This window comes from Centruroides vittatus, unplaced genomic scaffold (genome assembly GCF_030686945.1).
Source record: "Centruroides vittatus isolate TY-2023 unplaced genomic scaffold, ASM3068694v2 contig_790, whole genome shotgun sequence".
In the NCBI taxonomy this organism is placed as follows: Eukaryota; Metazoa; Arthropoda; class Arachnida; order Scorpiones; family Buthidae; genus Centruroides; species Centruroides vittatus.
This window is the reverse complement of record NW_027122510.1, coordinates 1,097,507-1,385,864: the sequence shown is the minus strand read 5'-3', so window position 1 is coordinate 1,385,864 and position 288,358 is coordinate 1,097,507. Positions and strand designations below refer to the sequence as shown.

At 28.1% G+C, this 288,358-nt stretch overlaps 4 protein-coding genes across 9 annotated transcripts; 3 read left to right on the top strand and 1 right to left on the bottom strand.

Moving 5' to 3' along the window:
* The first annotated feature begins 27,219 nt into the window (after positions 1 to 27,219).
* On the top strand, positions 27,220 to 107,711 carry Taf1 (TATA-box binding protein associated factor 1). 2 transcript variants are annotated; one of them, XM_067278109.1, is made up of 38 exons: positions 27,220 to 27,462; positions 47,197 to 47,303; positions 52,737 to 52,890; positions 52,966 to 53,082; positions 53,874 to 54,238; positions 54,426 to 54,614; positions 57,424 to 57,603; positions 59,377 to 59,424; positions 59,509 to 59,634; positions 61,302 to 61,389; positions 61,479 to 61,580; positions 61,657 to 61,763; positions 62,237 to 62,365; positions 65,020 to 65,091; positions 72,504 to 72,620; positions 78,130 to 78,303; positions 78,408 to 78,581; positions 81,948 to 82,138; positions 83,237 to 83,351; positions 83,429 to 83,570; positions 83,653 to 83,783; positions 83,855 to 83,935; positions 84,426 to 84,575; positions 86,073 to 86,195; positions 87,929 to 88,007; positions 88,082 to 88,178; positions 89,546 to 89,669; positions 90,181 to 90,277; positions 90,359 to 90,411; positions 91,919 to 92,055; positions 92,127 to 92,189; positions 93,288 to 93,384; positions 93,508 to 93,921; positions 94,003 to 94,180; positions 94,263 to 94,543; positions 100,207 to 100,359; positions 100,436 to 100,618; positions 106,271 to 107,711. In XM_067278109.1, the coding sequence occupies exons 2-38, from the start codon at positions 47,199 to 47,201 to the stop codon at positions 106,754 to 106,756; spliced, it is 5,622 nt and encodes a 1,873-aa protein (XP_067134210.1). In that variant the 5' UTR covers positions 27,220 to 27,462; positions 47,197 to 47,198; the 3' UTR covers positions 106,757 to 107,711. The 2 variants fall into 2 exon arrangements, with proteins under 2 accessions (XP_067134210.1, XP_067134209.1); XM_067278108.1 differs by having other exon boundaries at positions 27,221 to 27,462; positions 94,260 to 94,543.
* LOC136981770 (uncharacterized) lies at positions 37,961 to 38,368 on the bottom strand. The gene has a single exon (XM_067278144.1). It carries the CDS (start codon positions 38,366 to 38,368, stop codon positions 37,961 to 37,963), a length of 408 nt encoding a protein of 135 aa, XP_067134245.1.
* Positions 44,759 to 47,006, top strand: LOC136981769 (piggyBac transposable element-derived protein 4-like). The gene is made up of 2 exons (XM_067278143.1): positions 44,759 to 46,131; positions 46,883 to 47,006. Exons 1-2 carry the CDS (start codon positions 44,771 to 44,773, stop codon positions 47,004 to 47,006), a joined length of 1,485 nt encoding a protein of 494 aa, XP_067134244.1. The 5' UTR covers positions 44,759 to 44,770.
* Positions 107,712 to 126,325: 18,614 nt separating the features above from the next.
* LOC136981749 (glutamate receptor 1-like) lies at positions 126,326 to 283,124 on the top strand. Of its 5 annotated transcripts, none has more exons than XR_010881767.1 (17): positions 126,326 to 126,519; positions 135,282 to 135,434; positions 216,197 to 216,445; positions 252,633 to 252,883; positions 261,961 to 262,125; positions 263,612 to 263,812; positions 264,857 to 264,964; positions 265,146 to 265,256; positions 265,332 to 265,538; positions 268,364 to 268,719; positions 268,802 to 269,000; positions 270,649 to 270,893; positions 271,928 to 272,036; positions 275,305 to 275,439; positions 281,853 to 281,990; positions 282,057 to 282,177; positions 282,604 to 282,621. XR_010881767.1 is itself a non-coding variant. In XM_067278112.1 (17 exons), the coding sequence occupies exons 1-16, from the start codon at positions 126,447 to 126,449 to the stop codon at positions 282,171 to 282,173; spliced, it is 2,796 nt and encodes a 931-aa protein (XP_067134213.1). In that variant the 5' UTR covers positions 126,326 to 126,446; the 3' UTR covers positions 282,174 to 282,177; positions 282,604 to 283,124. The 5 variants fall into 5 exon arrangements, 4 of the variants coding, with proteins under 4 accessions (XP_067134213.1, XP_067134212.1, XP_067134215.1 ...); XM_067278112.1 differs by having other exon boundaries at positions 282,078 to 282,177; positions 282,604 to 283,124; XM_067278111.1 differs by having other exon boundaries at positions 282,078 to 282,152; positions 282,604 to 283,122.
* The last annotated feature ends 5,234 nt before the right edge of the window (positions 283,125 to 288,358 follow it).

Here is a 288,358-nt window from a genome sequence, read left to right as displayed (position 1 = left end):
ACATAGGTAGAATCGTATCAAATATATATATTGTATAACGACCTTATAATGTCTTATATGCAAATACATACTGTTATAACTTATATATACATATATAAATTATAAACATACTGCATAATAAATATAGACATAATTATATCACATACTGTACATTCTCATAACCTTACAAGTTAGATTTAACGATGATGTAGTAGGCTATATACACTCAAGTAACAATTAATTACAACATAGAAGCATAATCATAAATCTAATGATACCGTACATAGGGCAATTTATATATTAAATACATCGTAATGCTTAAAAGCATGTTTGTTCAAATGTATAATTGTTACTCACGTAAAACGTACATAAACATAACTATATCAAAATTATTTTAAATTACGTCAAGCAGACGAAAATAATTGAAAAACAACGTTACGTTCATTGTACAAGCAATAAATGCACAACTGTAAAATTAATCAAAAGATTTAAACGCGCCTCCAACACAAAAGTAATCAATTTTATGAAAATTAATGTTGACAATTTAGATTAAATGCGAACTAAAATATTTGATTTGACTAAAATATCCCTTTAGGAAAAGAAAAAATAAAACAAAGATAAAAGATTTAACAAAGAACAAGAAAAAAAAATTCATAAATATGTAAAACAGAACGATAATGATGAGCATATTGCAATCGTTTTCTGTACATTGCTACTGAATGAATTCATCAGATTTTTGTTTCAAAGTGAAACATTATTCGATAGAAGTTATCTCAGGAGCGCCTATCTAGAAATTGTTTGTACAAATGTGTACGATCGATTGAAATTTCGTCGCCTTTAGGACATCGTCAAAGCAAAAGGAGCCTTGAGCTTCACCAACTTGATTGATTGTCATACACTAGAGAATGCTCGACAAGTTACAATAAATGATTTGTTACAGCTGCACACATAATTTTTCGTTTTGTAAAATTAAAATTATTATCTATTTGATGGAAGACGGAGGGGGGAAAAAAGAAGAAATAAATGAAGTAGAAAGGGATTCATAATTATTGAAACATTACACTCATTAACGGAAATACGTAACCTTTGGCATTTTCTAAGGAATGATTTTATCAATATATCATCTATGAACAGGTGTTACAGATAATGAATTTTACAGCTGACAATTAATTGGAAATTTCATTTATTCCGTAAAATTTATTTGTTAAAAAGTAATGATTCTTAATTAATATCGACAATCGTTAAAGTGGAATGAAAATAAATGATTTAAAATTTTAAAGTTTTCGTAATGAAAAATTGAAGTTTTGTTGAAAGTTAAATTTTATAATTTATTACTTTTTAATGTTAAAATTAATTTGAATGACGGTAATTAAATTGATGATATTAAATATGTTTAATGTATTTATTTAAGGGAGTGATTAATGTAATTAACTTTCACTTAAGATTTGCATCTCGAATGTGTTAAGAAGTTTTTAAAATTCTAATTTTATTATTAGCTATACTTCGTTTTAAAGTTGTTTCTTGTTTATAGTGATTTAATTTCGTAAATTAAATCATCATCATCATCATCATCATCATCATCATCATCATCGTCATCATCATCATCATCCACTTATCTTAAATTGGCAGCTGTTGGTGATAAGTACTGGAGAAAAGATTTAAAAATTCAAATTCTTTGATGATAAGGAGTAAGAGAAGAAAAAATATTTAATGACTGTTAATAGATGGCAAAGGAAGATAATTGATGATAATAAAGAAAAAGAAATAGGAAGAGAAAGGAAAGGAAAAAAGAAAGGATTTGAAGAACTTTGAATGGATGATGAAAATAAGGAAGAGGGAGAAAGAATTTCATAATTATAAACGAATAGGAAGGAAGAATAATGAAGACGAGGAAAATATTTGACATTTGTAAGGACATGCTAATGAAAGAGGAAGAAAGAGTTTAAAAAGTTAAATTCGAAAAACTAAACTGGATGATGATAAATAAGAAAATAGGAAAAATTAGAAAATTGTAAATAAAACAGATGATCTGGACACGATGATGATGAGGATGAGGAGGATTTTTAACATTCTAAACATAATTAAAGACGTTAAATAGATAAATAACCTTAAAGAAAGAGAACAGATCAAAAATCAATAGGTAAGTGAAGAGGAGGAGAGAAATAGTGAGGGGGAAAAAGAATTTTATAAATCATTTTACTAAGCTCTTAACTCAAAATATTCACTTCAATTCATCCACATATATTTAATATTTGTTAAGAAATTCCAACACTAAAATGTAATTTGTCACTTGTACCCAATTATCCATTTGGAAACCTTTCTTACTTTAAATCAGTTTCTGTAAATGAATGAAAGACGAAGAATTGTGAAGTGATTTACACAGAAGAGTTGAGAGTTTGATACAGAATTCGAATGAGCCTAATTGTGTTAAATAAACACGAGTATCTCGACTGATGGTATCTATTTTCCAACAGTTTGAATCACTTGATTGGTTTCCCAATCTGCAACACATTTGTATTCTATGAATTACTTTAACCAAGCATTACTCTACTTTTTCTGATTATTTCTATACTTTAATTTATTCTAAACTTTAAAAGTTGATATAATTAAATTTAAAAAAATTAATTTTCTTTTATTTTATAATAAAAATATCATAAAATCTGTTATAAATTTTTTAAAAAATGGACAGTTTTCATATCCAATATGTTATAATTGATATATTTTTATTGCCACTTTTCTTATCTTTTATTTCACTTCTATCAAATAAAATCTGAAATAAATCAGTCTGTATAGAGGATTATAATGTTTTTTATTTATTTATTTTAGTAAAAGATCATAAATATATTGAATACAAATGCTAAAAGTTTGTTTTCAAACCTTTCTACTGTCATAATTCCAAGACAGCTTAAAAGCTTTATTAAATAGATTTATTTTAACATAATCATATAAGATATAAGTGAATTTCTTATATTTATACTTTAATTTTTTATATATATTTAAATTTTGTTGATAAAAATGAATTTATCTACCAAATTTTAATGTTTACATATTAAATTTTACCATATTTAATCATTAAAGAAGCTATAAAAAGGTAGTAGCTAGTAAAGAACATTTGAGATTTACTTAAAAATAAACTTTTAATTTATTTATTTAGGTTAAAGATTAAATAAAAATATTAAAAAATTTATTTTTAAATATTTTTACTGTCAGAAATATCTTATAAGCTGCTGTTATTACATTGATTTATATTAACATAATTTTCTAGATTTATACTTTTAATATTTTTAATAACTTTAAATTTTATTTAAAATGAATTTATTTAAAAATTTTAAAGGATTTTTTAACAAATTTTAATAGATTTAAATATTATATAAATTGTAAAAAAATAAAAAATGATAAATAAACAATTACATAGAGAGTTTGTATAGGGCCTGGGGCTGAGAAGTGGCTTCTTTTGTTACTTAGGGGGCCTAAGTTTTTTCTGGGAATAAGGAAAAATCCCCATCTTTACCTTCTCTAAGGCCCTTCTAAGATGTTAAATTACTTATTTTTTCTCTAAAATTTCATAAACATATTGCTCATAAATGCTAAAAATTTCCTTTTAAATTTCTCGACTTTCAAATTATATTGAAAGCTTTGTTGTATAGATTTACTATATAAACCAGGAATAAATTTTTTTTAGCTTTATACTTTAAAAATTTTAATATTTTTAAGCTATTAAAATTGAATATATCTAAAAAAATATTTAAAAATTATCAAGTTATTATACTTTTATCCATTAAAAAGATTGTAAAAAATGTAGAAATCCACTCCAAATTATATTAATTACTTATGAAAAATTGCTATAAAAACACAATTTTATTTATTTTTTTAGTAAAGTATCATAAATGTCTTGCTTATAAATGCTTAAAATTTATTTATGAACTTTTATTCTTTCTTATTACATTAAACAGACCTATATAGACTTACTACATAAACTAAGAATGAAATTTTTGGTTATATACATTATATTTCTTAAATTTGTGCATTAAAATCTTTAATATCTTTAAAATATATAATTAAAAATTAATTTATCTAAAAATTTTTCTAGAATTTTAACAATTTAAAACACTTTTCATCATTAGAAGAGTTGTAAAAGCTATTAAACATCTACACCAACTGTTAACTACTCATTATAGATTGCTGTAAAAGCACAAATTTTGTTTAATTTTACATTAAAAAACATGAATTTACTAAATAGAAACATTAAAAATACATTCTTAATCCTTTCTAGATTTAAAATAAATTAAAAACCTTATAAATCTGTAGATTTATTTTAATATAATCACACAAACTAAAAGTGAATCTTTTTCACATTACAGCTTAATTTCTTCGAATTTTATATCTTATTAAAATTTTTATTAAGTTATAACAGATTTAAATAATAAAAAAAGCATTAAAACTACTCCAAATTGTTAATTAATCATTGAAAACTCCTTAGAGACAGACCCATGTACTTGCTTACACAATGTGTATATATATATATACACGTATATCCATTTCTTTAAGAGTACTTATCGTAAGTACTTGAGATAATATACTTAAAATCAATAAAGTTATTGCAATATCTTTGTTTAAAAAAGAAAAAAAAAATGATTTCATCTTAATTATCAAAATGTGAATAGAACTTATGATAAATAAAGTAAAATACAGCTTTTGTTTCATTGTAAATAGAAGACATTCTACATTATTTTATTACTTATCATATATTAAATTTAATGAGTACTTTTGCTATATTTACTTAAAACTTTATGAGAAACTCTACTCCATTATCTTTTATCTTCTTAATTGTATTTTATTAGATGTTTGTCTACAAAAATTATGGATAAAGAAATTCATTTCTCTTACCTTTGTTCTTCCTCTTGTCTGGTATTATTGTAGACTCTTTTAATAACTAAAAACCATTAAAAATATGTATAAATATATAATTCTAATAATAAAATTTTCAAATTAAATAAGAGTTTTATTGGCTTCATTCTAAAAATAAAAAACAAAAGTGGTTCTAAAAAACTAAAATGAATTGAAAGAGGAGGAGAGACATTTATATAAATTGATGATCATTTTCAAAAAAAAACAAACTAAAATGCTTTTATTTTCTTTTATGATTAATTAGAAAGTAGTTTTATTGGATGGTCTTTTTTAAAAATTGTTAAATTAATCACTTTTTTAAAAATTTTATGCATTTTTTAAGGTATTTAAAAGGCTAAATTGACTTTTTACTACAGTGTAAAAATTGATTCTTTTTTAATTTTATAAGAATAAGAAAAGTTTTACTGTCTTCACTAACTTTTTTTAAAGTTTATATGCTTTTTTGTACATTTTTAAAAGAAATATTTGACTTTAAAAAAAAAACATTATAGAAAATTAACTTTTAAAAAGAGTTTCTAATAAACTTTTTAGAAGAGAATAATGTTTAAAAATACTTTAGGAAGCTGTCATGGTAGTCTGTCATTTACTAATGAATATAAATAAAACATTTTTGATATCAAAAAAATATTTAGAACTTTTAATTTTTTTAAAAAATTATATATTTTAAAGCATTTAAAGCATTAAATTTGCTTTCTGTGACTTATAAAAATTAAGTTTTTTTTTATTTTGAAATATAAAAAAATTAAATTATTGTTTTATAAGTGATTTTTTTGAAGGTTATGGACTTTTTCAAGCATTTTAAAGAACCTTTTTAAATATTATTAGTTTAAAATGAACTTTCAAGGAGAGTTTCTAAGAGTTTTTATAAAAGAAAATAATATTTAAAAATAATTTAGGAGACTGTCATAGTTGTCTGTCATCATATATTAATTAAAATAACAATTTTTTTTTAAATATCAAAAACACTTTTTAAAGTTTAAAATAATGTCTATAGAGATTATTAAGAATAATTTAAAGATAATTAATTAAGACACTTTCAATTTAAAGTAAATTTTAAAAAAATATATATATATACTGTATATAAGAATACTGTATATAAGAATACTTTATAAAAAAACTATATATATATATTATTTATAAATTTATTTTAAAAAATATAAATAAAATATTTTCTTGATATAACTGGTAAGAGTTAAATGACATTTTGAATGACAAGAGAATGATAAGCATTAAAAAACAATTGATTTTTGTAAAAGTATGAAAGTAATGTATTTTATAAAATAAAATCTAAAAAGTCTAAAACAAATTTTTTAGATTAAATACTAAAATAATGTAACTAAAATAATGGAAAATATTAATATTTATGTAATAGTAAATAATGCTTTTTTTTAAAATAAAAAAAAATAAAAAAATTCCAACTGATTTAACAAAAAATAGTTTTGATTTTTTGATTTTTTGACACGTTGGAAAATGATTTTTTTTTGTTTTATTCAATTTTTTTGCACTTTTTATCTATTGGAAATTTATTTATTTATTTATTATCTTTTTATGATATTTTCGTGGGTCTAAAAAGTTAAATATTTTAGAATATTTTTAAGTATACATTTTAAGAATAAATCTTTTTTTCCAGAACTTCAAATTATTTTGAAAAGAATCAATATTTAAACAGGATAAAGTAAAGTATTTTAAGAATTTTTTAGAAGAAAATAATGTTATACATATTTAATTTTTTTTACTTCAAAAAAATATATATATATATTGACTGTTATTGTATAAATATTAATAAATTTGAAAAAAATCACTATTTAAATATATTAATTTTGAATGTGTGGGGTAATTTTTTTGAAGATTTTTTAAAAAATTTTTAGGCCATGATAGAATTGGTATAGAAAATTCCAAAAATTATCAAAAAAAAAAAAAAAACTCATTACAAAAAGGTATATTTTTAATTTTATTCTGATTTTATTACTAAATTTTATAAGACTTCTCCCTCCAGATTTCATCAAAAAACCTCTAAAAACTTAAAAATGTTTATGGATAAATATAACTAAAAAAATTTACAATTAGTAAAACTTGTGTTAAAACACTTTTTTCAAAACAAGAAATTTAAAAAAATCCAAAAAAAAAAATCATATAAAATTGAACTTTTTGAAGCTATTTTCGAAATATAATTTAAAGAAAAATCTTCTATTTCATTTTTGAGAAGAAATATAATATATATATAAACCAGTAAATGCTTAAGCAGGATAAGGTAAGGAGTTTATAAGAGATTTTTCTTTTTTTCTAGAAAGGGAATAAAATAAAAATAATAGTAATAATATAAAAGTATACAAGTGAAAGTAGAAGAACACCCCATAGGATTTATATATATAATTTGGTTTTCTTTTTAGGAATGATGGGGACTACTAATACCAATAAATGACTAAAGAAAGTACAAGTATAGATAGGAAATATTGTATCTGATTTTGAAAATAAAACAAAAAATGTTGGGATAAATAGGAAAATCTTTCAAGGACATATTTGTATTATATTTTATTTTTTGGAAGAAACAATATATATATATATATATATATATATATAGACTCTAATCTTGAAAGATGTTAGAGTTTTTTTAGAATCCTGTATAAGAAACGTGTTCAATTTTATTGAAAATCTTTCAAGTGTTTAAAAAATATATATATAAATTAAAAAAAATTTTTTTAGATTAAATTATATAATTTTTTGTGATTATATTTATTGTTATTGTGTTTATTACTTAATATGGTTTCCTAATTGGTTAATTTGAAAAAAATAAATAATTAATGTTTAAAATATGTAAAAAAAAAATATATTTTAAATGAGTTTTCTTGTATTTATATTCTGAAAATTAATTTTTAGTAGAAATTTTTATTAATTTTAATGAGTTTCTGGTGGGGGGTACTTTTTTCGATGAGATTTAGTGTGAAAAAGTATAATTATGACCCCTAAAATTATGAATATTAAATTATTTTTATGATAATCTTTCAAGTGTACGGGCAGAAAAACGAACGAATCTATTTTATAGCTAAAAATATGGAAATTTCGAATAAAATATATTTATCATGTAAGGTTTTTTTTTTAAAAAAAATAGAAAATATTAGAGATTTAAATCTTATTAAATTTTTCTTTTAACTTTTACACGTGAAGTTTTTCTAGAGGAGAGAAAAAAATATGTTTCCAAACATAAGAAAACTTTGTATAATTCAATTATATTAAATAAAAAATAAAAAAATATATATAATATAAATCTAAGTTATAGTTGTTCTTTAGAAAAGTGAAAAGGAGATTGCTGGTGTTTTCTTGAAGCTATTAAAGCGAGTTACCTTCTAGCAAAATGATAGAAAGCAACGAAGCATCACAAACAGACAACCTTCCATTCACAGTATTCATTGTTCCGTTCCAGATTGTGGAAATTAAACTATTTCCGTTTGTTGACGTCATTTTGTCTCGAAAACGGAAGTAACGAACCTTTCTGAGAGATTAATTACATCATTCCAAGTTACAATAACCTCACAGCTAGCAATTCTCAATATCTTATATATAATTCTCCTCCTCCTTCTCGCTCTCCTAAAGAAGAAAGAGAAAATATATATATATATATATATATACTTATAAAGATATACTGCTAAGTAACTAAAAAAAAAATGCATCAAATAAATAAGCTAATTTGCATAATAACTTCTAAAAATTCAATTTTTCTAACCCCCATTTAAGCAGAGTTTAATATCTTAACAAAAAGGTTTAGAGCTATAAGCGAGTGATAATTAGAGGCAGGATGCGGAGGATGATGAATCTACATCATTTTTTTTTTTTACAGGATTAAATTAAATATTTTTAGTAATTATACAACTAAATAAAGGAGAATACCTGCTAACTAACGCCTTTTAATCTCTTGTAAGAGATTAATTTCATCTTATTGTACGTTCGTGTGTCTGTTTCTTAAGATAGCCAAACTAATGACAATTTCGAAGAGTGATTTTTTTAATATTTTTTTTTCCTTTTTTTGGTACGTCAACACATCAGTTAGTAATGTAATTACTTTAGGGGGTATACTTTCAGATTTAGAAAAATAGTATTGATTTAAAAGAAACTTTATTTTTCCTCTTAATCACGTTTTCTTTCTATTTACCTCCACTAAACAATTCTTCAGTCTAATCAAATTGCATTCCTTTTCTAACTTCTTTCACAGTTTGCGTTACAACGGGGTTGGGTAATTTTCTGATGTATTTCAATCAGTTCATTCACAATGAATAAAGATTTATTCCTTTTTTTCTATTTATTTTTTTTTCTTTTATTTTTATTTTTGTCTCGGCAGTGTTTAGTCAGATGTGAAGAACAGCATGGATCTTCTCTCCATTGTTTAACTTTCCTTCGATCCAGACTCGTTGGTGCCTGCTGTCAATCTACATAAGGATTCTTGTGCTGTAGATTGGTTTTGGTTTACCCATTGTTTGATTTAAATAATACCAATGATTGGCACATATTCAATATTTTCACTTCGAATTTTAACGACTTTTATAATGATGTTATGTTTAAACAACGAAGAGAAGATTTATTTAAACGTGAAGTGTTGTATATGTCTTACAGTTAAGTCACTCGTTTGTTTTAACTCCCCCCTTTCGATGTTCCTCTTTACCTTCCTCTCTCATTTCTCTTATTTGTATCTCATTCTCTCCCTCTTGTTTCGTTTTCCTACCTTCTTCATTTTCTCATTCCTTTGTCCTTTCCCTCGCCCTTATTTCTCACTTTTGTTCTATTTTCTCTCTTCATTTTCTCAATTCTTCTTTCTCGGTAGAATTTTCCCTCCCACTTAATTCTCTTACTCTCCTTTTTCCTTTATATTCCCCTCTAATTCCTTTTCCTCTCATTTATTTTACATTTCTTCTTACTCTTCTTTCTCGCCTTCATTTTCTCCTCCTCTTGCACTTTTCCAGTATCATTTCCTTCCTTTTCTCTTCCTCTAATCCTCTCCATCCTCCCAGTTTTATTCTTTCTGCCATCTTCATTTCCTTCCTTTTCTCTTCTTCCACTCCTCTCCATCCTCCCAGTGTTATTCTTTCTATCATCCACATTTCCTTCTTCTCTCCTTTGTATATACTTTCTCCCCTTTTCCACTCCCTTTTCTTCATTTTTCCACTTTGTCTTCTGTCCTCTTCCTTTTCCTTTTTCTCACTTCTTTCTGTTCTTCTCTTTCGTTTCAAATTATCTCATCTTTCCTCTTCTTTGTTTTAAACTTTAAAGTTAAAATCCCATCTTTACTCTTCGTCCCCTGAAGGACATTTATAACAATTTACTTGACAAATATTATAAAATTATGTCCAAGAATCTTATCGTTTTCTTAAACGTTAATGTGAGATAGTGTAATTCATTAGATAAAATTAATCCTGTACATTGTCAAGTGAAAATACTGAGTAAACTAATTCATATGTAATTAAATTTATTTTCTTTATTGCTTTTCAATCCAAGAAAACCGAATTATTATGATAATTATATAGAATTATATTTAATTTTTGTCAAAACTGACAATAATCATCTTTATTTCCTGCCTTTTCTCTCTCTGTTTTTCTCGTGTGAAATATATAAATATTTTTATAATTTGATAAAAGTGTAAAAAATTAAAGTATAAAAAGATAAACTTTTTTGAATTTTTAAAATATTTATAAAGTGTATTTAATAATTTTTTAGAATTACAGATAATAATAATTACACTGTACATTTTTCTCTCAACCTTATCATTACATAATATAATTTATAAGTTATTTGGGATTCGCGAGCTACTTGTTGAAAATTTGAATATTTTTATTATAAAAACATTTTAAAAAATTAAAATAAAATTATTAACTATTTTAAAAATATTTATGTATATATATACATGTTTATCTAGAATAAATTTATAATATTTCTAGCATTAAATTCTTATTTTTTTTAAATAAATAAAGTAATTAAATTTACAGATGATTTAACTAACTCAATATTTTATGTTCACTTCCATTTAAAATTGTTTTGGATTTTTTTCACATTAGAAAACAATATCAACGTAATTTATATATTTTAAAATATATATTTATGCTAAAAATATATATAATCTATAACAAAATACACGGAAAAGTTGAAAAATAAAATTTTTTATTAGGAATGGGAGAAAAAAATGTGTTTACTATGAAGAAAGTAGCATTAATTACTTCAAATATAGAATAATAAACCATAAAAATAATAAATAAATACATTTTAAATGCTGATAAATGTTCAAAATTTATAATTTTATCATAAATATAAAATGAATTTAAAATTTCTGTACTCATTTTTTTTTAAATTCTTTAATCAAATTTAATTTTATATTTATTTATAAAACATAATAACTCAGAGGTTTTTAACCTTATAAAATATGAAAATTTCAAATATTAATTTTAATATATTTAAAATTTATCCAGGATTATAGCCCACACACATACACACTAATTTGCGAACTGAGAAATATGGAATCGTACTTATTAATATGAAAAAAGTAAAAGAAAATTTAAATATTGTTTTTAACTGTTTATACGTATTTTAATATTAATAAATAAACTCGAACATTCACCTTCTAACAACGGGCATTTTCTCGAAAAACTTTTAAAATTTTCTTAAACGAAATAACCTCCAAACAACGACCATTTTCTCAACAACGTTTTCGTTTCTTCAAACAAAAATGTATACGAAATAACCTCCAAACAACGACCAGGTATGAACAGCGGCCATTTTTTTCATCAACGATTCTTCTTTTAACAAAACCTCCAAATGAAAGACATCTCTAAATAACCTCCAAACAACGACCACATCCTCCATTTTTATGTTCTCACCAGTGGTCGTTGTTCAGAGGTTCGATTACATTAAACTTTATGAACTTTTTGAAGAATATATTACATTTGAAATTATTTTTAAAATTTATTTTTAGTTATTTAATCACTTGAAATTTAATATTTATTTCCAAAAACACCATCATTATTAAATATTTTTATCGGTAGTTAATACAAGCAGGTAAACATATGTTACGGTTGGCAAATGAGCGTTTTAATAAATATGGCCGAATTTTAAATAAATTAAAGGTAGTATATCACATTTTTTATATTCTAAAAAAATAAAATTCAATCAGACTTTAAGTTTTTATACAAAAATATATCAAATTAAAGCTATTTAAATAATTACACATAAAAAAACTCGTACTTAATAATAAGTAGTAAGTTTAAGTATTTACACACATAATCTTATAAAAAATATATAATTCATATCTATTCTATATATATATAAACTAGGAAAGGAAAAAACACTATTTTACTAGGAGCGAAGGGAAAAAATAAGTGTTTACTACGAAGATGGAAGCATTAATACTTTCAAATTTGAAGAAACAAACCATAAAAAAAGGAAAAAAAAAAACACATAGATACGGACTGTAAGAGGTTGGAGGAAGGTAGAAAAATATAAAATAAAATAAAATAAAATACAAAAATCTCACTTTGTTGGCAAACAGGTCGTATTTGTAAACTCCTTTCTGACTTTAAAATCTTCACGACTCTATGAACAAAAAAACATTTGCAGTCTGCTCCGTTTGCTGTTTTAAAATAGTCTTGATAGCTGTTTTTCAATGAGAACGATATATATTTTTCTCTTGTATATATATATATATATATATATATAGTGGTAGTCAATAAATGCACCCCCTTACTTTAACTTTTGATTTCTATAGTAGATGTGAATTTACATTGATCCTTCTTCGATTCGGTCTTATATTGTTCTTTGGTCGATTTACAAAGTTCGAAATAACTCTAAACAATGTTTTATTAATATCTTTTGACTTTAGATAGACTTCGGAAGTCATAAATTCTGAAAATTCTTTGATATAATGCAGTAGTCTCTTTATTGAAAAGCAGTAGAAGAGATCTTCATACATTATCATGTAAAAATCGGGTGTTTTCCTCCCTTTTTTTTTCTCTTTAAAATCCTACAGATTAATAAGAAAAAAACCAGGATTTAAATATAATTTCTAAACTACTTACACATATTTTAATGTTAATAAGTATTTTAAAAAATCATATTTTTAATACTTATTATCATTAAAATATGTGTAAAAAGTACGAAGTACGAAGAGAGTCTCATTCGTTTTTCAGTTATTTAATTGGATTTCAATTTAAAAAACAAAATGTACACTTATAAATTCCCACTGCCTGTTTGTCTGTCTGTTCTTTCTTAATCTTGACTGTGTTAGATCGATGACAGGCATGTTACAAGGAAAAGTATGATCTACAGGGGCAGCATACTAATTTGAAATCGAGAGCGTATATTTTAAATTAAATTAATTAAAAATATGATTGAAATTGCAACTCGTTAGATTTAATTTACTCATTTTTTTTCTATAAAAATGGAAGAATTAATAACTTCCTATGCTTTTACAGTATAAAAATGTAAGATATTAATATTAGTTTATTATATATTCTATTCCTCCAGATATATTTACACACCATTTGCACACCATTTTTAAAAAGGAAACAAAAAAAAATTTAAATATATAATTTTCTGACAATTTATTATTATTATTATTTTCATCTCAATTTTTAAAGAATTTTATTCAAAAATTCAAAACAAATAAATTTATGAATCGATTAGTAAAAAGAGAAATCATAAGATTCGAAGTATGAAACCTTCAAATTGGTAAAGATTTATTCATTTATTTATGAATTCATACAGAAAATTTCTATCTAATTTATTCAAAATAACATAATTTTCAAGAATTCAATCAATTATATTTGAATTTAATATATTAAGATATAAGGGGGAAAATATATATATATATATATATATATATATTATGAATTTTCTTGAAATAAGATAGAAGAGAATAAATTTTTTCAAAGTTTCGTAATAACGCATTTCGTCTTTCAAGTTCGTTGACAATTTCTAGAATATGACTAAGAAAAAAAAGACGACGACAAAGAAGAAAAAATAGAAATTGGAGAAGACAGATAAAGTGTACCAAAATCACTGTCGAAATGTAATATGTTCCACGTCTTGCATGCAAAACTCGACTTCTACCACTTCTTCTTCTCCGTAGGCAAAACTTCACTCCGAGTTGCACAGCTGTTGCAACCTTTTTCTTTCTTGTTGCAAGAACAGAAAGATGCTTAAAATCGATACGCCCAAGTGCTGAAAACAATTTGCACATAAAGTTCCTTCTCGTTACTTCACTCTTTGCATCTTTCTAAGAGTATTACGTCCTCAGGAGAAATCCTCAGCAGTCCCTTGATGAAATCTATCCAACTTTTTTTTTATTCTTTTTTTTTCTTTCTTCTTCTTCTTCTTCTTTTTTTTTCTTTTAAAAAGTTAAAATTTTGTTTGTGTAACTGATTGGAATTTTTATATCTTTCGGTTTAGTTATGGGATCTTGTTTAAAAATGTTGAAAGCGTCGAAAAACTTCAATTCTTGAAAATTTTGATTGTTATTGTAAAAATGTTTTAAAACTTTGATTTTTTCGGTAGAAACGTTTGTAGTACTTTCTCCTGAAATCGAAAACGTTTGAGTTTGAATTTATATATGTCCTCCATTGCTTTTAACTGTCCACTACGTTAGCCACCTTATCCTACCAGATGCGATACTGTCTTCAACGGCGTTTAAACAATGAAATTTATATCTTATTTACAAAGTAGAATTTTAAAAATCGTGTTTTAAAGTGTTTTTAAATCTTTAAAATATTTTTTTAAAAAAAGAAACAAATCTTACTTTAAAAACAATTCTTTTGTAATTTATGAAGTTTAATGGGCGGCGACTTTAATTGATATTTTAAAAATACCAGAAAATATTAATTAAAATTATATAAAGATTAATTTTATGTTTTAGAAACTTATTTTTTCTACTATTAATGCATGTAAAAATGATATAATTTATCCGTGAATTATATATAATATTAAAAAATTAATGTGCAAAAGTTACATAGAATCGTAGAGATTTGCAGAGATTTTATATCAAAGAGGGACTCTATTGACGCCGTGGGCCCTAAGCGGGCCCTTTTTACATTTTTTCAATACAAGATTGGACGGAGACCTATTGTGTATTTATTCATCCAACCTCACTTTAATGAAGGATGAAGATAGAGCCTGACATATCAGGGAAAACCTCTCCCTGAAAAATTCCTGTGGTTCTTCGGATGCCCGAATTCCCTGAAGCTTGAACTTCCTCGGCCATTATATTTAATTTTTTAATATTATCTTATATATATCTGTTACAAGGAAATATATCAACTGGAAGAAACACATGGTTAAATAAAAACATGTTATATAGAAATAGCCTAGATGAAAATTCATGAGAAGCTTTATACATGTAAGGAGATTCCTAGTCATAAATGAAAATATAATATATAAATTTCATTCAAAAAATATTACATTTTTATCGTAAATTCCTCTATTGAATTGTATGCATGTATTATATGGATTCGTCTAAAAACCACGTAACGCTAGTTTTATCCCACCATTAATAGTTCTGTAACGCTTCGTAACACTGTCGCACATACCCAACCCAAAATTAACGCATAACTTCGACCTCCTTAATTGTACTAAGGAATCATACGCAGCACGAGGTATTGAATGATACTATATTGTATTAATTACCTGCAAACCTACCCATTTATATCTGTCTTACATAATTTATGGATAGGTCCTATACATATTGTGTTATACGTAAGCACAGGTATAAGTATGCATACAATTAAAATTTACTTTAATATACAAGTACGCAGAAATCTGGTATATTAATTGTAAATTTCCATCTTGGTATCTATTGTATACACCTATTATACTATATTTGTACTATATGTATGTATTGTACGCCTATTATATTGTATGTACGTATAAGCACATTCTCGTTTACCTATTGTAGTGCATGTATTGCAATCATATGCTATTGCATTGAACCTATTGTAGAAACAATAGATACGCAGGACGGGCGTATCTATTGTTTCTACATCGTGGGCATGGAAAAGTTACTCATTGTATGCATAGAATACACTTATCAGGTTTATATTTTACGCATATTTCATACACCTGTTATATTATATACATCTATACTATGTACAGCCTTCTTACACATAAAATCCATTAAACAAAGTATAGTTATATAAGTATTTTTATGTTCAGATAGTCTTACACATAAAAATCTACTAAACAGTATACACTTTCATTAAATTTTAGAAAGCCAAACTTTCTACTAGCCAAAAAGGAAAAAAAAAAAAAATATTTTTCTCAATTTAGGAAAGAGTGAATAAGGAAAAGGAGGGGGGAAATCAAACTGTCACCAAAGATTTATGACACATTTTCGTCTATCAGCTACTCTAGATGACATAAAAGACACTCACATATGTAATATTGCGGTCGTTTTTATTCTAGCAATCTTTTATTTTTCCAACGTTTTCACGCCTGGACAGATAAAACCGTATATAATTCGTAACTGTAAAAATATATCATCTCCCCAGCTACTGTATAGAAATAAGAAAATATCTGGCTAATGTTCAAATCATATAAATTACTATACTTTAGAAGCAGTTTAAGAAAATTTGTTCGTGTAACACGCCTATCGATTTGTTACTTTATACATTTTCTTAGAGGGAAGAAACTAAATAAATATTTAAAAAAAATTGAGTTAAAAAATCAATTCTTATTTAAATTTTATTTACATTTTTGAGTGTATATAAATTTATTTTTTTAATTTTAATTATGATTTTTTTAAAATTTTATTTATAATTTTTACAAGTGTTATTGCGATTTAAAAAAAAAAAGATTTTTAGAAAATAAATTTGTGAAATATTCTTGAATTGTTTTTAGAAGATTTCAATACAGTTTTTGGTTGATTTAGAGGAATTTTTGGGTGAATATACACATAATTTTAATAAACTTTTTATGGTTCTCTAATAGGATTTTAATACAATTATTGGATTATTTTCATAGATTTTAGTAGAATTTTTAAGAAAATTTTTACATTTTTTCTTAATTTTCATAGAATTTTAGTAGAATTTTTAAGAAAATTTTTACATTTTTTCTTAATTTTCATAGAATTTTAGTAGAATTTTTAAGAAAATTTTTACATTTTTTCTTAATTTTCATAGAATTTTAGTAGAATTTTTAAGAAAATTTTTACATTTTTTCTTAATTTTCATAGAATTTTAGTAGAATTTTTAAGAAAATTTTTACATTTTTTCTTAATTTTCATAGAATTTTAGTAGAATTTTTAAGAAAATTTTTACATTTTTTCTTAATTTTCATAGAATTTTAGTAGAATTTTTAAGAAAATTTTTACATTTTTTCTTAATTTTCATAGAATTTTAGTAGAATTTTTAAGAAAATTTTTACATTTTTTCTTAATTTTCATAGAATTTTAGTAGAATTTTTAAGAAAATTTTTACATTTTTTCTTAATTTTCATAGAATTTTTAAGAAAATTTTTACATTTTTCTCAATTTTCATAGAATTTTTAGTAGAATTTTTTTTTAAATTTTCAGAAAACTTCTTATAAAATTATTTAAAAGATTCTTAAAAGATATTTTAAGTGTTTTTATTTTAATATAAGACCCTCCTATTGAATAGTTCTCGAAATATTTAAGAAAAACACAAAAATTCTATTTATTGTCTGAATAAAAATATTAATTACTTTTCTGAATTAATTTATGTGAAATTTTTTATTAAATTAAGTAAAGTAATTATTTTTCTATTGTTATAAAAATATTAATTTAATTCTACCTGATTAAATAAGAGATTATAATTAAATTTTTAATTCTTTAAATAAGTTTTTTAAAAGATTATTTTTCTGATACTTAATGCTAAATTTAGAGAGAATTTTTCTTGTAATTTTATTACAATAAAATTAAGTTTACATCCATAAATTTTATTATAATTTTATAACTTTTAAAGTAAAAAATAAAAAATTTACAAAATAAATTATTTTTAATTTATCTCGTAAAAAATTTAAAAATTCTCGTAAAAAATCTCTTAACAATTTCTCTACAAATCTAAAAAATTATCCTAAAAGCCTTCTAAATTTTTTATTTAAAATATCTTGTAAAAGTCGAAGAATATGGAAAAAATTCTAAAAATTACACGAAAATCTCCTAAAATTTTTTTTGAAAATCTTTAAAAATCTAAAAATGCTCTGAAAATGTTTTAAAATTTAAAAATTTTCTTAAAAAATCTTCTAAAATTTAAAAATACCCTTTAAAATTCCCTTAAAAACTTTCCTAAAATCTAAAAATACCTTTAAAAATCTTTTAAAATCTAAAAATACCCTAAAAAATCTTTTAAAATAATAAAAAAAACCTTTAAAAATCTTTTAAAATCTAAAAATACCCTAAAAAATCTTTTAAAATATAAAAAAATACCTTTAAAAATCTTTTAAAATCTAAAAATACCCTAAAAAATCATTTAAAATAATAAAAAAAACCTTTAAAAATCTTTTAAAATCTAAAAATACCCTTAAAAATCTTGTAAAATCTAAAAATAACCTTAAAAAATCTTTTAAAATGATTAAAAAAAATACCTTTAAAAATCTTTTAAAATCTAAAAATACCCTAAAAAATCTTTTAAAATAATAAAAAAAACTCTTTAAAAATCTTTTAAAATCTAAAAATACCCTAAAAATCTTGTAAAATCTAAAAATACCCTAAAAAATCTTGTAAAATACTAAAAAAAACCTTTAAAAATCTTTTAAAATCTAAAAATACCCTTAAAAATCTTGTAAAATCTAAAAATAACCTTAAAAAATCTTTTAAAATGATTAAAAAAAATACCTTTAAAAATCTTTTAAAATCTAAAAATACCCTAAAAAATCTTTTAAAATAATAAAAAAAAATCTTTAAAAATCTTTTAAAATCTAAAAATACCCTAAAAATCTTGTAAAATCTAAAAATACCCTAAAAAATCTTTTAAAATAATAAAAAAAAACCTTTAAAAATCTTTTAAAATCTAAAAATACCCTTAAAAATCTTGTAAAATCTAAAAATAACCTTAAAAAGTCTTTTATAATGATAAAAAAATACCTTTAAAAATCTTTTAAAATCTGAAAATACCCTAAAAACCTTTTCGAAAATCTAAAAATGCTTTTAAAAATCTTCTAAAATTTAAAAAATTTACCTAAAATCATTGTATTATAAAATAATTTAATAGAAAACGAAGTTAATTAAAACATAATTAATTAATTTACAGTACAATTATACACGTTTACACGACAACAGTTACAAGAAAATAAAAAAAAAATTTTGATATGTTTCTTCGTCCTTACAAGAAAATGATAATATTTGTAATGTAATAAAGATTAAATTCACGATATTTGAACTGATGTTGAGATGAAAATTTCATTATTCACAAGCAATATTCAAACAGGTAACGGTATATTCTGTAAATTAAAATACACTGAACTGTATAACTAGTTGTGCCATCTGATGTGCAAAATGTATACAATTCTACTCACTTAAAATACATATATATATATATATTTGTTTCTTTTTAAATTCGTAAAAATTATGTACACAAAAGTGCATTTTCGACATTAATTTGTGTATGTTTTGGATGTATAAGTGTAAATTTTTTCAAAAACGAAATATTTACTGTATAATTTACAGATTTATAACCCGTATTACACGTTTATAAGCTTGTAAATATGGACATAAAAATAGGAGAATGATAAAGATGGAAAGCTATTTAGTTGATTTTGATACAAGAATCTTCCATCACGTCAGAATCTTCATAAATCTTCATCCGGAGGAAGTTGGTTTCATCCATCACAACTTCCTCCTTTACAAATTGGCTTGATCATTCTGATGACTCCATTTCTTCCTATCATATATCTATGTCCAATGTTTCATTTCCATTCCCTTATTTATCATTCTTAACTTAAATTTTACTAATGATCTATATTTTACAAGTTGTCAAATATTATTTTTATTTTATTTTCTTCTCGTTAATTTATTTAATTAATTCATTTTTCTCTCGAATTTATCAACGTGTCAATTTAAAGTACAGTGAAAACTGCTTAGGCGACCACCTGCATTCGACGGACACCTGTCAAAACGGGAAAAAATTTCTGGCACAGAATAGTTTATACATAGAGTGTTCGTATAAGTTTTACCCTTATTAAACGACCACCTGCGTAACGCGACCGCGGACATCGATTTTAGGTCGGAAACAACATACAACAACTGTAATAAGCGACCACTTCCGCGAATATATCTGGTCTAAACTATTGTTCGAACTCATCTCAACAACGTTTCTCCCTCCTAATATACTGAATTAGTCTAAAATCTTGTTCGAACCCACCTCGGGCACTTCTCCCACCCTTGAAATTAGGTGCAGGTGTTAAAAAAATATGCTTATTTTTTGTTCATCCCGAGTTTTGCTTAGTAGAAATGGCTAAAAACTGCGCAAAATACGCAAGGAAATACGGTATTACAGCACCACCTGTATTGGACGACCGCCTGTCTAAAAGACCAATTTTTAAAGAAACTGTGGGTGGTCTCCATAGACAGGTTTTACTGTATTGCATAAATACGTATGCTTAATTAATGCATAATTTAATGCTACGTAAGATAACTTAATGGATTTTATACATTTATGTATGCTTAAGCACAATTATTTAATGCGCTTTTATGTATAAAATATGCATAAATGTATAAATTTAGCTAAGCACGTGGTAATTTTGTTTTCTTTTTTGTCTTAGACACGCACAGTATCTCAGTAAAATCTCTCCTATTGAATTAACAGTATTAAATGGATCCTGCCAGATATAGTAGACTCTAATTCGAGAGAACTTCAAATCTAAATAACCATAAAACGAGAAATTTCAAGAAAAAACTTAACTCCAAGTTCTGGAAGTTGGTTGCTTCGAGTCCTGTTATTTTTGTTTTTCTAGATTCTGTATACATGAAACATATTGCCCGTAAAAAATAGAATCGGCTTTTCACTGCTCTTTAGAGAAATCAAAGCCATGAACTCTTATTATTCTTATGTATCAGCATTATAAAATGGGCGATACTCAGTTATTAGTGCAGAAGGTGAAAATGTACCAGAGAAACTTTGAGATCTAAAGCGATTTATTACTCATTGTTAAGAAAAATCCAGCAAACGAGTCACTTAACTTTCCCGGCAACATTTAAAACTACGTGTGGCGCCATCTGTTATCCATTTTATTTTACAAACTTTTTATATTTTTAATCATTATAAAATGAAAAAAGGCTTAATTTTGAGGGTAGGGATGGGTTTTATAAAACCAATGTAAATGCTAATAACCAGTAAAATGGTCATTAAGTCTGACCCTACTCGAGATATGACACACAACTCTCTTTATCTCCCCTCTCAAAATTTAAAGAGCATCAATCCCCCTAATAAACAAAATTCCCTGCAAAACTTCAGATATTTTCGACAAAAAGCACAGGAGTTATTAAGCTTCAAAGAGGTGAACAAAATCGTGCCTCCTACACCAATGGCCGAGTGGATAAAACCACTGAACACTGGTAGTCGGTCGTGGGTTCGAGCCTTGCCAACGTGCTGGCCACGTGGAGTTTCCGGGTTTTCTTCACATTAGTAGATAGGGGCCATTTTCCATAAATGGCCTCCCCTCGGTAAATGGCCCATGTGTATACCACTAAAATCAAGCTTGGCCAAAGAGTGGAGTTTTCTGAGCTTTCTTCACGTGTATAATATTTAAATAGGAAGTTGTTTTGAGTAGAGGGTTCTTTCGGGTTGCTTTGCCTTAAGTTATCAACCCAATCCTTTTTCCATTGGAACTCTACTTCAGCATCTGTAAAATTCAAAATCGTAGTTTTTTTCTTTCCTTCTTAGAAAATCTTTACTGTGAGTTGAATTAATATTCTTTGGACAATATAAAATTATATACTCTTGATGTATACATAAGGAAATTTTTGTAACAATTTGGTTTTTAATGCATTATCCCTGTTTTGACATACTGTACTGAGCACCCCGTGAAAATGCTCGATTGCGTATGAGCACTTCCGGATGGGTGGAGTATCGAATATATTTGTTCATGCTTTTCAACTTCCGGCTACAACATTAACTAACACCTGCTATTTCCAAGCGTGACAGGTAATCAACCTCAAAGTTTCCCTAAAGCTTGCGGGCCAAGACCAAAAGCCACTTAACCAAAATATTTTAACAATTTTGTGTAGGTATCGATTACAATAAGGCATTAAAAATTATTGCTTATGCATATCAAGTAGTGCTGTATAACCCTTAATTGCCAACGGCCAGCTAATCGAGCAGCCCACCGTTCTGGGGACTTAGGATCAAATCCGACAGGGCGAAACCCTAAGGATCTTTCGGGGTGGTCCGTTCGGGATATGTCGGGCTACACCCCATTGTGGGCCTGGCCAAACCTATAATGGGCTTGCTAAAGAGGCCCTCTTAGTGCCCACAGGACTGAGAGTTAAAAAAACCCTCAATTGAGGAGTTGAGAAATATATGATCAAGAGAAAATTAGGGATTTCACACATTAAAAAAATAATTACGTTAAAATTAAGTTAACGCAATTTTCAGTTAAATTCGTTTACCAAAGGAATGGAATTTTTTAAGGCATTTGTTTAATGTCACAAAAAGTACAATAATATCAGTGTCAATTGATTTGATGGTGGCTATACATCAGATGCCAAACACCATCCATTTTCTGTTTGCTTTAATTTTGGCAATCATTTATTTCTTCATGACCAACGATCCATATTCTACTATTATTATTCTATATCACTAACTCTTCATAAAATATGTTCTAACAAAACTGAAGGTTAGGACCACTTTATTATCAACAGCTCCCCTAAAAGAAAACCAAGTAAAATTTTACTGGAAATCACTTGGATTTTACTTCCAAAATCAGGGATTCGGTATCGACCCCGTTGGGAATCTCCGATTTATAAATAACCAAACACATAAATAACCCTAATTTATGGTTTCGGGAACTCCTGAGTTATGATTTGGGAACCCCTAAGAGGTCGATGAAAGTTTGAAAGGGTGACTGAGCAAATTAGATACATGTACAAGAACTAACAGATCATCAAAATACACCTTAAGTTGCTGAGATAATTAAAACTTAATTAACGTTTTCAGCCAATTCAATAGATCATCTTCAAATTAAACGAAAAGATTAGAACTAGAAAAGGAATTTGAAACGAGAATGGTTCTAATCTCTTTTAACCTGGGGATGACATATCAAATTGGCTGAAAACGTTAGTTTAGTTTTAATTACAGTACTTTTATCAAAATGCTGTTTGTAAGGTAAGGAAACCGAGGTTTTATAATACGACCAAGTGAAACTTTTGCACTCGGAGCTCTAGCAGTGGAAAAATTTGTGCTTGTACCATCAAAAATAATTCCCATTACCTTTACATTGACATCATGCAATCATTGTAAGCACTGTACTAGTAAGCCTTTGCGTTCTTCTGCAGATAAACCAACAATAAAAAAGTATGAAAAAATGGAATCTTTCAAGATTCATTCAAAGCAACTATCATGATAACTAAAACGTCTTTTGCAAGTTCTCCTGTCATACAAATTCCAGTTCCCATGTCAACATAACCATGATAATGATGACCATCAAAATATTCATGCTGTCTAATAGCCATTTCATCAATTATTAAACAGCATAAAGTTGGTTTATCTGCAGCGTACAGCAACAAAAGCTTCCTCGGTAAATCCAGGTGAAACAGAAATACCCGAATACCACGAACGAATTGTACGAGATGAGACAGAGCAAAGCCCAAGTTGTTTCTAACATAGTCGTAGCCATAGGGTGATAAATAGTTAAATGTAAGTGCAAACTTACTTAAGGCTGCTGGTACGGTCCTACCGAATTTTTAAACTAATGTTGGACAGCCTGCATTAATTTGTCGGGCCCCGTCCCTCACCACCCGGTCGCCCCATTGTGGGCCTGGCCGAACCCATAATGGGCCGTCTATAAAAGGCCCTCTTAGTGCCCACGAGGCGGAAAGAGTTAAAAAAAAAGCCTGCATTAATTGAAATGGAGTCCATAAGTGCCATCTGAACATTCCTTCAACAACCTCAGTCCCAACCTCTTAAGGACCCGTCTGCTTTTATTTTTCTAACGTCCAATAGACAAAGACGTTTATAATCAATGTCTTTTACTTTGTAACATTATAGTTAATGTTTTAATATCTTTTTAAACTTTAACTTGTGCAATATTTTTACAGAATCATTATCTTTTTTCAGATGGTCAGGAAATTCAACTATTGAGGGAACCGCATTCTTTTTTAGGATCTTGTGTGCAGTTGATGATAAATAATAGCAACTACTGCTAAAAGGAACCGAGCAACCGAGCAAAGGAACCGAACAGACTATCTGGAATTCAGAATTCGTGCCTTGGATTCGAATAAATATGGTACAGTATTTTCATATCGTTTCACTGAAAAGCTAACTCTAATATGGCGGTAGAATCACATGATCGTAATTGAAGGACAAATACAGGTATACCTCGAGTTACGTCGTTTGTCAAAAAAGTATATTGAAAATTAAAAATCAAGTTTAAGTCATTTTATTCGACTTTACATCCGTCCGCCATACATATTGAATTCGTAATATCACCAGAAAAGCGTTAAAAGCACATAAAATCATATTAAAATATGTACATTTACAGTAAATGTTAATATAATCATCATAAATCCTAGAGAACGAAACATGAAAACATCTGTGTTTCTGTGTTGTCGTCTTATTTAGCGGTCTTTAGCGGTCTTATTTAGCGGTCGTGCTCATTATTGGCGTTTTCCACCGTAGTTTCGACTTACACAAGTAAATTCGATTTACGTCTCCTCTCCTGGAACCAATTACCGACTTAAGGCGAGGTATACCTGTACAGGTTTTCCTTAGTACCTAGATATCAGAGTACCGACACACGAGTCATCGCCGCCATGTTCTGTCGAGTGTCATCACGTGGTCTATGGGTTTACATTAAGAAATGACGATTTTTTTGAGTTTAATAAAACATTTTTTCGTAAAAATGTTTTATTAAACTCAAAAGCCACTTAACCAAAAGCCACTTAACCAAAATATTTTAACAATTTTGTGATTGGTTAAAGCGTAATAGCTATCGATAACATGGAACCTAGACGCATCTCGACCGACTACCCGTAGCGAAACCCACTTAACGTGGAGCACAGAATAGCGATTTGTCTAAGGTTCGTTAACTGCCTTTCGCTAAGGGGTACTTATCGAATGTCCCGTGTATCGCTCTCGTTCAGTTATCGGAAGAGCTCAGAATAGGTCCCCAGGAGACCTATTCTGAGCTCTTCCATTTTCTTAGACGTGCTTTTAGCATTGTCGTGTACTAGTGCTAATGATATGGTTTTGTTTTATTTTAAAATGTCTGGGTCTATTTTATCAGCCCATCCGTTAAGCAAATATTTGTTTTTAAAAATTATAATTTATGCGATAGATAGTCATTTATGTATAGTGTATACTCGTAGTTTACTGTTAAGTTACGTATATAGAATGTATTTTTTTAAACTAAAACTAATGAATTAAAGCCGACATTAAACTTAGATAAAGTCTACAAAATAAAGATTTCTATTATTACATAATTCTAACATTTTACAATTATACAAAGTATGTCTAAGTTTCTTTGTATATTTCTATATAACTGCATGTAATTAATGTATTTTTTAATTCATTCATTAAGAATAAAATGACAAACTTAATTTTGCCACAAGTTCTACTTCTATAAACCTTATAACCAAATTAGAATTAGTATTATGATTAAATGTCAAATGCAATACATCTTATTAAATGTAAATATTATTTGCATAGACATGGAGTGACTGGTAAGCAAACATTAAAAGTAAAGCCTCACAAATAAAAAAAATCAACGTTTCAAACAGGAGGTGGGCCTTCAGTTAATCAAAAATTAATGAAGCTGAAGAAAGAGTATTAATAGGCTCTAGTTTAGTAGTATTAGAGTATAATACGTATATTTTAATATATTTAAAAAAAAAAAAAACATTACCACTGAGAAATATTCCGTGTGTTTAACAAGGTTCGGAAAACTGAAAATTTTAAAAACGGGTTCGGCCGAACCTGTGCAAACCCGCTGAATATCACCGCTGCTGTCCCTTCTCTTCAGTTGCTTGTGAAGTAAAATCATTCTTACACCAAAAGACGCCATGTTGTTTTCACTTTCGTTACGTTCCTAACCGCAGCTCGAGAGTGACCGATAACAAAAGCTTAGTTATCGTACGTGGCTATCGGCACCGAAAACGAAATGTACGGCTCGGAATAGCATTTTCACAGTTGATTAAACGCGAATCACGTGGTTCCGATAGAAACTGGTTTTTATCGTATTCGTTAGCTTAACGATACTACTCAGAATAGGTCCCTGATGGGAATATCGAAATTTTTAGGAAACGCTGGTTGGTGACAATTTTTAATAGGGTAAGTTAGTAGATAGTAAAGCATTTAGTGGAATTTTTAGTAGATTAAAACAATGAAACACTCTCAACGTTTCTACAAATAGTTCTATCATAATATACATCTAGAAACTAAAGAAAACAAAAGACAAGGATTGGATAGCATGAAGTCCGACAAAATTGTTTACAGTTTTTGCAATGCATTTGCATTCTTTTCTTGGTTTTCAGATTTTCATTAACAAACGAGACCGGTCGCCAATGATTCTGGTCTGGGGATCCCGCTGTATGATGTGGGGGCCATGATAAGGACAAAGAGAATCTGCCCACTTCTCTGAAGATTTGGATCAGATCATAGCAATTTTTTTATGACTTGTGTGGTTTTGAAACGTTAGATTTTTGAGGTCCCCTCTAGACGAGGAGACCCTAGTCACGCGCCTAGTACGTAATTCGCCATCGACTCTGTTTCTCGATTAAAAAAATCAATTTGTCGATTTCTTTTATTGTTGTCCGCTATGTTTGTATCTACGCACGTATTACGTCTTTTCGAAATATCCAATCAAGTAACGTGTAAGAAAATTTTCTACTATCGCTAGTTTCGAGATTATGCGATTCACTAATCCTATTCTTAATATGGTATACCCTTAATTATTAAATTTCGATATATTAATCTCGAAATTTAATAATCATTAGTTGAAAATTGTTTAAAAAATCCTCGCGTCTTTAATCTAATTGTTAGATTTACAAATAACACGATTGAAGCGCCATATTTGAACAGCGGGGTTTCTCGACTCCATCCAGTAGAGGGTGATGCTTTACCACGAGACGGTGCTAAGCGATGCGGCGCGACGTCGGAAAGGGCCACGCGACGCGACGCGCGACTGTATAACATAAAGGCAACGTTTTAATAAAACAGTAATAATTCAGAAGTATTCGTTAACAATTAATTAATATATAATACATTTTTATTTTATAAAATATTTATAAAAGTTCTACCACCAGGAGGCGTTTTGAAAACATTACACAAATATGGCTGTTAGTTGATGATGTGCTAGTGACTTGCTCCAATTAGAATCGTTAATGAGCACGAAAAACGGGAATATATTCAAAATTTAGTAGATACTGACTGAGGCAATTCGGTAAGTTTCTTATGTAACTTAATTAAAGGCTTATTGGAGGTATTGGTACACGTGGTCTTGTAGACTAAAGTAAACAAACACCATACCCACCATGTTGATTGTGAACTTGTTAAAGCTTATATTATGTAATTTTCTTCATTATTTCTATTAAAAACTGTATTACACTGTAAATATAGCCGGTTTATTTAATATATTTATTTAATTTAATTGATAGAAATAAGTTTTGATGTGTTATACTCTTACTTGCCAACCTTACATTACATGTTGCTGGAAATGCTGAGAAAAAATATAATTTGAAGAAAGAATATTGGGTTAATGTTACCTTAGGTGCCAAGATGGCGGCTCATCACTGATTCCAGCAAGGAAACAGTGGTTTGCATGTTGTAACCTAACCTAACCTATTCTAATAATTTGGTTACTAATAATTATGGCAATTTATTAGAATAGGTTAGGTTAGAATGTGTGTCCCACTGTTTCCTTGCTGGAATCAGAGACGAGCCGCCATCTTGGCACCGAAGGTAACATTAACCAAATAGTGGTAAGATGTGAACTCTGAATGAAGGGTATGCCACCTCTCAGAGTTAAAGACTCCTGCAGGAACCATACATGCCGTACATGCAACTCTTCTTGAGATATTTGCTTCCAAAGGTCAGTTTTTACCATTACCGGTACTACTGCCTATTCTCCATGCTTCACATCGCTCGAGGCTCGGGCGGGCAGTAGTACTGGTAACGGTAAAAACTGACCTTTTGAGGTGAATATCTTGCAAAAGGTCGCACATACTGGTGTGGTTCGTTTTACTTTTTTGCTCCTGTGGGTATGGTCTACAGCTCTGATAAGTTCCCAATTGTCTCTCTCTTTCAGAGGTTAATTATACCAGATGCTGCACTTTTAACCATTTATTCAATCTTCATCCTCTTCTTCACAATAATAGGTTTATAATATTGGATTTGCCTACTAGACAGATTTCTTGTGGAAAGTAATGGTCCAGGGTATCTGAAAAGTTAATGTGTAGTGGGAAAGGTTTAATAAAAGCAAAGTTTTACTTAAGATTGCAGTTTCTGTTATATCTATTGCTGGAAATGTCTCTCAACATTTGGGCATGTAAGGTCTGGAGACATTGTGGGTCAGATTCTATGGAAGATTGTGACAGGCAAAGTAGTTTAACAAAAACTGTAGTCTAAAAAACAACATCCACAAGACAGGTATTATGCCATTTACTACTGAGCGGAAACACTCGACATACAACTTATAAGTCTCACATGCAATACTGTATGTATAACTCTAGAGTCATTACAAATTTCGGTTAATGTTACCTATGGTTCCAAAATGGCGGCTCGTCTCTGATTCCAGCAAATAGAAGAGAGCTGCCATTTTGGAACCATAGGTAACATTAACCCAAATTTCTCACTGTACAGTAACTTTTTGGACATCCTGTACGTCATACTAGATGCAATAAATATTATATAAAAAACTAATTATCTAATGAGAAAAAAATTACAAAAATTAAAAATTCTATATAGCCTATATATAATGTATGGGATTTTGGTGTGTAACTTAGATTTACAAACTCGGCTTTCTCGCATCAAAGAGAAAAATGCTCGTTAGTCTATCATATTTTGCAATAAAATTTATCATGTGACATTTTTTAGAAATAATTAAATTTTGTAATTTAATTAGAAATTTGAAAGTGGTAAATTTAAAATTTTGCTGGTGTGTGCATATGAGAATCTTTGTATGTCTAGTTCTAGTAATGTCAAACAAAAAAAAAAATGTTAATGTTGGAGATAGAGTTTCTCAAACGGAATCCTGGTTGTTTTTTTTTAACCCGGAAAATTCTCGGCCCAGGAAATTCCGCAAATTTCTTAAAAATTGATTTTTTTTCTTATTTTGTGTTAACATTGAGGAAATTTTGCAAATAGAAAGTATAATTAACTCATGAACTGTCAGAATACATTTGTACTTATTAATTTTAAGCCTGCTTATTAGTTTTTTAAATTTTTCCTTATTATGGCATGTTACAAATGATAAATAATCAATATGTAGCTTATTTGTGACAGGACTGTGAAAATTCTTTACTTGTCGGAACCTGTAATATCTGGAATAATTGTGCTTATGCTGTCTTAATTTTTAACCATGCCCAGTAGCTTGTGTGAGGGGCTGGCCGGGGGTATCGAGTTGGGAATGAACTCGTATATCACTTAATCAGCTTCCAGTCGGAAAACTGGCCCTCTGCATCGAAGGATGGCTTCCTATGAGTTAAAAAAATGCGGAGAGAGCTGATCTCATAATCACCCTTCTCCTAATGTCAGGCTCTCGACACCAGATAGTCAATTTCGCGGACTAACACGCGTAACTATTAATATTAAAGAGGGCTTAAAATTTAAACTGACGAGTGGGGAGTGCATAGGTAAGTCGATAGAATGTCTTATCAAAAATGAAACCAATGACGTTTAGTTAACAAGGAAATAAACAACAAAATTTAATAATATAAAAAGTAAAAGAAATTACAAATAAAATGACTAAATATTCCATCTAACTTAGAGAGTGTAACAATATAATAATCCCTAATATAGGAGATAAGAAAGAGTTTACAAAGTCTATGTATATTACCTCATTTATAATGTAATTGCTACTTTTCTGTATTCTGAGTGGAAGTTCAATCTGAGGAAGTATGGCACTAGTCTTTCATTATGGAGTATACAATGATGTGCTGAAGGCCTCTATGGCCCTGAGTTTAGCATGTATCCCCTATTTATACTAATTTTTCTCCTCCAATAGAGTTTAAGAATTAGGATCATCTGACTGGGTGTCATGATGAGTCTTTTGGGTTTTAGTCAGCTTTTTAGTCATGGGAGATAAAGATCTCTCTTAGGTCAACACAGGAAACATTTGATCCTTGTTATCTTTGATATGTAACTTTGATAAAAATTTCGAATTATTCTATTAATTTTCTAGAATAATTTCTCTAAAAATTCAGACTCTCACACTTGAATAACCGCGTAACGCTAGGTTGTGCAAATTGGGCAAGGATACAAATGAGTACGAAGTCTGCATGTATGAAGTTTTTCTACGTAAACCCGATTATTAAAGACAAACGAACTGCCGAATTATCGGTATATAAGCTTGATGTTTTTATTAAAGCAGCCAAGGTAGACAAATCAAAAATACTAGAGAGCAAAAGAAGTACAACAATCTCAAAAATGAACTAGAAATCTTCCAGGCTACAGGTGAAAAAAGCACATAACATCCATTTTCTCTTAAATGTATTAAAGATGATTCCACCAACATGAATTGAATCGGAAAGGGCATTCTCAGTAGTAGGACTTTTTATTAGTTAAATAAGAACCAGATCGAGTGATTGGAGTATTGACCATTGTTGCTTTTTAAAATCTTATTATAAAAATTTACAATAATATTTTGTATTATGTTTTATTTAAAAAACAAAAATTATCTTTTAAGTTAGAAATTTGATCTAAGTTCATTTTTTTTTTAAATTTTCGACTCAATTCAAAGCATTTTGTTGTTGTTGTTGTATGCAGTTTCCAGCAAACTTTATTAAATGTTTTTTATTTGTGAAAATTTCTATGTAATTCAAAGGTAATTTTTAATATATATCTTACATAGCATTATTAATATGATTTTGGAGGTTGCAGAATGTATTAAATTACTTTAAAAAAATGAAAAATAATTATATTATTTGATTTCAAGATATTTTGTATATCTTAAAATAATTAATTCTATCCTGGGATCCCGAAAAACAGTTCACTTTTTTCCCAGAATCCCGGGACAAGCAAAAGACGGGAAATGAGAAACCCTAGTTGGAGACTAGACAATTTCTAAAAAAACACCATACAAGAAATTTTAGTATTGGTCATAAATCTGTGTTTATGAACTAATAATATGCTTCTTATTCCCTTATTATGAATTAGTTATCTTATGTTAGGACCACTGCTGCCATTTCTAGGATAATTTCAACCTCTCAGGGTAATATTTAAGGTAGCCTAGTCTTATATTTAGGGTAAATATAGGGTAAAATTACCCTGTGATCTGATGCTATTACTCATTGCACCACAAGTTTTGCTGGAAAAAGTTTCTGCCTAAAACCATCCTGTTTTCCCCTATAACTGAGGGGTTTTAGGATAGGACCAGGAGCGGATCTAAGTTTTTCGAGGCCTAGGGCTTATTGAAGTCTAATGGGGTCCCATTTTTGTTAATACAAATAATACTATAAATTATCATTATTATTATATTATTAAATACAGTAGAGCGTCGATAAGTGGAATGTCGGTAAGTGGAATGGCCGGAAAGTGGAACGATTTTCAGTCGGACTGTGTCGTGCTGAATCGAATGTTTTTGATACTAAATTTACTTCTAAAGTATAATTTTCATGTTTTTTATATTCTTTAATATATTTATTTTGTTTGTACAAAATGCAGAAATAATTTTTAACGATACGATAGCCTCGATGATGATTATAAAAATTTTCGTTAGGCTTAAAATCGACGAAAATTCAACACGAAGCGACACGCAACGGAGAAAAATTCAACAGGAAGCGATACGCAACGGAGAAAAATTTGAACATCGGACAGGTTAATGTATTTTTTCGTACAAAGTCGGAAACTGGAACAAATCATTAACTGGAAGGACCCCAGTCCCCAATTGGTTCCACTTTTCGACGCTCTACTGTATTAACTATTTTTTACTATACTATAAGTGCTCATCGTTAATGAAAAAGTATCAAAAATTTATTATAAGAATTCAATTTTTGTAGGCCCTTGACACTTGGGGTCCAGGGCTTATGCCCTGTTAGTCCCTACGTAGATTCGCCCCTGGATAGAACAACAGAAGCTAAAGAAATAAACCTGATTGTTGTAATATACAGTGTACACCTGAGTAGGATTTTGCTTTTCTCAATCTTCATGCCACTGAGCCATTGACACTTTTCATATCAGATGTAAATTATTACCTCTGATAAAGCCTAAAAATCCTAAGACATTTTAGTTATTAAAATTTTTAAAAACAATGAATTAAGAATTGTTCTGATTATTATTTCACAATAATAGTACAGGGATCTGCATCATAGAATCATTCGTCTTATTTTTTTTATCCGAGCATGAGCTCAATGATGGTCGAGCTTGAGCTTGAGCTTGAGCTTGGAGAGTTTTCTCAATTTAGGGTAATCTAGGGTAAAACAAAGACGTCGTCAAGATAGTTTTACCAGAAGCAGGCAGCAGCACTGGTTAGGACTTATCACACACTATTGAGAACTCACTTAGAATGATGAACATTAAATACTTATTTGTTTGTAACCACAGTATGCATTTTAGGCAGACAAACTGTCCCTCTTCAGCCATTACAATCACTGAATTACAAGTATCTAAAAGGTAAAAGACCTTATTTTATAAACTGTACAATAACCAAGTAGATGACTTTGAGGGGACCGTTAAGGGTACCTCTCTATGATTGAAGTTGGCTAGATCGGTCAATTCGATCGCATCCTCGAACAGGGTCGTCGTGGCATCGAGTGGTGTATCCTCGAATCGAAGAAAAAGTCTAAATGCCATTATTACGTGTTTATTTACAGCTAAGTACAATTATATATACAGAAAATATAACAATGTCGATCGTGGAGACAAGGGTCGGAGCGCACGAGGCGGACGTCCGAACCGAAGCACGTCGAGCCCAAAAGTGGTTAGCCTCGACCCTGACGTCACGCCGGTTGGGGACGGTGGTCAGTCGCAGTGTTGCCGACCGCCGCAGTACCCCCTTCCTAGTGTAACGATCGTGTGGCTAACGAAAATGTGCCGGAAATCAGACGTGTCTTCCGGAGCGCGTCGTAGTTTTGGTTTCGGCTTCTTGCTTCGAATGCGTGGTGCTCGTTGATTTAGGGTCTTGTACTTCTGTTGAACTGGGAACTTGTTCCGTGTCAGTCTCTTGCTTGTCATCTGTTGGTGGTCTCTCGCTTGGTGAAAGATGTTCTGCCAGACAGTAAGCTGGCTTAAGTCTGTCTATAGAGATAACTGTCTCTTTTTGCCGTACGCGGACTTTGAAGAATTTGTCTGCATGCTGCAGTATGGAAAATGGTCCGTCGTATGGTGGCTGCAGAGGTGGCCGTATGGCGTCGTGCCGCATGAAAACGTGGGTGCAGCGCTGTAGGTCCTGAGGGACGAATATCTTCTTGGTTTCGTGACATCTCGTTGGAGTTGGTGTCAGTTGGTGCATTTGCTCCTTGAGCTGTTGTACAAAAACTGCTGCATTTGAGTCTGATGGTGTAGGGGCGAGAAACTTGCTGGGTAGTTGTAAGGTCGTCCCATAGACGAGTTCGGCGGTTGCTGCCTTGATGTCTTCTTTAAAGGCGGCTCGCATCCCTAGCAGCACTGACGGTAAGACCTCTGTCCAGCGGTCGGTCAAGCAAGCCTTGAGAGCCGATTTAAGTCTGCGGTGGCTGTTCTCCACCAGGCCGTTTGCCATTGGGTGAAAGGCAGTCGTGTGTATATGGCTGCTACCCAATAATTTAGTCAGAGCTCGGAACAGGTGCGATTCGAATTGCCTACCCTGGTCGGTAGTGACCGTCTTCGGTACACCGTAATGCGCGACCCACTGACTGTAGAAAAACTTTGCCACTGTCTCTGCCATACAATCGGCGATCGGGAAAGCCTCCACCCAACGGGTGAACCTGTCGATAAGCGTGAGACAATATATGTTACCTTGCAAAGGCGGAAGGGGACCTACAATATCCATATGAACGTGTTTGAAACGGGCGTTAGGGACCTGAAGATTTTGGACAGGGCTCCACGTGTGCCTATGAATTTTCGCTTGTTGGCATGGAATACAGGTTTTGGCCCACATACGGGAGTCCTTCCTAATGGAAGGCCAAACAAAACGACTAGTTATTAATTTGGCAGTAGCTCTTATCCTGGGATGAGCCAGATTGTGTACGGCGTCGAAGACTTGCCTGTGGAAATTAACCGGGATATATGGGCAAATTTTGTTCATAGATATATCACAGAATAATTCGGGGCCTGCATTCGTTAAGGGCATTTTCTTCAGCTGCAAGGCTGTACTCGAAGACAGTAATTGTTGTAATTTGAGGTTGCTGATCTGGGCTTGCGCGATGCTCGCGTAGTCTATTGCGTTTGGCACTTCGATAGTTTCGATCCGCGACAATACGTCCACCGGTGTGTTGTCGCTGCCTTTGATGTAGCGGATGTCCGTGCTGAATTGTCCTATAAGGTCAAGATGCCTTAATTGCCTAGGGGTGCACTTCTCTGGCTTCTGACTAAAAGCGTACGTCAGTGGGCAATGGTCTGTGAAAACCGTAAACTCCCTGCCTTCGAGCATGTGCTTGAAGTGCCTTATTGATGCGTATATGGCATAAAGCTGTCTATCGAAAACCGACCATTTTTGTTGTGGCTCTGTTAATTTGGCAGAGAAGAAAGCTAGTGGCTGCATCTTCGGTGTGCCATTGGAGGAGTCAACTTGATTTAGGGAGCCGCCGATAGCTATGTTGCTTGCGTCGGTAAAAAGTGCCAGTTGCGCGTTTGGATTCAGGTGTGTCAATAGCATCGCGTTGGCTAATTCCTCCTTGCAATGGTGGAAGGCGTTGGTTGTTTTCACGGTCCACTGGATTTTACTGTTGGGTTTAAGGTTTGGCCCTTTTAGTAACTCATTTAGTGGGGCTTGTGCATGGGCTGTGTTTGGGACATTCCTACGATAGTAATTAAATAGCCCCAGAAAACGCCTGAGTTCGCGAACCGTTGTTGGAATTTTATACTCCAGTATGGGGTTTACGCATTCGGGTAGAGGTTTAATGCCCTCCTTGCTGACTAAGTACCCCAAAAACGGTAGCTCTGGTGCTCCCAATATACATTTGCTCAGATTTACCTTGACGCCGTACTCAGAGAGGTGATGGAAAATCGCCTCTAGATGAATCTCATGCTGCTCCCTCGATTGGCTAGCGATTAAAATGTCGTCGAGGTATGCGAAGGTAAAGTCGAGCCCTTGGAGTACCTCATTTATGAACCGTTGGAAGGTCTGCCCGGCATTGGACAACCCGAAAGGCATGAACATGAATTCGAATAGGCCAAAAGGGGTTGTGATCGCCGTCTTTGGAATGTCGTCGGGATGTACAGGAACCTGATTGTACGCGCAGACTAAATCAACCTTGGAGAATATAATTTTGCTGAATAGGGAAGAGGAGAAATCTTGCAGATGTGGTAACGGGTAGCGGTCGGGAATCGTAAGTCGATTCAACGCTTGATAATCGCCCGTTGGTCTGAAATCGCTGTTTGACTTGGGCACCACGTGCAAGGGGCTGGCCCAGTTGGAGGTGCTGGGTCTGCAAATTCCTTGCTCCATCATATAGAGAGGTTTCATGTCGACATCACGAGTGACGTCATGAGCATGCGCAATTGTTTAGCGCCATCTTTGTGACTGTTTGTGACTTGTTTACGTTTTGTGTATGTTCGCGTGCGCTTTAACTGGAGTTCTTGTGTTGTTTTTTTTCGTCGCGAATATCACTATGGTGATTTGTTGTGTAATTGGGTGTAATGCTAGTTCACTCAAGAACAAAGGAACATCATTTTTTTTAAAATTCCCGGCATTATTTGTTATCAAGGGTCCCAAACTGAGGAGCTTTCACGACGAAGGCAAACTGCATGGCTCTCGAGAATTAACCGGAAAAATTTCGTTACGAATAAAGTGAATATCAATACAAGAGTTTGTCAGAAACATTTCATTTCAATATTTACGTTAATAAACACTAAGTTATATTTTAAAACGTAAAAGAGTTTACTGATTTGCTTATATTAATTTAGTTAGGTATAGTGCATTTATAAACGAATAACTAATGTAATTTCAAGCTTTAGCTAGTGCAAACTTATAAACATTACACGTTAAAACTAAAAGCAAGTAGGCTTATTATATGCTAGTTTCAACTAGAAAATAAAGGTACTGAACAATTTGAATTAAAAAATTTCCACAGCTGTTTTTAATTAGACTTTTACTTTCAGACAAAAATTCTTAGTTAAGAAATACGTAAAAACACGAGTTTAAACAAACAAAAGAAAACATATCTTTCCAGGCAATATTACTTCGCTGTTATTCATTACTTTTACTTTTATATCAGGAGAAACCCAGCCACTTGTTAAATAGTTATGGGCCTCTAAAGATTTATAAGCTTTCATTTGTGACAGGGTGTAGAAATTTGTTGTCAAAACCAAATAGTTTATAATGTCACCAAATTTTACTTTCGGCCACAACTTTTGATCTACGACGAAGTCTGATAAACTGGCTTCGTATGGATTGCCTTGAAATAACGAAATTTTCTCTTCGTACAGAGCTGCATCTCGTCCTGTTAGACCGCTAGAATAGCCCACAAGAAAAGAATCTTTTTTAACTTAATCCATGATAATAGAACTGCAGTATTTTTGTACGTTTAAACTAAAAAAATACGTCGAATAACAGACCACGTGCAAGCTAAGCGAGCGAAAACTACCACAAAAATGGCGAATGGGCGGAGCAAACGTGTGTTTTATCACGTGACATGCGACCTTGAAACCTCTCTATATTGGAACTCTTTCCAACCTGCCGCGAGTTTGGCTGGGTGTAGTTGGCGGGGTTTTGCGAATACCGGCTGTCCCTTTGTTATAATGCGATGCACGGTGTGGTGTTTGGGTGCCCTGGCCGTCCCTGCGGGATAAGGATGGAAAATGTCAGGATACTTCTCCAGGATACTGCGGTATGTCGACGAGCTGGCTATCACCGTTACTTGCGTAATCTCTGTTTCGATCTTTTTACCTGTGGTGGCTAGGTTGGTAATTGAGTCTCGGAGAAAGTCGGCGCCTATGATTGGCTTACTGACGTCAACTAGTACAAATGGCCACTGAAAACGGCGGCGGAGGTTGAGCCTGAGCGTAACTAGCTTGGTGCCGTACGTTCGTATTGGTGTACCATTTGCCGCGTAGAGCTTTACAGCATGGGGGTCATCCTGCAAGCTATTTCCTGAGAAGGGTAAAACACCCACATCGCTTCCGCTATCCACCAAGTACTTGCGGTTAGAAATGGGGTTGAAAATGAATAAACGGCTCTTGTTATTGGGTCTGAAATTGCAGCGGGCCGTTTTGTGCGATTTCCTTAAGAGTTTCCTGACTGGCGGAAAGAGCATGGGGAGCGGCAGCATTTTGCCTCGCTCCCGTATTTCTGGTGATACCAGCAAGGGTGGCTAGCATCCCCCTTGGGCGTCTTTGAACGCCGCCGCCAATGTGATCTTCCTTGCCTAGACCTGTCTCGGGGTCGAGCTAATCGTTTGATTCTTCTGACTCAGGGATTCTATTTGCATCTGGAGCTCGCTTAGCTGAATTTGAGTGTTATCGGGGACTTTTTGGACTTCGTTTACGTTTGCGTGCGTTACTTCGCCTATTTTGTCGGCCATGGTGGCCAAGTTTTCTAATCCGTCGTCGGAGGCTGCCAGGATCGCCTGGGTCTGTTGCGGCAGTCATTGCAACCATAAGGTTTTAAGAAAATCTTCCCCTAATTTATTGTTGGCTAACTGCCTCATTTTTCTTAGTAAATGTGAAGGCTTTTCATCTCCCAACGCGATATCAGAGAGTAGCGCTTTGATTTGCCTTTGTTCCGAGTCTGAAAAATCAGCGAGCAGTCTGGCCTTAAGAGTATTATAACAGTTTTTGGCCGGTGGGTTGAGGACGATGTCGCTTATGTAGTTCAAAATGTCAGAGTTGAGAGCAGAAACGACAGAGTAGTACTTGGTACTGTCTTTTGTGATGCCCGAAATGGCGAACTGGGCCTCTATATTGGCGAACCACAACTCTGGAGTCTTGTCCCAAAATGGAGGTAGTTTGAGAGCCACTCTGTTCACTTCTGCGGTGGGTTCGGGCTCCGTCATCTTTGTTCGGCTGCTTGACCGGCGTGGAAGGGAAAAAGAGGCCTACCTGAATATCCGTAAATGGCGTCTGGGCTTCGAGCTTCGGGCTTGGGAATGTTCGGTGTTGCTCCCACGTTTTCAGATCACGTCCGGCTCGCCAGTGAGGGGACCGTTAAGAGTACCTCTCTATGATCAAAGTTGGCTAGATTGGTCAATCCGATCGCATCCTCAAACAGGGTCGTTGTGGCGTCGAGTGGTGTATCCTCGAATCGAAGAAAAAGTCTAAATGCCGTTATTACGTGTTTATTTACAGCTAAGTACAATTATATATACAGAAAGTATAACAATGTCGATCGTGGAGACAAGGGTCGGAGCGCACGAGGCGGACATCTGAACCAAAGCACGTTGAGCCCAAAAGTGGTTAGCCTCGACCCTGACGTCACGCCGGTTGGGGACGGTGGTCAGTCGCAGTGTTGCCGACCGCCGCAACTTTTTTTAAAAAAAAAAGGTAATCTATACATATGTAATCGATATTGTAAATTCGTATAGCCTGTATTAACAATCTTCATGTTAACTTGATAAAATATAATTTATATAATTCCACTGTGGCTAAACATTGTATAAACTATAACTGTGAAATTGTTAAAGATTCATTAAGAATATTAAAAAGGAACATATTCAATGAAATGTAAATTATATGAGCATTAGAAATTGTTAAGATTAGAGAATAAATGATAATACTAGTGTACAATTCGAATATAGCTGGCAAAATTGCTTGAATAATTGTTAAAATGTGTAAATAAGATATTGTGAAATACCTTGGTTTACATCGACAGTCCGTTCGAAAACAATCAACAAAATCTGAAACCAACAAAAACCAAGGCAATTATTTTCATCTGAATCAATGTAAATCCAATAAATTCATTCTAGACACTCTAAAATACATACCAAAAGCATATTTTATAGAGAATAAATATAGTGTTTAATACAAAAAACAATATGAAATGAATATAAAGACTAGTGTAAAGAATAAATGAACATTTAACATGGCATTTTCCATGATGGAGCTAAAAGGAAAGGAAAGCAATGGAATTGTTTGGCTAGATGTGCAGGGTAATGCTCACACAATGAAAAACAACATTACACTGAGCAGGAGAACGTGTGGGTCGCCCTTCGTTTTCATAAAATTAACAGCAAGGTCATGTGGGCACGCCAACGAAATCCAAGGCAACTATCAAAAACCGAGACAAATTTTTTGTGTAAAGAATCAACGAAAACCGAAACCGACGATAACCAGTCAACAAAATTTAAGGTATTACTGTATTTTGTAAGTCAAACAGGATAAAAAGATGTGAAAAGTTTTGGTCTGTAATATATGTGCTTAGGATTGTGGATTGCTTGAAAAATAATCTTTGTATGGTTAACACTTATACAGCTATAGATTAATTACATATATATTTTCTAAAAAAAAACATTTAAAAAAATTTTATTTATTACCTTATAATGTTGTAATTATGTATTAATATGTGAATTTTAGACAGTGGCTACCCAAAATGTAAAACATTTTGGGTAGCCAAATGGTTAGTAGAAAGGTTGTTGATACAGGAAGGTAATCTATACATAGATTATGTATAGATTACCTTCTTTAAAAAAGTGTCATCTACTCACTTATTGTACAATTTGTAAAATAAGGTCTTTTACCTTTTAGATACTTGTAATTCGGTAATTGTAATGGCTGAAGAGGGACAGTTTGTCTGTCCAAAATGCATACCATAGTTACAAACAAATATGTATTTAATGTTCATCATTCTGAGTGAGTTCTCAATAGTGTGTGATAAGTCCTAACGATCTAATTATAGTGCTTGGATAACTAAATGTGTTTATGAAGACAATTCATTAAAAGTGTTGTGTTACCTGAAAAAAAGGCAGAGAATTTCTAGATTGAGCTGACATTTCTTTTTATTATTAATATGGATAATATTGAAAAGATAATGTCCTCGGTGCTATTTATTTTAGCATGGTGTAAAGTTTTTTGATTGCCAGAAATGTAAGAAAGGTGTATTGTGATTTACAATATGAGGACAATGAATTTTTATAACAAAGGGTATATTCCAATATTCATCGGTCTTAGCTGCAACCAAAGCACCAGTGAATGGTTTTATAAGCTTTCACTGTAATGTTTGGCAACCTAACAAGATGGCATAATCAAACAGCACTATATTGACATTTTCAGAAATTTTGTCAAAGTAACTCTGGGTTAATGTAGATGAGTAGTAAAAATGGCATTAATAATATAACAATGGAGGCAGCTTTGGTCATATTGCTTTATCAGTGCTTAGCATATCCACGGTCCAGTGAGTGCAATGTGCATCACTTGCTGCACCAGTGAACTCATCAGTTGGGACATGTTTTAAAACATTACAGTTCACTGATGTCCTGTTTGATGCATACTGGAATGTATCCAAAGATTTGTATTATTATATCTATAATAAGATAAAAGCGATGTTGTACTGTACATGTAAACTAAGATTCGTTTTTAATAATTAAACATATCTTAATAAAACCAGGTTATGATATATGCTTATATCTATATTCTGCCAATTGGAATAGGTTTAAAGTTGGCTGATAAACATAGAGGGAAGAGTCATGGATGTAAGGTGTTCCTAGTCAGTGTGGCAACAATTGACTTGTAACATTATATGATTGAATTTAATATAAATCTGGAAATGAAAAGTAGATTGAGAGCTACTTAACATAACTGGTACTAGTAAGATTGGACTGGGGTATGCTTAACAAGCATGATAACTGCTTCAAATTCAACTTTGGGTTGATCCATTCGTCTAGCCTTTCCAAGTTGTAAAGACCTTCCTGACGAGTTTCAACATAAACAAAGAGGCTGTACGTGACATTGCTAATAGCAAGCAGTTGTTGTATTCAATAGGCAGAAAAGTGGCATTAAAACAAACCAAGATGGATGAGTTTTTTAACAAATTATGAAGTCAAGTGAAAAGAGTACATATTTTGTCTGCTTTTGTGCTTACAGTATTAGGGATTGCAATCCAGCAGTGTTTTCAATCCAGCTGGATTTTTGCTGGATTGAAATCATTCCAGTTGGATCCAGCGCACATCCAGCGTGGATGTATTTTTGGTGCAATAAAGTGTTATTTGTCTATCTATCTACCCAGAAATTTATGGTTTTTTTTAAAGAAATAAAATATTTTTTAAAAATACTTAAGAAGCTTTTATTATTTAGACTGGTCACTATAAATCAGTAAAACTTCTTACACATTTAGATAGTAAACTTAACTTTGGTTCGGTTTAACACTTGAGATAGAGATAATTAACTTTAAATGTTTAGTTAGATTATAATTATAATGTAATCTTTAAGTTAAATAATAGCAAAGGTAATTCTACTAATTAATTTATATTAATATATTATAGGGTGTACTATAGATTACTATCTATGGAATTTCAGGACTTTGATTATATATTGGAACTCAGGGGACCGAGACGAGTTCAACGGTACCCTATTTTTGGACCGGAGACGAAAAATAAAAAAGTTATCATACTTTTTCACTTACCATACTTTTTTAATGCTCTCATGAAGACGGCACCATAGTTGCTAGTACTGCCATCTTGCGGTAAAGTCTGCAAACCATGACGTCGGATTACGGTCATCTCCCGGAGGGTTAAACATGCGATACGAGAGCGGAGAGAGCGATGCGACTTCCGACCATCGCGCGATTGCCATTTCGGTTAATGTTACTTATGGCAGCAAACATGGCGGCCCGACTGACCTTTCGTATGGGCGCCACCACACGCCGCCATGTGCTAAACTAGTGATCGATCCACGGTAGTTCTTGAACAAAGTAAAAAAAGGGGAGAAACGTCTACTAAAGGCAATTTTAACGGCAAGCGACAGGACTCCCAATCGTGATAGCGAGGCCGACTTAGCGGAGAGCGACGCAACTCCCTATCATTGCGTGATCGCCGAAAAAAGTATGATAACTTTTTTATTTTTAGTGTCCGTCCAAAAGTAGGGTATCGTTGAACTCGTCTCGGTCCCCTCAGTTCAGATATATACTCAAAGTCCTGAAATTCCATAGATAGTAATCTATAGTATCCCCATATTATAATAAGGTAAGGACAGATAATCAGTGGCTAAGTGGCTATCAGTCTTACCAGTTTTCTTATATAGGCTATACATATTAGTCTGTAGTTATTTATAAGTATATAAAACTATGTACTGGAAGTAGAATAAGTTAAATAAACTACACCTTTATCAATCCAGCAAAATTTAATAAAATAATAACGTTTTCAATCGTTTTTAACGATCTTCCTCGGTTACAAAAAAATAGAACATTAAATATAGAACATAAAATGTGTTCGGAATAAATATAAAAATTAACGGAAAACACCTAAACGGGCAAAATATAGATAAATAAACAAAATAAATAGAGAAAAAAATATATATATTACATATATAACAACAAAACCAGCATTGTCCGTTAATAACATTAATTAATGTAAAAGGATCTCCACATGGTAGACAATGAGTTTGCATCTCTATGGTTTATACAACCAGTTGTTGTGTGCGCCTTGCAGATTTCCAATTTCTGAAGATGTTTGACTGTTTGCTTATTCGTCGTTGTCATTTTTATAATTGCCGCGTGATCCCATTGGATGTTAACATCTTTCTGTCTTGCGTATGATGCCAGCACAGTGTTGTCAAGGTTCTTACTGATTGTATATTTGTGCTCTTGAGCCTTTGTTTTAAACTGCGCATCATTGCACTCACATAAACAAGCTTGGAATTGAAACGTTGGTCATGTAAAGCCACCGAATATATATACCCGTTCATATTCTGTTGAATTCCAATCCTCTTTCTTTTTATCGTTTCTTAAAAATTTGAAAACTGGGATTACGTCAGTATACAATACGAAAATTATTAGACCTGGCAGTACATCTATGTATCTTGTTTAAAAAATGGGATGTAATTAAGCACTATTCTTTTTATATTTATTCCAAACACATTTTATGTTCTATAGTTAATGTATTTTTTTGTAACTGAGGAAGATCTTTAAAAGCAATTGAATACATTATTTTATTAAATTTTGCTGGATTGATAAAGGTATAGTTTATTTATAAGTAATTTAATTATTAGTGTTAGTAAAGGAGTGAGTAAGTAATTAGTAGCAGTCTAGTAGTCAGCAAAGTGGCAACACGACAACGTAGACTTTTGCGCCATTATTTAGAAAGTTAACTGAGTATTTGTGGATTCGCAGTGCTGGATCTAGCAGGCCAAAGAATGCACTGGATCCAGCTGGATTGCTGGATGAGGGATCCAGCAATTGCAATCCCTATTACAGTATATATAGTTTGTCAGCTTTGTCTTATACATATACAGCATAATATATGATCTTATGCCATATGTGTTTCTTTAGAATAAAAAATAGAGATCTCAAGAGACTGAATAATTTAAAGTACAGGTATTTCTTATTATATAGCGGGTTAAAAAATGGAAATTTTTTCAAATAATTAAACTTTGAAGGTGAAGGCATTTTGATACAGTGAATTTTTGTTGACCTAGCATCTGGTATTCCAGAAAAACCTGATAAGCCAGCATGTCAAACTCATTCTTGATGGGTTATTGGTGCACTGAATAGATCCAGTGTTAATATTTTCATGTAAAAGCAGTCAAAAAATGACATTCTTGAAAAAGGGGTATGGGTTCTTTTAGAAGTGAGAAATGCCCAGATGACATGATGTTGTATTAGGTAAAATCAATTAACTTGTGCATGATTTTTCTAAAGACTTTTCCAAAGATATTAGTTCATGGATTTGATATGAGAGGAAAAAATATTTACCGCAGTTGGAATCAATAATTATTACAAAAACAACTGCAGTACACTACTTGGGTAATCGAGTTTGTTAATATTTATATGCAATAAAAGTGTTCAAAGCACAAAGTAAGAATAGCATGGTTTTGTTTTAAGCCAACCACGGATAGGAATAGCCTGGAAAAATTGAAATGGCAGGTTAACACGTTGACTGCCACGTGACTTTTCAGGATTCTGTTGTAAAACGCCAACTGAATTTAATTATATTATATTATTAAAAACTCTAATCAGAGTACATAGAAATGATCAAAAAGCATATAGAATATGTTTTTCTTAAAATAAAGGTATTACGAATTATCTCATAGTTGGCTTATGTAACAGAAAGCTCTTCGCTAAAGCCAAACTACGAGTTAATTCGTGCACAGACACGATTCGTCCTGTCACTTCGCTACAGCCAATCGGAGATGTGCGTCTAAATTCATTAGTAATAAATCGGATATAGAGGCGAGCACATCACATTTACGTCTTTTTTGAGAGTGTTATTTTTTATTTATTTTTATAATCAAATTATAAATATCCCAATATGGATAAGAAAAGACCACTGACTAAAAAACAACTTGATTACTACACTAATCTAAGTGATTCAGAATCTGACAAAATTTTTGGTGAGGATGGTAACGACAGTAGCGATTATGTACCATCTGAGGATTCAAGTGAGGACAGTGATTATGACGTCGTCTCCGAACCTGAAGATGAGACTATTCTCGAACCTGAAGGCAATGACGATGCGTCTCAAGCAACCACATCAAATCCAAACGATAATTTGTGGACAGAAACTCAACAAAATCCTGAACTATTTATTTTCCAAGAAAATGTTGGTTTGAAATTGGATACGACAAACCTTACAGTGCAAATGCTGGTAGACCTATTTTTTTCGGAAGAATTTCTTGCATTACTGGTCGAACAAACGAATTTGTATGCTGCACAAGAAATTGCAAAACATAAAGAAATAAAAAAATCTAAAAGGGTATCACAGTGGAAAGACGTCAGCACTGCAGAAATGAAAGTTTTTATTGGACTTGTATTACAAATGGGTCCTTGTTCTTTTCCTTCAATAGAACATTACTGGAGCACAAACGAATTGTATAATATAATGTTTTGGCGATCACATATGAGTCGAAATAAATTCCAATTGTTACTGCGTTATTTTCATTTAGTTGATAGCTCAATACCATCTTCTGACAGATTATATAAGGTAAGACCTATACTAAACCATTTCAATAATATTATGCACCAAAACTATGTGCCTGATAAAAATATGTGTATCGATGAATCAATGATGTTGTGGCGTGGAAGATTGCATTTTCGCCAGTACATAAAAAATAAAAAACACAAATACGGTGTCAAACTGTATGAACTATGTGAATCCGATGGTATTGTTATGAAAATATCAATTTACAGCGGAAAATCTGAAGGAATTGACAGTAATTTAGGCCACACTACTGATGTTGTCTTACACTTACTTGAAGACTATCTTGATAAGGGATATACCGTATACATGGATAATTTTTATAATTCTGTTGCTCTTACGAAATTACTGACTACACGAAAAACTTGTGTGTGTGGAACTCTGCGAAATAACAGAAAGGGGAATCCCAGAGATGTGGTAAATCGAAAACTGAAAAAGGGGGAGTTTATTTGGCAGCGAAATGGTCCTGTTACTGTATGTAAATGGAAAGACAAACGAGAAGTCCTTACCATTTCAAACATGCACGTTGTTGAAATGGTAGAGGTGTTCAATCGCAATGGAAAATGTTCGATGAAACCGAATATAATTCGAGATTATAATCATGGAATGTCTGGCATTGACCGATCAGATCAAATGCTATCGTACTACACAGCTCTAAGAAAGACTATTAGATGGCCCAAAAAGGTTGCATTACATATTATAGAGATATATATACATAATGTGCACAAACTCTTTCAAAAAGCAACTTCTTCTAAAATAAAACTTATAAAGTTTAGAGAAGCATTTGTCAAAGCGTTGATTGGAGAAGAGATTCAACCAGTTTCAAAAAAAATTAAATTGCAAGAGCTTCACTATTTACAGAGTATCCCACCTACTCAGAAAAAACAACATCCGACAAAGCCATGTCGAATTTGTACCAAAGCTAAAAAACGCCGAGAAACGCGTTATTTCTGTCCAATCTGTCCAGAGAAGCCAGCCCTTTGCGTAGAAGATTGTTTTAAAAATTATCACAAACAATAAAAATATCGTTTTGCTTTTGATTTTGAATAAACTTTTTATGATATTTTCTGTTCATTTAAATTTATGTTTCTGTTTTATAAATTATCACAAACAATAAAAATATTGTTTTGCTTTCGATTTTGAATAAACTTTTTATGATTATATTTTCTGTTCATTTATTAATAAATGTTCTGTTCATGTAAGCCAAACTTGATTTTTTGTTCTTGCCCCTGAAGCTATCTATTCATATTTACACTGATATACTACGAATTACATCGTAGCTGCACAAATATGGCAAGGAAACAAACTACGATATAACTCGTAGGTGGCGTCCTAGGCAGAAACGGTAACTACGAGTCATCTCGTAGATGGCAGTCAACGTGTTAAACAATTGTAAAGGTGGATTTGTACAGTTTTACATGTGAATATATGTGAAATTGTGACCAGGGAATTGGAAAATCTTCCACCGTCCAATAAGGAAGCATATTTGATAACCCGGCACCACATTGGCCCCAACTATGCCAGATTAACAGAATGTCATCGTACAAAAATTTTAGAAAAATTAAGATAAATGGCATAAATTAAATTTATAAATGTATTATATGTGTAAAATTATTAAATTATATATTAATTTGGAATTGTATCACTTATGGTTTAGAGATTTTTTGGATATTAAAATAATTAATAAAGAAATAATTAATTTTGAATGATTATAATGCAACAAAACTTCTGTTTAATTCAGTTTTTGTAATTTTATTTAGCCATGGATAGTGATGAAGAAGGTGATAATGATCGATTGACTTTAACTGGATTCTTATTTGGAAATATTGATGAATCTGGACAGTTAGAAAATGATGTTTTGGATCCTGTGAGTAACTTTTTAAAATAATTTTTGAACAAAATAGTATTTTTAGAGGAATATATATATATATATCAAAGTTACAAGGTTCAACTAACAGATGCTAAGAGTAATATACTGTATTTTACAGACTATAAGACGCACTTTTTTCTTCGAAAAATTGCCTCCAAAATTCAGGAGCATCTTATAGTCTGTAGCCTACTATAGGTATTTTTTTAAAAAATTGCTTAAAAATTAAGGTGCGTCTTATAGTCCGTAAAATACGGTAAATTACAGTAGAGAGTTGTTAATCGGAACCCCGGTAATCCGAACGATTTTCAGTCAGACTGTGTCGTGCTGAATCGAACATTTTTGATACTAGATTTACTTCTAAAGTATAATTTTCATGTTTTATATTCTTCAATATATTTATTTTGTTTGTACAAAATAAAGAAATAATTTTTAACGATAAAATAGCCTCGATTATTATTATAAAAATTTTCGTTAGGCTTAAAATCGACGAAAATTTAACATGAAGCGACACGCAACGGAGAAAAAATTGAACATCGGACAGGTTAATATATTTTTTCATACATAATCGGTTATCCGAACAAATCACTAATCCGAACAATCCCAGTCCCCAATTGATTCGGATTAACGACTCTCTACTGTATTTATAAAATTAATCAAATCTATTTAAATTAAATGATTTATAATATAAACTATTTCCAAATATCTTCAAATTTACAAATGCTTCTTTAGGGGTTAAATCTGTATATTATTAAATTGCACAAACAGTTCTCTATAGCAGTGGTCAGCAATCTTTCTGACTTCACAGACCACTAAACTCACAATTTTGAATCCCGCGGACTACTGTCGTGAATTTTTTTAAACGATACAAAGTCTGTAGTATAATAATAATCATAAAAGTTTTATTTTACTATATTAATATGAAACTCACATGTTTAATTATAACAAATTAATGCAAGCCTGAAGTTCATTGCTGCATGTTTGAAATAAGTTTATGGATTCTTAGCACTTTTCCACGAAGGATGACAATCACACTCACAATATTGTTTGTTGTTCATTATTTATTGATAACAGTCACTTCGTATTTGGTTTCAGATTCAAATAAAAACCCTTAAAGAGTGAAAAAAGCAACTAAGCATTCTGCATTTCTTTTGTAATACTTCACGTAACTTTTAGTTGAACAATGTCCAAATTTTCTCGTGGACCATTGATGGTCCCCAGACCACTGGTTGCCGACCATTGCTCTATAGCAGGGATGGTGAACCTATGGCACGCGTGCCCAAAGTGCCACGTAAGAGAAATCATCTGGCACGTAATGTGTCATATGATTTCTGTCTTTTTCAATTATCCTTTCTGTTTCTCACCTGATCATCTGTTTTTTCAATCGGATTTTTTACATTTATTCGAATTAAAGCATATTCGTTTAATTTTTTTAAATATGATTATTTGAAGTCTAAGTTATTGGCACGCATTAACATCTTTAGAGCCAAGTATGCATACAGTATGGCACGCGGACTCAAAAAGGTTCGCCATCCCTGCTCTATAGCAAGAAAAACACATCTTTAAAAATTCAGCAAATAAATTTACTAAAATAAAAACGTTTTTGATCAGTTTAATGGATCCTCCTCAGTTACGATGAAATAGAATGGAACGTAAATTTAAAAATAAACGATAAACCAGAATTATGAAATAAATACATAACTGAAATCATAGTTGTGAATAATAAATAAATAACTACTTGTAAGGAACTGAGTCCGAGCATTATTTTTATTTTATTATTATTTTTCTGTTTTATTATATTTTGTTTGGGGCTTATGTTTATTTAGGACGAAGGTTCCCCACCACTCTCTTGTTAGTAACGAAAAAAAAGAAGATAAAACAACTCATGGAGAAATAAGCGCCGTAGGAAAAATCTTGCACACTTGCGCTGCCCAGCGGAAGTAAACAGTCTGCAGAAAAAAAAATGGAGGGGGAGTCCCCACACTCACTAGTAAAGAAATACTTGATAAACCGTCTTAACATCCCAGAAAATTATGATTAATACTTTGTAAACGGTTTATAAGCTTTGTCGGAAACTTAAAGTTGCCAGAAAAGAAAATTAATGTTAGCAACTAAGTATGTAAATAAGGGGAGTAACTCAGCTGAAGTGTGACGTCACTTCACAGTATAAAACCCGTACGTTAACCGAAGAAGAGAGAGGTGAATTTCCAGAGAGGTGATTTCCAAATCGAGGCGACTTTGAGAGCGAGGTGAATTCGAAAGCGAAGTATTTTCTGATAGAAGTCCAGATTGATAATTGGACGATCCAAGGTGTTAAAGAGGAATTCAATTGACGATTTGACGATATCGAAAGGATTGAGGAAATAGGTTCTTCGTATAGTGAGGTGACGGATAGACGTTTAATTAGTAAGAGATTTTGTTCATAGTTTCTAAGTATTTGATTTGTCGAATTTTCAAAGGGGAATTAATATTAAGTTAAGCTAAGTAGCTGAGTTTATTGTCGGGTTGACTTGTTGATTTTCGTTAATAAATTTTGTTTGGATTATTGACATTTATAGGTAGTACATTCTAGTTACTAATTAAATATATTTGAACTTTTTGATTTGACTTGATATTTATCGTTATTATTACTAATTTTTCGGTGCCCGCTTAAAAGCCCAGGCCTGGCAAACTAATCTCGGATCCGTGTAAAGTACCCGTTAGGTTAACGGAAGTTTTACTGACCGCAGTTAGTGTCGGTTTCCTAAAATACTGAAAATAGTACTTTACATACTGAAATAAAATAAACAATAAAAAGTAAAAATAGATGAATAAATGTCCCTTAATAAAATTAACTTTCATAAAAAGACCTCCGTGCCGTAGCCAAGTTGTCGGCGTCTATGGTTGACGCAACCAGTTTTTTCATGCGCTATAAAAATCTCCAATCTTCCCAGATATCTCATAGTATTTATATTCGATGTTCTCTATAGGCTGATTAATCAGTAATGTTGACAGTAGATTCTTGTACCTCATATGTTTAGAGAATCTTAGTAAATATTCTTGGAATGAATTTTTATAAAATAAGTAAATATTCAAACAGTTTTAAGGTTAAGGATTAGCGAGGAAAGCAAAGATTAACACAAAACTACTTGTTTTCGGTAACTAGAAAATGAGTCATTAATATATGTTTTGGCTGTAGTTTGGGCCAATTTTAGCTAAGACAAAAATTAAATATGGAACAGAGTAAAATAAGAAAATTCTCTATGGAACAATTTTAAATAATAATTTATTTTTGTTAGAAATAAGCAGTTTTAAGTTCATTTTAATTCATCAATGTAGTGCTATGTACATTTTAATTACAAAAATTATGAGTATTTTCTTTCTCCTTATGAATCATTTGACAAAACTAGTAAAGATTTAATATTCCCAAAGTTTATTATATATCTTTATACTGAGAAATGGTTTTACTATTCATCTCTCTTCTGTATGCTTTATGTTGTATCACATATTGATTTTTGAGTTTCTTTTCTCGATAGACTTTCTCTTTTCTAACACACAATTTCTTAACGAATGAACGTTAGATCAATATACTGAATTATCATTCATTTTTCAGACATTGGGGTGATTTAATTTTCATTTATCTGATTCCTTATCACTTTGCAATATTTTAAAAACTAAATACTGTTTCTCTTCCTAGTGTTTTATCATATTTCTTATTAACAAATGACACAGCAGATTCTTACTGGACTACAGAAGAACTAATTAATTAATGGGGCTATCAAGCAATTTAGACTGGAGATAGACGATTAAGCTGTCGTCTTAACTTAGAATAAGGTGCCCTCTTAATAATTAGATTGTGCCAAGAAAAAAATTACGACAAATTTAGATGGCAGTCAAATGTTTTCTTTGGTAAAGATAAGCTTGACACTTCAATGCAAAATGTAAAAAACATTAATACAGATAAAAATCTTCTGGTTACCACTTGTTTTGTTTTCGTTTTTTGGTTAATGATTGTGCTGTTACATCAAAACCCAAGATGACGGTGTACAGTTTGGTTGGCACTTGGCAATGTGATGGCCACCACCCAAATGCTTTCGATATGCCTATAGTAAAAATCATAATAAAAAGTTTTAATTTGCATAAATTTGAGCTTCTGTTATCCTGGATAACATTTTGAATGAAAACCATTTGTTTCAATGCAATTTTATCTTTACAAGCATAAAATTAAGTGTTTAAAATAGCTGTATGGGTAAAACTTTGACCTATTGACCTAGAAGTTTTGCCATCACTTCACTAATAATGAGAAAGTCTTAAGTTTAAAATTTGAGCTTTCTGGATCCAGTAGTTTTTTCTCTAGGAGCGTCTGCAGTGCATGAAGAAAAGAAGATAATATTTTTTGGAAATTTTTATGCTTTTTGATTGCTTATATTTTGGCATCTCTTTTATAGAAAAACCTAAAATTTTGCACAGTACCTAAGAAACAAAATATCTTTTCAGTGAGATATTCAGAATTACTATAGATGTTTAGGGTGGAGAAATCAATCCCTGAAAATTGTCAACTCTGATTTCTGTATGCCACTACAACTCTTGATTTAGAATATACTGGAAGAAAAGACTGGAGCAGGACTTGAACCTGCTTCCAGTTACCAGTTTTCATACTCAGACCTCTGTCAAATCTTCACTTTCAGACCAATTAATTTATGTATAATTATGTGCTGGTCATTTGGTCATTTACCACATCAACTGGGGATAGCTCTGTGCTCACATTTCACCATGGCAATTTAACATGAAAGGGATAGAGATAGACAATTAAGCCACCTACTTCTTGTCCAAATTGCTCGATATTATATAAATTAATTAGCCATATCTTAGTCCAATAAGATTTCAGCTATTTCACTTGATTGATAATGTTTATCAAGTTTGGTTTTATATACAGGTACTCCTCACTTTACGACCTATCTGCTTAATGACCAATCTAGTTTCGACCTGCAATTCGGGGAATCCCCTTTCTCAGCTTGAGTGTCAATCAGTGGCGAATGGTGACATGTGCACTAAGCGTACTATAATAGGCTTGCGCGTACTATAATTGTCTTACAGTACTATAACAGGCTAATAGCGTACTATAATAGTCTTTTTATGAATAAATTTGAAGTTTGTTGCATAATTTGTACAATTTTACAACGATCCTATATTCCCGGCACAAGCTCCTCGCTTAACGACGTAGTCATTGGAATGGAACTCTGTCGTAAAGTGAGGAGTACCTGTGTGTGTGTGTGTGTGTGTTAACAAACAAACAAAAAGTAAACCTACTTCTTTTTTGTTAACACACAATTCCTCTATTGCGGTGCTTGTGAGGCTTTTGAATACATCAAATAATTGATTTATTGTTTATAAATTTATCAAAAATCTTAATGTGTTCTTTGCTAATGTTTTTAAAAATTTTTTTTTTTTTAGGAATCAAAAAGAAATTTACATCAGTTAAGACAATTAGGTGGTATAGGTGATATAGGAACGCTTTTAAAAGAAATTTCTGAAGATATTGAAAATGAATCAGATCATGGTAGAGATCACTTAGAAGATAATGATTCACAAAATTCTCAAAATGAAGGTAAGTGAATGTTTTATAACTTAATTAAATCTTATATGGATTCTGATAATTGTGGTATTATTATTTTTGGAACAGAATGGGGAGAAAAATCTCCATCAGCAGTTGATTATTCAGATATCACCGAGCTAGCCGAAGAAACGGAAGATCAAAATATATATAAGCAGATGACTTTATTAAGGGCTCCTGAATCAGGTTTGTTTGAAAACATAGAGCTATTTTATTTATTTTATTTTATTAATACAGACAATATATGTTCTTCATATAAGAATTATAATGATACCGATGAAATAATTTTGAAAACTTATTTTTTGTGAAGAAATTTAAATATAAAGCTTCAGCGATTCAAAAAATTAACCATAATTATAGATATACTGAGTTAGATATAACCATACTGATCACATTTTATGATAAAATTATTAAATATCTCATTAGAAGGCAGCCAAATTGCTTTATGTAATCATTAAATTAACCTTATTACAGCCCAGTGAATCATCTGGTAGTTTCTTTAGTATTAATAATTGAATCAGGTTGATGTATGTTGTTATCCCATATTGTGTCAGACAGTTTGGTGCTCATTTCCTTAGACAAAGGGAGTGTTGAAGAAGCCTAATTGGCAATATATGTAAGAATATTAAAAACATAAAATAGCAGTAAAATGAGCTATTATACGAAGATGTATTCAGCTGTCCCTATAATACCAGAAATATTGGATATCAGTTTAAAGAATTGGCTGATATTATGCAATTGGTTAATCAGGTATCTGATTATTGGCTGTATAACATTGGGCAATTCCATTATTAATCCAATGATCAGTCGACCACTGGGATATTTAGTTATTTAATGTACTGATAAATTGATGATACGTATTCTGACAATCAAAAATTCAAAATAATGTTTTATTAATATAACATTTTCAATTATTTCATTTTTAACGTTTTGTTTTGATTTAAAAATTACATTTTATTTATATAATTCTTGTATAGATGGAGATGACTATGATGCCGACTATGAAGATAACAAAAACTCAAAAGATTTCAGACCCACTGATGCTGAATTAATGCCTCCTCCACCTGCCCCTTTTCGAAGAAATCAACATCAGTCAAATTCCGGTGGCGCTCAGTCGTTTCTCACTTCGTCTCTTTCTTCTTCTGTATCTTTGACTCCTTCAACAACAATTCAGTCCACTTCCCCGAATGAAAATAATATTGATTCTTTATCTTCTGAATCTTCATGTTTGAGTCCAGACAAAAGAATAAAGAAACTCGACACTCCATTGGCGGCAATGTTACCTTCTAAATATGCTGATCTCGACGTAACTGAACTATTTCCGGAATTTAGACCAGGCAAAGTAAGTAAATTTTATCAGGCAGATTTGATCCATTGTTTCCAAAATCTGTAAAGTTGAGAATCAATAATAATAATACTTGAAATTACAAACAAAACTTTGGCATTAATGTATCAAATTCACTATTTATATTTAATAAATAAATAAAATATTCCATTTGTGTACATCAAACAATTATTTTTTCAATTAGGTTTTACGGTTCTCTCGTCTGTTTGGGCCAGGGAAACCTTCCAGTTTGCCTCAGATTTGGCGAGGTGTAAAAAAACGCAAGAAGAAAAAACAAACCGATGGTGAACAAGCACCCGAACAAAAACAAAGCAAAGGCTGGGTTTTGGATTTACCTGAACCGAAACCCGAGATGTGTGAAGTCAGTGATGAGGTTCGTTTCTGTTTCCATCTTCTAATCACTTATAAGTAAAGAAACAAATTTTCTTATTAATAAATAAATTTTTATAAATAATTTTTCTAAAAGTGTATAAAATAATATTCTTTTTAAAGTTAATTTTATTGCATTATATAATAATTTATATCTTGTAATTAATATGTATTGTTGCACATTTAAAGTTATAATGATATACACACCATACTTATCAGCAGACCATTGTATGAATGCTCTGCATTTTTGAGAACCTGCTTAGGTTGTTCTTTTGTATGAGCTTCTTTAAAGTTTCACATTTTCAGAGGAGATTCTATTTTGGAATGCTTCGAAAAATTCTTATATGTAACACTGTTTTTAAACAGGAGAGTATAACACATGCCCAGATTTATATCCAAAAATGTAAAGGAGAAACTTAAAGTATTATATAGCTACAGTATATAAGAATTTTCAAAGCATTTCAAAATAGAATATCTTCAACCATTCACTGAAGTTTATATAAGAAAGCAACCTGAAGCAGATTTCCCAAAAATGCCAAAACATTTGTAATTCATACAATGGTCTGCTGGAAAAGTAAGCAAGGTGTATTTATCATTATATTGGATTGTTTGGAAAGTAATTTCATTTTTTTCATGGGGGGAAAAGCAATTTTCTTATAATATATAAATATTTTATTGAATTATATATTGACCATTTTGGTCAAATACCCATTGTCATCTTGCTGGTAGTAGCATGATTCTACATTCATAAAAGTTTTGACTTTTGCTTACAAAAAACTGATCCACATGATTTTTGACATCTTCATTTGAAGTAAATGTTTTACTGTTTAAAAAATTTTGTAAAGACCACAACAAGTAATAATCAGAGGGTTTCAGATCTGGCAAATATGGTGTGGTAGTACATCCCATCCAAACTGTAAGTTTCTGAGGAGTTACCAAACTTGTGTGAAATTTGGCATTATCGTGGTAAAACACTACACCTTTTTTCTCGATCAATTCTGGCCTTTTCTGTTTGATGATATTACTTAATTTGTTTACTCGATGGCAGTACACTTTCGAATCAATTGTTAAATTGTCTTGTGAAAGCTCAAAGAAAAATTTCCTTAAAATCCCACTAAAGAGAGCATCTCTCTTTAAGAACATGTGGAACCCATATATCAAGCTTTGAAACAAAACTAATTTGTTTCAAGTAATCATAAATGGTTCACTTCAACAAATTTAATCTCTTAATGATTTTATGCGTTGTTATTGGGCAGTTTTCGTCAATCAGTACCTTTATTTTGTTTTCATTGGCTTCAATGGTTAGATTTTTCCGGTTTGAATAATTCAGTTATGCTTTAAAGTTTTGATATTAAATACCATATTTTCCCTATTAGAAGCCTATTCTTACCTTCCTATATTTCTTTGATTAAAACTGTCATAATACATCTCTGCTGTTATGGTACCATATCTTTGTTATTGAGAAATCAATATTTTAATCTGCAGTAAATAGCAGATCTAATAAAATTCAAGGCTTTTCGTTTTTTTAAATATTGGTAAAAGTACAGTAAGATCCTGCTTAACGCTGCCTCGATTAATGCTGATTCAATATAACAGGGTCTGCTTGAAGCCTAAAAAATGCTTAAAATTTACGCTGATTCAAATTAACGTGGCATTTCATTGATTCGTATATAATTGATTATTCCCAAACATGAACCAATCAGCAAAAGATGGCAATTTGTGCTGTACTTCCCTTAAACCTATGTTTGTTTTGTGCAATTTTGGAAGAAATATAACATCATGGATGCCATAGGAAATATCAACTTTGCTTGGCAAGAATTAACTAATAAATGCATGAACAGAGTGTGGAAGAAGGTACGGTTGAAGGTATCCAAGAATTCTCAATGAGAAGAGCCTATTGCTTTGTCATTAAGTTGACCAAATTGTCAACTTAATCGATACAGATGTAGACAAGCAGGATATTGAGGAGTTACTCTGCAGGTTTACCAATAACGACCTTCAAGAATTGGCAGAACAAGGAATTCATGTAGAACTGGAAAATAGAGATTCTGAAAACAAAGTACCCAAAGAACTTGCTACAGATTTCCTTAGTAAAAGTTTGGTAACGATAACCGAAATCCTTGATCAAATTGTAGCATATGATCTAGGTTTTGAAAGGAGTGCAAAAGCAAAACGAGGTGTTTTGGATGTGATCTTCTGCTACCAACATTTGCTTAAGGAAAGAAAAAAGCGACAAATGAAACTTCACGACTTTATTGCAAAAAAGCAAGAGTTTCAGACAGTCAGGACCTTCATCACAAAAATGAACTTTACATTTCATATGTTTGTGTTATTTAACATATATTAACTTAATAAGTTATTGCATAATAATTAATTGGGAGGCCCAAAAATGGTCTTTGAACCAACAGTTTCCCATTCTCTCAGGGCCTTGACCTTAACTGCCTCAGCCTGTCATTCTGAGGGCCTGGGATCAAATCTGAATAGTTGAAAGACCTTATTTGTCTTTTGGAGATATGTTGTGCCCTCTCACTATCCAGCTACTCCCATTGTGGGCCTGGCCAAACTCATGTTAAGTATTATTTAAATGGTCCTTTTAATTCCCATAGAGTGACAAGTCAAAACTGAAAAAAAAATTGATATTATAATTATGATTTCTTTTCTTTACTGAATTATATTATGTAAATATTAAATATGTTCATTGTATTAAAGTATCTCTATCAAGTGTATAGTATAAAGTAAAATATTTATCATAATATACAAGAAATTTTTATTTTAATATTAAATTTAATTTTACATTTTTAATATTTTCATAGATTAAATTATTACAACCCGAAGAGCAAAAAGATTCGCATAGTAAAAGCGAATCTTCAAATACTACCGATTTGTCACCAAAAGTTGCCGACTGGCGATATGGCCCAGCTCAACTGTGGTACGATATGCTAAACTTGCCCGAAACAGGAGAAGGTTTCAGCTACGGTTTCAAATTGAAAGAGGTAATGAATTTATAAATTAAAAATTTATCTCAATTAGAGAGAAAATGAAATTCCTAAATTGATGAAAAATTGCATCAGTCCCATAGATTTTTAGTTATAAAGGTTTGTTGTGAGTTGGTGCAATACATGAACATATATTTTAAAGTCTGCTAAATATTTAAAATTAATTAAAATCTTGATAAAGACTAGTTTTATAATTCGTAAATGTTTTATTAAAATTGTATGAAGGTATTATTTAGCATTATACAATTTACATAAAAAGTAAGATTGCTCATCGAGTATAAAGTTAGAAGATTAACGATAACATGTTATCAAAACTTGTGTTAAAAAATACACAAATCTATACACAATTTTGAACATTAAACATTTACTTCTAACCACTTTGTGGTCCACCAGTGGCCAAGCAGTTCCATTCCCTGAACGCTGAGAGCTCAGTTATTGGTCTGCACCTCGCCAGGATGGACTGACCATGTGGAGTTTTCCAGGTTTTCTCCACTTCTGTAATTCCTAAATAGGGGCCAGTTACCCTTAAAAAAACCTCCCGAAAGGCATTCCCCCTAGCCAGATTGCACAAGTGTTGCATTACCGTAACTTAATAAACAAATCTAACCACTTTGAAGTTTTTCAGCTTATTGTCAAGCATAGAAAGTATTTATAGTTTGTATAGTTTATAGACTTTTATAAGCTATAAAAGTTTTATAATTCTTCTGTGATGAGAAGCCAAAAAGTCTGAAAGTGCCTGAAAGACTTAAAATAAACATTCTTAGGATAAATTCTTATTCAGTAAAGCATGAAACAGTAGAATTTGGGAGTTTGAAAAGAGAGTTTTAATTTGATATTTTGTTGTCAAACAATTCAATTATATTAGATAAAGATATTCTGTATCTTAGCAAAGTATATTAATTTAATGTTGGGCTGATGATGATCTTTTAGGATGTGCTAAAATGTGAAAAATCGTTGTTGTTTGTTATTTTAAAGGAAATTATTAATAAAAAAATTATTTAATATTTGGTAAGTGTTTAGAAGATATTATAGTAGGCCTTCTTAGTAACTTTTCAAACTCTTAGTGCCCAAAGGACATAAAGAGTTAAAAATAATTTTCAAACATTTCTCTTTTTCATAGCAGTGTTTTTTTGTATTTAATTGTGAAAAATCTTAGAATAAATGATAAATACAATAAAATTATATTAATAAATTTGGTGTACTGGCACAATGAAGTAGTGCTTAATCAACACTGGGCGAGTTTTCCATCTTTATTTAGTTAGGTAACTAAATAAAGATGGAAAACTCGACCAGTGTTGATTAAGCGGCACTTCATTGTGCCAGTATACCAAATATAAATAACAACATGGTTTCGATTGTACCAAAAAATATATTAATAAATGTTAAATTTGTTCTAAACACAGAATTACAAATTATTGCAACTTGTAATTCAGTTGTGCATAATTAAACTTGTATTATACAAAAATCACGTTAAACTACACACTGTTACATTACAAATCCATTAATTTTATTATATTTTGCTATTATTTACAATAGAGGTTCCCAACCAAGTCACTATCAATTCCCTAGGGTTTAATCAATATATCTGGGAGTCAATAAATTACTAGAGATAAGCAGACATATAAGATTAATTGATATATCTTTGAATTTCCGTAACGTAAATTTGTAAAACATACAATTTTGACTTTTGATTAATACTTGATAAAAAAAAATCAATGATTTTTATTTGATTCCTAATGTCGTCTTTTTTATTATTTTGTATCAATATAGAATGATATTGACGAATTCAATCTGGAAACGGGTCAACAAGCAGGAAAGGTTGGGAATACCTGATTTTCAGGATCTTTTGGATTAAAATATATAATTTAATTTTTGTTTAACTAATAATTCGAAAATTTTCAGTTCGACGGAGACGAAAGTCAAACCGAAAATCCCGAAGAAGAATATCCCGATGAGTGTTATCACATGGTAACGCAATTACCATGGGAAGAGGATGTAGTTTGGAATGGAGAAGAGATTAAGCAAAAAGTAATTTATATAAATTATAGAAAATATTATTTTATTTTTAATAATAAATTGTAATTATTAATGTGTATTTATTCAATTAAACTATACAAAACTAATCAAATTGAATTATTATATCTTTAAAGCTGAAATGAACATTTGAAGAACAGTTATAAACTATAAAAGACTTATTATAAAAATATAAAATACAGAAAAATGTATAATTAATACTTTAAACTAATTATTATTATGGTTTAAAATATTACTAAAACAGAATTAGTTTAATAATAAAATCAAGATGAATATTTACTTGTCAAACCTCAGTTTACAAACTTAATTCATTCCTAAAAGTCAATTTCTTCTTAAACCAAAACAAATTTTCCCATAAGAAACAATGTAAAATGGATTAATCTGCTCTCAACTTCCAAAACAAAATCAATTTTTTTTTTACCTTTTTAGCTGTATTTCATCCATACAAATGCAATGTAATACTATATTATAACATATCAACTGAATAACAAATAGTTTATAAATAAGAAAGACAATTTCATTCATCCTTATCTATGCTGAAAAGTCTTGGTGGCGCAAGTGGAAGTGGAAAGGAGGGGATGTTATTTCTTGGAATGGGAGGTTCTCCCTATAATAACATAAGGTAACTGCACTTCAGGAGTTTTTTCTCTTACCTTTTGTATTTTCTGTTTCTCACTAGCAGATTTTGTTTGGGACTCATTAGGCCTTTTATTCACTAAAAATTTATAATAAGAGCACTAGGTACATACTCCCTTCCCTTCTCTTCCACCTAGGGCATCTCTTCAAGCATATCCTTCTGCTGCTCCTTTTGAAGGAGTTTGAGTTTGTAGGTAGACAACTCAGTACTGTGTTCCTTCACCAGCTCTTCAAGGGCATCATTGTCGACTTTCAGGCCTTAACAGGTATGATGTCATCAACAACTCTAGTAGGTTCTGTCTCGATTCCCTCCAAGTCTCTCTGTGACACAATCAGGCCAGAGGTTCCTCCAGGCTGAGTTCAAGGTCCTGTGAGTCACTTGCTGCCAGGCTTTGTCAATAAGACCTAAACAATGGAAGATATTGAAGAGGTTCTTCCAAAAGTCACAGACAGTTAATTAACTCTATGTCAAAGGTAACCTCAAAGCACCTTTGAAAAAGTGCTTTGATGTAACATCTTTTAAAGTTGAAAATGATGTGTTATCCATCATCTGAGTCAGTGAAGTCATATTAGGAGGCAGAAACTTCTCGTTGATGGATTATTAATAAAAAGGATGCATTAAGACAATTTCAGAGTTTTTTTGTGTTTGTCTTTATAATACAATTATTAAAGTAGAACTTTTTAATATATTTGTCGATCAGATGGCTGAGGTGGTTATGGCATTAACTACAACTCTGGAAGACCCTAGATTGAATCTGGGTAGTTGAAAAGCCCCAGAAATTTTTTAGGGTGGTCTGTTATGGATATGTTGGGCCCCCATCCTTTGACATCCAACTGCCCCTGTTTTGGGTTCGACAGCCTAGTAAAAGGCCCTCTTAGCTTTTTCAGGGTGGAGAGTCAAAAAATATATATATATGTATATAGTATATCTTTTATATAAAATAAATGACAATGCAAATTCAAATAAACAAATAACATTTTAATAATAGTAATTATCATTTAACGTAATGCTCAATTAATTTCAGGTTTTAGCTAAATTGAATAATAAAAATAATGCTGCTGGTTGGGTTCCTTCAACTTTAAACAGAACTGCATCAGCTTTCAGTCAGCAAGGTATATAATAGTAATGATTTATTTTATATTCTTATACATTAATTTATTTTTTATTACAAAACAATTTATAAATAAATGTTATCTTTCAGCCAAAAGTATCATAAGCCCAATAGTATCGGGCACAATCCAAAAGCAGCCAACTCAAACAAGTACCTCTAAAAGCGGAAGCAAAAATACCCAAAATGTACCAAGTCAGTATTGAGAATAAGAGTTAAAATATAATAAATTATAAATTTAATTAATTCCAAAATGAAACAAATGTTTTAGAGATCGAAATTGAGGAGAAAGACGATACGTGGTATTCGATATTCCCCGTCGAGAATGAAGAACTTGTCTATGGTTGTTGGGAGGAAGAAGTCATTTGGGATACTCAGGTTTGTGTTTCATTTAATTTTTAAAAATAGTTTGCATAAAATTTCAATAAATTAGTGTCTTGCATCAGCTAATTCAGTCAGAAATTTAATATAAATAGAATTATTATTAACAGTCAGACTTTCAAATATTAAATATCATTTTATAATTAAAGATATTACTGCATTAAGTAACCTGTTTATAACAATTTCCAAAACAACCAGGTGAATGGTCAAGGTGGCTAAGGCATCAGCTTACGGGGAGCTGGGATCAAATCCGGGCAGACAAAAACCTCAGAAACTTTTTGGGAGTGATCTGTCCTGGATATTTTGGGCCCATGCAGCTGTCCATTAGCTTGGTTGAACTTACAATGTATTTAAAAGGCTCTCTTAGTGCCCAGAGGAAATAGAGTTAAAAATAATTTCCAAACATTTTTTTTCTTTTTCATAGCAGTGTTTTTTTGTACGAATTTGTAAAAAGTTTCATTCATTTTTAGGCTGTCACTAAATTGCCCGAGCCAAAAATTCTCACTTTAGATCCAAACGACGAAAATATTATTCTCGGAATTCCTGCCGATCCAGATCCTAATCAACAAAGCAGTAACGAGCCTGTTAAAGAAAAGAAGGTAATGTTTTTATATTTATTTTCTCCATTCAGAATAGAATATTTTGAATCTTATACTGATATATGATGTATGAAAATTTACTTAAATGAAATTTAACATAGCTTAGGTAGATATAAAAGTAGTTAAAGGGATCCTTGCAAGTTTTGTACTAATTACTATTTAGATGACAACATTATGAGGAATTGAGCTCAAAGTTTATTCTGTTTTCTGAGGTTGTTATATATTGTTTCAGTTCTTATCTCATTTTGGGGAGTTTGTTTTGTTAAATAGGTAAAAAAAAAACCTGCACCCTCCATTTAAAAACTGATAGCTGCTCATGCTTATTGTTGCTTATAATCAGCAGGTTCCAGTCATAATGCAACGATTGAAAACTAAATCTCAAATACCGTAGTAGAGATAACAGAGACTTATCACAATACTCCTGAAACATCAAAAATTTTTCTGTAATTGTAATTGTGACCCTTGTTACACTTATGTAGGAGAAACCGGAAGAGCTTTGGATACTAGAATATCAGAACATACACAGTCAAATAAATATGGTTATGCAAAGTTGGCAGTAGCTATGCATTGTAACAAGTACAGCCATGAAATTAATAGAACATCAATTAAAATAGTAAAGAATGAAAACTATTTAATAGACAGACAGTATTACGAACTATTAAGAATACTAGATGTTGATAAAAAATTTAGAATAAACAATAACAAAGGAAGAATAATATGTAAATCCTGATTGTCATTTTTATTCAATGGGAGGGGTAATGATAATTGCACAGTATTATAATGTCAATTGTGGTCGTGACTGATATATGTAAGGTTGCCAACAGATGGGGATAAGTTAATCCCGTGTCAGGATGAACCTAAGGGACGTTTGCATGTGGGTGTGGCAGAGGAGGCAAATGATGACAAGTGTTTTACATAAGGAAACCCGTTTATTGGAGAACATATATGCTTACATCCACAATAGACAGTCCACTTCTCTACAGTCTTTCGGAGTGGCGAGGATTTCCCTTCCGTCAAAGCCCCAGGGCAGATGAGATGAGATTGCTGGACCGATGCTCGCAGAGGTGCTGTGGCGTCGTACGTCGTTGGTGGCGACACAACACAACACAGATCACGGCTCTTTGCGGGATGCAGAGGAGACTCTCCGACCTTGGAGATTCCAATTTTTATAGTTCTTCGCTTGCTATTCCGATTTCCGATTGGCCCATCATCCCCTTTCCCGTTTTCAGATTGGTCTTTCCCTTGTTTCTAAGCGAAACTCGGGACGACCCGGGTCATGGGAAAGGTCCGATTCGGAGTGTCCATCTGGCGTCTTTTTGACCATTGTGTTCAGGAGACTGTTGACAAATTTACAAGACTCGAACTCATAATTTAGCCCATTAATTGTGATTTCTGTCATCTAGGAACTTTTAAGATTCAAGCGCGATGGTTTTCTATCTATTAAACTGTCCCCCTTCCGAAGTTGTCTTCTTCGATCGACTATTTATGAGCACTCGAGTCAGAATTTCACCTATTTATGAGTCTTTATGTCATAATTCCATTTATTTATGGACTTTCGTGTCAGAGTTCTACTCTTCCGTTTGACATAGATGGATCGTTTTTAACACGTGTTTTGGCACGTGTTCCGACACTCGTTGGTTACATCTTGCATCGCGATGTCTAGATCAAGAGTTTTTTTTTCCTTTTTTCTCTCTCTGTTTTCTATATAATCTATTGTTGTAATTTAAACGGAAGAATTTCGTTATTTACGGATCTCGTCTGCAACCTCACTTACAATAAATCTTTTGATAAATCATTATAAGTGAGAATCTCTAAACTGGTATTATATAATTAAAATGTTCTGTAATAGGATTTAAATCAAGTCTCATTTGAAATTACTTTAATTTGGGTCTGTTTGTAGTGAATTCTCATTGTACTGTGCATTGGAAATGGACGTAAATCTTGAACAGGTTAGTTTGTAAACTGGTATTATGTGTGTTTGATATCGATTTTTAAAACCATTTTAGATAGGTTTATATTGTAAATTCTAATTAATATACATTCCTCTGCAAATTTGATATACAACAGGTTAGTTTCAAAAAATTTTTCTTTTGAAATGGAATTTTAAACTTTTTCAGTTACTGTATTTGTATATAAACAAGAAATTTTATAATTGTTGTAGATATTTATATATATATATATGTATGGCTGATGTGGATCTTTTGTACCGAAATGCATACCATTCTGATGATAGAAGTGCCATTTTGATGTTCCCAGTAGCAGCGTGATAAGTCTCTATTATTTCTATAGTATTTGAGATTTAGTTTTCAACAATTTTTGAGACAAGACGCTCTTATATAATAATACAAATGAGTTTAAGCTGTTTTATTTTAACATAAAGGGAATTCTATATAATTAATTTAAGATATAAACTTTTAATGATTAGTTTATATCAGTTGTATTATTTTGTATAATTTATGCAAACATAGAATTTCACTCTTTAATGATATGCATTGTTACTTGACAGTGTAGCCTTTCTGAGATTTTTAATAATTTATCTCTAAGTGTTTAAATGGAAACTTAAATATATCCAGATAAATTTTAATTATAAATTAACATAAAATAATAAAGTATTTTTTTATTATTTAATTAAAGAAAGAGGATTGTATTTGTAGGACATGGTTCGAAAATCACGCATTTTATTGGGAAAAGCGGGAGTCATAGCGGAACCAGAATCTCCGAGTCCAGTAAGTTTTATGATTAACAAACATTTCAAACTAGATTTTAATGATGTAATGAAGTAAATATTTTTATTAATATATTTTTTAATTTATACATTTGCTTAAATATGCAGTTCATATTACAATATTTATAGAATTGTGAAACAGAAGTGATTTTAGATGGGTATAATAATGAATATCAAAACATTGTATTGCTACACATTGATCCGTGTTTTGTAAATGAAAATCTTGTTTGGAAGTAGATATCATTAAAAAAAATAATTAATTAAACAGAGTTTTTTACAGGCAAGATTTTAAAGATAATTATCTCCTCTTATAGATTTTAAAGTATTGAATGCCATTAAACACACCGATGGAACTTACTTAGTATAAGACTGAAAACTTAATTTGATATCAAATTTTGGGTTACTGTTAACGTAAAGCCAAATTATATAAGAAATGGAAAGTTTTATTTAGGAAAAAGGAAACTCGTGTTCTTGGATTATTGTTGTTGATACTGCTTGACGATATGGTTTATCCTCTGTGTGTTCATTATTCTCATAGGAACCTACTTTCCCTGATTTATTGCTTTCATTAATTATTGGCGTTGATACAGGTCTGCAATCTTGCATGCCAAAACGCTTAAGAATTCTTTCAGTATAAGACCTTTGATTTACAAAAATTGATCCGTCACTTTGTCTGTGAATTTCTAAACCTAAGAAATAGGTAGCAGGTCTAGAAACAATCTTGAAATCACCTTTTAATTGCTCTATAAACTCTGCTGATTCCTGAGGATCTGTTGCCGCCACTAAACCATCATCTACATATAAGGTTAGCAAAAGTTTATTTGGACCTCTTTTTCTTATGTACAAGCAAGGATCTGCATTACTTCTTTGGAAACCCAATTTCAAAAGATAGTCTCCAAATCTCTTGTTCCAACATCGTGAAGCTTGTTTAAGTCCATAAAGACTTCGTTTTAACTTACAGACTCTATTTGAACTATCACTAAACCCCTCTGGCTGCTCCATGTAAATGTCCTCGTCTATTTTACCATATAGGAAAGCTGTTGAGACATCAAATTGTGTCAGAGACATATTTTCATTTGCTGCAACACTTAAAAGTGCTCTAATTGTTCCTAACTTAGCAACAGGACTGAACGTTTGATCAAAATCCTTTCCTTTTCTCTGAGAGAATCCATTCGCTACCAGTCTTGCCTTAAACTTGTCTATTGAACCATCTGGATTGGTCTTTGTTTTAAATACCCATTTGCATGGAATTGCTTTTCTTCCATCTGGTAACTCTTCAAGGGTCCATGTCTCATTATCTTTTAAGGATTTTATTTCACAATTCATAGCACTTAACCATTTCTTTCGGTTTTCACAAGTAATTGCCTCTGTATAAGTATTCGGATCTTCAAAAGCATTTGAGATCGCTGACATAACATAGTCATCAAATCTTCTGGGATGTATAAGCTCTGAACGATCCCGTAGAGTCATTTGTTGTGTTGCCTCTTTGCTCTGAACTTCATCTTGGAAACTCAAATCTTCTTTTTCAGCATTCAGATAACTATCGTCTTCTTGTAAGCTATCAGGCTTCATGATTATTTCTGGATGAGGTATATTCAAGTTATCATTTCTAACTATCAAGGATTCTTCTTGAAAAGTGACATCTCTCGAACGAATGAGCTTGTTATTTTCTTTGTCCCAAATGCGATAACCATTATCATTATCATATCCTATCAAAATCAATACCTTTCTGTGCTTTCTTCTCTCATTTTTTTCTTAGTTGTTTGGGTACATGGGCATAGCAGGTACTTCCAATAATTCTCAAGTGTTTAATATTTGGTTTTTTATTAAACCACAGTTCAAATGGCGATTTACCTTCAATACTTGATGGACTTGTTCTATTTAGGATATAGGTTGCAGTATTTACTAACTCAGCCCATAGCTTTTGGGTGAAAGTTTTATTAGTATACATTAAGGACCTTGCTGCCTCGACTATTGTTCTATTTTCACGTTCACAGCAGCCATTCTGTTCTGTTCTGGAGTATATGGCATAGTCAATTGTTGTCTTATTCCATTTTTCTGTAGAATTTTTCTAACAATAGCATTATCAAATTCTCTGCCATTATCACTCAGAATTTCTTTGACTGTATGTCCAGTAACTTTAACTTCAGCTATCATCTGTTTTAGCTTTTCAGACACTTCAGACTTTTTCTTAATAAAATAGATAAATCGAATTCTTGAAAAGTCATCTTTAAATAAAACAAAGTATCTATAACCAGACATAGATGGTTCAAACGGTCCGCATACATCCGTATGTATCAGTTCACCCGGTTTTGTAGCACGTGGACGTGTTCCAAACTTTAATCTATGAGATTTGCCATAAACACATCCTTCACATATTTCATTATCTAAGTGAACTTTAACACCAAGTTCTCGCTCTACAATTGTTTTCACATGTCTCTTGTCTTGGTGACCCAGCCTCTCGTGATAAATCTGTAATAAATTTGACTTAGTAACTGCATTTACCTCACATGGCTTACTACATGTTACACTTCTTAAATTAAGCTTAAAAAGACCTCCATGTCGGCTACGTTTACCAGTTATTATTACGCATCAGTAATGTTCGAAAATAACCACTCGGTCGGTTTGACGAAACACAAAATTTATATTTACAGCAAAAATGTACAAAATAATACCATTTACGGTCACAATTAAATATGCACAAACACTAATCCAACAACAACCGACTATTCCCGTACAAATTCGTCAAAAGAACTCCTTACGATCAAACACAAACAGACTTGTAATTAACACCACCTCCGAGTCAGGAACAATTTCGTACTAAACCACTGGAGACTACTTTATCCAGATTTCTGTAACGTCCGACGAGAGAGTTAGTTAGCACTTCGATAACGACGATCCCGATCCGATCCGATCTTCCGATACGAGCTCAGCCGATCCCGATACGAACTCGATACGAGCTCACGATACGAGCTCACGATACGAACTCAGCCGATCCCGACACGAACTCACAATACGAGCTCCCGTTCCTGCCGAAACTACTGCTTAAATAGTCCCAACGTTCGAATCGTCCGCCAATCAAATTTGAATGTTTCCACAACGGCCGCCAACGGTCATTTCTCGCTGGCCAATCGTCCGTCTGTCGTCGATTTGAAACACAACGGATCTTCTAACGGTCGTTTCTAACGGCTGATCCCAACGGCTTTTCCATTATGAAAGTTCGTTATAATAAAACAGGGCGGAAATCGCTTCGCCTAGGCGATTCCAAACCCTACAGCGTCCATCAACTTTTAATTTACATTCTTCAGCCTTTGATATAAATAAACTGGAGTGATGACGATCTTGAGCCGCTAACATTGAAAATAGATTTTTCTTAAGATCCGGTACAAGCCAAACATTACATAATGTAATTTTATTCCATGTATTGTCCACATATGCTTCTACTTCAATTGTTCCTTTACCTATTGCAGATATTTTATCTCCATTAGCTGTGGTAACTGAATGTGGATCTTTGAAGTGCTCAAAATCACAAAACAAATTTCGTTGATAGGTAGTATGACTAGTAGCTCCATTGTCCACATACCAACAGTCTTTATCATTTTCACTAAGTACTATATTCGACATAATTGTCAAGAGAGTCATATTACAATTATTATCTCTACAATATCCCGCAGAAAACTCTCTACTTTCTTGTTTAGTTTTACTATCTGCTTTTCTTTTAAAACAATACTTTATTTTATGACCAGATCTGTGACAATAGTGACAAACTATATCTGAACTAGACTTTCCCGTTGGTTTAGATTTGAACAGCTTCTTACTTGTGTTAGTAACTAAGACCTCCTGATTTTCATTCTCATTGTACTTACAAACTAAAGCTCTTTCATACGAGCACAACTGAACAGTTAAATTATCTATAGTACGATCTTTTCTTAAAATAAGAAGCCAGCTTGACTTAAATGAAAAATAGTCGTCAGGTAAAGTATCTAAGACTTTACAAATTAACAATAAATCTGGCAACTTTTCCATTCCTTTGTCTTTTGTCAATTCTACATTCAAATCATTCCAAATGTTTTTTTAGTTTTGATAAATGGCTGGCCATATCATCTCCAACTTGACGTTTATAACCAAAAAATCTCATACAAAGATCGTAAGCCTTGTCCTCACAGACGCCTTCAAATAATCTATGTAATTCTAACCAGACGCCTCGTGCTGTCGTAAAACGCATGACTTTCTTTAAGGTTTCTTCAGACAAATTGCAAGTTAGAACTAACAAGGCACTACTGTCGTAATTAGTAAAATTTAATAGTTCTTTCTCATACCTTGTTCTTTTTTCCTTTGAAGCGTCGGAATCTAATTCTTCCGGTTTCGAAATTTTTCCTTCAACAACGTCCATTGCACCAGGAATACTCCTTAACACGATGCAAATTTTATATTTCCAAGTCGACCAGTTAGACTTGCCTTCTAAATATCTAATGTGAAGTCTAGAAAGTTCCATCGCACAGTTAAAGCGATCTGGGCTCATAACCTGTTGAAACTGGATGATTAAATCTGCAACAGACACTGTTATAACTAACAAAAAACTTTAATTTACACAAAAGAAGGAACACTACAACTTCACACATCTGAAGAGGAAAAAAGGCGGGAAAGAAGACAAAGAAGTAGAGGGAGCTCACAGCCAAAAACGATCGGTGTTGCCACCTATAGACAGATCATGAAAATGTAGAAAACTTATTTTTTCAACACTGGTAGCAGAGTGTGTGTCTTCTTTCCCGCCTTTTTTCCTCTTCAGATGTGTGAAGTTGTAGTGTTCCTTCTTTTGTGTAAATTAAAGTTTTTTTGTTAGTTATAACAGTGTCTGTTGCAGATTTAATCATCCAGTTTCAACAATTGTTAAGAGAAAAATGCTTTAACGGAACTTTTAAACTTTTTGAAAAGGCAGTAGAAATTTTTGAATCTGAAGATCCAGATTAAAAAAGAAGTTTTAAACTTGCTTTTAGTTTAATGAAGACTCATTACTGTTACCACAAAATATATTGAGATAAGAAGAGCATTGCTGACAAAAGAGAATGCATCATTGTTGTCAAAAGAATGAAGCTCTTTATACATTTCGTTTTTATTTTATATACTGTGCTACTTATTTTTTCTCCTTTAATTAAGAAATTCATTTCATTATTCTTCCTCTGTTTTAAAAGATTTTATACAGAATTTTGTTACATTAGAACATAACTCCATTTTATTCATTGCTTTCTATATAGTTTTATACCTTACTTTATGAACTTCCACTTTACAAATTATTGCTAAGAATGAGTTAGTTTGTAAAGGCAAAGTTTTCCTATATATGTATATTTTGATTCCCTATTTTATTATATATATTTTCATCTTTTATGCAGTGGTAACTAGCTACAAATACTCTGTTTATTCCTATTCATCCAATATACCAGTATATTTTTTTTAACTCCTGATAGTTTCTTTCTCTTTTCTCCACATCATATTTAATTCTATCTATCTGTCTATGCCTAGGTTTCTCATGGGTGTTTTTCCTGATATGTTTAGTCAAAAAAATTTCCTTTTATAGATGATTATTTTCCATTCTCTGAAGATGTCCATGTCATTTCATTCTCTGAGTTTCCACTTTTTCTATGATGTTCTTGAGACTTGTTTCTTCATTGATTATTTTATTATTTTATCAAGCTGTGTGTTAAAATTGCAATGCTAGGCAAACTATGTTATATTGGGTCGAAGCTTAAAGCAGGGATGGGCAACCTTTTTCTATGTAAGGGCCGCATTTCAAAACTTTTGAAGTGATGCGGGCCACATACAAAAGAGGAAAAAAAATGCAGATAAATCATAACTATTTATTTATATATAATTATAAATTAGCATAGGTATACTTAATTTAGCTTCTGAAACTGATGTGAACATAATATATTGGATATATTTGGTTAAATATTAATCACTGCTAGTTTTAAATTAATTTTGATGTCTCTGTTAGCCGGTTCCTTGTTTTAATTTTTTACTAAATTCATTGCGGGAAGCTATTCACATACGTAAGTTGTAGAAAATAACATTGGAACTTTTGGTGCATACTTTCTTAAGCTATTGATATATTTATTCATATTTCATGCGATGTAAGCTTCAAAAACTATTAATGTGAGCTGCATGTGTCCCGAGGGCCGCGGGTTGCTCATCCCTGGCTTAAAGGATGGATAGATAGGCCATGATAATGTAAAATGATTATGTACACATCACATATACAAATGATAAGTGCAAGTTAGATCCACTAAACTTTCCCACAATGGATATAAAAGGTAGTGCTGTAGTACTGCTACTAGACCTTCTTCACAATATCCAGTTCGAAGGTAGAAAATTTCATCTTGAATTTCTGCCATAGATTTCAGGATTTACATAGGTTTCTGTGGATGTTTTGGAGTAGGATCCTCCAAAAAAGTCATTCCATTGTGTACCTAATTCAATAAAAAAATATATTATGTAGAGTAATTAAGAAAAATGAAATTAGAGGAAACAATTTTTCTTTTATTCCATAAAATATCTGCAAATACCACCAGTTTCTCAATATGGACACACTGCTGTGAAAAGCTATTAGATGAATGCATTTTGCAACATTATAAGGACCAACCTTTTGTGTTATGGTATGGGATTTTCTGTTTGGTTTCACTCTGTTTCTGCCTCATATACATTGCTGGTAGCTTGACCAACCAGCAGTACATAACACAGGATATGAGGTGGTGTTCTATCTTAAGAAGTTTCCTGGTGTTATAATCCAACAGGACAATGCTTGATCTTATGTCACATGAAATATCATACACTTCAATTATCTCCTAGTGCCACTTTCTCATGGCTTGAACATTCACAGGATTTGTCCCAATTGAAGAAGTCCTCACATGACAATTGGCTTGTCAGACTCCACCAGCAGTTATCAAGAATGAACTTTGTGCACTTGTCTCAAGGCAATGGCAGACACATTCAACATCTCCTTATTTGTGCCAAACTATGTACAATTGATTGTTTTTGCCCTTGTTGGATACACCAAACATTGATTACTACTTGTATAATATGTGACCAAGCTGTACTTCCAATGGTGTACACCAAGTACAAAAGAAGTAATCAGCCATTAAAGTATTGTTTTGATATCTCATATCTTTCTCGATTTTTCAGTTTTAACAAACAGCAGTTTATAATTCAAAAGAAATTATTTAAAAATATATATTAAGAAAGCTTATATTGAATGATAACTGAGTTTTTGTGTGTTTATATATTTTTTTATTTAATTTTATAAAGCACATTACTAGATAAAATAATATAAATAAATTCATATGTTTATTTAGTTTATGTTAAATTTTATTTATCATAATTAAAATATTTAATTAATTCATCGAAAACTTTTTATTTAAGCCTCCGCCTCAAACTGTTGAAAAAGATCAGTTCAATATATCAAATGATGAATATTATAATCCAAAAATGACTCAAGACAGTGCATTAAAACCAAATGTTGGAGGTAATTTAATACAGGTGAGAATAAAATATCTTTATAATGAATTATATAGTTTATATTTACAAGATACTCCTTCCTGATATGCCAAAACCTTTAAGAATATTTTATGTTGTTTTACAAGTTGTTGGAGGAGTATTGAATCATTAATATTAACAAAAAGAAAGGTTAATAATAATGCAATCTTGAGATATTTTAAATGATAGAAGACTACAGATGATAACAGGATGAATAGATATGATGAAGTAATGACCATTCTTACTTTGTCCAGCCGGAAAGTTTTTTTACATTGAATGTCTGGATGCTATTCTAGTTGCAGAAACATTACAATGTGAATCTTATACTTAAGGATTATAGGAAGTCCTTGACTTTATATAAAAGTCAAGGACAAAACTTGCTTTTTATACATAACACTTCAATATCCCTAAGTCGCTTCTCTCTATACAAATTCATGCTTTTGTACACTTTTAGCTGCCAAAGAAAATATTGCATTATTGTACAGCAGCCCTTTCTGCCAGTTTCAGTTTTGTTTTTATTGTCTGTTTATGATTATAATGTTTTATGCCTTGTAATATATTCACTGAAAAAAGTAAAACTTTTCTATCTTAACCTTATATTTACACAGTTGTTTTAATAAGAGATTTTATTAATAGTCTGGGGAATGGAATACAATATGCTACTCTATTGTTTGACTTTCATACAAATTTTTAGAAACACTTTACATGCAAAAGTCAGCGACTCCCTGTACTGTATCCATTGTTATACCTTGTTGAACTTAAAATTAAAAAAAATGACTGTGTAATCACCAAGAAGTAGATTCAAATATAGAAGTCCATAGTTTTTATTTCATTATAAATATTTTCAATATACATGTACTTGATCTCGTATAAAACAAACACCAGATGTATAGGCACTTTGTGAGACGTTATTGAATCTGATCATAAAACATGACGTGGGATTTATTTCAGGATGTTTATCCTCTCTTCAGACAACCACGTGTACCAGTGGCGTGCCATGACATTTGATGACAGGGAAGCTGTGTTTCTGTAAGAAGCCGACTTCCAGGGGCAATCAGTTAATTGCGCGTCAGTGATGGTCTAGGGCAGTGGTTCTTAACCTTTTTATACTCGCCGCCCACCAAATATTTCATAATTTTTTTGTGACCCCCATTTTTTAATAATAATTTATATTTGATAATTTGATAATTTATCTATAATAAATTGATTTTTTTATTATTGCTTTATTTTTTATATAATAAATGTAAATCATAACTTTATTATTTCATTATCTATTTAAATAACATTCAAACTTCACAATTAAACATGAAAACTCATTAATTTTTAACAGAAAATAAAATAAGAAACATGTCGATAAATCGATCCAATGTCGATGCTAAAACTAAACTAAAACTAAAACGCCCACTTGTCGTAAGGATTTTGCGTATCTTTTGCAAAAATATTTAAATTTTCAAAGCCTACTATTTTTCCTAATTATTTTTAAAATTCCAAGCATTAATAGTTTCTTAAAATTGCTTTGGAATAAAAGAAGTAAATACTGCGGTGTAAGTAGCATATTTACATTTATTTCTTCTGTACTAACAAAGTTGTATGTAGGAAGAAATACAAAATAAATAAATAAAAACTAAATAGGAAAACTTTATCTTTCTTATTTCACTTTTCAATACGATATTCGGATTATACATCAATTTTCTTTTTATTATATTCTGAAGGAAATTTTGCATAATTTGGCGGCCCCCGGCAAACTTCTTATGGACCCCCAGGGGCCGCGGCCCCCTGTTAAGAATCACTGGTCTAGGGTCCATTCGTATTCATTTGTTCGATAAGCCAGTAAAAACTGTAGACTTCTCTAAATGTATTTTTAATATCACAATTACATTCTGAATCGCTAGCCACGATATAAGGGCTAAAATTAAAAATAAATTATAAAAACTTACTCGGTGAAATAAAATGTGCGATGGATATACATACCTGGTACAATGTATTGTTCGATTGTATTAATATACTTTTAAAGAAAATTATAATTAAAATATAGCTTTGTAAAGAAACGTACATAAAAATAACATAAAATATTCTTTACTTTTTAAATCCTAAAACAATCCACTTAGTCAAATATCTTGATACGAGTAGCTAATGGATGGAACTAGTGACGGTCCAGGTAGGTGTGTAGTGAGTGTGTGCGTGCCAAATCCCGAGGGTGCCGATACCGGTCAATGTCAAATGCCTCTTTTGTCGCGTCACTAGTATATATCAAAGGACGCGACGGGGTTGTTGTAGATTTTAAACGTTTCTCACCATAGCTGTAAAAATCTAAATATGTTAAACTTAATAGTCATTCGTTTTCTAACTAATTCGTTTTAATACCAGGCGTACACGGAAATCAGTTTCCCACTGTACTGAGCGAGTGATTGGTTCTGTTAAGCTTTTGTTGAAGTAAAATTCTGGCTCTTTCAACAGGGTTTTATTTATGTCCCCATTCCCTAATCTCTTAATTATTTAGTCACTTCTTAAGTAGAAATAAGTCGAAACCAGTTACTTTGTACCTGAATATCTGTAGTGTTGGGAAAACAGTGGAAAGACAAATTTTTATGACAATGGATATATAAATCCTAAATTTAAGGAAAATAAATTCTAGATCTTTTTTTTTGTACCATTGCATGTACTGTACGTCTCATTTATTAAATTTGGTTGTAAATGATGCTGCCAAAGTAACAGTTAATTTTTAACACTGTACTAGAATTGTACATGTTTTTTCTGCATCCCCTTACAGATGGGACGTACTAAATCGTAATATCACCAGTTTAACATCGAAATCCGTAAGTAATATAATATGGGAGAGTGGAATAAACGCAGAATAAATATATCAAATATTTTAATGGAGTTTTTTTAAACTCCTGTCAACTATACAGAACTATCATAAAAACGTGCCAGTAAATTCCTATCGGTTGGGTTAAGTTATAAATCTAGTCTACGGTGGGCAACCCTTTTTATAACATGGGCCAGAATAAATTTTACGTTTTTTTCCGCGCTGTAGTAGTTAATTGATGCCTTCTTGTGACTCGTAATTTTTTTAGTCTGCAAATATGAAATAAATAAATAAAAAGTTAATTACTACATTTATTTTTTTATCGTTTTCGAAAATTACAAAGAATTGGAAAAATAACTATTAATTAGTTATTTTTCCAATTTAATAATCTATTAAAGATCTTGCGGGCCGGATAGAAACTTTTTGCCAGCCGTAGCTGGCCCGCGGGTTGCCCGCCGTTGATCTAGTCTCCTCGTTATTAACATAATCGGGCGAGGGTGGCCGAATATCTAGCAGGTGGCTAACAGCCCACAACCGCTCCGGGATATAAAGTTGCGTACTCTTTACGCGTGTGTTGCTTCTACCAGCTAAACCGGGTGAGGTTGGTGCACTGTAAACCACATGTGCTAATGCCTATATAATCTGGCTGATTGGAGACTGACCCGGTTTCGACATTCCTTCCGCCACCAAATTATTCGAATATACAATAGCAATCTTATCGTTTTTTTTTCACCTGTAGTATAGAAATTTGTAAAAGATACATAATGCAGTTATAATAAAATATTAATTTTAATTAATTCAAAGTACGTTAAAATATGAAAATTTATCTTTTATAAAATTCAAGGGAAGGTCATTGGAAGGTGGAATCGGCGCTTCCATCGCTTTCAATGACGGCACGCCACTGACGTGTACTATCAAATTTTGCAAATTGCAAACAGCACTTATAGGACATCTCAATGTCAGGAATTTTGACAGATCATAAATGCCTTATATGACTTCCCTTTGTTAATTTTTTAAAATATATGTACAAGTTCTCTTTGGACTTATGTGAATTCAAAAATGGCTGCACTCGGGATGTATTTGGGATCCCAAATTCATGTACTGTGAGATCCAATAATGCATCACAAAGTGCTTATATATCTGCTGTTTGTTCTGTACATGATCAAGTATATTTAAAATATTAAATTACAGTGTTTTACAAATAATTGTTATATTTTATATTTTTAACTTTTATTACCTTAATTTACCTAAAATATTCATTTCTTGCAATACACAAATATTGAAATATCTGTTCAAAATACTTGTATTGGTCTTCTGCTGATTTAGATTCTCATGATCTATCTTATGCGATACCAGTTGGGCATTGAACTATAATGAGGTTTGTTAGCAAGGTTAAGAGAAAATACTAACCATGCTGACTGACCTCATTATCATCATACTTGCCCATAATAGACATAACAGTGGCTGGCCATATAAACTAAATGTCTGATAACTCATATTAATGAATAAGTTGCTGAGAAATGTATACATATATAAGATGATATGAATGACGTGAAATTACATAGCTAAGATAATGTAATTTCCATGTCATTTTGTTTATTTAAAATGATGATTATTATTATTAATATAATTACTGTATTTACTCGCTTATAAGACAATCTCGCATATAGGACAAGGTGTGACTTTAAAGATCAAAATAAAGAAAATTAGATTTATTAATACGATTATAATTTTATTTCGTTTAATCACAAATAAAATATCAAATGCACACATTGTCCCGCAAAAATTTCTGGCATTTTAAACTTTAAGGAAAAATCTTGTAAAATCGGCATAATTTGTTCATGTAAAGCTGGACAATCCGTTCCCAATTGTCCAACTTTACGTGAACAAATTAGCTTTTTGTTCAGCTTTTTTTTGCCAATTCTTAACAGTCGAATCCACTTTCCGTTGATTACACTTATGAGTTTTTCTGAATTCTTCTTCTTCATGCCATATCTGGTCATTCATGATTTCGGTAAGCACCTGGTGCAGGTTAGTTAAGGATTAGTGGTGCACCAAGGTGTATCTTGAGGAAGTTAGTATCAGAGTGGCATCTTCTGTTACTAGCTCTGGATAGAGGTGTTACATGAGGGAAATAATGCCTTCTGGAAGGTCTTTTAAGGAGAACTGGCCCCTATTCAGGTGTTACAGATGAGGAGAAAATCCAGAAAACTCCACGTTGCCAGCCTGTCCGAGTGCGGTGTGAACCCATGACCAAACTCCCATTGTTTAGCAACAGAGCTGTTTGGCCACTGGTGGGCTTCTCCGAATTCTGATTTCCAATTAATCATCTGTTTTCACATGGGAATGGATTAAAACTTATATCAGGTTCCTGTATGGTTTTAGAATTTCAAATTGGAATTCAATTCAAAAGCTTTGCTTTTCCTATTGCTATTCATCTTTACTCCTGACAATACATAAGAATGATTGAAACAACCCAGATAAAATACTTTTGTTTTTAAACAGCAGAGGGTGAGCATCCAGTAAGAAATGCAAACACGTGGTTTACAAAAATTATTGCAAAAATGCAAAGAAACTTTCACTCGTGCATATAGGACGACCTAGGTTTTTGAAGCAATGAAAAATGAATAAAAACCTCGTCATATATGCGAGTAAATACGGTATTCTGTTACTTCAAAAAATTAACTTTACTAATATGTTATTTAGCATTCGATTCCCGCTATTGAACTTCGTGCTCCCTTCTTCCCGACACACATGGGTCCATTAAAGCTTCGAAGTTTTCATCGTCCGATGTTAAAAAGATACTCGCATGGTCCAATGTCTCAGCCAGGCACTCATGGAGTAATTCCTTTGCTTAAACACATTAGAAGGAAAGCTAAGGTAACTACGATTTAATAATAGTTTTATATTTATTATAAAAAACAAAATTTGAATAATTATTAATTAAATAATAAAATTTATAAATTAAAATGTAATTACGACAGTTGCGGGAACAAGAAAGACAGGCATCGGGAGGTGGAGAAATGTTTTTTATGAGAACTCCAGAAGATCTGACAGGAAGAGATGGCGAAATTATTCTTGCGGAGTATTCCGAAGAGCACCCTCCTTTAGTTATGCAAGTTGGCATGGCTACAAAGATAAAAAACTATTATAAGAGGGTAAATTTATACTTATTTGTTAAATAAGAAATTAAAAACACAAAAGTTAAGCTGATTTTTACTTATTTTTTTTAAAAGTATTTTACAACTTTTTATTGTTACTTCACATGAAGGAAAATAATATCTTTCCAGCGGAATTATTTATTCAAATAAATATTTTGAAAACCTATTTGCCAGGTCGTTTTCAGATTATATATGAATTTACATTTAGATTTCAATCTGTAAAAGTCAAAGATCGATAATTCAATTTATACATTGGAATCTATATGTGAATTTCTATGTAAATAGAAGATGATTTGTCAAATGGAGCAAAAAACATTTGGGGCAAATGTTGGAGTCAAATGGAACAAAGTAAATAATTTAAATTCTTGAAAAAAGATATTATTTCCTTTAATTGTATGTTATTTTACTGTATTATCCCTTGAACACTAATTGGAAATTTTGTATGTCAAAGTTCTGTTGAACATTTGAGAGGAAGTTTGAATGCTAGAACAGCGCTTAATACAAGAATGGAATTATTCTGGTTCAAATGTTCAATAGAACTTTAACAGGTGTTTAGAATTTTCAATACATGTTCTAAGGATCTGAAATGCTCAATCCAATAAAATTTTGACTCCTTTAATCAGTATAGTCGTCTTATATTTTTACTTGTTACCCTACTTGGTATTTATTTATATTATTTCATCAGTGCTAATGTTTAATCTTTAATATTTCAAAACAAATGAATCTACACAAGATTTATTTGAATAAAATATTATATTACATGTATAACATTTTGATTTTAACAGTCTCAGAAGTTTGAATCCTCAGAAATATTCATTAAATGACTTGAATAGTGTGGAATATTCAGTTCCACACTGTCCAGTCTTTCACATTATGGACTGGCAAGAAGGACTTGCAAAAATATCTTTTTAATGGGATGGGATAAGTTTTGAAAAAATTACTAATAATATATGATTATAACCTACTTTATCTGTGAAAAAATTTAATGTATCTACATCAGATTCTAATTATACAATGTACTGGTACATTCTTTGCAAAATTTGAGGGGATATAACTAATTCTGTAATCAAGATAATTGTCAGCTGTAGCTTAAATTATAAGTTCTTTTGTTAGGAGTATAAATTCTGTTAGGGAAATACAGGATAAGACTTCTTATCTTATAAAGAGACTATTTTATTTTATAAAGATAATATATATTTTATAAAGTCTATCGTACCTATTGAAGATGAGTTAATTTAAGTTTCAAATTCACACTCCTTATAAATTCTTATGTTATTCTATTCTAAGTGTATGCATTCAAAACTTAAATTAACCCATGTTTAATGGATATCAGTGGAATTTAGTCCTTATAAAATATGTATCATCTTTATAAGAGCCAGTTTGTGCATCAGAAATTGTGCTTACAAGTTTATAACTAGTGTACTATGAAACTTTAAACATCATGGTGTTTGCATGTGAACTCATTATACTTATTTTGAAAACAATGTCTACATCAAAGGAAGTAAGCAATGAAACAAAGCAAAATTATTGTAATAATTAAATGCGAATGCTATTCAAGCCATAAATATCTTTGATCCAAAAGTTAATGAGAAATTATTTAGCATATAAATCACCAATTGTTCATAATTTGGCCATGCAGTCGTGAGATCTTGCATTTTTTCCACTCCATTCTTTGTTGAGTCCTAGAACACTTTCCGTGACCTCAAGAGAGTTGTATTTCTTCACTTGATTTAGCTTATTTGCTTTTAACATACTGCAAAGTTTGAATATAAAACTATAAATATTTATCAGTTTCTATTCATTTAGTTACCTAGTTACATATTTAATATAGTTTGTGTTTCTTACTTTGGAGAGTCTCAACATAATATGAAATGAATGTTCTGCCTCAATTCATTTTCATTCTTTGTAACGTCTTTGCAACATTGTTAAATAATTCATGGATCTCTTTATGCTTTTCAGCCTTAATCCTAGTAAAATTGTAGTCTTCTCACTTACCACATTTGAAAAAGTAACATGAATTTTTTGTTACATGTTATTGGCCTCGTTACAAGCAAAGGATTACTCTGATTGGCTATCATTATAACATTATTTTATAATGTAAGCTTCTAATGAGAGACTTTGCTTATATGTATAACCTCTGTGACTGTTTACAGTTTATGGTGAAGTATATTATAATAGAAAATACCAATGCACAAACTCAATAAAGAGTATTATCCTAAATCTCCTTGTTAACTTATTGTATGAGGAGATTCAGTCCTTGCAGAAGTTGAAAGAACTCTCTAGACAAGCAACAGTTTTTGTCAACCTTCTACAAACTAACATTACGTATGATAATCAAACATCCTTACTACACCCGATACGTTTAAAGCTATACATCAACCAAAGCCAAATATTATCCGGCTAGAAAATACTAATAATTTATTAAATTATTAGTATTTTCTAGCCCGATAATATTTGGCTTTGGTTGATGTATTACATATGATAAATTTTATCATAGATGTGTATATAGGGTACTACTTCAATATTTATTCAGGTTCATCTCTCCACATTGTATGAGTATTTTATTAGTTATGCAGTCACAATAGTATTAATATATTCATTTTACAGTTAGTGTTTGTGAGTATAAGGCATTTTAGTAGCACTCTTAAGATTGCATGATGTTGACTTTTTTATATAGTCGTCAGCATCGTGTTTTGCCACATGATTTGTCAAGATAGCATTTTTAATTTGCCTCTTTTATTTTTTTTGGAATTATCACAAGGTTGCTGTTGAGAACAAATTACACAGGAACTCTTTCTGAGTGGAAAAGTAGGTTTATCTTCTATAATTTAAAAGGCTTTATAGAATTAAATTATAGAAAATAATCCTACTTTTTCCACTTAGAGTTCCTGTGTAATTTGTTCTCAACAGCAACTTTTTGCTAATTCCGAAGGAATTACAATGAATTGGGAGAACAGTAAGCAATCAAGTACTAATAGTACTAATTTGTCTCTTGTTCTCATTATTGGAAAATTTGTGTATTGCTGTAGTTTATATGTGCCCCTTTCTCAAACAAATTTATTTATCTTACTATAAACATTGAACTGAAACAAATGAATTGTCTGCATATACTCGTGATGCTGAAGAGATTTCTTTTATATCTGGAGCTATTATTTTAACTCTTGTACACAATTCAAAATATATAAAAGAAAACTTAGTTTAATCAAAAAACAATAATAATTAAGATGATATATTGCATTGCTTTTCCTACAAGTAATATATAAAAACTAAGATATTTGTAGACAAGTATATATGTCTTTCTATAGAATTAGTTATATAAAAAAAATCTACAGAAATTGTTGAAATTTAAATTTCTATTTATAGAAACCAGGAAAAGATATTGGAGCTCCGGAATATAAATATGGAGAAACTGCTTATGCTCATACCTCACCATTTCTCGGTTCCTTGGCTCCCGGACAGAGTGTTCAAGCATTTGAAAACAATTTATTTCGTGCACCTATATATGACCACGAAATGCCTGATACCGACTTTCTAATCATTCGAACAAGGCAACAGTTTAGTATATTCTTTTTAAATTATTTATAAATTGTAATTTTATATAGGGGATATTCAAATATTACATAAGTATTTAAGAAGAGAGGGATGGAAGAAAATCTTATATGGAGAAAGGAGATGTTAGTTTGTTTCTTACTCAATTATTACCTACTCTTTGTGAGGTCCTGGAATGGTCTACATTGCAGCATTGCATGTACCGATGCTCCTTGTGGACATCATAAAAGTTTGTTTTTAAGGAAAAGTTTTTTATTATTTATTATTTTAAGAATATATTTTATCCATTGGTTTTGTATTATTCTGTATATGAATTTTTTATTAATATAATAGTATTTTCCATTGTATTACATGCAATTTTTTCAGCATACAGTAGGGATATCACTCCCCCATGGGGACAGTGAATGCATTAGTTCAAATTAATATACAAAATCTGTTCTATCTCATATTTATTCCCTTATTTTCATAAGTGAGAAAGGGGATAAATTAACACAAGTTTATATAGTTTAGGAGATTACAATGCTTCTGTTTTCTAAGTAAATAATTCTATAGTATTTTGTTCAGTAAGTAAAATATCTGAAGGTTAAAACGTACATTTTATATCTTTGGATATGTTACTTACTGAACGAAGTATTATACCTATAAATATAGGATTATTTAGTTAATAAAAAGTGTAAGAATATAGCAAACCTATGATAAAGAAGTAAGGGATTATAATGGTTTACTCAACAGTTACACCTAGTTATATGGGAAAGAGGGGTTAATAATGACAGAAATTATGCTTGAATATCCATTTATTTATAAGTTAATTAGAATTGCTATCTATCAGTCATAAAAATGATTTGATATTATTCACATTTGATCATTTATGATTATATTTTGATTAAAAAGATTAATCTATGGTCAAAACAATTATCATAATGCAAATAGTTTAACGTATTTGTTATAGAGACATATAATAGACTAACAAGCTAACTTAATGTCTACATCACATTAACATTGTACTGATTATAAGTTAATTAATTACTGCTATTGATGTGTGTATTGTATTTTACGTGAATTTAATATGTCGCATTCAGCTGAAAGTTGTGTTTAAATTTCAGTTACTACATTCGAGAAATCGAAACAATATACACGATAGGCCAAGAACTGCCACTCTTTGAAGTTCCAGGTCCAAATTCCAAAAAAGCAAATAATTTTATTCGTGATTTTCTTCAGGTAACTTCTATAAGCAATAAGAATGAATGCAAATAGAAGAAAATTATGTAAAATTACTAATTCATAAAATATTTTAGGTTTTTATCTACCGTTTATTCTGGAAAAACAAAGATACTCCTCGTCGTATTAAAATGGAAGACATAAAGAAAGCTTTCCCGTCACATTCTGAAAGTAGTATTCGAAAACGTTTAAAACTATGCGCCGATTTTAAAAGGACAGGTAAGAGTTTGAATTATAAATATTTTAATATATAAAATTTAACTTAAAGTATAATTCATTAATATATTATTTTTGTAATTAGGAATGGATTCTAATTGGTGGGTTCTTAAACCCGAGTTCAGACTTCCGACCGAAGAAGAAATAAGAGCAATGGTTTCACCCGAACAGTGCTGTGCTTATTATGGAATGCTGGCTGCCGAACAAAGATTAAAGGTTCGTTTTCATTTGTATGGTCGATTCTGATGCATTTCAATGTCTAAACATAAATTCAAAAATTTAATCAGGATGCTGGTTACGGTGAAAAATCTCTGTTTGCTCCTGAAGAAGAAAATGATGAAGATATGCAAATGAAAATGGATGATGAGGTTTATATCTTTTATATTGAATGCATAATACTTTATTATGGGTACGTTCGTTAAGTCGAATGAGTTAAACGCGTTAGTAACAAATCGTTCGAAAAGTAGTAGTCTCGCTCAATGTGCATGCTCTGCGGTGATGACGTATCGAACGAAACTCTAACGAAGCTCATGAAGGAAAGAGTTAGTTTACTTCATTAAGAAAATGGCGCCTGACGATATCGATGTTTCTAGATCTACTCGAGTGTTTAAATTGTGAATTAAAAGGTGAAATGCTTGAAATAACTGTCCATCCGAAGCAAGCTAAGAAAAATATTTTGGATAAGGCTGCACTAGCAACATTCATATCTTCGATTTTAGAAACAGCCATTTAGTTATAACGAATCGTTCGAAAAGTCTAACTAAACAAGAATAATGATGACGTCATTCTCGTTTAACTTGTTTGACTTAACGAACGTACCCTATATCTGAGTATATAGTAATTATAATCTTGTCTTAGGTGAAAACTGCTCCATGGAATACTACACGTGCTTTTATATCTGCCATGAAAGGAAAATGCCTTTTGCAACTAGCAGGAGTAGCTGATCCAACAGGCTGTGGAGAGGGTTTTTCATATGTTAGAATACCAAATAAACCTCAACAATCAAAAGTAAGTATTTTTAAAAATTTAACATTAATTTGGATCATCTTTTTTGACCTTCCTTGCCTTCAGGCTCTTCCTAGATGTTTTTGAGCTTTACTTTCTCTACATTTTTATAGAGTATTGTTTACTATTTTTTGCTGTTATCATGGATGATGTCCTTTAAACTCTTTTAATTTAAAGGAGCCAGTTTCTTCAGTTGAAAGGAATCTTTCTCTTTCTAGGGTTGAGATCACATTCTCTCTTTTTCGTTTCCCGATGATCCTTCTTTGTCAGAACAACAGCAGAATAATCTATAATATTAATTTTATATTTTTCTTTATATAATATATTCTTTTATGTAGACTTAAATATAGTAATTAAAAAGTTTAACATAAAAATCACTGTTCAAGTGTGTTATTTTGTAAGAATATTGTAAACTTTGGATTGTAGAGAAACAAAATTAGTCCATATTAAGAGTTATTCTTTTTGATTTTATCTATTTTATATTAGAAATAAGAAATGTAATAGTTTCAGTATAGCAATATACAGTGGTGCCTCGTATTTCGAATTTAATTCATTTCAGAAGGATGTTTGAACTCTGAATCATTCAAAATACGAGGCAATTTTTTCCATTAGAAACAATGGAAAGTGAATTAATCTATTCCCAAACCTTAAATGGTACCCATTTTGATAAACTTACAGCAAAGTCATAATAATTTAAGGTAAAAATAACACAATTAAATGCCCTAATAATAAATTAAACATGAAAACAACATATAATACAATGAAAGCTGCATTAACTGGCTGCACACAGTTGACTTTGGCGTCTTAAACATGGTTGCCAGATTCGTCACACGTGTACTGCTTTAAAGCTTTGTGATAAGTTACTTTTTCATCTGAATCATTGATATTACAACCTTCCTTTTGTTAGATTTCATTGCTTCCACACAGTTTTCAGATTCATGATTAATATGTAAAGGTTATATTGGGTTGAACAGAAATTTTTTGAGTATTTTTAACAGCTGTTGTTACTTAACATAAAAGTGTGATTTAAATGTGAAATTTATCACATTATTACTAATTTGAGAGAGTATTCTTGATTCAGAAACTTATTTTATGCTTTGAGCACATTTTTCGTAGCACAGGCAGTTCAAACTTTGAAGCATCATTTGAATTCTAAAGTGAATTTTTGTCAAATTTAGTGTATGAAATTAATCATTCGAAGTGTGAAGTACACTGTACCTACACCAACATGTACATATGTTCTTGCCAAAATTAAAAGAGTAGCTCACCCTCAAATGTTTATTTGAAAGAGATAAAATAAACTCTCGAATAATATATAATAGTTAACGCTGAAATTCGTCTAGCCTATTTTAATAATTACTGAGGAACTACAGATGATGTTTGCTTTATTTTTAAATTAATTTTAATTACCCTCATGCTACTTCATTATTATTATTATTATTATTAAGATTTAAATAATTAATACAAATGTATTTAATTATTAAAATTTTCTTTCTGTAGGAAGAAGGAAGCAGTCAACCTCCTGCAAAGAAAACTGTCACAGGTACAGATGCAGATTTGCGCCGATTATCCTTAAGCAATGCAAAACAGTTATTAAGGAAATTTGGAGTTCCCGAAGATGAGGTAATTATTTTAAAACTTGAAATAATTTTTATTAGGATTTAAAAAGGAATAAAACTTAAAATATGAACAATTAATGAGTCTTAATGTAGGAATTAAATAACTTTAATAACCTCTAGAGCAGCATTTCTCAAACTGCGGGTTGCAATCCAATATGGGGTCGTGTTAAAATATTAATGGATAATGCATAATTTTATTTTGTTATATAATATACAGTGACACCAGTTTACCAGGTTTTTTAAAAAAAATTTTATAATGTAAACATTTGGGTCACAGAACCATTACAACAGATATATTGAGTTGCATGAGTGAAAAGTTTGAGAAATGTCATTCTAGATATACTATATTTTGTATTCGGAGAAGAGAGACATAACATCAAGAGAAGGATAGACATAGGCACAACAGTGAAATGAGACTAAAACAAGTTTAAATGTATATAATAATATGTATTTTTCTTCTTAATTACAGTAATACCCAGAACTTACGCAATAGGTGGGACCGAGCGATAACCGCGTAAGTCGAATTTGCGTAAGTCGGGATATAATTTCACATATAAATTCATACAAATTATTTTTAATTGGTGCTGGCGACTAAAGAAAACAATAATTTAGAAAAAAAAATGTTTAATAAAATCTTAGATAATACATATGTATAACAAATTATATTATTAAAATCGTAAACCGAACTTATTTTGATGTAGAAGGCTTCCTAAAATCTAACAAATTCGTCTGACTGCTCAAAGATTTTTTTCTCCTGCAAAATTTCCTCGTAGCATGCTAATAATTTTTTTATATCTTGTTTTGTAGAAGAAATGCACTCTTTGTTGGAGTCTATATATTCTGAAATTTGTAACCTTTTTTCAATTAAACTGAGGCCTTCTGTTAAGTTTCCAACCGTCATTCGATCATCTGATTGAACTGGATCTAAAGGATCAAGTTTTGCCAATTCACAAATTTTCATTTTTGTATTGAAGTTTTTAATAATGTTAACTTCACATTCCAAAGATAAAGTTTTTCTTTTCTTGTTTGATGCAGAAGAATCAGTTCTACTTCGTCTGGATGACATAGTAGAGTCTCTCAAGTCTCCGTAGGTATAACAAACACAGAAATAAATAACACACAATAAATTGTAGCTATGCGTCGATTCCGCGTGACACATCCAAGCATGTAAGTAGAACAATAGTGTGGGGGGAGTGAGTAATCAAGAGTTGTGTGGAGCTCAAACAAAAGACGAATCAACGAGATTTAAAAATTGTGTAAGTCGGGGTAGCGTAAGTCAAGGTATTACTGTATTTTGAACAATTAACAATATCTTACAATGTCTTCCAATGCTTACTTTGATCAGATATTCCAGTAATCATTGTGTAGTAACTTAAATCTGAATTTATGTACAAAATGGTGGCCTGTCTTCTCTAATATCTTTGTGTTTGTACAGAAACATAACCTTCTATTTTAATGTGTTTATTTTAAATCATCATTAATTTAAAATTAATTAATTAGAAATATTTTATATACCAGCTAATGCAGATTTTCTTTGTTTTAAAAAAGTAGAAACTGCAATATTTAAATTTCTTTGAGTACAACTTAAATTTATGTACATTTTTACTAGATAATTTCTTATTTTATTTATCCAATAAAAACTTTTTTATGACCCGGTGCAAGCTTAAATTAATAAATTTATTAAAATATAAATGAACTGTAAATAAATATTTTACACTTCTTATTCTTTCTAATCAGATTAAAAAGCTCTCGCGTTGGGAAGTTATTGATGTTGTAAGGACTTTGTCGACGGAACAGGCAAAAGCCGGAGAAGAAGGTACGTTCGATATTTATAGGCATTTCTAAGTAAAAGTAATTTGTTATTAAATTTTGATGATGATGATGTTTCAGCAATGAGTAAATTTGCTAGAGGAAATAGATTTAGTATTGCCGAGCATCAGGAAAGATATAAAGAAGAGTGTCAAAGGATATTTGAATTACAAAACAGGTATAAATCAGATAATATTTAAATAATTTGTAATCAAATTCAACTTTAATCATTGTTTGCAGAATATAAACTATGTAAAGAATGTAAACAAAAATTAGAGAAAAATATTTAATCAGGAATTTAACTTTATAGTATTCATATTAAACAGTGTTAATATAATGGAAAGCATACACACAATGCAACTAGGTTACTTGTAAGCAATAGAATTGGATCAGTAATAAAAACAAATATGCTAAAATAAATAAATGATGTAACAAAAATGAAGAACTATGTATTTACTTGGATATAAGACGAGGTTTTTATTCATTTATCACAGCTTCAAATTCCTAGGTCGTCCTATACGCACAAACAAAAATTTTTTGCGTTTTTGCAAATAATTTTTGTGAACTGTGTATTTGCAATTTTTACCGGATGCTTACTCTCTTGTATTTAAAAACATAAGTATTTTATCTGGGTAGTTTGAATCGTTCTTATATATTGTCAGGAGCAAAGATGAATAGCAATAAGAAAAGCAAGACTTTTGAATAAAATTTCAGATTGAAATTCCAAAATCACTAGGGAGCCTGATATAAGTTTTAATTCATTCCCATGTGAAAACAGATGATTATTTGGAAATCAGAATTCAGAGAAACTCATAAGTGTAATCGACGGAGAGTGGATTAGACTGTTAACAATTGGCAAAAAAGCTTTCCGATTGTTCAGCTTCACATGAAGAAATTATGTTGTCGATTTTACAAGATTTTTCCTTAAAGTTTAAAATGCCAGTAATTTTTGCAGGAGAATATGTGCATTTACGTTCATTTGATATTTTACTTGTGATTAAACAAAATAAAATTAGAAATGTATTAACAAATCTAATTTTCTTTATTTTGATCTTTAAAGTCACACCTTGTCCTATATGCAAGTAAATACAGTATTTTCCTTTATCTTGATGCAGATACTTTCAAGTTTGCCTCGGTTATATAATTGAAATCAGAGTAATTTATTGTGTGTCAGGGAGCTTCTGAGTTCTACTGAAATGGTGTGCTGTAAAGACGAATTAGGCTGAGACAAAAATGGGGCACGAATATACTCTTTGTCATGGCATCCCCAGGGCATTGCTTAACACATTCCTGACATTGATTATATCATTGTAATAATAAACTTGGCAGTCAAACATGGGTCACATTGCTTTGTAGTCTTCTCTACGTTTTTTTATAAACAATATTATCTTCTAACTATACCAATTCATTTTTCTGTAAGGAGTCTTTCTATGCAAATATTTCATGTTTGTGAATGAGACTATTGTGTTATGTACGGCAGATATTGTTTTTTTCTCTCTGAAGATATTAAATTGTTAAAATTTAATGTTTGAATAATTTTTTCAGAGTTTTGTCATCGAATGAAATATTGTCGTCAGATGAAGAGTTTAGTTCTGAAGATGATTCGGATATTGAAGAAATGGGAAAAAATATAGAGAATATGTTGTCAAATAAAAAAACTAGTTCTCAGGTAAAGTATTGGTATCTCGTAAACTGTTATAAATTAAGTGCAGTTATTTTAAAGTATTGAAGACAAAATACAAAAATTACTGAACATTCATTCACAATCAATGGAATACAATTAATACCAGCAGAGTCAACTTTCTTCATAGACTCCTCTCTGTCTATACATATGCAAATTAATTAATTCCGCAAAAAATTTTATAATTATTTGATCAAGAACTTCTAAAACATTTTAAAAACTAACTTCTAGTTAAGCATGATGGAGTCTGGATAATATTCTAGTCATATTTAACTAGAATACTATCCAGACTCCATACTGTTTAACTTCAGTGATGTAGCAAGACTTGATGTTTTCAGTGAGGGTTCTTAACTAACCACATGCATGGTAACTTAATATTTTACACAAAAATAAAATGATTATATAATAAACTTTATGTAATCATTCGTTAAAGATGTTATGGTATCATATTTTTAATAGTTTTCTTAGTGAGATTAAGTTAATCAAATTTCTTTGATAGCTCTCTCATGAGCGAGAAGAGGCAGAAAGAAGAGAACTGCAAAAATTAATTATGGGGGAAGAAAGTGTTACTAATGATGATAGAAAGAAGAGTAAAGGTTTGTAAGATTATTTTGATTGTTCATTTATGCTTTTTGATGAATTTATGAAAATAAAAAAAGGAAATTTGAATTAAATAGAAAAACAGAAGGAAGATGACAATGCTTCGGTAGCAAGTATGGGTTCAAACTCGGTAAATAATAATTTTTTCTTATAAATTACTATGGTTAAGAATAATTATTAACTAAATACATATTATCTATTTACATTTTTACAACAATAAATACAGTATGGAACCACAGTGCCAAACTGTGGCTGTTCTAACCTCTTTCTGTGACTTCTGTATACTTATAATATTTAAATGATACCACAGGATTTTAATTTGGTCTATAATACAGCTTAGTAATTATAAAGATATGTAATTTGGACTAAAGTTAGGCCATTAAGCTGCTATCTTGGTTTAAATTTAATAATTAGAAATACATAAATTTAGAATATTCTGAAAGAAAAGATAGATCTGAAGCAAGACTTGAGCTTGCTGCATTGGCAATTGTGATAAACATCCAATCTTTGTTTCCAGACCAATTAATTTAAAAGGCATAACCATAAATTAATTAGCCTGATTAAAAATCTGACAGTATTGTTTGCTTATTACAAGTAGCAAAAAGAAAGAAAGAATGCATGATATTTATTGAATCTTAATATTTAAGCTTTACACTTTCTTTTAATAAAGTTGACAAATGACATTAAGTTTAAGACAATGATTTGATAGTTAATATTTCAAAAAGGCTCCATAACAGATTTGAAAGAAAAAAAACAGAAAAGATATACTATAAGATGTTGTAACAGTCATTTTATCAAGCCAGCTTTCTCAGCCATTATTTACGTAATGTACAGTACATCATTTGTAATGCATAATACATTTTATTTTTGTTCAGATTATTTGAAAGGGCAATGAAATTTGAATTAATGTAAAGTTAGTTTTGATAGAAAGTGGCAATACAATCTACTATATTTGAATTAGCCAGCTTAAAATTAATCCACGTTACTGTACTGTTTGATAAAACTGCCAGGCCAATAATTTTTTAAACTTGTTCTGCTTCATTGGTGCTAAGAGTCTATTTTAGCAAGTTCATTATGGGTTCAGCTGTACCTGCCAAGTGGTGAGAGACAGGGCTTGATATATCTGGTGGACCACCTCCCAAAAAACTCCTAGGGTTTTCAAAACTGTCTGGATTTCATCCTGTCCCCCAGGGTGGTAAGCTGCCAGCTTAATTGCTTGGCCATCCAGCTATCAGATCAGGATAATGTCATCTCTTTTGAAAACTTTGTAATTTTTTATATATTTCTGACCTTCTCTACTTAATTAATAGTTTATTAATCAATATATTTCAGTATATAAAACAAATAAAAGTTAAGTGTCACAAATATATAAAATTATTTGTCCATCCATTGGTCCATGTTCATAGTTTCATTTATTTATCATCCAAAAATTGGTCTTTAACATTAAAAACTAGAAATTGAAATGATATTTTGTAAAAATAATTTCTCAATAATGAATCAGATTTTTGTATTTTATTAATAAATTTAAAGGTAACATTAGAAAATTTATTTCTTAAATTCTAAAATAATATGTACAGTACATAAATAATAAAATATTATATAAGTAATGAATCTAATTAACTCTTTATATGCATTAGAGTGGAAGAATTTTGAAAATTTATAGAACTTTCAAATCTCAAGAAGGGAAAGAGTACGTGCGAATAGAAACAGTTAGAAAGCCCGCCGTCATCGACACTTACGTTCGCATTCGAACGACTAAAGATCCGGCTTTTATGTAAGCATTCATTTTTAAATTATTCTATCAAAAATTGGAAAAGAATAAAAGATTTAATTATGTTACAACAGTAAACAGTTCGCATCTACTCTTGATGAACATCAAAAGGAAGAAATAAGAAAAGAAAGAAGGAGGTAATTTGAAGTTTTATATTGTAGAAAATAATAGGTTAAGCAAACTGCAAAAGCAGCAGACCAATCTATAAAAGATTTGCTTATTAATGTGACAGACCATAGTTTGAATCTGATTCATATCCTTGCGATTTTAAATACAGTTTGAACACTGAAGAAAATTTAATAATCCAAATTATCGGTATTTGCAAATTAGTTTGACCTTCAAAAATCCATTTTGAAAATTAAAGTAGTTTTCACTTTAGTATTTCATATAGTTTGGCAATTTGCATTCTGTTTCTAATTTCTTTTCTAATCTTTCAATCATTTAAACATTTTTAACTAAAGGTAAACTTGTGTGCATTCTACATGTAGATAATCATAAAAACGTAATTAAAGAACTCTTCTGTCTACACTCAGATATTATTTACAGAACACAGATTTTTGGGCAATTTCTGAAACATAGACACACTATAAATCATTTGACTACATGTTCTTTTTTAAAGTTTTATTTAAAATTCAAATTAACTGTGTTTTTTTTAAAGTGGAATAACAGGGGGTTTGAATTAATCAGATTCAACTGTTAAAGTATTCACCGCCTTCTAAGGAGCAATGTTTCTAGTCATGTGTTGAAAAAGATTGTTGCATTTACCTAATATATAAATGTCAAATAATTTATTATGATGCTCGCGAGGAGATGTTGACATATGCGACGTAGACTGTTCCGAGACATCACTGGCAATGAATGTATTTAATTAGCACACAATCTTGCTCATATAAATTTGTAATTTTAAATCTTTTTCTGTTTTATACACATTATATTGTGTATAACACAGAAAAAGGTGGTGGAAAAATACTATAATATTTTTAAGTTTGTTAGAAAGAAATTGTGTTTTAGAGTTTGATAGAGGGATAGTTTGCATTCTAGAAGTGTTTGATGACCTCAAACAAGTACTTGCTCCCAGACAGCTCTGGATTCACTAGAAAAGGTTGAAGGCAATATCAAATGGTTTCTATACATGTCATGCAATTTCATATACAGCTCTTTGTAAATTAATCTAAATATCTACCTCTACAAAAATATGATTTATTATTCTTATATATAAAATTCAAATTGATTAGAATACAGGAGCAGTTGAGAAGATTGAAAAGAAATGCAGAGAAAGAGAGATTAGCACCACCAAAGAAAAAACCAAAGAAAGAGCAACCTGTTCTGAAGGTAATATTTATTATTAATTACTATATTTATAATAATAATTTTTATATCAAGACAATTTTTAAAATATTAAATGTGATCAAGTCTTAAAAATATACAAATAACATATTCATTTCAATACCCCAGTTAAAATGTGGAGCTTGCGGAGCTATTGGACATATGAGGACTAATAAAACCTGTCCACTCTATCAGCCTGCTGCACCCGTTCCTCCCGTTCAGGTAGCAATGACTGAGGAACAAGAGGAGGAAGAGGAAAGAGCAGGATTGGACGACGACGATCTAGTAAAAGTAGACGAAACTAAAGTGGTTTTGTCGAAAACATTAGTCAAGCATGCAGACGAAGTGAGAAGGAAGTCTTTGGTTCTTAAATTTCCTAAAGAAGCTGTTTCCGTCAGGAAAAGGCGTCGAGCGGGTACCGTAGTTCATTGCGATTACCTTAAGAAACCAAATAAGTCGGCAAATCGACGCAGGACTGATCCTGTGGTGACTCTAGCAATTATTTTGGAATCAATTCTGAATGAAATGAGAGATCTTCCTGATGTAAGTAGTGAATAATTACAGTTCTTTAATATAAAAAAGTTTCAAAATTGTGCTTAATTTTTTCCACCTTTTTGGCTGCAGACGCAACCTTTCTGGACTGCCGTAAACCCAAAAGTCGTTCCTGATTACCATAATATAGTATCAAGACCAATGGATCTACAGAGAATGCGCGAAAAGGTTCACGAGCATAAATATCAGAATCGAGAGGAATTTCTACAGGATGTGAATCAAATTGTTGAAAACAGTACTCTCTATAATGGTGAGATGTTTAAAAATATTATTGTTTTATTATTTTATCAAGAATAAAGTATTTAGTGTTAAACTGAAATATCACCCAGGAGGAAAGAGTATTTATACTCAGACTGCCCAGAAAATGTTTCAACTTTGCATCAACCGGTTTGCCGAAAAAGAAGAGAAATTAATGAGACTCGAGAAGGCCATTAATCCACTTTTGGACGACGACGATCAAGTCGCCTTCTCATACTTGCTAGAAAATATCGTCACGCAGAAGTTGAAGACTATTCCCGAATCGTGGCCATTCCATCGCCCGGTTAATAAAAAATTCGTTAAAGATTATTATAAAATCATTAAGAATCCAATTGATTTGGATACAGTAATTAGGGTAAGTATATTTTTTATTTATTTTTATAAAAACAAGTATTATCTATAGAAATGATATAAGAAATTGTCTGTAAATTGGAAAATAACGAATAGAAGCATTACTGTCGCTTGCTATTTCTCTCCAGTTTGTTGTGTTGCATCTACGGTTTTGGAAGCTTCAGAATCTGTTTTAAATTCTATATTTGATTGGATATGAAACCATCAAAGGCATTACTTTAGTTTGAAGCTCTTATATGATGTCTTTATATCATCTGCAGAGATGACATGGAATAATTTCATTCTGTATATTGTAAACTACTTTTGTATCAATTTTCATAACAATATATTGATTTTTCCTTTTGTTTTTAATTGTTTTTCATTATATAGCAACTTTACCAGATTTACCTTAACAATCCTGTATATATATTACAGTGTATTCAATATGTTTACCATCAACTTCAATAAACTTTGCATTATAGAAGGCATCGTGGAAGGGAATTGATCAGTTCGTGCATTTTTCAGATCCCTATCTTTGCAACTTCTTTATATTGGTGTAGCTCAATGGTGGTGTATGTCAGGGTCTGTCAGTAGTTTGAAGAATGTCTCTTGAAAATTTCAGATTAAATGACTCAAAGTGTGTTGTCAAACTTTGGGATAAGATAGAGGAAGCTCATTTAAGCTGAAGGCAAACATATCAAACACATTATAATATAAACGACTACAGATTATGGACAATAACAGTAGCAGCAAACAATCAGAAATTGAATTAGAAAAGTAGATTTTAACAGTCAGATTGAGAGACAAAGCCATATGTCATGAAGCAGTTCACAAACGATAGTTATCAATTTGTTTTAGAGCATTATAAAAAAGCTTGCAATGAATTGAAATTCAACCTAAATAAATTTGAAGGAAGCAAAGCAAAGAGTTTAATTTGGCTTGCCTGTGAGCTTCCTCTACATTATCCCAAAGTTTGACAACACACTTTGAGTCATTTAATCTGAAATTTTCATTATTTTAAGAGACATTCTTCAAACTACTGACAGACCCTGACATACACCACCATTGAGCTACACCAATATAATGAAGTTACAAAGATAGGGATCTGAAAAATGCACGAACTGATCAATTCCCTTCCACGATGCCTTCTATAATGCAAAGAATGCAAAGTTCATTGAAGTTGATGGTAAACATATTGAATACACTGTAATATATATACAGGATTGTTGAGGTAAATCTGGTAAAGTCGCTATATAATGAAAACAATTAAAAACAAAAGGAAAAATCAATATGTTATTATGAAAATTGATACAAAAGTAGTTTACAATATACAGAATGAAATTATTTCATGTAACCTTTCTCAACTTCCACGACTTTCCTCTTGCCTTGGCTTGAAACAACTGCAGGCATGCTTGACCTGCTTTGATCACAGTCGTCATCACCTCTCCGATGGAAGCATTTAGAGCATCCTTGGTATTGCTATGCTTTGCATTTATCTTTGTCTCGACCATACCCTGTGCATAACAGTCAAGGGAATCACAGATGGGGCTGGATAGGGTTGCCACAAGTCGGGATCAGAGCCCGAGCAGTTTTCTGTCCTATTGCCGATTCTCATGCACCATTCTGATTGATCTTTTTTTTTCAATTTGGCTATGAATTCTGCACTTCTCTTGTGATCAAAATGCTTACTGTGAGTTGTCCTGTCAAGAATCACATTCTTCTTGACATCAAACGCCCTGAACTTCTTGACTTGCATCCTTGCAATCATGGTCTCCACGCCACTCCATTTGGGAGGGCAACTTTTTGTTATGAAGCAATTCTAGTATAGCAGCTCTTCTGTGGTATTTTTGCAACTTGTCTGAGCAGGTTCCAGTAGTTGACTGTTTGGTGTTTTTATTCTTCAGTGACTTAACATGTGCTTATACTTTCATCTCCAAGACTGCCTAAGAAATTCCAGATTTACCTCAATGATCTCTGGTTGCTGGTTTGGTCTTGATGACTTGTACACCTTGCAACAGAGCAATCAACTTAACACAAGTTCAGTAAACTTCTCGTTAAGGACGTCTTGAAGATTCTGTTAAAGTATCTATTGAAGTTTTAAATGCTAAGATACATTTTACAGTTACAAGTAAAGACTTATTTTGTTTATGTTATTTTTAAGTCAGGTCATTAAGTAAATTAACGCAGATGTGTTTTACAGATTACAAAACTAGTTTTTAAACTGTATGATACAACGTTCTGTTTATTGTTGTTACATGTTAGTATTCTCTATAGATACAAAACATAACTTTTATTATCTTAAGTTATTGTTTTTAGTCTAGAAAAAGATTTCATAATTCATAAATTCATATATAAAATTCACATTTACACCAGTTTAATTAGTTGTCTCTGTAATTTTAATTTATTTAAACTACATAAACTTAAATAAATTAATAAAAATTCATGTTACATAGCGTGTAAAATATATCGCAATGTTAATAAAGAGTGAAAGTCTGTTATTTCTTGATATAAACTTGAATGAGAAAGAAGTTTTAGCGTACTTTACTCAAATATATTTTAAATTATTTTTAAAAAGTTCCTCAAATGCAAATCTAATTCTGCTTTTCTTGGAATATTTAAATAATTAAATTACTAAAAATAATCTTACAAAGCCCTAGATTATTTCTTATAAAAGAGAGTTTGGTTTGTTTAAGCCTTCTGTTTGTCCAGATTTGAAAGAATTTTCTTCTAAATTTTACTGTTTTGTCTGTGGATCCAGCTAGTGTAACTAATGCCATTGTTATCAAAGAAAATTTATAATCAAATATTTTTTGACAAAAACATAACTGACAAAACAATGTAACATGATAATGGAACAGTTGAAGTCTATGGGTATGAAAACAGAGAAATGATTCATTAATTTACAGTTATTTTATATATATATATATATATAACAAGACAGACGATAAAATAAGTCTGAATTCAAGTACTTTTACTGAATTTAGTATTTAGAAAAATCAATAAAAGTATTAGAATTTAAACTTGTTTATCAGGTCTTTTCTAATTTGATAAATGGATATACTGTGTATGATATAAATAATGATACTTCACAGATTTATTGATATCATGTGAAATGGTTTATTGTAGAAATGTAATGATATAGGGCTTTAAGGGATGAGAGTTGGAAAATTGGTGTTTATAGATAGATAACACAGTGAATGAGTAGTGTTGTTACAGTGTTCTATACAGGAATTTATTGAGTTTGGCAGCAAAACTAGGATCTAGATCATTTTCATTTAGGTAGGATAACAATCCTAATCATACCGCTGGGCTCATTTTGTAGCTTTTTAGGCAAAACAGAAGTATTAAAATGCCAAGCCAGAGCACGGACAGCGACCCTATTGAGCATTTACTGGAAAAAAAAATTGGGTGAAAGACAATTTAGAAAGTGAGAAAGAAGTTAAATTAAAAAATAAAAGAAGTACGGAAAGAAATTGATGCGAAGGAAATTCGAAATTTAATTTCATCGATGCCCAGATACTTAAATGATGTGGTAAAGGCCAAGGGAGGCCCTCAATATATTTATTATTTATTTTTTTTACATAAACTTTAATGTCTGGTTAATTATTGTGTTTTCATTAGTTTGTAATTATTTCAAACATTAATTTTTCCTCCAAAACTTGACATTTTAATAAGAGCTAAATTTGACTTCCTAATTTGATATTTATTTAAAAGTATTCAATTAAAGTCAGATTTAATTGTAACTTACGATATTTCATAGTATAAATTTATATAATTCATAACTTATGTAATGCAATTACTTATAGCCACTATGACAAGTGTACTGTTGTTTATATTTCTATAACTTTTACCAGAAAAAATGTAAAGTTTTTGATTTATTATGACATTAAATTTTTATTTTCTCTATGTACTATTTACCAAAGAACAATATTCTACGTCAGATATAAATGCGTGAGTAGGATCGTATAAGGCTTGGTTAATCATTCTGAGTATTTTATGCCTGTTGTTATGATTCATTTGGGAATTATTATGACTCAGAAAGTCAAAGTTTTGTATAAATTACAGCTTTAAATTGCATTATGACATTAAAAAAATGCCTCGTAAATTCATTAGGAGGCTTTTTTTGGTTACAGTTTTGTTTTATTTTCATTAAGGACATTATTCCTGGTGTCGAAAAGCTAAAACTTATTGTCAGACAATGGGTCTGTTTCATTTTCTTCAATAAATTAGTATTTTTATGATAAAAAGTGTAATGATTGGTCAATACATCACAGAAAAATATTCAAATCCAAGTTGCTTTTCAGAAAGACAACCAACTTGGATTTGAGAGTTGATCTGGGTATATTAGAGTGATCCTTGTCATCTGGTTAACCCATTGTGGGCATGACCCAACCCATGTAAGGAACTGAGTTCGAACGTTATTTTTATTTTATTATTATTATTTCCATTTTATTATCTTTTGTTTGGGGTTTATGTTTATTTAGGACGAAGGTTCCCCACCACTCTCTTGTTAGTAATGAAAAATGAAGATAAAACAACTCAAGGAGAAATAAGCGCCGTAGGAAAAATCTTGCGCACTTGCGCTGCCCGGCGGAAGTAACAGTCTGCAGAGAAAAAAAATGGAGGGGGGGAGTCCCCACAATCACTAGTAGAGAAATACTTGATAAACCGTCTTAAACATCCCAGAAAATTATGATAAATATTTTGTAAACGGTTTATAAGCTTTGTCGGAAACTTAAAGCTGCCAGAAAAGAAAATTAATGTTAGCAACTAAGTATGTAAATAAGGGGAGTGACCCAGCTCAAGTGTGACGTCACCTCACAGTATAAAACCCGTACGTTAACCGAAGAAGGAGAGGTGATTTCCAAACCGAGGTGAATTCCAAATCGAGGCGACGTTGAGAGCGAGGTAGATTCGAAAGCGAAGTATTTTCTGATAGAAGTCCAGATTGATAATTGGATGATCCAAGGTGTTAAAGAGGAGTTCGATTGACGATATCGAAAGTATTGAGGAAATAGTTTCTTCATATAGTGAGGTGACGGATAGACATTTAATTAGTAAGAGATTTTGTTCATAGTTTCTAAGTATTTGATTGTCGAATTTTCAAAGGGAAAATTAATATTAAGTTAAGCTAAGTAGCTGAGTTTATTGTCGGGTTGACTTGTTGATTTTCGTTAATAAATTTTGTTTGGATTATTGACATTTGTACGTAGTACGTTTTAGTTGCTAATTAAATATATTTGAACTTTTGATCTGACTTGATATTTATCGTTATTATTACTAATTTTTCGGTGCACGCTTAAAAAGCCCAGGCCTGGCAAACTAATCTCGAATCCACGTAAAGTACCCGTTAGGTTAACGGAAGTTTTACCGACCGTAATTATAGTCGGTTTCCTAAGATACTAAAAATAGTACTTTACACCCATAATGGGCATAAAAAGAAAGGTCTTAATTATCACAAGACAGGAATTAGAAAAGTAATTCTATATATATCTGCTTCATTTGATGACTACCAAAACTACAATACTGATAAGATATAGTGATGATATTATTTAGAAAGATACTAAAATATATAATTTTGCTAAGATAATCAGGTTTTTGGGTTCGTCGGAGCTTTTTTCTGATGACGTACTGAATAGTTGCAATGTATTGAGAAATATAAACAATGTTATACTTTCTCTCTTGCAGAATATCAAAGGACATAAGTATCATAATCGCGAAGACTTTTATAATGACGTGGAACTATTATGGAAGAACAGTTTAACATTTAATGGAGCTGAAAGTCAGTTTACCAGAAAAGCAAAAGAAATAGTAGAAGCGTGCAGAGCTGCTCTCGACGAGGTATGAATATTTGGTAACTCTTTTATTTGAAAATAACATTATTTATATTTATTTATTTGTTTTATTTTTTCTGCAGCAAGATGAACAACTGACGCAACTGGAGCATGCCATTGCAGCCGTACAGGAAGCGGCTCTCGATGCGGCCGAAACAGATTCGGTCGTCACTGGAAACTCTGCACCTCACGAAGACAGCATGATGATGGAAGAGAATACTAAAGATGAAGAGATGCAAGACAAGATATCTCATAGTTTTAATCAGGTAAGCTTCTTTTAAAACATAATTTGTTAATGCAGGTAGTCCTCAATTAATGTGTTAGATACATTTCTTGAAAGAAGAAATGTATTAAGTGAATGTTTCATATAATGCTCAGTAGACTCAGATTCAGATACACACAATTGCAATTCTCATTTTCAATTTCCACAAAGCCATTTTTATAGTTTTCTCATTTTTCTCACTACTCCATCTTTCTTGAAGATATAAACTCTTGACTTGGCTGACTTCTACTTCGTTAATATAGGTTTCACTGTATTAGAACACCTTTCTGTAATGAACAATTTTTGCTCTGTGGTATAAATAAAGCATAAAACTTCATTACAGTTGATTTCTCTTAAGCGGGCGTTGTTTATTATGGATAAGGAGAGACACAGATTGTATGATTGATGTCTTGGCCTCTCTTAATGAACTTAGTAGATAACAATTGAGTTAACTTCCTTGTTTGGAGTATCTGTAATTGCAGTCAAATCAGTTTCAGAAACTCAATACTCCGAGTTCTTAAAATTGAGCCCATCTTCTTTGATTGCATGGCTTATTATTATTGTAATATGGTTTATGACATATTACAGATTCTATATTGGCTAACTTACAATTGTAGGAATTAGCTTAATATTTCTGTTCATTTCAGTTTATAAGAGGTATGTGCATCTTACAGTCATAATTAGCATAAACAATGTTTTTCAAATAACATCAATATATTGTTTGAAAACAGTTATGTAGACATACATTTAGTCTAATGTGTCATCTTGTGTTACTTAAATCTACTTGGCTGATAGTGTCTAATTGGGGGCACTGTTGTAGGAGGGTGGACAGCACACAACCCTAATTATACAAAGTCAAAATGATTTTATTAGGGTTATGTTCCATGTGCTTTCCTGTGAAAGCATCCCATATTAGATGACATGATCTGCCACGATTTATGACAAATTGAAATATTTCTAAATAGCCAATCGGTGATAGATATAGTTGCATTTAGTGGTTGAACATGTCATAAACAAGAAGATGGATCCTTTGTGTAGGCTATTTTCCCTACTCTGGATTGGTTATTAAATGGTTTATGAATACTTATGGAAATATCTTTGTTGTGGAATTATTGTGGAAGAACAGTTTAACTTTTAACAGATCAGAAAATCAGTTTATTAGAAAAGCATCTAGAGTCATTCTAAATACCTGTGAAGCTTCAAATGAATGACTTGAAAAATTTTGAAAGTAACTCAATAAGCTATTGGGAGAATTGACTAGAGGCAATTGCAATGCAGTACATAGTGGGAGGCTAAACTTACTTTTGTTATCACTAGTTATTCTTCAGAAAATATTTTAAACACAGATGAAACAGGATTGTTCTTTCACACTCTTTCAAACAAAACTTTGCTAACAGAACGTGATTCATCCTTGAATCACAAAGTAGCAAAAGAACAACTAACAGTTTTGATATGTGCAAGTATGAGTGAAGAATGCAAACACTCCCTGGTGGTTGGAAAGGCTGTCAAACAAAGATGTTTCAAGAATATAGATGTCATAATTTGAAATAGAATGGAAATCAAACTAAAAACACTGGAATGTGTAAATGGGAAAGTGCTTTTGCTTCTTGAGAATGTCGAGATCATATTTTTACCACCAAAATGTCACTTTAGTTTTTAAATTTCTCTCATCAAAGTGCGATTCATATTACAGACAAATGTGCTTTATAACCATTAGACATCATCAGTCAACACTGATCCTAAGTGACACAAGATGACAAGTTATGAGACTAAATGATGAATATCCACAGTAGTGGAGCATTGCTTGAAATGCTGACAAAGAAACTTGGATTTTATGGGTTCAAGTGCTTGAACAAGGCCATGCTGTGCTATGATACAGAGAGGCAGTTGCATCAGGCAGCACTGTAAGGGGTGACATTTTGAAGACTTGCATCATACTGAAAAAATCTACCGCACAGCCCTGTGCTTGAAGATAGGTTTCGCCATCAATTCAGAGTTGTTTTTTGAAAGCTGGATTTCCTTTAATGAATGAGAATGCTTACAAATTTTGTGGCATTAATTATATAGGGTGTTTCACAATGTTTTGACGATTTCAAAGTTGAATAACTCACGTTAACCGAGATACAGTGAGGGTGGCGCCCTCAATTAGTAGTGCAGACTGTCAACTTTCATCTCATATAGGTTACTACTGGTATCATGGTGTACTGGTTGAAGCAACATTGTGCATTCACGGTAGAGTGCTGTTTTTATTTTGGCGAATCTGTCGTGCGCATGCAATGCGAATTTCATAAACATTTTTAAGATTTGACTGATTTAACCCCACCAGACTTTTTACTTATGGGGTTATTTAAAGGCGAGAGTGTACTCCGACTGGCTAAGAAGCTTGGAACAATTAAGAGATTGAATTCAAGATGAAATTTCTAGAATTCCTCCAGCAGTTACAAAAAATGTGTTCAAAAACTGGGTGAAATGCCTCGAGTCTCATGTAGCCGCAAATGGTCGTCATTTGTCGAATGTAGTATTTCATAAGTAAAATTGAATAAATTTTGTACCTTGTGTAAAATTTTCAATGTTTTTTAGCAATTAGTTTGTGAGTTATTCAACTTTGAAATCATCAAAACTGTACATGATATGGAGACAACACAGAGTTTTATGAATGCAGCAGAATTTATCATCACTGCACATCATTATGTTGACATAATTTCTCAACTTAACCACAGCACTATAGCATCTAATGCTTGCTGAGAAATTTTATTTAACTGATTGTTTTCAGCCTATTTTATAGGCCATTATCGGGTGTGAAATCCAGAGTATAAACTATTACAAAATGTTCTATTCTCAACAGGCATTAAGCGGCATAGTACTGTGATTGTCTTTCTTTGCTAGTGCAATTTACTACTGTATCTCAACTTAATGTAAAAACAATTCCTTGGTCACTTTCTGAGAATCAAGAAAGCAAGAATAAATAAAAATAGAAACTTCTTTAAATGTAGTCTGCACTAAGTGAAGTTCAGCTTCATCATACATCTAAGTGACTAATAACATTTGAACCTAACGATTTACACCTTGGTTACATTATGCCGAAATTACGTAGAAAAAGTTTTTTGACACGCAATATCGACTTAATGGAAGGTGTTGGTCCTTCTTGCCAGATTACCCAGTTTGAATCTTGTTACAGATACAGACAATTGCATTTGTTCACTTTTACTGGGAGGTATGTTTTAAATCAAGGCAGCAGAGCATTTTTGTTTTTTTTTTAATTTTGTTGAGTTTGTCTCTGTTTGGTGGCATCTGGCTTTTCCTTTCAAATCTAGATGCTTGCCATTATCTCTAAATTCAGAAGTGGAGGATGAATGTTGAATTTAAACATTATGTCAGCTCCCTTTGAGTCTTTTCATATCGGATGGCTATTACAAAAATAGCTGCCAGCAGGACATTGTTAACCACAAGAATTCTTTCTCTAGACTCCACTGATCTTATACTGTTTGCCTGTTTGACCTAATTTGAATTTAAGATTGCTCCAGTCTTTAAAGAATGCTCTTTGAGCAAAGATTGAAATTTGGCTACTTTTTCCCATTGTTGGTCTGTTGTGGTTACATTACAGTTAGCCATATCTTCCAGGACAGGCTTCAACTACAAGAATCACTAAATCATGAGATATGTGCTATCTAGTGGCCTGGTCAATTATGGCACTTAGTCATGGGTACTAGAGCATCAAGTTAGTGTTCTGTATTCATGGCCTAAAAGCAAAATCTGCTTTAAATGTAGTGTCATCACATGTGGCCAATAGCAAAGTGTGCATTACACGATGCATATGCTTGATACTTGAGAGACAACCACTTAACATCTTTCAAAAATCTCATCTAAATCGATCTGTATCACTATTTTCCTCTTGCTCATCCATCTGGCATTCCAGCTCATCCCACTCTTTCTTTATATTTAATTTGTTTACAACTTTTGTCATAGTTTGAGACACTATCAGTTACAATGGCTATGCTGACAAGCTTCTTACAATAATTTTATGTTCATCAGTCATAAACTGAATGATTGTAGTAAAATAGTTCATTCTTTGACAAGAACAGGCACCCATTTTTAAGAAGAAATATTTACCTTGCAGAATTTTGTTTGGTTTTATTAGCCATCGTGGTTCTAATGATGTGTCTTGCAAGTGAAATCCCTACCTTTCTAGGTATTTTTCCATTCACGTCTAGGAATGCTTTATAGGAGAAAACTTGGAAATATCACTTTTTACAGCCAAAGTTAATGATGGATTGCCTAAATTTTTCAAAAGTCACAAATATGGTAACTATTTGAGGTTTAAAATATTTCATGACTGATTCCTGCGCCATAGGCTTTTCTTTACTCTTCTGTTTGTCCAACCAAGGAAAACATACACTTGCTAAAGTGCAATTTGCCACAATCTGGCAAAGAAGATACAAAACATTAATAAACTATGCCACAGATTGGTAGCTATTAAACACATTACACTTAATAAAACTGTTTTCTGTATTTTTAAATGAATAAAACGCACATTTTTCCTTAATTTAAAAGTCAGAAGGTCTCGTAAATCGAGATCATTTAATATTAATAAACGCCAAACCGAATTTGGCTTTCCGTTCATTGCAAAAATACATTATTGATTAGTGATAGTTCTCAAAAATAGATAAGTTATTCAGTTTATTTTTTTTACATTTGTTTCAGAACCTCATAAATTAATTCATATACAAGTTTAACTGTAAAATCAATACCCATCAATAAAATCTAAAGATCGGCTCCTTTGTAGAATTCCTTTTAGCATAAGATTTTATGGTTTCTTTCGTAAATGCGGCATTAAAGAATATCACTTGAGGCGTTGTCGACCCCTCCAAGATGTATGGGAAATACAGCTTAAATGAATTTGATTGTACAAATAATCAAATTAAAAATTGCATCCAGATTTATAATTAAATAATCTAGGTGCAGTTTAGCTGCGCGTTTAATATTGATTAAGCATTTGTTCTGTTTTAATTAAATTTAACGCATTTTAAAATTCATTTATGGCAGATTAGTATAACTCATTATCTGGTAAAAATAGTTGTTTCCGACAAATGATTATTGCATTGCTCATTACTATGCAAAGCAATAAAGAGGATTCAATCACTTTTGCTGATTCCGAGGTGCTCTCATTGCATAGTTCTCTGGAATTGTTTGTGCAAATTATCAGTTTGAGAACTGCATTAATAAGTCACATGACACATTTGACTTTCTTTTTTTTTTTTTTTTTATTAATTCTTTATTATATAAGGGATTTAATTGAGAAATTTTTTGTCAGTTTATAATGATGTGGAACAACTGCTACATAATAAAGTGCACTTTGTGGTTAAATTTCTGATACAATGTCCAAAGTCATTTATTTAAAGTTATTGGCTACACGTGAGAGTTTATTATGCAATTTCTTCTGTATGGAAGAGGAAGAATTGGATTGAGATATGAAAAACTATAAAATGGATGATGATGATGATGATGATAAATATTTGTGGTTGTTAGAAGCAAAACCTCACAGCAGTGAAAGTAACTAGATGCTGTTGTCAGGGCACTATGAAATTACAATTAATACTTAAATATAAACACAGTTAAAAACCTATAATAATTTTATTAAATGTTAAATATTTTTCAGGGTAAAGATGATCAAGAATTTATGGAAGGAGATTATGAAGAAGAATCAATGTCTTATTATCACCAAAGACATACTGGCGAAGGTGACGACGGCAGCGTTCTCGCCAAAGATCTACAAATAACTCCCGAGAATTCAGATAACGAAGGCAGTGATCTGGGCATCAGCGAGAGTGACGAAGAAGGAAGAGAAATGTCTGACTTGGTGGAACAAGAAAACAGTCTGATTGTGGTGGAAGACGGTAACATCGCGTATCAGGAGGAATCAGTCAATGTAGATAATGAAGTCATAGACGAAAATTACGATCCTTCGGAATTTCTCCTGAGAGGACAGTATGAATTTCAGCAGAATAAAGAAGAGATGCAGATCGAGAATACCGAGAATGTTATAACGAATGATCTGGCCGTCTCGGACTCGGAGGAAGAGATGGCTGTCAGACAGGATTCTTCGGATAGAAATGAAGACGAAGAAGTAGATCTTTGGTTTTAATTATTTAGTTTCACGTGTCCTTTGTCTTAATGTTTAGGTATCTTATCAGTTGAAACCAAAGTCTTGTTACATTGAGAATTATAAACATGACTTCAACACTTCAAAAACACACAAAATCTGGATTTTAACATCTAATGTATTCAAAAACATACAACAGAATACTACCAAATTATCATCAAAACCCATAAGTTTTTAATGTATATAAGCTCATTTTATTTATCAAAAATTCTACTGCGATACAAAAAACATGAGCATAACTTTTAAAATTAGGATGGAGAGTCATGCTTTATGCTTTTCATTTGATATGTTTAGTTTACACAAGTCCTCTCAATGCCGTTTTTACATATTATAATCTTGATGAATCATCGTGGATATAATGTATAAAAACTGCAAGATTGATCAAGGAACCAATGGCAAAAACACGTTAATGTTATCGCATACGAATATGTACATAACTATAATTTTTTTGGTAATATTTTATTTGCGAGTTGTCTAGTATAGAAGATTAGACAAAATGATTTCAACATTATATCTGTGACAGAAACTGTTATCAAAATCCCTACCATAGCTTGGTAGGACTTGACTTGGCAGTCGAATTTGCGCGCCATACTCTCTCTAATCTGTCAACCAATCTATCCATGAAATCTAATTGTTTCTACAAATTTCTCCAATCTCAGTCCTTGTAACTAGCCCCAAAAACTGTGTGACCAAGTTGTCGTGAAAATCATTTTGACTGATCTTGTATACATTTTTGGGAATTGGGATACGTACGTGAACTTAATTTTTTATGGTTTTAAGACTTTAAAAAAACAAACTATTGAGAAATCATAAGAAACATTTTAAATTGTTATGATTTTCTGTACGTCAGTCTGGGCTTTGTACATTTGCAGAAATCAACTATGATGTATTTTAGTACCAATTATTGTTTTAACAATAAAATTATTCCATATACGTGTATCTAGAGTACATTATTTAACATTTATATCCACTTTTAGGAAGTAGAAATTCAGAAAAATATCCAAAACAGTTTACTTTCATATAAATAAACTCCTAAAAACACCATTACATATGAACTATATATACATTATTTAACACTTATATCTGTTGTTTTGTATGTGGATATCTAAAAAATAACTTCATACAAAAGTAAAATATTCTAAAAACATTACTACGCTCTCCATACGCAGTTTATTATTATTACATTAAGAAAAATTTATGCATCCATAGAGCACTACATCACAATTTTATCCACTTTTTAGAATAGAAATCTAAAAATTTCAACTTTTTTTAAATTAAATTTTATATAAATATACTTCTAAGAATATCAGAGTAAAGTGCAAGCAATCAGCATAATGATCTTTTTAGAATATTTTACATAAGAGTAAGAGAAAAGTTGAATATTTTACATTTCTACATCTAAAATATTGATATAAATGTGGAGACAATGTACTAGAGGTATATTAAATTAATTGAATAATGTATCTCTGATGTGTTATATCAATTTTTTAGATAAAGATAGTTGTTTTTCTACTTTTGTGAAGGCTACCGAAACCTAAACTTGCCATATAATATAATAATAAAAAAACCACGGCATGCCAAATAAAGTTAACACCAGTGCAATTTTTAGGTATGAAAATATAAAAAACTGCGAAAACTATTTAACAAAACATTATTAAATTAATAAACTGCAAGTGTTGGTGGTATCTTTATCACATTATCCCACACTTAAATCAATTTTTTAGACGTAGAGCTTCAAAAACACATCAAAATTTCTCCACTTTATACAAAAGTACATTAAAATAAATAGAATAAATTGTGTGTAGTTAGTGTAATGATGATTTTAGAACAGCATTCCTGTATAAAAGTGGAGAAATTTGAGAGTTTTTGGATTTCTACATCAAAAAAAAACTTTAAAAGTACAGTAATATGCTAAAGACACATTAAATTAATATAAAAATACATGATAAACCTCGTGGTTAGTGTAATGATGTGTATATAACGGTTTAGCAAGTATCTCTGGTATATAAACCCACACTTATATCTAAAAATCAAGTTTCTTTTTGGATTTCTAAAAAAATTAACCATTAAACTCTGCTTATTTTATTATTTTACACTAATCTAATGTAAAAATCCAAGACAACTCAAAACTTCTTTAATTTTATATAGAAATGAACCGTTCTAAAAACACCATTAGAATGTCCAGTTGCAGTTTATTTATTATAGAAGTCAGTTAAGACACAAGTATTTAAAATTATTGCAATAAAAATCTTTATTGAAAGCTATAGAGAAACACAACACTTGGGAGTAAATTAAGTGAGGATAGTGTTTCTAAAAGTAGCAATAAAGTGTAAATCCCAGGAGGATCGTAACGACGACAACCACTATCCTTACTAAAGATCACGTTTCTTAGAAAGTGTTGTGTTAGCAACTGTTACATCCACTCTTTAATGTAAAAGAATGTTTTTTTGGATCGAATACATCAAAAAAATTGAGGTTTAACAAAAAAAAATAAAATACAATACAAATTCACTCCCTAATGGGTAAAAATATAAATCTGACATTGTGTTTAGCACACATCAATTTTTTTTTTAGATTAAAAATCGAGTTTTTTAGATTTTTACAAAGTAAATTCTTCTAAAACCACCGTTACATCCCTCACAAGCAAGTTTTTCTATAATTTTACATTAATCTAATTGTATTTCCAGCACATTATCTTGGACTTAGTGTTTTTTTAGATGATTTTTTTTATTTTCAGAGGTTTTTTTTTATCTTTTAACTATTGCTTAATTTAAAAAAAAAAAGACTTTTATTCTTAAATTACTGCTTAATTCATTTGATTTTTTTCATAATTTTCATTCAGTTTTTCGAAGTATTTACTGCATTTTTTTTACGTATTTAATGTAAAAAAATCAGATTTTTTATACACTTACCCTCCAGTTACTACTAAATTCCTCTGATTTTGCTGATGGTTACATTGATTTTTTTGAAGTTTCTTTTGCATTTTTTGACATTTACCGTTATGCTTTTATCTTGCATACCTAACCGAGTATTTTTAAATAAAAATCTAACTTTTATACAGGCTATCCTTAAATTCTCGAGTCATTTCACTTTCTTGATAAGAAACTTACACAAAATTCATTGATTTTTTAAATCTTTTTTTTTTTTTAGATTTTTGCGCTGTGCAGCTACTTAAAGCTGCTTTTTGCATAAATATTTAATTGTTATTTTTAGACATTATCCAAAAATCCCGAATTTCGTAGAAGTTTTTAAAGAAACTTCCACTCAATCCGTTGATTTTGTTGTAATTTTACTAATATTTTTGGAAATTTTTCGGGTTTTTTGATTAAAATTTTCCGAAAAAATCACATTCTATATTAATACATAATATATATATATATATATATATATATCGATTACTTGATTTTTAAAATGGAGATTTATGCCAAAACCCGACATGAACCTTTCATAATTTTTTTTAAAAGACTTATCCATAATTTAATTTTATATTCTTTAACATTTTAAAATATTTATTTATTTTTTTTAGTATGACTCAGAGACTTCTCCTACATCTAAAATAAATTTTTTTTTTCTGCTTTGAAATACTCTATTCGATTTTTAAAAAATAACTATTATAATTTGACAACTATACTTCTTACTGTAAACTGGATGAATTTTTTGTGGAAGAAAGTATTATAATTTGAAATGCAATAACTTTATTTATCATTTAAAAAAAAAAAACAATTCGAGATATCATCCAAAAACATACAGAAACCAAAGAAAAAAAAATTATTTTTCATAAAAAAAAAATACGCATTTGAATTGAATTTTATGCTTTTTTTAGATTTAATAAATGGAATTTTTCATTACTTCGTTCTAAAAAGTCTTAAAAAAACCATTAAATATCATTTAAAAACAGAAAAAATAACAATTGTTTCGCAATCATGACGTACAAAATTGAATTTCACACAATTAAAATTTATGTTCATTTTTAGATTCAAAAAATGCAAATGTTTGATCGATCAATTGGGTTTTTTGGAATATATATACATATATTATTGGATTTCTTTATTAATATCTGTTTTATGATACTAACAGGTTGCTCATTACATTCCTATTGATGAAAAAAAAAATTGGTTATTTTTCGTTGTAAGGTGTTTTTTGATATTATTTGTTGGTCGTTGTTGTCACCAGTGCTGCAAGGTGATGACATTTCTGCAGGATGACATCACAGCTATATTGTTTCCTGTGTTTTTTTCAACACAGTTTCAAGCAGAATTTAATGAGATTATTTTTTCTTCTCTTTTCCAAAAATACAAACAAAAAAAAATTGTCACAAATAAATAAAATATTTTTTCTCGTTTACTAAAGCGGTTATTAATTTCTCAGATAACTCAGTTTCGAATGGATTATCTAAATAAATTACCCAAATGAACGTTTAGAACATATCAAAACTTAAGCCAATCTTAAATTGTGATGAAGTTGTTTAGATAATTTGATTGCTAGATTAAAATTACACTGATTTTTAGATCAATTTAAGCAAATTTTTTGAATCATCTACTTCTTTTACTTTGATAATAAAGGGAATTTAAAAGATTCCATCAAAAATCACTAAAATACCAGAAAAAACAGAAATTTCTAATTTTTATATTAAAAATCGCTAAAATACACATAAAGAATCTATTAAAAAAATAATAATCACTTAAAATTTCAAGCGAATTTTTAGAAATTTCTTCTAAAAAACTCGCTAATTTTTGCTAAAATATTAGTTAAAATTTCGCAAAATTTTTTATTAAAAGAAATTAGTTGATTTTTAAAAAAATTTCTGTTGAAAAATACAAAAACAATCACTAAAATTCTGAATAGAAATTTCTAAAATTTTAATCTAAAAATTGCCAAAATATTCGATATTTCATTTTTAAAAATTATTAAAATATACATAAATAAAAAAAATTATATTACTGTGACATCACCACAATACAGGGCTGAAATTTTTAATCATATTTTTAATTTAATTTAAAATATAGGCTCTCGATTTTAGTAGTCTTGTCCCTGTACATAATACTTATCCTGTTTACAAGCCCTGTATACACTACTTTCCCTGTTAACAAGCTCCTGTACAAATACTTTTCCTGTTAGCAAGTCCCTGTATACACTACTTTTCACGTTGGCAAGCCCCTGTACATAATACTCTTCTTGTTAGCAATAGAATCATGCCATCATCTCACTCCTTACAGGGATAAATTTTTGAATTGAAATAACGTGACTTCCGGTTTTAATCGGAAGTTTATATGCAGTTAATTGGGCCCTCCTGCCAGTGGCGTAGCGAGGGAGGTGCAAGGGGACCACTTGCACCGGGTGGTCATGCACCGGGCACCACTTGCAGAGGGGCGCCCAAATGGTCTCCAATACAAACTATATGTGTTTCTGGAGGAAAGAGGGGGCGCCAATAAAGCGTCAGGCGCCAGTTATGCCCCGGGCGCCAGTTATGTTCGCTACGCCACTGCCTCCTGCCCCTAAACTTTCATACTGATCTCGGATTTCATTTACTTAACTTCCCTCTAGGAAGTAAAGGAAAACAGACAGGCATACAGACGACAATGAAAATTTACACGTCTACAATTTTTTTCAAATTCCTGCCCAATTTACCAAATTGGTAATTTTTAAGAGTTAAATTACTTATTATTTTTACCGATTTTTCTAAAAAAATCATGCATTTTTTGATGAGATTTTATCAAAAAAATAATCGAATTTGTTCCAACGATTAAAAACTAAAATAGAAAAGAAAAAAATAGTAATAAAATAAAATTGGCTAACAACTTTCAGCCAACTGTCAATTGGGAAATTTGAGATGAGAATTTCTAGAAAAACGATTTTTTTCTTTAAATTCTAGAGAGAGTTTTTTGGATTTCTGTTCGATAATGGTGCGAAATAGCCTTTAACTATTAACTGACTTTTCAGCAATTCGCTAGGGAATTGCTATCGGAAAGTCATAGGAAATTCTTCATCCATTCACTTGAACTGATGCCATGCAACAAGTTTTTTTTAGATTTGTTTGTGTTTTTTGATTCTCCATCAATGCCAATAGATTAACAATGTGTATACATCGAGTGAATGACAGCTCAACATCCATCAATGTCGGCCCATATGAATCTAGTAAACAGAAAAATACCATATTTGTTGGCAAATCTTCGTCCCTCAAGAATATAAAAATATGGAAAATATAAAAAAATCAAATATTTTTCTAAAAAAAAACACCAAAATATAGAAGTTTGCTGGTGCAGAATTTACTTGGAAAATAAATAAAAAAATAAATAAAGATGCTGGCGGCCTTTAACAATTTTTTTAAAAGTAACTACAGAAGACATTTATTTAAAGTTTTTTTAGATTTATTACATACTTTATCAGTAATATAATACAAAAGATATTTTTGAAATTCGTGCATAATTTCGTTCTTCTTTTTATGTTTGAATTTTCTTAAATTCGCGTTAATTTACTTACTATTTTTGCCATTAAATTTTCTTTTTGATCAAATTTACATGAATGGTAATCTGACGGAGACAGACAAACAAACGGGCAACGAAATACACGGCTTAATTCCTCATTTGAATTTAACTTTAATTTACATGGCGGCCTTTAAATTTGTTTTGAAAAATAACCACTAAGGATATTTGTATGAAATTTTTTGGATTTTATAGCTGACTTTATCACTTACATAATTTAAAAAAAAATTAAATTTATGTATAATTTTTACTTTTTTTTAGAGGCTCAAAAATTCGCGAGATGAAATATTCCGTTGATTTATGTTACTTTAATCGATTTTTTTAAAGATTAATAAATTAATTTAATGAAACTTAGATAAATAATGATCTCGTACAGTCAGACAGACAGACGGGAAACGAAAGATAATCTAATTCTTCATTTAAATAACATTTATTCATAAGTAAGAGTTTAGTCGTTCTGTTTTAATCGTTCGATTTTTTTAGACACGCAAATGAATATTTTTAGAATAAAACATAGAAAATTTACATAAATTCTCATTACAAAAGTAAATTTTATGGAAATTATGAAAAATTAAATAATAATAAAAAATATTTCAATGTCGTAGCTCTGAATTAAATTGTTATATGGTCACGATCACAAATCCCAAACGTCGTGTCAAACTTGTAAAACGTTTATGAATATTTTTAGATAATTATTTGTTTTTTTAGATAATTTGACCACTTAAAAAAAGACATTTGTACGTAAAAATGGCGTAATTTTTGTATATTTATTACGTAAAAAAATAAACTATTAAGTCATTCAAGTACTGAGCAATTTATTGATTTTAAGTCGTTGAAAGTGAATTTTTTTTGTTGTACGTTTGTTTGTCTGTCTGTGTTTTGAATGATGCGAAATCTGAGCTTTGGGAGTAATTATTAATTTAAAGAAATCGTTTTTACCCGTAAATTTCCATATCCAGTCTATATTTATGTTACTCAAGTAAGCATTCTTCAAATTTCTAAAAAAGATTCTGATTTATAATCTAAAAATAGTTAAAAATTGTATTATAAAAAGTATACATTTTTTTAGAGTTTATAGATATAAAAATACCTTTAAAACCGTTTGAAGTTATATAAGCTAAACTATAGTTGTAATTGGGGTGCAATTTGAAAATTTCAGCTCATGTTGACACAATTGTCCATCTGTCTGGCTGTCTGTGCTTAATTGGTATGCTTAATTAATCGCAATTTTCTAAAAAATTCCTATTAAAATCCAAATAATTAAATACAGTAACGTAGAACTGTTTAAGATCTTTTGTGGAGGTTAGATTTACCTATGGTATACAAAATGGCGGCAAATAATTTTGTTGGTAATAATTATGGTAATTTATTAGAATAGGTTAGGTTATAACGTGCATCCCCACTATTTCCTTTCTTCTATTTGCTGGAATTAAAAACGAGCCGCCATTTTGTATACCATAGGTAAATTTAACCTTTGTGGATTTAAAATTCTTGGAAATTATCTAACTATTCTGTATTTAAAATCTACGTTATTAATATTATTTTTACACGCAATATTACCAAAAAAATAATCACTATAAAGACTAAAATACAGTTCTATAAAACGCTATTAAAGGTCTGTAAATGTTGCCGGTTAATTAACATCAAATCAAGTGAATTTCATGATAAAATTAGGTTGTAAAGATACAAAAATGTCTTTTTACGATTTATTTAACTTTAAAAATCTAGTTTGAGCTTCTAGAAAGCACCAAAAATTGTAAAGTTTTTAAGAAAATGCAAATAAACCTTTTAAAATTAAAATAAATCATAAAAAATCTCCATATTTGTCTGGAAAAATCTAAATAAAATATAAATTAACTAAACAATGACGAGGCATTGCATGACGCGAAACATAAACAAAAAAAAAATCTATTTTTTCTTCAGAACATTTGTTAAAGTTAACAAAAATGCTGTTTACAATCATTATATTGGAAGAATTTTTTTGAAAAAAAAAAAAACATTTTTTCCGTGTTGTGAAGTGATTCGTCAGGTATTCAATTCTGAATCGCCTCATCTATCATTGTAAAAGATGTTAGGTATTTTTTCCCCCTTAAAAAAATCCAAAAAAAAACACTTGATAAAATAACAAAAGCTTAGTTAAAGAAAGATTAACTGAGTATGTGTCTTTAGAAAATGCTATTTACAGATATCTTCATTAGAGAAATAATTTTAAAAATGATTATTTCTTTTTACATACGTTCTAAAATAAGACTTTCTCGAAGTTTAAGATTTAATATCAATAATGGGTATTTTTACAAGTAATTTATAAAAATATAATAATGTAAATATTTTAAAAAAACATTGATTTTTTAGAAATAAACATATAAAAATTTTATTTATCTAAATTATATTATTTGGATAATTCAAAAAAGTTCGTGAAAAATAACAAATGTTAAAGGAATTTTAACTGAATATGTGTTTTTAGAAAGTGATTTTTTTACGTATTTTTATTTGAAAATAAAGTCAAATTTAAGATTTCCTCTAAAAGTCTCCTTCTTTAAACGTTTCTACGCGATTTTTTTAGACGTTTAAGTATCTAATAATCGCTAAGATAATATTTAATAAATACATCATGGCTTCAATATCTAAATAAATATGTGGTATAATTTTTCAGAAGGTTTTTAAGACAGTTTTATTTGACCAAAATCTCTAAAAAAATGCAATTTAAAGTTATTTTATCTTGTTTCGGACAGACAAAACAAACGTTATTTATGAAATAATAAAAGTTAAATTAAATGTATTTTTAAGTGGTATTTTTAAATATTTTTATCAGAATAGTTTTTTTTAGATTTGTTCTATTCCTTTCTAGTTCTAGTCCAAAAAATTCAGGTTTTAAGTCTGGATTTTTTGGACTTTTACAGAAGATTTTTTTAAAATTAGATTTTTCTAATTACAAAAAAATAATGTAATGTAATAAAGCGTTTTTTGGAGTACAATAAAATTAATTTAAATTATCTAAATTACCGAAAAACCGTTTATTTTATCAAGTTTATCTTGACACATCCAAAAATTTTTGTCACTTCTTTTCACGTTTTTTTTTGGAGATGAATTATTTAAAAATATGTTTTTTTTGAAAGATTTTTTTAAAGATATTTTAATTTTAATTAAATTTCACTTTTTTTTCTTGTTTTTGGAGATTAAAAATAACCGAAACAATTTTATAAAGCGATAAAACTAACTATTGATAATATGTTGTTTTTAGAAAGTGAATTAGACTCCAAACTACCAAAAATTGTTGTGACATGATCACACTGCAGTTTTTAATCATATTTTTTTAATTTACTTAATTTAAAATATACGCTCTCCATCTCAAATTATTAATGGTTTGCCATTCCAAAGTATGACGTCTTTCACTCAATTAACTCTTGTATTGTTATAAATATTAAAAAATATTTTTGTTTTACGCCAGAATTTAATAAAATAAACAAAATTAGTAAAAAAATCGTGTAAAATTGTGTTATTGAAAAGAAATTTTTACAATTTTTTAGAATTTTAATATCCAAAAAACCAGTATTTAGCCTGTATAAGTGACATTAACGTAGCTTTATCTTTCGTCTAAACGTGCATTTTTAGAAGTATTTTTTTAGGTTTAAAACATCAAAAAATTAATTTTTTCCCCTTTATAATCTATTCACTTAAATAAAAAAAACTAGGACAAAATTATCCAACAAAAAAAATTTCGTTCACGTGAAAAAATTAATGTTTTATGACCCTCCATCATATGACACTTGAAGAATTTCTTAGAAACAAACAAGAAAAAACAAAAAAGAAAATCAAAAAAGCCACTTTTCCAATCTCACTCCTTACATTTAGCTTTTATCCATTCGGAAATAAGACCAGGTGTCTGGTATTTCCACTTTGATATTTTATTCTAAAAAAAAAAAACTCAAAAAAATTGCCAAATTGCTTTTGAAATTGAATCCACTTTTGCACATTTTCTTAAAATAAAATAATAAAAAAAAATAACTTTAGTTATTTAAATATTAGAGAAAAATGTTCTTTGTATTTATGTAATGGTAAACCTATATTTTGTTGCAGTTGTTTTTGAAAAAAAAGTGGATTTTTTTGATAGATTTTATTGAGTTAAAGTGTTTGAAGCTTCAAATATAAATTGTATTGAAGTTTTCAAACTTGGAAAAATTCCTTTTTTCCTTAATTTTCATACGAATTTTTAAGGATTTTGTTTTATTCGATGTAGAAAATGTTCTTTTTTTTAGATAATTCAACATCTGCTTTCCCAATAAAAACGTTTCAAATGAAATTTTTAAAGTTGAAAATAATTTTTTCATTGTTTTCGGAATGTGTTTTTTTAAGTTGGTTTGCGAGTTTTATTGGAATTTTCCAAAAAATTCAGTTAATAATTCACATTGAAGATTGCTTTTTTATAACAAAATAAAATTTTATCAAATAAATCATTAAGTTTACTTTCTGATAAATTTTTTAGATGATCAAAAAGTATTATTTTTAATTCATTCGCTGTAAAAATTTGAAAAAGTCACTGGCTTAAGTGACGAAAAAATTAAATAACTAATTAAAAACTCTAGGGTTTTATTGTTTTTTAAATAAATGTATCGATTTTTAGCGGTTCAAATGAAATAAAATCTGGTGTGGTGACATTTTAGGACATGTGGAAGACATTTTCTTTAGTATCAAAACTCACCACTGTGGCACTTTTGGCACTGCAAGCAACAACGCATTCGTGTTATACAGAAACATTAAGTAGTATCCACTTGTAACGCGAGGGATACTACTGCTCAAAACCTGAAGACAATGAACAAAGTGTTCGAAGTTTCACAGTAACTGTCATGTGACGATTGTTACGTGTCTTTAAAGGTTCCAAATTGGCAATACGTCCTCGATGCACCACACTTGTATCACACGTATTACACGTATTGAAATCTGGAGATGGCCTGGGAGAGGAAACACACAATTGGTTATTGGTGGGATGTTGTAGAAACTGCTGCATACAGCGCCATCATCTTGCATTACAGTGGTTGACGCGAGGTGTCGCTGTTGCAGTTGGGTGTACAACACGTATTGTGCATTTCTGCAACGTTACAGAACTAGTGTCCAGTGGTAAAAAATAATGAAGTGGGGCACGCTTTGTAAATGGCGCCCCACTGCATGAAAAATAATGCTGCATAAAAAAGTTTTGTGTCTTTGCAGCCAGCATCATGCGTTTTTATTCTTTTTTTAATTATGTAGTTTTAAGAAGGGCTTAACAGGGAAAATTCCACTTCGTATTACTATCAGGCCCTGATTGGGGCTAGCTTCTCTATTATGGATTCACAGCCACAAATTTAAATGTGAATCCATAATAGAGAAGCTAGAAATGAATTTACAATAAAGTGTAACTTTAGGCGAGTGCAATAAAATCTGCTGGAATGCCATAGGGTTTTTCGTGGCCGAAATGCAACATTTACGGGTGTTTAGCGTTTCTCTGAGGTAAAAGTGTGCCCTATTGTTCTATGTAATCTTCCACAACCATTCCATTTTTCTTTCATTCTGGCAAGGAAGGATAGTGCAAAAATCCCCGACTGGTTGTGGCTGATCTTATTAGAATAACAACACAACAACTTTCTCAGGACCTTCTACACTGTGCCTTAGGATACATTCAACTGTCATGAGAGTGCACGTGTACTATTGGAGCCTGCAGCATTGTTCATTGACTGTTGATAGCTGTGATGACGCGACTTGGAAAGTGATAGGTTTGAGTTCGTGACTGGTTTGAACTCGTAATTTTTTCGGATCGAGTAATCACTCTCCTGAGAGCTCGAGGAGTCTATGGTCCTAAGGCGAAATTTTCCAAGTGTAGCAGCAACATGAAGGTTATTTTCATAAAACAACGTCTCAAGAAGTGCGTGTTCTGGCAAGTTGATGGCCATCGTTGCTGATAAGAACAACATTGAAACAGTTGTGGCCACTTTTATACCCAAAACTTGGTTTCAACACGTATACTTATGCAATGCAAACCACTTTTCGTTCCTTTCAGAGACAAAATTGCCATAGTGGTGAGGTTTAGTACTAATCTTTCTTCTGAAATGTCTGTCGCGTGTCCTGAAATTTCACCATACTAGATTTGGATCTATTTGGACTGCTAAATATCGTTCCAGACAGCATTAAATAGGGATACTTTAGCTACAATCACTGGCTATAAGCACCCGTAGCTTCGTAATGCTTTACGTCGCTTGCGACAAAAGAAAATAAAATTTAAAACCACAAGAATTAAAAAAAAATTAATGGTAAATAATAAAATAATGTTTATTCGTTTTATTTATAAACATAATTTTTTGTCACTTTAGAAGTATATTAATGAATAAAATAAATAAAATCCTCAAACGTGGCGCGCCTTCGAAGCTTCGAAACGACGTATTTTAAAAACAATTTCTTTTAATTTTTTATAATATAAATATATAAAATAATAAATATTAAATTTATTTTTTAATGTCTTATAAAATTAATTTTGAATATTTTAAAATTTTTCATGCGTATACAAAAGTATTAAGGAGCAAAACATATATTAAATCCTTCAAAAAAATCTTTAAGTATTTCATCAAAAAATACGAAACTTTTTTATTAATAAAATTTTAAATTTTAAAAATTAATTCACCTTTTTTGAAGGTGATACTATAAAGAAATTACAGAAATACGTGACGACTTTTCAGAAAAATCTAAAAAAGGAATAAGATCAATCACTGAAAGTGCTGAGTGTGGTTCAATTATCTAGACAGCATTTTGATCCCCTCATATGCTACTTAAGTATTAAAACAATACTCAAACAACTCCAAGAAATCTCTTTATCATTACTCAGGCTTTTCAATGGTGTATTTTTAAATGATTTAATTAACTTTTTTTGTAAATTTTTCACTAAATTACACACAAGATTATAGTGTAATGTATTACTTACTACAAGAGAATTTACATGTTGTTATATTGTTACTATAGTAGCGTAGAAAGAAAGTTTATTTTTGCATGAGTAACATTACGTGGTTGTTGCACATGAATCAATGATATTTCTATAAAGATATAAAAGATCTTGTCAACAAAATGGCGTATTTTTGTTTGTTTTCGATAAATTATCGAGTTCTCGATCAGATTAAATGGCAAAGTTTGTTATTAATAAAGCAGAAAACAATACTACAACTTTATTAATTAATCAAAGAAGTTCGTTGATGCTCTACTTTGATAATGAAATAATCAAAGAAAATAATACTTTTTAGTTACGTTATTTATAATATTTTATTATTTATTTCTTTACTTATTTGTTTATAAATTAAAAAAGGCAAAAACATGGAATTTTTTGAAATTCCTCACTCGAAATAATCAGCAAATTAGTCTTTCGGTTGCTTCATTTAGTTACTTTAAATCTTATAAAAGCATAACAAATTATTAGTTTTTAACTTTTTTTTAGAAATTATAAAAATTTTAAACTATTTTAAATAAAGATTTTAGAATAACTTTATCTAAAAACGTCTACTTATTCATCATTTAACCTAGTGCAATATAAAAATTTCATTTACTTATTTTAAATCTTTTAAAAAGCAAATTTATGTGTGTTTATTATTTTTGACCTTTACTTTTTATAAATTACAAAAGTCACAAATATTAATTTTTGACATACTTTAAAAACTTATCGCTGTTGCAAATTATCCAATTGCTTCATTTATCTACTATAAATCTTCTAAAAACACTATACTAAACACACACTACACTACACACGCTACAATACACTATATACTACAGACGCCATATACTACGCTACTCACACTACATACTACACTGGACACACCAGATACTACACTCACTACACACGCTACATTATACTACATTATACACATCGCATACTACACTACACACCACATAATACACTACACACACTACATAAACACTACATATGCTACATACTACATTAGACATGCTACATACTACACTAGACATGCTACATACTATACTGCATACACTACATATTAAACTACACTATACTTCACACACTGCACTGCAAACTTCTAAAAAAATACAAAAATAAAAGATTTTAAGAAAATTCAATTAAGTTTTATCATTTTTATTTTTTTAGAATTGTTTATTTATGTATTTATTAAAATTAATCATACATTTTAAAATATTTTAAAAATAAAACTCAACATAAAATTCTTTTTATTTTAAATCATTTTTTTAAATAAAAAATTTAAATATCTATTTCAATTTTATATTTAAAAAACGAACAAAATGTATTAAATTAATCTAATTTTAAAAAATTATCTAAAAAATTAATTAATGTAATATATAAGCGATTACTTTACGCATTTTAAGAATTGACGGTTTGACTAATTTAAATAGAAATATACAAGTTAAGACATGTCTAGACCCGTCGAAACTTGTTTGAATATGTTTTTTCACGTCATTTACGCACGAAAAATGTAGTTTTTTAGAACTATCACTTAAATTACTTTCAGTAAGTGATCCGTATACATGCATCAACCAAACTCTTCTTCTATCGTAATGCCATTTCTAGGGTTGATGTTTTTACGAGTTTCTCCTCTCTTTTTTTCGAAAGAAAATAAATAATAAAATAAAAGTAAAAAATAAAAAGTAAACCAAGTGCCATAGACAGCAGTTAGCTTATCTTTCAGTAAGGTGGCTGAATGCTTTCTAAAATGTGCCTGCAGCTAAGATCGTAAAACATTACTTCATGGCTTCTCCAAATCTCAACGTTTAAAATCTTAAAATGTAATTGTATAAATCTATATATATATGTATTACTTTTAGCTTATCATTTACTTAAAAATTATTTTCGAAAGAAAAATTTCTTTGAAATTAATTATTAAGTAAATAATAGTTAATATAATAGCATTAAAATGTGGTTTAAATCATGTTTTTACTTAATTTTAACACGTTAAAAACACAAATTGTCCTTTTTATATAAACTATAACTTGTAGCGATTTGAATACTTTATTACTGATTGGTTTAAAAAAATAATTTATGCAAAATATCCTCTTGTTTGCGTTTCTAACCAATCATCGTTAAGATAGCCATAGCTTCGACCAATTATTGTTTAAAGTTTCTACGCGTCATACTTGAGTATGTTTCCGAATGATGCGTAATTAATAATGCAAATTGACGTAATAATGATGTGGTTTTATTATATTTACGTAGGAAAAAACGTAATAATTACTGTTTACGTCAAATTTATGCGTTTAACTTAACGTATTTTTAAACTTTTTAAAATTATTAATGATTTGTATGTAACAGTATCGCAATATACAGCTTTTCATCCGTAAAGATAATTATTTTAAGTACTAATTAATAACTTAATTTATAAAATTAATGATATTGAAAATGATAATGAACACCTAAACAATTCATTCTACATTTCTACATTGGCGCGCGTTAGAATCGAAGTTTCGAACCAAAAAATTTTAAAAAATATAGATATTGTACAGTATAAGCATTGTATAAAGTATCCCACAAGCCAAAAAAGTTATCAGAACGTGATATTTTACAAGATAAAAAAAGATATATTATTAAATTTATGAAAGATGTTTGTATGTATGACGAAGTAAATATCATACACCGGGTAACAGAACTAGAATATAACATTTCCAATCAAGCCACACTTCCGAGATGCTGGAGATTGTTGCTATGGTAACAGTATCTCCGCCATGTTAGGCCAATGAGATGCGATAGAAGATAGGTGAGAGCACATATGCGAATTTGTTGCAAGGTCTATTTAAAAAACAGTAGTAACGTTACGAGGTTGAGTAGTTGCATCTAGTTTCTCTTCTTGAATTTCTATTGATCAGGAGAACTGTTGCACCGAGAAGCTTTCTAGCAATAATCTTATCAACTAAGATTAAAGCTTACTTGACTCGCTAATCTGAAATATTCAGTGACTTATCACAATTTTCTAAACAACATGTTAATTAATTTGACAAAATTTTGTGAATTTTATTCAATTTTTGTGCATAAAAAATATTGTTTTGAATCCAAAAAATTATCAACAACACATTGAAAAATCATTTTTTCATCTAAAAAAGCTTAATTTAAAATTAAATTAAAGTAACTCTATTCTTAAATTAAAATACCATAAAATAAATAAATTTATTACCTATAATTTTATTTAAATATTTAATTTAAATGAAAAATATTTTATAAAGTTATAAATAAAAATTTTAAATACAGAATTACTTTTATGCTACCTAAAACATAAAATTTATTATATAAAATGTTCTAAAAATTTATTCCGTCAAAAAAAATAAGCAATAAAATTAATTTTGTTTTAAAAATATGTTTAAAAATTAATGAGCAATTTATTCATTAAAACATTAATTAAATTATAATTTAAAAAAAAACCTTATACTTGATATCAGATAATTAATTTGCAAAAAATTTATACATTTTCTAGTGTTTAAAATATATAATTATTTTTATGAATTGTATTGATATTTTTTAGTAATTTAATCGTATAAATATAATTATTTAATTATATTAAAAATATATTTTAATTTATATATATTCCTTATAAATAAAAATAAAAATAAAAACAATTGATTGACAATATAAGAAATACATTATATAGAATAGCCTATACGTAATATTATTTTTAGATTTTATTTTAAAAAAAATATAGATTAAATATTAAATTTTATATTGTTGTTTTATGTATTTAAAAATATAAAATTTATAACTATATATTTTTAAATAAATGAAAGGAAAATATGTATATAAAGTAAATTATTTTTTAAGCAATATATAAATATATATATATTTTTAAATGTATATAAAATAGAGAAATAAATATAAAATTCAGTTGGCGATAAAGATTAGTTCTTTAGTAACATATTCTTTCAATTTCAACAGCTGTAGTTTATTTATAATTTTTTTAAAGAACATTTCACTCAATTTAATCAGCTGTTTCTGTTCTTTGTATCGATTTATTATTATTTAAACACAGCTGATGTATTTGAGTAATTATAACAATGTAAGAAAGAGCAGCTGTTGAAAACGATTAATTATTATTTAAAAAAAATAATAAACATATTTTTTGATTTGTTAAAGAAACATGTGGAAAATCAGCTGAAGAAATTGAGTAATTACAATAATGCAGAAAAATACTAGATGAAATTGATTAATTATGCAAAAAAAAAAAAAAAAAAAATGTGTATGTTTCTTAATGTGTAGAAGAAACACTTGCAAAAACAGATAATTAAACTGTATAATTATAATAATGAGAATAACTAATGTAAATAATTAATTATGTTAAAAGTATTATATTCATGATTTGTTAATGAAACACCTGGAAAAACAGCTGATGAAATTAAATAATTTCAACAATGCAAAAAAACAGCTGGTGAAAATGATGAAATAAACAATTTTTTTAGTATGTATATTTCTTGAATTGTTAAAGAAACACGTGAAAAAAACAGATAAATGAAACTGAATAATTATAACGATGAATGAAAATTAATCATTTTCTTCACTTATTCTTTGAAAAATGTGTATATTTCTTGATTAATAATAGAAATATGTACAAAAACAGCTGATATAAATGATTATTTTAACAAAAAAAAATTATAGACTATGTTTTCTTGTTTTTAATTTTAAAATGAAACATATGTAAAATACTGCCAAAGAAATTATTTATTTAAATTTTAATAGTAAGAACAACACGTCATGTAAAAATCCACGTTGTTTAATAATTAAAATACTAAAATACGTTAAAATTAATTATATTTTTTATCAAATAATTTATACGATACAATGCCACATTAATTTTTTTTCTTTTTTTAAATTTTGTCATTTTAATTAAAGTAGAAAAGTACAGTATATACTAGACAGGTAAATTGTAATACCTAGAAGCATTCTATAATCAGGAATTCTATACTTAACAGCATTAAATATTTTCATTAGCATTCTAAAACTTCAAACAGCCCTCATTAAATTAGTACGATGATCATTATCTTAACTTATCCCCCTATATAAGGCCAGATTTAGCTTTTGGCAGTTAATTAGGAACTTTAACTAGTGGCACCAACTTGGCGTTTTTGGAATTAGCAAGACCGGAAATAGGAAAAAGCTTAAAGATTCTTAAGAAGAGGAAAGAAAATCATGCGGAAAAAAGGAGAAGAATACAATTCCAACTCAACAATTTTTTTTTTGTTTTGTTTTGAACTTTACTTGATTCCTGTGAAAGATATTTTGAACAAAATATTTTTTACAAGATCCCACGAGTTTCTTTGAAGTCATTCTAACAACTGAACTTCAAAAGGAACCCATGGGATGTTTTAGAAGGGAAAAAATAGTTCCAAAAAATCTCCACCTTTAAAGAATATTGGTTAGAAGTGTTCTTAGATGTTTACTTTAACTTAAATTTGGCTGAATGGATAGGAAACGAAGATTTATAAAACGTAGTGTAGAAGACAGGTGAATTATTTTCTAAAAACACACCATTTTACTTATGCTCAAACGGTTAAAGTGCTATTGAATGATTAAAGTAATGCTTTAGTGAATCCTTCGTTGCTCGTATGGTTAGCAAACGGATCAGTATAGCGTGTGATGGGTGAGGTCACAAAGGTGATTCAGAAAATACATTTGATTTTTTTTTATTTAAAATTCATTTCTTTGATATAATTAATTCCATAAGAAGGTGTATTAACATATATATTACGTTAACAAACCTGAAAACGATTGACATTTATCAGTAAAGTGTCTGATGGAAGTGATTCAAAAAAACACATTTACTGTTTTTTTTTCTTGTTCAATATTCGGTTCTATGACATAATTAACTTGACGGGGAGGTGTGTTAACACGTATATTACGTTAATGAAGCTTTAATATGAATGACACTTATCAATTAACGACCGTAGAGGGTGATGAAGGGGTAGTTGGGTGATCGTAACGCTACACGACGTTACTCTAAAAACAGTAGAGCGAGATGCGCAGCAACTCCAACATCCAGTTACGTTGACTTTACGAGGAACGTTGAACATATAGAGCATGCGTGGAAGAGGTAGCTACTAGAGAAAACCAGAAAATCGCACAGGCATGTCAAGTTAACATCAAGCGTGCTGTTAGTGAAACTATTTTGTCTTATATACCTTCTAACCCGAGTCGTAACGAAACAATATCTTTGAATAATCTTCTATTTAGTAAAATGTGGATGTCACTGTGGTTGTGGATAGCATCTTCGCTCTGTGTTGTGGGCTCTGCTCCCGAAATACCTATAGGTAAGTACTGTCTACCTTAGCACGTGATGCGGATACGTGTATATGTAACTTACCTTATGCTGTATAAAGATAACTAAGGCATATACTAGATTCCTTTCATAGATATTTAAATGTAGTAGCCGTAAACTACAACAGCAACAGGTTCGCCACTTCAATAACTAACTCTAGCAAACCACCAAACAATCGACACAATTTTTTTACCATGTTTCTAATCGTACTAAATTAACATTTAATGTAATTAAATCTATTTAATTACGTTAAAAACAATCCAAAATACAATTTTAACAAGTAAAAGACACGATTTCCTATAATTTTACTCCAATTTTCCCTCGTTTAAGTGCATCGATCATGCAAATATTTTATAGTTTTTGTTAACGTTACATTATCCGTTAAACATATTCGTTAATTGATGTCAGCCATGTGAAGATAATCGGATCAATTCGCAGTTAAAATGTTGTTCTGTTCTCTTTCATAATTATTATTTTAATTTAAAATATATTTTTAAGCTCTCTCTATCTATTTATTTTCCCCAATTTTTTCCATTATTTCAATAAAAGTCATCTCCATTAATTTGTTACGGAGGATGCTCTTGTTCTCTACTTGATACATTTTTTTCCTATATTTTTTTAATATATTTTTTAAAATGTTAATGATGTGTTTCTGTATCTGTCTATATGTTGAAAGTGTGGACTGTTTATCTATAATGTTTAATTCATGTTAAACCCGTTAATGTGTCTACAGAATGTTATCATCTAGCATGAATCGTTTGCCTGTTATTCCTCGATGCTTGGTTACATCTAATTGAGAAAACGGTACATTAATTCTGTTTATCATTAGTAATCGATAATTATATATGTTACTTATGTAAAAATACTTCTTAAATTACTTAATATTGATTACATTTAATGAAAAAGTAAACAGTTCATTAGATTTTTTCGAATTATTGTTAAAGAATGCGCTCATTTTGATGATTAGTTTTGAGATGTTAATGAACGCTTTTCGTCATTTTTTCGAGTTAATAATTTTGAAAAAAAATATTTTAATTAATATTTAAAAATGCCCATTTAATTTACTAGTTATTCAGTAGCAAATTACTCAGTATCAATTAATAAAAAAATTGATAAAGAGGATTTTTAATGTCTGACTTCGTAACGGATTGAAATTGTTAATTAAAATTAACTGTGATAAACTATTATTTAAATTAATTTAAAATTCCGATGATGATATTGACGAAGAGTTGATATTAAATTATATTTTTTCAATATCAATAAATTTTTCTAAAAATTACGTAGGGAGTAATGAGATATTAATGCTGTTCGTTATCGTTCGCTGAGTGATAATGATACTAAATTTGATACTGATGACGAGTGTAATAATCAGAATATTCGTTAATTTGATCCGTTTTAGTTTGATATTGATGGTGATGAGGATATCGATAAGGTCGGTTAACCAAGGAAATACATTGAGTAGCAGCGTGTGTATTGATGATAAAGATTAAAAAAAAAATCTGTATCAGATGCTCTCCAAAATGGATATTGACATTGATGAATAAATTATATTGCCCTTTATATGGATTATAGTGATGCTAACGACGAATAAAATGTACTGAATTTGGAGGAATGATAGTGATGCGAATGACAAATAAATCACATTGAGTTTCACAAAAATGTAAGTGATGCTGATGAATAAATCATATTGACTTTAATACAGATAACAGCGATTCTGATGATGAATAAATCGTACTGAGTTCGGTAAGGATTAATAGTGATGCTGATGACAAAAACTGTATTGAGTTTGATAGATCGTGATGATGCTGATGCCGGTGATGAATAAATCGTACTGAGTTTGTAGGGATTATAGTGATGCAATTGACAAAAATCATATTAAGTTTGATAGATGATAATGAACATGATGAGGATTAAATTATCTTAAACTTGATAAGAATCATAATGATGCTAAAGATGCTATAAATAACAATTTATTACATTAATTTTAATACCAAAACTAATAAGAATTTTTGCTAAGAAAAACCGTATTTATCTTCAAAAAAATAAACGATCATTACACAAAATGTATTAAGAAATTGTTGAGTATATTTAAAAAGCGTTTATATTTCTCGTAATAAAAATATAAACTTGTTTGAACCGAATCAATTCAGAAGTTTGTTAATTGATTATCCAAAAAAATCAAAAGTGGTAAGTGATGTGAAAAATTTCCTTTCGGGAATGCAAACTGTGATAAGACTAAGCGATGGAGTGATTGACACGTAGATTAAGTAAGTTTCATTCATTCGTAAAGCTTTTAAAGAAAACCAACAAATTCAAACAAATCATACAAATTTGCTTAATAAAAAAAAAATAGCAGGAGATAAACGGCTTAAAAATTTACATCAAAAAAGACAAATCTTTTGTTAGAAAATTACGATTAATAATAAATAGAATCTTATACTTGTATCTAAAAAACACAATTAATTGTCTTTTTCGAATTTTTTGAAAGTTCTTTACTTGGTTTTTGTATTTTTTGGAAAAATTATTAATTGTTTTCACGTTTGTTATGGAAAATTTATTACAAAATTTTGCATTTTTTCCAAAAAATCGTCGATCGGTTTTTTTACAATTTTTTTTAGATAAATTATTTGTAAATTTTACAATGGTTTGTTAGGAGAAAAATCATTCATTTGTTTATGTATTGCCTTTTTGAAAATGATTAGTTTACTCTGTATTATTTTTGGAAAAATCGTTAATAAATTTTCTGTTGTTTTTACAAAACTATTAGTTGATCTTGTGCTATTTTTGGAAAATCATTATCCCGTGTAGTTTTTGGGAAAATCGTTAATAAATTCTATGGTTTCATTTAAGAAAACCATGGCTAACCTTACATTGTTTCGTAAAATGGCAGAGATTTAAGTTTATTTTTATACTGACTTTTTTTTTAAAAAAACGCAAAATTTTGTGTTTTTATAGCACAATAGTTTTCATTGTTAATTTTTATTGTTTTTTATTAAAATTAATCGTATAATTGCGTTTTCTGATACAAAATCTAAACGATAATTCTGTGAAATTTAATTCCTTTAAAAAATTTTAAAACGTAAAATGTAAAAAATCCCAATTAAAATACGCAAGAAAGAAAATTATTACAACAACCAGAAATTTCATTAACTTACCTTCAACCCATTGAGATTTGTATCAGAAACTTTTCTATCGTCATTATCCTTGATTACTATTATCTATCACCTTATTAATGATGATAAAAAAATCTCATATATTCTTAATAATTATCTTAATCACTTGTAACAATCTTCGTGACCATATCTACAAATAAAATTACAACTAAACTTTTCTCATTAAGCTCTACTTACATCTAATAAAATCAAATTAAATTACTTATTTTATAATGTATATATTTTTTCTATTTTTTTCATTTTATTTGTATTTTTTTTAGTTTTCGATGCATTTTATTTGAATATTTTACGTTATATAAATATATATTTATATTACAATTTTTATGCATTTTATTTCTATAATTTTTTGTATTCTTCGTAGTTTTCTTTGCATTTTACTGTGTTTTATTTATAGTTTTGCATTTCTTTTTTGTATTTTATTTATTATTATTTTTACATTTTTATGTCAATTTTGATTTCTTTGCGTTTTACTACAATCTTTTACGGAATTTTATCTCTGTTATTTTACATTTTATTTCATTAATTTTTGCATATTATCAGCATTTATTAATTACATTTTCTTGCATATTATCTCCCATTTTATTTCGATTTTTCTACATTTTATTTTTATAATTTATCGTATTCTTCCTATTTCTTTTATTTCACTGTTAGTTTTATATACAATTTTGCATTTTTTTGTTTTGCAGTTTATTTCCACTTTTTCTTACATTATCCCCTGTAATTTAAACCCTATATTTCTGACTTTTCTTGGCATTTTATTCTACTTCCCTCCTCTTAATCACTATATCCTGTTTTTGCATACCAACCCTTGCATCATCCAATACAAAGCAATTTTTTTTTATAAAGCACAATATGTGGTTAATGAAGCAGAGTGATGATCAAGAAAACACGTTTACAGACATAGATAATAAACATTCGAACGATCAATAACAAAATCCTATGCTGTTATTGATTAATATGCCGAGAAAAAAATCATTAACACAATTACGTTTTGTTTCTTTTTTTTAAATATGTAATTTAAAACAAAATAAAATAAATAAAGTCACGATTACTCCCCCCTGACTTTTATTTTTTGCATTTTATTATTAATTAAACGAGCGTTTTATATTTTTAAAATGATACGCTTATAGAAAAGATTTATCATGGAAGGAATGAAAGCTAAGATACTTCACAGTCATTTATTTTCCTGGTTCATCTGTTAATTTTCCAAGTGGACAGGAGTGTTTTACCAATGTGACAAATGGACTGAAATTTACTTTATTTTTATTTTACCCTTCCATTTCTTTCCCCCTTTTACTTTTTGTAAAAATATATCCTTTCGAGTTTTAAACAACTTTTATATATTATGACTTAATTCAACAATCAATTTCCGAGTAAGATTACTTTAATTTAATCTCAATTTTCTAGAATATTATGACGTTTTTACTACTTGATTTTTTTAAAAATGCACTCATCCGAGTTAGTTGTAATTTAGGTACACTTCTAGACCAATTATACAATTAATTACTGAGTGAAATTACTGCACATATAACTGAAATAATTCATTCCTGTTATTCTAGATTTATTCAAGAATTCGATTTTTCTTTCTCTTTTTTCCTCAAAATGTACGTTATTTCGAATTAATTACACATGCATATCTAGTTAAATTCTATAAGTGATTTTCCAGTATGGTTATTTTAACTGAATCCGAAATTTTTCTAGAACATTCTAGAATTTTCTAGAATATTCTAGATTTTTTCTAGAATATTCTAGATTTGTACTAGAATTTGTTCTAGATTTGTTCTAAAATATGTTCTAAAAATTTCGGATTCTAGATTTGTTCTAGAGTGTGTTCTAGAAAAAATTTCGGATTCTAAATTTGTTCTAGAATATGATTGAGAACTTATACACGATTATCTTAGCTCAATTCTATAATTAAGTAATTAATTCTACTGAATTAATTACTAGAATTCATTTATCTAGATTATAAATGGCATATTTTTAAACACTGTATTCTAAAATAAACCTATAATATTACTTTTTTTACTGAAAAATACGTTATTTCGGGTTAGTTACAATTTACATACATCTCTAATTTAATTCTAGAAATTATTTTAAATATATCTTTTATATTTAATAATATATATTTCATGATTTCACATTTTTTTCTAGAATATGATCTTTTCTTATTTTTTAATACATTATTTTGAGTTAATAATAATTTATATATAATTCTAGTTTAACTCTACAACTAATTACTTAGACGGAACTTAAAGTAAACCTTAAATAATAGATTTTTTAATGTTTTCATCGTTTTAAGCTTATTCTAGAATGTAATCTTTTCCAATTTCCCTCCTTAAAAACAAATTACTTTGAAATCAAAGCAATTGATATACAATTCTAGTTCAATTCTACAATGAATTACTGAGAAATACCCTTTTAATTTTTCTTTATTTTAGGATATAATAGTTTTGCTCACTTCCTTTCTCGAATATATAAGTTAACGAGTTTATACCAATTTCCGTACAAATTTGCCTCAATTTTACAACGACTTACTGAGTGAAATTCCTTTATGTACGGTACATACAAAATCACGTAATTTTAATTTTTATGTTTTAGATTTAATCAAGAATATGGAATTTTTCTACTTATTTTCTCAAAAGCACATCATTTCGAATTTCTGGCAATTGATATATAGTTCTAGTCAGATTCTACAACGAATTACTGAGTAAAATGCCTATATTTGCGCCATAAATGGCATATTTCTAATATTTTTGTTTTCTGTTATTCTAGATCAGTTCTACAATTTAATCTTTAGAAATATTTTAAATGTAAACGATTAGTTTACTCCAATGAATTAAACGCATTACTCATAATTTCAGTCAGGAATTCCCATTTGTACATAAAATCTATCAACGTTAAAATGTTATCGACTTGGGAATACGTTGTTAGATTTGTCAGGATTTTCGCCGAATAAACTTTAATTTTAAGGATCTTTTAAAGGACGTAATTCCTTTAAAAGTTTTGAAAGGTGTCAGGAATATGTTTTTTAAATTGTTATTATTAAGTTTTATTTAGGATTTAACGGAGTTTTTAAGGAGTTTTGATATGAAAAGTTGAGTGCTTAACGATCAATCATCCATTAAGATGCAGGAAAAACCGAGCGTTTTCATTGAAAAAACCTATTGATGCCGATATTTTTTTAAAGTTTTGATCTAGAAAATTGTTTTTAAAATAATATTAAAGACATATTTTAAGGATTAAAAAGTATATTAAGGAAGAAATCCGCTTTAAAACTGCAAGAAGTTGAAGCATCTAGAACCGGATAACACAAAATATTAAGGATTTTTCTATTAAAAAAAAAACTCAATCCGAAATTGAATTTTTTAATTTTAAGCTTTAAAATGTTTTAGAAATAATATAAAAACATATTTTTCACTACCTAAAAATAAATTAATGAAGAAATTACTTCAAAAACATCCAGAAATTAACACAAAAACGAGCAATTATTTATTGTGATGTAACAATGCCGGGCTGCAATTTTTAATCGTCTTTAATTTAAAAAATTACGTGACTTTCGGTTCAGAACGGAAATTCGTATATATTTAATCAAGCTTTTCGGTCTCCAACCTTTTCCATATCTGGTCCGGGTCATAGTAGTGTCTTGCCCCTGTACATCATACTTCTCCTGATAACAATCGAGTCATGCTAGTCATTTATCTAATTCCTTACTCGATAAAATTTTGAATTGAAATCACGTGACTTCCGGTCCCAAGCGAATTTAAATTTAAAATTTTGTTTAGATTTGCAATTTGAAAATTGCAGCTTAACAACAGCCACAGCAAGAACAAAAGTAAAAGCATCAAGAGGGATCTATAAATATTAATACGGAAAATCCTAAAAATTCAAGGAATTTTTAAAATTTCAAAGTAAAATTCGTGAAATTTTTTATGTTTTTAGTTAAAAACATCTTTAAAGAACAGTATAAAATAATATTTTGTTGATTAAAAAAATTTTTTAATCAAAAAAATTCGTTCAAAATACACAAAAGTTGAAGCATCCGAACAGGATAAGATGAAAAATTTAGAATTTTAGTTAAAATTATTATATTTTGAAAAGGTTTTTTTGAGTTTTAAAATATAAAAACGTTTAGAAAATATTATAAAATATATTTTTTAAATATTTTAAAATATATTGATAAAGAAATACACTAAAAAAAAAATACGAAAAATGCTCTAGAAATTCAAACTGGATGATATAAAAACCGGACGAAATTCGTTTGTAAGACATAAAAATAATTAATAAATAAATTTGAGATTTAAAAAGTATTTTGTGAAAATTAATATAAAGTAAATAAGTGTTATAAATTTTAATATAAATTAATAATAAACTATTTATTTTTATCTCAAAACATATTTATAGATGATCAGTTAAATTTTCACTTGATTTTTTAAAATCAATTTTTAATACATCTAACTATTTTTTTCTTTTATAAAATTTTAATACATATGAGGGTAAGTCGCCTGCGGGTATCATGGCACAGATTAAATCAATTGCTGCTTTTCACATCTAAAAAAATTCTTAGTTGTAAATTATACGCTTTTATAATTTACAAATGTTTATCAGTTTATTGGAATGTTTCGTTATTTGTGGATTATTTGGTAAATTTAAAGGAGAACTTACAGAAATATTTAAATAAAATGTAATTTTATATGTTATAGTCTTAGTTCTTTTGTAAGAATTAGCGTTACATTCCTAATTTTAGGGAAAATTAAGCGTTACAATTTAAGCTTTTCAATAAGAATCAGACGTTACAATTGCAGCTTCTACTTAAGAATTAAGCCCTGCAACTTCAGCTCTTGGTTAAGAATTAAGCGCTACAATTTCAGCTTTTGGATAAGTTTTTCTGTAATTTATAGTCTTAACTTTTAGATGAGAACTGTGTTACGATTCGAAAGGAGGGAGGTAAGCATAATAACCCCAGTTTTTAATATGAATTAAGTATTGTAACCTCCGATTCTAGAAAAATTACAACTTAATTTATAAACGAACTAAGTGTTCAAATCTCAGTTTTTGGCAAAGTTATTCTATAACTTTACAATATACATATCTTAGAGATGCCTTACAATCTATTTCTATAAAAATTCTTATAGAATTATAGTCTCAACTTGTATATAAGTTGTATCATCAACATCTTAACTTCTAGATAAGTCGACTATGCGTTAAAATCGTAACTGTTAGATGCATTATCTACAATCCAGTCACGAACTCAGGAGCATCGTAACGCTTTTATCTATCTTAAAGTATTATTGGAACAGTTTGAATTTTATAGCCTTCCCGTTAATTATACAGCAAAACTATCTTAAATTTTGCATTTAGGAAAGAAATTTTAATGAAATTCGAGAATTTATTTACCATTTTATGTAAAAACAGCGAATTAATTACTCGGAATTTCATCCCAATCAAAAACCAGAAGCGGTTAGAACCTTCATAAAGAACTGATTTAAATAAGTAACAAGCTTTAATGGTGTAAAAGATTAATTGTGTTGTAATTAATAAATATTAATTTTGATTAATAAGAATAAAATTTTAATTCTTTTAGGTGCCATCTTTACACCAGGCACAGAAGAAATGCAGACAGCTTTTAAATACGCTTTATATGTACACAATTCAAACGATAGCCAAGCTAGATTCAAAGTGGATCCAGTCATAGACGTTGTGGAAAGTAATGATCCTTTCAAGATTGCAAGAACTCGTAAGTTTTTAAAGATTTTTACCTTAATAATTTCCTGAAAAAATTAGGAAAAAAAATTACGCAATAAAACTTCGCATCACACCGCTGTAAAAAAGCTCATTGCATTAATACTTAACCTCGAAAAATCGAAAAAATTTGCATTCTATGTATTAAAAAACTAAATTTTTTAATAAATAATTCAGCAATAAATTCCATAATATAACTTTTTTATGAGTAAACAAGCTATAATTAAAGCGAAGGATTGGAAATAAGAAAAATTGATATAGATGCTGAAGAAGGGAAGTGTACGAGTGTATATTTTTTTGTATTGATCTATACGATAAGTTTATATATAAAAATATATAAAGTGAGCTTTTTAAAACTTTTTTACGACGTAAAAGATGCAGTAACGAGTCGTGAAAGACGAGGTAAGTTTGTTTATTTATAGTATTTCATTCAAATTTGTCATCGAATAAATTCTTTGACGAGAGCACTTCAGTAAAAAAAGGACTCTTACTAAATAGTTCCTTTCACCAGAAAAGTATGCAACTACATGTGTAGATGATTTTTATTACCTTAGACATCTTCCGATATTTATAGATTATATATAGGGGAGACCGGGGCAACTTCGGCATACGGGGCAAGTTTGTCAATCGCATTTTCTCAGAAACAAAATAAAAGAAGACTCTGGTTAGAGGTTAGGCAGTTGAGTTTTATAGGTGGCTTGTTGAGTGTGGTATTTGTATTGTTCTCCAACAAGCGCAGTTGAATTAACAATTAAGTTGTCTTTTTCATTCAATTTTCTATAATATTTTGCTTCCATTTATATAGAATTGGCATGTTTTGTTATAATTCCATAATAACGAAAGTTACTTTATCTGTTAGAAGGATAAAACTTGAACTTATTTACGTGGCCAGATCATGGCTTAGTACCCTGTTCTCAGGGTTCTACTTAATGTTTCAAAATCATGACTAGTGGGGCAAGATCGGCAACACTGCCGATCTTGCCCGGATCGTGTTCTGCTATGGTTTGATTAAATTCTCAAAATACAGCATTTTCTAATGCAATGCCTTCTACTCCTGCACCGATTCCTTCCTCTTCTGAGCCGTTGCCATCTTCCTCTTCATCTCAAATTACCATGTCTACTGGTGAAAGCAATAGTTGTACAGAAAATAAAACGATATTAAAAGTTTCTGATATATCTCCACTTCCGAAACCCAAACAAACGGTTTCTAATCGGGGACGCAAACAACAACAAGCAGAAGAAATAACAGGATCCCCATATAAAACCACATTAGAAGCAAAGGAAAAAAATAAAAAATCCGGATCTTGCAGAAGGGCAACGGTTTTAGAGAATTTGGATTCGAAGTTAACTAAAAGAAAGAGGCAAAAAGATCCCAAGGAACCGGAAAATGACGGTAAAAATACTTATTGTATATATTGCAATAAGGAATATGGCATTACTCAGGAGGAGTGGATTATATGCTGTAAATGTAAAATGTGGGCTCATGTGGACTGTACGGATGTAGAAAATGAGTAGGCTCAATTTATTTGTGATATGTGTAGAAAATAAGAGAATAAACAATATGATTTTTTATTGCTTTTACATTGCTTTAGGATGTTTTCATTTATTTTCTGTTTCATTTTTTTAATTAATTTTGTTTGCATTATTTATTTATATATATATATCTTTGAACTTGCATTTCGTTGTAATAATATTAAATAGGTTTTCGGACTTGTATTTCTTTGTTTTAATAGTGAATTCCAACTTATAAATTGTTAATAACACAAATTTATATACCTGCCTATCTTGCCCCATTACTGTTGCCGAAGTTGCCCCTGGTACCAGGGGCAACTTCGGCAATTGCTATCTTTTTGTAAAGTTGTTATTATTTTAATTATTTTTACTTCCAAACTTATTTTAACCAGTTCTATAGTAAGGTAACATTCTAGTAGACAATAAACAACGTTTTTATTTCAGTTTCCAGCAGTATTTGTTACAAACAAATTAAATTATTCTTAACATGCCGAAGTTGCCCCGGTCTCCCCTATATATATATTATAAATTGCGATTTCTTTGAAGAAAAAATTGAATTTTCATAATGATCATTGATAGGCCCATGTGTAGATTTTTAAGTATGGAGTTTTAAAATAAATATTGTTTTTTTTATGGCATAGTTTATTAATTTTTACGATATAAAGTACAAAATACACGTGTTGTGTACAATACGGTAATTTTTTTCCGTTTGAATCGCCAAGTGGGCAAGGTTAAACTTCCTAAATTTTCACGTGCACTTATTTGATTATTGAATTAATTTTACAGTTTATTTAAATAATTTCTATATTTTATCTTTTATTTTTGGGGTTTAATTTTTATTATTTTGCATTTTAATTCTATTATTTTATATATTTTATTTATTTTATTTTCATTTTCTACATATTATTTTATATATTTTTCTGCATCTTCTTCGTATATTTGTAAGGTACAGTACGAAGTTAATTCGATTTAAAAAAAAAAAAAAATTAAAATAGTAATAATAATAATTCGATAAGCAGAAATATAATTTAAGCAACTAAACATGCTAATTTTACATCTTATAAGCTTATAATTTTGATTTTTTTGAGTTATCTTCAACACAAAGTTCATGAATTACTTTGTACTTTTATAGCTACTGTTACTAAATTTTGTAGCTTTTAGTAGCTGAAAGTGTAATAAAAAAATCATTTATTATAGTTATAGTTATTTATTGTTTTTATCTACCGGATTCATTATCTTTTTAGATAAAAATGATAATCAAAATGCAATAATTTGACAGAGTATTGTCATGCGTTGTTAATTTTTCAACAGAATAGATTGAAAATACATAATCATTATCACTTCTGAAGCAGAAATATCACCTAGTTTATCTTCTATATCTAGAAAGATTGTTTTAACAAGAAAACCAAGATTATCTATATCATCTTCATTTTTTTAAATGGCAAAGATTATCGTGATAATCTAGACAATCGAGATCATCCTAATGTAGATTATTTCTATTATGCCCATTAGATAGTATTTAGCTCGAAGGCATTGGTGTGAATAAAGGCATTTTGTTGCATTGAAGTCTTTAGTTCTGACCTAACTACTGTTAATTTATCTTCTACCTTTTCCCACAGGAAGACAAACGTCAGTAACACATATTTCAGACGTAAACTTTGATAAAGTGATACCTACACTGCTTTATTTACCATTATATTTCGTGAAAGATAAAGTATTACATAAAAAAGGTATATATTTTATTATGAAATTCAACTTGTGTTAGAGTGAGATATGTTTTTGTTTTAAATAAAACTTTACATTTTCAACGTTTATACTTAATTTACAATGCATTTTATTCATGTAAAACGTAAAATATTCTTAAAATTTGGAAAAATAACTTAAAAAATCGCAATTTACTAATAACAAAACATTAAAAAAATATTTTTAAAAAGACGGAGGAGAGGCATGTTTCATGTAGTTTTTAGAGTCTATGACATGTTATAAATTTAAATTTCTTACATAATAATTAAAGTATTTGCATTATCATGATTTAAAAGTAAAATTTATCACATTTTTTCATAATTACTCAGCTTTTTTGCTTCTAAACTACTAATTTTTATTTTTATAAATAAATTTTTTATGACGAGTCTATGAATTAGAGATTCACAATTCTAAATATATAAATTACCTATTAAAAATATTCATTTTAATTTATGTAAATATTCATTAAGCTACATTCTCTCGAAATTTTTGGTTGTGGAATTCTGTAAGAAGCAATACACTTTAAAATTTATAAACATTCGTTTCTCTAATTGCTTGAAAGCGAGGAAAAACGTATTAGTAGGCGTGTTTTTCAGATATGAAATCGACAAAATTACCGTAACCAATCACGTCATTAATAATTGTGTTCATCTAATAGCCAATCAGTGGTTAAAATGTGCTGCAAAGTACTGTACTATACATAATTTTAAAATGATTCTAATTATAGAATAATGCAGTTACAGAACTTCATTAATCCAATTAAATTTATGATCTAAGAAGTGACATTTTATGTGAATTCATAAATTCTTTGCAATAATCCCGAATAGTTTTATAAATTCTCTATTTTAACATCAATACTACACATTTTTGCACATTCTTACGAATTTAATTTATGTTAATGAACACAAATGTACATTTTACCGAATTTTTTGGGGGTATAAACGTCAAAACACTTTAAAAATTATAAAAATTCGTTCTGCTGATTGGCTGAAGTAATAAAACACGTCATAACAGACGTGTTTTTCACAGCTCTGATTGACAGAATCATTCTAACCAATTACATCGTCGATTAATAAGGGATTTAATCTTATAACCAATCAGAGGTAAGAACGTACAGTACAGTACTTAACTTTCAAAGTACCCTAAGTAAGTGTAGAATACCGCAACCACAAAACTTTAGTAGAAAAAATTAAGCTAATTGAAGCATTTAAGCTTATTATATGTTCAAAAATCTTATAATTTTTCAATTTTAACATAAAAAATAACATTTATATGTATATAAGTAGAAATTTTTCTTATTACGGATTTAATATAAATAGCCGTAAAATCACATTTCCTTCATCTAAATATTCACTATTCAAATAATCTTTCTATTGAATGCGATGTGATTGTCAAGCAAATCTCTTCACAATGATGTACAGTACTTTCATTGAAAAGATGGAATCAATAATAAAAATTCAAGAGGGATGTGAAATTTTACATAACTTCTTCCATTCAATAATCGCTTTATCTAACAAAATGTATAATTTTAATAGGCGCTTTTATGCTTCAGATGCAACAGAAATAACAAAATAGATAATTTTAATTGACGTTTTCAGCATCCTGAAGCATTAATTTCAATTAATAACGCTGTTAAGTTGAGAAACAGTTAATTTAACTTCTCAATCGGTGGATCGTGAGCTATTTAACATGTTTTTGAATAATCTAGTTAATTTTAGAATAATAAAAAAACAGGAGAACATTTAATTTAATTTAAGCCATTATTTTAATATTAATTTTTTTTATTTTTAAATCTCTTTTTATGTAATTATTTATCGTTCAATAACATGCGATCTTATAATACTTATCGTTAGAAAAACTTCATAGAAATCCCTTCAACACTGGAAATAATTTTTATTATATCAATAAATATTCTATTTAATTGTATAGTTTTACTTTTTATTAAATTTTTGTAGTAAATTAGCCACGAATTTTTAACTCGTACACGAATAATCTGTACAAGAATTTGATTATAATAATGATAATAATGTAAGCACTTTTATGTCTTTTCTTATCTTTTGTAGCATTTTTTTATGGATTTTTGTTCGTCTTCGCCTGTAATATTAATAAATTACTAACTTAACTTAACGTTTTGAAGTACATTTTTAATAATTATCATCTGTAAGATGAAGAAAATTCTCTTATAACTGATAAAGGACCATTTGGCGTTTAGAACATCTAAAAAAATTTAATTTTTATGAAAATATGACCAAAATTCTGTGTAAATAATGTAATAATGTATCATTAATTTATGTTAAATGGTTAAAATTATACATTTTAAATTTTAAACAGAGAATTGATGCAACTGTCAAGAGGGAGAGATAAATTCTCCAGCATCTCTTCAGTGGATTTATACATAAAATATAAATTAAAACAATTGATATACATTCAGGTTTTTGATTATTATTTATATTTTACGTCAATTAAAACACGTTACTTTTATATTCTTTTATTTTTTAAACTAGCCTAGGGCAATATTCACGTCTGAAAATTTCGATACGTTAATGAAAAGAAGTATACTTTCTCCTTTATTTTTTCCGTTTTCTTATCTAATTTATCTTAAAAATATAATGATAAATTGAATTTATAGATCTAAAATTAACAAAAATTAATTTCTACATTATTAAATTTTTCTTAAAAACGGAAAAAGTGTAGATATATACAATTATATTCTAAATAATTGATTTATATAGAAGATTGTGTACTTAAGAAATTGCGATATTTACTAAAGAAATTTAACGAATTCTTAACTCGATTAAGTGATGAAAGAATAAAACTATATCTTTTAATCTGGTTATAAAAAATTTTCAGATATTTTACTTGTAATTTAATTTAAAAAATAAAAAGAAATAAGAGAAATGATAAACTTAAACTAATATATATATATATATATATATATATATTACATTTTAATATTAAAAAATAATAAAGATTATTATAAATTATAATAAACGATAATTAAATTTTTTAGGTTTTTAGAAAGTTTTGTTTTTCTAAAATTTATTTTTTCGGTTTTTATTGATTTTTTAAAAATTCCTGTTTTTTTCTGTTCTGTGGAATCTAACCAGTTCATTTTAATTCTTCTTTGATCTATTTTGAGAAATGCCAATTATAAATAAAAGTAATAAGAAAAATTGCTTTAAAAGATAAACAACATAAAATTTTTCTTTTTAAAATTTTATAAAAGCAACAAATAATAAAAATTAATCAGAGGAATTATTTTATAAACGAATATAAAAAATACATTAATCATTATCTCACAGGCTATAAGTTAGCTTAAATTCTTAAATAAAAAGTAAAAAGTTTAATTTTATTTAAATAATTTTATTAATTTAAGTCTAATTTAATGCTAATTTACATATAATTACAATTTACTTAAAATTTTTCCACTTTTTTTTGTGATTATTCATGTTCTTCTTCATCAAGTTAGAGCTCATTCACTATGTCGGAGAATTCACTATATATATTTATAAAGAATAACTATTATCAACTAAATCGGTCACTGTATATTTTGCAAACTTAATAGGAATATTTCTTATATAGAATATGTAATGGAGTCATGAACTCTCAAAGGTCTGAGCTAAATCATTCACTATATCGAAGGGTTCATAATAAATACATAAAGAATAACTAGCATCAACTAAATCGATCACTATATCTTATGCAAACTTAATAGGAATATATAAACTTAGTTTATATACTGCATATACATACACAGTAGACTCTCAATATAGTGAATTCTCGAAGAACTGTGCTAAATCGTCCGCAATATCGAAAATATCCATAATTAATAAATGACAACAACAAAATTAGTTACTATATCAAGGGTCAACTGTTATTCGTGCGCTTCTACAACGAATTATAATCAAGTTACCTTATTTTTCTGAGTACTTTGCAGGAAATTTAATTCGTTTTTTAAGATTAAGAAATAAAAATTCAATTATAAAATCAAAACAAAAAGTATTATTAAGATAAATCTTGAGATTTTCTTCATATTATATTTAAATTGAATAATGTTTATTACGTGAGAATATTAAAAACCATCTTCAGATGATTCTTTACTGTTCAAGTTTCCATTAACGCTAATGCTTTTACTTTAACAAAAGATAATAATAATAAAATAAATAAAAGTCAGTAAACTTTAATTGGAAAACTGCATCTAGAGAAATAATCCAAATATAAAAGGACAGAAATAAAAGAAAAGATAACAATAATTCTACTCTACAGCTATATATATATATATATATATATATATATTTTTTTTTTTTTATTTTTTCTCTCTTTTCAGTAAATTAAATTAATATAAAACACTACAACGATTAATGTTTCCTTGTCAAAATTTTAATAAAGAATAATGACAAAGAAAATGATTTAAAATCTCTATTATTGTTAAAAGATTATCATACAGAATTATTTATTTTTTTTTTTAAATATGAATATAGTAAATCCAAACGTTTTATTCGGTTAATTTATTGTATTTTCTATGTAAATCGATTGTAAAAAATTTAGTATCACGATATTTAATATGCAAATTTTATAGGAATTTGTAGCCTATGCAGTGGACTCTCGATATGGCGAATTCTCAAAGGATTGAGCTAAATCATTCAATACGAAGAGTTAATATAATATATACATAATTAATAAATGAGAGAAACAAAATTGTTCACTATATCAAGGGTTCACTTTATACATTTAAGAGCTTCTTAAATATTAAAAAAACAACGTTTAAAATTTATAGTTACCTTTAAAATAATTAATTAATTGTATTTTAAACATTCATTTACGTAAAATCTTAACTATCGAGGTATTTATTGTAGTGAATGTATAGTAAGAGAATTGCTTGATTATAAAATTTAAAATGTTTTTATTAAGTTTCTAATAATTCTTTCGCTAAAAATATTTAATAATATTTTAAAAGTTCATAAACATGTATAACTTAAAGTGGACGTGGTTAAACTTTTAATAATAATTAAAAAAAACGACATTCCGCTTATACTTATTTAACTTTGTGAGGTTTTGTGTATATTAAAAAACGTTTAAAATTAAATAAAATATTTAAAAATAATTAATTTATTGTTTTTTTTTATATAAAACGATTATAAAAATTTATACTTTTTTAATATAAAAACTTATCAGGGTATTTATTATACAAACTTAATAGCGAATGCATAAAAGGAAATTGTTTGATAAGCGAGTTTAGAATGCTGGATAAGGAGTAATTACCTCATAAATTTGTATCTGTAGAAGTTCGTGTCGCCAAACGAATAAAGTCATATATTTTTATTTATTTATTTTATTTATTTATTGTACAAAATTTATGGTAATGCACTACACCATGAGATTACCAGATTTATGGTATTTGTTGTAAGGAGCAACCGTGCAACATGCCTTAGAATTAAGTAAGAAAATACATAAAAAAAAAGTATACGTCAATTACGAATTCTTTTATTATACTTTTTAAATATTTAATGGTTTTAAAATCCTATTATTTTAATTGTTGAGTGGAAGTACTTTACTTCTGTCAAGAAAATTGGACTTCTAAAATTTAGATTTGGTAATTATATTAGTTTAATAATTAATTGTTGTTTTGAAAATTTGTATTCTCTACAGATTATTATTATTATTATAAAGGATTATCTTGAGTATTTCTCCTCTTTTATCTATTTTACTAATTTAGATTTTATAATCAGATTTATGTATAAAAGTTTCAATTTCCCAAATGAATTTACAGCTTTATTATTCGTATTATTCGAGAATTTTCTTGTAAATTTATTATTAATATTTAACTTTTACAAATCTGAAAGAACTTAAAAAAAATTCAGAAATAATTTATTTTTTACGCATTTTCTCTTAATTAATTAATATCACTGTTCTAATTTTGTAATTTTTATTAATTTTTAATTAATTTTTCGTAAAAAAGTTTATAACGTTAAAAAAAGCGCAAACTTTCATACCTCAAAGTGGGCGTGATAAATGTTAATAAAAATAAAACCACGCCCCCACAACCAATAAAATAATTTTCAATTTCCCTTTAAGTTTCAATTAACCAATAATCGTTAAATCGATTAATTAATCAATTTCAATAAGCTTACGTATTTAACGATGATTGGTTGATAATTTTTCGAATTAAATTTCCGTAATTTAATTGGTTTATTACGCTATAAACGTCAAAAAATAGCTTTATTTACCAATTAATTATTAAAAAGGATAACACTTCTTATTAATTTTTATTATAATTATAAAATATTTAACTTTTAGAAAATAATTTTTCGTTGCAAAATAATAAATCTTCTGCCTGCAAAATAATTATTAAAAAAATAATAATAACAAAAATAAATAAAATTTTATCAAGTTAATTAAATATTCAACACGGATAAAGTAAAGTTTAATTAAGATTTACTAATAAATAAATAATTGTTCATGTTATATATTTATGTATATACATACGCCAAGTAAAGATAACGTCATTAATAAATTCTTATATTAATTGTTTACTTAGAATTATTTATTAAGTAAATTGAATTAAGAGAAAATATCTAATTATTATTTAATGTATAAAAAGTGAGAATAAATGCCTCTTTTTGTTGTAATTAATTTAAATTTAAATCAGTTTTATAAAGTTTATTTATTGAGTTAATCAATGTTGTCATCGGATTTTATTATTTTTATTAATTTAAATTTTTTTTTCTACAAGAAAAATTTTACTTTGATTTCATTTGGATTCGAAAATTCAAAGTAATAAGCAAACATTTTAATATTTTTTAAACTCAAAATTAATATTTAAATTTTATTGTTTTGATTTTTTCTAATGGTATACAAAATAACATTTAAATTCTGCATTTTTGAACCTTTTTTTAAATACAAAACATAAGAGTTTGACATTTTGCTGGACTAAAAAAACTCAAGATAGTATGAAAAGTTTGTGATTATTTCTATTTTTCCTGAAAAAAAACACAGAATAGATTTAAAAATTGTCGAATTGTTTTCTAGAATTTTTTTAATAAAAAATTATCTAGAAATTTCGACTTTTGTGAGATTCAAATAAATCAAAATATTATTTAAAAATTTTAATTTTTCTTCCTTTTTTTCCCTTAAGATTAAAAAAATATAACAAAATTCTGAATATTTTTCCTTTCTTTTCAAATTCGAAAATCAAAATATCAGCAAAATTTTTCACAATGTTATCTTTATTGAAGATTCTTAATATATTTTAAAATAATCTTTTAGATATAAAATCTAAAATTATAACTAAAAGAATGTTTTTTAAATTATTTTAAAATTTTTCTAAAAAAACTTATTTCTGTAATTTGTAATGCTGGGTTGCAAGTTTTAATAATCCTTTAATTGACAAATAACACGTCACTTTCGGTCCAGAACGGAAGTTTGTATACAGTTAATCGGGACCTCCAGCCGTTATGATTTCCATATCTGACCTCAATCTTCATTTAACTGACTTCGATCTCGAGATTAGCGAAGGACAGACAGGCAGACTGACTGACGACGGTGGTAATGTATAGGTCTGTAATTTTAAAATTGCAGTCCAATAACTGATTATAAATTAAGAAATTACTAAAGAAAAATGAAGTTCCGCAAGAATTTATTGCAATTAAATCGATCTTTTATCATTTTCGCTACGGAAAAATTTAAGAAAAGAAGATTGGTTTTTGATTAAGTAACAAGAAAATTCGAAAATCAAAATATCAGCAAAATTTTTCACAATGTTATCTTTATTGAAGATTCTTAACCTCTTAACAGTGAAGGACGGAAATAGCCGTCCAAGGCGATCGAGTGGCAGTGGTGAAGGACGGAAATAGCCGTTCAAAAATTCTTATAAAATACCTGGACCATTTCGTGAAGTCGTAGAATTTTCACGAGTAGTTGGGTTCTCCAACTTTGTTTTGGAATATCCTTTAGTTCTCGAGAATTTACAATAAAAGAAAGAAAATTAAAATAAATATGAAATTTTAGACGGCCATCTATCGACATAAATCGAATTTAAATCTCCCGCCGTCATCTGATTGGTTAAAAAAATTAATATTCCTAATTGGCTCGCGTCAGAAAAAAGTAGGTGTGACTTCTGTAAATGACGCTATCGGGAGTGCACCGATGCGACCGGAAAAAGTAAACAGCCTACGTCATTAGTCTAACGGTCCTTGTCTGACCTACTTTTCGTAGAATCAACATTGGAGTAAGCTGTAGTAAAAGCGTAGTAGTTTATAGTAAAACGGTCTTCTCTAATATTCATAGTACTTTGTAAAGCTCGGATTTCAATTTAATAAGTATTATTTAGTTCAGAAACATTATAAATACATCATTAAGTAGGAGAATAACGAAAAACTTTATTTTTTAGTATAATACAATTTACAAAATCGAAAGTTCGTATATCGTAATATTATAAAAAACTACATCGAAACATACAAAATCACCTAATTTACTTAAATTCAGTTCATTATACAACTGTAGATACTCTTGCCTTCCTCAGTTTCCTCAAAACAAAACTCGAAAACTTCAATTAATTCTATAAATATTTAAGCGCCATTACTATTCGAATTAACTGTAATTACAAATATAACTGAAAAATATTTTCGACATAAACCCTAGGCAATAATTATCAAAACAAAATTCTTCAAGTGTAAATTTTTCTGATCGAGTAATATGTAATAATAGTTTTATCTATTACTCTTGCCATATTCAACTTTCTATGTTCACATCCATTTAGTTTCATCTAATTACACTTTAAATGTAAAAAAATCTACCAACAAATAAGTTTTCTAATAAAGATACTACTTGCTAATTAAAGTTTGTATTCTTCTTTGACGTAGTTCTACGTTTTAGCACTAAATTAGTAGACATGTCTAAATAACACGCTTATAAACACTAAATGCCATAAATGTTTCGAAATTAGAACTAGATAATTATATGCACAAATAAATTTACATGCCTTCATTTACATCCAAACAAAGATCAGTTCTCCCAAATTGTCGAAAAATAAATTATTTTCAACTTTTCTTTCTGAATTTAGAAGTAATTCACAGTAAACTTTATGCCTTAAAATATCCATTGCAATCAACGCAAAATGTATGAATCCACGTAATAAAAAATTATCGCAGTGAACTTCGAATAAACGAGAGAAACAGAATTATCGAACCGCACTTTACGAAATCTGGCGCGAACTGTCGTATACAATAAACAAAACGAAAATGCTCTTGTCCAATGTCATCACGTGACAAAAAGTTTCTAAATAAACGCTAAAAGTTTTAAAGAATTCTTTCACAAAAACCGATGAATTTAATTAATACACAATAACTAAATCTGCTTAATAAAGGTTAATAATTTTCCATTATAATTATGCAAATTAGATATAAAAAAGATCATCGCGCAAATTCTCCCGCGAACCATAGATGACTCTTACGTCATCTGGATTGAAGTTTCCTGCAAAATACTGAAAATTTTTATATAATTATTTTACTAATTCAGCCAAATTTAAATAATATAAAATGTCTAGATCTGTTTAATAAAGATTATCACAAATATTATTACAAATATGCAAATTAGATATGAGATAGATCACTAGGAAATCTCCCGCCAAGATAAAAATAGCTTTCGGTCACGTGTTCACCAAGAAATATGTTTAAAATTTAATTTTTCAGCTTACATAAACCGTACAATAAATGAGTATTTCTTCGAAAGAAGTCGATATACACGAATAAATAATAATTATTTAATAATGCTTTTATCCATTTTAAATTGATATTGTAAAAATTAAGCCATTTAATCTGTGTGGCTTTTATAATTTAGAGTTTCCGAGTATTTTACTGTGAAATTCAATTTAGTAAACAGAAACAAAGTTAGGTTATTAAGTATAAACAGCACAATACGATAATTTATACGTAAGTTGAGTGTAAATACAGAAAAAAAATCGAATTATATCAAAGATGGGAGAAACAAGCTTACATCCCCAGAACAGAGCTTATAATTCGTTGTTATTTTCAGCCTGTTTCTACTTCGACTGTTTTTTGTTGGTAAAAAGTTAATGTTTTAAGATGTTCTTAGTGAAGAAACATAAAAGTATCGAAATATAATATTCACACACACAAAAATATTCATGTATGTCGACATTAGAAATTTGAAATCAATTATAGAATGTCCTGGATAGAGATATCGTGTGATTGTCTGTTTCTTCTGTCTTATTTTGTTTTTCTACGTGAAAATAAGATATCTTTTATAACTATTGATAATATAAACATTTTGTTTCTTTATATATTACCTTCAATTACAGCTGCAAACTTTAACACATGGAGCATGTGAGAAAGTATTATTGTATAGATTATTACATTTTTATGAATACACCTGAGACTCGTGACAATATAGGCCTATATTAACCTACTTTAAGTGTCAATATTTTATTTAGAATCATTTTAAACGTTATTATTACATCAAATTATGAAATGGAATGTTCCAAGTATAGGAGTAAGAGGGAGGGGAAAGAAGCCATGCGTGGGGAAAAAATGAGTTTTTATCTAAATTATAATAAAATTTACTTATATTTACGAGAAATATTGATAATTTTCTTCTGGAGAAATGTATCTTGATAAAATTAATTATCTATATGAATGAAACTTTCAATAATACATTAGATACAATGACTGACGTTCCTTTCTTACCCTTTCTGTAGTATGTCTTATTATTAAACATAGTTTCCTAGATTATAATGTGTAAAAAAAAAAAATGGAAAATTCTGTTAATTTGTAAACGCAGATACTATCACATAACAAGCATACTGTATCCTCTCTATATTTAAAGTCAGTTATTCGCGTTTGAATTTTTCTAAATAAACCCGTTTAATCCGTAATTTATTTGACAGAAAGAAATTGTTTATGGCCGTATTTCATTTATATAATGTTTTTCTCGTGATATTATTTCTAATATCGGAAAAAATATACATTTCTAATATGGATATACATGAATATGTTTATTCCTGAATATTATATTTCGATACTTTTATCTTTCTTCACTAAGAACATCTTAAAACATTAACTTTTTACCAACATAAAACATCGAAGTAGGAACAGGCTGAAAATGACAACGAATTATAAGCTCTGTTCTGGGGATGAAAGCTTGTTTGTCCCATCTTTGATATAATTCGTTTTTTTCTGTATTTACAATCAATTTACGTAAAAATTATTCTATTGTCCTGTTTATAATTAATAGCCTGTTTTTGTTTCTGTTTACTGAATGGAATTTCACAGTAAAATATTCGGAAACTAAATTATAAAAGCCAAACAAATTAAATAGCTTAATTTTTACAATATCCATTTAAACTGAATAAAAGCATTATTACATATTTATTATTTATTCGTGCATATCGACGTCTTTCGAAGAAATAATCATTTATTGTAGAGTTTTTATAAGCTGAAAATTATTCTGTTGTCTTTGATGAAATTTGTTACAGTTTACTAATTTTCAGAAACATTAAATTTTAAACGATGATATTAGTTAAAATTTATTAATATGTACACAAATATTAAACTTTAGACATATTTCTTTGTATTTCTTGGTGATCATGTGACCGAAAGGTATTTTTACCTTGGCGGGAATTTTCCCACAGTGATCTTTGTCATATCTAATTTGCATATTAATGATAGTACATTACTAATCTTTATTAAACAGATCTAGACATTTTATATTATTTAAATTTGACTGGATTAGTAAAATAATTATATAAAAATTTTCACTATTTTGCAGGAAACTTCAATCCAGATGACGTAAGAGTCATCCATGGTTCGCGGGAGAATTTGCGCGATGATCTTTTTTATATCTTATTTGCATAATTATAATGGAAAATTATTAATCTTTATTAAACAGATCTAGTTATTGTGTATTAATTAAATTCATCGGATTTTATGAAAGAATTTTGAAAAACTTTTAGCTTTTATTCAAAAACTTTTCGTCATGTGATGAAATTATTCACAGGTGCATTAAAATATGAATCAGTTCGTGGGAAAATTTTGTACAGTGCAGTCTGGTGTATCTGTGTTCTGGTTTTTTCGAAGTTCACTGCGAGAATTTTTTATTACGTGGATTCGTACATTTTGCGTTATTTTTAACGGATAAAAGGTGGAAATTTTACTCTGAATATAGAACTTGTTTTTCAGAATATGCTACTTTACAAAAAGAAAAGTTGAAAATAATTTATTTTTCAACAATTTGGGAAAACTGACTTTTGGATATAACATATGGATTTACATGAAAGTATGTATTATTGGGCTACTAATTTATTTATGTTTATGTGTATTGTTGTACTGTAACTTACTTTGTTTTACTATGTTAGAGAAAGTAGGTCACACGTTGGATTTCTGACATAAAACTGTCGGCTTTTTCAGAGTGAAGCGGACCTTCTCAATGAAGTGTGTTTTAGGGAAGTTGTGCATTTTTTTTTCTGATGCATGCCAATGATGAAAATTGTTTTTAAAATTAAATATCGATCAATGACGATAACATATGTTATAAATGTGAAAATGAATATAAAAATATTTCTACATTTCTTTATTGTTTTGTTGTTTCTTATAGATTAATTCATTTAAATTTATTATATGTGAAGTAAGTTTATTTACAAAATTCTAATATTTTAATCCGCTTTAATATTTCGGTGTAAATTTGAACAACGAATTTTAAAATTTTAAATAAAAGATATACTGAAATTTTCTTTTATTTACAATGATTACGTCACTTCTACAGAAAGTAGAACACGAGACGACCTTCACCCACATTTCAGTCTGGGGGGAAAGGCCGCCAGTTGTAGTCATAACAACCTTTACGTCTTCTATTGTTGTGGATGAAATTCGTTAACTGTCAATTACATTTTCTTGAATTTGATTCGCAGGTTGGAAAAAATCGTCATTACTTAAATGCCTAAAACTTTAAAAAATTTTATAAAATTGAAAATAAATTCAAAAGTTTTGAAAAAATCGTATCGGATGGAAAATCAAAAAAGAATTTAATATAAATTTGAAAAAAAAAATTTTAGCAAAAAATTACCGCGAAAAAAATTCATATATATAAAAATTATGTGACAATAAAGAACGATTTTTTCTTTACAAGACGTAACTGTTTAAAAATTTTTTTTTCCCTTAAACGGAAAACGAGAATAAACGCGTGGGAAAATTTGAAAAAATCTCCTTTCGTTTTCAAATTCGAAAATCAAAATATCAGCAAAATTTTTCACAATGTTATCTTTATTGAAGATTCTTAATATATTTTAAAATAATCTTTTAGATATAAAATCTAAAATTATAACTAAAAGAATGTTTTTTAAATTATTTTAAAATTTTTCTAAAAAAACTTATTTCTGTAATTTGTAATGCTGGGTTGCAAGTTTTAATAATCCTTTAATTGACAAATAACACGTCACTTTCGGTCCAGAACGGAAGTTTGTATACAGTTAATCGGGACCTCCAGCCGTTATGATTTCCATATCTGACCTCAATCTTCATTTAACTGACTTCGATCTCGAGATTAGCGAAGGACAGACAGGCAGACTGACTGACGACGGTGGTAATGTATAGGTCTGTAATTTTAAAATTGCAGTCCAATAACTTATTATAAATTAAGAAATTACTAAAGAAAAATGAAGTTCCGCAAGAATTTATTGCAATTAAATCGATCTTTTATCATTTTCGCTACGGAAAAATTTAAGAAAAGAAGATTGGTTTTTGATTAAGTAACAAGAAAATTAATGTTTAGAACTTCAAAAAAAATAATGCTAACAACTTAGTTATGTTTTTAATCTGTAACGAAAATATTTTTTTAGAAAAAAAAGTTATTTTTGTATTAATTATTATAATAAAAAAACACACAAAAGAGCATTATACATCCATACATAAAAAAACGTCAAAATATTACTCAAGTTTTGCATATTTTTTATGATTTGAAAACACCAAAATAACACAAAAAACTCCGATTTTTTACTTAAAAAATAATGCAAAAATGTAATTTAGAATTTTGATTTTTGGCTTCTTCTTTTAGAAATTAAAAAATTAAAAATATTATCTAAATTTTGCAACGTTCGTTCAGTTTTTAAATCTAAAAACAAGCCGAAGAAGTGCAGAAACGTCGACATTCAAAATAATTTAAGAAATAGATTTTTTTTAGATTGAAAAACCAAGATAATTTTTTTTTTAAAGTTTTGATTTCGTTTTCTCACTTTTGGATCTAAAAAATATTGTATTATGTTATTTATTAATGCGTAATAAGGTAAATTAGTAAGGAATTTTATTACGTGGCTCTGACAATATTCCGAAAAAAAAATTACCATTTACAGATATTGATTTTTTTATATTTTCATTCGTAAATAAGAAATATATTTTATTACATATTCCTTTTAAAAGTTTTATTCTTGTATTCTGAACCTACTTTCACGTTTTATTTTTCTGTATTGTTCAAAAAATCAGTACTTTTATAGTTGTTTTTATAGCTTTGGAATATTCTAAAATATTTTTATTTCTAGTTATTTTCTATATATATATATATAGAAAAATTGAAAGAAAATTCAATCAATTTTTTTTTAAAAATATTATTTAAATGTAGCTACGTTTTTTGAAAAATTGGCCATGTTAGAAATTTTTTTTAGAATTATAATTCGCAAGATTTTTATATAGATTTTTGCTTATACAATATTTACGGTTAATTTGTTAAGCTGCTTATTTCTTTCATTTAAAAAAGAAATATTATCTAAAAGTACAACTCGAAAATTGTGTTTATAATTTATAAAATGTGTAAAAAATTGTTTTGTTTAAAGTTTGTAAAATTGGAAAATGTGTAAAATTTTATAAAAGTATTCGAAATTTATGCTTAAAATCAGTAAAATTATCAAAAATATCATTTTAAAATAATGCTTAAAAAGTCAAAAAATGCATAATTAAATTCTATAAAATAATCTAAAAAGATTTATAAAATTAAAATACAATAAATTTACTGATTTCTACATTTATTTATTTGATATTTTAAATGTTACATGAATTACCACTATTGTTATCGTATCAAAGACCATTTGAAAAGATAAATGTTTCCTAAATCCAAAAAATTCTGCAAGATCAAAATTTTACCCTCAGGTAATGTTTTTCTAAGAATACAGAATATATAAAATTTTATTCTATAATCGATAAAGTGCTATATAGTGGGCTTGTTGGTTACCAAATGTGTTTTTTTAGAATAACTAAAATAATAATCAACGGAACTTTAACTAGAATAATGCTAAATTAACATCGTTTCTTTTCAAATTTTTTTAGATAGAAAATTGTTTGTTTTCTTTGAGGATTTCAGATTAAATTTCCTTTTAAGCTTTTCTTCCTTTTTCAAGAGTGATTTTTATTGTAACAGTAAAACGTTCTCGTGTAGTGGTAAATGGCAGTTGATTTTTTAGAAATTTTTTTTTCTTACCTTCTTCAAATTTATGTTTTTTTTTTAGATTTTATGATATTTTGGAGTATGTATTATTAAAATTTATATTAAAAAATGCATTTTTATAATAAATGCCAAATTATTTTACAAAATTTTAAATTTTAAAGCGTATTTCTTCCTGATTTAATGGTGATAAATGGGGGTTGATTTTTTAAAAATTTATCTTTTTCCCTGTTTTGAAATGTTTAAAAAAAATTCTATGGCATTTTTAGACTATATGCTATTAAAATTAAAATAAAAAATGCATTTTTACAATAAATTCCAAATTATTTTATCAAAATTTTGCATAACAAAGCGCATTTCTTGCCTATTTAATAGTGATAAATGGGGTTGATTTTTGTTTAAATTTTCCTTTTCCTTTAATTTTATATGTGTTTTTTTTAGATTTTATGACTTTTTGGAGTTTACATTTATTTATACTTAATATACAAATTATCAAATTGTTCGTTTTATTAATACAAATCAGTACAAAAAGACCCAATTTATTATCCCCAAAAGTTGTGAAAATTTGTTCGATTTTCTATAAAATGATATTATATGTTCAAGTTTTAGTATTTATTTTAATAAAAATTGCTTTTATAAAGTGTATTTTAATATTTACTTGTAGAAACACTTTGACATAATCAAAGACTTTAGGACTTTTCAGTGTTAAAGTGCACTTTTTAATGTTTTAACTAACTAACGATAATACATCTATTATTATAAAATTCTTTAGAATTAAAAATAGTTGTATTTATGGAACGATAAATGGGGTTAAATTTATTTAAAATTGATATAAGGTCTGGAATTATTTGCTTTTATTTTTAATAATTACTAACATCACCTCTACTAGTCTTCAGATTGGTTTCGGAAATATTAAGGATGTGGGCTATACTTCCCGAAATAATGCTCTGATTTTCCTAAAAATTTCTGAAAATATTTCTCTCTGGCACACAAACCAACTTGCAAAATTTCAGAAATTTTTGAGAAAGGATACAGGAGTTATTTAGCTTCAAAGTGAGTGAATAAAATCCTACATCTTACACACACATCAATACATACAGAAATATCCTTAAATTTTTTGCATTTTTCGATGTTTCAAGGCCCTCTAAGTTCAAAAATGTTTTAAGGGGTCAACCTTTTTGAAATATAATTATTTATTACAATTAATTTTAAAAATTAAATTTTTAGAATATAAAAAAGTACAGTACATTATATGTAATGATAAGAATCAAATTTCGATATAATGAACATAAAAAAAGACACTAAATTTCTATAAATTCATATATTTACTCTGTCAAAATTTGTTTTTTAAAAATATAATTAACTTTCTAAATATATTTTAATTATAATTAAGCTCCAAAAATTAATTTCTTAGTTTCTGGAGACGTAAAACGACTCAAATTTACATGAATTTAACATTAAAAAACTCAATAACTTTTCAAAATTTGCATGTTTGTTTATCGAAATTTGATATTTTAGAAGATAATTAATCTTCTAAAAGGTGTTTAATTATAATTAACTTTAAAAATATTAAACTTTTTAACTTTCAAACCTGGAAAACGTGCAACAAACATTATTGGGCTACAATTTAAAAAATTGTAGAGCCATAAATTCCGACTGTCTGTCAGTCCTTCCTGAATATCAAGAACTGTGCTAGTTAGATAAAAGTCGAAAACAGATATGGACATACTAGGGACAGGAGACCCCGAATAACTGTGTACGAACGTCCTGTATAAACCAGAAGTCACGCGATATTAATTCAAAATTTTCCGAAGTACGGAGTTAGATGACCCGCATGACTCTATTGTTATCATAAAAAAGTATGATGACAACTGTACAGAGGCAAAACACTACTAATTTGAGATGGAGAACATATATTTTAAATTAAATAAATTAAAAATATGATTACAAATCACAGCCCGACATTGTGACGATGTCACAATAATTTTTCCTAGTTCATTTTCCATTAATTTTAATCCAAAAATATCCAATCAATTAATCAAATCACGCAAATGGACATCATTTTAAATAATGTTTTTAGAATTTTTACAATTTTTAGAATATATTAAACATAAAATTGTTCAATTTTCTACATTAGAATAATTCTCAAACAGTGATTTATTTTAATTACTATCGATTTTTCTCTAACGTGTTTAATCAGTGAATTTCTCTCAAAAAATTTACTTTTTTTTTGTCTAAAAAATTTAAAGGAGATAAGTTAGAATTATTTACTAGATTATAATTATTAGTAATAATTGTAATTTGTCCATCGGAATTTTTTAAATTAAAGTTAAATTAGTTGCAGCTAATTAATAATTAACCTTAAGCGCTGATATCTAATTATGTTATTGTTATTTATTTTAATGGATAATTTTTATTGAAGATGTATTTTTAGATGATTTCATCTAAAAGTTTCTATCTGCACGTTATATATTTTGAGATTTTAAATAGAAATTTTAATATTTTTTTTAATGATTTTATCTGAAAACTTCAATGGATTTTGTATGTAGTTGCAATTCTAAACGTAGATTTAATCTAAAAACATATCTCTTTTTTATGTTTTAGAAAATTTCGTTTAAATAATCCCGTAAGTGGTGTTGCTAAATAGCGATTCTCATAATCCAACGGTGTTCCTGAATAGCGATTCTCATAATCCAACGGTGTTCCCGAATAGTGATTCAGTTAATCTAACGGTGTTCCTGAGTAGTGATTCTGATAATCCAGTAGTGTTTCTGACTAGTGATTCTAATGATTCACTAATATTTCTGAATGGTGATTCTCATAATCCAACGGTGTTCCTGAATAGCGATTCTCATAATCCAACGGTGTTCCTGAATAGCGATTCTCATAATCCAACGGTGTTCCCGAATAGTGATTCAGTTAATCTAACGGTGTTCCTGAGTAGTGATTCTGATAATCCAGTAGTGTTTCTGACTAGTGATTCTAATGATTCACTAATATTTCTGAATGGTGATTCTCATAATCCAACGGTGTTCCTGAATAGCGATTCTCATAATCCAACGGTGTTCCTGAATAGCGATTCTCATAATCCAACGGTGTTCCCGAATAGTGATTCAGTTAATCTAACGGTGTTCCTGAGTAGTGATTCTGATAATCCAGTAGTGTTTCTGACTAGTGATTCTAATGATTCACTAATATTTCTGAATGGTGATTCTCATAATCCAACGGTGTTCCTGAATAGCGATTCTCATAATCCAACGGTGTTCCTGAATAGCGATTCTCATAATCCAACGGTGTTCCCGAATAGTGATTCAGTTAATCTAACGGTGTTCCTGAGTAGTGATTCTGATAATCCAGTAGTGTTTCTGACTAGTGATTCTAATGATTCACTAATATTTCTGAATGGTGATTCTCATAATCCAACGGTGTTCCTGAATAGCGATTCTCATAATCCAACGGTGTTCCTGAATAGCGATTCTCATAATCCAACGGTGTTCCCGAATAGTGATTCAGTTAATCTAACGGTGTTCCTGAGTAGTGATTCTGATAATCCAGTAGTGTTTCTGACTAGTGATTCTAATGATTCACTAATATTTCTGAATGGTGATTCTCATAATCCAACGGTGTTCCTGAATAGCGATTCTCATAATCCAACGGTGTTCCTGAATAGCGATTCTCATAATCCAACGGTGTTCCCGAATAGTGATTCAGTTAATCTAACGGTGTTCCTGAGTAGTGATTCTGATAATCCAGTAGTGTTTCTGACTAGTGATTCTAATGATTCACTAATATTTCTGAATGGTGATTCTCATAATCCAACGGTGTTCCTGAATAGCGATTCTCATAATCCAACGGTGTTCCTGAATAGCGATTCTCATAATCCAACGGTGTTCCCGAATAGTGATTCAGTTAATCTAACGGTGTTCCTGAGTAGTGATTCTGATAATCCAGTAGTGTTTCTGACTAGTGATTCTAATGATTCACTAATATTTCTGAATGGTGATTCTCATAATCCAACGGTGTTCCTGAATAGCGATTCTCATAATCCAACGGTGTTCCTGAATAGCGATTCTCATAATCCAACGGTGTTCCCGAATAGTGATTCAGTTAATCTAACGGTGTTCCTGAGTAGTGATTCTGATAATCCAGTAGTGTTTCTGACTAGTGATTCTAATGATTCACTAATATTTCTGAATGGTGATTCTCATAATCCAACGGTGTTCCTGAATAGCGATTCTCATAATCCAACGGTGTTCCTGAATAGCGATTCTCATAATCCAACGGTGTTCCCGAATAGTGATTCAGTTAATCTAACGGTGTTCCTGAGTAGTGATTCTGATAATCCAGTAGTGTTTCTGACTAGTGATTCTAATGATTCACTAATATTTCTGAATGGTGATTCTCATAATCCAACGGTGTTCCTGAATAGCGATTCTCATAATCCAACGGTGTTCCTGAATAGCGATTCTCATAATCCAACGGTGTTCCCGAATAGTGATTCAGTTAATCTAACGGTGTTCCTGAGTAGTGATTCTGATAATCCAGTAGTGTTTCTGACTAGTGATTCTAATGATTCACTAATATTTCTGAATGGTGATTCTCATAATCCAACGGTGTTCCTGAGTAGTGATTCAGATAATCCAATGGTGTTTTCGAAAAGTGATTCTGTTAAGTAGTTTTGAAGTCTTAATATAAATTTAAATATTTTTTAGATTTCATTTTAAAACATTGTCTAATATGTATCTAAAACATATACATTTCTACTTTTTATACAGTAATTATGATATTTTTAGAAGATTTTTTTTATCTAAAAACATCACGCATCCATAGCGTATACAGGTAAAGTTTAGATTTTAAACTGCAATTTTAACAATTTTTTAGAAAATCTCAACTAATAACTCATTTTATTACGAAACAAGCAGATAAATTTAAGTTTCTATACAGCATTTTCGGTATTTTTTCCAAAGATTTCATGTAAAAATCCCTCTTTGAATGTAATCTATATAGATAAGTGTAAGTTTGTCATCCTTAATTTATTATATATCCCACAATAGGCCCACTACACAGTTCAATTCTTTCATATATAATGGTATAAGTGTGTTATTGATGATGCATGCCGTATTTTTGGACAAGTGCAGTTCTTATTATTTCTTCATCGATCGTAAGCATGGTTATAAATGACTATGACGAAGGATCTATATCCAGCAACTTGACTAAATAAATACCGAAAGTGTCTCTACATATTTTATGCTTCTTCTACTTCCCGATTATTATTATTATTATTATTTAAAGAAATAAAAAAAATATTTTACTAAAGTTTTTTAGATAGTAAAGTTTATTAGATTTCTCTTGTTAGTGTTTACGCTAATCTAGTGTTGTTCCTGAATGGTAAATATATTATCTCGTGGTGTTTCCGAATAGTGATTCCGTCAATTCTATAGTGCTCTTGATTAGTGAACATGTTAATCTAATGGTGTTCCTGAATAGTAATTTTGATAAGCCAACAGTGTTCCTGAATAGTGATTCTGTTAATAGTGTTCTTGGTTAGAACCTAAAGGTATTTCTGAATAGTGATTCTAATAATCCAATAGTGTTTCTGAATAGTGATTCCGTTAATTCTAAGGTGCTCTTGATTAGTGAACATAATGATCTAATGGTTTTCCTGAATAGTAGTTTTGAGAAATCAATAGTGTTCCTGAATAGTGATTTTTTAATCAGTAGTGTTCTTGGCTAGAATCCAAAAGTGTTTCTGAATAATGATTCTGGTAATCCACTAGTGTTTCTGAATAATGTTTTTCTTAATTAATGATGCTCTTGATTAGGAGACATGTCAATCTGTAATCGTGTTCTGATAATGCACTAGTGTTCCTGGAAAGCGATTCTATAAATTAATCCAACGGTGTTTTTATTTACTGATCATGCTAATCCAATAATATTTTTAACAATGATGATGCTAATTAATCGTTTTTCCTAAATAGTGATCCTGTTAATCCGGCATCCTAAACATACTGTATTAATGTAGTGCTTATGATTATATTAATGTATTGATGTTCATAAATAATGATCATGTTAATCCTGTCCTGTGCTAATTAATAATAGTTATTAATTAATAGTTATTAATTTTGAGTAACAAATATGTTTATTTATTAATTAAAATTAACAATGAATTGAAATATATTTGACCAGTTAATTCTTTACCAGGAATAAGATAGGAAATACGTTTTTATTAGAAAATTTCCTGTTGATGCATTTATATGAACCATTTTCTCCTGAATTATTCAGCTTATTAATTAATTATGTTAATCAAATTTATGTTTTTGTGTTAATATTGTTCATGCATGATTTATATTATTTTTAAAATATGTATATAAATTAATGTCATAAATTAAAGCTTGGTCTTCTTATATCCATTTTCCATCATTGATAATAGGAAAAAGTATTGTGTTCATCATAAAATCTTTAGTTTATTAAATGAATTTTTACTAATTAAGTAGAAAATTTAGACGATAGATTAAAGTTTGCTCTTTATTTTACACATTATTATCATCAATGTTTAGAAAAATAGTTGTTTTTATTATAAAAAGGCAATTAATTTGACATATTTAGTGGAACATTAATTAAGTAGAAAATTCATATGATAAGTTAACGCTTGTACAGTATTTTGCTTTAGTACTTTCCATCTTTAGCACTGCTGTTGACTTGTGAGCAGATTTATTCAATGGTGTTCCTGAATAGCGGTTCTGTCAGAACCGCTATTCAGGAACACCATTAATCAGGAACACCAGGATAAAACAATAGTAGTACTGACAACTCTATGGTGTTCCTGATAGTGGTTCTGACAATACAATAGTGGTTTTGATAATCCAATAGTATGCCTGAATAGTTGTTCTGATAATCCAACAGTGGTTCTTAATAGTGATTCTGGAAATCCAATAGTGTTCCTAATAGTGGTTCTGGCATTCCAATAGTATTTTTGAACAGTAGTTCTGACAATTCAATGGTGTTCCTGAATAGTTGTCTGACGATCCAACGGTGTTCTGGAATAGTGGTTCCGACAATACAATGGCGTTAACTGAATTGTTGTTAAGAAAAAGTATAGTTTTTTCCATAAAAAAACGTGATTAATTAATGGTAAAGTTGAAAATTTATATAATAAGTCAAAGATTATTATTCTTCTTCTTGTTCTTCAACTATTACTGCTGGGAAAAGTAATTTTTCACCATAAAAGCTTCATCTTCATTTATTAAATAAACTTATCAGTAATTATCAGCAAAATTTATCTCAATAAAAACAATGAGATTGAAATATAGAAAACCATAAAAATAAAATTTATTTAATAAATATTCGTTAAGTTTTTATATAAAACATCCCACTGTATGAGCATCTTATTGGCATTATATTATCACAAGATGACACTTCCAGTTCATAAAACAAAATAAATATAGATTATCTTATCCTCATCTCTTTCGCTATCCATACGTAAGAAGGGTTTTGATTTGCAGTCCATATACAAGAAACAATCCATATGCCAAGTTAGAAACTTTATAAAATCCCTAGCTAACAGTATATTTAACATATAAAAACAGTTTACAGACAAAACAAAAACAGTAAATTATAATGATATCGGCTTACATTCTAAGCATCAGCATCAATTCTACGTGTATAAGGATAATGGAAGCTGAAATAAGCATAATTTTAACAAATTACAATAAAATAAACCGATAAAAATAGCAAAAAAGTGTAATAAATTCAGCTAGTTCGGTTAACTGACATGTATTGGACCACTTTGTATGCTTAAAACACTTTAAATAATTATAAATTAATGTTTTAGATCGAATAAAATATGTATGAATAATGTAGGAATGTAAAAAGATGTGTGTGTGTGTGTTTTTTTTCTTGAAATAAGAAATTTTTAAGAGGGAATTTTGGAATTTAAATTTACATTTATACTTTGTTACAGGTTATTTATGCTACATTCAAAAGATGATTTTATCGAGGTTGGAGACATGTCTTATCTTTTTAACATCAATATCGAGTGTTACTCTGATAAATATTACATAGAATCTAAAAAAACTCTACAGATTTTCATCAAAAATGATTACCTATCAATTTGTAAATATAAATTATTATATATAAATATATAATACATTAATTAATTATTATTATTAATTAGTAACAAAAATTTCGATACCGAATTAAATGCAAAACAAATTTTAACGAGTAAGTGTAAAAAACAGGGAAAAATTAAAAGGAATTTTGAGTTTTCTTTGATGCTGATTAGAAAAATATAAAAGAAAATATGAATTTTTATGCCGATTACATGCAAAAATTGAAAATAAATTTTAAAAGTTTCAAAATTTTTAATTATAATTAATTAATAAGGAAAAATATTAACTTTGTTTCATTGAATAGGGAGGAAAAGTAAGGAAAAATAAAGGAGAATTTTTATAGTGATTAAGTGTAACACGTAGGGAATAAATCGGGAAAATATGAAAAATGTAGGGAATAAATCAAGAAAATATGAAAAACGTAGGGAAGAAACTATGGAAATAAAAAAAGTGTAAGGAAGAAATTAGGGAAATCTGAAATATGTAGGGGAGAAATCAAGGTAATATAAATGTTCCTTATGGCCCATAAAGCTATGTTTTACTATCAATAACCGGTGTAAAGAAACTCAAATTTCTTTATACTTTCTTTTAATAATTTGCATTAAAAAATAAGGTTGAAATGAAGAGAAATTTGAATTTTTTAAAATATTATTACTCCTACTGAAATGCTAATTTTCTTGTACAAAATGGTGCATTTTTTAATTTACTTTTTTATTTAATTACAAGAATATAATTATCTTAAGACTTATAATCGTATTAATAATTATTTGGTAGCAATAAATACAATTTTATTATTTTTATTGCTATTAAATAATTATATTTTTTATTTTTTTTTCTATTAAAAATAATGAATTTTTTGATACTAGATTATAAAACTTTAACTTAAAACATTCACCAAAAGTCGATTAATACCCGTAAAGACTTGCCGTTTTATTATAAGTTAGTTCGAAAATTGTTTAATACCATTTAAATTAGTGAAAATAAACAATTTCTGACTAACTTTATCGTTTATTTATTGAATAAAACATTAAAAAATATATTTTTCTATATGTTTTCTTTTTAAAAAAAATTCTTTATACTCTTCCCCTTTTTAAAACAGGAAGTAGCTTTAAGTGAACACATAACAACAACAGCAGCGGGAGTAACACCTTAGAGAACATCACCAATTTATTATCCATTCAAAGAACTTTTTATTGTATATACACATGATTACGTGGCATGTAAGAAAAACATTTTTATACCAAAGAACATTATCGTTCACAGAGCAGGTAATCTTGTTCCAAAAAACATCTAAATTGAGGTCATAGTTTCCTTTTGATCATTTGGCATGTAACCCATCATCTGTTCATCTTCCTATACCTTTCTTTCTCTAGTTTTTTACTTTATTTTTCTTGAAATTCTTCTAAAAAAACAAACTAAGTTCTTGCCTGACAAAGGATAATCTTCTGCTTAACAATTTTCTAAACACATATTGCATACTTCGTCATTTCATTATCTTCATCCCAAGCTATTTGTTGAAACAGCATCAAAGAGAATTTCCCATTCCTGTCGTCAGGGGTGTAGAGAAGGTTAAAAGTGTTATTTTCGCTTACTTCCGTTAAATTGTCATTGAATAAATTCAATATTCTGATTTATAACTTAATTATTTAACGTTTCATAATGGATATAACGCTAATCTACTATTAATTTCTTTAAAAAAGACAAAGAAAAAATTTGCATTCTCTAACATCTCTCTTCTTCATCTTCTATTCTTTTAATGTGGATTATTAAGGATTGCAACTTAAATAATTAGTTTTACAATTTATAAAATTTAATTTATGTATTGTTAATAAATATATGTAAATTTTATAAACGGTATTATTAATTCTAATTAATTTTTAATTGATTTTTAGTGTAAATAAATAGCATCTTTACATCCTTTTTTCTAATTAAAATATGTAATCAGTGTTAATTGAAATTTAAATGGGTTGTTAAATATTTTTATTAAGATTTTTTGGATTTTTTTAATACTTAATACAGTTTAAATTTAATAAATTTCTATTATTTTATGTTTAAATTTAATCATTTAGAAGAAAAGTTATGTTAAATTGCTTAAAATATTCGCTTTTGTATGGATGATTAAACAAAATTTTATACATTTTATATCCTTTTAAAATGCTTTATAATTTAAAAAAAAAGTTTATTTTTTATATTATAAAATATTTGAATAGTTAAAAACAAATTTAATTTTGAGTGATTTAAAGCGTCAAAAGACACCATTCTATCTTAAATTATTCCTTATTTTTAACATTAGTTAATAAGGATTAATCGAATAAAAACTTAAGAAATGAATGAATAAAAATAAAAATTAAAATGTTTTTAATCTATAAAATATATTTATTAGTTCTAAAAATCAAAATTAAATAGATTTGTTTAATATTTTAAAGTAGATAAGTGACATGAAAAGGTAGCATCAACACGAAACTATTGCGTGTTTCTACACAATTTATACAAGAATATATTTTCAAAAATTACATAGATATATATTTTTTATTAAAATTTATTTAAATTTTTACAAAATTTTAATAATTTATTTTAATGTTTAATTTAAAAAAATTAAATAAAAGAAGATACAATTCTGTTTTTTCTTGGTCTTGATTAAAATCGTAACCGTTCATTAAGAGGGAAGATCTTCTAAGAAAACATGCTTTTTTACTAAAGGAATAAAGATATTTTCAAAAAAACAGATTTTATTCAATTTTTAAAGAAAAATATTTCTTACAAAAGATAAAATAACTTACAAAAGAAGAAAGAAATTATAAGATTTAACTGTCTTTTTTTCCTTCCACATTGTGTAGTTTCTATAGGGAGATGGTAGCAAATTATCTTCTTGCTACAGGGGGAAAGTATCTGTAATGCTTGGAATCAGACGTTATTAATGCTACAGATCTGTACAATATCATATCTCATTTACAGAGAGATTGTTATGTAGTCTCTATAAAAAAGACTAATCCAAAAAGTATCATCTTGGATTTTTTCCTATGTAACTACAACTACTTATGATTAAGTTATTAAGTACTTATTCTCATCACTTTCTTACCTTATTATCAATAAATTATTAATTAGTTATCCCTGTCAAAGTATTATAAACTTTCCCCATCAATGTATAAAGAAGTTCAATTTATCTTTTAATATTATAAGCTCATCTTCATACGTTGATGAAGTTCATCTTGATGATGATGGTGATGTTGGTATTTTGATGTCGAAGAACTTGCTGATGTTGAATTGATTTTTTCGCAATTTTGACGAAATAAGTACTCATCTTCGTTATAGAAACGTATTCATATCTATTATAGAAATCGATTCATCCTCATTAAAGTTTTCATTAGTTTATCTTCTTCGTCACTAAGTTCATATCGTCTTCAAATATTATAAATTCACCTTTATTTACTAATGAATTAAGATATTATTTTTATCATTAATTCGATAAGTATCACTTTGGATTTTTTATATGTAACTACTGCTAACTGCGATTAAGTTATTAGGCATCAATTTTTTCATCTGAATATCTTATCTTTAAGTACTCATCCTCATCAGCACTGTAGACTTTATTTTTATCATCACGTCCATCTTCATTATTAAGAAATTAATCTCGTTACTGAAACATAAAGTCGACCTCACCAAGACATTAAAAAATCATTTCTATCACTAATTATATTTATTTTCATCTCTGAAATGATGATAAATTATTATTAAAATATTAATAACTTTGTGTTTATTATTAAGTTAATTTTTATTAATAAGTCATACAGTATATAATATAATATAGCACAAATAGTCCTCATCATTATCATAATAGCCCAATCGTCAACACTAAAGTGTTAAATTTATTCTTAGCAGCGAATCCATCTTCGTCACTATCGAAATATTAAGTCAACATTATCGTTAATCTGTAGAAAACTCATTCGTGTAAGTAAATACATCCCCATTTCAACCATCTTTAGCGCTAAAAATTAACTTAACACTAAAATACTAATACAATATCATCACTGAAATATCATCTCAACTTCCTCATTAAATTCATCACTTCCAAGTCTCATCATTAAGTTCAAATGCATCACTTTCAACCTCAGTACCAATTTCAACTACATCATTTTCAATCTTACTACTGTTAAACTTCATCACTTTCAACTTCATCATCAACTTCTACAGCATCACTTTCAACTTTATCAACATCTACAGCATCACTTTCAATTTCACCATTAAGTTTATCCTCATCATTTTAATTAATCAATGAATAAATAATTTATCTATATTCTTACTTTTATTGGCTTTCATAATAATAAGATATTACTTAAATTTAAAAAAAATTAATTATTAACATAAAAAACAAAAATATCCAAAAAAATAAAGTGGTTATCTCTGAAAAAGTATTCAAAAATATAGAAAAATTACTCTTACTTAATATTATTATTATTATAGCTAGCAATGTAAAGTGATAGCGTCGTTGCCATCAATCTTTAAATGTCAGAGCAGTAACTTCCATATCAAAATTTACTACTGAAAATGCATATGTTGAAGAAATATTCAGAGCAATTACATAGATTGTGATATCGTCTCTAGAAATGATTATTATTAAAAATTTCTCGTTTTCTACCTTCAAAAATATAATTTATACCTCTAAAACTCAATCTAAATTTCTCCATTTCTTAATGAGATTTTTTATTTCACATCATTATCGTTGAACAGTTCAACATCAAAGCCGATAAACTGCATCATCGATTCGTGTGTTTAACAGATTTTTTTTAATGAAGTTTATTAAATAATTAGAATTTTGCTCTTAATTTAAATTAAATATTGTAATTTTAATATTATACTTTTATCAAATGCTATTTAAATTAATCATTTCTTAATGAGTTTCTCTATTTTTCATCGAAGTTGTTGAACAGTTCAACGTTGAAGTCAATGAACTTGAACATTAGCTTTTATCTAGCTGATTTTCTATGGTGTTATAGGTTAAATAAATGGAAATTGTCTATTTAAAAATCATAATATTTAAATTAAATTACGTTAGACTTTCAAAAATTTCTATTTAAAAGCATTTTAAATGATATAAAAACATTTAAAAAATATCTAAAAACATTCTTAAAGTGCAGTTGAAAGTTTCAAGTTACCTCACTTCAATTTAAGCCTCTCACTTTTAAATTTTTATTCGCATAAATTTATTAATGTAGTTGAAGTTTTATAATTTTTCTAAATGATTTTAATTAATTTAAACATTTTTACTTAATATCAATAATATTTTATTATCATAAGCGATTTTAATGGACTTATCTAACTAATAACTTAATAACTAATCTCTAAAGAAATTTCAATAATCTAAAAACCAAATTTTTCATTTCCAAAACACCAGAATATCCAAAAAATTTTTAAAAAAATATTTCCTGTTTTAGGAAATTCCTCACAGAATTTGAATATTCTAAGAAAAAATTCCCTAAAATGCCAGCCATTGGTAGGCATTGTAGGGATACTTTTTAGATAAAAACCATGAACACCAGTTATGGGTTTGCACTTCGGCAACACTAGCCACGGGGAGTTTGCTGGGTTTTTTTTAAGTGTCTAACACCTAAATAGGAGCCAATTTCCCAAAGAAAAGTCTTCTAAAGGGCAACCCTTATCAAATCAAGCAAGTGTTAAGTTTCCTTATTCCATCAATTTTTTCCCTATAATAGGGAATTCTTCAAATGATTTATTATCTTCTGTTACAGGGATATTCCTCAATTAATTTCGATATTCCAAAAAATTTCCGAAAGTCTAGCTAATTTATATTGATTCTTGGGATTGTGCAGTATAAAAACAAATAAATACGTAGAAATTATATATATATAAATGCATTACAAAACAATTTTACTAAAGATTTATAAATTCAGAAGAAGATTTTAGTAGAAGAAACTTTTTAGAATTGTAAAAACAAAAAAAAATGATAATAATAGAAGTAAATGGAAAAGTTTAAGGAAGTAAATCTGTCTTTAGAAAATTGATACCTCAATATTGATCTGTTATAAAATGTTTTAAAAGCTCAAAACTTTACTTTTAAACTGTATAAGACAACGAAAACAATCCGAAAATTGCATTAAAATACATTTTTGTTCCTTAAAAAAACGCAAGTTTAACCGAGTTAAAAATTATTGTGACATCGTCAAAATGCCTGGCTGAAATTTTTAATTTTATTTAATTTAAAATATATGCTCTCCACCTCAAAGTAGTAGTGGCTTGCCTGTACATCAGACTTTTCCTGATAACGACAGAGTCATGCCGGTCGTCTATGTAATTTCGTTCAGGGGAAAGTTTTTGGATTAAAACCACGTGACTTCTGTTTTAGACCAGAATTTCATCTAGCTAACACCGTTCTCGAGAATTAAGGAAGTATATACAGACAACAGACAGTGGGAATTTATTTATAAGGTAAAACACGGAAAAATGACTGACAATTTCTCTAGTTTCATTCAAAAAAGCCAGCAACTAATGATTTCAAATGCAACTAATTTCCCAGGGTATTAAATTTACTGTCTTTTCTTAAAAAAAACCCGCAAAAGTTTCCAAAAAAAAAAAAATATGCTACATTCCGAGAAATGGAGATTGTCATTTATGCTTGCAATTTGAAACAATCTATCATTTAAAATATTTATTAATTAAATTCCTGTTTTAGTAATTTATCTTAAAAATAAAGTAGGCTTTATTTCTAGAAAAAGTTTTTTCAAGAGAAAAAAAAAATTATATATATACCTTGATAAAAATTGATTTTCTTGTCTTAAAAGTGGATAAATTTATGAAGAAATATGTGTTTATTTACTTTGCTTTCATGTTATTCATGATGGCAATGTCTGTAAATTGAAGAAAATTTTTTTTCTTTTGATATTTTCGATCTTTTTTCGATTCAAAATTCATTCATTGAAGTTTTTCTTACTGATTTAAATCATTTGCAATGATTTTGTGTGTGAGATTTTACAATTTTATGATAAATTGCGGCTTTTCTTTTGAAAATTTTAACAGGAATTTTTGCATTTTTGGTAATTTTTATAGAAATTTTCCATTGTTTTTGGTAATTTTAACGGGAAGTTTTGCATATTTTTTTTTTCAATGGAACTTTTACGATTCATATTAAATTTTAGTACAAAATACATTTTTGTTATATTATAAATTAATTTCTGTATATTTTTTTCTAATTTAATAACGTTTAATCACGTATAACATCACTTAAAGTTTAACTGTATAAATGGTTTCATTTATTAATTTTTTTCCGAAAAATCCTTAAAATATATTATAAGTAATTAATACTTAATATTCAATAAAATAATTTACTTTATAGATTTTATAAATGATTTAATTTATTTTACTGTCTTATCAATAAGATTAATTGCTACACCAAAGTGAATTACATGTATGAACTGTATTGATGTACTGTACGGTTCTAAGCTTTCTGTATAAGAGTGAAATGAAACTCTTGTCTAAATTAAGATTTATTCTTGTAGTCTCATTTAATCTGTAGGCTCTATCACAGCTTACATTACATCTTAGGCTTTACAGACTGCACTTTGAGTATTGATATTAATCTTAACTTACCTTACTATAACCTAAAGATACTATAATATGCTTCGATATACTTGAGTCTTATACAGTTTTATAAGGTTTAATGAGATTGGAAATGATGGAAATTTTAATTTTAAAGTCTATTTTAACGACACCAAATAACTGTTTTGTTTAATTGGATTATTTTTAATAACATTTGGCTAAATGTTTTGACTAGATGATAAGTTTACTAATGTGGACCAATTATAAGCTGTAAGCGCACTAAGCTCATACATATAGACTAATAATACGAAATAAGATCATATATATTGAACTAAGTTGATTATGTTCCTCAGTATTATCTAATGTATACACTAAAATTGAATCAAAATGGTGTATGGACTAATCCCCGTTTTGAAATTGGACTAATTTTAGAGTTATGGACTAATAATTTACACTAATTTAACTAAGTTTATCAACGTGATCTGATATACGTACTAAAATTGGATCAAATTTATGAATATGGGCTAATAACTCCATTAAAATTGGACTAATTACAACGATATGGAGTAATCACTGCATTCAAATTGGATCAATTTCATCAATATGGACTAATAATCACATTAAAATTAAACTAATCTCAGCAATGTTGTCTAACGTATTCACTAAAATTGAAGTTCATTAAGTTACGATTAAAATTTGAGCTGAAATTAGTCTAAGTTTGTCAACATGGACTAGTAAACTACATTAAAAATGAACTAAGTTTGTTAACATAACACTAAACTTAGTCTGAGTTAATCTGTATGAACTAATATCTGGACTAACTACATCAATTATCTTGATTAATTGCACTTATCTTATAGAAATGAACTAATTACTTTGATGAACTGAAGACTAATTTCATTGACATATATTTACTGATTGATTTATACACTAACTAAATTTCATAAACTAATTTAAAAGTAAAAAAACTCAATTAAACATTTAAAGTTTTCTTAAAAAATATTAAAAATTTATATTAAGTGAGACTTCATTATGTGTGAAATTATTAAAATCGAAGGCATGTACTGTACAGTACATTACAGACATTCTTAACATTCTTACAAAAATAATGATAATAATACACGTATAATAAAATAAAATTATTCGTCAAATTACAATTTTTTAAACAAAAATTACAGTTATATAATTGCAATTAGTGTAATTTATGAAGAGGAAATGTCACACAAATCTCTAATAATCTCTCTCTTTCTCTCTCTCTCTCTACACACGTGTGGAGAGAGAGAGAGAGAGAGAGAGAGAGAAAGAGAGAGAGAGAGAGAGAGAGAGAGAGAGTTATTTATTAATTTTTTTAAGTTTGCAATTAAGATTTACGTAATTGTAATTTATATAGAATGCAAATTAAATATATATGTTAATTTTTTAAATGATTTTTTGAGTGTTTCAATTTTTTACAGAAGAAACAAGCAAAAATTATTGTGACATCTTCACAATTCCGGGCTGCAATTTCTAATCATTTATTAAATTTAAAATATATGCTCTCCACCTCAAGTTAGTAGTGGCTTGCCCCTGTACATCATACTTTTCCTTTAACAATAGAGTCGTGCTGGTCATTTATCTAATTTTATTCTGAAGAAAAACTATTAAATTGAAATCGCGTAACTTCCGGTCCAAATCGGATGTTACGCGATAGTTAGTCTTTTACACCTAAATTTTTGTTACCTCTGTCTCGACTTTCACATAATGAACGTCGTTATCGAGATTAAGGAAGGACAGACAACGGACGCTAGTGGAAATTTATAGGTCCGAAATTTGAAAATTGCAGCCCAATAATTTTTTCAGCATCTGTTTTTAAGCTGATGAGCTTTGTGGTTTAGGACTCTCACCTCGTAGCAACTCAAATACCACTTATAAAAATTGCACTCTCCGGTCTGGATCATCTTCATTGAGAGAATGGACTCTTCTTGGAATGTAAACTCTTACAACGCCAGTGCTTCAAAATTAGATGGACACTTGAATTCGAAATTCCTATCTCACGACCCACTTGCAACAGAGATTTTCATGAATTCTGGCAATACGTTTTCATCTATCTTTCTTGCCTTGTAGGGCTTCTCGATGTCTTGGTCTTCTGGAGCGTTTCTTATGAACATTATGAGCAGTTCTATCTGTTTCAAACTTATTTCAAATTCGAGTGATGGTAAGTTGCCTAAGCGGATCTGCGTGAAGCTCATAAACTGTCCTTGAACTTCAATTGCGTTTTCAAACTTCCATTATCACAAAAATTATGTGAGTTATTTGCTATTAAAATGTGTATACATTATTTGGGACACCCTATACATAAATTACAAAGTGTTTTTTGGCTGCAATTTTTAAATTTTAGATCTATAAATTCCCACTGTCTGTCTTTTCTTAATCTTGAGAACAGTGTGAGAAAGATGAAAGATGAAATCAGGTTTGGAAAGCTTAGGGACGGGAGACCCGAGAAACTATATACGAATTTCCAAAATAAACCGAAAGTGACATTATTTCAATTCAAAAATTTCCCCTGAAAAGTGTTAGATAGATGACCGGCACGACTCTATTCTTAGAGGAAAAGTATAATATACAGGGGCAAGCCACTACTAATTTGAGATGGAGAGTATATATTATAAATTAAATTAATTAAAATCATGATTAAAAACTGCAGCCTGGCATTGTGACGACCTCACAATAAATTTTTCAAATAAAACTTATTTCAGTAAATAAGGTTAATAAAAATTTTTTTAGAAATAAAATATTTAAATAAAATTTAAAAGTCTGTAACAAAATTCTCGAAGAGCAATAAATTATTTGATTCCATTTGATTATGTTACTTGTTAAAAATGTATTTTTTGTTATTATTATTGTTATTATACAAAGAATTTTTTGCGGAATTCTTCAAAGAATAATTGATTTTCGATTATTAAAAATATTTAAAAATTGTATTAAATTTCAAACTCTTCTAAAAATATTTTTTCGATGCTTATAAAACATTTAAAATCAATAATTTTTGTTAATTATTTACAATAAAAATAATCAAACTAACAGTTTCTAGAAAAATTAATTTTCTAGAATTTTTACATATTTTTCAGATTTTCTTACAACTTTTTTAAAAGATCGTTTCAAAAATTTATATTTTTTAAATTTTATTAATTTACTTGGCTATTTTTCAATTTTTAAAGACATATTTGTGTTAAAGAAATTTATTGGTCGAGATTTTTAATACAAAATAAGACACTTTTAATATTATGCTCGTTCTTAACACGGATTGGTTAAATTTAAAAGCAATTATAAACAATAGGCGTGGCTTTTGGAAATTCGAATCATATGATTAGTTGATGTAATAGATTCGAATATCGAGCGACTTTATTATTACGTTTTTTTAAAATTTCAACCAATCATTGAACGAATTTACGCAGTTTTTTAAATTTCTTAATTATTTGTAGAATGATGCCACCAAAAAATGTTTTTCAAATTAATTTTAAAATAAAATAAATTTTTAGCGTTTTTATCTGAGATAAATATTTAAATTAAATAGCATAAATTTTATAATATTTTAAAATATAAATATAAATTTACAGATTATTATTAACGCTATTTTATAGCATAAACTTACTCATTTTTATACCAATTTTTAGAAGACTTTTATGTTATTTTATAGCACAAAATCACGTTTAAAACTTAAAAGAATTAGCCAAATTTTATTGCAGTTAAATTAACACGTTTAACTGGGTAATATAACAATAAATATGCGTATATTTTATAACTAATTAGCATGAATTATTGTTAAAATAAATATTTTAGTGAACAGCATGCTAAGATCAAGGCTCACCTGATTTATAATCATAAAATATAGAGATAATTTCCTAGACTTACGCATTATTATTATAGCTCATGGTAACATAAATCCTGCTAATAATCACCTTCATTAAATTATAATAATTATGCGGTTCATCGAATAAAATAACACGTATAAAGTTTATAATTTTTTCTTTCCCGGATGTTATGTAGCACAAGGAAAGTATGGCGATCCCCCCCAAGATTTTTACATTTATGGACTCAGGGCAGCTTGTAATGTCCAGAAATTAAAAAAAATTGGGGGGTGTTTGATAACGTAAAGACATTAGTGTGTGGTGAGGACAGGATTTTGTTCACCCTCTTTAGAGCTTAGCAATTACTGTGCCTTTTGTCAAAAATTTCGTACGGAAATTTGTGTATCAGCGATATTGATGCTTTTAAATTTTGGTGGTTGAAGGTCAAGAGGGTGGGGAAATAGAGGGGATCACGTGTCTTATCTCGAGTGAATCGGACTTTACTCGTTATTAACATTTACAATTTTTTATGAAACTCTTCTCTACCCCCAAAAGTAAGCTTTTATAATAATTAATATGAAAAGTTTTTAATGAAATCTCATAACAGATGGCGCCACGCACAATTTTAACTTCTTTGCCGAGAAAGTTAAGCAACTCTTTGATCTGTATGTTAGGGTGTAGGGTGCGGGAACATGATTTTGTTTGCCGAATTTTAAGATTTATATCGTCTCTGCCTTTTGTCAAAAATTTCTGAAATTTTGCACGAAGGTTTATATATTAAAGGGAAATATATGTAAAAATTTTCAGCAAAATCGGACTATTGTTTCGGGGAATATGGCCCCATCCCTATAATATCTCACGAAACAATCTGAAGACTTATAATTGTAATAGTACAATTATTAGGAATGAAAGCAAATAAAGAATCCAGCAACAACAACGTTGCCTGCTTTTTTTTGAAATAGATTTTTAAAGAAAAATAATATTTCGAATGCTTAAAAATACAATTTTTATTGGTTTATAAAATATAGATATAATTTTAATGTAATGTAATATTAAAGAAATGTTTAAATTTGGTAAGTCATAACAGTAAAGTATTTTAAAATTTAGTTACGTAAGATAAAGTAATTTTTCATGTAAAGCATTAAAACTCTAAAAAAATCGAAAATTTATGATTTAGAATTCTAAAAATGCTATAAGAAATATGTTTTATTTTATTTATAACTCAAAAATATTGTCGATTTTCAATCTAAAATTGTCATCATCTTGCATAATAGAACTTGAATTTATGTCTTGTTCGCTTTTATAAAAGAAATATTTAAAGTAAATTTTAACAATAAATAAACAATTTTATAGTTTACAGGTGTTAAAGTTTAATAAAATCTCATATTTCTTTTGTTACGTAGTTAAATACGTAACAATTGTTTAAACCGAATCGATTATTGAAGATTTTCTTTTTGTATTTATGACTTAACAATGTAAAAAAATGAAATTATTACGTATTTAACACGTAACAGTGGCTTACTGAATGATTTGTTTAAATCTATGACGAAACAGTAAAAGTGTAAGACGACGATTTGTTTTATATTTATGACGTAACACTATTAAAATAATAAATCTTTATTTTTTTTTTCTTTTAAATATTTGTTACGAATTTATCTACGTCGTAGTGCTGAAATTTTATGACGTGTCAATTTTAAAAATTTAAATTATCCAATAAGATTTCGTAATAATTAATTTTTGTTTTATGACGAAATCGTGACGTGACTGTTTTATATTTCATATTAAAGTAATTGTTACGTGTCATGGTGACCAACTGAATAATTTGTTTATTTATTTAAAATAATAAATTATTCGTCATTATTGAGTAGCAATAAATTCTTATTTATGACGAAACAACAAATTTGTGATATGACGATTTGTTTTATATTTATGACGTAATAATAATATAAAAATATTGAATATTAAAGTAGTTGTTACGTATTTTGCAACGTCACAGAGTATTACTGAATTATTTGCTTAAATTTACCACGTAACAATGCTACAAATTTAAGTTATTTTTACTTTTTCGGCTGTTAGGCCCTATATATAACAGAAGGAAAATATGGCGATCGATCGAAAAATGATCCCAAAGACTTTTACATTTTTGGCTTCAAAGGACCGTGAAACGTGGATAAATGCAAAAATATTTCGGTTTTTTGTGTATGTATGAATGTATGGGGCCACAATTTTTTCGCCCAATTTGAAGCTTAATAACTCCCGTGTCTTTTGTTGGAAATTTCTGAAATTTTGCAGAGATGTTTGTGTATTAGGGGAAAACGATTCTAGAAATATTCAGGAAAATCGGACTATTTTATCAGGAGATATGCCCACTCTCTAAAGTCTTTTGAACCAATCTGAATACTTATAAAGGTAATAGTAGCAATTAGGAAAGAAAACAAATGAAAACAAAGATGCCAGGAAAGTCCAGCATCAACATTCCCAGTTCTTCTTATTATTAATTTAAAACTTATTTATGACGAAACAATGAAATCTAGTTGCAAAAATGAATTATAATTACGATATAAAAAATTACATTTCTCTTTGCTCAAAAACATATTAAAAATATAATATTTTTTGATAAATTTTTCCGAAAATTATTCAAAATCAACTTTAAAATATATCTGTTTCAATATTTTTTATACATATTTAAATAACTGCAATGTATATACTCGATTTATAATAATAACAAATGCACTTTGCTGAACAATTTTTCATATTTAAATAATAAATTTGCATCTAAAAATTAAAAAAAATAATAAATTTTATTCCGTTTTAATTTTTTATGAGGACATAAATATTTAAAATGTTTACAATTTCAATCCTCGAAAAATTCTTATTCTATAAACAATTGTAAAAAGTTATATATAAAACTAGATTAGATACTTCTAAAGATGATATACGCCATTTTAAATAATTAAATTTAAAATATTTCTAAAACAAAATTTATTTATTTACATTCAGGAGACTAATTTAAAGATACTAAACTAATATTCAGATGCAATTTCGTATTATTTGATACGTTAAAAAAATTCCACTAACGAGTTGTGTAACTTTCCTGGCAAGAGTTATAATTGCGTGTGGCGCCATCTATTATGAAATTTTAATAAAAGTTTTCATATTATTAATTATTATACATTCGTGCTTTTGAGGATAAAGGTAACTTTTGTGTAATGTAAATGCTAACTTCATTGAGGAGAAAATTTTTGAAAATGAAATCACGTGACTTCCGCTTTAAACCAGAAGTTAATATACAGTTAATGGAGGCCTTCTGCCTCCCCGCTTTCTAAATCTGGCCTAGACTTTCGTTTATCTAATTCCGTTTTCGAGTTAAACGAAGGACAGACAGACAAGCAGACCAATGCCGGTGGGCATTTATAGGTCTTCAATTGAAAATTTCAGCCCAATAAATGACTATAATATCAAATATTTCGGTGAATTTTTGATATTTTAAAGAGAAAAATAAAGATAAACATGAATTTAAAAGAACAATTTTCACGGAAACAATTTCGTGTTAATGGTAGCTGGGTTTGTCTTACAACACTGTAATTTTTTGTTGATATTTCTATATATATGTCATGAAATCGTTTGAAAATGTTCTTTTGGCGATCGACAGAAATATTTTCTCGCTTTTCTACTAGATATTAGTTGTCAAGAATCCAGAAATACCAAAGTCCTGTTACTCGCATGCTTCTAACTTGTGGAAATGATGAATGGACTATCGAGTTAGGAAATTGTATATCAAAAGTACCAACGAATATATACTATTTATTACTAGTTGAGTGATATTTTTGTAGTTTTTTTGACGTATTCAAAAATTCTATAAAGTTAAAAACATATCTGAGGAGCAAGTAATCATCATCTTTAGTGGAAAGAGCCAAAAGTCACACGCATCACTTTGTTCACTTGATACATCCAAAATTTGATTCTTAGCCGTTTCTTTTATCGAATTATCTAAAAAAAACTGAGAACGTAATTTAGAAATTCTAATAAATTACGATTTTTAACAGCTTTGTAATGTTATTTTTGAGTAAATTAATTTTCTTGCAAAATTATATTTTGCTTCACTCTTAAACAATTGAAACATCTAAAAAATTCATCTCATGTACAAAATTATAACTGTTTTTTGAATTATTTAAACGTATCGGTGATAGTATTTTAATTTACTTTTTGTGTAAATTAGTTTATAAATTATTTTTTGGACAATTTTCCTGCAAAAGAACGAAATGCAAATTGTAGAATTTAGTATATACTTTATTGCTGCGGTTGCTCACTTGAGATTTTTAGTTATTTTAACTCGTTAAATTAATAAAAATAATACGTTCGTGGTTTAAATTTATGACAATTTTGAATTATTTAAACATTCTAGTAACGATATTTTAATTTATTTTTCGTATAAATTAATTTAGAAAGTAGTTTACAAGCAATTCTCCTATGAGAGAGTATATTGTAAATCGTAAAGTTTTACTTGATATACGTTTTAATTATTTACACATTGTAATATTTAAGCTTATTTTTCGTGTAAATTAATTTAGAAACGAGCAAAAATTGTGGTGACATCAATTTTTAATCATATTTTTAATTAATTTAATTTAAAATAGATGCTCTTCACCTCAAATTAGTAATGTCTTGCCCCTGTTCATTATAGTTTTCTTGATAACAACAGTCATACCATTCTTCTATTTAACTTCATTCAGAGGAAAGTTTTTGAATTATAACCACGTTAATTTCAGCCTATACCGGAAGTTCGTATATAGTTAATCAAAGCTTCCTGCTCATAAGGTTTCTACATTTGATTTCGTCTTTCATCTACCTAACTCTGTTCTCGGGATTAAGAAAGGACAGATAGACAAACAGACGGATGACAGTAGGAATTTATAGGTCTACAATTTAAAATTGTAGCCCACTTAGAATTTTGGACAATTTTCCAGCAAAAGAATAGCGTGTAAATTGTAGAATTTATTATTATTATTATCATTATTATTATCTTTTCTTTAAGTGGAAAAGTTTAACTGGAAGCTTTTATCATTCCATCAAGGCTGGAAAAAAATATTGTAACTATAGGTAAACAGATATTTTCTAGAAGGTTAACAATGTCAGCTGTTGTTGATATCAATTGTCTTTAAGGTTGTGACATTCTCGCGTGTTATATTATATGTGTTTACACTTCTCTGAGTGGAATAAAAAAGCATAGAATACAAATAAAAGAAAAGAAAAATGTTATATTTATCCACAGTTTGCACCTACATTCTGTAATTTAGAATAAATATTAACTGAATATTATAAATTATTAGTTAAATAATTACCTACGTAATTGTAAACTTTATATATTATAAATTTGAGTAATTGTGAATGTTGTATACACAAAAACCATGTAATCGAATTTCATGCTTCGGAAGACAGTAATTGTGAGTTTTATTTCTTACGAAATATGAATAATTGTGAATTTTATACACACGAGATATGAATAATTATGAACCTCAACACTCATGTAATTACGAATATCAATATACGAGAAAAGTCAGTAACTGGAAATTTTATATACATGAAAACTGAATAATTGTGAATTTAAGATATACGATAATGAGTAATTACGATCCTCAATATAAAAGAACCTAAGTAATTAAGATACTGAATCTAGGTCTATGTGAAATTCAATTCCTGTGTGTAAAATTCACGGTTAAAAGTAAGTGATTGTGAATTGGATACAGAAGAAAACTGAGTGATCGTGAATCTCAATAAAGATAAAAAGCAAGTTATTGTAATTTCACACTCGCGAATTTTAATTAATTCTCGATTTCAAACGCTTAAAAACTGATGAAAGATGACATTTATAATTAATCACTTTTTGATATACATAAAAATCACAATTAATTTAACGATTGTTGAATAAATCTCAAACATAAAATTCAATTAATTGCAAGTTTCATATGAAATATGAAGTAAAAGTTTAAGAAAAAATGATGGAAAAGAGTAAGAGGAGAATGAGGATGAGGAGGAGGAGGAGGAGGAAGAAGAGGAAGAAGTGGAAGAAAAGGAGGACGGAGTGGTAGAAAAGACGAAGAAAGATGAAGATGAGTAAAAGGAAGAATAAGAAGAGAAAGACAAAAAGGAGGAGGAGGGAAAATAGAAGAGGAAAAGAAACAGAAGGAAGAAGAAAAAGATTAAATTTTAATTGCTACATTTGTCTTTCTTTTAACTTTTCTGGAAATATAACGACAGCATTAACTGTTACGGAATAAATTTACAAGCAAATGTGATTTATAAAACAAAAAACAGAGGAAAAAAGCACACGAAATCCATTTAAAAATTATTTTATAGGTTATAAAATATTAGAAAGATAGCAACCTGCATCTTATGGTTTATGCAATAATAAATGTCATTTTAACTATTTCTAGAAGAGAAATTATGTTGTAAAACAATAAAAGTGATCGCAAATTGGTCTCGCAGCTGTTCAAAATCATTAAATATTTTATTTCAACGTCATTTTAAAGTTTTTTGAGATATTAATAAAAATAAATTTACGTTTATATTATAAAAAATACATAAAATGCTTATAAAATATGGGATTAAGTATAGATACATCATCGACTTTAATTGTTATTTTACTTAAAAAATACATAAAATATTACATATTTTGCTTTTTAAATTAATTCTTTATTTAGTTTTAAACATTTCAAAGTGTAAATTTTTATATATTTCATAGACATAAATTTTAAAAACTATTTTTTTAAAAGATATATTGATCTGCGATGTCTATGAAGTAAAGCTGTTTTCGAGCAATCAATCTTGCGAACGTTGAACTTTATGACAATAATACGACATCTTTTTATATGTTTTATTGTTTAATTATTTAATTTTAATTGTAGATTAACTAAAATTGACGTTTTAATTATATTAATTAGCGTGGTTTTTATATAAAACGATCATTTTTCGAGTAGGTCGAAGCCCACGAGATCGATAGATTCTCTACGGAATTGTTCCAAATATGCTTTTAATATTTAATTATTCTTATGTTTAAATTATTTTATGGCATTTAGAATGAATCTTGAAGTTTAAAATTAATTAAATTCTGTAAAATTTTATCTAAAAATATTCCATAATCTCGCTGAATTTAACCGAAAGTTGATGTAAACATTTTCGTAACATGTGAAGCGTATTTGGTCTTGCTAAAGGTACTCCAAGTCAAAGCCACCAACTGTTGTATTCGTCTCTTAACCCCAATAAAATAAGCTATAAACGTGCTGTGACTTTTGGCTATTTGGTAAGAATCCAGCTTACTCAACATTTATGATGCTTCTTCTACCTTAAACAATTTTATTCTAGAAGGAAAAAATAGAGATTTTTCTGCCGATTTTCGAGTTTAATTCGATTAATTTATACATTTCTCTTTATTTTCACATAAAATTTTTAAACATGTATCCAATATTTTACTTTAAAAACGATATTTGAAGTTCCTTAGATGCGCTCTTGATGGCTTGTTTATATGGAGATTTGATAGATTCACGTTGTTTCATTCGCTGTGTTTTTTTTTAATATTTTTTTTATTTTTATTTATTAAAATATTTTTAACTGTTGGGATGATAAATTTTTCAAAACTTTTAATCTAAAAATGTACTTTTTTAAATAAAATAATGGCAAAAAATTATATATTTCTCATCACAAACTCATCAAAACTATCTTCATCTTGGTTATCCTTTGATGAACAAGATGCAGAGATAATCACTATAACTCAGTTAAAAATGATTAAAAATAACGAAAATAAAGTAATTTATCGTTATATTTTTATATATAAAGCTAAATATAATTTATATTTTATTTATTTTTTAAAATTTTAACTTGATTTTTTAATTATTTTTCTAATAACCGTTAAATCTTCCGATGCACGTATAGGATTTTTATTTGCTATTTTAATTGATTTTTGTTTGTGATTCGATCTGATTTAGCTTAATTAAATTTAATTAATTAATTTAATTTATTTATTTATTTTAATTTTATATAAATAATTCTAATTATTCGTACAAATTTCCAGGTTTTTATTGACGCAAATTAATATCAGGAGTGGAAGTTAACTTTGAAAATAAAAAATTATTTATGAAAATTAGATTATTTTTAAGAAATTTAATTTAAAAATAAATCAGTTATTTTATTTTATAAAAGAATAGACATGTTTGCAGTTAAATATTTCATTTTCTTATATTTAAAAAAAAAATTATTTTTACATTTTTTAGCTTCAAAATTAATTAGTTCGATATAAGAATAAATGGCTAAATAATGTTAAAATTAATAATAATTTTTGCTCTTTTTGGGTATTTAAATTGTTATATAATTTATTTTAACAATAAATTGATGTTTTTAGATAAAGTTTTTAGTACTTTTTAGATGTTCACTATTATTTTTAGCTAAATAAAGTGGAAGTTATTCTATATAAATAACGTAAATATTGCAGTAAATATGCAGTTAATTTATAAAGAAATATGTACATAAACGTTATAAAACTTAACAATTTAATATTAATTACAGTTTTGTAAAATTACATTTAAAAATATCCAGTAATGAGTTGCGTAACTTTCCTGGCAAGAGTTAAAACTGCTTGTGGAGCCATCTGTTATGAGATTTTATTTTTAAAATTTTTTATGTTATTTATTATTATAAAATAGCAAAACTTTGAGGGTAGAGATGAGTTTTATAAATAATTTTAAATGCTAATAACGAGTAAAATCTTCATTAAGTTTAATCTCACTCGAGATAAGACACACGATCTTCGGTATCTCCTCACCCCCTTAACTTCCAACCACCAAAATTTAACAGCTTTAACGATCCTAATGTCCCAACCACTATACTAAATTTCATAAATTTTCGACAAAGGGCACAGGAGTTAAAAAGCTTTAAATTGTGTGTAATATATAGATGTTACTGTGTGTGGTTGAAGCCCACACACAGTAACATCTATACATACAGATAAACCCAATTTTTTTCAAAAATAACAAAAGATTAGTTAAAATTTTTACGAAATAAGAAACGTTACTTGATGTATCCGTTCTTTAAGCAAAATTCTCCTTTTATACTATAGATTTTTTCACATTTAAGCCTCTAAAATCTTGCTTTAGATGTGTTTATCACTTAATGGATCTATCTACTTACACGTAAATATTTGCTCTTACTAGTAAACTATTGATAATTATACTGTAAAGAGATTGTTTGATATATGTACCACTTATGTAGCTCTTTTCTAAATGTATATTTATTTTACTATCGTTTTTTAAAAGGTTATTCAATATATAAATCGTAGTAGCAGCTTTACAACTAGGCAGTTTACATGTTAAAATACTATATAGAAATTATAGAATATGTTTATAAAAAAACGAGTTATTAAACATTTTAAATATGAAGTTTTCTTATACTTAAAAAAATTAAAATATAAAAAATAAGTCTAGAAACATTTTAAAACTGGATAAAATGTAAACGATGCGCTCGATCAATCATCACAGTACTTCATTTTTCTTTGGACTTATACAGAAATATTACAACTGTACACTGCAGTAAATCATAAAAAAACTGTTTAAAAATTTATTTTTTACATATTTTAGAATCATTCTTTTGAAAATTCTGAATTTTGTTGCAATTTTTCAAGAATTATTCACGATTGTCATATGCTATATTCACGTTTGAAAGCGCTTATAACCTTAAGATATATTTTCGAATATATTTAAATTAAATAATTTTAAAGGAATAATATTTAATATTTTTAGGAAATATGAAGAGATTTTAAAATATTCTAATGCTTTTTAAGGGTTTTTACATGTATAAATTAATATTAAAAGCGTTAAATAATTATTCGTGACTATACGTAATATGATAGGTGATAATTATGAGTAATTGTTTAATAGTTTTAATATTAATTATCCTGTGTATAAACATTTAAAATTCATTAGAATATTCAAAAACCTTTTCATATTTTCTAAAAATCACATAAATTTTAGTTTTATATATTTTAAAAGCTTCGAAAGCTCTAAGCCCTTTAGAAAGCGCTACTACTTTAAAGGAATTTTTTTTTAAAAATCCTTAAATTAAAATATAAAAAAACTAAAAAATATATAACTTTTCAGAAAAATGGAAAAGATATTTCGAATTTATTAATAATTTTGAAAAGCTTTTACGCTTATAAATAAAATTAAAGGTATAAAACCGCGCTTAATCTAAGAACAAGATCTTGGATGTAGTGAAGATTTGACATCTTTAACCTCGATTAAAATTCAAAATATAATTAAATGTACGAAATATTTATAAAATATTAAATATCAGAGAGTGAAAAATTATTTAAAAAGTATGAGTTTTATAGAAAAATATCAAGATTTAAAACGATGAAGTTAAGAAAATGTCTTAGCCAAAAGACTAAAGATGTAGATCTACGAACTTAACGTGTAAAGAAAGGCTAATATAAGTGCCAATGAATTATTAAACACCATCAGAAAATAAACCTTATTCATGTTCTTAAGGGATACAGCATGCGCATGCTTAGATATAGAGGTAGAGAAGCTATAAAAAGTAGAGAAAAAAGCAAAGGTGTTACTCATCCTGGCAATCATTGTTTACTGCTAAGATAGAAAGGTATAAGGAGAAGTGACTTGGCTTATAGCTCTATCACGTTGCTAAGCAACCGGATGCTGGGAATTTAAGGGTTTCACCTTTTATTCTACACCCGAGATTCGTATATTTTCGATTGATTTTTCGCCTTTTTTTTAAATGAAAATAAACAACTGATCAATATCTGGAAATATACATAAATTATATTATATAATATAAATAATATAAAAGGATATTTTTATTAATAAAATATATATTATATTTATGTAATTTTTGTGACTTTTATTAATTTTTCTTATATAGATTTGTATGTAAAATGTATAATTAGAACTATTTTTTAAAGAAGTTTTGCTTAATTTTAATAAAATACATTTTTTTTTTCGGGAGATAAAACTTAAAAAATTAATTTAACATATTTTTGACATTTAGAAATGAGAATTTTCTGAGGTTTTTTTTAATATTAAAAAATAAGTAAAAAATTGATTATTTTTAAATAAAGTAAACGTAATATTTCTACATATTTAACTAAACAAAATCTCGTAAACAAGATAAATTAAGGATAATTTATTAGAAGAGATCTGGATGCTTTCACATCAGAGAGAGTTTGATGCTCTTCAGCATCCTCGCTCCATTGATGTCTTGATAAGAACTTTACACAGGAAATATAATTTATTATTTATTTATATAAAAAATACACTATTAAAGTAATTTAATAATGTTTTATTTTGTCAAAAATTCCAAAAAAAGTTATTATATTTTTAAGGAAGAATATTATAACCCTCAATACATTAATCAATTTTAAAAAGCTACCTTCGTAGTAGTTTAATATTATTTTATTAGAGAAAATTTTTTGGATAATATATATTTTTCTTCTTATATATAAAAAAGAATTTCGTTGCTGTCAAATGATTTATGACAGGTTGTTTCATTAAGCGGTATCGTTTTTCATCCAATCAATACTTATGACTCAACTAACGATGTGAAGATTCAACTAAACATACAGAATATGTAGGCAATAATATATATTTACGTTAAGAATAGGGTCAATAGTGGTGGCAATTATGATAAATTATGTAAATATCTTAAGTGTTTTTTTGGATTTTTATTCAATTTTTGTGCGTTTTGTTTAAAAAAACTGCATTTTTTCATTTGTGGTTTTGTAGATGCGTGTTTTGTCATAAAGAATTCATAAAATATTGTTCAATTTAAGCGTATATAATGTATTTTTTTAATTATTTTTTAAGAAAATGTATGTTTTCGAAATTTTATAAATATTATATTTTAAAAAATATAATAAATGTGCAGCTTAAAAATTCGACAATTTATTTATTACGAAAATAAAGAAGATTGTTGGGCTGCAATTTGAAAAAATTGTACACCTATAAATGCTCATCTGTCTGTCTGTCCTTCAATCTCAAGAACGGTGTTAGATAGAGGACAGTCATGACCAGATATGAAAATATTAGGGGCAGGAGATGTATAATGATGCAGATTCGTGGCTATTCATCATTCATTTACATTCAGCATTTATCTCTATCATCACTATTTTTGAATCTGTTCATAGCCATCTCTATTCGTTATTCTGTATCGTCACGAATCTGCATCACTGTTTATGAATAGTGATTAACAGTAAAGGAGATTCATCACTATTCACTTACTCCTATTCACTTTTCCCTATTTCCCTGATCACTATTGTCTTAAGTGAACAGTGATTCACCTATTCAATATTCTCTATTCATTACTAATATTCTATTCATACTATTCATGACACACACGTATCAAACACATCGCAATTTATGACGCTCTAAACAAGGGCCATTGACACACACACATAAAAAAAATGTACGTTTTTGGGAGGTTATTTTGTATGCAGGTTTGTTTAACGTTCTTGAAAAATTGGCCGCCGTTTATAGGTGGCTTTTATTGAAGGTTCGACTGTATAGAGAGCGACTTAACCGTGTTAAATGACTTATATCTCGGTTATTGGACCACCCTCTATAGGAGTGAATAGAAAAAAATCATATTTTTCTTCAACAAATTTCATGTTTTTTAAGTAATAAATTGAAATTGTGAACCAAATGTTTTTGCTAACTTCCATTTGTATGGGCCTGAACAGTAACATATCCATTTAACTAATGAATATACATACACTCGATACAATCTCATGAACAGATCAAGGTACATTCAGTTTTGTTAGAATACATTCCATTAGAGAAATTGCATGCATCTCTGTCAATTTTTTCGAGATATTTCTGTTAATATTAAGAAAAATTCAATTGCTGAAGGTGTTTCTATATAAGAGAAAATATTTCATATATTCATGAAAATGTAGGCTAATTAAATATTTATAGCAATGCCATTTACTCAAAAAATCCACTTTTTATTCCTGGAATGAACATTTAATCTATTCTTTAGACTATTTTATTCGTGAATATTCTAAGCTTTTATTCAAATTTTAACTGTCCAATATGGATTATTCACATTCTTTACTATTTATTTCATTGGACTGAATATTTTAAGTCCTGTCGTCCGTCTGTTCGTCCATCCTTCCTCAGTCTTGTAAACTGAGTTAGATAGATAAAAATCGAGACCAGATATGGAAAGCTTAGGGGATTGAGGCCCCGATTAACTATATACGAACGTCCGGTTTGGACAGGAAATCACATGATTTCTGAAAATTACAATATAGATAAAAATTGCAGCCGGGCATTGTTATCATGTCACAATAAATAATTGTTCGTTTTAGATATAAAATTTTTGGATTTGAGAAAACAAGTAAGCGTTATATACATGATTTGTAATGCACAAATATATATATTGATTAATTAATTAACAGGAGACACCAGAAACGTGTAGATTACACGAATGTCCATAATTATGCCTATTAACAGGAGCGCTGGTCCTGTATGGGGTCGACAATTAGGGAGACATGAGAAACCATATGACAATTCATATTGTCCATTATAAATCATGGGGTTATTATATATATACAGAGTCAAACTTCGATTTTGCGTCATTTCTTTTTCGCCTGTGAAATGAGTACTAAATCTAGTGTGGCGCTAAACGTTGCACATAATTTTAAGTTTAGTAATGAATTTAATAATTCATAGATGCTAAAGGATTTCCAATTTAATAATTATGGGAAAACTCGCAAATATTTATTGGCTATTTATCGCTATTTCGAGGGTTAACTATATATAAATATGAATGTTTAAAGCACAGGCGTAATCAAGAGGGGGCATACGTCCTGTTAACCAAAAATTAAAAAAGGAAGGATTAAAATATAACAAATTAAAACAACTTTTCCTTAATTTTTATGTGCACAAACCTTAACCTTACGATGAAACCTAGTTTGAACTACTCCAGTTTAGCGCCACATTCAATTTAGTGCTAGTTTTAGAGGTAAACAAATGATCGCACTAAATCGAAGTTCGAGTGTATATGTATGTGTATATATAGATAAATTAATAAATTCCGAATGCGTGTGCATATACATTTTACATAAAATTCCTTTAAGCTTGTTTGTTTCTTTGTTCGTATAAGGCAATGCGACACGTGGGCAATCTGCCATGGAAAGGACTGATTTTCTACAAGAAAAAGGCCCCTATTTAGTCGTTAGACATGTGATAAAACCCGGAAAACTCTATGATTTGGCGAGGCGCGAACCCATGAACCCGGTTTGTAAAATTCCTTCAGGCAAATTCAAAAATTTAATAAGGAATATTTACGTAAAGTCACGTGCTTTGGTATATATATATATATATATATATTATATTAATTGATGATAAATTGCAAGACATTGATAAATTCTTATTCTCTGCACATTTCGAAGAAATTTACTCGTAAAATAAGGGTGAGAAATAAGAAAAATTCGATTGATAAGTGAAAGTAAGTCTTGTTTTGATCTGAACTTATCTATGCAAGACATGTATTTCACTAGCTTCAGGATGTAGTTAGTATGTGAAGAGTAAGAGATCGTTTCTGTGTAATTTCGTTTTTATGACTTTTATACAAGTTTGGAATGTACAAGAGTTAAAATAACAGCTCATCTTCAAGCTCATTTTTAAAATTCAAATTGCTACATATATATATATATATAAAGGTGCATTGCCTACTTAGCGAGAAAAATTATAGAATTATTATTAAATTCAACAAGGGGGAAGAAAATCAATATCACAATTTTATACTTTATATTCCCTCGAATTTTAGGCAATCAATTCAGATTTTATCGCTATTTTATTTTACATTTTATACTATTAAAGAGCAGTTTAAAGCATTATTTTAATAGAGTTAAATGTATAAAAAATGCTGTTAAAAATACGTTAGAAATTTTTAAATTTTTTATCGATTTATAACGTATTTATCTATCTTTTATGTTAAATAAATGTTAAATTAATTCGCGTTGTAAATAAATAAGATAGGTAAGACGTTGTATATAATAGACAAACAAGTGTAACCTTGTTAAAAATCCGTTGAGAAGTGCTTAAAAAAGCATCATTATCAGTTTTCAACACAAGAATTTCCAATTACTTAACAGACTTTTGACTGCTGAAATGTTCATTAAAAATTTTTTAAACTGTCAAATGAGATTATCCCAGAGTAAAAATAGATAAAAGAGTACATTAAACTAACGATATACCACCTTTTAGTAAATTAATTATATTTAAATTTATAATCATTAATTCCTTTTTAATTTAATTCGACCAACTTTTCATTTACTTGAACACAATTAGGAAGATCACTGTTAGGTAAATTACGGTAATTATGGATGACTGTTGACTGATGTAAGTTATTAGTGATGGCATCTTAAAAGTAAATGAAGCCAGTACATTTTGTATATTTATAAGATTGAAGTCAATTTCCTAACTTTTGTTACAGTTATCCCCCACTGTGACATGATAAACTGAATATAGAATAATGTCTTTAACTTTTAGTAAACTTATTATAGTTATCCCCCTACTGTGAAATAATAACTGAACGAGCAAAATTTTTTAATTTATTGAATATATGCTCTCGATCTAAAATATATATGCTCTTTATGAAATATATGCTCTCGATCTAAAATTAGTAGTCTTGCCCCTGTAAATCATACTTTTCCTGCTAGCAATAGAGTTGTGCCGGTCATCTATGTAACGCCGTTTTGGGGAAAATATTTGAATTGAAATCACGTGGCTTCCTCCCTACACTGAAAGCTCATATACAGTTAATTGGGGCCTGCTGCCACCAAGATTTTTATATCTTGTCGCGACTTTCATGTATCTAACAGACAGACAGTAGGAATTTATAACTCTACAATTTTTTTCCGAATTGCAGCCCAACATAGAATAATGTCTGTAAATTTACGTGAAATTGAAATTATCCTTTGCTGCATCATGGTAACTTAAAATACAGGGCGAGCAATTATATTGTCACAATGCCTGATTGCAATTTTTAATCATATTTTTAGTTCATTTTATCTAAAATATATGCTCTCCACCTCAAATTAGTAGTATCTCGCCCTTATACATCATACTTTTCCTGCTAACAACAGAGTTATGCTGGTCATTCGTTTTGCTGAAAAATTTCGAATTGAAAACACGTGACTTCCGTTCTACGCCGGAAGTTTCTCTATAGTTAATCGGGTCTCCCGCTCCAATGCTTACCAAATCTGATTTCAGATTTCATCTATCTAACACTGTTTTCAAGATCAAGAAAGGACAGACAACAGCTACAGACGGGCGACAGTGGGAATTTATAGGTCTACAGTTTTTTCAAGTTGCTGCCCAATGTAGAATGATGCCTGTAACTTTGACGTGAAGTTATAAAGAGTTATAAAGCTTTAAATAACTACTTGTAACTTTGATAAATTTAGATGAAAAAGTTGAAGAAAGTAATAATCTTTTTTTCGAATAAAAAAAAAATAATAAATATTTCCACGATGGAATATTTTTCAACTACAGTTTTTTTAATGAAAAGTTTGCCATTAAATATGAATTTTACTGCTCTGAAAATAATTAACTACTACTTTAAACGGGAAAAGAATATGCAGAAAGAATAAAATTTTCATTCATTACCTTCCTTTTTTTGGAATTTTTTTGAATAAATCTTTGGATAAAGAAGTTTAAATGATATTTTACTATTGTCACGAGTTCATATTTATTATAATATATAATTTATGTTCGTCATATTATATTATAAAATTTTATAGAACTCTAGAGTCATATTTTATAAGGAAATTTGTAATTTGTATCAAATACACGTAACTCCTGATTTATATCATCATTATGTATACATACTAACGTATTTCTGTCATTCACAGTTGATAAATATACTTATTAGCAATAATAATGGGTAAATATTCTTATAAGTGATAAAATAGTAAAGAAAAACCCCGTTTTAACGTTATCATTCTTGAATTTTTTAAAGGACTGTTCAATCTTTAAACCCTTAAAAATTATTATCGACATTCAAAGGCAGTTTTAATGCCTAAAATGACTAATTTTGTTTGACATTTTTAGTCTTTATCATAAGATTACAACACTATATCAGATATATAATAATTTTTTTCTTGCCTATAACGATTTTTCTAATTATAACAAAGATTTAACTTTCATTTTTATACATAATAGATTTTTTCTACATTATATGGTATATTTCTCTTGTTTAACGTTTTCTTTATTGGGCTGCAGTTTTAAAAAATTGTAGACCTATAAATTTCAACTGTCTGTTTGTCCTTTTTAATCTCGAGAACGGTGTTAGATAGATGGAAATCGCGATCAGATTTGGAAATATTGGTGGAAGAAGGTCTCGATTAACTCTATATGCACCGGAAATTACGTTATTTTAATTCAAAAATGCCCCCAAGAATAGTTAGATAGATGACTGGCATGACTTTACTGCAAATAGGTAAAGTATGATGTACAGGGGCTTGTTAATAGCAAAAGTATGATGTACAGGAGCCAGACACTACTGATTTGAGGTGGAGAGCATATATTTTAAATTAAATGAATGATTAAAAATTGCAGCTTGGCATTGTATAGATGTCAATAATTTTTGCTCATATGAAATACATTTCCCGCATTTAACATTTTTTGTCGACTTTATAAAGATGTTAAATCGAATTTGTTACGATACACCATTTGATTCTGTAAAGATCATACAGCATTTTCCCGCATTTAATGTTTTTTTCCTTACAAATATTTCATTTAAATTCGTTATCGATTACTGCCCTCTTAATATAAAGTTTCCCCATTTAACGAATCTCGTCGATTCTTGCAAAGATGTTAAATAGAAATTTAAATCGATATATATCTCTTACTAATTAAATTACTGTCTAAATTTCTAAACTGAACTAATTTTAAAGCTGTTTCAAATTCTTATATAGGCAACCAGGAAATTACACGTCTTTCAATGGTGTCGTTATAAACGTTTGCACTTTTCGTTTATCTGAATTAATTATTTTATTTTTTCTATAAAATTTCCTGGAAAAACGCATAAATAATTTTATGGATAATGATAAAATTATTAAAGTGCATTAATAAACGAATTTTAGAATATTCTATTAAACATATCGACGGGTATTTACCTTCTCCATAATTTACTAGCACTTTTATGACATTATAATGATCTATACATTAATTATTTCGTCAATCAATTATTTATTTTTGCTGTTTTTTACATGTTCCAGTATAAATTACATGTTAACTGTCATGTGGCAATAAATTCTGTCGATTGTTTTATTTTATGTGCGATATAAAGTTTTATAAATTAACGTTATTCAGTTCGATTATTAATTATTAATTAATTAATTATTATTTGTAAAAATTAATAATATCATGTCACATAATCGTTGAAATGTCAGTAATTTTGTTGATTAATTGTACAGAACTCTTTGTCTTTTAACAATTTTTCATGTTCTCATTATTTAATCTGATGTACAGTTATATGTAATGAATTTTTGGATTTAATTAATGGCTTTATATACAATATTTTAATATCGTTCAAAACTCACAGTAAAAATTAAATTTTTGAGATATTCTTTAGCTTGAAATTGTATAGATACTGACAGGCTATGATTGCCTTATGTTTTTGTTTTTAATTGTTAAGAATAAGCATTTATTAAGAGTAGAATTAATTTATGGGCATCCCTTAAGATACTTCTTTCTAGAAGATAGGCATGTATGTCTTTTCCATAATAACAGCTTAATATTTACGTGTTAAAGATGATGCCTAAAATTACAGGTATCCTTTAATACACATGACTATATAAAACTTGTTTACGAGCATTTCTATTAAAGACATTCTGAAAAAGCATAGACTTCTCAATAAATAAGACTGATATATATATAATTGTTTATATAATATTATTTTTGCATTTAATTTCACATATATGAGAAATTTCACAGTTTTGTTCTGTTTGCAGTTCTTACTTTTCTGGTTTCAATTTAATTTTATTATATCTTATATAGTGTATTATCTTATATATATCTATTGTGTAAGAAAATGTAAAAAAATAAATCTAACAAAACTTTATGTTTTTAGAGAAATTTGACATTTTATATATTGCTAATCCAAGAAAAAGAAAAGTTTTTGTTTCATTCAGATGATGTTATTGTGAAATTCCTTAGCAATTCAGGTACACTTAGTAAGTTAGTATTGAATTGCTTGAGGCTGTAATGCCTTGGAAAGTGCTTGAAAAGTGAAAAAAGTGTTGAAATTCGATCGAAAGAAATGGGATCTTCAGCTGATAACATTTATTTTTTGATGGTTTTAGAACAATATGAAAAAAAAAACTTGCAAAGTTCACGTCAAACAGGAAACCAAAAACTAATACTTTTGTATTGTGTGGTTTATACAAAGAATAACGATTTATTATAATTTAATTTATTTATTTAAAAAAATAATCGTATAATTTCTATAGCAAAAAGAAATAAAATAACAAAAAAGAAACTAACTTTTTAGAAAAAATTTCTCCCCCCTCCAAACAGAATTTATATTTATGAGATGCTGAATTATATTATACTAGTGAAAAAGTTTTTTGAGAATTCATACCTTTATGCAGAGGTGACTCTTTTGTATTTTATGAAAAATGATGAAGAAATTCTTCAAATGTTTTACGAATTTTAAAACTTTAAAAAAACAATAAATTTGAAAATCTATTTCCTTTTTATATTTAAAGGAAAAAGATGCATGGAAGCCACACTCTTTACTTCTTTGCCTCTATTGTTAATGATAGAAACTAATGCATACGATACTTTTAAATATAAGAACAATTCGTAAAAATTTATATTATTATTGAAGCTGTTGTTTATGAATGTACAGTACGTAAAAGTATATAAAAAATATATTATTTTATAAATTCATATACATATATAATACTTTATGCACTTTATAAATTACTCAAGGTGTGGTTTATATAAAATTTTATAAGTACTTTATATGAATTTCATACTTTAAAAAGTATAAAGTTCGTATAAAGCATTATAAAATGTCACACAAACATATAAGGCATTCATTATATAACATTCCAAATGTACTTTATACCCTATGAGATATTTTATAAATGTTTTATATATACATATAATATTTTATGATATAAAATTGCCTATAAAGTATTAGTTTATATAAACTTTATACTTTATTAAATATTAAATGAGTATATTACATATTTATATATTTATACACTATTTTGTAAAATACAGTACATTATAAAATATTATATAAAACACCTTATATGTATTTCATAATTTATAGTGCCTTATGCATACTTATAAAGTGTTTAATGAGTGCTTTTATGTGTTTGATAAAGTCAAACTTCGATTTAGCGCCACCTCTAAAATTGTCACTATATCGAAGGTGGATGTCATTTACGGAGCTTATACAATGGTTTAGTATAATACATAATAATTTATAAGTCAATTTATGTCTACTTTATACGTAAATCATATTTTATAAACTACTTTATATACATGTATTTATATATAAAATTAATAATTCAATAACCACAACAAAATGTTACACTTATTATTATATTAATGATTACATTTGATTGAATAAAAAGACTTTTATGAATTTTAATAAATAAAGATTCTAATCTGATAAAGGAAGCTTTTTTTTATTTTTTCTTCTATTGAAATATGCTATTTACAATTCATTTTAAATTATAATTTTCTGTGATAAGTATCGTTTTCATGTAAATTTTTTTAAAAATTTTCTAGGCGATAAAACTTGAATATTTTATTTAAAATTCGATAAACTTGCATTTTTTTTATTTTTATGGAATTTAAATTAATTTTTTACTGATATTTTACCACGTGAAAAGTCACAGTTCAATTGGGCTGTAATTTTCAAATTGTTCACTGTTCACCCATCCTTCAGTTAATTGAGAACGGGATTAGATGCAAAATCCAGATTAGAGATGGAAAGCTTAGGGGTCAGAAGATCCGATTAACTGTATACTAACTTCTGGTCTGGATTGGGAGTCACGTGATTTCAATTCAAAATTTTATCGATTGGGAGTTAGATAGATGACATGTGGCCAATTGTCATAAGGAGAAGTATGATGTTCAGGGGCAAGATACCACTGAAATCGAGAGCAGATATGGAAAGCTTTGGAGCTGGTGATTTCTATTAACTATATACGAATTTTCCAGTTTGGACCGGAATTCACGTGACTTCAATTCAAAAATTTTCTCGAGAACTGAGTCAGGTAGATGAAAATCGAGACCACATATATGAAAACTTATTTTTAAATTAAAATACGATTTAAAATTGCAGCTCGGCATTGTGAAAATGTCACAATAAGTAATTGCTCGTTGTTAATACTTCTTACATAAATTCTATTAAAATTAGTTAATTATATGATCAAAATAAACTTTATCGATAATAGAAATTGTTATTTACTTATTTTTTTTATTATTTTGTGAATTTTATAAACCGGAGAATTTTTATATTAAGAAGAAATGACGGCTTTATCGGTAGATCGCGATCTACTTGTTGAGAAACGTTTTACTGTATCATTTGTCAGGTGTTATCAGTTTTGATCAAGTTTATTTTATTTTCTACAAAATTTATTTTATGACTTTAAACAATTACGTAACATTTATTATTTTCTAAAAGAAATTAGAAATAAGCTAAAGTATAACGAAAAACTAATATAAGAATAAAAACATTGAAATATGAAACTCATCAACCTTCGCTTCGTTGTTTTTTAAAGTTATTTAAATCTCCAAAATTTAATATTTTTGTTATCATCATTTAAAATTTATGCATAAATGTATTTAATTACTGATTTATATAAGAATTAGGAAAAAAATAAATCTGAATTATCAAAACTTTGTCTGAGAGATGACAGATCAATTCAATGTCTAGACTAAAATATTAGTCCAATTAAATTTTATATATTGATAAAATAAAACTTTTATATATAAAAAACACATTTTTATTACTTTTAAATAATTTACTTTGCATACTTTCTTACAAATTCACCAACAATTCCATCTCGAAATGTAAGAAATAAGAATTACATTTTAAGTATGCATAAGATGATTGTGCATATACAGGTAGATGTACAGTACACTTTAGCAATGATATAACAATCGTAAAAGGATGCTTTTTAAGTTATTTATAAGTCGAAAATCTTGTTTTTATAGTAATATAGACTGATATATGTATGGTAACAATATGTTTTCTATCATTTCTTCACTGGAGTGTGTTACTTACCTTTACTTTTCTCTTGGTGTTCTACAACTTTACCTTGTTCTGTTGCTAGATATGGATGATATGACCCAAGAGTATCATTTCTTCATCACATAGGGACTCTCTATTTCGTTCCTAATCCCTCTTCTCCTACAATTCTTTCATTAAATATCTAGGAACTCATTTTTTATATATATTAGCTAATTTTTTATATTTTTTTCCTCCTCCACTTCCTTGTTTTTTTTTTCAAACTGGAATTCTCATTTTAGTAGTAGACATATCGATTTTTTATAGATAAAAAATTATTTTTCAATATTCAATTTAATTTAATTTAATTTAGAATTTATTTATTTTGACATTTTTATTAGAAGATGAAAGGAAAATTTAAATTAATTGTTTATTCATTATACCGAGATTTCACTTTAAATTTTTATGATTATTTTTCGAAATTAATTTCTTTTCTTGTTTATCGAATTTAAAATTTTTCGGGTTAAAATGTAAATATTTAAGTCATTTTTATTTTTAGTTCAATTTAAAATTTAATAAATTTACTTGATTTTATTTTAAATTATAGATATGGTTTCAGATAGTGTTGATTTAAGTAGTGACTGTATACATTATAGGTTAGGTTATGTATGAAGTCTTAGCTGTATATTTATTATTTAATGTTATTTAATATTTAATATTTAACAAAGAAAATTCACTAGTTAGAGCGAAAATATTTACTTTTAAATGCGTTCAAGCTGATTATTTAAACATTTAAATAAAATTTTTAAACTGAAATTTATCCTATTAAAACAATGCTGGAAACTGAAATTAATCATACTAAAAAAATGTGTTTGTACTGAAATTTATTATACCGAAAGTGTTTAAATTGACATTTTACGTATTGAAATAATGTTCAATAAGTTAACTAATGACATAATGTTAAACCAAATGAGCTATATAAAATGTTCAAATTAATACAGTAAAGATTAAATAAAATATATTTGATTGAACAGATAAACAAGAGAAAGTATGCACACGAACAAACCTAAAATACTCTTTACTTATGTTAAATTAAGCAGAACATTGAACAAAATATTAAACAGATCTGTAAATAATTAATAATATCTTGATATTTTTCTGATAAAAATTGAAATTTGCCCTTCTAAACAGTATTCAAATTGGATTATATCCTATTCAAACACGTTCAACTTAAAACTTTTTTATTGAAAATTATTGAACAATTAACTAATTAAATTAGAAATTAAAAAAAGAATAATCCTGAAAAAATTCATTCGAATAGATGTGTAAACAATTACTGTTTTGATCAATTAAAACAATAAATAAACCATTTTATAAATTAATGTTCAACAGAAGAATATAATAAAAAGTTTTACATTATAGAAAATTTAACTAAATTGAAGGGATAAGCATTTGAAAGGCGATGAACAGCATCGAATTTTAGAATAGAAAAGCAATAGGAAATTCCACGAGACGTGTCAATAAAGTGTCAAAATAAATCCAGATAATAATAAAAAACACGTATATAATACTTAAAAATTTTATAAATGAATAATATAATAATAATAATAATAAGTATAAATAAGCATTGAAAGTTGATGGAATGATTGGCAATCGAGTGCATCTTAACATTGTCAGCAATCAGAAGATAAGAGGCTAGACAGGAGACGTTGTGCCATCTTGACAACCATCACTAAAACTGTCAAAAGCAGATCTCTCCTTAAGCGAATTGCAAGATGCTCTAGTCAATGGCAGAAACGCCTTTTCTTGTCTGCACTACAATGAAATGATGAAAAAGTGAGTTACAAATGGTTTTGCCTCCTCCCTTATTCATCGCCTCTAGCGGACATGGAGTATGTTTTTAATGCAGGATATTGGTTCATTGCCTTTATACGTGAATAAAAAGTAATAGTAACGATAAAAAACAAAATATTTTCTTTATTTTTTATCAACTAGTTAGTTTATTTGTTAGCTGTCAAGTATATAACGACGTATTCAACCGTTCTAGAACTTGTTAGTGTATTTTTCTTAATATTTATTCTTAATATCGTGTTTTAACATTGATTCATTCAATTTTTAACTTAATTTTAACTAAGTTTATCACTGATTTTAATCTTAACTACCGTAAAATTGATTGACAGGAGAAGCGTATAGGAATCTTCCCACAATAATAATTGAATTTTGACACTACTATTTATTAAATTTTAGTTAGAATAAGTAAAAATATTTAGCTTTTTTTTACTTCTTGACCATTATAGGGAACGAATCTTCGTTTATTCTACAGCATATTAATGTATTTTTCTTAATTGAACTCAATTTTCAAATTACACATCTTTACATTCCCTCTGTTCTTCATTAATCTCGAAAACGGAGTTACGTAGATGAAAATCGAGACCATATATGGAAAACATATAGGCCGAATGTACCGATTAATTATATACGAAATGCCTGTTTGAACCGGAAGTCAAGTTTTTCCAGAACGACTCTATTGTTAGAGGAAAAGTATGATGTACAGGGGCAAGACACTCCTAAAATCGAGAGCATATATTTTAAATTAAATTAATTTAAATTATGATTAAAAACTTTTGCTCTTTTTTAGTTTTTTAAATTTTTATTGATTAATTTTTGTGTATTTATCACACAAATCAACAGTCACGTTGAAATATTTTGATTTTCAACAGTTAATAACAGCTTTTTATTTAATTTTTCTACATTTTTTACTTACTTTATCATTAATTTTAAATATTGTACATTTAATTTTTAATTTTAATTAATTTAATAACTTTAAAAATTCATCCATAAGAGAAGATTATAACAATCTTCAAGTGCATCTTCGTATAATAATAATAATCGGATTCTGATGCTTGTGTTTAATAAATTCTACTATAATTAACTTTACTTTAATCTCATTCTAGATTTTATAAATATTATTATTACTTTGATTTTATTTATTTTTCTTAAAGTTTGATATATTATATATTTAGAATAATGTAAATAAATAATTTACTTAGCTATTGATACAGTATTTGCCTGACATTACCAGGCATTGTAAGGAATAATTAGATTCTGTTGTTTTCTTCTTAATTGAATAGGAGGGTGGAAAAGTTTGTTTCTGTTAAGAGAGCCAATTTCTGATGATGATGATAAAGAAAGAAGGCAAAAAAATACAAAGATAAGAAGTGTTTTCTGCTAATGATATAAGATCATTAAGTATCAAGCTACATTTTACAATCTTTTTATAGTGATTGAAGTGCTAATTTAATTATTAATGAGTATTGATGATGATCTACACACTTAAGTGATCATTTTTAAATGCTTTGACATAGTGTAAAACATGTGGTAAAGTTTAAAAACTGTTTTAGACGGTTAACAATGATGGGATACGTTATAATTTTTCAATATTTTTTGGATTTAAGGTGTTAGATTTGAGTTTTTAAAACTTTATTTGGGGATTTTTGCAGGATATTATACCTGGAATAATTTGGATTTTTATTTTTTGTGCTGAAATTTTCAAATTGCAGACCTATAAATTTTCACTTATGTCTGTCATTCCTTAATCTCGAGAAATGAAGTTAGATAAATAAAATTATAAACCAGATATGGAAAGGGTAGGGCAGGAGGCCCAGATTATCTATACAGGGTGGGCCAGCGAAAACGAAACGGCAGAGTGTTCGTGTTCGTCCAATCAAAGCGCTCGGACAGGTCGATTTTACTCTCGAGGGGACATCTTTTGCAATAAAGTTTTTGCGATTCTGAATACAACAGACAACAAAAAATTTTAAAAACTCATATATTTTGTATTAACTAAACAAGCTTTTATTTCGAAAAAAAATGTTTGTTTAGTTAATATTCAGAATGGCAAAAACTTTATTGCAAAAGATGTCCCCTCGAGAGTAAAATCGACCTGTCCGAGCGCTTTGCTTGGACGAACACGAACACTCTGCCGTTTCGTTTTCGCTGGCCCACCCTGTATAAAAACTTCCAGTCTTGACCATAAATCACGTGATTTTGATTCAGAAATTTTTCCCGTAGATGACTGGCTTGACTATTGTTAATAGGAAAAGTATGATGTACAGGGGCAAGACACTGCTAAAATCGAAAGCATATTTGTTTATTGTTGGATTTGAAAATTTTTAGATGATTAATTCGAGCTCAACATCTGAAGAGTTGGGTATTTTTCATATCCAACATTCTTCAGAAATTTTCATATCCAACATTAAATAAAATAAAAAAAGAGAGTACTTTTTTATTTTATTTAATGTTGGATGTGAAAATTACCAGACTTTTAGTTAGGGTTTAATATCTGAAGTGTTAAATAATCTTTGGATCTTTATTAGATGAAGTGTCGGAATTTTACTGCAGTACAATTTAGGAATTTGTTTAGTATTTAATTGGGGACTTAATACGTTTAGATTTGAATTTTTAATAGTTTTTAGACTCAAAACTTGATGTTTTTTTTAAAAGATTTTTAGCAGTTTTTAAGCTATTAAAACTCCGGAAAATCTCAAATATTGTAAACAATTATACGCGATTCTGAAATTATCAATCAATTCTAAAATAACTTCTCGTTGTTCTACATCGTGTTGTTATTATAATAAATTAGTTGCTTATCAGAAAAATTTAATCAATAAAAATACCTTTTTTTAATTATAACACACTTAGCTAATCAATTATAATTTTAATTAAATGTTATGATTAAAAAAAAGGAAACTAATTATGAACTATCAGCTTTCCATAATCATCGAAGGCAATCATTACTTCTCAGGAAAATATCCTTAAATAAGGATATTTAGCTTTTAATTTTATCATTTTAATATTTTTAAAAGTGTTTTAATGCGTTTTATGATGATAAATTTAATGGAAATTACATAGATTTGTGTATATCTTCATTTACTTTCTCGTTTTTCTTTGATATTGATTTACTATTAAGATAATTGGCAAGGTATAAACTTTCTATCTACTTATCCTTACTCCATTATTATCCTTATGCTATTTCTGGAGTTATATCTAAGCAATTATATCGTATTAGTTTAATCCATGATGATGGTTTCATCTTAATTACTAACTATTCCTAGTGGATGTGTAGGAATTGCTTCAATATTATCGAAAGAGAACATGTGTTTCTAATCATTTTTCTTTTTATTAAGCTTTATTGCTAAATTAAATAAATTTAATTAGTTTTTTTAAGTTAATAGATGATAATGACAATTAAGTTGGTTTACATAGCAGGTATGTTTTATAGACTCTGAATGTGTTTTAAAACTATTACTCAAAAAACTAGGTCAATAAAATACTTTGTATACGATGATGACGATGATGATAATGATGATATTGATCGGGTGGTAATAATGGTGTTGTTGTTGGTGGAGGTGGTGTTAGTGGTGACGATAGCATTTTTAAATTATGCATTAACAAAAAAATCCAGCAACGAGTTGCTTAACTTTTCCGGCAACATTTGGTGGCGCCGTCTGTTATCATATTTTAAAAACTTTTTATATTTTTATCTATTATAAAACGACAAGAAGCTTAACTTTGAGGGTGAAGATGGGTTTTATACAAAATTGTAAATGATAATACGAGTAAAATCGTCATTAAGTCTGATCCTACTCGAGATACACACGACCCCCATTATCTCCTCATCCCTTTAACCTTTAATTTTCAAAATTTAATAGCATCAATCCGCTTAATAAACAAACTACCTTGCAAAATTTCAGAAATTTTCGACAAAAGGCATAGGAATTATTAAGCTTCAAACAGGGTGAACAAAGTTGTGCACTCCCTCACACACATTAACATCTAATGTAGTAATGTGGAAGTGATATGTTTAGTTATATATTAATAAAAGAAATAAATTTATACTTTACGAATAGATGTCACATTAAAAAGGTTCAAAATAAGAAGCAGAAATGACGTTGATGATAGCGATGATGATACTTATTCAAGTGTATACTGTTCTGAAAGGAAAATTATTTTAAAATTATCCTCTGTAAGATACTAGCTTATAAAATACATAATGATGACATTATTTATTTCTTGAATAATCATCACCAGCATTCTCTTTCTTAAAAAAACTGCTTTATAAATACATTTTTAGCTTGATAACTATATTATAATGCATATTATAAATATTGAAGAATCTTTCAGAGAACTATTTGTGAGTTACTGCACGCATTGCAAACGATATTGTTATTATTAAATCACGTGACTTTCAACCACCCAAATTCGAAGATTCATTGCTATTAATAAAATTTCCGTCGTCTGAGGTACTTCAGTTTAGCACCAATTCAAAGGCGACACAAATAGTGGCGCTAAATCGAAGTTTGACTCTAGTTCCAATCCTTCTGTTAATTAAGCACAACACAGTTAGATATTTCGTAGTATTTTTCAGATCTCTAACACACGCTTTTATTTAATGCTAAAGAATTTATAAATAATTAAGTAAAGAAAAAATTTCGAGAGGAAAAAATCAATTATTCTAAGTAATTGTTTACAATTTTCAAAGAATTGAATAAACTGTAATTTGTGTTGTTTGCTGTAATTCATTATTTACTTCATACACATTCATTCTTCCCTGTTCGATTTCTCTGTTACAGCTGTTTGCTATTATTTGTCTTTGTAAATCTGTAAAAGTTTTCGACTTCACTGCTTGACTTAATGACTTTGGTGAAAGAGTGGAGAGACATTTCACACTAGCATTCATACAATACACATTTTATACAAAAATATAACTAATTTACACTTTCTAATTTTACTAAACTCTTATTTAAGTGTTCTTAAACCTTATTTTTAATTTATTTATCCCATTTTTGTATTTAAGAATATCGCAAAGTTAGTTAAAAAGCACGTTTTGTGAGTACTTGTTTGCTATATTTTTAACCGGTCGATCACGAACTACAAGCAGAGTCATTTATTTTAACTTGTTGAGAAATACTGGTTATTATGGAATAAGGCCACGCAACACGTGGGTGATCTGTCTCTCGGGAGGTACACTGGCTCCTATTTAGATGTTAGATACGTGAAGAAAATTCGGAAAACTTCACCTGACCTTTGATAAGCGGCGAATCTACGAGCAGTGTTCAGTGGTGTTATCCACTCGGTTACTGGTTAGAAAACACTATCGATTGAAGAATGCTGTTGATTAGAAAACACTACATGTTGGAAACTGTTGCCTTGTTATTTGGAAAACACTATTTGTATTGTCTTAGAGCTCGAAGTTATTCCACTGTTTGAGCACTAGGAGGGCCTTTTTGATACCCATGGTGGATTGACCAAGGCCCATTATGAAGGTGATCAAGTGATGAGAAACGGGGACAAACATATCCGAGACAGAGCATCCATGAAAAATTCCAGTGGTTTTCAACTCTGGTTCGATCCGAGGTCCCCCAGAGAGGTAGCTGACGTCTTAACTATCCGGCTTTATTAAACAATAGTGTTTTGCACTATTGTTTAAGAAGTGTTGTATTGATTAGAAAACACTATTGGTCGAAAATCTTGCATTTAGGAAACACTATTATCTAAAAGTTGTTGTATTAGATGGAAAATACTATTGTTTAAAAATGTAGTGTTACCCTTGTTAAGAAACACTGTATATTGAAAAAGCTTGGTTCTATTGATTAGAAAACACTACAGTTTGAAGAAATATTGTCATACAGGTGCAAGAAACACCGCACTACTTCACAGAAAAAATAATATAAACAATTGCATTCTCTTACACATGCATTATTGCATCGATTGTTTTTTTCCTCTTGATCGTTAATATTATCGATACGTGATAAGATAGTTAAATTTTCATTTCATTACATTTATATTCATTTGTAGCATTCGATTTACTAGAAAATTGAACAAATTTACTAAACATATTAATGACCAGAGGGATGATTATCATGCAGCAGTTTTCATATCCGTATCTTAATTAGTATTAACACGTTGACTGCTGATATATTTAATGCTTTTCCAATATTTTAGTTAAGCTAGTTGTAGGATATTAAACTTATTATAATGTATTATTGATGAAGTTTATTTTTATTTTTCTACTTTTCGCTTATTTCCTAGTTTAATTTGATAATTATATATACATACATACATACATATAATAGTAATGCGGTATAATTATTGTTTAAATTACATTTTAATGGCTGTTTATAAAATTAATCTTTCCTGATGCGAATAACGTTTATTGGTTATAAAGTTTTATTATTTATTAGTTTCATTTGTTGTAGCTAACCTATGAACCACGAAACTGAAAACAACATAAAAATAGCCGTTCTTTGATGTTATTTTGTATAGAGTTTTGTTCATAGTTCCTTAAAAATGACTGTTTAGACGTGGTCATTGTTGCACATTCGACTGTATTATTAACTTATTACTTCTCCAACTGTTATAGCAGAGGGAAAGTATGGCAATCGATCAAACCACAAATGACCGTTACAAGATTTTTTATTTTTGGATTCAGGGGTCTTTGAAACGTCGAGAAATACAAAAAAATTTGGGGGTAATTTCTGTACGTATGGATGTTAGTGTGTATGGGAGCCTTCTTTGAAGATTAATAACTCCTGTGTTTTTTATCGAAAATTCCTAAAATTATTCAGGAGATTCGTTTATTAAGGGGATTGATGCTATTAAATTTTGAAGATTAAAGGTTAAAGGGTGAGGGAATAATGGGGGTCGTGTATGTCTCGAGTAGGATCAGACTTAATGATGATCTTACTCATCATTAGCATTTACAATTTTTTTTTTTTTTTTTTTTTTTTATAAAACCCATTCCTACCCTGAAATTTAACCATTTTTCCATTTTATAAAAGTTATATTTTTAAGTTTTTAATAAAATATGATAACAGATGGCATCACCAAATGTCGCCGGGAAAGTTAAGCAACTCGTTGCTTGATTCTTTTTATTTTATAAAGTTTGTTTTAATAATATATATCTAATTTAAGAAAATTTTAAAAACTTTTGGTGCTGTAATGATGTATGTTTACTCAGTAATGTGTGTTAGATACCTGTCTTGTGTTACACAGAGAAGCCTAAAAATCAGTTAATTATTGTAAAGACTAAATTGTTTTATTGCCCGAATAGTTTAAATTAATTTTGTAAAAGGAAAAAGCTCTGATTTGACCTAAATTTATAATTGACAATCGCAAATACACCTCGAACACACAAAACGAAACACGATTAATTGACTTTTGGGCTATTCTGTATATGAGAGATAAATTGATAAATATTATGTAATGCAGTTGTATAATAATCGTATATAAATTACTAGGATAAATTTAATTACCTAGATATATTATTTTACTAGTAGAACAGATAAGCAAAATAATTGTTAGTAGAGTAAGTAAAAACTACTTTATATAATAACCGATTGATTGCATCTGTTCGTTTGTCTGTTTGTAAGACATATCTTAGTTTTTAAGCTAAGTTGAAATTTAATATATATATATATATATATATAAGGCCTATATACAAAATCCATTTATACAGTTTTTTCCCATATTGTTATTGTACAAGAGGAACTACTTGTTATATGAAGTAACATAACTTATCCACACTAATAATCGCTTCGAATTGTTATTATTATTACCCACAATGATAGCCAAGTTGCAATAGACATTAAAAACAAATATGTTAAAAGCATATCCTGTAAAACTCGTCATCTGAAGGATATCAGTAACCAAAAAGGGGCAAAAAAAGTCAATTTCATGGGGTCCCCACTAACAGGATGCTCCAAACCAATCTTTTATAAGAAAATATGTCCCGGAAGAAAAATGTCTGAAGTCAACCCCAAATTCAAAATTTTCTGGGCTCCATGAAGCTTTAATGTGCCACTGCCATCATATTAGACACGGGAATAATAAGCAACGAAAGGGCAGATATTGCAACAAGCGCCAAGTAATCAATGTAAAGTATATTAATACTACTTCAACATTCCTATAAAAGAAACTAAAAAAAAAACAATTGTACTCAATACACACTTATGAATTGATAAAAGTTAAGAACAGGGAAATAGTAATCGCATAACACACAAAGCTATATGTAGTGTCTTACAACGACATAGAATGAAATACTCTACTCCTGACTTTTTCATTAGCCAAATTCTCAGTTGCCATGGCAATTTATCTGTATAGATTCGGATTGACAGACAATAATATTTGCTCCTATAATAACAGACATCTAATCTATTGATCAGTTTACTTTTGAGTGTACCTTACTCATTAACCAAAGCAATGTCCTTGTTGGCCTACTGCTATTAAGATTTATTTTCAACAAAGAATACTTTTAATGCTTTACAAACATTCGTTAACACCACTCGAGCTCTTGTTTATGTATCGTAATTAGCTACCTCACAGTTTACACTTTCTACTGTCTTTATTCTGTAACGTAAATGGAGAAAGTAAAGCCATTATTTTTGCATTTACAACTGTTGTGCTTTTACTTTTCACGGATTCTTTCATGTACATATTTATCAAATACTGTACCCAATTTATCAGTATAAATTACTTTTCTTCCACAAAAATTAAGGAAACGAGTTATTTATGTAATTTCATTCATTATGTATTTACATTTACATACTTTGAGGCTATATTTTCATACCCTTTCATACCCCTACCAATGAGAATACGTTTCTGTTTCACGTGATTATTCGTCAGAATATGAATTTTTTATAAAAATAAAATTAAAAAAAATACAAAAAAATTCAGAAAAAGTGGTTTCAATCGGTTTTGCACACGCGCACGTATGACCAGAGACACATAAATTGGTCATTCAGGAATTCTCGAATGTGGAATTAAGAAAAATTATATTTTATATTTAATTTAATTTGAAAAATAAATAAAAACCTTATTTAATTTGTTGATACATTTATTTAGAAGGAAAATTAAATTATTATTAATTATTATCATTTTACTTGGAAAAATGTTAATAAAATATATAAAATGTATAGTGAAAATAATGTAATTTTTTTAATAATAATTAAATAAAGTAAAAAAAAAACTTTATTATATTTTCTTCAATGCGATATTTATATTCACGAATCATATATTTATTTCTTTATCGGAAAGAAATGTATTAAAATTATTCAGTCGAATAAAAAATAAACAAATACATAAAAAATTTAGTTTATATCAAAAGAATCGATTTTTAAGTTAATAAAATACAGTATTAATATAAGAAAATTTATTTAGTTTATATGAAAACATTTTTAACAAGATATTTTACATTCTTTTTTTCCTCCAATGTAAAAATCTTACCTCCAAAAACCTCTAAATATGATAAAAATGCCTCTAAATTGTTACGAGTTTTAAAAAATGTGTAAACAACATAAATAATAGTAGTAACTCAACTACTGTACCATTCGAAACATCAAACATTTCATTTAAATAATTAACAATTGAATGTTAAGAGTCATCAGTTTCGCATTCACCCGTTGCTGATTCTGCTGTTTTTTTTTTCTTTTGTTTCGAAGGAACGAAATTTTAACATGTTTTGTTTTTTTAATTTCAGTTCATTCTTAAGTTTTAAAATAGATTCTTTTCCTCTCTAACTTATATATAAATTCCCTAAATTTGGGAGAAAACCCTAAGCCAGGCATCCTGATTATAATCTGCGCAGTTTTTCCTTACAACAAATGACAATGAAGGAAAATTATACCAAAGAGAGTAAATTCCGCTTTCGGTTTTGAATTCTATTAATTTACAACGAAATATTCTTATAGCATACAAAAATAATTGCCTTTAGGAACAAACCTCTATCTCTAGAAACCTTTAAATTTACAAGGATTTTTGTTTTGTTTTTCCAAACAACATTACTCCCTCAATAGATAGAAAATCTCTCTGGTGACGGCATAAGCCAAGCCTACAATGAAAAGGGGCAGAATATAGTTAGGGAGAAGCCTGACGTATCCACGTCAGATTGACCCCAAAAATTCCTGGAGTTATAAAACCACCCCGATTCGATTCCGGTTCCCCAGAGCGGTAAGCTGACCCTTTACGGTTTCGACCATCCGGCCGCCATGTTGTGTTTTGCTAAGATTTACTGACTTAATTCTACAGTACATAATTGAAATGATCGCTGCATAAACATGAATACGTTATAGATTTTTTATTTGGTATTATTAAATAATAATTACAAAAGTTTTAACAAACAATAATAAGATCCATAATGATTTTTATGGTATAGTGCGCTTATAAGTATTGATAAATCCGTCTCCTCACTTAATAGCTCACGTAGGTCCAGATATGAAAGTGGACGTGTCTTCAGATTTAGACAATAAGATACAGAGCAATAAAACAATTTAATCAAACTCCAGAAATAAGATCAAATCGATTCAATCTAAGATTTACATGTTGTAAAATTTTCACGTAGTACAATTTATTATATTTTCATACAAATGGCTTTGATTAATTTGATTTTGCTGGTTTTTTAGTCTTTAAATTATATTACATGACGATTTTTTTACGTAAAAGTTACTTTTGATAAGACATGAAAAGTCTACTTTTGATTTATTATTATTATTCATACATCTTTTATAGCTTTCGAGGAGGAATAGAACCGCATTTATGACCAGTCTGAGCTTCATCTCGTGTCTCTTAGGTCCTATCTGCCTCTGTTAGTACATATCTGATGGTCCTAAAACAGGAATTCTTACTTTAATTGTATATATATTTTAATTGTTGACCTGGAAAAGTAAATAAATGTATTTTTAAAAGGACCTACTAGTGGCCGAGTAGATAAAACTACCGAACACCACTTGGTTTTCATGGGCTATAGCAAAGCAACACGTGGGCGATCTGCTGTGGGGAAATGCCTCCCGGGAGGTCTTTTAAAGAAAATGGCCCCTATTTAGGTGTTACTAACGTGAAGAAAACTCGGAAAAACGCCATGTGACCAGACTGTTGGTCAGGCGCGAACCCATGACCAGTGTTCAATGGTTTTACCACTTGATCACTGGTGGGTTTTATGACCCACCAGTGATCAAGTGGTAAAACCATTGAACACTGGTCATTGGAGTAAATTATTACTTGTAATTCAAATTTTAAAACTTTTTAACAAGGTTTCTTTTAAATAATATTAATAATACTTTTCAAACAAAAGTATATTATTAATGTTTTTAGAATTTATGAGTGCTTTCAAAATTATTAAATAAAAAATTTTGCTACTTTTGATTTTAAAATATATTTCAAAATTCTCACTTTCAATATTTCAAATTTGTAAAATTATTTTGTTCATAAAAATGGTTTTCTTTAAACTAATTTACTTACAAATATTTCTATTATTTTTTAAATGTATATAAACTATATTATTCGAAATATTTTATGTGACATATATTATTATATTTTTCCAAGATATAACTTGATTGAGATTTAAACTGGTACAAAGAATCGTTGTGTAAGCGTAAGAAATTGAAATAAATAATAATAAAATTTAAAAAAATAAATGTCAAACTGTTAAAATAAATAAATAAAAATCTTGTTGCTGAAAAATGACTAAAAACATTCGTTGCAACACTCCAATGGTTGTGATTGACAAGCGGAAAACAAATGAAAGAATGTTGTTACAAGATATGGCATTGGACGGTGAATCTCAATTTTAATATCGTTTATATATTTTTTTATTGGGGTTATATCGGGATGGGCCAGACTTTCAATGAGATATGAAAGCGAAAAAAAACTGATAAATCGAATATAAATTCAAATTTTTTAAAAATATTACTAGTATTCAAAATTAGGCTACTGAATATGGATTCCTCAAGAATGAATTACATGTATTTGCTTCAAAATGTATGGTGTATTTTTAACAATTTTTATGTTAAAATATACACGAAGATAAGAACTAGTTCGTTAAATACATTTAAACTAATTTCTTATACAGAAATCCAGTAATCCCAATTAATTTTTAATACAGGTTTGTTTGAAGAACCAGCAAAATCGAATTATCTTTGAAAATTTTTATTTTTAAATATTTTCATCAAAGTCAGTCGCGTGAAAATATAATAAATTTTACAATGGAAGAATTTTATATCATGTAAATCTTGTAGATTGAATCGATATATAAAAAAATATTAGTATTCTTTGACTGTAAAGTATGATTCTTCTTGAGTTACATCAATTGAAAAATCAGATTGAATAAATTTAAATTGAAAACAACAAGAGTTAATCCATTCTAAAATTGTAAAATATTGAAGTAAAAGAAAAATTTGTAAGTTTTGTATAAAAAGAATAAACTAAACATTGATTGTTAGTGAGTTGTATAAATTCACATTGTGAGAAAATTCTGTTGTATAAATAGTAAAACCCTCATCGCACAAGTTTGTGATTATTCAATCATCTAGATAATTTGTTTTGTTGAAAGTCTTCAATGCTATCATTACATCAGCAAATTGGAAAGATTTTGAAATTTGAAATTCTAATCAGGAATTCAAAACAATTCTCCAACATCTACATTGTCTCTCAAGGTGAATTTTCAAGTAAGCGCTTGAAATCTGCCCTGAAGCAAAAGTTGATAAATAGAATATCAACTTTTTTGTATTTGAAATGGCATTCTGATATTAAAATATATATAATATATATATCTGACACATGAAAATGCTTTTTGAAGAGAGGAAATAGCAATCACTTTCGACTTTAATGTGGATTTCTGATTCCACTCTTCGTACGAAAGTGTTTCTCAGCTTTCCAATTCGGCTTTAAACATTATTATAAAATGTTAATTGGAACACAAATAGAAAATTAAATTATTTTAACTTTTATTTATATAAAAATTTCCAATAAGTTATAAAAAAATAAACAAATTATTCATGAGTTGACGAAGTAATGTCTCGCAACAAACCTGTTATTTATGTATTTTCTCAATATAATATAGAAAAAAAAAATGTTCCTAAAGGATGTCCTAGATAAACAGGATATATAACAAAATTATTTTGTGAATTTCGTAATAAAGTTTTTTATATGAAAATAGGAATTTACATTAAATCTATGTAGTTTTTTCTATGTAGCTTGTTATAGAATTTCATTTAATGATGCACATTTGCAAATTTTACAAACAGCTAAGATGATGAATGATAACTAAATCATTTTTAGAATTTCATAGATGTGTTTCTGATATAAAAAAAATAAATGATCGCTAAATTTACATAAACTTTCAGCCTATTTTGATATAATTTTCTGTAGATTTCAATTTAAGGATAAATATTTGTATGCTGATTCTGCAAACACTATTACTGTATTTTGCTATACGATTTTAAAATGAAATTTAGAGAGAGAATCTCATCATATTCTCTATTTTGGACACTGAAATATTCAATTTTAATTAATTTTGTATAATTAATAACAAATGATAGATCATCAATGTTAATTAATTTGTGTCAGTAAAATATTCAATACCATTGAAAATGTTATAATAATATATTATTTAATTTATTTATGAGGTATTCAAAACTCACATTAATTTTATTTCATGAAATGTGTGATCATGAGTTTAAATTAATTTACAGAATTCACGTTGGATTAATTTAATTCTCTCCTCTCCTATCTTTGCTCCTCTTTCTTTCTTTTGTGTTTCCTCTTCTCGTTCTTTCATCCCTTTCACTTTCTCTGTTTCTTTTCTTTCTTTTTCCACATCCTCTTTTGTCTTCTCTTTCTCATTTTCTTTCTGTCTCACGTTCTCTTTTTCTTCGTTTCTTTACCTAATCACTCTGTTTATTTGTCTGTCTCCTTTCAATCTGTATTTATGTATCTCTATCTGTCTTTTTATCCTAGTCCTTCATAAAGATAGAAAAACAAAGAGAGAGGTATAGAAACGAAAAAAGCATATATATATATATATAGAGAGAGAGAGAGACGGAAACAGTAAGATGGAAACAAGAAACAGATAAAGACAAAGAAAGAAAGACACAAAAGAGAGATAGAAACAAAGAAAAAAAAAGACACGAGAGATAGAGACAAAGAAAGAAAGGCACAAAAAAGGGAACAGAGAAAAGAGAAAAAAAGACACAAGAGAGAATAGAGACTAACCTAAAGAGATTGGTAGATACAGATACAGAGAGAGAGAATGAAGATAGATCTTGTCTGTTGTCTGTCAGTCTGTTTTTCTTACTGTTTGCACCTAACTGTGCGTATCTTTATCTGTTTCCCTTGTTTCCCTGTCTGTATTCATCTCGATCTCTGTTTCTCTGTCCTTCTTTCCTTTGTTTTTCGGTCTACGTCAATATACAAACTATAAAATAAGGGAATAATTTTCTCATCACTCTTTTACAAAACGTAGTTCTAAACGATTACAATACTTCAAAAAATTTTTTAAATAACTTCAAACTAAAACGTAAGAAAATATTCTAAAAAATTCCAACATTTAACTAAGAGTTTTTTAATAAAATAAGAAATAAAATTCAAAATAAATCTAAATTTATTTATTTGTATTTTTTTTACATTTATTCAGAAAATTATATAATTTTTCTTAAAAGATATTATTAAAAATTGAAAATAGGAAGTACATAAAATTACATAGAAACAAAATTTTATAAATTAATTTTATTTCCATTTTTATTTTGATTTATAAACATATTTTTCAAATTAATTAATTTTATTTTTATATATCCAGCATCTTATATTTAATTAAATTTTATGATTTCTACAGAAGGAAAATTGTTAAAATAAATCTATAAAAAGTATTTATTATTCTTAAGAATTATTTTAATAATTAATTTTCTAGAAGGTTTTAAAAAATAATATTAAAATCAAATATTTTTCGAAGGATATATTTATATATCATATCAATTATTACGTAATTTTTTTGTTGCATTCTTAATTTAACAGAGAAAAATATATCGTACGATATTTCATTTATTTAATTAACATTTAAATATTAATTTAAAATAAATTTTAATATCTGAATTAAATAAATAAAAAAAAGTCGGGCATTTTAAGCTGTATCTAATTAATGCATTGAAAGTTATTATAAAAACACATAAAAACAGTAAAACCTGTGAAAACCGGAATTGCAAGGTACCGAACAGTTTTTCTGGTTTGGCAGGTTTCTGTTTTGAACAGGGTGTTTTCTTAACACAGAAAATCGTTCCGTTTCGAAGAATTCTTCCCGTTTAGGCAAGTTTCCGTTTTATACAAGTTTCGTCGTAGACAGGTTTTTACTGTATATATCTTTAATATATGCTATCTTATGCATCTATATATAGTAGACAATGGCCTGACAATAGTTTAAGTTTTAGAGGTGGTTAATTATCTCCTGCGCTCCTATTTTCAAACTTTTATAAACAGCCCATTGAAATATTCAAGCAATATAAATTTCTTCGGTCCTTGTTTTCTACAACAGATTTGACTTCACCTCCTACAAGTCAAAGTCACTTCCTGGAATATATATTCCTTTCTCCTTTAGCCCTCTAATTCAAAACTAAACTTGTGGATTTCAAAACCCATTTGAAGCTCTTCAAATCTCTCCTTAACACTTTTCTTTACACTTCATCCATCTGGTGTTTTCCCTCCATCGACTACCTTGAAATCCTTCGAGACATCTTCATCGGACTTCTCATTAAATTGGAAAGATCTATTCCTGTCTAGTTCTCGGCTTAGAATTTCATGTTCACCATTTATCTGCCATCCTTGTCCAGAACATGTATAAATTTGCCACCGTTTAATTCTTAATCCTTTTTCTTAAATCATACACGATGCATACCATCTTTTAGGTCCACTTATCTTCATAGCCATTCCTCTCACCAAAGCTAGTACAACTTATCCAATAATAAGGAGTTTGGCACTCTTCTTGTAAGGTTCCTTAATCATACTTAATGACGTCATTACATAAGATTAAAGAAACTTATTTTAAGCAAACAAAAAAAAATCAATTTACATAAATATAATGTGCACAATTCGTTAATTTTAATTAAAAATTGAAATAAAAGTGTAAAATTTTCGATCATACAAAGAAAAAATGGCGACTGACTTAAGTGTGACGAAAAGAACGTAGTATTTAGTACATGTCGTCACGTAATGCATTGCGATTTGTATAAAATACGGACTTTACACTATTTTTATATAAAGGATACTCTTTATAATTTTTGCTTTTAATGTAGTCCCTCTAACCTTGTGACGTCACAAGGTAAGACAAAGGGCAAACTCTATTCTCTCTTATTGTCGTGGGTATTCAACTAAAACATTCCTTGAAAACTCTTATTCATACACCACTCCTAACTGCCTGCTCCATCTTGACAACCTTCAGAAATCCTCTGATCTCAACAGGCTCTCCCACGCATCATACCACCCCTGGTATCAATCGATCATTTATCCTATTTCTCTCCAGATTTATCTTCTCCTCAACTATTTTCACTTCTCACTCATCATCCAAATCAGGTTCAACAAATAACTGGCAAAATAAATCCTACTTCCTCAACTGTTACGTCATGTATAAGCTCTGTAACAGCTCTACTCTGGAGACCAACCACATCTTCTACTAATGATCATGCTCTATTATGACTACATTAACGTTTACCCTTTTACTTTCTTTCATTATAGGCAACATGCTCACATCTCCCATCCCTCATTCCCCCCACACACGCGTTTTGTACCTTAATTGTTTTTTTTTAAATTATTTAAAGTATTTTTTATAATATATATATATATATATATTCTTTAAAAGTATATTCTCAAAACACATTTTTTTACAAATATTAATGTAATATTATATGTTGTCTGAATAAAAGAAAAATGCAAGATAAATAAACATACAATATACATTACTATAAAAATTGAAAATGCTTTTGAAAAATGTATTGTATAATCTTTCCATATGAAGTTGTATTGTTGGATATTATTGTTGGATATTTTAATATAAAAAATTTATCTTTCTAAAATATATACAGAAATTTGATGATATTCTAACAACTTCCCACGTCAAAGAAATATTTCATAACAATACGAATGTGAATATCGCTTTTATAATAATACAATTTTATAAATAAATTTTGCATAAGAATGTAAAATATACAGATTTTTGGAATAGAATTTGTAATTATCTTGTAATATATCTAAATAATTTTTTTATAGTTGAATATGATTTTGTTTTCTCTTATACTTTCCCTCTGTTATATAACAGAAGAAAAGTATGAATCGACTCACCACGATTTTTACATTTTTCGACATTAAAACATCAATAAATAGAATTAAATTTGGGGGTTTTCTGAATGTATATGTTTGTGTTCGTATGTGTAAGGGCACGAACACACCCAATTTATTTATTTAAATTATTTACCCAATTTAAAGCTTAATAACTCCCGTGCCTTTTGTCAAAAATTTCTGAAATTTTGCAAGGGGGTTTGTGTGTTAAGAAGATTGATACTGTTAAATTTTGGTGGGTGAAGATCAAGGAGATGGGGAGATAGAGGGAGTCATGTGTCATGGGGTCGGACTTAATGACGATTTTACTGGTTATTGATATTTACGACTTTTTACAAAACTCATCTCTACCCTCAAAATTAAGCTTTTTACCATTTAAATAATTAATAGTATTCAAAAATATTTAAAATAAAATCTCATAACAGATGGCGCTACACGTAATTTTAACTCTTGCGGGAAAGTTACGCAACTTGTTGCTCGATTTTTTATGAGGTAAATCGTTGTTTTCGGGGTCAAAATAAGTGTTAAATGTTTTAATTTTATTTAAAAAAAATTCTAAAATCTTTTTGGTCACAATTTACGTATGTACTACAGAAATTCTATAAAATATATTTTAGGAATTTTATTAAGTATAGTTCGAATTTAACTGTAAGCAATATGTTCTGGGAAAGTATGTCACTAGTTTAATATCTTCGCTATCAATTTTCAGAAAAATCTGTTTAATATACATTCTGGAAGCTCTAAAAATGTGAAATAAATCAATATGTACATTATAAAATATATATAAAGTATAGAATTTTTAATATATATTTTAAAATTTTTAAAATGTCTCTTGATGCACCCTCAGTTAATTAAATACTTGACTTAGTATAATTTGAATTTAATTGCATTTTGAAGATTTTGTATTCAAATTTATTAATCAAGAAAATTGATTAAAATTGCTTATACATTATTTTGAGCCACAGTAATTGCCGAGTTTATTGTTAATAACATCACTAAATCCGGTTTGCAATAACATCATCACGTTAATTGAACGAATAGAATTAGCCCATAGAGAATTTTAATAACGTATAAATCTTTGTACAAAGTTGCCACAAATTGCATGCGATGGTTGCTTACCATTTAATTTATATGACTTTTGTTTGCTTTTTTTTAAGTGTGCCTCCAGATGAGTAGAGGGATCTTCACTCTCGTCGCTCCAGCGGCTGGACCGTCCTATGATACTTTGGCATCCTACAGTAATACATTCCAAATGCCATTCCTGAGTCCAGCATTTCCTGAAACAAGCTCCGAACGACCGTCCACTTATGGTATCAGCCTCAAACCTCAATACCTCGAAGCCATCTTGGATGTTATTAAGCATTATCAGTGGAAGCATATTATATATCTGTATGATTCTGAAAACGGTATGTGTTTTTTTATACTTTCTCTGGGTCCAAAGTTTGAATTTTATTTAAATTTGAATCAAATAATTTCAAGTCAATAGGTTTTATTCGAATTTTATAACTGGAAATGAGAGGTCACAATGAACGGTAGATTCATAACTCTAAATCACAATGCAATAGATTAGACTCAAAATTCAAAGTCACAAGGGAGCAAATTTGATTCAGAAACAGTGCCAAAATTCAAAAATTCGTTTTCCTCTAACTTTCTCTAGCTGTATTTTAAAGTAAAACGTGAATAAAAGCAAATTTTGTCTGAATTTTAAGCTCCCCTCTTCTAAGTCACAAAGATTTACTTATACTTGACCTACGAAATAACGTTTATGTAAATGCAATCATGTATAAATCTAGAAGAAAAATTTTCTTGAATAATACTAATTTAAATAAATCGGTTGAAAAATTGAAATGGTATTTTGAAAGACTTCCAAGAAAAAAATTATAAGAAGTGGTTTCAAATTATAGCGTATTGAAGCGTTAAAGAAGCGTATGCAATAGAAGCAGAACATAATTCTAGATAAAATTTATGTAAATATATAAGATTCTTAACACATAATTAATGGCATCAGTCAGAGATTTGAAAGGAAGAGAAATCTTTGAATGTCATTTGACTTAACACACAGAAGATGCGTTATATCGATCCATCATATCAACAGTTTCATTAAATTTCATTAAACAATTAGCAAGTTCCATAATTTACTATTTCGATAAGTTTATATATATTTTAGAAGTATAATTTAATGAGTAATGTTTAAAAAATAAACAAGTGAAATCTCAGTTTAAATATCTCATATACATATTTAATTGTATTAATTTATATACAATATCAAAGTCGATCGAGTATTAATTAAAGTGGATGAGGGGCATCTGAGACTGTTTGATGATGAACAACACAGAATATCATAATTCATTCACTTTATGCACTAATGATAATATGCAGAAAATGACCAAAACTCTTATTATGTAATTAATCTAAAATGGTTTCATAGTAGTAGTTAATGATTTTTCTATATCTTAATGAGAAATGTATTTTAAAAAATGTTAATTCTTTATTTATTTATTAACAATTAATTTAGGAATAATTTTATAAATTAAATCATAAAGTATCATTCATCAATTGCATCATTTTGTAGTATTCAACAGGATGATGCTTAATTGTTATACAGCTTAGATTCGGAATTTTTAAAATTAATTTTAAAAATGTATTTATTTATTAATGATTATTTGATAATTTAATTCATAGAAAAACAAATAATACACGCGAAGTAATAAGTAGTTAAAACAGATTTTATAGAATAAATAACTGAAGATAATCTAACGTAAAATAGTGATTTTATAACAATTTTTCTTCCTCCTTTATTTTCTATTATTTCTAAAAAGTTTAGATATCTAAGAAGACATCTAAACTTAAATTACTTCCAAGAAAAGGTTAATTTTTAATAGGAAAAAAAAAGCTCTTATCTTACCTGTGTTGTTCGAAAATAGAATCGTAAAGTGCCCTGTGAGATCTTCTAACAGAAAATATCATTAGATTGTGGATCGTATAACCGAAAAATAGAATAAAATAAAATAAAAACAATTTTTGAAGTTCAAAACTGAACAAATCTATATATAAAGTTCAATTGTTTTTCTTTTATTCTCTGAGAAATAAATTTATATTTTCGTAAACAGAAAATAAACACAAAACCATATTGATTTTAACTTAACCAATATTATCCAATTAGGTATCGTGTTACGTATCTGCTGTTTTTTAAAATGTTTATATTGTTTTCATTCATTCTACTGTTTTTTGGAAAATTAAACCAAAATAACCAGAAATATATTTTATTATATTTATTTATTTTGAATTAAAAAATGATTTATTAATTAATTATAAATAAATATAGTGTCGTTTGTCCTCTGTCTGTCCTTCCTGAATCTCATGAATGGTGTTAGATAGAGAACGCCAAGACTAGATATGGAAATTTTAGGGGTAGGACGCCCGATCAACTATATAAGAACTTCCGACTTGGGTCGGAAGTCACGTTATTTCAATTCAAAAATTTTTCTTCAGTACGAAGTTTGAGAGACATTACTTCGTTGTTAACAGAAGAAGTATGATGTACAGGGGAAGACACTACTAAACTTGTGTGTATTGTGACGAAAAATCGCAACTCGGCATTGTGACGACGTCGCAATAAATAATTGCTAATTTATTTGTTTTATTTCTACTAATTATAAATGAAAGTATAAATTATTTTTCCTAAACGCACCATACATTACATTAATATTATCGCGATAAAGTAATAATGATATGTTGTACACTGATTTCTAGATTATCAATTTTATAATAAATTTAAATAAAGTTACAGTTTTACGTAAAACGAAAAAAATCTAGCAATGAGTTGCATAACTTTTCCGGCAAAAAAAGTTGAAATTGTGTGTGGCGCCATTTGTTACGAGATTTTTATTTTAAAAAGCTAGTAAATTATTGATTATTATAAAATGACAAAGCGTTTAATTCCGGTTAGAGATAAATTTTATTTTTTAAATATTATAAATGATGATAACGAGTAAAATCTTAAGTACGACCCCACACGAGATATGTCACGCGACTCCCCTCTATCTCTCTACCCACTCGACCTTTAACCACCAAAATTTAATATCATCAATTATCTTAATACACAAATCTACCTGCAAAATTTCAAAAATTTTCGAAGAAAGGTACAGGAGTTAGTAAGGTTTAAAGTGGGCAAACAAAATCGTGACCCCCCTCACACACACATATATATAACACCTGGAAAAGTAACAATAACAATAATATTTTAGAAAGGATACTAACAATATGAAATTAAAAAAAATGATAACTATAATAATAATAAAACGACTGTTTATTATACATTTAATCTATAAATTTTTATTAATTAAAAATCAATTTGAGTCATTTTCTTCATACAGAAAAATAAAGTTAATGGTTTTTTAGAATGGATAATGATGATATTTTTAGAATAGATAGTGATTATGATAATAAAATAACTGTTTATTACAAATTTATATATTTTTTACTAATTACAAATTATGCTGTACACACATTTTTATAGAAAACCTCCCTCGAGAACCCTTCTATATCCTCACTCCCTCGACTTTCAACTACCAAAATTTAATGGAATCAATACCCCTAATATCCAAACCTCCCTGCAAAATTTCAGAAATTTTAAGCAAGAGGCACAAGAGTTATCAAGCATTAAATCGGGTGAACAAAATTGTGCCATACAACCGCCCACTTACCCACACCTACACACAAACTAATATCCATACAAGCAGGAAAAAAAAATCCCTTGCATTTCTCGACGTTTCGAGGTCCCTGAAGCCAAAAAACAAAAAACAAATTTTAGTAAAAATATTATTTCTTTAGTTTACATTTATTTATTAATGTAAATTTGTCAATAGTAAATAATTGCATTTAATATTTTTCCCAAAGCTAAATAAACAGAATAATGCTTTTGGAAATGATAATAAATTACTTGCTTATTATATACTTTAAATTATTTTAATTTCATTTCCACGATTAAATATTTACATGTAATTATAAAAATATGTCAATATTTAATTCTGAATAATAAATCATTAAATTAATTTTACAGAAAATTTAAACAGAAAATTTTAAAAAAAATAATTATTTTAATTTTATTTATTAAATGTTTTTATTATTATTATTACTCTAATTTAAAAAAAATTAGTTCAATTAAATTGAATTAAATAATTAAAATATTTTCATAAATATATTTATTATTATTTATTTATTCAATTAGTCTAATACAGTCAAACCTGTAAACAACGGCCATTGATGGAGACATAAAAAATGGCCGTTGTTTCGAGGTTTTAATATACAGTATACATTTGCATAATTTAGTCGTCTAGATTATAAGTATTTTATATAATTTAAGAAATAAAATTAAAATACAGTAAAACCTGTCTAAAGCGGGACCTGAATAAAAAGAAAACCTGCCTAAATGGGATAAATTCTATGAAACGGAGCAATTTTCTGCGATAAAAATAAACCTGTTCAAACCAGAAAAAGTATTCGGTACCTTCAATTCCGGCTTATGCAGGTTTTACTTTTAAGGATTTTTTTAAATGAAATAAAGGATCTAACACATTAAATATTAATTTATTTAATAAAGATAATGATGAGGAAGATCGTGATTAGCGAGTAAATGACAATATTCATTTAATGTTAAGTAATTTCAAAGTGAATAATTTGATGAAAGCATCAGTTTGAAAATTATTGAAAATGTCTTTGTTCTTAAAATTAAGCTATAACTTACGAAATTACAATTAACAATAGTGATTTCAGTTGTAAAATTTTACAAATTTAAGCTTACAAGTACTCTCGTAATTACAACATTAATTTAGTTTACTCCATCATTTTATATTACTAAAAAAATATTTAATTTTTTACAAAATTTATTGTATAATTAATTAACTTTGAATATGTTTAACGACGCTAATTAAGTAAAGAGAACCGTCTTTTTGCCGTTAAATTATATTTAAGTATAAATTAATTGTAGTTAATACGAGTTCAAGGATGCTTAAAAATAATTTTTATGTTGTCGAAAAAACTTTTTAGAAGTTGGTTAATTAGCAATAAGAAATTAAAAAATAATTACAGAATTATAATTCGTATATGGCGATAAATTGAAACGATGCCATACCTTACTATAGTGATCACCTGAATAACGCCACCCTCGTAAAGCATCAGTCAATATTCGTGGATAGATTAAATAAAAATCTCTTTAATATTTGGAGGTTACTAATACGCAATTATCCGGTAGTGTCGTCACTTTCAAACTCATGTTTACATTCATTATTATACGGTATATGTAATCCATAGTGTTTGAGGTACTTTGGTTTAATACCACAATTGATGTAGAGTCAACTTTACAGACGAATAAATGGGGCGCTAAATCGAAGTTTGAATTGTATGCACATTCATGTCCAAAAATAAGCGTAATTTAGCCTTTACTCAGAATAGTGTGAAACTTGCATACAACCAAAATATATCCACTAAAAATAAGAAAATCAAAAATTTTATCTGAATTACGTCACACTAAGAACAAGAAAAAGTATTAAGCATTATCGTAATTTTTTTTTTCACAGAAAATGATTAATATGGCGGGTGGTTGCCTCCTGCATGCACATACACTGCACAGCAATTTCTCATGCTGATTATAACGTTGTTTATCAACTCTGTCGGGAGCAAAGACCGTTTTTAAAGAAGAGTTTGTTGAAGCTCCTGGAATATTCTTGATGAAAACTAATGGGATGTAACACGTCTTCTTAGAACATCTTACACGTTTTTTGGTTTTATCAGCGGTGCCCGCAGGCTATACAATAAGGGGCATCATACATCATGCAATCAGCTTCAAACTATGATTCAACATTGGATCAGCGCTTCCACAAGGTGGCTTTGGTTGCAATTGGTGATAATCTAGCCTTGAAAACAAGAAACATTCTGTTTTCAAGGCCAAATTTTGTCAGCACACGACGAAGTTGCATGGGACAATAGACAAATATCGTTCATTAGTTTCTTTTATATTTTGCAGAATAAACTAGAAGTCATGAATTTTCTGTTGTTTGTTGATAATGGAATTCAGATTCCTTTGGAAATTAGGAAAAGAACAAGACAGACGAAAAGAGGCACATGCCTCCAAGTGCTCCTGGGATCTTGCTGGCAGTTCCAAGACTATGTGCGCGGGTACTTACAACCATGTAAATGTAATCTGCACCAAAACACCCCGGAAAAGTTTCACATGGGATTTTAAAACCTTTTCTCTGTATCTTCTAGCTGTAAAGTTATCTCTTGCAAAACATGGAGTTCAGTGAGATCTTTAAACATAACGCCGCTCCAGACCATGATATCATATATAAACTGATCTCTATCCACAATGCTCATGAAGTGATATCGGTACCTCCAGATTCTCCAAATTTAAAGACTGTAGATTCTTTTAATTAAACGTTCCGTTACTGGTTTTGTTGTGGATTTTAAAGGATTAAAAGCTATTGGCTTCTTTTTCAGTAATGTATCATACAAGGAACAGTTATTGATATAGGCTTTATTGGTCCAGATATTGATATAGGTTCCAGGTTCTATTTTCGTCGAAGAATCATACTGTAGACTGTATCTGGACTCATCAGTGAACAGAATAAGGCCAATTTATTCACTGTCAATATTCTTGTCACTACACTAAACGAGGGGTTGCACACATCTTGCACAGAGTTCAATGGAACACAACGTATGGGCGTCTAGCAAAATGGCCATTCTCCTAAAGCCTCCTGTAAACAGTTTGTCGTGAAAATTTAACATCAGTGACACTAGACAGCTGCCCATCAGACATTCTTTTCTGTTATGACACGATGTTAACGTCAAACAGCGGCCTATTGAGGAGTGGTAACTCTTGAACGTCCACTTTCTAGTTGACGTCCAACATATATTTTTTAAAAATCTGTCCCAATGACACTCTGCGACACTAAGAGCCCTGGAAATGTCTGTCAGCGATTGACTTGATTCTAGCTTTCTAATAATTCTTCCTTTCATATGTAGCATCATCACTGTCAGTATTACACAGAAAAACAGTAACAAACTGTCTTGGGCGGTTAAACAGAGCAGAAACAGTCACGCTACTACTGTATTTGTGTAGCGTGCATATTCGGCATAAATTTATGCATTCTAATGGAATATTCGATCGCATTCTGGGTGTTTTTATTGTCCGGAAACGCGTACTCATAAATGCTTATTTTGTTTATTTTTTAGCTTCTATTTACGTATTGGCCAATCATTATTATTTTAAACACGAGAATGGTAATGAGATTGTTTACGCACAAGTTTGATTCTGGCAATTTAAGCGATTTGATTTGGATTTTTTTATTACGGCCACGCGACACAGGACGATCTACCGAAAGAAATGCCTCCCGGAATGTCTTTTAAGGAAAACTGGCCCTTATTTAGATATCACCAACGTGAATAAAACCCGGAATGGCTAGTGTGTTGGCCCTATTTAAGTGTTACTAGCGTTTAGGTGTTACCAATGTGGAGTTTTCCACGTGGCCAGTCCGTTGGCAAAGCGCGAACCCACGACCAGTGTTTAGTGGTTTTATTCACTCAGTCACTGGTGGGGCCCATTAATTGGGCTGAATTTGGAAAAATTGTAGACCTGTAAAATTTTCACTGTCGTCCGTCTGGCCGCCTGTCCTTATTTAATTTCGTAAACGGAGTTAGATAGACGAAAGCTGAGAGAAAATCTGGAAAGAGTAGGGACAGGAGGCCCACTTAACTGTATACGAACTTCTGGTGTAAACCGGAAGTTATGTGATTTCAATTCAAAATTTTCCCTCGAAAGGAGTTAAATAGATGACCAGCACAAGTCTACTGCTAGTGGAAAAGTATGATGTTCAGGGACAAGACACTATTAGTTTGAGGTGGAGAGCATATATTTTAAATCATTTGATTGTGACTGTAATTAACAAATATAAAGGATTCTCTTATACTTATTGGCGTTTTATAAGTTTTAAAATTCAAGTTTGACTGGGTAAAAAAATATAGTTTTTATTAGTACGTTAATTAGTCAGAAAACAATTAAAAAATAATGACAAAAGTAATAACTTTTAAAGAATTATTATAAATATTTTTAATGCATTATTCATCGATAATTTATTTTAAAATGCTTACGTTTTAGCTATTTATTTATAAAAAAATTATAGATTTTTTTTAAAGTTGTTATAATTATTTATTAATAAATAAATGTTTTAAAAAATCATTATTTTTGCATTTAAAATTGATTAAATAAGATGCATGTTTGCTTTAAAAAAAATCAAATTTTTAAGGTTATTAACTAAATTTTTAATAAATTAAACTACAAATTAATTATATTAGAATATATGAAGCGTGTTTCAATGTCTAAAAAATAAATATCATAAAAAATTATTTAAGAAGTTTTAAATTATTTTTAAAATTTTTATTTTATAGAAATATTCCTTAATTTTATTTTTTGTAAATAAAAAAAAATTAAGAAATTAAAATTTAGTATTTTTTTTAAATAAATAATAATAATTATATAATTTTTTTTAGAATATTTTAGAATAATTTATTTATTATTATTATATTTTTAATGAAGATAATATTGAAAAATACATTAAAAATCTCAGATATTTTATAAAATAAATTGAATAAAATTTATTTTAAATTCAATTTTTCTTCGAGATTTCTTTACGTCTGATTTGATTTCTTTTATTATTCTTTTTTTTATATATGAAAAAATACAATTTTAAATTCGATTTTTTTGTATTAAATTATTTTTAACATCTCAAAGCTTTTAAAAAACGAACAAACCTAATGCATTCTATTATATATATATATATATTTAAGCATATTTTTGATGTAAAAATTTCTAAAAATTGATTAAAATTAAAACTTGCAGAAAAGACCATAATAAATAACATTTATTTATTATTATTATTTATTTATTTTTAAATATTTTGAAGTAAATTTAGAATATTCTCTAAAAAATTTTGTCATTTTTTAAAATATTTCCTACAATTTTATTCTTTATTTGCTTTACCAGCTGTTATATATAATAGAGGTTAATTATGGTTATTAGTTAATAAACGATCCTACTCAAGATTTTTACATTTTTGCACTCAGGGGGACCTTCAAATGTCGAGAAATGTAAAAAAAAATGGATTTTTTTTAAAATATGTATAGATATATGTGTGGGAGGTGACGATTTTGTTCACCCACTTTAAAACTTAATAAATCCTGTACCTTTCGTCGAAAATTTCTGAAATTTTGCAGGGAGGTTAGTGCGTTAGTGGCATTAAAGCTGTTAAATTTTGGTGGTTAAAGGTCAAGGGGGTGGAGAGAGAAAGAGGGGATCGTGTGTCATATCTCCAATGGAGTGGGACTTAATGAAGATTTTATTCGTTATTAGCATTTATAATTATTTTTAAAACTCACTTCTACTCTAGAAGTTTTGCCATTTTATAATAATTAATAATATAAAAGTTTTTTGAATGAAAACTTATGGCGACATACACAATTTTAACGTTTTTGCCGGAAAAATTACACAGTTCGTTGTTGGATTTCTAATGTGTGTTTTTTTTTTAAATAATTAAATAATAGTTTGTGTAAAATTTAATTTAAAAATTCCACTGAATAGTTAAAAAAATATATATATAAACATTTAAATTCGAAAAATAAAATTACTAAATAGAATTAAAAAGTCATTTTTTGAAGTAAATAATTAATTATTATTTAATATAATAATCGATAAAGTTAACTGCATTAAAATGTGATTAAAGTAATTAATAATCTTTACGTTAATATATTTTTTCTCATATTCTAATAAAAAAAAGGTAACGAAATGTTTAACTCTGCTTCGACATTACAGTAATTAGCATTAATTTTATGCTTTATTAAATTTTTTTTAAAATGTAAATAAAATAATTTAATTTATATTTTAGTTTTTGAAATATTTTCGGAAATTTGTGAATATTTTGCAATTTTTTCTAATATAACCTAAAGGATTTTTTAAAAGAATTTTTAGATTTTTTGAAATTTAATATCAAATCAAATATATTTATTATTCGTATTCGGCATTTAGCCTGTTATGTAAGGGTGTTCTAGTAACATATCATTAAAAAATACAGTTTATCAACACAATAGGACTGATTTAACCCACCAATAAGGAATACATATCCACGCTATGTGTGACAAAATTAGATTAAAACAATTAATTACAAAAAATGTTTGCAAAATCATATAGATTATATATAGTAGTAGTATTAGCTGAATGGAAAAATTGGTACATCTTATTTTCAACTAATAAATTATTTAATTGAAGAAGACCTTAAGTCTTGACCCTCCTTACACTCACAAAACAAATGGAACTTGGTCAATATACCATTACATCTTGGACAGTGAGATTTAGAGAATTTAAAGATTTTATTATTCGGCATTTAGGGCCATTATTAGAAGAGCATTTGCCTATTGCTCCAACGTTTATGACAGAATACAAGAGTTGGATAGAATTAGAACCATTGCAACAACCCTAGGATTTAAAAAGTCAATAGTCGAAAACCTAATAAAACCTTACATAACACCTAATAAAAAGAAACCGAAAGGGAATTCAAACGGAGAAATAACTAAATTCACGTACAGAGAAGGATTGTCCACGATAATAAAGAAATAGCCAAATGTAAGAATGCAAAGCTGATTTACAAGCGGGCACCCACCATCTATAGTGCCCTCAGGAACGACAAAGATTTTATTAATGACCATAATCAGCTCCTTATTTAGTCTGAGTTGGATGAAAAATTTAATTACAAAAGGTATATTTGTTAACATATAACTATCGATAAGAGGGTATTTCAATAATAGACTGTACCATTCAGGTTTATTCCAGTTATACATTTCTTCGATATCTTGTGACAATGAAACTTCCAATGAATTTTGAATTAAATGAGATTTTAGTAATTCACTAATTTCAGATTTTTCTAGTGTACCTAAAGAGACTCCATATGTATTAACAATATTTTTCACTTGATCCACCCATGATCTTCCCTACGAAACCTGGCAGGATATTTTATATAACAAAAACAGCAGTTTAGAAGATATGCTTCCACTAATTATAAATAGAAAATTAATAAATTTTTCTATAAAGTAAGGACTTAATTTAAATCTATTTAGTTCTAATCTAAGAGCAGAACCAGGAGTGTCGTACTCCAGGGTAAAAATTTTACGAATAAATTTATTTTGTATGATATCAAATCTTTTATAACTCGTAAGACCCCAAATCGATGAGGCATACCCTATTGCGTTGATAATTATCGAATTAAACAATTTAAAATGAATAATTATATTCTTTAGTTTAGTAACCGTAAACAATTTCACCATATTGTTGATCAATACACTGGACTTGGCCCTAATTTTTTAACAATGTTTTTCAAAGGATGAAGTTGGCGTCAATATTATTCCCAATAACTTTATTTCCTGTACTATCTTAAATTGTTCGTCGTACAGGTAAAAGGATGTACTTTTCTTGGGGAGCCTCGACCCATTCCGAAATATCATTATGGAAGATTTACGTGGGTTCATTTTGAGTTTTAATTTATTAAAGTATTCATGCATTGATTTAATTTTCCCACGTAAAGCTGCAGCTGTTGGTGCAACAATATCATCATCATCAGCGTAAGAAATGGAGTGAACAATTTGACCATCGAAAGAAAAACCATCATCTTCTCGCTCAAAACATTCATTTATGTCAAACGTAAAAAAATTAAATAAATGGGAGGGACCAAGGGTCTCTTTGTAACAAACCTCTCTCTCTGTCTAACACTGGTCACTCGCTGTTTCCGTAACGGCCAAATAATTCTCTTATTATTCTCACTAAGTAAGCGTCCGTCTGATATTTAATCAGCTTCCTTTGCAATACTGCAATTACCATCGAATCAAATGCTTTTTCTATATCCAAGAATAATGCGAAAACTTTATGACTTTTCTTACATAATTGTAATTGTACTAGCGCAATTAGAGTAAAAAGGGCCATTTGGGTTCTTCCATTTTTTATAAAAGCAAACTGTGTTTCATTCTTATAATTATATTTATCAACCCAGTTGATAAATTTTTGCTTTAACACAGATGTAAAGAGTTTACGAAACCCTGACAGGAGAGCAATCGGCCTGTAATTTGATGGAAGATTCCTTTCGCCTTTCTTAAATAGTATATGGAATATTACAGTATTCCAATCTTCGGTGGTTACACCTAAGTTATAAAACCCAACAAATTGTCTAATCAAAAACTTAATGATGTCTATCTATAGATTTTTAATTATATAATTAGTAATTTTATCAAAGTCAGGAGCAGTTTTCTCTTTGAATTTTTTAATACAATTATATAAACCTTCCATACTAAATACTTCCTCTTGAGATTGATTCGAAGGTATATTCAGTTCAACAGTGTTCCTTTTATTATTATTTTTATACGTATTAGAGAAATCCTTAAAATATTGGTTCCAGCTATTGAAGAACACCGGAAACTAACATTTATATGTAATGGAGATTTTCGAAATTTATTTATAACGCACCAGACATTTTTTGTATCTTTTCTTTTCATCAACAGATTTCCGAAAAATATTTCATTTCTTTTTGCTTTCACTTGATTTAAGTAAATTTTCTTATTGTCCAAATACAACTTAGTCAGTATTTGTATACCTGAATTGTTGTAGCCTCCTCTGTTTTTTAATCTTAAGATAATAACAACTATTTATCAAACCAGCAATGTTTGTAGTCTATTTTATTCTTCTTTGTACATCTATTAAATCGATGCGAATAAATTAACCTCAGTAGATTATCATAGTTTCCAATGGGTATGTTATCATTCTCTAGATCTAAAATGTCACAAACCTTGTTATCGATTTCTTTCTTAAATATAATCGTGTTAAAACGTCGACCAATATCATATCTTAGCTTTTGACACTGTCTATATCTCTGTAATCCTTCATCAACCTCTAAAGTTCCACTAAGTTCTAACTGTACCGGAAAATGATCAGACTCATCAATCAGTACATTTAACTTTTTACACAGGTCTAAAACAAAATCCGAACAAATGATATAATCAATTATAGATTTACCAGAATGGGATAAAGAAGTGTATTCAGCGGGACAATCGCCATTTAATTTACTATTCAGAATATAAAGATCATTGTCTTGGACAAAATCAAGTAAAATTAGACCTATATTAGTTGTTTTATCCTTGGATTTTTTAACATTATTCATCATTACATTACTACTTTTATATTTCGTGTCCATTTCTTCGCCTATTCGGGCGTTTACATCACCACCTATAAACCAAAAATTAATAATGTTCAATTTCTGAGCCATAATGTTTTGAATTTCATATAATTTAGTTTTTTTTTTTTAATCTGTTATTGGCGAGAAGTATATGAGTATAACACCCAAACGTGATTTTCCCCAAACTGATCTAAAACACTGTCCAAGTTCTATTTCTACAAATGTATATTTATCTTCTATTTTACATGATTTCAACTCACCTAGATGTTTTCTTATTAAAAGCAATAATTCTTCAGCAGGGCGACTCAAGGTTAATGTTACCTTCGATGCCAAGATGGTGGCTCGTCTCTAATTCCAGCAAGGAAACAGTGGAACGCACGTTCTAACTTAACCTATTCTAATAAATTACCATAATTATTAGCAACCAAATTATTAGAATAGGTTAGGTTAGGTTAGAACGTGCGTCCCACTGTTTCCTTGATGAAATTAGAGACGAGCCGCCATCTTGGCACCTAAGGTAACATTAACGTTTTTTTTTTTTTTTTAAATAGCTGGTCTAAGATCGTTACAGGTTACTAAGAAATAATAAGTGTTAATTGGTTCAAAGTTGCAGAACAGATAGATTTTGGGCTGATTGGCAAGATAATCTTGGAGTTGAACCTCGACGAGTAGAGGTTTAGGCGGAGTTACATTAAAAGACATTTATGTGTATGATTGAGGGTTATACTCAGAAAGAATCTGAAGGTACCACAGTTGCATTTAGGAGGCATTTATGTACGCGACTGAGGTTGCTAAAGATGTATGATTAAGGACAATATTCAAACAGAATTTGAAGGTACCACGGATGATGTTTAGAGTGACGGAGTAATTGTATCTTCAGTGTTATGGTGTTGTCGACGATGATAGGAATGATAAAGGCTCCAGTTTAGTAGAGTATCAAGAGCAGCACCAAACTGTTTTTTGTTGACTGTAAAGTATCAATTGAGAACTTTAAAAATTGCTGGTTTTTAAGATAATTTATTTAAAGTGATCAGTCTCATATAACTAGTGGAGTTGGAATTATTTTTTAATCTTTTAATGAAGTTAAGAATGTGTTTCAGCAGGAGTGTGGGTATAAGTTGCTTTTACCAGGTTCCATCCTCATAGTATACCATGGAATAGAGTGGTCAAGTTTGAATAGTTTACGTTTAAAGACACTTTGAATTTTGTTATGTTTCTAAAAGGAGGTAATTTTTCGAAATATTTTACAATATAAATCATAAATAATTTATAAATTCTCAATTCAAAAAAAAAAAATTCAAATTTTACATAAAATGAGATAAAATTCAAGTTAAAAAAACATAAACAAATTTTTAAATTTTATGTAAAATAATATAAAAGTTACAACTGAAAGTAAATAAATTTTTTAAGGAGTATTCTACACTAAATTTTTAAATTTTACAGAAAACAGTACAAAAGTTTTTAAAGATTTCCAAAGTATTTTCTAAATTTTAAGAATTTAGAGAATACTTTAAAATTCAAATTTCAAATTTTATTTCAGAATATTCGAATTTAATACAATATTATACAAAAAAATCCACTCAAGAAGATCAAAATTAAATTTCTAAACACTTCTAAAAAACTCCTTTGCAATTTTTACGAATATTCAAATTTAATAAAATATTCTATTTAAAAAATTCAAATATATATCAAATTAAGTAAAAAAAAATTATCAGACACTAACGAAGCTACTTCATAAACAATAACTTAGTAGATATAATTTATGTATTGTACTCGCGAATGACGTAACACACAATGTAGTGTATTCTAATGCAATTATCTCAAACTTGTTACCTTAACATCTAACGTTTCTTACTTTCTATATTCATAATAAGTGCTTTAATAATGTATAAAGCAAGAATTCATTAATAAAAGTGCTCCTATTGATTGTAATTAATAAAATTAAGAGAAAAAATAAAATTAAATCCTACAAAATATTTGTTAATATTTCGTATATTTAAATCGATTTACGTAAATTTCAATTGAAATTGTCAATTTTTTAAAATAAAATATTTGAAGAATTCAGATTATCATCATTTATAGACTTGGACTGTGTTCATCATCAGCATCATACTTTGTTACGAAGTAACTTGAAAAATAATTATTTTATATTCTCATAAATTATTGTTAAATTAAATAATTTTTTTTTATTAAAATAGATTGAAATTTCGAGTGTTTTTATAAATTATAAGTAATTGGAACTTATTTCCTCAACTGGTAGCTCGCAATATACATAAGAATATAATATTGTATTAGGTTGGGAAGCTCGAGAAATATGTGTTTATCGTGATGTTTTGCTGCTTTGATTATTGATGCTGCTGTTAATAATGATGCATGTGTTGATAATGATAGTGGTAGTGATACTTGCGGTGCGATGATAATGATACTGATGATGGTGGCAATGATGGCGATTGTGGTAGTGGCATGATGATGGTGGTGGTAATGATGCGATAATGAAGAAATAGTACTTACAAAAAATAAATAATTTAAAATTATTTTTGAAATATTCAAAAATATTCATCATTTTTTACGTTATTTTGTTTTTTTCAACTGTTACAAAATTAATTTTAATTAATTATGTATAAATAATTAAAAAAAGTTAATATAAGACAAGACAACAACATTAACTTAAAACAAAACTGTTTAAAAATATAAACAGAAATTTTAAAACATTTTTCTTAAATTAAACAATTTTTTAAAAAATAAAGAAGAGGAAGAAGCTCACTTAAAACTTAATTTAATAAATTCCTTTTTTTAGATGTTACTTTAAACTTTTATAAATACCTTGAAATTAATTATTTGATATATTCATTAATTAATTTTTTTTCTTTAAAGCATGATTTTTAATTGAAAAGTTTTGTAATAAGAATGTACAGTACTTTTACATTATTTTTTCATTGTTTTTTTAAAAAGGAAATGTATTTATTTATTCATTTTAATATATAATATATACAAGAAAGTATTTTTATCTTTATGTTATTTATTTAAATAAATAAAATTTAATTTTGTATTTTTTAAAATGGCATTTACGTTATGGTATCATTACATCAATGGTACATCATCATTACAATATTGATGATTATAATGATGATCAGTATTAGCATCACCAATACTTTCATCAGCAGTCTCATCGTCAGGTCGACTTCAGTTGATGCTGATATCGATTTGACAAAGTTGCTGCTGCTGCGATATTGATGATAATTCCTGTATTTATTTCAATAAATCTTCATATAATTTATTAAAACAAAAACTCCAGACATAAAATATGAATATTAAAACAGACATATTATCATTATCATCATCTAAACAACAGAAGTGTCGTAAAACACGTAAAAATAAGCATCTGTTGATGCTGCTACTAATGATGATGATGAGGAGGAAAAGAAGGAGGAGGAAGAAGAAGAGGAGAAGGAGGGGGAGGGGAAAAAATTATATTACTTTTACTTGTAAACCTTCATATTTTAATCTTCATATTCTAACAGATCTTAATATTGTTTATTTTAAAAATGAATATAGAACGTACATTGATAAAATTCATTTCTTAAAAAACAAAAATAATGCTGTAAATCTAATAAAAAAAACTGTAAGTGGGATGTTTTATCATCACCAATAACAACCAGTGGGTATCAACTTTAATATATTTTATATACTGTATATACTGTACCTTCTACTCCTCTGTAATTCCCATTTGTTTGATAGAATATATTCAAAAAAGATTGTTTTCTTTTCAAAGAAAATGGAAAAAAGAAATGAAATAGAAACCCCGAAAACAATTTAATTTAATAGGAAATTTTCAATTTTCTTTTTTTTATTATCTTATTTTTTAAAAGAAGAATGAATTGATAATATATTTAACCCAACAACAATTTCCATTTATTTGCAAATTTTTATATGATCGAGAACAATTAAAAATAATTGTAAGTTTGCGGAAACTTAAGAGACCCTCGCACCATTAAAAAACATTTAAATTTATTAGTATTTTAGTATTTTAATTACATTTTAATTTATTACTTGCATCTTTGGCTTGGCTTAACGCATAGACCTTTCCCTTTCAGTGCCTCATTTCTCTTCTATTTAAAGTTGTTTATTAAAAATTTTTCTTGCAATTTTATCAAATTTAATTAATTTCTTATATACAATAATAATAAATAATCGAATTTATATATATATATATATATATATTTTTTTTCTTAAGCTATTATTTTTCAAGTAGTCGTGAGCCCTGAAGACTCGCGATCTACAGGTTGATTAATTCATAATTAATTACCAAATTAACAGACCTTTAAAATATTTTTTGATATAATTAAGCGCTAAATATAATTGTTTTTCGTATTAAACAGCAATTTTTAATTATATACACATATACAAGTATTTATATCGATTAATTATAGATCAGTCATTACAACATGTAACTGCATAAATACAATAGTTAATGACAATTTTAATTATAATTTTAATTATATTTAATATTTTTACGGCTTCATTTTTAATTATGTTGAAAATTATGTAAAAATTACCCATCGACTTTTGATTTTATGGACTTATAAAGCTGTTTTAGAGTTGCAGAAACGAAGATTTAAGCATTAATTATTTATTGCTAAATAACTTAAATGTGTGTGTGTACCTAAACCCATTTAAGATCAAATAGCTTATTTTTGAAGTAAAAAGCATCATCAAGTTACTACTCTAGTAACAATCTGCTATACTTTTCTCAATTAAATTAATCATTATAATTGCAATCTTAGCTGTAAATTCTTAATTTCAAGAAGTAATTAATTCAGTCAAACGTATAAATTAATCATGAAGTTTACTGATTAAGTGGAATTCTTAGGTTTTTATGGATGATAATTGAATTTCCAGTAGGCCTACTCATATTTTATTATGCAAATTCTTTTTATTGCCTTGAAAATACTTGAAACGTAAAATAATTTTTTAAATTTTCGAAACTTTATATATATATATATATATATTAAATAAATAAACATATATTTAAAAAAACATAACTCAACTGCATTTTTACTTTTTGAACTAATTAATAATAAAATGCAAAGATGTTAAAGAATTGACATGCATTAATGAAAGAAACAATGTTGTGATTGATTTATTTGGTCATGGCATACGACATATGGGCAATCTACCTCTTAGGAGGTCTTTTAATAGAAACAGGCCCCTATTTAGGTGTTACAAATGTGAGGAAACCCAGGAAAACTCCACGCGAAGAAGTGCAAACCCACGACTAACTACCATTATTCAGTGGTTTTATTCACTCGGCCACTCTGGAGTTATTAAGGGGATGGGGCAATAATCTTCCGAACTAATGGTCCAATTTTCCTGAAAATTATTAGAAACATCTTCCTATAATACAGAAATCTGAATGCAAAATCTCAGAAACTTTCGTTAAAAATATTAACTACCAATGTTCTGTGGTTTTATCCACTTTGCAACTTGTGGGCTACAATCACTGTTTTGAAGTTGCACATCAGAGATTCGTGTATTTTTATATTATGCAATTATTTTGCCAATTGGTGAGGTGAATAGTTTGATGAGAAGATTTTCATCAGCATATTTACGTCACCAATTGTTTATTGAATAAATAAAAGCAGAACGTAATACTACTGAACTTCTACTTACCTTCCAGTATCTTACGTCGTTGGCTTAAATAATAAATGGTAAAATAATGTATAATGAAATATATATTCTATATATTATTTTAAAAATTTTGCTTAAAAGATATCAGGTAAAACTTATATAAGTTACGATAAATGACAACATTACATAGCGATAAAAAACAGATCGCAAGCAGTTTTTCATATATTATTAATTAAATATATTAAAAAGAGTAATTATAAATAAAAATTATCAAATTTTCCTTTATAAATTTTGAAGAAGATTCAAATTAATTACAATTTATGTGAAAAATGTATTGATTTCATATACACGAAATGTGCAACATAAATTATAGTAGGCCTTCATTACGTAAATACAAGTTTTCATAATGCATTTTTATACTATAAATATAATTTATAATTAATTTTTTAGCAATTAACTTTTAAGCACATATATTTGTTAATACTTAACACCTTTCATTTTGTATTTATTTCTGCGTTTAAGCCATAAATTAATGAATCTTGTTGTTTAATCGTGTATATAAGTTATATAGGTATAGGTATGTTAGGTAAAGGTTCTATACCATTCGACGTATCTACATCCAATTTGACATGAATGTTCTTCAACACCCTACAAAAATACTGTGGGATCCCTACCATTTCCTATTAACTTAACCCCGGGCAATGTTATGTGTTTTGCAATTTTATTATTTTAAATAATACTTCAATAAATGAACATTTTAGTTACTAAGACAATGGCATGCATCATCCTCTCCCAACCAAACATCACCATTCCCCACATTCTCAAAAGCCAGACCAACGCTGGACACACGCATCTAGTGTACTATACAATTACAGTTTTAAGAATTTATAGTATTGTATATGAAACAAATCAATATACATGGAATAAAATAGCGTTTTATCTATGATACGGATAAAAAAATTCCCTAGAAAAGTGCCACTGTAGCAGCCAAAGATTATATTTAGTCTTTAATAAAGGATGCAAGAAATCTATTATGGAAAATTGTGTATGGAAATGCTTTTGTTATGTTTTAAATTAGTGCTTTTTGTATTCCTCAGTGATGTCATGTAATTTAATTTTAATGGATATTGTCCGTAAATGTTAGCTTTAAGCAGCAATTACTTTATTCCTGCTTTATTCGTTTACAAATGATAAATTATCAAAGTAGTTTATAATTCTACAATACCACTTAATGATCAAAAACATTCACAAAGATTAATTAAATCCTGTAAAATAAGCTAACAGAATTCTAAAACTCAGTAAATTATATTAATTTTGATATTATATATACTCCTGAATTCTAGAATACTAGGATACCAAGAGTGTTCTATAAATTTACTAACATAAAAAAATTTTATTCTAGAATATCATATTACTAGATACTGAATTATCGAATACTCTGATGTTAGCTATCACTTATGAGACCTTTCAATGTTGACTAGTTGGTTTCTGTAAGTTTCATTGTTTACAGACAATAGGAGTCACTTTTTACAGTTTTCCCTCATTTGTGTTTCTTTCTGCCCTGAGAACACTAAAAGCAGGAATATACCAGACATTTTCTATTCAGAAACATTTAAAACAAACACTTTTCAGTCAATTTTCTTCTTCCCTTTCTGAAAAGCGATACATTAGACTTATACGACAAAGCAAAATTCAGCGCCATCTAGAAACGTCGTGTTCACTTTTCCGCCATATTGTTTGTATAATATTACGTTTCCATGATTCCGCAAACGATCGCTCTAATTGGCTCGTTGAGCAACGTTTAATTTTGTTTTCAGACCTCATTTTTTTGCTCAGTACATGTTGAATGACCTTTTTCACATCTTTCGCCTTTTCATATTATACAGAGAGCTTTTATCATATTTATTGTGAAGGCCCACAATAGGGGTAGCCTAACGTGTTAAAAATTTTTGGAGATTTTTCCGCCCAGATTCGATAGGTTGACGCTTCCTGTACGTTCTCCCATTAAATTTTCAGTTAAAAATTATTCCATGTTTACGTTCTATATAGATCACTGAATTTATAAAAATTTCTCTGGAGTATTTTTATAGGATATTAATTAAATTATTGTTTGTATTTGGAAATACACAAAAATATATATAAACCGACGTTAGCTTTGTTTATTTTATACATTTAAAATACATCTTTTACCTCTTGTCTCTCCTGATGAAGGAAGATTAAGATACAATAATTCATTTATAAAAACGTTTCAAGCGCATTTTATCTAACATTGATAAGGAAAAATAATCATCAAATTAAAGTAAACATAAATTGATTTTTATACTGTAAAAATTAATTTAATTATGAGCGAATTTAATTTTTCTTCTTAAAAAGAATTCTAATAAAACTTATTTTAATAAATTACTTTTTCCACTTTACAAATGAGTTCAAACTTTTTATTAAAATTTACAAATCTCTTATTCTCTTATTTTTTAAAATAGATTAAATTTCTTAGATCAGGTATATATATTATTTTATATTACTTATTTTTAGAATAATATTTTCATATTCAATATTATTCTTTAACATCTAAAACTGTTCAGGAAAGAGAGCGGTTTCTTGATAAAATAATAAATTACTTTTGATTTTTTTAGACTGTAATACACTAACAAATCGAAATTGAATTACTACAATATACTAAAAACTGAAAGTTATTTTGTCTAAATGTTTAAATTTAATTAGTTTTTATTCCCAAATACTAACGTTAAATGGTGAATAAATCAAAAACATTTTTGGAATATTTAAAAAAAAAGTAAAGAAATTATTGTAAATATAGGCGGATCCTGCGATGTATATGAGATATAAAACATTAGATGTTTTAAACCGATATTTTCACTATTATTGGCTGAGAAGAATGACGTTTGCAAAATCTAACCAATCAACATTGAAACATATCAAATTATATCTAACACATATCAAGGAGATCCACCTATGCTCACATAAACTGCATCTTATTTTGTGTATTTTATTTAAAAATTTAAAAAGTTGTTTTATTTACTGTATTTATTAAAGATTCTTTATAAATATTACAAGAAAATAAAGCAGTTTTAAAAGTAAGATTATATTAGTTTTAGAAGAAAGATTTAAAATGATGTCTCTATATATGTTTACAGCATAACTAATAGTTCTTTAATATATATAAATGTTTATAATTAATTTCTGTGCGTGGAACAGATTTATGACGTTGATGATTCATAATTCAGCGATGATTCTTTATTACATCATTGTAATATTATATAAAAACTGAAAAACTTAGCACACGTATAAAATGTATATAAGCTGTTTAAAGGTAGAGCTTGCATTTCAACAGACCTACAAGTATAAACTTTTAAACACGTTATGGAAGATTAATTAATTTAGGTGTATAGATCAAATGATTTACAGTTGCGTAGCTCAAGTAATGTACTGTACGAATATAGATCGAGTAATTTACATGTATTAAATTATACAATTTTATGTAATCAAGTATTTCGCAAATATACAGCCAGCTTCAATAATTTATAATATATATAAAATAAACATAATCAACCAATCCATAAATAGAAGGCCAGGGCCAATCTACAGAATGAGTCTCGTTGGAATTAGAATCTCGAGAGAACGGATAACCAAATTCAGTCCATGAACATCGCATTCATTCACTCATTCATTACTATTTATTAGGTACAAATAAAAGTACATGCCTAGTGCCGCAGAGCATAACTAGGCTAGAACACAAAGGTAATAGTATGCAGTTCGAAAAGGAACATATGAGATATGAATGGTTTACAAATATACGCGATGATTATTAGAGTATTTACAATATCGGTACAGAGAATAAAAGTGTAAGTAAAAATACAAAAAACGTGTATTTACAACATTACAATGTATAATAAAACTCGCAAATATGTGCAGTGCAGTCCCGAGGAATACAAAAAGGTAAATGTAAACAAAAGAGACAAGAAAAGTTTCATACAAGGTGTAACAACAAAAACATCAACAACAACAACAAACACAAACATCGCAGAAAGAGATTGTACATGGTGGTTTTATGGTTGTGGAAGATATTGTGCATAGCGGCCACACTGAGCTCTACGTTTTTGCATGGGATGCAATTAATGCAAAAAGGCACAGAGACGATATCTTGGAATTTTACGAGAGATTATTCCAGGATGCTTGGCGCAGATTACATTTACATGGTCTTTAGTGCCCGAGCACATATGGTTGCATTCTTCGATGAGTTCCTTGATCGTGAAGATATTTATTGCAGGAGATGGTCGGAATGATCGCCGGACTTTAAATCCCTACAATATATGTGGGATGTTCTAAGAAGACGAGTTGCATCTCATCAGTGTTCACCGAAAATAATCCAAGAGTTTCGATATCGTATTTGTTCAAGAATGGACTTTGCTTCCAACAAAGCATATAAACAACGTTATAACTGTCACGAGCAATCGTTGTGCAACACGTTTTCGTGCAGTAGACAATACATAACATATTTAACATTGTCATATGTTTTACTGCATCAAGCATGCAATATTCTGGTAGTAAATTAATGTTCCAAACAGTAATTTCTGAGACATAATCATTAATTTTGACCTCTGCTCAATTTTTCGACAGAAGTGTGTATTAAATTATTTTACTTTACAATCTCTATGGCATATAATTAAAAATTATACCTGCCAAATATAACAACAAGAAAGAAAAGCATCTTTAAAATTTATTTGTAAAAAATTTAATAAAATTTAAACAAAATAAACAAAGTAAGAACAGTTTTCAAAGTTTTATTAAAGAAAGTATTTACAAATAACTAAATGTTAGTTACAGATAAATCTTTTCATTTCAGTGAAAGAAAGAAGAAAAAGTAAAAGTCATTTCTTATAAGTTGTTATCTAAAAAAAACAGGATTTATGGTTCCATCTGTTAGATTTATCTTATCCAGATTAACCATATATATATATATATATATATATATATATATATATTGTATTGTCCTTGGTAAGAGGATTGATAACTTTCCAATTTATTTATAGTTCAAAACATTAAAACATTTTCAGAGCAATGTCAGCAATATCCTAACTTTTATGAATAATTTATTTATAAATTTTATCTGGACTTTTCTATAAAAATTTCCTTTTTCCATCTAAAAATAAATTTTAAGAGTAATAAAATTTTCAAGAAATGATGTTAAATATTTGTTAGAATATTTACACATTTTGTATTTTTTAAAATATTTAAAGCTTTATATTTTTTTACATTTGTTTGAAATTGCAATACTTAGTGAATTTTTTGAATTCTTTCAAAAATTAAAAATTGAATTACTACAAATATACTAAAAACTGAAAGTTATTTCGTCTAAATGTTTAAATTTAATTAGTTTTTACTCCCAAATACTAACGTTAAATGTTGAATAAATCAAAAACATTTAAAATATTTTTTAAAAAATTAAAGAAATTGTTGTAAATGTAGGCTGATCCTGCGATGTATATGAGATATAAAACATTAAACGTTTTAAACTGATATTTTCACTATTATTGGCTGAGAAGAATGACGTAACTCAAAATCTAACCAATCAACATTGAAACATATCAAATTATATCTAACACATATCAAGGAGATCCACCTATGCTCATGTAAACTGCATCTTATTTTGTGTATTTTATTTTAAAATTTAAAATGTTGTTTAATTTACTGTATTTATTAAAGATTCTTTATAAATATTAAAAATTTTTGAAAGAACTCAAAATTGTACTTTTAGAAATCAATATGTGATTTTTTGAATATTTTTATAAACTGAAAAAATTCAAAAATTTTAGAATTTTTTACATACTAAAATTTGAGTATTATTAATTTATAAATCACTACAATTTTTAAATATTTAAATAGGCCTATGATAATTTTAAAACGTTTTTGAATTAAAGGAGGCATAATTCTTTTATTATTTTAAGATGTTAAAAATTAAAATTTTAAATACTATAAGATACAGAATTTCCTCATAAAAGTTTAAAATTAAGGATTTTTATGAAATTGTTATTTTTCCATTTTAAAACATTTTTTCGATTTTATATTCATTAAGTATTTTAGTATTTAATTTATATTAATTAATATAAATATATTGATATTAATTATATTAATATAATAATATAATACTAATATAATAATTAAAATACTTTATATTAATTAAGTATTTTAGTACTTTAGTATTAATATAATGTTGATTCGATTGGTAGCCATAATGCACATTTTTCTGTCAATTTGACGTCATTACTTCAATCTTACAATAAAAGATCCTAACGAATGACGTAAAATTTATGAAAAAAGATCTATTTTAACCAATCAAACAGATCTTATATAAAAACGGCCAGACGGACGAAGCAGTTTAGACGTCAGCTTGCCACTCTGGAGGATCCTGAATCGAATTCGGGTGAGCCGCTCCAGGAATTTCGTTTCTTAATTAATCCTATTGTGGGTCTGGAGGAACCTTAGTATGATTAAAAGATCCTTTTAATATCATATTTTTAATTTATGTAATCTAAAATATATGCTCTCGATTATAGTAGTTTTTGCCCCTGTACAGCATACTTTTTCTGATAGCAACAGAGTCATGCCGGTTATATATCTGTTAAAGTTTTCAAAAAAAAATTTTTTTTGATTTTTTTTAAAGTTACAATTGAAAAAAATTATTTAAAATATTTACTGATTAATTATAAATATTTTAAAAATAGAATCAAGCCTTTGTACAACATCCATAACAAGAACATAAAACGTAACCTTGTTTGTAGGTTTGAAGGTTATTTTTGTATGCATTTTCAAAAGGAAACGTGGCCGCCATTTACAGGTGGCCATTGTTGGAAGTACGGCTTTATATTATTTATTCTTTTAAAAATTCATATCCAACATTAAATAACTTGAAAATTCTTTAATGGATTTCGACTTAGTTATTTTTAGTTTTTATTATTCTCTCTTCGTCTAGAATTTATACCATCTTGAAATTGTTTTCCAATAATGTAAAATTATTGATTAAACTTTATAAATATAATTTCTCCGTATTTAATATTCTGTAATTTTATTTTTATTATTTTAAAAACTTTCCTCGAAATTTACATGTTTATGTAATAAGATCTGTGAAGAGAAGACGTCAAAACATCGTTGAAAATCCGATCAATTTAAATACTCCATATAATAAAATTGCAACTTTCGAAAGTAATTAAAATAAAAATATTGATTAAGTACAAATATTTTTTAAACAACATTAAATTTAATTTTACTGAGCAATTATTTATAGTGACATTGTCATTGTCACAATGTCAAGCTGCAATTTTTAATCATATTCTTAATTTATTCAATTTAAAATGTTCTTCATTTCAATATTGTAGTGTTTACCCCTGTATATCATACTTCTCCTGGTAACAACAGAGTCATGCTTGTCATCTACATAACTCCATTCATGGAAGATTTTGAATTGAAATCACGTAATGCATTGTCTAGACCGGAAATTCGTATACAGTTAATCGGAGCCTCCTGCCCCTATACTTTCCACAAGGAGCTTCTTGATTTTAATGTATTATATATAATACTGTTCTCGAGGTTAAGGTCCGACAGGCAGACAGAGGGCAGTGGGAATTTACAGCCAATTATATTTAATTGTTAAAATTTAAATTTTAGGAATGAAATAAATAATTTTTACATAATAATTTTTTATTTACTCTTTGTTTATTTTTGGAAAAATTTAAGTAAAAACAAATAATTTTAAATATGAAAATTGTGTGAAATGTGTTTAAAATATTGTATAAAATAAAATACATTTTTTAAAAATGCAAAATTTATAAATTACTCAAAAAATCTATACTTCAAAGAAACTTAAATATTCAGAAAAAAATTTAAAAATTATAGGATTTTAAGAGTTCAAAGAATGCAAGATTTACATCTTTTTAGGCATACAAAAATTCAAAAATTGCAGAATTTAAATATTTGAAGTCTTTAGAATATGCATTATTTTAAACATTTTAAAATGTTATGTATGTATACTCTAGAATTTAAATATTAAAGATATTTAAAAATTACATTTTAAATATCTAAAAAGGTGGAGGAACCACAATATTTAGAAAATTCAAAAAAAAATTGCAGAATTTAAAATATTCCACAAATTTGAAAACTGTGCTATTTAAATACCCAAAAATATCTAAAAAATTTTATTATTACAAACTTATAATTATTTAGAATTTGTTTATTTATTTATATATGGCAATGTGACACATGGTAATCTGCTGAGGAATGTTGCTTCTTTGGAGATCTTTCTACTAGAAACTGGCTTCTATTTAGTTGTTACTAACGAAAAAAAAAAAAAAAAAAACCCAGAAAACTCCACTTAACCAGACCTTTGGCGAAGTGCGAACCCACGACCAACTATCAGTGTTCAGTTGTTTTATCCACTGGATCTCTGGTGCGGCTCAAAATATTCAAAAATATTAAAGAATAAAATATAAATAGAATATATAAAATTTTTTAGAATGTCCCTTCATTCATTTACAATAAATGTATATAAATATATAGTTTCGAAAAATAATAGGTTATTATATTCTTCCAGAATAATACTTTCAACAAAGCATTTTGATAAATGACAATTTAAACATTTTTTAAAAAATCAGCGATTCTTTTCAAATGTAAAAAAATCATAAAAAATTTATTTATATCTTTAAAACTACGATTATAAATTAAAATAAACAATTTTAAGTACTTTTTTTAATCTAAAAAACGGATAGAAAATATAAATAAATGTTTACATAATCCATAACAAAACTTTAAACATGGTTCTGTTCTTTATCGTTGCATGAATCAGTCAGGAAAGCATGAAATAATATAAAACAGGGACAAAGCAATAGTAAAAGATATCAGGAAAGACTGTACACTTTCAATTTGTACAATCATTGAACTGAAAAAATAAAATAAAATGGAAAAAAACGTAAGAGGAAAAGTATACCTTTATATGGTTACCTTCCAGACATTGTGGATAACAAGACATTGAGTATCGATTCGGACTTTATCTCGCTTTTAAGTATAAAGCTATTAGCTTGCCAAACATCTGACAGTAGTAGTTAGAAATGCGAATACTAGGCTACATTTTATTGAAGTTTTTTGACATGTTGCTTTTTTTTATTGGTCGAATTCTCTCTTCAAAAAAAGGAAAAAAAAATCATTGCATCTTTTCGTCTTCTATCTCGTCTAACTTTGTTACTGACAGTCTCAAGTGGAATCTTTCTAAAAGTAAATTTTATTTAGTTTCTGTATTTTCGTCTTTTGCATTAATATTTACACCTTTTTCTTCATATATTCTTTCAAAAAAATTTACTAGAATATTACTTGATTTATGAGAATTCTCTAAAATAGTTGAAAATTTTCTGAAAGAATCCATGGACAAGTTCCTAGAGTAATCGAAGCTTGGTGTATTTAAATAAATATTTTATACTGAGAAATTGAGAAAAATATTTAAAAAAATAGCTTTTTTTATAGAAGAAAGTATGTATTTTTAGCTAACTTTATTTATTCGATCGCATTGGGATTTGTGGTAAATTATTGAAGAGAAACAATTACTTGAAGGATTTTTACACGAATTAATCCTTTAAATATTGAATTTATTTTATATAATTAATTTTTTATTTCTTTTTTTATAAATATATAAAAGATAAGATTTATATATATATATATATATATATATCCTTTTCAACGTAGTTTCGTTGAAAGTGTATGTACTTTTCTAGATTGAATTCTGCAGCCATCTATGAAGCGCAACTTTAACTATACTGTTAGAAAAATCGTGTAAAAAATTCATTAAATTCATAAACTTTTCATTTAATTCACTAAAGAATCTGTAAATTAATCAGAGGAGATATAAATGTTCAAATATTTAAACAATTCGTAATTCCAAAGCGAAATTTTAGCTTTATGACATTCGCATTATTCCTATTCAAATATTCAATAATATCCTTAAGCGCATAAATAGAATATCATTTCAAGTGGAAAATGTGGAATAGAATTAACAGAATTTTATTAAATAAAATCAAATTTTAATTTTACTTCGAAAAATGTATAATAAAAGGATTTAAAATATATTTAAGCAATACTTTTAAAAATCTCTTTAAAATACATGATTTATGCACCTTTTTAATGTACTTTCTGTAATAAATTAAATTTTAAACTAAATTTGAATTTGAAAATTAAGGATAAATAATAAAATTTTAAATTTATCATCAACTATTTATATTTAAATGTAAATTTTTAAATAAAACTGAAATATGTTAAATATAAGCAATTAGGTGATGTGTAACTATCAGGATTTTCATTTAAGGGGGGAAAAAACCTCTTAAAAATTATTTACTTTATACAAATTTTAAAACAACCCGTTGCTTTTTATTGTTTTAATGTTTTAAAATAACTTTATTTCACTTTTAACCTTTCTTTTCATTAAAATGAATCCAAGTTCTTATACTAGATCAATATATTTTCTAACATCAATTCCTTTAAACAGAAAATATTAATTTAAAATTTATATATACGAAAGCATTGCAAATGTTGTCGACTTATTTATATGATAATTACTTTAACTTAATATACAGAAGTGTATTTATTTGAAAAAATATAATAAACATTTTTAAATTTTTCGTAGTTAATATATGAATTATTCAACAGCTTTGTAAAGAATTTACAAGAAATATGAAGGATAATAAACATCATTAATGCAATATTATTTATCTAATTGTGTTCTTGTTACTGCAACAGCACAGAATACTTCATTTATAATATTAACTAATTTAATTGATTTATTCTTTGATGCTGCGACACTCGCAATTGCAGAAATTTAATGAAAGACGTCATTCAATACTTTTAACGTTTTGTCGATATTGCTGCAGTTTTATTAGATGGATTTCTAAAAAAAATGTCCTAACAACAACTTTATTTTATTGAATCTAATCAAAATTAAGAATATAATATATCTTTTTTTTTAACACAAAATTTATCTTGTGATAGATCAAGTGGAAGATAAGGAGAAAGAAGAATCAATACTTAATTTTAACAATGAAAATTCTTTAATGGATCAAAAGGGATAAAATATATCATAAATTTTTATTTTTCTTGTTATAAATTTTCTTTATAACCGCCTTTTGTTATAATAAACTGCATACAAATATGCTAATGACTTGTGATTCTTCATTCTATTAAGTAATATTTCTTCTCGTTTTAATGGCTTAAACTTTAATAATAATGACAATTTCACTCTAAAAATACTGTAAATATATTATTGTAATTAATAGATTATTTAAATTGTTCAAAATTGTTATATTTAACTTAAAATATTGTCTCAAAATCCGCATACATTTTCATCTTCACTAGGATCCATAATGTAGTCTTCAATATACTATTTTATATAAAAATTAAAAAAATTTAGTAGAAAAACGTACTTCTCAGTACAAATATAAGCCATAAGGAATAAAACAAGATTATTAAACCAAAAAAAAAACTATAAAATTTTACGTTATTTCTACGATTGAATAGTAGTATATATTTCAGCAATAAAAGAAAACCAAGAAGAAATTCAATATATTTTGAGCATGCCCGCATGTATAAAAGTTTAATACACATCTAGATTGGATTTTTTTAGAATTTTAACTCGAAATAAACAAATATATAAGCAAAGTTGCGGTTATATTTACTGTGGGATTTATTAGATTCCAAGCAGCATCGTCAGCATCATCATCTAAAAATCTCATTATAAATGTATAATATAAAAAAAAAGTAATTTATTTCGGAAGAAAATATGTATAATAAAGTATTTTAAAATCAAAAATGAATGTTTTAGATAAATTTTAAACGGTTTATTATGAAATTCCTTAATTGCAAGCAGTATTATTAGCATCATCATGTAAAAAACTCATTAGAAATATACGATGTGTGGTAAAATAAAAATATAATTTAAGTTAATTTAAAAGAAAGTGTATATAATAACTCATTTAAATATCAAACCATTGGGTATTTAGATAAATTCCAAACGATTACAGTGGAATTTCTATAATTCCGAGCAGTATCCTTAGCATACGTATTCAAAAAACCCATTAAGAACAGAAAAGACAACTTATTCTAGAATAAAGTACACATAAAAATTTATTTAAAAATAAAATTTATTTTAAAAAAAAGTAAGTCTTTTTGATAAATTCTGAACTATTTAATGTAGAATTTGTTTAATTCTTAGCAACAGCATCTCTTTCATTAAAAATGTGTTTTGTAATGAAAGAAAGAGTGTAATTTATTCTAGAAGGAAATGTTTACTGAAACTTATTTAAAAATCAATGAAAATCTTTTAAAAAATTCCTCAAAAATTTTTAGTTTTTTTTAAGATAAATTTTGGAGAATTTACTGTAGGAAATCTGGCTTAATTCTTGGTAACAATAGCATTATCTAAAAATCTCTTTAGAAATAAATTTTATAATGTAAAAGAATGGGTATAATTTATTTAAAAAGACAATTTGTATAATAATTCATTTAAAAATCAAATGTAAATCGAAAAAAACTTTAAAAAATATGAGGTTTTGAAAGATAAGTTTCGAATGAGTAAGGATATCCTTAGGGTTTTATAAGGTCTAGTAACTTAATGAATAGCAAACATGCTTGAAATAATCTCTTATTTTGGGATTTCTTGTCATTAAACTGGTGAATTTTTTTATTTAAAAAAAAAATAGTTAAGATTTTAAGCATTAAAACCAAAGAAAACCCCTCCAGTAAAGTAAAACTCATTAGAAATCACATTAAAAAATCGACTTAATGTTACTAGAAAATCCGAAAAAAAAAAAAACGTAAAAATAAAATAGAATTAAAAGTTAATTCAGTTTGTTTTCTAATCTTAACTGATTAATTAATTGATTAATGATATTCAAACGTTATTTAATATGACTTTTTTTTCTTTTTACAAGTTTTAAAAAGTTCTTAATCTGTATGTAAATTAATATAAGATTTAATAAAATAAATCTTTCAATAATAAATTATATACAAATGTTATTAAAATTTAATCATGTAATTCCATTCTACTAACAAACTTCATCATTTATTAATTGGGTAATTAATTTCGTTGCTTTAATTATAAAATTGATAACAATATAAATTAAAATGTAATTTTCTATTCCTCTAATTTGTTTTAAGGTTTTAAACACTCGGAAATTAAATTATTTAATAATTTTAAAAATATATCGACTTTTAATAAGTTATTTTAAATTACTCTGTAATAATTTGTTTTAATTTAATGGTTTAATTGTTTAAAAGTTCAATAAAAAACAATTAAAATTTAATAGAAATTTCTACAAATTAGTTGAGACTTTTATAATAATCTGTAGAAAATAATTAAAATAACATAAAAGTTTAATTATTTAAATTAATAAATATTTTCTAATAATTTATGACTCAATTAAAAATTAATAAATAATCTTAATTTTTTTTAAATAAAAAAAAAGATTTAACATAAAATAATTAAAATTTATTAAAAACGATTGTTTAATTATTAACTAAATAAATAAATAATTAAAACGTGTATTAACTTATTTAAACTAGTTAAAAATTAAATTTAAAAAAAATTATTGTTTTCATTTGAAAATAATTAAATCAATTAATTAAAATATGAAACTCTTTAAAATTTTAAATCGTTGCCGAATAATTAACTCAATATTTTTTCCAAAAAAACTTATGAAAAATTACTTTTTCATTAAAGAAAAACTAATGTCTTCTTCATTATCTATGAAGATAGATACAATTATTAAGGAATAATACTATTTATAGTAAAACCTATTGAAAACAGAACCTTAATAAAACGGAAACCTGCCTAAACTGGAAGAATTCTTCGAAACACAGCGATTTTCTGTTAAAAAACCTGTTAAAACGAAGACCTGTTTAAACGGGAAGAATTCTTCAAAAGGCAACAATTTACTATTAAAGAAAATCTGTTAACAACGGAAACCAGAAAGAAATTCGGTATCGTGAGAATCGGTTTTATGCAGGTTTTGCTGTAAATCAAGAACATTTGAGTTTTTGATATAAATAATAATAATATATTATTTAATATCTTAAATATATATTATTTTTTATATGTATTTTCCCCCCTTATTCATCTATACTCAATTGTTGGACAAAACAGGAAAAGCACAACGATAGACCACAATATAAAAGAATGAGGACGATAGAAGAAAATACAATTGCTCTTTTTTCTTTGATAAAAGAATTCCAAAAAGATCTACAATTTCCTCTTTTTTTATTTCTTTCTTTATTATTATTTTTTCTTTAAATTACCAATTTTACATCTAAAATAAAATTTGAAGAAAATTAGCTATTTTTTCGTTAAATATTACATAAATTTCCCAAAAATTGAATTTTTTTTTTTACGTTAAAACATTTAAAATGTGTGTTTTTAATTTAAATTGATATAAATTTAAGGGGAAAATATAAGAAATAAATGTAATTATTCCGAATTAAACAGCGAAAAATATCTTTAAAAATGTTTTTAATTATTTTAAAATAAATTTTAATTAATAAACCGTCGGCAAAATTAATTTTTCAAGAGCTTATACATTAAAAATAAAATCCATACTTTAAGCTGTAAATTATTAACAAATTCTTAATCATATTTATGAAAAATTTTCATTTAAACAAGGAAATTGTCATCAAAAAATGTTTACGATTTAGTAATTAAGTTTAAATTTTAATTATAACTAACGTTAATTTCGATTTTATTCTTTATTTATTTTAAATTATTTGCTTCTGACTTAATAATCGAATCAGTTCAGGATAAACAAGAAAAATACAAATTATTTGATAAATTATAACAGAATTTTCACTTTATTCATTATTTATCAACTGTATCTTAATTATTTTTAATAAAATTATATTCATTAGTTAAGTAATTTTATCCAATATATATTTTGTATAAAAAGTGTTTTCAATTATAATAAAATTAAATTCAATAATTGCTTTAAAAATTAATATAAATTTAATTGTTTAATTACCTTTAATTATTTAATACTAAAACATTTGGAATTTTTCTAGTTTGATGGATGTTATCCATGTAGGGGGCGCGATTTTGTTCATCCAATAGTATCTTAGTAACTCAGTAACTCCTGTATCTTTCGTCGAAAATTTACGAAATTTTGCAGTGAGGTTTCTTTATTATAGAGAGATATTTATGGAAATTTGCAGGAAAATCGGACCATCGGTTCAGGAGATATTGCCCCCTCTTTAATATCTTCCGAACCAATCTGAAGACTTAAAATGCCCATTAGTAGACGTGTGGGATAAAAAACCACTAAAAAGTGGTAGTTAGTGGTGGGTTTGCGCCTGGCCACGTGGCTTTTTGGGTTTTCTTTATGTTAGTAGCACCTAAATAGAGACCAGTTTCTCGTAGAAAGTCTTTCCGGGAGGCATTCCCTCCCATGACAAATCACCCAAGTGTCGCGTTACCGTGAACAAATCATTTCTGAAATTTTGCAGGGAGATTTATGTATTAGGGCATTAATACTATTAAATGTTGGTGAGTAAAAGGTCAAAAGGGTGGGGAGGTAGAGGGTGGTCTTGTGTTACATCTCGAGAGGGGTCGGCTTTAATAAAGATTTTACTTGTTATTAGCTTTTGCAGTTTTTTTTTTTTTTATAAAACTCGTCTCTACCCTCAAAATTAAACTTTTCGCCATTTTATAATAATTAATAATATAAAAAGTTTTATTGTTGAATTGTTACTCCTTCTCTCGATAGATCCTTTAGCTGAATTTCGCTGAACACAATGCACGAAATGCATTTCTTTGTACAATAAATTTGGGATAGAAAATTGAAGGTGTGTTCCTTGTATAATTAGTTCCTTTCGTCAAAATTTATGCTTATCGTTAGATAAAAAGTTTTGTTTAATAAAATCGGATAACAGATGGCGCCACACACAATTTTAACTTTTTTTTATCGGAAAACTTATTCAAAATTTATTGAAAAAGTCATAAAAATCTGTATAATTTTTTAATTACTTTAATTGATTTTAATAGATTTATTAATTTAATGACAATTAATGTAAAAAAAACAATTGCATTTTATTCAAAAACTTTTTTACATGCGAATTTCATGGTTAAATTCTATTAATTTAAAGCTTACAAAGTTACCTTCTGTGATTTTTTTAGAATAAAAAATTCCTATAAAAAATTCTGTGAAAATATTTTTATTTATTAAATATTAATTAATGTAATTAAAATAATAATTTAATTAACTAACTAATTAATGAAAATTGTGTTTTATTCAAAGAAATGTAGTGTTTTTGAAGCTAATTTTATAATTTTATCGTATAAATTGATACTTTAAAAGGTACATTTTTGTGTTTTTGGAAATATTTTATATATATAATTTATATATTTATGTATTTATTTTAATTTATAAATAAATTTTTCAAATATTTTGTAAGATTTTCAGTTTTTTCTTTTGACAATATTGAGATTAATGATATTTAAAGTAAAGGAGATTAAGCCAATTTCAAAATTTAGAATATTAAAATTTAAGCTTGAAAGATCTTTATAAAAGTTTACTTTTAAGTTGTAAAAGTATATAAATTATAATTTATAGTTTGTTAAATATATTAAAACTTAAAAATATTTTCTATGAAAATGTTATTTTTCATAAGATCAATAAATTTTTTTTGGAACAAATTAGCCACTAATTATTTATTGCCTTTAATTATAAATTATTTTTATAGAATTTTTTTTTATAAGAATTGTTGTAATTACTCGTATATTTTCCTCAATTTTAATGCATAATATTCGAAATATTTAGGAAATATATAGAATATATCTTCAAAATATTTATTCTATTAATTATAATGCAAAGTAATCACAATTAAAGAGTAAGAGCTGAAACTCTCTGTAGAAAACTATTGAGCAAATCTCAAGTAAATTTGTTACTGTCCTGAGTATGATATTTTGATTTACTTTAATATTCAGGCACTAGAGTAAAATTTAGCGCTGCTGCTTCCTTAATATTATTATTAAGTACGTTTTATAACAAATTTCAGTTATAAAAGGAGACACAAAACGCTTATTTACAACCTGTAATAAGTGAATAGTATGATTTTCTCTTTACTTGATTTTATGTTACTTGTTAAACTCTTACTATGCCTAGTACTTAAATAATTATATAGAATGTTCTAAGGCTTGTTTGAATATTCTAAACAGTGTTTTGTTTACTTTTCTATTATATTAAACTTTCAAATATTCATACATATATAAAGAATCTTTTAACACCTAAAAGATATTATATTATTAGTTTAAAGTGCAGAAAACATTTCAATGAATATTCATGAATATATTTGATGGTATTATTTAAAGATTCCTAAATAATTTATAATGAAAACGAGCAAAAATTATTGTGACAGGGCTAAAATATTTAATTTGTTTAATTTAAAATATATGTTCTTGATTTTAGTAATATGTTGCCCCTGTACATCATTCTTTTCCTGATAACAAAAGAGTTATGCCGGTCATCTATCTAATTTCTTTCTGGAGACACTTTTTAAATTAAAATCACAGAACTTCCGGTCTATACCGGAAGTTCATATATATTTAATTCTATTCTTTTTAAAATATCAAAAATTTGTTTTGAATTCTGAAAATTACGTATTTATTTTCCAGGTTTATTAAAATTACAACACATATTCCACTTAACTACTGATAAATATAAATTAGAAGTTCGAGTGGTTAAGAGGATATCAAGTGCCAAAGATGCAAATGAATTTCTCAGTTATCTAGAAAACAGCGATCGTCAGGGTCTAAAATATGTTATTTTGGACTGTAATGCCACCACAGCTCAAGATATTATCGTCAACCATGTGAAACATATCCACATGGGAAGAAGAAACTACCATTACCTCTTAACAAGTTTGGTATGTTTACGCTTGTTTCTTTCTATTTTTTAAAACAATTTTAAGTAGATTATGTTCATTTGTGTTGTTTATTTTATTAAGTTCGTTGTCTTACATAAAATATTCTATTTATTTATTTTTATGCAAATTAAAAAGTGAAAAGGTTTCGAACGCAGAGATGCCATCAAAATCGATGAGTTCTTTACGAATATAATGCATACTGAGTATATAAATTAAAGATTATTCTTGTTTCAAAATGATTATGTGTGTTATAATTAAAGAAAATTAATTATTTATTATGTTTTTTTTTCTTCTGTTTCTTTATTTTAACGGTTATGCGGTTTAGTGTTGCTGTGTTCCTATCAATACAGCTCGTATTGATTATTATCGTATATTGAACTTTATGTGTTTATTTAATGTATGTGTATTTGTATATAGGGATATGTTTAATTTTGTGTTTAGGTATGTACAGGTTTATGTTTTTTTCTCTTTTTCTCTCTGCGTGTACTGTACAGTACGTATAGATACAGGTGTACTTGTGAATGATGTAAGTGTGCATGTGTATATAGGTGTTCTTGCATTTTTGCTTTCTCTTTGTGCTTATGTCTATCTATTTAACCAATCTACCTGTGAAAAAAGCTAATTTTTCCTCAGAGGTTAAAGTTCAGATTTTCGTCTCCTCTTTCTTTAGTCATTTTTGTTAATGGCTTATAGTCTAGGAGGAGATACTAAGTTGAGTGTAGAGTATTAGAAATCTATGTTGTGTGTAGGAAAGGTACAGTTGTTGAATTGAAGCGACATTCAGTGTTAATATACATTACCTTTATAAACGAGAATATTAGAATCATTCTGTTTGTGTTTTGATGCAATTTGTATATTTGTATGAAAGAATATACGTGTATACTTCCAGTTTAATAATCTATACTTAAAAAGATCTGAAGTATACGGTTAACAAACTTTTATGTAAATATTCAAGTTATATGCTAGTGAATGTGTTAACGTATTGTTAAAAGGTCTACAGAGATAATTCATATCAGAGAAATGTTTTAAAACTTTTAAAAAGTTTACAATTATACACGAAGAAAATTTAAAAATCGTTTTGAATATTTATTTTTCTAAGTAGTTAAGCGCAATTTGTTCCAAAATTGTGTTTCTTTCTAATCGAATCACCGCACAATACATACAAATTCCAGGAATTCATTATCAGTCACTGATTAAACATGTAACTTTCTATCTATATTTTACCATGTAATATCATCAGATAAGAACAATTGTTTATTCTGTGAATAATTCACTAACCTAATAAAGATTTATACAAGCGTATCTTAATCTACACAGCTATATCCTTTCACTAACAAAGCTATTCGTGTGTTTGTAATGCTACCCACTACAATTATTAACGTTGTTGTTTATGTTTATTCTATAAATTTTATTCAATTAAATTATTTTGTATTCTAAATATTTTGATATTTTCTAGTGTTAAACTTTCCGATATTGATTTTGTATCGCTTCCTGGAAAGTGATCATCGAGTCGAGTGCTATCGTTATCATTCATAATCAAGTAGAGATGAATAATGCATTATATTGACTTAATGATACTAATTTCAATAATTACTTCATTGGTAATCGATTCTGATAACAATATTAGTATCACGTAATCAATATATGATCAATATCACTAGTAATAAAGTAATATTGCGTGTACCTTGTTCTTGTGGTAGAAGATATAGTTCAAATTGTTTCCTTAGGCAAACCTCTTACATTAATGAAATTAACCATTTATAATTAAAAAGAATTCATCTATAAACTGAAATAAGGTGCTTAACCACATCATGTTCATCATCATCAGCTTGTTATCATCTTTATCTTTATGCAACGTTATTAAAGATTGCTTATAATCGGTGTATGATCACCACTATCATCTTTTTCTTATTTTACTTCGACTTGCATGCGACTTTAGTAAAGATTGCACACAATTAATATAATACATTTGACAGTAAGTTACATCATCATCATCTGCTCCTTCCTCTTTTTCTAACTATATGCGGTTTTCTGTATATAATTAACTCCTGTAATAGCATAATTCATTGTGATTATTTCCTAACTATCTCTCCTACAATAACAAAGCTAAGACTTTATAACTGAAAACAATATCTCAAAATCATTTTTTTTATCATCATCATCTTGTTCGATAATGTAAATAGATTTTATGCTTAATCTATTCTTAGCAGCGTGTTTTTGAATGGATTTTCCTGTATATAATAGCAAACTTTAATCTTATCACCCCAACTAATTATCTAAGATTGCAAATAATATTTTATCTCATCATCGTCATTCTCTTCCTTTTCCTCATCCTACTCTATTTCTTCCTTTTCCTCATCCTACTCCACCTCTTTCTCCTCCTCCTCTTCGTCATCCTACTTCATCCCTTTCTTCTCCTATTTCTTTTTTACCTCTTTCTTCTACTGCTCCTACGTCTCGTGTGTCTTCTTATCATCATTATCATCTTTTTACTAAAAGCAGATTTTGTTAGTTAACGTATATATAATTGATTCAAACTAGCAAATCTCTAATCGTTATACTTTTCTATGGGTCTATTTCAGACAACATTATATGATGATGATGATGATTTCTGCTTCCATTTACTTTCTCTGATAATCTTTGCTCCTCTTTATCCTTCTCCCTCAACATCAATAAAGCTATAAACTTATAACTTTTAACTGGCAACGAAGAGAATAATTTAATATTCATTTATGCTTTCAACATCTACATCGAATTTAACGAAATTTTCGGCAATTTTAAACATTATTTTTTTCTTTCTTATCGCAAATTAAATCCATCGAAAACTTTTCCAAAAACGATTTTGCATTTTAAACACATTACAGACAAACACAATTACCACCAACGATATTAAAACTACTTAATTTACTTTACAAACTAAGCATTTAAATTGATTTATCTCCAGATATTACGTTATTAAGAACCAATTTTAAATTTATAATTTTTCTAACGTACAGAAAGAATTTTTAAAGTATTTTAGGCCAATAAATAATAATAAAATGGCGTAAAGTTAACTTGATCAAAAGCAAGGCAAAAGAATGCTCTACACTTGAAAATTTATGCTTTAAATTAGTGCTTATATGTATAAATTATTTCTAAAAATACATAAAAAGAATGTACTAAGCTGTTCGAAAATATAGGAAAAAAAATATGTAAATTATCCAAAAAAATCAATTTAACAAGTTAGACAAGATTTCAAATTTTCCAATTTAAGCACTAATTCAAAGTGTTAAAGCACTAATTTAAAATTTGTTTATTTTCTTAAAAACAAAAAAAATCTACTAAATTTTTAGAAAGATAAACAACAACAAAATATATATAAAACCTCAAAATTTAAACGTCATACTCACGTATGATGTTTAAATTTTCATTAAAAACTTCATCAGATACACACCCAGTGTCCAAGTGGATAAAAACAGTGTACACTTCTAGTTGGTCGTGGGTTCGCGCCTCGTCGTAAGGGCCAACTTCCCATAGGCATCCCCGTGTGTCGCATACGCAAACAGTCTCTCGTATTTTTAAATTTAAGGAGTGACACGTTATACTATGGGCAAAGAGGAGGCCTCATACCAATCTTGAAAAATGTACGAAATCAACACTATACATGACTCCCCCTAATTCAAATTTGTCCGGGCTCCATAAAGCCCGGACGCTACTGAATTTAAGCTTTGTTTGTTAAATTACGGCAACGCATCACTTGGACCATCTGCCTAGGGGTTGCCTTCCGGGAAATCTTTTTAAAGGTAAAGGTAACTGACCCCTATTCAGGCATTAAAGACGTGGAGAAAACCCGGTAAGCTCCACGTGGCCAACCCGTCCTGGCGAGGCGAGGAGGCAAACTCACGACCGAATTTCCAGTGTTCAGAGGATGGAACCGATTAGCCACTAATGGGCCTTGAATTTAAGCCTTAATTTTATGCCTATACATTTCCTTTAAAAATCCCTAGATAGAGCTTATTATGTATTTTAGAAAGATAAATAATAATATTATTTATTCAAATTTTAAAATAAAATAAATTTAACAAGAGCCAAAACGTCGTGTAAAATCTCCTGGCTCTAAACTTGTATAAAGAAGTCACGTCCATTCGTGAATTTATCTTGAAAATTGTTATTTGTCATCCATCATAATTTTGTAAAATATACTTTTTTTCTCTATTATTACTTTTTCAAAAATTCTTTTGCTAGAATATAATGAATGTCAGTTCAAAAGTCATGTTATATTGTGTATTGTGACAAATATGCTAGAAGCATTTTCGAATAACAATTTCGAAAGGATGAATTTATAGCACAGCATCTTTGAGTAGGTTAGGAATTTCTTACATAGCTTTTATTCTAAAAATAATAAAAATATTGACTCAATTTGCTTAAAAACATGCTCAAAAGTTATTAGTAACGATGGCCTGAAGTGTAAATTAAAACTATACATCCTTGCGGGGTCCGAACTCATGCCCTTCTGTTTAAAATTTATTTTGTATACTAGTACTTTCTATATATTAACAGGACTTATTATACTGGAAATTGTGGATGCAGATATTTAGTCTTACAGATCAAAAATAATGTTCTTTATTTAGTTCACCTGAACACATACACTTTAAACATGTGTTTCGGACTTGTTCGTCCCTCCTCTGGAGGGCCTTTAAACGACACTTTCTACAATTAACAATAACTAATGTGTTTTTAACTAATTTTAGTTATAATTGTACTAAAAAATGTTTTTATTGTTAATTGTAGAAAGTGTCGTTTAAAGGCCTGCTGAGGAGGGACGAACAAGTCCGAAACACATGTTTAAAGTGTATGTGTTCAGGTGAACTAAATAAAGAACATTATTTTTGATCTGTAAGACTAAATATCTGCATCCACAATTTCCAGTATAATAAGTCCTGTTAATATATAGAAAGTACTAGTATACAAAATAAATTTTAAATAGAGTTAAAAAGGACACAAAGGCATAATAATTAATCATGCCCTTCTGGTTCGGTTTGATGGGAGACGACAGCGCAACACGAGGGGGGGCAACTTTCTATAGGAAAATAGCTACTAAATAGGTGTTAGAAAATCTGGAAACTTCACATGGCTTGCCCGTTGGCGAGGAGCGAACCCACGACCAGGGTTCTAGTCTCCAACGAACCAACTACCAGGTGTCCAGTAAGCCCTCTCGGGTGGACTTTCTATGGGAGACTTACCCTTATTTAGATGTCAGGAAAGCCGTAAAATCCACGCGATCAATCTGTTGGTCAGGTGCAAACGCACGACTAGTGTTTTGCGCTGTTAGCCACTAAGCCAGTGGTCGACCCCAAACCATTCTTTAATGGGTTTAATGCTAAACAGTTAAGCTATATGAATATGTCTATTCTGTATTTCTGTATTTTAACGAAACTCCCAAATGCTAAATATAATAATATATATATATATGCGTATATGTATGTAAAGAACGTGGGTTCGACCCCATCTTTGGATTCGAACCCACGACTTTTCTAATGCCGTGGTTTCAACCCCATCTTGGAATTTTTTAAGATTGTTTTTCTTCTGATAAATATATAGTTTTAACATTAAAATATATACTTTATTATTCATGTTATATATATAACATATTTACCATAATGCATATTAATACTGATTATGTGCAGCTGCATTATTAAGGTGCTAAAAAGTTACTTAAAGAATATATCATTCCAGAATTTACATACAATTATTGAAATAATTATGAGTTATATCAAGTACTATAATATTATATTATATTTATAATATATTAACAAACATATAAATGGTTAAAATTAAATTTAAATTAATTAATTTTTTTACATCATTAACACAAAGAGTGTAGGTTATTCACCTCCACCCTCATAAATACGTGGTGTAATGATTTGTTAATGTAATACATTAATAAAGCACGTGTAGGACATGAATCACAAATTGGATTCATGAAAATTTTATTAACGTCTCTTTCAAGGAATAAAAAGAGCTTTAAAATTCTTTAAAATGTAGAATTAATAATTGAGTTTATGTGGAATAATAAAATTTTAATAATATTAAAACTTGAAGCATTTATTTGTCAGAAACTGAATATTTTGGAATATATTAGGTTAATTTAAAATAGCGAGTTGTTTAGAATATTTTAGAACATAGGTACGAACCCATGTTCAAAAATATTCTAAACAATTCTTAAATTCAAATACGAATATATTTGAATTTAAGAAGTTTAAAAGTAATTCGGTATCCGAACCAAGGGTTCGGATACCGAATTACTTTTAAACTGAATTTTTTGAAGTACTAAATATATTTAAAGCATTGAGTTTTTTTAAACATTTTCGAACGTGGGTTCGGATTGCATATTTTGATCCGAACCCACGACCAGATAAAATTTGTTTTAAACTGTAAATTTATTGAAATATTAAATTTATTTGGAACTGAAATTATAATTGGAACGTAATATTGAACTAGTTTGAAAGTTAATTTTTGGAATATATTGAATTTAAAACAGTAAATATACGGTGTACAACGGTAAATTTTTGGAATTAATTTGTTTACAAGAGTTAAAGTCAGGAAACATGGTATTTGTTTAAAGAAATTATTGAAAGCTTCAAATTTATTTGAATCAACAGGTCTATTTAAAGAATTAACTTATTGAATAGAGATTTTTAAGCTTGGGATTTATTTAAATCAATATATTCATTTGACACAGAGATTTAAATAAAGCGATAGAGAAAGCATTGAATTTATTTGAAAGTTTATAATAATTGTAAACTTCAATCCAATGCCAGATTCTATGGCATATCATAAATTGCAACACAATTATAATTCGTCACATTACACGCATCAACGAATTGTTAATGGATCAGAGAATGAATTGAGTTATCTACAATAATCATGGATCGTTTTCCAAAAACACTATTTTAAAAATATTAAATTTATTGTCATTTTATAAAGTTTACGATTGTTGTAAATTTAAAGATTTTACAAAAAAAAAAAAAAAAAATCGTACGTTTATAGAATGCGTTACTATAAATAAATGTATCGTAACGTAATAACGTTTTGATGCTTTGTAAAGCAATGACGTATTGAGGCACCGTAAAGTAATGATGTATTGAGGCACCGTAAAGTAATGACGTATTGAGGCACCGTAAAGTAACGACGTACTAATGCATCGTAACGGATAATGCAGAGAAGGTAACATGACATTTTAGATGCGTTATAATACTTTCTCTTGACATTGATAAACATATAATTTGAAGTCAATAACCGTAGCAAATAACAAACTGGAGATATTCAGAATTAATCAATGAAGCGAAGACATTCACAGTAATTACAAGAGACATTTAATTCCTTTCATGCAACTTTATTAAGCAACTATCAATCGAAACGACTCTTAATAAACTCTCTTCATAACGAATTATAAATATTTAAATAACGAATAAAATTTCTGTATACTGTTTGATTTACACTAAACTCCATTACTTTCTGTATAACTACGTCACGTGTACAATTCTCATTCATATTATAATTAATTAATTTCGAATTATTCATCGTGTAATATATTACTCGGGGATTATTGGTCAGACACACATTCAAATTTGCATAAAACTTAATAACTCTTCGAGTTTTAAATGATTATTCTTACAGCAATTCAATTTATTTCTATAGTATTGGATTTTTCGATCCGCAATTTTTTGAATCATTAAATTTATTTTAAAAAATTAATTTTTTTCGAATACTAGTTTGTTTAGATCGGCGAATTTTTAGAATGTTGGTTTTATTTAGAAGAATAAATGCAAAATAATCAATTGTTAATATTTAAACACAATTCTCACAGTGAAGAAAAGTGAAGAAAGCATCAAATTTTTGTTACTTTTCTAAACATTTTATGCAATAATATAATGCAATACATTATTATTAAACTTATTTAATTTATTGCACTAGCAATTCTTGAACATTATAGTAATTTATTTGCCAAACAAATTAGTTGTAATGGAAAATTGCATAGAAATCCCAGAACGTGATAATCTGTACTCATTTCATGACACGTATTATATAACTTAATCCTCGAAGACCTATCAGGATATAGGATACAACAATTTGGGATTTTCGTGCAATTTGTGTAACAAGTAATACGTCCTGTAAATGATTTCAGTTAATGATGTGAAGCCAGAGAAAAAAAAATTGATGCGACGTTTTTCAATGATATTTATATTATGCGAAATTTCATTTGTTTAATGGAATTTATTTTCAGGTTATATATATATTATTTTATTGAAAATTTATTTTAGGTAATGCTTAAAATAGCTTCGATAATGATTATTCACTAATTATAATAATTATTATTTTTAAATTGTGATTAACTTACGTGATACTGAAAGATGTATATCGATTTTTGTCGTGTTAGGGGGTTAAAAATTTTTTTAGAATAATTATTATTCCAGGGTAAATGATCGTTATAATCAAAATTTACTATAAATAAGCATCTCATTATGTCTTAATATTCGTTACAACCAAGACTGAATTATTTCTAGAATATAAAAGTAAATAATTTATAGAATAATTGTCAGAATACAAAGCTGAATAGTCGCAGATTAATTGTCAGAATACAAAGCTGAATAGTCGCAGAATAATTGCCAGAATAAAAAACTGGATAGTGAATAGAATAAGTGTGAGTAGTCAGAATTACGACTGAATATTTATCAGGATCAATGTTCGAATATTTAATGGCATCAAAGACTGAATATTTATTAAAATCAAAGACCGAACAGTTACCAGAACCAAAGACTGAATAAATCATCAGTAGCAAAACTGAATAGAAAAAAAAAAAATTAGGAATAAGTAACCATTAGAATCAATGATAAATAATTATATGTATTAAAAATTATATTCATTCTTTTTAAACAAAAAATCAAATATTCTTTAAGATTTCCAACATACGATAAACAGAAAGAAATACGCAAGATTCGAACAGAAATAGTTTTAATTAATTAAAATAAGTAAATTCGAAATAGTATTATTATTTCTCGAACTTCATTAATTTTGCATTATTTTTCATTGTATAGATTATGGACGAATATTGGAATAGCCAAGTATTAGAATTCGGTGCAATCAACGTTACAGGATTTAGAATTTTACAACCCAATAGTGTGGAATTTCGTAATTATCTAAGTGCTTGGAAACAGTTAGATTCTAAAAGATGGCCAGGGGCAGGAACTAGATATATATCGGTATGTAATGTTAAATATATTCATTTATATAAGTGAATAAATTAAATTATATACACTAACTAAGATTTAATGTAGTATATTCGTATGTAAAATTAATGAATTTCGTAGTAAAGTTAACGTAGATTTGTATATTTGCGCTCTATTTAATCATAATTTCGAAAAAATGTGTATAATTATCTAAAAATTAAGATAAAATATTTAAAACTTTAAAAAAAAAACTTAACGATATTTAACTTTATCCAAGAGATCAACACGATTATCTAAGAGATTTGCATAATTTGCGACCGTATAATTAGAATATATTCCCTAGATTAAAAATTACTAAAATAGTTTTAGTTTTAGAAATTTATAATGTTTAAAATTACTAAAAATATTTTTTAATGTTTATTTTTAATACAGTTTAAACTTTTTGTTAAAAAATTGTCGCTAAATTTAAATCTCGAAAGGAAAAAAAAAATAAAATAAAATAAAGTAATTGTAATTGAAATTAAATTGAGATTAAATTGAAATTGACAATTTATTATTGTTGTCATTTTAATGTCAATTAGACAATCAACTTTAAATTCCAATTAAATAAGTTAATTTAAAGATAATAAAAGATAATACTCCATAACATGTCAATTTTAATTTAATTGTAATTAAAATTATATATTTTATTTAATATTATTTTCTTTACATTAATTTAAACGCATATATTAAGTATATTACATTTTAGTTTCAATTAAATATAATTGTCAATTAATCTTTTAATTGAATATTCAATAAACATAACATATAAAAAATGTGTTTAAAATTTACAGTATATTTTTAAATGATTTTATTACAATTAAGTTCATACGCTTCCTTTTAATGTAATACATGTTCAGAATTAAATCAAAATTCATTAAATAACAATTACATTTAATTGAGATTAAAATTATTCTCCATATCACTTAAATTGGAATGAAATAAAAAGAACAAAAGCAAAAGAACTTTAATCACAATTAAATTGAAATTGATAATTTATTATTATTTTTAAATTGATTTATTTAATTACGTTTTAAATTTGATTGTGTAATTGACATTAATAATAACAAAAATTTAATACGTTTCTCAATGTAATTGTAATTAAAATTATTCTTTTTTATTTAATGTTATTTTCATTACGCAATTTTGAATGTAAGTGTTATTAAGTATATATTTTTCTAATCTCAATTAAATACAATTGTCATTTATTCAATTTAAACTGAATATTGAATAAGTACGACACCAAAGAAAAGCGTATAAGCTTTAATTTAATTTTTATAATGCACTTTTTTTGGCATATGAGAGACTCAATTAAGGGTAATTGAGTAAAAGTGTAAGAATATGAGTATAAGAATAGCATGTAAACTTTAATTTTTAAAGTAATTTTACAAGAATATTGGCTATATATGTATATATTTTTTTATTTATGAGGACGAAGGGATATCTTATTTTTCTAAGAAAACAATATTTAATAATGTAGGCCGATTCAGCATTAATGTACGATACTACTAAAGTGATACTAGATGCATATAGTAGATTATTAAAGAGGAAACCAGATATTTTCCGTAATAATTTCCGTCGAGGTGAAGTTTACAATAATGGTACAAAAGGTTTAGATTGCAGAAAAATGCCAGTTATTACATGGGAACACGGGGAGAAGATAATTAAATATTTAAGAAAAGTAAGTAAGTTTTAAACTTATTCCTTTACTATCCATAATAATTCACATTAGTTCAAATTAAATTCTAATAAAATAAATTTATATCAGGAAAAAATATATTCTTATCTATAAATCTCATATAATAAAAGTTAAACTCAATTATAATTAAATAAGTGAAAGTGCTACGAAGGTAAAGAAAGGGGGAAAAAGTCATTTTTATAGGTTTCTGAACGAAAAAATAATAATATAAAAAACAGGAATTAATTATTTACGGTTAGTTCGTTAAAGTAGAAAAATATATTAAAGAGTTTGTATTAAACAAAACATAAAAGTTAAGTCACTTTTAATGGCTTACATTTATTAACTTGTATGGGTTTTAATTAAAATTTGCTTTTGATGTCTCTTTCCATCGTGTGAATTTGTTAGTTCAACCAAAATAAAATCTTGTTGTTAATACATAAAGTAATTACAATGTTTAAGATATTTCCTTTAAAACAGTTGTAATCTATAAATAAATAATGAGTTGTAAATTAAAGTTTAAAAAAATGAAAATTATTTTGTTTAACTTTGATTTGGTAAAAAACTATATAAAAATAAATAAATCAAAATGATTTTTAAACGTTTGAATAAATTTAGTTTAAATTTTCGAAATGGATTTGTTAAAACATTTAAAATTTGTCTTTTTCACATTCAACGTGATTTTAATTGTTATTAAATGTGAAATCGACGATTTATTTAATTACAATTAGGTTTTCGAAATTGAAACTTATTTTAAGACAATTTAGTTAATTACAATTAACATTTTTAACTTCATTTTTTAATCGTATTTAATGATTTAAAAAACGGGGGGAAATCATAACAGTTTATTTAATTGTAATTAGCAAATTTAAATTAAAATAGCTTTTAATTTTATTATCTAAAAAATTGAGTTTATAAATAAAAGACAGACCTAATTTTTATAAAATGAAATTAATTTATGAATGAAATAGTAAAAAGTATTTTGTGTTTATAACATTTTATGGTATTTTTAATGCAGTTTTTTAAAAATATTATTTTAAATTATAGACTGATATAACTGGATTAACAGGAAACATTACTTTTGACGATTTTGGGTACAGAAGGAATTTCTCAATCGATGTGGTGGAAATGACTATCAACAATGAAATGGTGAAGGTGAGTGGCACCAGATGGCGCTCTAAGTCAAACACCCTTTTCAGAATAATTGAAACAAGTATATTAATTTTTAAAATGATTCATAATTACTTTCTTAATTTTAATATATAATTAATTTGTATTTAAAATTTTAAAAATAAAATAAAATAATAATTGCAATAATATTTAAATGATTCTTTAGGTTGCTCATTGGTCTGATAAATCTGGCTTGCTGATGAACCCTCCAAAATATCGTCGAGTTCCTCAAAATACTGGATTCGAAAATAAAACTTATACAGTTACAAGTATTCTTGTGCGTTTTTTCTTTATTATTTCTTATTATTTTTTTTTGTAAAAAAGTATGTAAAAAGTAATTACTTTTGTGTAGGAGGAACCATACCTGATGCAAAAAAGATCAGAAAACGGCGATGGGAATGAAGAGTTCGAAGGTTATTGCAAAGATTTAGCTGATCTGATAGCTGAAAACATGAAAATTAATTATACCATGAGGCTTGTAAATGACTCAAAATATGGAGGACAAGATCCTAGATCTACAGCTGGATGGAATGGAATGGTTGGAGAATTAATAAGAGAAGTAAGTAACCTGAGAAATTTATGATGATGCTTCCTTGTTTATTTCTACCTTTATCTTAGGAAATTAATAAATTTTAAATACAATAAACTGCGAGTAGTTGAAAATTAATTCTAGTTATTAGAATATTGATTAGTTAATAATTAATTTAATTTTATAACGAAAGTTTTTAAAATAAAAATTTAAAAGATAGAATTTGTTGAATTTCTATGTTAATTGTTTATTTTTTAAATATACTTTGAATTAATTTGTATTATTTTTTAACTTCTTTGATTTAAGACTACTTTTATTTATATCGCCCATTAAAAGGGAGGGAATATTTAAAATTTCTTAATAAAATGTCAAAATATATCTAAGTATAAATAATTTATTTTTTAATTTTATTTTCTTCACTTTAAATTAATACTCGTTTCATAAATTTTATAAGTATGGAGAAAGACGTCCAAAAGTCAATTAGCCATTAACTAACCTGCTGTCTTATTTAGTTTATTACTTACAAACATTACAAAAATTGTTTAAAATAAAATTATTCTTGTTCAATACACAAATTACAATATTTTAACAAACTCACAAGTATAGCTTAACACAAAAACAAAACAAAATTAACTCACTTTTGTGCCATACTTTACATCCTATATGAAGAAAATAAAGTAAGATATATTAAGTAATTTATAATTACTTACTAATATATATATTTATATACAATTTTTAAAATAAATTATAAATAAATCTGATATCCCAAATTATTAATTAATTAATAACATTATATAAGCTAATTAAAAATTGTTTCCATAATTTTAAAATTTATAATAATTTAATTTTTAAAATATTTATTTCAATGTATTTTAAATTTAAAAAAAACCCTTATATTGAAATAAAATTATATATGAAAAAATGCAATTTACAACTTTAAATATAATTAAAAATAAAATACAATTGTATTTTTTAAATATTAAAACACAATTTACAAAAAGAAAATTATGTCTATTTTTTTTTTAATTTTTGTTTCTGTTTAATTATAAGAAACAAACATTAATAAAATATTTTTTCTTACTTTTGTACATAACAATTTAACTTAGAATTTCCATTAATTGCAAACGATTCTGCAAAAAAAAACAAAGAAATAAATCTAAAAAAATATGTAATATATAAAATACTTTTTCAGATAAAAAACTTTTTAATAGCATTTTTCCAAAAAAAAATCTTATCGTAAGAAAGAAAAAATTAAAGAGAAATAAAGATAAAAATCATCTACATGGAGTAATTATATTCTGTACCGATTAAAGTAATTTGATCTTGCAGAACTAACATTGTACGTTGAACTAACATGTTGTACTAATGATGACAAGCATCGCATTACATACGAAAAGGCTCGAAAACATAAAAAAAAAACAAGTCAAGATATTAAATTTCAGGTCCACTTTTCTAAAATGCCTTTAAACAGAATGAAAAATGATCCTATCTTCATCATCTAAAGTCACTTTAAATGTCAACAAAATAATAATAAAAAAGTTATATTTTTAAATTTAGAATTATTTTATATAACATTACAATTTGTTTATTTTATATATATATATATATATATATATATATATATATAATCATAATATATATATATATTATAATTATATTGTAATATATATATATTATTTGTATATATATATATTGTAATATATATATATATACAAATAATCATAATATATATATATATATATATATATTATGATTATTTAAACTTCATTTTACTTCCTATAAAAATGTAATTATATAAATAAGAAAGAAAATAGAATTATTTATCTATTTATTTATTATTTTAATATTAAAAGAAATAAATTACTTCTGAAAGGTTTTATTTTATCACAAATATTATTATTACTTTTTTAAAGAAAAATTTGTCAAAGGTTATTACTTTCATAAATTCAACATTTTCTTTTATGTAATTTAATTTCTGGTGGTGTATCACATGTAGAAGGGGTGTAGTCAATACTTAAGTGGTGACGGCACAAATGATCAAATGATTAATCCAATCAAATGAATATAATTCTAGATTTTCTAGAATTAGGAATTCAAATATTTTACATCAATTTTTTTGGATTTATATATATATATATATCCTAAGAAATATTTTTATTGATTCGAAAAGACGTACAAAACCCATAAGCTGATTTACAACAATGTGTCAAGAATGATCACTCGACTCGAACACGATACAAACTCAACAATATAGGTTTTGTAATAAATCATTCAGTACTTTTTATATAAAAAGTCAGCAGAATGCAAGCTTTTTATTACTTTACAAATAACGGTGTATATATAAAGCAATATTTTATATTTAGAAAGTGCAAAATTATATTGTAAATTCTGTCACGTCTAATGTATAAATAATTTATACGTTGTTAGGTGTTGTTGCTGTTTTCTGTTTTTTAATATGAATAATAATTAATTTTATTCAAGTAATTTTTTTTACCTTCACTGTTATAATTGAACGGTTGCATCTTGAAGCACCACCAGAAGACATCTGGAAGAAGAATCATCTGTTGATTTATTGCTTAAGTTTTATCATCTTTATTGTGTTTTTATGTATGCGACTATAAACAGTGTATTTTTAATATATTAATGAAGTTATGGAGCGAACGTAAAGGCTTTTTTTTAATTATAGAAGAATCCTGCTTGCCAATAATTAAGAAAAGCTGGCATTTCTTTATAATTCAGAGCATTTACAATAATTTTCTGATAAACGTGTATATTTAATATAACAAAAATTTATTATGTTTATGTGACAGAAAAAATATTCGATATCGAAATAATTTAATTTGATTTTTTTAAAGGAAGTTGATATGGCAATCGCTCCATTAACTATAACATCTGCAAGAGAAAGAGTTATCGATTTTACAAAGCCATTCATGTCATTGGGTATCAGTATCATGATTAAAAAACCGATGAAGAAAAAACCGGGAGTATTTTCCTTTATGAATCCACTATCTAAAGAAATTTGGATGTGCATCATATTTGCTTACGTTGGTGTTTCTGTTGTACTTTTTCTTGTCAGCCGATTTTCACCACACGAGCTTCGATATGAAGATACATACGTTGGTCCGACTGTCATCAACGATTTTTCTTTATATAATAGTCTATGGTTTTCTTTGGGTGCCTTTATGCAACAAGGATGTGATGTTTGTCCGAGGTATAATGTATTTAAATTTCTAAAAATTAACATTAAATTTCATTTCTCTTGTATCAATATACGTAAAATTTTGTCTTTTTAGATCAATATCGGGTCGGATTGTTGGAAGTGTCTGGTGGTTTTTCACATTAATCATTATATCATCATACACAGCCAACTTAGCAGCCTTTCTAACAGTAGAAAGAATGGTAACGCCAATTAATTCAGCTGACGATCTTGCGAAACAGACTGAAGTTGAATACGGTACTTTAGTAGATTCGTCTACTCAAGAATTTTTCAAGGTAAATTTTACATTGAAGACACTTTAAAAATATTTTATACCATATATTATAATCCTATATACTATTTATAATGTAATCTTAAAGATTAGCTAGTTTATATACGTTTCTTTGGATGATAAATGGCATTTTATTAATGGAATTGACATATTTTAAAACTTTAATCTGATGTAACTGTCAAAATGTGACAGTTGGAATTATTAAACGAATATTCAATTCAGAATTTATGATTTCTTCCTTCTTTTCTAATTTTCTTTCCCTGATTCGAATGATTAGAGTCAATCCTTCGAGACCAAACATGTCCCTTGATACTTTTCCAACTTCCACATACGAAAGACTATCAAGGGACTGGTTTCCAGTTTAACAGAACACGTGACTAGATTACTCTTCTGGATAGGAAAAGATAAATTATCTACATCTTTTCCTATCCGGCTTTCGTTTTTTCTTATTTTATTCATTATAATATATATATAATAACATATATAATTATATATGCGATGGCATACCTATTCGAAAATATATGTAAACTAAATATAAACTTATTATTGCAAATGTTGACGTGTAAAATACATCCAAACATATCTCTTAAATTTATTTATTTTGATATTGATATTTTAGAAAGATAAACTTTTCTATTAAACTAAAATGTGCAATGTGATATCATCTTGTTACTTAACTTTATCAGATGAATATAAAATGTAATTTGTAAATCAATATCCTAAAAATTTATGAAATAAATAAATTTTTTAGAATATATTTCAAAAGTTTATACCAGATTTTATTGTAATACAAAAAAATAATTTTGTTTTACCAAGAAAGAATTTACATTTGAATTTTATTACTTGGCAATATGATTATGTTCCATTTCATACATTATTTTTGCAACATAGTTGTAAGTAAACAATATCAAAATTACGTTTTTCTTGTTTACTAGAATTGCCTTTACAATAATTTGCATAGGAATAAAATATTTGAATATATATTTATATAAAAACTTAAAATTACAAACTAGATATCGATTTGTCAAGTTGACAGTTTAAAGAAGAAATTCTTTAACTCTCCTCCCGCAAAATTTTTATATTGTGTTGTTGCAGCATCTAAAAAGTCTATAAAGTTTTCTAACGGTATCTTCTTTTATGTCTCTATTGTTGTATTCACCAATATTTTTTACTTTAAGAGGATTACACCGATCTGCTACGTGTTCCTCTTCGAAATGAACACAACAAACCAAACTTGTATATACTTGTATTGAAGACATGTTTTCATTAGTATGCTGTTCTGGTCTTTACTAGTCCATTTTCATAAAGTTTCTCAATCCATTCTAGTCTAAAACACCCTATTTTATGTTATTTTATATTCTTTACAGCGAAATTGTATTAGGATAACATTTTTATAATCCTTCTTCAACTGTATCATAGGGAAGCTCATACATGATTAATTATAGAAAAATATATTTTTCTGTAACTACGTCAATTTCTCTTATTTATTTTAATGGCTACTTTTTTAAATCTATAAAATAACTGAATTATAGAAAGTATAAGAGATGAAACTTTTTATTATTTTTAATAAATTTCTTTAGATATTATTTTGGTTTTTGTTGTTATTTTTTTTTTTTTGGATATTTTTAAAAGAAATTTGAATATTTTTGTAGAAATCAAAAATAGCAGTTTATGCAAGAATGTGGGAATTTATGAATTCGCGCAAACATGTTTTCGTATCTTCGTACGAAGAAGGAATTAAACGAGTCAGGGAATCAAAAGGAAAATATGCTTTTTTAATTGAATCAACGAAAAATGATTATACCAACGAAAGGCAACCATGTGATACAATGAAAGTTGGGAGGAATTTAGATGCCAAAGGTTATGGTGTTGCTACACCATTAGGTTCGACGTTAAGGTAAATAATTTTTTTAAATATTAATCAATTAACTTTTATATTATAACAAATGTTTAGTATTTACAAACATTTTGTAATCTCATTTTACGTATTTTATATGCATGTAAATTAAAGATTTATACTTATTAAAATGCTAGAAACTAACTTAATATAAACTCTTCTTTTACTTTTATTGATGGTAATTAATACTTATAACTTTATTAAAATATCCGAAAACTTTTTGCATTATTGTAATTAATCTATTAAATTTACTATTGTACGTGGAGATAACGCAAACAAACGAGTAAACCGTTATTACCAGTTTCGAATTCCATCCATTTCATTGGATAATTTTGAATTTAAATAGGCCAATCTGCAACGACCAGATGGTCGAAGTGATTAAGGTGTTATCTATCTCCCTGGGAACCGGAATCGAATCCAAAAGAAAAATTCAATAATTTTAATGGGCGGTCTGTTGAATCCTGCTCCTAAACTGATCCTGCCCCTAACCACAAAGGTAGCGAGAGATACGATCCTTCTTGTAAAAAAGGTGGTACCCGTATTGCGGAGTTGAGTAAAACGAAGAAGAAGCTGTTGTTTCGTACTGTTTTTGAAAAAATTTTAATTTAGGAAAAAGTTTTATAAAATGTAAATATAATAAAAAATACTGGTAATATTCGGTATAGGTTTATGATCAGAGATAAAAATACTGTATAAAACATTAATTCACGAAATTCACTTATCGAAGTGCTATAGTTATGATCCATAAAGATGGTCGATACAGTTACTTTTCTTCTAACAAAACTTTTCCATTGGTTGAATGATATGATATATTTGATAAAGTATAGAAGCGTACAATAAAGAAATGAAAATGGCTTCAGTATATCTTTTTATTTTCTCTTACTACTCCCAAAAGAAATTTGATAAATATTTCTTTTCAACCACGTTTCTTTGCTTTCACGAAGGCTAATTTTTTAATCTTTACGTAAAATAAATTATCATTTTATTTATATATTTCGTTAATGTCTGTACTTTTTTTCTTTGAATTTTTTTAGAGATCAAATTAATTTGGTGGTGTTGTTACTGAAAGAAAAAGGAGATTTAGCTCGTTTAGAAAATAAATGGTGGTATGATAGAAGTGAATGCAGAAATGGCGACAGTAAGGTAAACTTTTTTCTTGTTTAATAACAAAATAAATAATAGAAATATATGTTTCTAGTTATCAAGTCAAGTACATTAAACAGTGCTTATGTCCTCCATATTGAAAAGACTTGCATAACAAAAACATACGAATATTTTTCTTATATTTAAAAGTATTAGGTGTTTAATTATATGTGGAAATTATATTTAGTTCTTTTATATAGAAAATACTACTCTTGACATTAAATATAACAGACACAGAGAGAAGCTGGTCCGATAATGTCGATTGTCCATTATATCCGAAGATGTTGTTATCAACGACAAAACGAATTCTTATATGCGATATAACAGGAGACACAAACATCCTATGTCGTGGTATACATGAAAGAAATAAACACCACACTTCCTAGCAGTGACGTAAACAATAGACAACTGCCAACGCGCTACCTAGTGGACATTCTGATCTCTACTGCAATCAGATATTCTGAAATACTATGTATTTATTCCAACAGATGCCCTAGAATAAATTGATTTGATTCGTTGTTTTCGAAATCTATTATATCGGAGTCAATAAACTTGATGGTCAACAATGTACAGTATACTCTCCATACAGTATTAGAAAATTCTTGCATACAGCAAGTACTGTACTGTACGTGCTATTTCATTTATGGTGAAACATTAAAAAAGTACTGCATATAAAAATGAATGATCTTCTATAAAACAATTTTAGCAAATATTGTGTATAGAAATATATTTTATTTTTCCTTTACAGAACAGTATTACAAATATGCTTTGTGAAGAGAATATACTGTATAATTATTCATATAAAAATTATTATATATTTTATATGCTTAAACACTATAATAAAATATAAATATATATAACAACATTGACATACAGGTTGGTCCAAAAAGCCAGTTTATATATCGAGGTTTTTTATACCTCGATATATAAACTCGATATAACTATTCGTTAATTCAATTGACTAACTTTTTGGCCAGTCTGTATTAAGAGTCTACAATAAAATCTAATTTAAATAATAAAAGTATTCTTTATTATAGAATAATCCTTTATATTATTTTGTGATATTTTAATAAACTTTGAATATATTTTATAAATTATTTAATAAAATAAATAAATCAAAATATGAATAATTTTTGTATAATTTCTAATTTTTTAATTTACATAAGATAAAAAATTTAAATTTATATATATATTTCTTTACAATTTTAAAATAACTTTTACTATAAATAATAATTATTATTATCATTTAATTTATTAATTATTTATTTAATTATTATTATTTATTAAATTTAAAATATTTTATAGCAAAAATGTATACAAAGAAAATTTTCTAATGATGATAATATTCGGTAAATATAGAAAATTGTCATTAAATAAATAACGAATGGTACATCATTTATTAGATTTACAAAGCATACGGCTGCAGGAACCACGTATAAATGTGAAACGTGTGAAAATGTAATCTGTTAAAATCCTAACTAATTCAGTCATTTTATGCATGAAAGAATAATTATTATAATATTACAAGATCTCGAAGTAATTATAAAATATTTTATTATGGATATTTTTTTAAATATTGTAAAATCTTAAACATATACCTTATATATAAGTATGTATACAGTATATAAATATGTCTATACACAAAATAACTATATATTATTGTATACGTATACATGCAAAGATCCATAAAATACAGAGCAATGACAATATGTATGTGTATAGTGTATGAAATATATTGCTTACCTGTATAATATATTCACATACATATATCAAAATATACATATCTATACCATGTCTGTTGTATATTACTTTGTATTGTTATTATATGTATGTATAAGCAAATATTAAGCACACAATAGCTTACAAAATAGAAATTAATAAAAGTGCATATAAGTATAGATGCACACTATATATATATATATCGTGCATATAGTATTACGCAATGTCCGTTATATAGTATGTATACATGTATGACTAGCATACATTGTTACTGTCTACTTACGTATGCAATAATCCATACAACACAAAATAATTTATACAAAGTACTGTACATCACACTGAATATGTACATTTATACATTACATACTGTACATATATTGTATAAATATACATATACAGTATAAACATATATTATACAGTTTATTTTTAAGAATATGTATCTATATATACATACACATGTAATAATATATAAAATTTCTATGGTTTCATGAAATTATACAGGGAAATTATCCTATTTCTTCACATATTTATTTTGATAACTTTCTGAAGTTTTCATTATTGCATCAAATATTTTTGATGTTCAAAAAATAATATTTTTGACATACCTAAAAAAATTCAAAATACATAAAGAAATAAATTTCTTTATCGTTAATAAGAAATATAAATAAAAAACAATAATTTAATTAAAAGATTTTAATATATTTCACTCAACTTCTAAAGAAAAACCACATTACAAAATTAAAAAAAAATTAATTAACAAATATTATAATGTTTAACATAACAAATTTTTTTTTAATTTTAAATTTTTAAAATTTGTTACGTTAAATATTACTTTAAAAAATAAATAAATAAATAAATAAAAACATAAAATTATTGCATGCTTGTTAAATTTTAATTTTAATTATCTTTTTAAGTGTGTTTCATATCACTTGGATATGTGTATAAAGTACTTTATGTTTTAATTCATCATTATATGTTCTTTATTTTTTATGTTATTTTTACTATCTTTCCTTATTCATATTTACTTATTTCCTAATAAAAGAAGTTCAAAAAAAAGTATAGGGGTGAATAGGATCAAAAAGGAAAAATACAAGAGCAAAAATTAAAAGATATTTTTATTAAAAAAACAGCATAAAAATACAGTTTTTCTCAGTTGAATTTCAATTTATGTTGACAAATTTTTTGAATTCGTTTATAACATATTTTTCCATAAGATTTTGTTTTTATATTAATTTTTTCATATGGAAAAATATACAGAACTATAGAAGAAAGTACAACAGCATGTTCTCTTTTTTAGATACGAACATGCCAATAAAAACTCCAAAAAACTTTTCTTTTAACAATTTTACATTTTGTTTTTTTGACGGGAGAAGAAAAGTTCTTCTCCTACTAATTACAATTTTTTATTGTATTTTTTTGAAATTTTATGTGTTTATATATATTTTGAAAGAAAAAAAACACAAATTTTAGAAACTAGTTTACAATAGAAAAAAATCTAAAAATGAATTTTGACATCCTGAGGGAGTACTGAACATTTTTTTTTCTCCAGTTGACGGTTATTAGGACGTACAAGCGTACACGAAAAGGAACCATTTGGGATGAATCCAAGATGGCTGAATCAGGAGGGAATAAAGAAAGAAAAGATGGTCCTAAAAGATACATCAGAGAACTTTGGAAATATCGTGTAAAGAAATTTATTAGAATCAATAAGAAATAAGTAGATGTGTGTTTAATTTTTAGTTTGGTGGGGTGAATAGGAACTGTACAATGTATATAAATGGTCCCTTATGATAAACAGAATCAGGTATTTTCTATGTTTATAAACACCTCTTGATCCTATCCACCCCACTCTTGCTTAATCCCATTTTTTAAGTTTTGCTTTTTTCTGTCTTCCTTTCTTCGTATTCTATATATAAATATATATATAATAATTATTATATATAAAGTTTATATATTTAAAAAAAATTATACTAAATTACAAAGATTTAAATTTATTCTTTATATAATTTTATTCTATAAATTTTAAAAGAAAATCAAGAGCTTGAGCGCTCTTTATTAATATTAAAACTAATTTTTTTTAAATTTATCATAATTTATAAAAAATAATTTATGTTAATTAATAATATAAAAATTTTAATCCTATTTTTTAAAATAATAATTTAAATATTTAAATTGTTTGATGTACTTCTGTAAAGAAAACTTTCCTAGATAATAAAATGTCACGATAACGTATATAAATTATCCTAGAGACTTCTAAGCGCTAAGGTAGAACAATGTAAAAGTTTATGTGAAAATGATGAAACGATTAATAATCTTGTTCCTAAAATTATTCAACCAAGTTAAAGAAACTTTTGTTCTTTCATAATTTATAGATTGAGTAATATTTTAATATATAAAAAGTTAAAGATAAAATTGCCTTTAAAAATATATAAATTAAGCAAATTTAATGTTTTAAAAATAAAGCAAAAATATAAATTAAACTGCAGAAAAAAATTTTAAAAATATGCTCTCCACCTCAAATTACTGCCTTGCCCCTGTACATGATACTTTTCCTGATAACAACAATCGTGCCAATCATCTATGTACTTCCGTTCAGAAGAAAATCTTTGAATTGAAATCACGTGACTTCCGCTCTATTCCGGAAGTTCATATGTAGTTAATCGAGGGCCTTCTTCCCCTAATCTTTCCATATCTGGTCTCGAATTTCATCTATCTAACACCGTTCTCGAGATTAAGAAAGGGCAAATAACAGGCAGACAGTGGAAATTTATAAGTTTATAATTTTTTTAAATTGCAGCCCAATAATCTGCATGACCCCTAAAAATTCTCAGTTAAAAGTACATGCATCTGAGGAGGAGCAAACGGAGCACTTCTCCTTCTCTTGGATGAAGATAAAAATTCACAAATTTATAATCATAACACTGATTTAAGATATGTAACCTTATACTCTCGACCATTGAACCCTAAAATATTAAATAATTAGGTAAATATATATTTGTTTCCAAGCTTTGCTCCTCTGGAAAATTTTCTGCCGGTGCCCACGGTTATAAAGGAGTCATTTGTTATTTCCTTCATCTTTAAAATTCTGAAAAGAAAATTATATTCAGAATAAAAGAAGAAACAACAAATTAAAAAATAAAAAATGGCATAAAATTCAGAAAAAAAATATTTTAAAAAAAAGTTAAAAATAAAGGAAAAAGTAAAAAGCTTCAAAAAATGATGTAAACAACTATTTAAATAATTGAAAATTTTATAAAAGATTTTTTTACATTACTCCTTGTGGGAATATAAAAATAAAAAATCAAAATAAAATACAAAATATAAAACTCAACCAAACAAAATTGAATTGTAAAAATAAAGAAAACGAAAACAATTTAAAATAAATAAATAGATACATCCATTATACTTTTTGCTTCTGAAATTAAAAAAATTAAAATTAAAAGAAGAAAAGAAAAAATAAAAGTAGGCAAAATAAAATATAAGAAATCAAACGAAACAGCGAAATGAAACTGTAAATATAAAATAAGAAAAAGAAATTAAATATTGAAGAATTAAAGTGAACAGTAAAAATAAAGAAAGAACAAAATTAAATTTAGGAATAAAACGTAAATAGTAAAATAAAATTTAATTTAAAAACAAAAAATAAATAAGTCTGTTTACTTAATTTTTGCTTTATTTTCTTTCTTCTTTTCCTTACGTTCTTAATAAAATGATTGAAAATTTATCAAGTCCTTAATTGAATTTCGTGTAACTTAACATAAAATTTGAAAAAATTAATTAATTCTTATTATATTAAACAAATAATTATAAAATTCTTTAACAAAATCCCACACATACACAAAAAAAATTCGCTAAAAATCACAAAAATTTCTTATGATTAAACTGATTTTGATAGAAATTTATTTACTGCCAAATATTTTCGTAAATAAATTAAATCATTATAAAATAAATAATTCAACGTAATAAATATTTATTTTATAAAGTAAATTTTTAATAGAATAAAATGGAAATGGTTATTGCTATTGAATTAATAAATTATGTTCTAAAGTCAAACGATCTTGCTTGCTTGTAAACAAAATTAGTTTGAAAATTTCTATTCAATTAAAGTAAATATAACCGTTCAAATAAATTTAGAATTAGTACAAATTAAGAAAGTTAGAAGCGTAATAAGATCTATACAATCGACTAAATTCCCTTAGAGATTCTAATTAGTCATCACGAAACTAAGAATATTTCAAAACTGTTGCTATGTAAAGCACTAATGAATAAAGATATTTTTTAAAAACATTCTAAAAATATAGAATTTCTAATAATTTTAAGCATTTGCAATAATTTAGATCAATTCTATTCTAATTTATAACGTTTTATTTATATTAAAATTCATTCGGATAACGAAGATAAATTTAGAAATTGAATACTGCTATTGTTATTATTTATGGGTAGTTTTATTTGTTTTAAACGCTAAAATAATCATTAATATAAAAATTATAAACTTAATTATATAAACTAAATGATCGTTTTAAAAAATACATGTTTAATAAAGAGGTCCGAACCCACGTCTGCATTTTTTTTTTAAAGAACGGGTTCGGACCCAAGTTACTGATCTGAACTCACGTCTTGGATTTTTGAGGTGGGTTCGGTCCTGTGTTTACAATCTAAACATTATATTAACATGCTTGTAAATACTGTTGAATTTTTCTTTTTTAGAGGAGTCTATTTGGATTAAAGTTAATGATCCAAACCCACGTCCTGATTTCTGAGGATGTAGACTCTATCCATGTCTATGACCAGAACCCACGCCATATTATTTCACAAACATGTTTACAAATACTGGAAAAATTTTTTTATTTCTTTATTTATTTTTAATTACTTCTCATGAGATTGAATGTTTGCTAGTTTTATTTGAGAAGAATGAACTCTAATAAGTTTGTAAGCAGGATTATAAACGACAAGAAAGTTCGTGTAGGTGTCTGTTCACTACGTTTTACCTTTCTTCGAGATTATTTTTCTTAAATAATTCCACACATAAATTACTTTATAGTTCAGTATATTTGTAAAAGAAGGATTATGCGAAACAAGATGTCAAAAAGTTGGAACGTTACAGAAATTACAACTAATAGAAAAGTATGAAAGAAAGACACTTGTGCACGTTTCTGTCGTTATTTTATTTATCTTTTTCTTCATTTAATTGGATCTATAATATGTTATTTCTTTCTCAAAATATGACCAGAATTATTAGCTGCCAAATAAACTAGTTACGTAAGAATTTTTGGACGCATAATTCTCACATTTATACACTCGTTATGGGATTTCTAAGAAGTGAAACGAGGAATATTTTTGAGTACGATATCTTGTGATTATAAGCCTCCATTTTCCATCTTTTAGTTACTATTCTTCAGGAAACAAAGAGGTTGACAGGTTAGCAATAAGAGAGCAAAATGGTACCATGAGGTAAACAAAAGTTTACTTTGATTTTAAAATAATTATAGGCCCTATAGTATAACTGAAAAACGTAGGTTAGAATCACAATCACGAGATCGAACCCATATTTTTCAGTAATTCTGTGTGTTTAAAACTTGTGTCGAGATTCATAGACTTCAGTATCTCTGCCATAAATTTTATTATTGTAATTATTAACTGAACTTACAAATAATATATATATATATATATTCATATGAAATGAAACTATATCATACTATGGTTCAGTTAAGCCAGCTAAGAACTTTTGAACTTTAACACGTGAATATCTCATAGAGTTATAGATGCCCTATAGCTGGATCATCTCTATAGATATGGTTTATGAGTTTTCCTGTTACAGGCCAAAAACTCTGATGAAACTGATATTTCACTTATCGGTAAACCTCTGTTCAGAGGAATTTCGAATTCTGGTGGGTTCAGTTCTCACCTCCATTTGGATTCCCTGTGGAGACCAAACTTTGAGGACTCGAGTTTTCAGACTTCATGGCTATGACAGCAAGTTATTAACTGAATAATTTCATATATATTGAAATAATGATCATTTATAATCAACGTCATATCTACCGTATATATAGCCTAAATCAAAATGATCTACTTAACTTATTTCATGTTTCTGTAAGCACTCTAAACTAATCCACAAAGAAAAAAACTTTTTTAGAATTTTAAACAAATAAAATATAAGATTTTTCTTAAAAGTTGGCAAAAATAATTTATATAAAATTTATTTATAAAATGAATTTTATAAATCTTGTATCAATAATAACATATGATTTTTAAAACTTTAAGTCTAATTAGTAATAATAAAATTGCTTTGTTAGTGATGATGCTTATAAATTATGATAAAAAGATTAGTGAATATTTTAAAATATACAATTTTACAAATTTTTTTTATAATTTAGATTTTTAAACGTTTAATTTCATTTTCTTAATATTTAATTACATAAAATACAGTTTTTAAACATATATAAAACTCCTTTTTCTTAGTTTGTAAATTAAAGATTTTAACACGAAAATATATATAAAAAATTGTAAATTAATTAAACAAATAATTTAAAATAAATCAAAAAGTTTTAAATCCAAAAATAAATGTGTTAAATCGAGTTATTCACTACTTAAATTTTGACTAATAATTGCAATTTTTAGAATTCATTTCCAAAAAACTCAAGTTGAATATTTTTTAATATTTAAAAATAATTTGCATAGAGAATTTCTCATTTGCAAACATGTAATTTCCAGACATTTGAAGCAATTATCTGTAAGCAATTGTTTGAATCGATTGACATAAAAAATATGATGAACACATCTTGCCTCATGTAAATTCGCATATTGATTGAATGAGAATTAATGTATTGTATGATCTTTTTGAAGTTTAAATCGAGTTACAACTTTCATAAATGCGTGAAAAATGGCAGAATTTTCTTAAATTTAATAAAGACTATGGAAAGTGGATAATATATTTAATTAATATATATAAAGTTTTCTTAATTAAATTATTTGTCTAAATGAATAAGAGAGAAGATTTCTAAAAGAATTTTCTTTTACTAGAATAGAAATAAATTAAAACGTGAGATAAAAATCATAAATTTATTTTATTTTATCAAATTATTGTAAGATTTACGCCATTTTTTAAGTTATAAACTTTGATTTTTAAATAATTAAAATCAAACCATATAGAATTAGTGAAATTGGAACGTGGGTTCGATTCCTTGATCGGGATCTGAACCCACGTCCTTCAGTTATACTCTATGCCTATAATTATTTAAAAATTCGAAAAAATCATAGGAAAACTTAAATATAAACTAAAATTTATGCTTGTCTCATTGAAAACAATAGGAGCAATACGGGTTTTCAAGTATCAATATAAAATTGAGAGCAGCACAAAAATTATTTTGAAAATCAATATTTATGTGAAAGTTCAAGTGAATAATTTGTTTATTTCACAATTCTTTGTGTTCTTTTTAAAGTTATGCAACATTTTAATGGCTTAATGTTTCTGAAAACAAACTTCTCGTAGGGTAGTTCTGGCTTTCATGACATTCCAGCAGTTTCAATAAGCTTCTAAGATTTCCTGATGATCAATATTTTATGTAAAAGTAAAATAAATTATTGGTGATCAGGTGTGTTATATACATTAATGTAAACCAATTAGTGTGCCAGCTTCAAAAGACATTGCAAACTATTGTTCTAATTGATTTATTTCTTGTTGAATGGAATCATTTCACATGCCATCTCCTATTATTTCTAATCATTCTTCTTAATATCTGATCTGCTCTTTCAAGAACCAAGAGCATAGAGCTTTTGAGCTTCTATGCTCCATGCTTAGAGCGTTTGAGCCAAAATTAGAGCCTTTGTGGTAAGCTCAAAGGCTGAAATTTTGGATGGTCGTGAAGTTCTTTTCAAGATTCTGTGTTGTAAATTTTCTAAAAATAATAATTGATTTTAAATTAGTTACATTGTAGTAATTCATAACTTAAGTATCTAGTAACACAATTTTCAGCAAAGCATAAACTTTATAAATTTCTCAAAGCCCAAGTTCATGTTAAGAGCCTATAACATCATAAAAAAGGAAGAATTCACATTTCTAAATGATGCAATTTTTGATGATTTATTTTATTTTAGGAATCATCACAAAATGAATTAACATTAAGCAATGTCGCAGGCTGTTTCTACATTCTGATAGGTGGATTGATTTTAGCTATGGTCGTTGCATTGATAGAATTTTGTTACAAATCAAGATCAGAAGCATCAAGATCGAAGGTAAATTCAAAAATATATTGAAATTATTCAATATATTTTAAGTGAAAAATTTAATTTATTATATAGAATTGTAAAATCTGTTAACAGATGAGCCTATATGATGCCATGAAATCCAAAGTTAGAGTATCCATCACAGGAGGTCCAAATGGAGATACAGGAAGGGTACGAGCAGGCTCTATTTAATTGGGTAAAAGTGTTTGATTTCAGAAAATAAACCACGCTTTAATATTTTTATAGGATAATTTTATAATTTTGGGGTTAATCATTAATTAACGATATCAAAGTGTTTTTAAGCAACCCTCTTAGTATCCTCTCTTAGTGCCAGATTTGAACTTAAACCAACAACATAATCTTTAAGTTTAATGTATTTTAATAATAATATAAGTTGTTTTTAATTTAACTCTCGATTTTCTGTGTACTAATGTTTGTGTACAAGCCATTTTAGTGTATAGCTTGTTAAGGTAAGGTACTCAGAGGGTTAGACAACCAACCTGTATAATCTGTATACTAAAAAAAAACAGGTTATAAAGGTTATAAATCTTTAAAATTAATAAATTATTACATTATAAAACAATTTAAAATCTTCCTATAATCAAGCATTACGTTTTTTTAGTTCTATTCACCAGCATCCCACCTCATTACAGTGGATGGACTAACAGATACTATGAATCCAAATACTCATACACAAGTATAAAGAAGACTCAAGAAAAAAATTAATAATAAAAGTTGAAGAGGAACAAAAATTAATGTTTGCTACACTACAAAATGAAGATATTTCTGACGAAAGAATTTTTAAAATAACTTAATTTTAAATCATTATATTAAAAATTTATAATTTTTTGAAAATTTCAAAAAAAATCTAAAAAAAGCAATTTTTATTACTAGAAAGCACAGTAAAATTTTAGAACAATTTCATATAGAAATTTAATTATGAAAATTATAATAAAAATATGTTTTAGGTGATGCACATGAATGCTGAACCGCACAAAGCACGTACACAAATAAAATAAAATAAGATAAAGTAAATAAAATTTAGTTAGTTGCAAACTAAAAGAAAGCACAGAAAATTGTACGAATTTTTATTATCTTGCATTATTATATATATATAACTTACGTTAGATAACGACGAAATAAAAGTTATTAGATTCTTGTGCCTTCTATTGTATGGCTGTGTTGCGCCCAAAATAGAACAAGGTGCTATGTTTTACAAAAAAAAATTACAAAAGAAAAATAACAAAAAAATAATATATAATATATTGCGTGTGAATATTTACAAACAAACACACGCGTGACACATTTACAGTGTATCAATCAACACACATATCACACATAACACGTGTCTGCACAGCTATTATGGTAGGTCACATGGACCTGGTGTATTCGTGTCCACACAGGGAGATAATTGTCACGTTTATAATTGTATTTATAAAATTTCGAATGAAAATTCAATTCAGAAATAACGAAAAAAAAAAACAATGTAAAAATGTAAAAATAACCTCGAAATGATAAATAATTGTTTTCTTTATTAACTTATATATAATAATACAAATCGTTAACTGTTTACGCTACAGAATTAAATTGTTGTAATTTTTTTAATGCAAAATTTCTATGTAAAAATGACAATACATTTTGTAAATTATTTATAATATATTAATTAATTTATTTTATAAATTGTCATAAATTTGAACTTTACAAATGATGCTGTTAATTATAATCAACAAAAATTGTTTTCATTAATTGAATTTATTAATTATAACTAATTATGTAAATGATTGTTATTTATTAAACAATTTTGATGATGATAATAATAATAATTATGATAATAACAATTACAAAAATTTTAAAAAGTATGACAAATGAGTGATATTAAAATGAAAATAATATTTAAAAAATGGTGTTTTTTGTATTTTTTTAAAATCATAAAACATTTAAAATCGTATAAAAACATAATTAAATTAAGAGAATAAATTTTTTTAATAAAAAATACATAAATAAATTAATTAAATATTAGTTATAAAGGCTTCTTCAATCTGAAAACATAATTTTTTTACAGTTTAATGTGTGATATATACTTTGTAATATTTATGAAAATTCCACAGAAAAAAGTTCTTTTAAATATACAAAATATCTTATAATTAATTAAATAAAATTTAAAAATAAATTAATGTTTTGAGAAAAAATATTTAATTTTTTAAAAATGAAATATTTAAGTAAATAATTATAACTTAACTTGTTAAAAGTGTCAAGGTGACCGTTTATATATAATATAAATATACTGAGTTAATCGTAAAATATATTTGTATTTTTAAAAAGTTAAAATAAAGCTTTATTCTATTTTTTATGTCGATAAAAATTAAACAAAGTAAAAATGTTATTTTAAAAATTGAAAATAAGTTTTTTACCTTTTTATAAAGTGGAAAGTATTATTTTTTCTTTTGCCTACTTATAAAATTGGAAATAATTTTTTTGTCTTTTTACAAAACTGAAAATAATTTTTTGTCTTTTTACATGTTAGGAAATTGTGAATGTGACCTTTGCCCTTGAAATCGTCGCGCCCTCTCCTCTGCTACGCGAGGGGTGAGTGGAATTATGTGAACTCTGTTAAGGGGAAGTGGTACTCCGGTCCTCATTACAGTTTGAACGTGTGTTGTGCTCTGACATACAGTACATTCTTTTTTAATCCTCTCATTCTTTGTCTTACCTCGACACCACCCTTCATCATATCTACATTCTGACATGGTAGCAGAGCGTGCTTGTTTAAGGGTTTAATGATCGAGGTTTACTATATGAAAAGGATCTAATTGGAGATTCAAGTAAGTGATATATACTTGTTTGCTTACGAAAAGCATAACCTGTTTGAACAACGCCATGAATAGTGTGGGGAGACAGCATGTAGATAAACTCGATGATGGCACCTACGAATCGTTGAAGTTACAAATGCGTAGCGTACTTGTTTGCAATGAACTTTGGTCGTATATAAATGGATCCATAGAAAAACCAGACACCGATCCTGGACGAATAGATTGGGAAACAAAAGATGAAAAAGCTTTAGCATTAATCTTACTAGGCATTAAGCAGAACCAGTTGAGCCACATAAAGAGGGCAGAAACTTCCAAAGAAGCACGGGATGAATTGGAAAGTATACATAAATCGAAATTTCCAATTGTAAAGGCAGTACTATACAGACAGCTTTATCAGATGAAAAAGGAATCAATGTCGAGACATGTAAGTGAATTTATGGAAAAGGCTGAACAATTAGAAGAAGCGGGTATCCCGATTCCAACTGAGTTACTGTCTATAATGTTACTAAATTCATTGCCCGATAAATACGAGACATTTCGAATTGCCATTGAGTCCAGAGACGACATACCGAAGCCCGAATTGTTAAAAATGAAATTAATTGAAGAAGAAATAAGACGGCAAGAGAAGAAAGAGTATTTAGTCGAACAAAGTGCATTGTACATAGGATCGAAACAAAAGAAAAGTTCTTTCCGATAAAACTACTCGAAAGGAAATAATCGTTCTTCTTCACAATTCACAGGAATATGCTACATATGTGGTAAACCAGGACACCGTACAGCTGAATGTAGAAGTAATAACAGATATTCGCAAAGGAACAATACACGCAAAAAGAATGACTCTATGGCGGTCACAGTACAAATGGCCCAACCTCTAAACTCAACAGACTGGTGTCTTGATAGTGGAGCCACCGCACATATGTGTAGCGACTGTACGAAATTTATAGAGATAAATCAAGATCTCCACAAGGAAATACAAACTGCAGGAAAAGATGCATCGAGATCCGTTGGAACTAGATCAATAAATATAAGCGTGCGTGTCAACAACACCAAAAATACAATTAAGCTACAAGACGTGATAGCCGTTCCAGATTAAAGAAACAACTTGATATCTGTACCTAAAATAACAGAACATGGATATTCTGTCACACTCAAAAGAGAATCTGCAACTGTTACTCGCCAAGATGGTTCCATTGCCTTGATAGCAAAGAAAAAAGATCAGCTGTACGTAGTAGAAACTAGATCTGACGCAGTATTGAATGCGAAAGAAAGTGACAATCTTTTGAGATGGCGTCAACGATGGTCATCTAAACATCAACGATTTAAAGAAACTAGCAAGCAAAAAAATGGTAGACGGAATAATATTGAAACAAACCCAAGATAAAATTGATTGTAAAACATGCTACAAAGGAAAGATTCATCAATTACCCTTTAAGTCGTCCAACAGGAGAGAAAAAAGTATACTGGCATTAGTCTATTCTGACATATGTGGTCCAATGAGTGTGGTATCCCTAGACGGCTCTAAGTATTTTGTGACATTCATCGACGACAAAACACGCTACGTCGAAGTAGCAATGCTCAGACACCGATCTGAAGTACTCAATGCATTTAAACAATACAAGGAAAGAGTTGAAAACGAAACTGGTCAGAGAATCAAAAGGCTCCGTACCAACAACGCAAAAGAATACTTATCAAAAGAATTTACTAATTATCTTGGAGAAAAAAGAATAAGGAGGCAGTTGAAAGCCGAGCATACTCCTCAACAAAACGAAATAGCCGAACGAACAAACAGAACTCTCGTTGAGATGGTGAGATGCGTGATGATTCAATACAAGGTACCCCAGAGTATATGGGCAGAGGCTATCAGCGCAGCAGCCTATATAGAAAATTGTTGTCCCACCAAAGCCTTAGAAAAAGTAACTCCATCCGAACTGTGGACTGGAAATAAACCCTTACGTTGGATTTTTAAGAATTTTCGGTAGCAAAGCAATTGCTCTGCAATAGGGACAGAAGAGAAACAAATTTAAACCAAAGGGAAAGGAATACATTCTAGTTGGCTACTCACAAGAGTCAAAGGCATACCGACTGTGGGAGCAAGGCACTAAAACTGTCATAAAGGCTCGAGATGTGCGTTTCGTCAAAAAATTAGAAACCGAAAAACAAGCAGGACTTGTTTAGTGCACTTTTAGATTTAACACCAACCATAAAAAAACATTGAAGTTGATGAGAGTAATGTTCCTTCCACTGATACGCAAAACGAAAATATTTTTTCACATGATGATGAAACATTAGATCCGTGACCAAAACACAAAACGGGAAGCCCACGATTAATTAAAAGTAGAAAACCTGGAAGATCAAAGGTGTATAATAAAGTCGCAGATATCGCAAAATGTGACGAATTGCCAGATCCTACAAGTGTAAAAGAAGCATTAAGCCGAGAAGATGAAGAGGAATGGTTAAATGCCATGGATTCAGAGTATAAGTCCATAATGGAAAATAATACATGAGAATTAGTCTCACGCCCAAAGGACAGAAAAATAATTTCAAATAAATGGGTGTTTAAAATAAAGAGAAAACAGGATGTCACAGCTGATCGCTATAAAGCCAGGTTAGTTGCATGTGGATATGAACAGAGAGAAGGAATTGACTTTGAAGAAGTATTCGCTCCAGTAGCAAGATATGGAATGATCCGAGTATTTTTCGCTGTGTGCATAGAGAACGAAATGCATGTACTGTACACCAAATGGATGTACGGCTTTCATACAAGGTGACTTAACGGAGGAAATGTATATGGAGCAACCGGAGCATTTCAAAACAAAAGGAGGAGAAGATAAGATGTGCCGATTAACTACACCCCTATATGGATTAAAACAAGCAGGACGTGAATAGCACAAACGATTAGACAACTACCACCTAAGCCTAGGCATGAAGAGAACAAGTTCCGATCTTTGTGCTTACACCCAAAATGAAGGCAGAGACAACATTGTCATCATAGTTTATGTTGAAGACATGCTAATTGCCTCACGCAACTCAGAGATGATAAGAAAAATCAAACACATTCTTCAGAAAGAATTCAAAATGAAAGATTTGGGTGTAGCAAGTGAAGTTCTCGGAATACGGATAAAAAGAGAGGGGACTACCGGAAAAATGAAACTTACTCAAGTAAAGTACGCTAAAGATGTAAAAAAATTTAATATGCAAGCATGTAGACCAGTTGCGACACCGATCGAATCAAATCAAAAATTAGCAAAAGAGATGGCTCTACAGTCAGAGAGCGAAATGAATGAAATGAATGGAAAACCTTACACAGAACTTATCGGGGGGACTTCTTTATCTGGCGAACTCGACACGCCCAGATCTGGCACTTGCAGCTAGCGTGTTAAGCCGTTTCTGCTCTAATCCAGGTATCGTTCAATGGAAAATGATCATGAGAGTACTCCGATACATTCAAGAAACTGTAAATTACGGTCTAAACTACGAGAAGTGCGATCAGGAGCTGTGCGCACAGGTGAACTCAGATTGGGCTGGAGATATTGATAACCGGAAGTCTTCATCAGGTAACATGATAAT

What these genes read in the sequence shown, in the direction of transcription:
- LOC136981770 (XM_067278144.1), bottom strand. Translation starts at nt 38,368, where the DNA reads ATGACGGAGCCCGAACCCACCGCAGAAGTGAACAGAGTGGCTCTCAAA.
- LOC136981769 (XM_067278143.1), top strand. Translation starts at nt 44,771, where the DNA reads ATGGATAAGAAAAGACCACTGACTAAAAAACAACTTGATTACTACACT. An exon ending in CCCAAAAAGGTTGCATTACA is followed by an intron (nt 46,132 to 46,882) that starts TATTATAGAGAT and finishes AATTGTGACCAG; the next exon opens with GGAATTGGAAAATCTTCCAC.
- Taf1 (XM_067278108.1), top strand. Translation starts at nt 47,199, where the DNA reads ATGGATAGTGATGAAGAAGGTGATAATGATCGATTGACTTTAACTGGA. An exon ending in GAGAAGAGATTAAGCAAAAA is followed by an intron (nt 59,635 to 61,301) that starts GTAATTTATATA and finishes AATTAATTTCAG; the next exon opens with GTTTTAGCTAAATTGAATAA. An exon ending in ACTAAAGATCCGGCTTTTAT is followed by an intron (nt 92,056 to 92,126) that starts GTAAGCATTCAT and finishes ATGTTACAACAG; the next exon opens with TAAACAGTTCGCATCTACTC.
- LOC136981749 (XM_067278111.1), top strand. Translation starts at nt 126,447, where the DNA reads ATGTGGATGTCACTGTGGTTGTGGATAGCATCTTCGCTCTGTGTTGTG. An exon ending in ATACAGTTACAAGTATTCTT is followed by an intron (nt 265,257 to 265,331) that starts GTGCGTTTTTTC and finishes ACTTTTGTGTAG; the next exon opens with GAGGAACCATACCTGATGCA. An exon ending in CCATTAGGTTCGACGTTAAG is followed by an intron (nt 270,894 to 271,927) that starts GTAAATAATTTT and finishes GAATTTTTTTAG; the next exon opens with AGATCAAATTAATTTGGTGG.